The sequence below is a fragment of the Ambystoma mexicanum genome, chromosome 5p, assembly GCF_040938575.1.
Source record: "Ambystoma mexicanum isolate Mex_15411 chromosome 5p, UKY_AmexF1_1, whole genome shotgun sequence".
NCBI classification, from domain to species: domain Eukaryota; kingdom Metazoa; phylum Chordata; class Amphibia; order Caudata; family Ambystomatidae; genus Ambystoma; species Ambystoma mexicanum.
The window spans coordinates 9116564-9404921 of NC_090930.1; the positions used below are offsets into that span (position 1 = coordinate 9116564).

General features: G+C 48.9%; 2 protein-coding genes across 2 annotated transcripts in view; both read left to right on the plus strand.

Annotated features, from left to right (window-relative positions):
• The first annotated feature begins 53124 nt into the window (after nt 1–53124).
• On the plus strand, nt 53125–170160 carry LOC138480448 (vomeronasal type-2 receptor 26-like). The gene is made up of 4 exons (XM_069612233.1): nt 53125–53151; nt 69771–69998; nt 85684–85807; nt 169247–170160. Exons 1-4 carry the CDS (start codon nt 53125–53127, stop codon nt 170158–170160), a joined length of 1293 nt encoding a protein of 430 aa, XP_069468334.1.
• Nucleotides 170161–281293: 111133 nt separating this feature from the next.
• The window catches only part of LOC138480449 (vomeronasal type-2 receptor 26-like), a 103958-nt gene continuing 96893 nt past the window's right edge, over nt 281294–288358 (plus strand). Inside the window, exon 1 of the mRNA XM_069612234.1 lies at nt 281294–281329. Within this exon, the coding sequence (XP_069468335.1) occupies nt 281294–281329 (36 nt within the window). The remainder of the gene's footprint in view (nt 281330–288358) is intronic.

The window sequence follows — 288358 nt, forward strand, 5'->3', positions numbered from 1 at the left end:
CAAGTAACCAACCCGGAGGAAGAGATGATGCCCACACCTAAGTCACCACCACGGCTGACCAATCCAGGTCCAACGTAGCATCATATGTTAAAAGTGTAGATGTACTATATAAATGTGTTACAACCTTGATGTGGTCAGAGCGCTCTCAGAGATCTAGATAAACTTTCCTTGAACTCTCGCAGCCTGCTCCTTTGTGCCTTATTCGCTGCCCAGGGGGTGTCTGTTTTATTAATTTCACACGTGTGAGTCAGGGTGGGCACAAACACCATCCACTTGAGAAAACACATTTTTGAAGAAACTGTTGCTTCTGCCTGTGTCTCCGCGACTGTCCTGGTCCAGTTAGAACTTCATAATAACTGAGTATTGGCCCAGATTGCACTTAAAGCAATATTGGGCCTCATTACGAGTCCGGCGTTAACCGAGGCGGTAAAACCGCCTGGTTAACGCCGGACTCGTATTACCATTCCGCCTCCGTGATTCCCGGAATTACCGGGGCATCACAACCCCGGTTTTCCGGGAATCACGGAGGCGGAATGGTGTAAATCCCCATTCCCATTGAGTCCTATGGGACTCAATGGGAATCGGGATCATGGAAACACCGGCAGCATCTTGTAATGCTGCCGGTGTTTCCTCGTCCGCCTGCAGGCGGGCGGTGTTAAACCCGCCAGGTCAGACCTGGCGGGAACATCACCTCCCGCCTGCAGGGGTCGGGATCAGGCGGTCCGGAAACAACGGTGGCGGCGGGTTTACCGCCACCGTTATTTCCGGACCGCCACGGTCGTAATGAGGCCCATTGTTGTGGGCGAGTGTCGGAATAGTGCTGGTCTGGAGAAATACAGGAATGCCCTGTGCCATGTTATGAGCTTAAATGAGGGGAGGTGTTTAAATTGTTTTACACATGTTAAGTCAGGGCTTTCCCAGTCGGACATGTCTGATCTTTGGAACAAGTCCCAAAACACCAGGGCAGGGGATGTGACCACCTTGAAAACCAAAGAGAAGATGGTCCGGTTTGAGACTCTGATAGCTGATGCTATGAGGTTAGAATTTGGTGCAGAATATGTCGGAAGTGCAACGTATCTATGGTTTAAGGGTTACATGGATAATATTCCTCGCCTTTTGAGAAATCTCTGCATGTACTATTCAGCCTTGGCTGTTTACCAGTTGCTTGCAGATCCATGAGAGGGCTGGGAATGGAGTCGGACCTTTGCCCAACGTGTGGGCTCTACGTAGAAACTATGATGTATCCTCCTTTACAGTGTTGCGATAACCCATCGACTGAGATGTATGTACCTGAGACCTATTCTGATTAACAACAGTATTCATTGTTTAACACCTGCTATGAGACTCTTAAGAGACTGCTGGCATCCTCGTGTGGTTTATGGGGCAGCTTGTTCTATTTACCGCGCATGGCTACAGAGGAGCAGGGACCTGAAGTTTGGTCTCAGTAATATGGTCACCTATGGATAAGTGCCCAAGGCTGCGACATTGGACCTTAGATAATTACATGTCTAAGCGTTTTCAAATTTTTCTCAGTTGTATTTGTTGTTTTAATTAATGGTCATGTGTTGTTCAGGCATTACTTCTGCATGTAACTTTGTGTATTTTTTTATTTTTTGACACTGTAATTATGGTCCTTTTGCATGAAATATTTTGTCATTTTATAACAATTGTATTTTGAACTTGAAGGTGTTAGGGAGAATTCTCATAAATGTGCTAATTTCCCTTAACTTTTGAGAACCCCAGCAACTTTGTTGAATTTCTAGGATTTTTATTTTCACCTGGAAAGAGTGTGAGCCTTTTTCCACACTCTTTCATGTATTTTGATGTGTGTTTTGCTTTTGTGTTCTTTGGATATGAGTTTTAGACAACTCCATAGGCATCATCTTTTTCTTGTGTGTCACACAGCACCCTCAGTTCATTGGCACAGGGGTGTCTTCCAGACTCCCCAAGGTTTAAATACCTTCTCTGGGACTGACTAACGTCTCCAAGAGCATGTAAAGTTAAATTGACTTTACTAGTCTCTTTAAGTTCATAGACCCAGCACACACTATCTTCCTATAGAGTGCTGGAGGGGTTGCCTAGCATCCCCGGGCCTAAACACTCACATAGCAGTCAAATGCTACCCTTTCCTCTTGAAATGGCTGGTGGTAGGGGTTTTACAAAAAACTACCATGATTTTTCCCAACCGCGAGCACCAGTAGCTAAAAATCGGGTCAGCCATGTTTTTCAACATGGTGCCCAAGACCATCTGTAAAAACAGACTCCGGACATCTTTTTTCACCGTTTCTTTTTGGAAAGGTCCTTCTAGTGTTTGTCTCGGCGCTTCAAACCAGGTTTGGTCCCTTTGTTCGTTGGCCTTGGCGGGCTTCAGTGCTGAAGCCCTCCTCTGGTGCCTGAGTGTCTGGGGTGGACATGATGTGAGGGAGGTGCCCGAAACTCCCTGTGATTTGTCTCCTAGGAGACCTGAATGCACTCTGGCGTGATTGGCTGGCTGACTGTCCGGCAAGGACAGCCACCCTGCTGGGTGAGTGACATCTAGGCTGGAATGAATGAGAGAAAACTGTTTAAAAGCAGGTCTCTGGGACTTGGAAGGCAGAGTCGACCACTGGAACGAAAGAACCGAAGATGAGCTGAAGGAAGACGACTGCTGCAACTTCTGGACCGTTGGTTTGCCTGGTGAAGCCCTGCTGCAGATCCGAATCACCTGAAACTCCCTCAACAGAGAAGCCCTTCAAAGACGGCTTCTTCCCTTGAGCTAGTGGGAACAACCAACTCGCAAGCCACCTGGAAACCATCTCCATACTGGTTCAGAGTGTTGTTGAAAACTAAATAGCCAGTGAGAGGAATACCAGTTTGTGGACTTTAAGGCACTCACACCTTAAATAGACATTTTTGTCAAGCTTATGGCCTCTCCCTGTGCGGTGCAGGAACCTCCCGATGTCCTTCCTCTTGTCCCCACGACTGAGTCTCAGGAACAGCGAGATCTGCAGGAACTGCCAGGAACAACTGCCTCAGCTACAGCTTTTCTTCATACTTAAGGTACTTTGCAAATGCAGTGTGGAAATCCTCTTTGCCGCGATGAAGGTTTGTGAAACTTTCCCAACTTTGGAGTCTTGTTCGCTCCTTACCCGACATATAACTCTTTTTCATGCAAACTACTTCTAAGAACATTGGCAAAGACTTAACCATTTACTACCAGAACTGTGCTGTCCTATCCAAGACACTGAACTATTGACTTTTGCCCAGGCCTATTGAATTGCCTCTTGTAGTGAACTGAAACTATTTGCCCTGCGTCTGAAAGTAACTGTGTTTTGATTCTTACAAACTTTGCCTTTCTACCTCTTTTAAAAGTTACTGAAGTGCCATTTTGCTCCCACTTCAGGGGAGCCTAACTTGTTCAGAAACGTATTGGTTGAGTACTGTAGTGTATGATAGTGTGATATTCAGCTGCTTATCACTGTTGAATGTTTTCCAACTAACTGTGTAAATAAAGGTATATTATTTTACCAAGAAACCTTGATTAAGGGCCTCATTACACGGTAGGCCGTAAGGGTTTACCGGTACCGGTATTTTACCGGTACCGGTAAATCCTTACCGCATTACTACGAGGTCCCTTTGCGGGTTGGGGTATTTAACACCTGCATTTTGCAGGCGTTAAAAACCAACCCGCAAAGGGACCCAGGGAGCTAATTACGGTACCGCAATTTGCAGTACCGTAATTAGCGTCTTCCCCATTCCCATTATGCCCTATGGGGCAAAAATGGGAATGGGGAAGGGCAGAGGTGGAAGGGGGAATTACCGCCCCGCCAACCTTGGAATGGGGCGGTAATTCCCCTTTCCACCAAGGCAGTGCCGGTATCTTACCGGCATGAACCATGGCGCTAATAGCGCCATGGTTCTCCGCCTACCGTGTAATGAGGCCCTAAGTGTCTCTTTGAAATACTGTGATTGCAAGTCCTTTGTATAACATCTTGTACTGCTCACATCCCTCTTGAGATAAGTCTGGCTGCTTAGCCACTGCTACCACATAACTGTGTAATACAGGCTTGTACTAAAGGTGAGATTGTGCTTACACCTGTAGTCTTAATTGTGTGTGGTGTTCCCAAAGGGTACTGCCTAACAGAAAGTTAAGACTGAATAAAAGTTGGTTTGACTGACCGATATTAAACCTGATCCTGCGCGGCATTGAATGCGTTCATATATGCTGTTCCTTTTAAGCTTGATGCAATCGGGGCAGGTTGTAAGTGTAAGCCAAGGCATTGTATGGCAAAATCATGTATGTGCATTTTGTAGTTTGCATGATGCTGTAGAAACCGTAAAATCCATTTGCGTTGAATGTCAAGGATTGTCACATTTAAGAAACGACTACTTTCCCTAAATGTGTACATAGTCCATCATTTTTAGGAACGGATGAATTTTGGTCATGCTTGATTTCTCAAACATTTTATTGATTGTTTTGATTATCTTGTTTATCAGTGGGCCTCATTACGAGCATGGCGGTAGCCGTGCCTGTATGGCCGCTACCGGCACGGCCTCCCGCGATTGGGCAATAACCGGCCCATTACAAGATGAATGGGCCAGTAATTGCCCATTCGCGGGTGGCGGTATTGCTGGGCTCCCAATCCCCATTCTGCTCTATGGGTAGAATGGGGGTGGGGAGCATGGGTGGGCCAGCACCGTTGATAACGGTGCCGGCGGCATTACGAGTTATGCTCGCGGGTGCCGCACAGCCAGCCAGGTAAGACCTGGCAGGCTTTCAGGATCCCGCGAGCAGACCTCGTAATGCGGCGGGACGGTATGAACGGTGCCGGTGCCTTACGGGCACAGTTCATACCGTCACTGCCAGGGTCCTAATGAGGCTCATTATGTATTTTGTCATGAATTTGATTGCATTTTAATTATGTTAGCTTTAATCAATTTTTGCATGACAACTCTTCGTGCAAGGTTTGATACAAACCAAAAACACGGCTAATAGAAAAATGTAAGTCATGTTCATATAGATATGAAGTGATATTCAGTGTTACGGTGGTGGGGTGAGATGTGGAGTCGGTTAGTGAGGTAGGCTGCACAGTTAGTTGATTCTTAGTTTTGGCTTAAGGCGAGCAGATACCACATGTGATCCACTCATGCTGCTCCTGTGGGTAGACTTGGTGCCATCTAAATGTACTCTAGCTCGTCCTCATTGCTCTTCTCCCCAGTGGTTATCTCATCCCAACCTTCCTGTTAATGTCATTTTATCTGTGGACATTTAGTTTCATTTCAGAATTTTATAATTTTTCAATGTCAACATGTAGTTGACCAAATGCTCACTACATCATCATTTGCTGAAGTGTGTTCCTGCTGGGACTTCATGAATGTTTGTGAGTTGTGTGATGTCACCTTCAGCCTCTTTGCTTAAAACCTTTTCTGTTGAATCCGCGACGCAGTCTTTTGTCTTTGTCTATACTATTGGAATTTGAACCTGGACCTGATCTTCAACGGTCACGGTGCTTTGTGCCCCAGACTAATATTTGATGATCATTAATCCCTATTCTGCTTTCTAATCCATCCTCAGTGGTTAAGCTCCCAGGAGCCTTTTCTCCCACCTCCTCTTGTGGTATGGTTAGGTTACACAGCTGCCTGCAATCCTAGATACACCCCCATAATTACTATCAAATGCACGCAGGGAGGCAGAGGCTACAGCTGGGTAATGATATACCATGAAACCAGTCATTAAATTTCTCTTTATAAGGCTATGCAGGATTCTGCTTGCATCTGTAGAGTGAGGACGGGCACTGTAGTCTCTAGTGTTAAAGACAGGCGTTGTCTGGTACTTTTTGTGTGGTCATCATCTGGTAGTTTTTGTGCGGGCATCGTCTGGTACTTTTTGTGCGGTCATCGTCTGGTACTGTTTGTGCGGTCCTCGTCTGGTACTTTTTGAGGGGGCAATTTTTGGGTACTTTTGTGGGGGCATCATCTGGTACTTTTTTTGCGGTCATCGTCTGGTACTTTTTGAGCGGTCATCGTCTGGTACTTTTTGTGGGGGCAATTTTCTGGTACTTTTGTGGGGGCATCATCTGGTACTTTTTGTGGTAGCATTGTCTGGTACTTTTTGTGCGGTCATCGTCTGGTACTTTTTGTGGGGGCAATTGTTGGGTACTTTTGTGGGGGCATCATCTGGTACTTTTTTTGCGGTCATCGTCTGGTACTTTTTGAGCGGTCATCGTCTGGTACTTTTTGTGGGGGCAATTTTCTGGTACTTTTGTGGGGGCATCGTCTGGTACTTTTTGTGCGGTCATCGTCTGGTACTTTTTGAGTGGGCACCGTCTGGTACTTTTTGGGCATTGAAAGGATGATTTTCTAGGGACAAATCCGAGCTGGGTCTGATGATCGATTTTCATTCCTGTGATTTGGTAATTCTAGTATTACTTGGATTTTAAATATTGATGTGAGTACCAGTCTAGACGGCGAGTTATTGACGTTGAACAATGCTGTAGTTTGGGAATCCCTGGTATGTATCTCTTGCTTCTCCACCAGTGATGTCCTCAGTGGGAACTGGTGCCTTGATAGTCTACTCCTCCTTAGATGGAGCTTCACAGATATGTGGTCATCACATTGGTCCTTTGTACCTTGAAGCAGACGGTGAGACCCGCCTGCTATCTGTCTTCCGGGCAGCTTGAAGGGCTGTCTAAACCCGGACATGTGCTCCTGGGAGGGGCCATGTCGGTTCAGAGAGGAGTGATCTTCACGGAGACCACCTTCAAGGAAAGACCTGTGCCAGCCTCCTGCCAAAGGTAAGAACAATGAAAGTATGAATGCCTTAGACGTAGCCCCACCTGCAGGTGCCAACACTTACCTGGGCAATCTGCCAGCGGTGGGCATAGACCATGCGTGGCCTCCCTCATGGTCAAGTCATCAGCAACCCTGACTGCACAGTTTCACAATCTTGAATAATGTGATAATGCCATAGACATATCCATGCCTATGGCATTCTCTGCATATGGAATACTTCTGCATATGGAATTCTCTGCATAGGACATTTCCATGCCTATGGCATTCTCTGCATATGGCCTAATTCTGCCTATGGCATTCTCTGCATATGACATAACCATGCCTATGACATAACTCTGCCTATGGCATTCTCTGCATATGGCATACTCTGCATATGGAATTCTCTGCATATGGCACAATTCTGCCTATGGCATTCACTGCATATGACATAACCATGCCTATGACATAACTCTGCCTATGGCATTCTCTGCATATGGCATACTCTGCATATGGCATTCTCTGCATAGGGCACAATTCTGCCTATGGCATTCACTGCATATGACATAACCATGCCTATGACTTAACTCTGCCTATGGCATTCTCTGCATATGGCATACTCTACCTATAGCATCTCTGCATAGGACATAACCATGCCTATGGCATTATCTGCATGTGGCATACTCTGCATATGGCATAATCTGCTTATTGCATTCTCTGCATATGGCATACTCTGCATATGGCATACTCCACCTATGGCATTCTCTGCATATGGCATAACTCTACCTATTCAATCTACCAAAGGAAGATGCAAGTTTGGCGTCCCAGCGATATGTGGGTGAGGAGACATTCACAACACTATGACAGACACTTCCATTTAGCATTTATACATCTAAAAAATGAACATTTTATTATTCATAAAGCATATTTAAACAGATAAATGCATAACATAGTAAATAATATAAACCCCACAAGTTAATACACACGTGTAAAGCAATTTTTATAATACTGATAGTCCGTGTAAAAATTCACACTATGCTCTTCTTTATGAAGTTCACTCTTCGCGGTATTTCTTCTTTGTACATTTAATGCCCTAATTGTACACGTTTCTGTCCTTCTCCTGCAAATTAATGCAGGACATTCATCAGGGGCTAAATTCACTTGTGTCTATTGTGAAACACCTGCATTAATTCAAAAGACTGTTTTCTTTCTCTCTGTCGCCCTTGTAGTACCAGTGCCTCTGGGCAACTTTGACTAGTTGCGTTGGCTGGTTTACTTAATTTAGGATGTCAGTCTGTACCCTCTTTGTTGCCTAACGTGTGTTATGTATACAAAAAGATCGGAGCTCATGTCGGCAATGGTGGCAGCAAAGCTGTCTCTTTTATGTTGAGGTCTTGATACACAGGTAAAAGAGGTATGCAGCCTCTAGAGCGAGTGGTGGGACTGGGCGGTGTGGGGGAGTTTACATATCCACTGGCAAGTATCTCAATAGTTTGGAGTGTAATTTTTTTAGTGCCAATCCTCTATCTATGGCATAACTCTGCCTATGGCATAACACTACCTATGGCATTCTCTGCATATGGCATAAATCTGCCTATGACATAACTCTGCCTATGGCATACTCTGCATATAACATAGCGCTGCTTATGGCATACTCGGCATATGGCATACATCTGCCTAAAGCATTTATTTATTTATTTATTTAAACATTTGTATAGCGCAGAGACCACTGACCCTAAGGCTTAAGGGCGCTGACAAACATGTAGCATACACGGGTTAACAATCCAGCATGAAAGAAGTGCGAGAGTAGAAACATGTTCGAAAAGCCAACAGATGTTTACTTCAACAGGTGTGTCTTCAGTCCTTTTCTGAAAACACGATTGGAGTTTTCCACTCTCAGTTTCACGGGAAGTTTATTCCAAGCCACGGGAGCTGCAGAAAATTAGGCACAAGCCTTAGTTTGCGATAATCTACATGCCGGCACAATAAACTGAGATTGATTATTGGATCTGAGATTATGTTTGCTCACATATGCATATGGCATAACATTACCTATGGCATACTCTGCATATGTCATAAATCTGCCTGTGCCATTCTCTGCATATGGCATACTCTTCATATGGCATACTCTGCATATAACATAATGCTGCCTATGGCATAACTATGTGTATGGCATAATCTGCATATAACATAACACTGCCTATGGCATACTCTGAATATGTCATAAATCTTCCAATGCCATACTCTGCATATGGCATACTCTTCCTATGCCATAACTCTCTTCCCATAGAATACTTTTTCAAATAATACATTGGTGGGGGCTCCTGATCAGGATTATATGAGGATATAACTTTGAGAACACTCCTCCGGAGCACTCTGTGGTTGCATTTAACATCAATATGTCCCTGTTGCGTAAAAGACTCATATCTATACTCCCGAGTCCTCGACCATGAAAAAGCACAAATGTATCAAAAAATATTTATTGAAATAGACATAATACATATTATACTATGCTATTATAAACATGTGCACCAGCATTAAATATAACGCAAAATAGCAGCTAACACCAGATTACCATAGAACGTCTGTGACTCCTCACCTGTCAGTGCACGGATATGCAATCCAGCAGTACTGTACACTGGTGCCTCTCCCAGTGGTGGGAGTTCCTTTTGAGAGGGTGGGCATCGACATTGTTGGTCCCCTTGACCCTCCCACATCTTCATTGAACAGGTTTATACTGGTTGTAGTATGCCATGCTACAAGATACCCAGAAGCTATACCTATGAGAACTGTTACGGCTCAGGCTGTGGCTAAGGCTCCACTTGGTATTTTTACCAGAGTAGGGTTTCCTAAGGAAGTGATATCTGCAGGGGATCCAATTATATGTCCCACTACATGCTAACCATGTGGAAAAACTGTGGTGTCACTTACAAGTTCTCTACAGCCTACCATCCACAGACAAATGGACTGGTAGAGAGGTTTAATCGTATCATGAAGAGCATGATAGGTGCTTTAGAGGAACCCCTTAGAAGAAAGTGGGACCTTCTACTGCCATGCCTTGTCTTTGCTTATAGAGAAGTCCCTCAGGAGGGAGTTGGTTACAGTCCCTTTGAGCTTCTCTATGGCCATCCAGTCAGAGGTCCTTTGGCCCTGCTTAAGGAGTGGTTGGAGAGTGCTCCTTCCCCAAGCCAGTCAGAGTGACTGACTATGTGATAGGTCTCTGGAGGAGAATGTCACACATGATGGCAGAAGCTAGTGATAACTTGAAAGCAGGTCAGGCTCTGGTCAAACATTGGCATGACCAGAAGGCCAGCATGGTTGAGTTTACTCAAGACCAGCTTGTATTAGTTATGGTGTCAACAAGGCAGAGGGCCCTGCAGGACAAATGAATAGGACCCTTCAAGGTTGTGGGCAAACTTGGAGAGGTGAACTATTTGGTGGACTTAGGCAGAGCTAAGGAGGCCCCCAGAGTCTTTCACACCAACAGTTTGAAGGCATCTGTCTCAAGACCAGAAGTGGGAGCTTTGCTTCTAGCTTCAGCTCAAGAGGAGGAGGAGAGTGAACCTCTTCCTGACCTCCTCAGAGGCCAACCTTTGGATGAGAAAATAGAAGGAGTTGATCTCTCTTCTCAGTTGACTTCTGAACAACCGGAGGAGAGCAAAGTTCTGTTGAATCAGTTTGCCTCCCTGATTTCACTTTCACCAGGCTTGACCCCTTGGGGCCAGTATGATATTCACACTGGTGACTGTTTACCTGTCAAAAGCAGGGGGTACAGAATGTCAGAACATGTGAGATCCTGCATCAAAGGAGAGGTCAACAAGTTGCTTGATCTCGGGATTATAGAGCCCTCTACAAGTCCATGGTCTAGTCCAGTTGATCTAGTACCAAAGGCAGGATCCAAGGAGTTGAGATTCTGTGTGGACTATAGAGCTCTAAATGCAGTCACTAAGGCCGATGCCCATCCTTTACCAAGGACAGATGAGCTGGTGGATAGACTTGGTTCAGCCAAGTACCTCAGTACATTTGACCTAACTTCAGGCTATTGGCGAATAGCCCTGACAGACCATGCCAAGGAGAAAACTGCATTCTCAACCCCAGCAGGCCTCTACCAGTTTAAGGTTATGCCTTTTGGATTAAAGAATGCACCTACTACATTCCAAAGGATGGTCAATCAAGTTCTGAATGGGGTGGAGGACTTCTGCATGGCATACTCAGATGACAGTGCAGTGTTCAGCCCTACATGGAAAGAACATATTGCTCACTTAGGATACGTTTTGCAGGCTCTTGAGTAGGAGGAGGGTAAATAAAGCCATTGCCTAGCAAAGTACAAGCTGTACAAAACTGGGCCACCCTTACTACTCAACCCCAAGTGGGAGCTATCCTAGGTCTAACTGGGTACGACAGGAATTGCATAGAGAACTATGGGGCCATAGTTTCTCCCTTGAATGTGATCTCCTCTCCAAAATTCCCTAAAAATGTTAGATTGAATGAGGAGTGCACTTTGAAAACCTGAAGAAAGCCCTTTGTCAAGCTCCAGTCCTTAGAGCTCCTGATTATCACCAACCCTTCATTGTGCAGACAGATGCATCCAATACAGGTATATATAGGTGCAGTCCTTAGTCAACTGGATGAGAAAGGTAGGGGGCACCCCATTTGCTTCATCAGTAGGAAACTGAAGGAACCAGAAACAAGGTGGGCAACCATAGAGCGTGAATGTTATGCCATTGTGTGGTCTTTGAAGAAGTTTAGACCATACTTGTATGGATCTACTTTTGTGATTCAAACTTACCACCAACCCTTGAGATGGTTAATGCAAATGAAAGGGGAGTACCCAAAACTTCTAAGATGGTCAATCTGCCTCCAAGGGTTTGATTTCACCATTGAGCACAGAGCAGGATGTCACCACGAAAATGCTGATGGTCTCTCTAGGATTTTTTCTAACCGACTAGAGGTAGAGATTCATCCAGGAGTGGATTAAATCCTCCTGTCCCTTAGCCTGGGGGGTGGGGGGCGAGTGTTAGGGAGAATTCTCCAGAATGGCTAATTTCATTTACCTACTCAGTCCCTCAGCAGCTTTGCTGGATTTCTAGGATTTATTTTTTTCACCTGGTAAGAGTGTGAGCCTTTTTTCCCACTCTTACATGTGTTGTGCTGTGTGTGTTTTACCTTTCTGTGTGATCTTGGGCTATGGAGCCTCACCTTCTCCATAGGCATCATATTTTTAATGTGTGTTACATAGCACCTTCAGTGCAGTGGCACAGGGTTGTCTTTCAGACCTCCCACTGACTCCATTTTTCTGGGACTGACTACTGTCTCCCAGAAACATGTAAAGTTCCCATTAACTTTATGTAGTCTCTTTAAACCACACACCCAGTACACACCATCTTACATGGTTTATTGGAAAGGGTTAATACTTATCCCTTTTTGTCTGTTTCTCTTGGAGGACTGTTTTGCTCCCTTTCCATTAAGACTTGGCTGGTGGCACTAGTAACTAACCTATTTTTCCTACCGCGGTTATCTTAAATAACTATGGTATTATTTTAGGCTATCTTGGTAGCCTGGAACTTAAACCCGCTTGACCATATTGTTTTTAATATTGTTTCAGCTGGATTTAGTCACCATTTCTTTTTGGAAAAGTCTTTCTCGTGTTCCTCTCTACGCGCCAAACCAGGTTTGGTTCCTTTGTTCACTGTCTTTTCGTGGGCTTCTGCACAAAAGCCCTCCTTTAGGCGCCTGAGAGTCTGGACAGGCAGGATGTGAGGGAGGGGTTTTAGGACCCCTGCCATTGGTTCCCTTGGTAACCCAAGTCACACTCCTGTTTGATTGGCTAGGTGACTGTCCGGCCAGGACAGTCACCCTGATGTGTGATTGACAGCCAGGCTGTGTGAATGTGGGAAAACTGCATAAAAAGCAGGTCTCGGGTTCTGGAAGAGCAGAGTCACCACTGGAACGAAAGAACCGACGAGGAACTGACAGAAGAGGACCCCTACAATGACTGAACCGCCTGGTGAAGCCTTGCTGCAGGTCCGAATCTTCAGAATCCATCGACAGAGAAGCTCCTCCAGGAATCTTCTTCCCTTGAGCTGGTGGGACCAACCAGTTCGCCCAAACTGCAAGCCAGGACTCCCTCCTCTGGTCGAATTCGCTGTACAGAGCTACAGTGGGCCGGATAGCCAGGAAAGTCGGAACCTGCTTGGGTTTTAAGGCGCACACCTTTTATTTGTGGCTTTGCTCTGCTGCTGGTTTCTTCCCTGGGTAGTGCAGGACCCTCCAGTCTTCCTACTTTGTGTCAGTCCGACAGTCGCTTCAGGACCGTGAGCCTGCAGGAACTACCAGGAACTTCCGCCTCAGCTACAGCTTCTTCTCCATTTAAGTTCCGGTTCAACATCCGGTACTTCTTTTCGTTCAGCCACGGTGAAAGGGTGTGAAACCTTTCTCCAATCCGAGGGCTTGTCCTTCTCTTCTCTTTAAACTAACTTTTCTGCCGACCAACTTATTTGTGAACTCCCCTGAACTGTGTGATTTTGAGCAAAACACTTTTGTCCTATTGACTTTGGCCCTAAGCCTATTTGATTTGATCATATCGCTGGAGTTCCTCTTTCTAGATTGCCCTGCTTACTTACCTGTTTGTGTTGCTCAATGACTGCCTAACCTTGTCTTTCCCTCCCTTTTAAAGTTAACAGAGTGCCATTTTGCTCCCACTTCATTTTGTGACCTTAACTTGTCTGGAACCTATTGGGAGTGGTGTGGTGTATTAAGAGTGGGATTTTTGAACTGCTTTACTTTAGTGAAACGTTATACAACTGATGTGTAAATAAATGTATATTCTTTTACTCAGAAACCTTGAGTCAGTGTTTGTTTGAATCATAGTAACTGTTGTCCTTTGTGTAACTATTGATACTGCTCACTTGCTCTTGAGATAAGTCTGGCTGCTCAGCCATTGCTACCACTTTTACTGTGTTGTACAGGCTTGTACCAAAGGTTTATTGTGTGCTGCCATTTGTAGTCCTAATTGTGTGTATTGTTCCCAAAGGGTACTGCATATAATTCTGCCTAACAGTGCTGGGATATGTTGGCATTGGTGGAGAGGTGGCAATGGCACAATGAGAGGTTGAGAGGCGATGCAGGACTGCAGAGCTTGAAAGTAGTGCTGGGATATGATGGCATTGGTGGAGAGGTGGCAATGGCACAATGAGAGGTTGAGAGGGGATGAAGGACTGCAGAGCTTGAAAGTAGTGCTGGGATATGTTGGCATTGGTGGAGAGGTGGCAATGGTTTGATGCTACTTTAGCAATGTGACTGCTGGGCCTGGCATGCAGAGTGATGTGGCAGGTGCATTTTGAGGGTGGTTTTGATGAGTTTGATGAGGAAGTGGTGGAGGATAAGGAGGTGACTGCATGCTGGGGACCATGGCAGGGTTTGACGTTGGCCAATTAAGGTTTCGTGGAAGGTCTCACTGAAGTGAATTGGCACAGACCAGATTTGATGGGCTTAGCAATAGAGCAGGGGTACCTCTAAGTCAAGCAATGGGTGGGTTTGAAAAGTGGTGTTCAGTCAACTCTGCCGGGGTAGCGGTGTGTGTGTGATCTGTCTGTTTACATTGGCTGGATGCGCGTTTTGTGCACCTTTGGCAGGTAAGAAAAAAGCAGAATCCCATTAATCTGAACAAGGATTGTGGGGGTGTCCCCTGCTCCCCATGCTCGGTACAATGGGATTCCAGGGCTGCAGGGGTGTCCCCCGTTTCTGGTGCAGGAATTCGGTACACTTTCTTTTTAAAAAGGGAAAGGGATCCTGCAGCGGAAGTCCCGCCCCAATTTAGGGTTGGGGCACTTCTGCCCCCCCCCCGGGAGACTGGAGCACGAGCGAAGGAACACCCAAGTGGGGCACTGTCGGTGCAGAGCAGCGGTTAGCAGGTGGTACCTTTAACGCCTTTGGATGAGGCTTTACATTCACGTCACAACGTAGATGTGCTCGAGCTGTCATGCTGCCTCCCACACGTGATGGTGTGGTTAATATCTCCATAAAATAAATGAAGTTCAGGAAACTCTTATCTAATATTGAATCACCCTTTTCCAAGTTCACAGATGGCGTCTGCAACTTTAACCCTTTCTCAGTTTCCAGATCCGGTATTACCGAAATGTCTTGGCGATGCTTTTTGCCACCTCTGAGATCAACGAGAACCCAAATCTGCTGACGAACATTACCCTGGGGCTGAAGATCATTGACTCCTGTATGTGGGATAGGAGAGCCTTGGAGGGGATTCTATCGATGCTTACTGGAGCCGAGAAGCCGATCCCCAACTTCCTGTGCCAGCCTCACCCAACCCTGATTGGTTTCATCGGGGGGTTATTGGCTCCGATTTCCATAGCGATGGCTCATGTGTTGGACCGCTTCAGGGTTCCTCAGGTATGGCATTTACAAATGTTACTCTTGCGTGTCATTGACTGGTGTTATTTTGATTATAGGTGAGTCTTAGTATGAGATCCTGTGCTGACTCTACACCTTGTTCTCCATGCCATGCACATTTCACACAGAATACATATGAAATTGAGACACAAAGATTCAGGCTACGGTGATAAATACTTCTGATCCTCAGAACACTAAGAGCTGAAGCCTTGGGAGTGTGAACATTGTTAAAGTGCTGCACAGGATCAGTTCAATCTCTGATTGAGATTCTGGTAGGCTCGCGAGTTCTCGCAGGTTCTTGTGGGTTCTCGCGGGCTCTCGCGGGCTCTCGCGGGCTCTCACGAGTTCTCGCAGGTTCTTGTGGGTTCTCGCGGGCTCTCGCGGGCTCTCGCGAGTTCTCGCGGGTTCTTGTGGGTTCTCGCGGGCTCTCGCGGGCTCTCACGAGTTCTCGCAGGTTCTTGTGGGCTCTCGCGGGCTCTCGCGAGTTCTCGCGGGTTCTTGTGGGTTCTCGCGGGCTCTCGCGGGCTCTCGCAAGTTCTCACAGGTTCTTGTGGGTTCTCGCGGGCTCTCGCGGGCTCTCGCGGGTTCTTGCGGATTTGTCTTCCAGCACAAATCTGCTTGAATCTTCTCCAGGAAGCATACATCTGGGGAAGGTTGGGCCGGTTCAGCCTGTAAGAAGCTCCTGCAGAGATCAGTAGGGAATCTGCAAATCTGACTCTGTGTAGGAACAACTCAGGACTTCATGCTTATGAAGCTGATAGTAAAAGGAAAAGGTGTAAGATCGCATATTGGAGAATAAGAATCTTCCACCTCTCAGGCATGACATGTTGCATGTCAGGCATGCCTGGGTCCACTTTTCATAATTTGGAGGACAATACTTGGAGTATTGCCTAGATTTACAATACTACAATATGTTGAGTTCATACCAGACATGGACCTCTGAAAAGACTATGGGAGGCATCGACCTGGGCAAGAGGCAGTCATGCATGCATTCATTGCCCATGAAGCTAAATCTGCTTGAGTTTGCTTCCGTCAAAGCCCATGAGGTTCATTATTCTGTAATAGAGATGGTCCCTGGCTCCGATGTCAATCACCTTGGGAAGGCCAGTAGGGCTGAGGCAGAATCAGTCACATGTCAGAAATTCACGATGCAGACTTTCATCCTCTGACGTTGCATAAATGCATGCCATTTAGTGATGTATTCTCGCAATGCTATGAGTTCTGCGGCCTCACGTCAAATTTTGCTTCATCTTCTCAAATGCCATCACTGTATCAGGCAGACATGCAGTACTGGGAAAAAAACAACATGATTCTGAGCAGTTATTCCCCATCTTGGAATCCGATTGCACCCCATCAGGAAATGCCACACTACCACACGTGGGATTACCGCTTTCAGTAATATTGCATTCAGTAGTGCATTTCCTCCACACCAAAGCAGGAGGATATGAAGAGCCTCAGTATTAAAACTGATAGTTCTTGAAAGATCAAATACCGTACTCTGATAAAGAAACAATGTGGCGCTGCGACATAAAAGCCTGGATTTTGCATTCACCTAATTTGCAGCTTGACAACATCCCTAGCAACCAATCGGAATGCAGGGCAGCCCTAGAATAACATGAAGCCAACCACTTGTGCAGAAAATATCCTGCCTCCAAACATCATTCTACAACATAAAGACATCTTCGCTCCTATTCTACATAGAATAGTTAACTCATCTTTTCAAGAGGGCATAGTGCCTAGAGATCTTAAGAAAGTTACTATTACCCCTCTAGTTAAAAAAGCAGGTCTTGATCCCAAAGACCCTGGGAATCTCCGTCCAATAACTAATTCGAACTTTGTTCTTAAGTTATTGGACAAGGTAGCTAAACAACAACTGCAAAAGTTTGTTGAGAATGAGGAGATCCTGCAGTAACAACAATCTGGATTTAGAGCATCTAAATCCAGTACAGAAACTGCTATGCTGGACCTGCAGAACCAGATGCTCAGCTTAATGGATAAAAGCAAGTTGGGAGTACTTATGCTTTTGGATCTAAGTGCCGCATTCGATCTGGTGGATCATCGCCTTCTTATCAAGGCGCTTAGAGAGAATGTGGGTTGCTCGGAAGGAGCCATTGATTGGCTCTTGTCTTTCCTCTCGGATCGCCAAGCAAGAGTACATTGGGGCAGTAGTTTTTCCGATCCGTATGACATCTTATTCGGAGTCCCACAAGGGGCCAGTCTGTCCCCCATGTTGTTTAACATATACATGCGCACATTGTGCAGTCTACTGGTGAATGCGGGGGTGTCGTTTACTAATTACGCAGACGACACCCAACTCATTCTGGAACTGTGTGGCAGCCACTATGATTCAGACAGTGAAATAATAGCCAGGGTTTATAAGATAATCGACGATTGGATGCAGACAAACTGGATGTGTCTGAACAACTCTAAAACCGAGCTGATGCTGTTTGGATCAAGTCATCAGCTAGCGAACTTGGGGGCTGAGTATAAATCATTTAAAATCAAGAATGCCACTATCCAGGTGGTCCAGAAAGTGAAGACCCTGGGAATAATGGTCAACTCACAGGTGGATTCTCATGCCCAGACTAGCTACCTACAAACAAATACGGCATATTACTTAAGGCTCATGAAAGCCATTAGGCCGTTTCTTAATGAGGGTAATATGGCCACCGTAGCCAGGGCCATTATACTATCAAGGCTTGACTATGGCAATGCCCTGTTATTAGGGGCCTCCTCTAAGGATGTTTCTAGTTGTCAGGTGCTTCAGAACAACGCGGTTAGGCTGGTAAAAAATCTGAAGAAAAGAGATCATGTTACTGCAGAGAGAATAGCCTTGCATTGGCTCAGAGTGGAGGAGCGTATTAAATTCAAAGCTCTCTGCCTGGTGCGTAAATGCCTGTACGGCTCTGCTCCTGAGTATCTGAAAAAGGGCTTAGTGCTTCATACCCCCAGTAAGAATCTTCGTTCAAAGGGTAAATGTCTGTTGATCGTCCCCAAGTTTAAATTGAAATCTGGGCTGGGCAGTTCCTTTTTGGTGCAGGCCCCCAGCTTGTGGAACAGTGTTCCAGAAACACTCAGAACCGTTACCAACCTTACTGTTTTTAGGAAAGGGTTGAAGACTCATCTTTTCATTTGATGAACTGGGATACGGGGGATTATGACCACCTCATGGCTTAGCGCACACGTTCCTATTGTATTGTTTTGTTTTTCGTTGTTTGCCTAAGCGCCCTGATGCCCACGGGCTATCGGCGCTATACAAAAAATAAATACATACATACATACATACAGAAACCATCAGGAATGCAAGGCAGAAATAGCAACCATCAGGAATGCAGGACAGATCTAGAAACCACCAGTAATGCAGGGCAGCCCTAGAAGTCCATCAGGAATGCAGGACAGCCCTAGAAACCATCAGGAATGCAGGGCAGCCCTAGAAACCATCAGGAATGCAGGGCAGACATAGCAACCATCAGGAATGCAGGGCAGAAATAGCAACCATCAGGAATGCAGGGCAGCCCTAGAAACCATCAGGAATGCAGGGCAGCCCTAGAAACCATCAGGAATGCAGGACAGCCCTAGAAACCATCAGGAATGCAGGGCAGACATAGCAACCATCAGGAATGCAGGGCAGCCCTAGAAACCATCAGGAATGCAGGGCAGCCCTAGAAACCATCAGGAATGCAGGGCAGCCCTAGAAACTATCAGGAATGCAGGACAGCCCTAGAAACCATCAGGAATGCAGGGCAGACATAGCAACCATCAGGAATTCAGGGCAGCCCTAGAAACCATCAGGAATGCAGGGCAGCCCTAGAAACCATCAGGAATGCAGGGCAGCCCTAGAAACCATCAGGAATGCAGGGCAGACATAGCAACCAATCGGAATGCAGGGCAGCCATAGCAACCATCAGGAATGCAGGGCAGCCCTAGAAACCATCAGGAATACAGGGCAGCCCTAGAAACCATCAGGAATGCAGGGCAGAAATAGCAACCATCAGGAATGCAGGGCAGCCCTAGAAACCATCAGGAATGCAGGGCAGCCCTAGAAACCATCAGGAATGCAGGACAGCCCTAGAAACCATCAGGAATGCAGGGCAGCCCTAGAAACCATCAGGAATGTAGGGCAGACATAGCAACCATCAGGAATGCAGGGCAGAAATAGCAACCATCAAGAATGCAGGGCAGCCCTAGAAACCATCAGGAATGCAGGGCAGCCCTAGAAACCATCAGGAATGCAGGCCAGCCCTAGAAACCATCAGGAATGCAGGGCAGACATAGCAAACATCAGGAATGCAGGGCAGAAATAGCAACCATCAGGAATGCAGGGCAGCCCTAGAAACCATCAGGAATGCAGGGCAGCCCTAGAAACCATCAGGAATGCAGGGCAGACATAGCAACCAATCGGAATGCAGGACAGCCATAGCAACCATCAGGAATGCAGGGCTGCCATAGCAACCATCAGGAATGCAGGGCAGCCATAGCAACCATCAGGAATGCAGGGCAGCCCTAGAAACCATCAGGAATGCAGGGCAGCCCTAGAAACCATCAGGAATGCAGGGCAGCCCTAGAAACCATCTGGAATGCAGGGCAGACATAGCAACCAATCGGAATGCAGGGCAGCCATAGCAACCATCAGGAATGCAGGGCAGAAATAGCAACCATCAGGAATGTAGAGCAGCCCTAGAAACCATCAGGAATGCAGGGCAGAAATAGCAACCATCAGGAATGCAGGGCAGCCCTAGAAACCATCAGGAATACAGGGCAGCCCTAGAAACCATCAGGAATGCAGGACAGCCCTAGAAACCATCAGGAATGCAGGGCAGCCCTAGAAACCATCAGGAATGCAGGACAGACATAGCAACCATCGGGAATGCAGGGCAGAAATAGCAACCATCAAGAATGCAGGGCAGCCATAGAAACCATCAGGAATGCAGGGCAGCCCTAGAAACCATCAGGAATGCAGGGCAGCCATAGAAACCATCAGGAATGCAGGGCAGACATAGCAAACATCAGGAATGCAGGGCAGAAATAGCAACCATCAGGAATGCAGGGCAGCCCTGGAAACCATCAGGAATGCAGGGCAGCCCTGGAAACCATCAGGAATGCAGGGCAGCCCTAGAAACCATCAGGAATGCAGGGCAGACATAGCAACCAATCGGAATGCAGGGCAGCCATAGCAACCATCAGGAATGCAGGACAGCCCTAGAAACCATCAGGAATGCAGGGCAGCCCTAGAAACCATCAGGAATGCAGGGCAGACATAGCAACCATCAGGAATGCAGGGCAGAAATAGCAACCATCAGGAATGCAGGGCAGCCCTAGAAACCATCAGGAATGCAGGGCAGCCCTAGAAACCATCAGGAATGCAGGGCAGCCCTAGAAACCATCAGGAATGCAGGGCAGATATAGCAAACATCAGGAATGCAGGGCAGAAATAGCAACCATCAGGAATGCAGGGCAGAAATAGCAACCATCAGGAATGCAGGGCAGCCCTAGAAACCATCAGGAATGCAGGGCAGCCCTAGAAACCATCAGGAATGCAGGGCAGCCCTAGAAACCATCAGGAATGCAGGGCAGATATAGCAAACATCAGGAATGCAGGGCAGAAATAGCAACCATCAGGAATGCAGGGCAGACATAGCAACCAATATGAATGCAGGGCAGCCCTAGAAACCATCAGGAATGCAGGGCAGCCCTAGAAACCATCAGGAATGCAGGGCAGACATAGCAACCAATCGGAATGCAGGGCAGCCATAGCAACCATCAGGAATGCAGGACAGCCCTAGAAACCATCAGGAATGCAGGGCAGCCCTAGAAACCATCAGGAATGCAGGGCAGATATAGCAAACATCAGGAATGCAGGGCAGAAATAGCAACCATCAGGAATGCAGGGCAGCCCTAGAAACCATCAGGAATGCAGGGCAGCCCTAGAAACCATCAGGAATGCAGGGCAGCCCTAGAAACCATCAGGAATGCAGGGCAGATATAGCAAACATCAGGAATGCAGGGCAGAAATAGCAACCATCAGGAATGCAGGGCAGACATAGCAACCAATCGGAATGCAGGGCAGCCCTAGAAACCATCAGGAATGCAGGGCAGCCCTAGAAACCATCAGGAATGCAGGGCAGACATAGCAACCAATCGGAATGCAGGGCAGCCATAGCAACCATCAGGAATGCAGGACAGCCCTAGAAACCATCAGGAATGCAGGGCAGCCCTAGAAACCATCAGGAATGCAGGGCAGACATAGCAACCATCAGGAATGCAGGGCAGAAATAGCAACCATCAGGAATGCAGGGCAGCCCTAGAAACCATCAGGAATGCAGGGCAGCCCTAGAAACCATCAGGAATGCAGGGCAGCCCTAGAAACCATCAGGAATGCAGGGCAGACATAGCAAACATCAGGAATGCAGGGCAGAAATAGCAACCATCAGGAATGCAGGGCAGCCCTAGAAACCATCAGGAATGCAGGGCAGTCCTAGAAACCATCAGGAATGCAGGGCAGCCCTAGAAACCATCAGGAATGCAGGGCAGACATAGCAACCAATCGGAATGCAGGGCAGCCATAGCAACCATCAGGAATGCAGGGCTGCCATAGCAACCATCAGGAATGCAGTGCAGCCACATCAGGGGGATTCTCCTCCCAGCAGCACTGGTTTAGCAGGACAATAAAGGAACTGACCCTCCACACTGACCTAGTCGGTTGCCTTAATGACCATCAATCTAGATTCCGGGCATCCAGGGGCATGGGTACTGCTCTCCTGAACACCTGTGAAACCATGCTCACAAATATCGACTCAATCTCTCCCGCTGTTCTCATTCTCCTTTATCTCTCCTCTACGTTTGACATGGTCAACCATTCCATGCTCAGAAAACGTCTCTGTGACACCCTTGGCATCAGTGACCGGGCACTGGGTGGGCTGACCCCTTTTCTCACTAATGACCCCTCCCAGTTGCAAATGGACCTTTCTCCACCACCACCTCCCCCTCTACCTGTAGCGTCCCGAAGGGCACTATCCTATCACTGTGGCTCTTCAACATCTTCCTCGCCCCTCATTCTCATCTGATTGCCTCCTTCTCTTCTCATTTTAAAGGTTATGCCGACGACACGCAGCTTTCCTCCCGACTTCCCTCTACTGCCCCCTCTTTCTCCGCTCCCATCTAGGACTGTCTGTCATTCAGGCATGGGGTGCAGCTAAAGATCTCTGCTTTAATGCCAATAAGAGGTAGATTCTTCTAATTGGGACACCTGTGCCCTCTTTTTTTCCTATACCCTCCAGCCAAAATCTTGTGAGGCCAAAAACCTTAGGGTCCTCTTCAATTCCGCTCTCTCCTTCATCCCTCACATCATGGACCTTACTAAGAGGTCCTCCTCAGAGGCATTCTTCCTTGCCTCATCTTCCCCCAGAAACTCAATGTGCCCAGAGCTCTGGTCCTCTCTAATCTGGACTACTGCAACAGCAACTTTCTCAATCTCTCTCTTTCCTCCCTATGCCCCCTCCAATTAATTCAGAATATGGCTGCAAGAGTTATCCTTGGCCTCAAACTCAGGGGCCGCCTATCTCCAGCCTTACAATCTCTCCACTGGTGGTAAGGATGAAATTCAAGACCCTCTGTATCATCCACAAGGCTTTCTGGGACCTGGGACCACGCTAGCTCCAACTTTCCCTCCCTAAATACTCCTCTGCTAGAGTCTGACCCTCCTTTAACTCTCTGACTGTCAAAGGCTTCTCTAAGCACAGAGTGGGGGCAGGGCTCTCTCCTCGGCTGGCTCCTTTCTTCGGAACAGCCTCCACACCCCTCTCAGACTTGAGCTGGACCTCCTTAAATTCCAGAAACTGATCAAAACTCTGCTCTTCTCTACCCCTTTCCCTCTTTCCCTTGCCTACTAATCACCCACTGCTGCTGTGACTGGTGTCCTGATCCTCGTGAATCCCACAGGATTCCAGGCACTTCTTGCCAGTCGATATGAGCACCCCCTCCCACTGCGCTGCCCCTGCGGCCCCTGCTTGGCGACTCTGCTTCACACCCTTGGGAGTCACCGTGCATTTGCGCTTAGCCTGAGGCTCTCCTCCTTGGCACCCCTTAGCGCTTCCCTCCCGGGCCCTCCACCAGCACTTCCCCACTCCTCTGCTCCGCCCATCTCATGCACCCCTCCTCACTGCACTTGTATGTCCGAATGCCACAAGGCCTAGTAGGACCATAACTGTATTTTACTGTTTTGCCATCGCTATTTGTCCCCTACTCACTTCCCATTTAGCATTGTGGCGCTTTGAAACACTGGTTTCAAAACTGGTAAGAAAACGTTTCAACTAGTTGTGTAAGGGCCTAACAAATGCTCAGTAAAATACATGCTGTTAAACTCCACTGCACACTTTCCCCCTGTATAGAAATAGATTTTCTTAGACTGCAGCACCACTTCTCTAGTTTAATGAAAGTTTAAGAAAACGTTCTTAACTTATAAAATTGGCAGTCTTTTAAGTGATGCTCTCAATATTTCCCCCACGAGAGACTGTATCTGCTTTTGCTGCTGGAAAGCACGACGCAACCCCTCCCATTCTTCCAGCCACTTCAGAATGCTGGTGCTGGAAACTGGGGGGCAGAATGCGGTATTTGCACACTCTTATTATTATGAGTTCAGAATCGGGCTCTGAGAGTTTGTTTAAAAGATGATTTTTCTGTCAGCTGAAAAAAAGTCAATTTCGATTTCTATATTATCAAGCAGCCACGTGCAAGACATCAGTCAGATGGACACTGTGGGCTGGATTCATGGAATCTTTTGCACAGTTCAAAGTTACTTTGCACGGACGCTGCACGGACTTTGCACTGCAAAAATGCACTTTTGCACACTTCCATGAATCGGGATTCGTTCAGCTGCGCCAATTCAGTTTGAACCATGAAGGAAATCCCATGAATCGGGCCTTTTGTTTTTTTTGGTGGGAATCTTAAATGGGCAAGATTCTGATATTTTGCATTCAGATAATCCTGTTTACTTTGAACATGTGCTGGCAGGAAAGGGGCTGACCTCTTGCACCCACTGTTTAAAGGATCCTTTCATTAGAGAGGGAGAGAAAGGCAGGAAATAGGAACACATTGGCAACTACAGAATTACAATAATGTTGACAGACCCAAGATGCAATTTGCCAGTGTTAGAGCATAAGATATTGTTGCTATTTAAGCATAAAAGGAAGGGTTACCAGAGCACCACACTTCAGGACTCAGCCAGAGTAAAAAAACTAAAATATCATTCATGTTAAAAGTGCCCTGCACAGCTGAGCCTTCTACAGGAAGCCTGCAGACGTTTCCCCTCCTGCAGGAGGCCATCGTGTGAGGAGTTCATATTTCTATATTCTGAAGCAGCTCAAGTGCAAGTGCAACTGAATGTGCATGTTCCTCCTTTTTTATAGACACGCATGTGCTGGGAGGAGACCTCAGAGGCAAAGCGTTTGTCTTGGAAGCAAGACAAGGCAGAGCTTCGCAGCTTAGGATCCTGGCCCGCGCTTAGTGGATGGTCGCAGGGCTGAAACGCCCCATAAAAGCTCCTTTATACCCATGGAAGTGTTGCAATATATAGATGGGCGCTTATCTCTATCACCGATGTCGTTCTCGGTGGAATGACCTAGGATGTAGAAATGATGTAGAATCATGTCATGAGGAGGGTCCTTCAGTGAATTACATGTGTGTGCAGTGCTTCATGGTCTACATGTGCGAACAGGAGTGAAACAGTTTTATTTGTAGCTTAATGCCAAAACATCTTGGCAATAAGGAGGAAGAGAGTTTAGAAATCTGAGATTCATAACATAACGTTTTCTTACCTCGAGATCTAAACCGTGTGATGATGTGTCTGTTGTGCCAAGGGAAGGGGGCATTGCCAATGCAAGACTCGGATTCTCTCTGCACTTCTAGGAAAGTGCGGCATTACAATGTAACAGGCATGTCAAGACATATGCATCATTTCACTACATGAGATAAGACATGAGAACCACCACGGATCTTCATATATGACAACATGGTTAGCAGATGCATGTCGCCCGGTCTGCTTTTCACAACAGCACTCTACTATGAAAGTGTGTGCAACCAAAACTCACCCAGGCAGCCTCAGTAGCTGGATGGGAGGACGCCATATTGCAACCGCTGCCACTCACCTGGGGTAAGAGGGGCTGCTTCTCATTTCCGGGGATAGCTCCCTCTCCCTATGACCATATACGTTTCAGAATGGAGGCGCTGCGTCTCAGGTTAGGGGTGTCCGAGTGAATTTGGCTCCCCAGTGAATAGATATCGTTAGAGACATATATTAATATGATGCTAATAATGTTGAGAATAGCAAAGTCATATTCAGAAATAGGACATTTCAGAAAGCAACTTGCGCTACTGAACCCCTTATGTAATATTGTATTACTTTTTTTAAAGCATGTTGGCTGAGTCGTCCGAACTAAACATGAAAAGAGCATTGGTCTACTAGGAGAAACTGAATCTACACATGTAGGTAAACGACTGAATGGTTCGGCATCACTCAGTTACTATGAAGCATGACTGGCCTGGGAGCGAGAGAACCAGTACATTAATCAGATGAGCATGACTGGCCTGGGAGCGAGAGAACCAGTACATTAATCAGATGAAGCATGACTGGCCTGGGAGCGAGAGAACCAGTACATTAATCAGATGAAGCATGACTGGCATGGGAGCGAGAGAACCAGTACATTAATCAGATGAGCATGACTGGCCTGGGAGCGAGAGAACCAGTACATTAATCAGATGAAGCATGACTGGCCTGGGAGCGAGAGAACCAGTACATTAATCAGATGAAGCATGACTGGCCTGGGAGCGAGAGAACCAGTACATTAATCAGATGAAGCATGACTGGCCTGGGAGCGAGAGAACCAGTACATTAATCAGATGAAGCATGACTGGCATGGGAGCGAGAGAACCAGTACATTAATCAGATGAGGCATGACTGGCCTGGGAGCGAGAGAACCAGTACATTAATCAGATGAAGCATGACTGGCCTGGGAGCGAGAGAACCAGTACATTAATCAGATGAAGCATGACTGGCCTGGGAGCGAGAGAACCAGTACATTAATCAGTTCATTTAGACTCTTGATGAATTTCTACAGCTGCAGCCAGTTGCTATGGTTTCAATGGCTGACCCGAATATGTATATCAGGAGTTAAGTCCTAGCTATATAGTCAGTGTATACCTTCGAAAAATTGCATTTTATGGATTACACTTGCATGTGTTAGACTCCCTATTATATATTTCACTAACCCCTTCACTGCTGAAATATATTCATCCCCATCTACATAGGAAATAAAGAGGTTAAACGCCTGACCCAAAAAATAATATATGTGAAGTTAAAGGGTCGCATTGCAATATGCTTTTTGATTTGTCCCTTCCCTGCAGGGGTGTCTTACCTCCAGTATAGGCGCTCTCTGTCTCATACCGTGGTTATTTCTGCCATTGTTCTGTGACAGTGCAAGGGCAATGGTTTGTGTTGCCCTTAGTGTGCCCTAGAGCCCAACCACCGCACTTCACGCTGGAGAGAGTCATCATTATTGTTATCAGGGTATTTATTAAGTGCAAACTTTGTTCTTTGTGCCCTGCAAGGGAAGGAAGCAGAGAAACAGGGAGCGGGGAGCTAACAACGGGGGAGGGAGAGGGCGTGCAAATTAGCAGCAAGGGATCTACAAGCAACCGGGGGAGGAAACAGTGGGGATACAATCACCCAGTCTCAGGTAGGGTGAGTGGGGGGCGTATGGACCTAAGTGCTAAGGGGGAGCCATTGCTTTAAGAGGAGGTTCTTGATATCTTTCCTGAACTGACCAATTGAGGGGGTGAGTTGGATGTTGATGGGGTGGAGAATCCAGAGTCTTGGGGAATAGACAGAGAAGGCCTGTCTTCTGTGTTTTTCCTTCCTGCACCGATTGAAGTCTCCAGTCTGCACATCCCCTTACTTCTGGTGGATTGTAGGCCTCTGGAGATGCTGAGTTTCTCAGTGAGGTCAAGTCTGCACATGTCCTTACTTCTGGTGGATTGTAGGCCTCTGGAGATGCTGAGTTTCTCAGTGAGGTCAAGTCTGCACATGTCCTTACTTCTGGTGGATTGTAGGCCTCTGGAGATGCTGAGTTTCTCAGTGAGGTCAAGTCTGCACATGTCCTTACTTCTGGTGGATTGTAGGCCTCTGGAGATGCTGAGTTTCTCAGTGAGGTCAAGTCTGCACATGTCCTTACTTCTGGTGGATTGTAGGCCTCTGGAGATGCTGGGTTTCTCAGTGAAGTCAAGTCTGCCCATGTCCTTACTTCTGGTGGATTGTAAGGATTGTAGGCCTCTGGAGATGCTGAGTTTCTCAGTGAAGTCAAGTCTGCACATGTCCTTACTTCTGGTGGATTGTAGGCCTCTGGAGATGCTGAGTTTCTCAGTGAGGTCAAGTCTGCACATGTCCTTACTTCTGGTGGATTGTAGGCCTCTGGAAGTGCTGAGTGTCTCAGTGAGGTCAAGTCTGCACATGTCCTTACTTCTGGTGGATTGTAGGCCTCTGGAGATGCTGAGTTTCACAGTGAGGTAGCTTTGGGACTTCTGGGTGACAGCCTTGTAATGATGAAGCAGCATTTGAAGGTGATACGGGCTTGCAGCTAGAGCCAGTGCTTAGTGATTAGTCAGGTGCAGTATGCAAAGAGAATACTCACACGCATTCCTTATCCTGCCATGCCACAACCATCCTGATCTCAATCCCGGTAGAGGCCTGAAATGCCTCACAAATGTATTTTGTCAAAAATTAATGTCTACATGTGAATTTGATTTATTTGCATGTCAAAAATCCTGACGGTACCACCACAGTGTTCACATTCACTGCAATAGGCTCAAGCATGAGGAGAGTGTTTGCACACCCATCATTCTGGGTGACATCTTGTGATGTACAATATCACATTTCTGAAAGGCACATTTCATGTCCTTCAGGCAAGATGGCGGTGCAATTTGCCTGGTCGCAAGAATGACTATCTTTGTTTTCCTTCCATCGTAGGTCAGTTTTGCAGCACAGCATGATGTACTGAGCGACAAAATACAGTTTCCAGCCTTCCTGCGCACGGTCCCACCTATACGCCCTCAATCGACAGCGATTGCCCAGCTAGTTAAGCACTTTGGTTGGACCTGGGTAGGGCTCCTGTCTTCTGATAGTGATGTCCGCTACACTTTGACCAAGGCACTGAAGGAGGATTTAGAGAGGATGGGCGTCTGTGTGTCCTTCTGGGAGACACTCAATGAAAGGTACACACAGGAAAAGCTGAGAGGAATTGCTGGGAGGATAAAGAGCTCATCGGCCCGGGTCATCATCTCAGATTCTTTTGAGACTGATCTTAAACCCCTCCTGCAGCAGGTGAGCGACTTGAATGTGACTGATAAAATCTGGATTGTTTCTACTGCTTACTCTATATTGCCAAATTATTTGTCAAGGTCATCCTTGAGAATTCTAAATGGGTCCCTGGTGTTGGTCCTCCATGCTCCGGACATGCCAGATTTTAAGAAATTCCTGGAGAGCCTCCACCCATCCAGGTACCCGGAAGACATATTCATCCATTCCTTCTGGGAGGTGGCCTTTAACTGCAAGTGGCCGACCAATGGCAGCTCTGCAATAGAAGAAGAGCCAGAAGCACTTCAGTGCACAGGCCAGGAGATCCTTGAGGGCCTGGAGTCAATGTTTGCCTTGTATGACATGAGTTATACTTACCACACTTACCTGGCAGTGCACGCCATGGCACACGCTCTGCACGATCTGATGGCATGCACACCTGGGGAAGGACCATTATTAAATCGCAACTGCGTTGAAATACAACATATGAAAACTTGGCAGGTGAGAGGACATGTATTAACTAGGTCTTTAGTATGGTATGACTACATGTCCGTCTTATCCTAAGTGTTCTTTTATGTGCCTCCATGCGTTCAGACAAAACATCCAAGAAAGAAAGGCTTTCAGGCATGTGTGCTAATAGGATGGTAGTGCTTTACAGCCTTGTGCTTGCAGCCTGGTTCTCATGGGTCTGATCTGACATGTACACTTTCTGTGCCAGTTCATGGTGGGTTACATTGCTGTCCTTGCTGGAATGAGCTGCACTTTTTATGTAAACAATTGAGAGCATGTAGATGTAATGTATTAGTCCCTAGTTATTCTTATTTTCATTTAATTTTCATATATTTATTTCTATAGAGGTCACTACCATTGCCCTCACGTGCCCTCACTTGCCTGCACTTGCCCCTCACTTGCCATCACTTGCCCTTACTTGCCTTCACTTGCCCTCACTTGCCTTCACTTGCCTTCACTTTGCTATGGACATCTTGTATGCCTCATACATTTAGGTGGGGACCACACTGCTTTGCCCTTCTCCTCCCTGTACTAAATGAACATGGATTTCTCAGTGCTTTGGTTTTCTCCTCTGCCTAATAAATGTGTGTGAGTCTCAGACTGTTGTGGCCCTTTCCTATAACGCCTAAATGATTATGTGTTTCTCAGCCTAGAAAATGCACCCAGAGGTCTCAGTGCTTTGGCCTTCTCAGCCTAGAAAATGCACCCAGAGGTCTCAGTGCTAAGGCCTTCTCAGCCTAGAAAATGCACCCAGAGGTCTCAGTGCTTTGGCCTTCTTAGCATAGAAAATGCAGCCAGAGGTCTCAGTGCTTTGGCCTTCTCAGCCCAGAAAATGTACCCAGAGGTTTTAGTGCTTTGGCCTTCTCAGCCCAGAAAATGCCCCCAGAGGTCTGAGTGCTTTGGCCTTCTCAGCCTAGAAAATGCACCCAGAGGTCTCAGTGCTTTGGCCTTCTTAGCATAGAAAATGCAGCCAGAGGTCTCAGTGCTTTGGCCTTCTCAGCCCAGAAAATGTACCCAGAGGTTTTAGTGCTTTGGCCTTCTCAGCCCAGAAAATGCACCCAGAGGTTTCAGTGCTTTGGCCTTCTCAGCCCAGAAAATGCACCCAAAGGTTTCAGCACAGAAAATGCACCCAGAGGTTTCCGTGCTTTGGCCTTCTCAGCCCAGAAAATGAAACCAGAGATCTCAGTGCTTTGGCCTTCTCAGCCCAGAAAATGCCCCCAGAGGTCGCAGTGCTTTGGCCTTCTCATCCCAGAAAATGCACCCAGAGGTCTCAGTGCTTTGGCCTTCTCAGCCTAGAAAATGCAGACAGAGGTTTCAGTGCTTTGGCCTTCTCAGCCCAGAAAATGCACCCAGAGGTCTCAGTGCTTTGGCCTTCTCAGCCTAGAAAAATGCATCCAGTGGTCTCAGTGCTTTGGCCTTCTCAGCCTAGAAAATGCACCCACAGGTCTCAGTGCTTTGGCCTTCTCAGCCTAGAAAATACACCCAGAGGTCTCAGTGCGTTGCCCTTCTCAGCCTAGAAAATGCACCCAGAGGTCTCAGTGCTTTGGCCTTCTCAGCCCCGAAAATGCACCCAGAGGTCTCACTGCTTTGGCCTTCTCAGCCTAGAAAAATGCACCAAGGTTTCAGTGCTTTGGCTTTCTCAGCCTAGAAAAATGCATCCAGAGGTCTCAGTGCTTTGGCCTTCTCAGCCTAGAAAATGCACCCAGAGGTCTCAGTGCTTTGGCCTTCTCAGCCTAGAAAATGCACCCAGAGGTCTTAGTGCTTTGGCCTTCTCAGCCTAGAAAATAACCCAGAGGTGTCAGTGCTTTGGCCTTCTCAGCCCAGAAAATGCACCCAGAGGTTTCAGTGCTTTGGCCTTCTCAGCCCAGAAAATGCACCCAGAGGTCTCAGTGCTTTGGCCTTCTTAGCCCAGAAAATGCACCCAGAGGTCTTAGTGCTCTGGCCTTCTCAGCCTAGAAAAAAAACCCAGAGGTCTCAGTGCTTTAGCCTTCTCAGCCCAGAAAATGCACCCAGAGGTCTAAGTGCTTTGGCCTTCTTAGCCTAGAAAATGCACACAAAGGTTTCAGTGCTTTGGCTTTCTCAGCCCAGAAAATGCCCCCCAGAGGTCTCAGTGTGTTGGCCTTCTTGCGCCCAGAGGTCTCAGTGCTTTGGCTTTCTCAGCCTAGAAAATGCACCCAGAGGTCTCAGTGCTGTGACATTCTCGCACCCAGAGGTCTCAGTGCTTTGGCCTTCTCAGCCTAGAAAATGCACCCAGAGGTCTCAGTGCTTTGGCCTTCTCAGCCTAGAAAATGCACCCAAAGATCTCAGTGCTTTGGCCTTCTCAGCCTAGAAAATGCACCCAGAGGTCTCACTGCTTTGGCCTTCTTAGCCTAGAAAATGCATGCAAAGGTCTCAGTGCTTTGGCCTTCTCAGCCCAGAAAATGCACCCAGAGGTTTCAGTGCCTTGGCCTTCTCAGCCTAGAGAATGCACCCAGAGGTCTTAGTGCTTTGGCCTTCTCAGCCTAGAAAATAACCCAGAGGTGTCAGTGCTTTGGCCTTCTCAGCCCAGAAAATGCACCCAGAGGTTTCAGTGCTCTGGCCTTCACAGCCTAAAAAAAAACCCAGAGGTCTCAGTGCTTTGGCCTTCTCAGCCCAGAAAATGCACCCAGAGGTCTAAGTGCTTTCGCCTTCTTAGCCTAGAAAATGCACCCAAATGTTTCAGTGCTTTGGCTTTCTCAGCCCAGAAAATGCCCCCCAGAGGTCTCAGTGTGTTGGCCTTCTTGCGCCCAGAGGTCTCAGTGCTTTGGCTTTCTCAGCCAGGAAAATGCACCCAGAGGTCTCAGTGCTGTGACCTTCTCGCACCCAGAGGTCTCAGTACTTTGGCCTTCTCAGCCTAGAAAATGCACCCAGAGGTCTCAGTGCTTTGGCCTTCTCAGCCTAGAAAATGCACCCAGAGGTCTCAGTGCTTTGGCCTTCTCAGCCTAGACAATGCACCCAAAGGTCTCAGTGCTTTGGCCTTCTCAGCCCAGAAAATGCACCCAGAGGTTTCAGTGCCTTGGCCTTCTCAGCCTAGAAAATGCACCCAGAGGTCTCAGTGCTTTGGCCTTCTCAGCCTAGAAAATGCAGCCAGAGGTCTCAGTGCTTTGGCCTTCTCAGCCTAGAAAATGCACCCAGAGGTCTGAGTTATTTGGCCTTCTCAGCCTAGAAAATGCACCCAGAGGTCTCAGTGTTTTGGCCTTCTTAGCCTAGAAAATTCACCCAGAGGTCACAGTGCTTTGGCCTTCTCAGCCCAGAAAATGCACCCAGAGGTCTCAGTTATTTTGCCTTCTGAGCCCAGAAAATGCACCCACAGGTCTCACTGCTTTTCCCTTCTCAGCCTAGAAAATACACCCAGAGGTCTCAGTGCTTTGGCCTTCTCAGCCTAGAAAATGCACCCAGAGGTCTCAGTGCTTTGGCCTTCTCAGCCTAGAAAATGCACCCAGAGGTCTCAGTGCTTTGGCCTTCTCAGCCTAGAAAATGCCCCCAGAGGTCTCAGTGCTTTGGCCTTCTCAGCCTAGAAAATGCCCCCAGAGGTCTCAGTGCTTTGGCCTTCTCAGCCCAGAAAATGCCCCCAGAGGTGTCAGTGCTTCGGCTTTCTCAGCCCAGTAAATGCGCCCAGAGGTCTCAGTGCTTTGGCTTTCTCAGCCTAGAAAATGCACCCAGAGGTCTCAGTGCTGTGACCTTCTCGCACCCAGAGGTCTCAGTGCTTTGGCCTTCTCAGCCTAGAAAATGCACCCAGAGGTCTCAGTGCTTTGGCCTTCTCAGGCTAGACAATGCACCTAGAGGTCTCAGTGCTTTGGCTTTCTCAGCCCTGAAAATGCACCCAGAGATCTCAGTGCTGTGACCTTCTCGCAACCAGAGGTCTCAGTGCTTTGGCCTTCTCAGCCTAGAAAATGCACCCAGAGGTCTCAGTGCTTTGGCCTTCTCAGGCTAGACAATGCACCTAGAGGTCTCAGTGCTTTGGCCTTCTCAGCCCAGAAAATGCCCCCAGAGGTCTCAGTGCTTTGGCCTTCTCAGCCCAGAAAATGCACCCAGAGGTCACAGTGCTTTGGCCTTCTCAGCCCAGAAAATGCACCCAGAGGTCTCAGTGCTTTGGCCTTCTCAGCCCAGAAAATGCACCCAGAGGTCTCAGTGCTTTGGCCTTCTTCTACAGAATGCACCCAAAGGTCTCAGTGCTTTGGCCTTCTCAGCCCAGAAAATGTACCCAGAGGTTTCAGTGCCTTGGCCTTCTCAGCCTAGAAAATGCACCCAGAGGTCTCAGTGCTTTGGCCTTCTCAGCCTAGAAAATGCAGCCAGAGGTCTCAGTGCTTTGGCCTTCTCAGCCTAGAAAATGCACCCAGAGGTCTCAGTTATTTGGCCTTCTCAGCCTAGAAAATGCACCCAGAGGTCTCAGTGCATTGGCCTTTTTAGCCTAGAAAATGCACCCAGAGGTCACAGTGCTTTGGCCTTCTCAGCCCAGAAAATGCACCCAGAGGTCTCAGTTATTTTGCCTTCTCAGCACAGAAAATGCACCCACATGTCTCACTGCTTTGCCCTTCTCAGCCTAGAAAATACACCCAGAGGTCTCAGTGCTTTGGCCTTCTCAGCCTAGAAAATGCACCCATAGGTCTCAGTGCTTTGGCCTTCTCAGCCTAGAAAATGCACCCAGAGGTCTCAGTGCTTTGGCCTTCTCAGCCTAGAAAATGCACCCAGAGGTCTCAGTTATTTGGCCTTCTCAGTCCAGAAAATGCCCCCAGAGGTCTCAGTTATTTGGCCTTCTCAGCCCAGAAAATGCCCCCAGAGGTCTCAGTGCTTTGGCCTTCTCTGCCCAGAAAATGCCCCCAGAGGTTTCAGTACTTCGGCTTTCTCAGCCCAGAAAATGCGCCCAAGGTCTCAGTGCTTTGGCTTTCTCAGCCTAGAAAATGCACCCAGAGGTCTCAGTGCTGTGACCTTCTCGCACCCAGAGGTCTCAGTGCTTTGGCCTTCTCAGCCTACAAAATGCACCCAGAGGTCTCAGTGCTTTGGCCTTCTCAGGCTAGACAATGCACCTAGAGGTCTCAGTGCTTTGGCCTTCTCAGCCCAGGAAATGCCCCAGAGGTCTCAGTGATTTGGCCTTCTCAGCCCAGAAAATGCACCCAGAGGTCTCAGTGATTTGGCCTTCTCAGCCCAGAAAATGCACCCAGCGGTCTCAGTGCTTTGGCCTTCTCAGCCCAGAAAATGCACCCAGAGGTCACAGTGCTTTGGCCTTCTCAGCCCAGAAAATGCACCCAGAGGTCTCAGTGCGTTGGCCTTCTTCTACAGAATGCACCCAAATGTCTCAGTGCTTTGGCCTTCTCAGCCCAGAAAATGCACCCAGAAGTTTCAGTGCCTTGGCCTTCTCAGCCTAGAAAATGCACCCAGAGGTCTCAGTGCTTTGGCCTTCTCAGCCTAGAAAAGGCACCTAGAGGTCTCAGTGCTTTGGCCTTCTCAGCCTAGAAAATGCACCCAGAGGTCTCAGTTATTTGGCCTTCTCAGCCTAGAAAATGCACCCAGAGGTCTCAATGCTTTGGACTTCTCAGCCAGGAAAATGCCCCCAGAGGTCTCAGTTATTTGGCCTTCTCAGCCCAGAAAATGCCCCCAGAGGTCTCAGTGCTTTGGCCTTCTCAGCCCAGAAAATGCCCCCAGAGGTTTCAGTGCTTCGGCTTTCTCAGCCCAGAAAATGCACCCAGAGGTGTCAGTGCATTGGCCTTCTCAGCCTAGAATATGCACCCAGAGGTCTCAGTGCTTTGGCCTTCTCAGCCTTGAAAATACACCTAGAGGTCTCAGTGTTTTGGCCTTCTCAGCCCAGAAAATGCACCTAGAGGTTTCAGCCCAGAAAAAGCCCCCAGAGGTCTCAGTGCTTTGGCCTTCTCAGCCCAAAAAATGCCCCCAGAGGTCTCAGTGCTTTGGCCTTCTCAGCCCGGAAAATGCACCCAGAGGTCTCAGTGCTTTGGCCTTCTCAGCCCGGAAAATGCACCCAGAGGTCTCAGTGTGTTGGCCTTCTTGCGCCCAGAGGTCTTAGTACTTTGGCCTTCTCAGCCCAGAAAATGCCCCCAGAGGTCTCAGTGCTTTGGCTGTCTCAGCCCAGAAAATGCACCCAGAGGTCTCAGTGCTTTGGCCTTCTCAGCCTAGAAAATGCACCCAGAGGTCTCAGTGCTGTGACCTTCTCGCACCCAGAGGTCTCAGTGCTTTGGCCTTCTCAGCCTAGAAAATGCACCCAGAGGTCTCAGTGCTTTGGCCTTCTCAGGCTAGACAATGCACCTAGAGGTCTCAGTGCTTTGGCCTTCTCAGCCCAGAAAATGCCCCCAGACATCTCAGTGCTTTGGCCTTCTCAGCCTTGAAAATACACCCAGAGGTCTCAGTGCTTTGGCCTTCTGAGACTAGAAAAATGCACCCAGAGGTCTCAGTGCTTTGGCCTTCTCAGCCTAGAAAAATGCACCCAGAGGTCTCAGTGCTTTGGCCTTCTCAGCCTTGAAAATATACCCAGAGGTCTCAGTGCTTTGGCCTTCTCAGCCTAGAAAATGCACCCAGATGTTTCAGTGCTTTGGCATTCTCAGCCAGAAAATGCACCCAGAGGTCTCAGTGCTTTGGCCTTCTCAGCCTAGAAAATGCACCCAGAGGTCTCAGTGCTTTGGCCTTCTCAGCCCAGAAAATGCACCCAGATGTCTCAGTGCTTTGGCCTTCTCAGCCCAGAAAATGCACCTAGAGGTCTCAGTGCTTTGGCCTTCTCAGCCCAGAAAATGCAGCCAGAGGTCCCAGTGCTTTGGCCTTCTCAGCCCAGAAAATGCACCCAGAGGTCTCAGTGCTTTGGTCTTCTCAGCCCAGAAAATGATCCCAGAGGTTTCAGTGGTTTGGCCTTCTCAGTCCAGAAAATGCACCCAGAGGTTTCAGTGCTTTGGCCTTCTCAGCCCAGAAAATGCACCCAGAGGTCTCAGTGCTTTGGCCTTCTCAGCCTAGAAAATGCACTCAGTGCTTTGACCTTCTTCCACAGAATGCACCCAGACGTGTCAGTCCTTTGGCCTTCTTCTACAGAATGCATGTGGGTTGTACTGCCCCTCCATCCTCAAATTTCTACCCCACGCATTCACGAGGCGCCCCCAAGCCCTGCAAGATTGTTCCAACATCATTCCCTAACTCTGGAAAGGCTACATCACTCTGTTATTTCTACTCTAATTTAACAATCATACAGATCGCATTCATAACCAGCCTGAGCCTCCCCTGCCTCTTCAATTGTTGAACTTAGACTCTCCCACGTTTCCAATCAAGTCTGTATATTATCGTACGATCCATCCAAGTAAAACCTCTTATCTTCAATCTCGGGTAAAAGGACTCAACCTGGATGAACTCTTGGAAATTTCATGGAGCTCGAGTCTTGCTCAAACTCTCCCACCCAGGCTTTCTGTGACTTATCGCAGCTAAGCGATTGCCTCTTGCGGCTCCTGATCTAATACAGGTTATTGTAGATGTGACGACCAGTTTAAAATCATTTCCATTGACTTTACATGAGACCTACTTTCCAGTTTTCATGACTGCAGTGTGCCTTTCAAGATACATTTTAATAAAGCTTTATAGATTTAGCCCAAGGGCTGTAATGGGGATTAAGGGTCTGGGTGAAGAAGGGGCGTTTAGCAAATTATGTGGGACCATAACTCAAGGTATGGCACGAGGGTGTGGTCTTTAAAGCTATTATCTCTGTATGTGTGTCTGTGGGGTGAAGTGGGGTGTACAAAAAAAACGAAAATCCGTCTAGAGAGGTTACTGGGAACTGGCTGGTTCCCAGCAAACAGATACAGCCATGATGAGGAAGGAAGGGCGGGGCTTAGAAAGCAGCGAGGCCTCATCTGCTCGGTGCAGCCTGGCAAGGTTTGGAGATGTCATCGGAGACATCTGGGAAGCATCAGCCAGGCCTGGAACTGTCCCTTCAGGAGGGCGCTACAGCCAAGACAATCTCTAGGGTTTATAGATTGCTAGATAGTTCAGACTCCTCCACCCAGTTCGCGTACATGGCCCAGTGGGAGAGAGATCTGAGGCATCCTATTCCTGAAAGAGTTGGGTCGGAATTTGGCAAAGGGTGGCGACCGCCTCTCAATGTGTGACCAGCAAAGAGAACTCTTATAAGGTGTTGCATAGAGGGTACCCTACCTGCTGCCATACATTTGATGCTGTAATTTCTCCCCTTTGTTTGGGGGGGGGGGGTTCATGGGTGGGGCTGCCGGTGGGGCTGCCGACTGGCTCATTCCTTTTGGTGGGAGGTGATAGCCAATATAGCAGAGATCACGGATGTGGCTTTACCGATGGAACCATGGATTATTCTCCTCGGGGACCCGGTGGAGTCTTTTTGCCCAATGAGTGGCTGTAGAGCTTGCCTGGTTTCTCAGGCTTTGGTGTTTGTATAGCGTTGGCCAAATCCTGGAAAAGCATGGAAGGCCTTCATGTAACCATATGGTGTTACAAAATCATGGAGGTGACAGTGGCTGAGAATGCGGGGGCCCTGCTCCACGACAGGTGTGCTAAACATGTCTCCTTTTGCATGAATGTTGTGAGAAATACCCGGCACGCTCAGTTCAACCTCACTTACGCCACTACTCCCTGCTATACGATTCTTGCACCTAACAATATTTGGTGCTTAAACCTCGTCACTTGATGTTTGCTCAGTCTCCTGCCAACCTATTCATGATTAGCACTTCATTGGCACATGCTCCTCCTGGCTTGCACGTTTGTTGCATTGCATTTGTTCCTTTTTGTTTTCTCTTTAAAAGCCTTTTAAAGGCATATTCTTGGCAAAGCTCCTGCAACGCTCTGCGTACTCACAGCTCAATGGTTTAGTGGAATTGAACAATCTCCTAGACGCCGTGCAATCAGGTTTCTATCCATGCCATGGAACAGAAACCACACTGATTGCTGTCTGGGATGACCTCGAAGTCACTGCAGACTCAGAAGGCTGCACAGCGCTTGTTCTTTTTGACCTCTCAGTAGTATTTGACACCATTAACCACATGATCCTCCTGGACAGACTGAACTGGGAATACGAGATTCAGCGCTGCCCTGGATCGCTTCATTTCTCTCTAACAGATGGATAATCACCAATCTCCACCACACGCACACTAAACACTGGAGCACTCCAAGGCGCCCGCCTCTCACCCCTTCTCTTCAACCTTTACATGACTCCTCTGACGGGGATCATCCACACAGCCTCAATTGCTATAACTATGCCGATGACACACAAATCATCTTCAGACATCCTAAATCTACCTCCGACCTTCACCCTCACCTGTCAGCATGTTTCACAGACATTGACCTCTGGATAACGACTAGTCATCTCCTGTTGAACCCATGGAAACTGCAGATCATAGAATGCGGCAAAACAACTCTATTCCCCCAAGCTACTCTCTAGCCACATTCATTCATCTCCCTCTGCCCCCCGACCACTACCACTGTCAAAAAACTGGACTCAGACCTAAATCTGTCTCACCCCATCAACAATGCATCCAAGTCCTATCACATCCACCTTACTCTCATGAAGCGCATGTTTCCTTTCCTCACCTACCCCAACAGACTGGCCACTATTAGGCCCATTGTCATGTCCAGACTTGATTATGCAAACTCCCTCTACCTGGGTGCACCGGCCTACCAGTTAAACAAACTCCAGAGATTCCAAAACGCAGCTGTCAGACTGCCTCTCGCACTGGGACGAAGGGATCACATCTCACCCGCTCTGAATAACTGACACCCTGTGTGAGCACCCTGAGCTCCTGTCTGTCCTTCCTCTTCTTGAGCGGCCTGGAGCTGGCAGCACGGCTCCTCTACAATCTGCCTCCTACTCTCCAGTCTCGCCAGGAGTCATCCCCACGCTGCCTACCACCCATGAAGCAACCTAGATGAAATGTGCAGTCCTACATGAAATGTGCAGTCCTACATGAAATGTGCAGTCCTACATGAAATGTGCAGTCCTACATGTAATGTGCAGTCCGGGTTCTTCATTTTGCATTTATATTTAGGTGCCTAGCCTTCTTGGGCCTCAGCTCCCTGCACATGCTGCCCTGGTGCATTATATTGGGCACTTCTTGAATCCTTTAAAAAGCAAGCCCAGTTGGGTTACAAGACTTTTGGAGCATCGCACCACCTCCAAGATGGCGCTGCATGTTTTGCCTGGAAAATCCTTTGTTGCATGAGCCCAGGAGCCCGCCTCAAGCGCCGAGTGGGCATTTCTTCAGGTATCTACATCTATCAGGGAAAGCCTGCATGTGAAAGCCGGCCCCTGTCAAAGCCTGTTTAAGGCCCAAATATTGCTCTTGTCTGGCCTGTCCGGCGCTGGAGTGAGCCCTCTCCATGATCCTTGCCTTTTGGCAATGCTCCAAATGAAACACTGGCAGTGACCCCTACATGCTCTGACCACATAAAACCTGATTTTTTCCATTTCTGCGGTAGGCAACACCGATCCCATTGGCCTGGACAACATACCTCCCATGGACACTCTGACTGCTTGGTTGTTTGCTGCATCCTTTCCCTACTTGTCTAACTGTAAATTCTAATCTCTGTACCAATTAAAATATGCATCTAGCTGTGCCTCATATTGAAGGCTTTCTTCTGTTTGCATAATGCCCTGCTGTTAGGAAAGATTTCTTAATTGTGGGTAATTTTCCTTCCATGTGGCAGCCCCTAAACGTTTTGCTATTGTTTTCACCAGGATCTAGACTTTGCCAGAGAAGTGCAGCCTTCTGCCGCACTCCTCTGGGCTTTCGCTCCATTCTTACGGGGAAACTGACATGCCCTTAAGACAGTCAGTACCGGGAAACGTTGTTTTCCGTAGTTTCTTTATCATGTTTCAGCCTTCGTGCAACATGACACAAGAGGGCACTGTAAGCTAAGTTACTGCTCTCTTGGGTCTCTAGTCTTCTACAGGCCCTAGATACTCTTTTTGGATTGTAAATGATCGGTGCAAGTGAATCACGGACGGGACTGGTGGCAGCAATCGTTTCTTGTGTTTTTGAGCTCCTTTTGGCGTTTTAAGCGCATTTCTCGCACTTAGCCCAAAATGGTGGCCTGGCTCCCAAAATGGCCAGACCACAAGGCTCTTTGTCCTGTCTGCTGACCGGCTTGCCCCCTTCACCTTCCCCAGGTCGAGCCGACCCGGGGCCTTCCTTATTTGGGCATGTACTTTCCCGCGAAACACAGATGCTTTCGCGGGCTTCTACAAGCCTTGTGTGTGCCTCCAGGATGTGGCCTGGGATGTCTGGTCCCAAAACACATCCTGGGTGCCAGGGAGTCTAGTGTGGTGTGAATGCCTGGGACCATCGTGGTCCGTGATAGGTCCACGTATGGTGTGAGTGTTTTGTGAGCAGATCTCCCATTGGGTTCTCTCCGTTTTGGCGCGAAGGGAACCGTGGATAAGAGGAGACTGGAAACACCACTACGATGTCGATCTCCTGAGTTCTCACGAACAAAGGAATACAGGAGCCAAGTATCCTGCAACCACGAGGCTGAACCAAGGAATCGCTGGTGACCCGCTGAAGGACTGTTCCTCTGCACTGCTGTCGCTTTGTGAAACCCTTTCTACCCCGGATCGAACGAGAAGGCCTGTACTGGTACTTCGACCCTTGGAATAGCGGGGACAGCTATTCTCGGCACCTTCACCCTCTCCTGCACGTAAGCCTTCGGAAGTGTCTCTGGGCCATCCAGCAGAGTGACCAGCCTACCCAGGAGTCTGGCTCTGTAACCGCCGTCCGGTTGTGTTGTATTTCGAGTTCTTGTCACTCTCACACGATTCGTACACTTGGCATTCCCAGGTCTGAAGTGAGTAGTGTACATTTGGCTGAGATACACATGGCCGCTCCGTTGCCCTGCTGTGGTAACAAACTGTGCGGGTTCACAGCGTTTGGGACGCCCTCAACTCAACTCTGCTGCTGCGGAATCTACACGACGACGAGACGTCCCCTGCTCCTATCTGAACCTGCCAGCACTGAAACGGACGCGGAGAAGCCTGGGTCTGCTTGCATCGGGGACCAGTGAGTAGCATAGCTAGGAACTGGTCGCCCTCCTGCAGGAGCCCATAGCTTTTCCCCGCTGTGTCAAAACAGCATGCCTTTCCGTACTCACGCTCTGCTTCTGCCCACAGTGGAGGCTGCGCTTGAGTCGCAGAGCTCTGTTCATCTTCATTTGTTCACCGAACTGAACTGCCTGATTCCCTTGAAGAAACTCCCCTTTTTGCCCGTTGGCACCAGCATGTGCAGGTACTTTTGAGCACAAGGCTCCACTCTTCGTAGGGCTTCGACTTCCTTTTAGTTAGGTGCCTCTGAAGGCGGACTGGGTCTGATTATTATTCGCACTGCCTGTTTTCCTCCCCCTCTAGGTGGTCTACACATTTTGTGCGTCTAACCCGTTAGACTTGTTTGTATTTGTATATATATTGTATTGGTTTGGTATGTGTTGGTTTACTTGAGTTTTATTGTGATTTCTCGCTACGGTCATTGTTGCATTGCCTTGGAATAAATGTGTCTATATTTTTAATATAACACCTGTTTGGAGTAATCTGTAAGTGTCCTTGCTTTGGGTGCTCATTGCGGGCTTTCAGTCACCCTCACCCCTCTTGAGACCTAGTCTTGACCGCCGCGATCGCTACCCTGATTGGTCTGGCTTGTCCAGAGGTTACCCTGTTCCAAGAAACTAGGCTGGCCTTCTGAACCTCTGCCCCTCCCGATCAGAGTTCAGAAATCCATCTTAACACCTGCTTAAAAAGTATTTCTTTGGTGTGCTTTACATCTGTGCATCCTCCATTTTGTGCTGCATTTTAGTGCTTTTTGGTAAATTCGATTTTAGGTGTGTTTTACATCTGTACATCCTCCATTTGTGTGCTGCATTTGAGTGCATTTTTGGTAAATTTGATTTTCGTGGGGGTTTACATCTGTGCATCCTCCATTTTGTTCTGCATGTCAGTGCTTTTTGGTCAATTTAAATTTAGGTGTGCTTTACATCTCTGCATCCTCCATTTTGTGCTAAATTGAGTGCATCCTCCATTTTGTGCTGCATTTCAGTGCTTTTTGGTGAATTTGATTTTGGTGTGCTTTACATCTGTGTATCCTCTTGCTTCCTTGGCTGCTAGGCCATCTGGTGAATTTGCCCGTGCATTTAATTTAATTTAATTTACATTTTTAAAGCACTCACACAGACCGCAGGCACCGAGGCGCTGTTACAGGAATTGTTTGCATATTTTTTATTTTTTTTGTCTTAGTTACGTATTTATAACGCACTTAAACACCCAGAGGTTTCTAAGCGCGGACCCCAGGATCGAACCACTGTTGGTTCGTGTCGTCTTGCTTCCAAGGCGCGCACGTTGCCGCTGAGCTATCCTCCCGGGATTGTGTAGCGTATCCAGCTCCCTCTTTTCTTCCACCTCTACGGCACTCTCCATCCCCCCAATATATTCTAACTGTTACTCTATCACCTATCTCTCTTCTCTCAAGAAGTCTGAAAGAAAAAAGTTTTAAAAAGAACTCTTGGCCTCTAATCCTGCCCTACGTATTACTCTACTTCCAGATAGACTATCACTGATGTTCTCTTCTCTGTCCCTTCTTCAGACCTATGGATCTCGCATTTGATCTCTACCCTCTCCTCTTTTTCCACTTCACCCATTAATGGCAGCACTAGATGGGAAGGACTCATGGCGCTCTTCTCATCCTCTAGGTGCATCATTAATGTCTTTAACAATGGCACTGTCATGGCCAGGGTCCTCCACCCAATCGTTTTCTCTTTGACCAGCACCTGTTGGCCCTCATCAAATTCCTACCTTCTCCTGCTACTCATCCTTCCTCTCTCTCTGAACCTCCTTCACCACCTCTGCTATCGAACATTCTTATGACATTTGCCTCATTCTTGAAGACTTTGATCTTGATGTCCTCGCTCTCACTGAGATGTGGTACAGTGCCAGCTCAGTCACTGCTTCTGACTCCCTTCCCCATGACAGCTACAAGCAGGGGAGTTGCTAGATCTGGAAAATATCTGGGGCTACACTAATGTCTCTACTGTCGGGACTCGAGGCCAACTTGCCATTTGGTTGTAGCCCCTGAGCTTCTATCTGGGGCTAAAACAAAAATACCTGGGGCTATAGCCCCCTGATCCCCTTCCAAGCAACGCCTCTGGCTACAAGATATTCTCCAAGCCTCTGCTCAACCGACGTGGTGGTGAAGTAGCCCTGATCTTCTCAGAGTGGGTCTCTGCCTCTCTCACATCCACCCAGCCCAACTCCTATTTTGAAAGTCTTGTCTGCAAGCTTGGTGTCTGTCCGACTCTCTCTTTCACCATTGCCCTGTGTCTGTCTTACTTTCAGAATGGGCTGACTTAACCTCCTCTCTTCTGACCTCTTACCTCTAAGCTTCTTCTTCTTGGAGAATTCAACATCCACCTTGACTTCACTGTTCCTGCCTCTTCACTCTTCGATGATCTCTGTGCCTCCCTCTCCCTCACTATTCTACCCTGGAGCCCTAACCACTCTGCTGGACACACTCTTGATGCCTTCATCCCTGCTTATCTCCTATTCTCCAACCCTCTCACTACCCCGCTCTCCTGGTCTAATCACTCTCTCCTCTCTTCTCATCTGGGACCTCTCGGCCCCCTGACTGAGCCTCCTCCAGCACTGCCAGCCTCCTTTGTGGTCATCCGAACGATGAAACGAGTGTCAGCTGTTGCGTTTGCCTCCACCTTCATCCCTCCTCCATCCCCTCCTCTTGATTCTCCCACTGACTCTGTCCTTGCCAACCTTCATCTTGTTATCACTAACGCTCTTGGCATTCTTGCACCCATCATGAGGATCCACCTGAAACCTGCCTCCAAGCGTAACAGCTGGTATGACTCCGATCTAGCCGCTCTGAAACGCAAGTGCAGAGTTGCTGAACGGAAGTGGCAGACCTTATGTCACACTCACCTGTGTCTCTGCAGGAGCGATGGACGAGCCTCCCTTGACCCCGAGTCTTCACTTCCCCTGTTTCACCCGAGGAATACCTGTCAAATACAAGGTGCACACTCAGACCTGAATTCACCCGATTCCCCTGGGCCCTTCCCTTCTCTTTACTGTTTGCTATGATGTCCCCCTAAGGGTTTACCTTGATCTTTAGTAGGGTGTGCACTCCATCCTGCATTTGCAGGGGCGCGATTCACTCATGTGATTGGTGCCAATGTCTGTAGGCTGAGTTCAGATGCCAAACGCCATTTTATGCCTTCACAGCGAAGCCGAGAGTTCAAGGCACCAGTTTCTTCACTGGCTAGAAAGTCCTTCCCACAAGTGAACGTTGCGCGGTGAATGTTGAGTGTCCAAAATTGTCCATATTGCCTTTGTTTGCCGGTATTTTTGTGGATGCGTAGCGCTGCGTGTAGAAGCTAGCTGCTGGTAGGTTTGCGCAGTGCCTTCAAATCGAGCGCGCCTGGTAATGTCTCTCCCTTTCCCTTGCAGGAGAAATGATGTGGTAATAGCGCCTCGAGTCTGGGTTAAGCGCTACTGGAGACTTGGTGATTTTGCACCGCGTAGAGAGAGAGAGCGCAGTGAAATAAGTGTCCACATTATTGGAGCGAGCGCAATGAATAATGTCTCTTCTTTCTTACAGGGGTTTGTGCGCTTGTGCAACTAACCTGGATTCCAGCGTGGCGGGACGATTCAGTGAGTATGCGCGTTACTGATGTGCGCGTGTTAATGCTGTTCTTCTTTGTTCTTACAGGTGCCGGTGTAGAAGTCCCCTCTTGACTGGAGATAGCTGCGGCCTGGAGTAAGAACCAGGTAAGCTGAAGCTGAATGATCCGGAGCGGGTAAGCAGAAGTAGGATGATCCGGAACAGGTGAGCAGAAGCAGGATGATCCGGAGCAGGTAAGCAGAAACAGGATGATCCGGAGCAGGTAAGCAGATGCTGGCTGATACAGAGCACGGCAAGTGTGTTGCTGATACAGCTCACAGTAAGCAACACGAAGCACTGGAAGAATCTACGCCATGGCGGGCTTGGATCATTGCCCTTCTCCACCAGGTATAAACTATGCCAAGAAGCCAAGATAAATCCATCTCCAATTACCTGGATCGATTGTGATAGACTGGTAACCCAAGCACTAATAGCACTTACATACCAACGCCACGACTGAGCTGGATAATGACCTCCTCCAGATATTCACTACTGTATCCGTCCAGGACTTGACTATCCTCGCTAATCTTACTTATCTGGAAATCTTTTGAGCAGGCCTACTAGCACCTACATTGAAATGATTATTAGGGCCAGACCTGTTTGTCATCATCCAACAGACATGAATGTTCTCGGATCATGTGATGCTTAATTGCTTAATCTGATCTGTCACACAAGGGTCTTTGATGCGGTGTAATATCACAAATTCAAACCATAAACTAAGATGGAAATACCCGACCACCTGCTGTAAATATTTACCCTGGATCTGAAAAATGTGGATCCAGTAGCACTTATGCTCTAACATTAGTTCTACCTTTAAGGGAATAAGCTCTACAAATCAGGCAGCAAAACTGGCGAGGCAAGCACCTGCAAGGGACATCGATGTGTTGTACATAACTGTGTTACTTGGACATAGCACAAACAACCAAGCCTGGCCAGGTGCTGGACTTTGGGGTTTACTGAGTACCAGTTACCATATCTAGGAAATACTTGTGCGTCAGTTAGTACATAACTTGGTGCAACCGCACACAGAAAAGGAACCACCGACAAGCATTGCAGACTCAGCAAGACACAGGGATGTCCATAGTCACTGATGCTGGACCGGGCTCATGAGCACCAACCATAATTTCTAGGATGCAGTGGTAGGACCAATAGAATTGAACTGGATGCAGCAGTAATCCAATAACCAACTGATGACCCAACAAGACACGGACGACCATAACCTAATAGTCCCGAACCCAAAGGGAGATAATGTCAGCTTGACAGGCACTGGAAGGTCATTAGGAACAGGGTCTCCCCCCAATCCACACAGACACTCAAATCGTCCTAGCTGCATGCACAATCCCATTCACACACTCAACCGCTGCCACAAAATGCAGCTATCTAAATCCAATTGGAATTGCTGCACACATTCTACTGATCACACACAACCCTCACACCATGCCGAGCACTAGACTGCAGCTACCCGCCACATAATTCACCCTGTCTGCGCACATACCTAGTGCACCGAAGCACTATTTACTACAATACTATTCTCCACTGACCTGGACTATGGTCCGCGAGGGCGTTCAACCCACAGCACTTCGGAATCATACCAATGGTAAAAGGTGCTATACAAATTCCCCAAAACATGACATATTATTTACATAATTACCTTCACTTGAGGTTGCATGTCTGTCCAAATTCTCTTGATGATGTGTGTGTCAGAAAGCTGGCTGTTACCCAAAGTAAGCATTCTTCTTCTTGGATGCTTGACTGCTGTGCTTTCTGAAGGATATGCTGCTCCACTACCTGACATTGCATCTGTGTTTGAAGTAACCTAATGCAGAGCTGCTCTGCATTGAGAGAGCACTTTTAGTTGGTAAATAATTCCAACCCCTGATACTTTCATTCATACATTGGTGTGATTGTTTACACAAGAATGACTGTTGGGGAGAATTCTCCCGAATGGCTAATTTCCCTTACCCACTGACACCCTCAGTAGCTTGCTGGACTTCTAGGATTTTTCTTTTCACCTGGTAAGAGTGTGAGCCTTTTTTTCCCACCCTTACACGTGTTTTGCTGTGTGTTTAACATTTTTGTGTTCATAGACTGTGGAGCCTCACCTACTCCACAGGCATCATCTTTTTACTGTGTGTTAAACAGCACCTTCAGTGCAGTGACACAGGGTTGTCTTTTTAGACTTCCCACTTTAAACTCCATTTTCTGAGACTGACTACTGTCTCCCAGAACGTGTAAAGTTGCCATTGACTTTACTAGTCTCGAGACCAGAAGTGGGAGCTTTGCTTCTAGCTTCAGCTCAAGGGAAGGAGGAGAGTGAACCTCTACCTGACCTCCTCAGAGGCCAACCTTTAGATGAGAAGATAGAAGGAGTCAATCTCTCTTCCAATCTGACATCTGAACAGCAGGAGGAGTGCAGGTTTCTGTTGAATCAGTTTGCCTCCCTGTTTTCCCTTTAATCAGGCTTGACCCCTTGGGGCCATCATGATATTCTCACTGGTGACTGTTTACCTGTGAAAAGCAGAGGTTACAGAATGTCAGAACATGCGAGATCCCACATCAAAGGAGAGGTCAACAAGATGCTTGATCTCAGGGTTATAGAGCCATCTACAAGTCCATGGTTTAGTCCGGTTGTTCTAGTACAAAATGCAGGATCCAATGAGTGGAGATTCTGTGTGGTATATAGAGCTCTAAATGCAGCCACTAAGACTGATGCCCATCCTTTACCAAGAACAGATGAACTGGTGGATAGACTTGGTTCAGCCAAGTACCTAAGTACATTTGATCTGAAGTCAGGCTATTGGCAAACAGCCCTGACAGACCATGCCAAGGGGAAAACTGCATTCTCGACCCCAGCAGGCCTCTACCAGTTTAAGGTTATGCCTTTTGGATTAAAGAATGCACCTGCTAGATTTCAAAGAATGGACAATCACGTGCTGAATGGGATGGAGGATTTCTGCATGGCATACTTGGATGACATTGCAGTGTTCAGCCCTACATGGAAAGAACATGTTCATCACTTAGGATATGTATTGCAGGCTCTTGAGCAGGCCCATCTGACCATAAAGGCAAGTAAATGTCAAATTGGTCAGAGCAAAGTGGTCTACCTTGGTCACGAGGTAGGAGGAGGTGAAATTAGGCCATTGCCTAGCAAAGTACAAGCTGTACAAAACTGGGCCACCCCTACTACTCAAACCCAGGTGAGAGCCTTCCTAGGTCTCACTGGGTACTACAGAAACTTTGTAGAAAACTATGGGACCATAGCTTCTCCCTTGAATGTGATCTCCTCTCCAAAATTCCCTAGAAAGGTTAGATGGAATGAGGAGTGCACTCAAACCTTTGAAAGCTTGAAGAAAGCCCTTTGTCAAGCTCCAGTCCTAAGAGCTCCTGATTATCACCATCCCTTCATTGTGCAGACAGATGCCTCCAATACAGGTATAGGTGCAGTCCTTAGTCAACTGGATGAGAAAAGTAGGGAGCACCCCATTTGCTTCATCAGTAGGAAACTAAAGGAACCAGAAACAAGGTGGGCAACCATAGAGCGTGAATGTTTTACTATTTTGTGGTCTCTGAACTTTAGGCCATACGTGTATGGATCTACCTTTGTGATTCAGACAGACCACCAACCCTTGGGATGGTTAATACAAATGAAAGGACAGAACCCAAAACTACTAAGATGGTCAATCTGCCTGCAAGGGTTTGATTTCACCATTGAGCACGGGTCAGGATGTCACCACCAAATTGCTGATGGTCTCTCTAGGATGTTTGACCGACTAGAGTGAAGAGATTCATCCAGGAGTGGATTAAATCCTCCCGTCCCTTAGTCTGGGGGGGAGAGTGTTAGGGAGAATTCTCCAGAAAGGCTAATTTCTCTTACTTTCTGAGTCCCTCAGCAGCTTTGCTGGATTACTAGGATTTATTTTTTTCACCTGGCAAGAGTGTGAGCCTTTTTCCCACTCTTACATGTGTTTTGCTGTGTGTGTTTAATATTTTTATGTTCATAGACTGTGGAGCTTCACCTACTCCATAGGCATCATCGTTTTATTGTGTGTCATACAGCACCTTTAGTGCAGTGATACAGGGTTGTCTTTTCAGACTTCCCACTTTAAACTCAATTTTCTGGGACTGACTACTGTCTTCCTTTTCATAGGCTGCAGTAGAATAAGTCTGGCAGCTCAGCCATTGCTACCACTTTACTGTGTAGTACAGGCTTGTACCAAAGGTGAATCTGTACTGTCACTTGTAGTCTCAGTGACTAAACAAGGTGCTTCACTCCATGTAAAGAGGCTGTAAGCTAGCACAACATGCTAAAGTATCAGGTGCTTGGAGTGAGAATCCACCATGTGTATGATATGATCCCTATACCCTTTATTTGTAGGTCATCAAATCCATCACCCCTTTTTACCTATAGTCCTTACATCATTTTGGCTCTGCATTCTGCTTCATTGGGTCATTCCCTTCCATGTCTTGTTTACCATCAACTATCGTCTACATAGATTAGACCTCTTTGCTTCCTCTTCACCAATCCAGTTTTTCGGCCTACACATTCCAATGAAACTACTCTTCTCCATGTCTCAAACTCTCTTGTGTCTGCTCGTCAAGCTAAGCACACTCTATTCTTATTCTCATTGATCTTTCCATGCCTTTTGACACTGTTGGTCACCCTACTCTTCTATCTTCTTTACCTTATCTGGTTGTCTCTGGCTCCGTACTCTGTTGGCTCCTCTCCTATTTGTGTGATCGGACCTATCCTTTGTCTTGGCCTGGTAAATCTTCCTTTTCGGTTCCCTTACAATTCGGTGTTCCACAAGGTTACGTCCTCTGCCCCCTCCATTTTCCTCTTTATACTATTGATGTGATTCCTACCACCCCTATTTCCATAACCCCTCCTCCACCCCTAGGGGAGTGTCTAAGACCCTCCCCCCAGCTAAGGCAGTGGTAGGAATAGAGATAAGAGAGAGTAAATACCTGTCACTGTGAATCAGTAAAGAGAGAAGGAACCAACCCGTGCATTAAGCAGCTAATCTCGTGCATCGGCCGAGTAAAGGCTTAATAATGTCACGTTATTTTCTATTGATAGTCCACTGATCATGCCTTCCAGTAACCCTGCATAAGTGCATTAAAATACATGTACCATAAACAACATCAATGCACAATACATTTACTGAGATGACCCACTCTTAAAGTTAACGTTTCAAATGCTTCTGACTAGACACTCAGTAATACATTCTCAATTAATTCTTCTTCCACTCTCATGTATAAAGCAAATATTTTAATTATGAGAAATAAGTAATAAAGAAACATTGCTACCATAATGGTCACTGTGCACAACACACTTAAAAAGGAAAAGGTCACTAATGAATAAGCGGCAATCATTTGCATTGCCTCAATATCTACTCAAGACTAAAAACTGATTAACCTCATCCAAGACATCATAGTCACTTCAAAAATCAGCAACCTGCCTCACCAGGTCTTGCAAGACAATCTTTGTAGAAACTCCTGCCTCACCAAATCATGATAGGCAACCTCATAGAAGAACCTCCTCTTTCAATACCTCAATACCTTTCTCAATGTGATATCAACGAAGGGTAAAAAGCCTCCTATAGTCACTATCGGTAGCAGTTAGAGTGAAGAGACCTGGAGGAGACTGGAGGCCCGAAGCTCCATACCCAATCCAAGAAAAATGCCAAAAATGACAACAAATGTCAAAAATATCAAAAATCATCAATATTAATCACCCTGGTCTTTTCATCTAAAAGCATACAAAATAGGAAACCATGGTACAAAAAGAGTCTGGGCCTCATTATGAGTATGGTGCAGGAAGAAAGTGGGGTAACGGAATTACAGGCCCTTTTCCCACTCCACCATACTATGAATGTGGCCCTGAAGTGGGGGATCTACCTCCAGCATCATGCTGGAGGTATATTCTCCCATTTTCCACCGAAGAATCTGCAAATTTGGCAGATTTACTGCCAGAGAAATGACCACTGTGGTAATTCCGTCGAAGTCCCCCATGGAGTCCTATGGACTCCAAATTAAAGTGGACTAACACCGCCACCACCACAGTAAATCTGCCGGACCAAGTGGCAGTAACAGTAATTCAGCTGAGTGGTATTCCGGCAGATTTACCACCAGAATACTGCCAAACTTGTAATGAGGCCCATATGTCAATTGGGATTAACCATGGTGAAAACATCGGCCTATCAGAATTTAGGTTGTGAGCTGTCTTGCCTTGGGTCAAAAAGTAAAAAATATTCCCCATCCAGCTAAATCCAACTCAGTAGTGTTGTTCAAAAGTCAATAGGCAGGGAGGCAGTGAGGGAGGGGGGAGGTGTTGTTGGGGAATGTTTTAACAAAAATGGTGAGACAGTGGTAGCTTTTGGTATGACACATCTGGTCACTGCACTAGTGGCCGGCACTTGTGCGACGAACTATGACACACATTACTCGGATCCCCCCTAAATTGCTATTGAATGGCCATTAGGCTAATGTCTTGGAATATCAGAGGGCTCAGCAACTTCACGAAGGCACGTACGGCCACGGCTTACGTCCAGAGGCACAGGGTCAAAATACTTCTCTTACAAGAAACTCACGCCCTCGCACATTTATCGTCCTCTCTTGCCCCGGCATGGGGCCCCAACAGATACTACACTGTGTTCTCCTCACAATCCAGAGGGGTCCTCACCTTGATTCACAAGTCCTTGGAGTTCTCCCTTCGAACCAGCCATATAGATGCCCGGGGTAGATATGTGATCCGACACTGTTTCCTTGCTAATACAGAATGTCTCCTGGTCAACACATAGGCCCCATGCATTGATGCACCCGATTTTTTCGACCACATCCTTGACATCCTCCTAGGCTATGTTGGGGTTCCCATCATCTGGGGGGGACATGAATCTCATCCTGGACTCCGACTTGGACAGATCCGGTGTCGCACCTAGAACACTGTCCAGAGCTGCTCGCCGCCTCCATCACACATGCTCACTGTCGGTCTGGTAGATGCCTGGAGAGTACTCCACCCAATGTCGAAAGAGTTTACATTTTATTCCTCTGTCCACGACAGTCATTCCAGAATTGATCTTTTCCTTCTCTCCACGGGGCTCATGGGCAAAACACTTACCACACAGATTCTGCCGGGCACATTATCCGATCACTCCCCGATCACGTTGGACATTGCCTTGCATCCGGCCCTCCCCCAGCACTCTAGCTGGCGGTTTAAGTCAGACGCACTGCACGATATTGTCTTCAAGGCTGACATCCTTGCAGATATCACCTCGTTTTTGATAATAACAAACGCCACGACACAACGGATTGGGTGAGATGGGAGGCCTTTAAGGTTTTCATCAGGGGCATGTGTATCTCCAGGGAAGCTGGGGTCCTGAAAGACATTAGAGACTCTCTGCGCTGTTCTGAGTCCAGAATTGGGGAGCTAGAGCGCGAGTATGCGACCACCCCCTCTCCGCCCAAACTGGCACAGATTAGAACTGAACTGGACACGTTCGAGTTCTTCGCCCACAGCAAGATTAGATACCTTGCCCGGCCCATTGCGGCCCGAAAGTATGGTGAAGGAGAGAGGCCAGGCCACACCCTCGCCCACCTCACCCAGGCCGAGGGAGGTACAGCTCGGATTGATAGCATCATTGACAATGATAGAGTGCGAAATTGGGCTGACCAGCCCATTCTTGAGACCTTCACAGATTTCTATGCTACCCTCTACGCCCAGCAACCAGAGCACAGCCCGCAGGATCTTGACGACCTCCTGGACCGCATCCCAATGTCCCTTATATCTCTAGCCACCAAAGAACAATTAGACGCCCCCTTCACCCTTGATGAGATCACCGCTGTCATTTCAGCCCTCCCTAAGGATAAAGTCCCCGGTCCAGACGGCCTGGCCGCCGAGTTCTAACAGGAACATGTTGCTCTCCTTGCTACACGCTTTCACGAGGTTTGGGAGGAGTCGATGCATCTTACTACCCTCCCCCAATCCCTGCGTGAGGCTGTCATTACCGTGCTCCCCAAACCGGGTAAGCCTCTGGATGAGTGTGGCTCTTATAGACCTCTATCCCTCATCAACACCGATACCAAAATCTTTGCCAAAATCATAGCAAATAGATTCCTCCCCATCATGAAATATCTGATTCACCCAGACCAGAGCGGTTTTGTCCTTGCCCGTTCCACTGCCTTAAAGATTCGGCGACTATTTAACGTCTTCTCTAGAATTGACCCCCAAGCCAACGCTGTGGCCGTGATGCTGGACGCCCAAAAAGCGTTCAACATGGTCTTGTGGCAATATCTGTGGGCGGTGCTGGAGAGGATGGGGATAGGCCCATACATGATGTCCTGCATTAAACTGCTATACACCAACCCCGTGGCCAGAGTCCTGGTTAACTCTCACCTGTCGGCTCCCTTCTCCCTCCACAGGGGGACACGTTTTCTCCCTTGTTATTCGCGATGGCCATCGAGCCCATGGCTGATAGTGTACGAAACAACCACGTGCGCAAAGGGATTCATCTGTGGGATACTCCCGAAATTATATCACTGTACGCCGATGATGTGCTTCTATATATTAGAGACCCCTCAGTCCACCTCGACCCGATCATGCGTGAAATTATCAAAATTGGCACATTCTCGGGCTTCACCATAAATTACTCTAAGTCAGAAATCTTTCCCCTTACTCCTGCAACCTACCAACCTGCATGCGAATTCCCCCTCAAATGGGCACCTGAGGGCATCAAATACTTAGGGGTCCAGGTGTCCCTCTCAAAATCCTCCTTAATACCTGGTAACTATGGGGCTGCCGCGCAATATGCTAATACCAGGATGGAAAGATGGCGAAACCTTCCCCTTTCACTATCAGGGAGACTGTCCCTCATAAAAATGATAATCGTTCCAAAACTTCTGTACATATTTGCTAACGTTCCACTTTGGCCCGGGAAACAGTACTTTGCGGACTTGCACGCGGGGTGCGCCTGTTTTCTTTGCCATTCGGGGGCCGTACGCAGAAAATGGCAGCATATGACCCTACCTTACGAGAGGGGTGGCTTCAGTGCACCTGATCTCACCCAGTATTGGATAGCCGCTCAGGCCCAGCATGCTACATACTGGTACCATCACCAGGAACCCCCCCGCATGTTAAGCTTGAAATCCTGGCGACCGAGGAGGTGCATGTCATGTCCTTGATCCTTTTTCACTCGTATCGATCGCAGGCCCATGCTGACCCAGTGGCCTCCACTATAAGGGCGTGGCGGCATATTCTGATGCCTGGTTCCGGCACCCCCCGTATTACAAATGGCTTCCCCTCTGGTCTTTCCCTGGCCTCTCCTCCACACAGGATAGGCTTCTCATGCGTCACTGGTCGGACCTGGGATACAGATCATTCTCTGACCTGTTCCCCGATGGGAAATTCATCACCCCAGATACGTGGAAGCCCGGGCACTCCAGGTCCTCACTGGAGCTGCTGCAATACTTCCGACTTAGGGCGGCGGTCCAAGACATGTGGCCTTCGTATCCGGACGAACCCCCTGAGTCTCCCGAGGTCTGCTACATTGGCAATTCCACTGGCGGTAGGGGCATTGCATCCTCCTTGTATAAAATGTTGATGGTGCGTGCTGTTGAACCCCCCCACACGGTTCAGGATGCCTGGAGCCGGGATCTGGGATTAGACATCACGGATGATATGTGGACCAAAATGTGCATGCATACACGCAAGGTTTCTCTTAATTCCAGAGTTAGATGTGTTCAATACAAGCTACTCAATCGCCTGTACTACACTCCACACACGATTGGGAAATTTGCCCGGGATCAATCCCACCCCTGTCAAAGATGTAGATCTAACGAAGCGGACCACGCACACATGTTCTGGCCTTGTGGGGCATTGGCCCTGTTCTGGAATGCGGTGCTTGAGACCCTCTCCGAAATAGTAGGGTTCTGTGTAGAAACTGAACCTCTGTCTCTTCTGTTTGGGCTCTGGGAGGGGGCTGAGGCGAAACGGGAAGCTAAGTTTCGGAATGTGGCAGCGATTGTGGCCAAGAAATGCATTCTGCAATGCTGGAAGCGCAGATCCCCCCCCCCTCCCTAGAAATGTGGCTGAAAGCCCTCACCTGGACACAAACCTGTGAAGAAGACTACATTAACATGTTGCCTATTAATGCTCGCCCTAAAAACATATGGACGGAGTTTTGTAGTTATCTGAACCGCAGGGTGGACCTGGAGTTTCTGTCATCCCCCCTTCTCCTGATCAAGGGGCGGATCACACTGCATGATGAACGCCTCTATTGTACTCAACCTCTGTTAGGATTGCATGTGACCTTCTGTAGAACTTGTGCTTTATCATTCACGCTTCAAATATGAAATCTCTGTCGTTGTTGTAACTTGTACTGTACCAGCTGCTACTTCTTGCCAATAAAGAAAAGTTTAAAAAAAAAACAAAACACTTTCAGGTGAGGGCAAGGCCTCTAAATGTTGGCAAGCCCAAGCCAGGTAGAGCCCAAGCACAAATTCCAGTCCGGCACACCCATGAAAGCAGTATTTTATCGCTCTAAGCATTTGGAGTCCCATCTGCATTATGTATCAGCTTACATTTTAAGCAATGGAATTGCAGGAGTTTCTTTAAAAAAAAACAAAAGCTAACACATACTGGTCTTTGCCGAAGAGAATATAGTTAGCTCAATAAAGATATTGCCCCAAAAAAAAAAGTCAATAGGCAGAGTCCTATACGGACTCAAATGTCTTAAAACATCCCAAAATTCTATTTAATGCTTTTGAAATCCACCAGAGAATAAAAGGAGGGTCTTAACCCCTCCCCTCTGGATAATGGCCTCTGCTTCGCCATCTTCTGCCGCCTCACTTCTTGCCAGGTCTGCCGCCGAACAACTGTGTCCGTTGCCTAAAGCTTGTTTTATTTATACCATCTGTGCTCCCACTGTCAACGACTATAACCACCAAAAGCTGTCTAAAGAAAGGGTAGGGTAGAGCCTACCTCTGCAGCAGCGGTATAAGGGAACAACATCTAGTTGGTGTATTTTAAAGCAAGGTCAGCCTATCTCATCCAACAACTTTTGTCTGCTCGGCAATCTGAAGTTGTTCTGGGAGGTCTGTAGTTCATTTGTGGTCATTCATATTATTATTTGATATTTGTTTACTATTTATCAGAAAACTTGGAACACTTTGCGCTCATCACAGAAAATCTTGGAGAACAGTGAATGGGCTTATTGAATTAGAAGACTACAGCATTATAACTTCAAGGTCACTGGCACTCAGCCCAGACTATTGAAAAAAAAACTGCATTTCAACATTTCAAAGGCAATGCTTGTGGATCATGTTTACTAAATATGAAAGCATTTACATTGTGGCTGGGCCTATGGCTCAAATATGCCACTGTAAGCATGGTCAAAGCATGGTCAGACATGAAATGACATGTCACTATTCCCCTTACTTCATTAATCTCCTCCCTTATTCTACCCACCCTTTGTATCGCTGATAATGATCAAATATGTATGTCTTTCTCTTCCTTTTCTAATTAGATTTGCACTACCCTCTCCAACTGTCTCCTGGCTGTTTGGGCCTGGTAATCTTACGTTTTCTCATTTAAATCCTTTTAAAATGGAGGTAATTTCTTTTTCTGCTTTTATCTTGGACCGAACTACCTCTCCCTCCTTTCTCTCCTTCCCTCCCTCTTCCATTCCTAACGTCCCCCAATCTCTTAGGAAATGTGATGTCTTATTTGATGTTACGCTCACCTGGCTCCCACAGGGGCGTCGATCTGAACTGGACAGCTGCGGACTCCACCAATGTGACACGTAGTGCCGAGATGACGACTGGACTGGCCCACCTAGCTTCGTTTGTTTGGCCCGTAGGAGTATTCTTCTGCAAATGGAGAAAGGGAATTAACCACCCGTGGAGTTGAGCGTAAACCCCCCACCCCCGCTGTTCTCCCCACTTATCACCTTTGATGTCCCCTCTTATAGTCTCACCTGATGGTTTGGAAAGATGAGCTCTCCATCCTGCATTGAGCGCAGGGGCACGTAGATAACCAGTTGCTTCACTGGTTCGAAGGAATTGGTGAGTTCCAGAACTATATTGACTCTGAGATTTCCGGCAAGACGCCGTAAGTATTTAGTTCGTAAGAGTTCAAATGTCTGACTTTCACTCTTGTCCGATTCCTTGCAGGTTGCAGCTTGACCCTAGCGAAGAGTTCCTCGTGGCAACCGATAATATTCAGGTAAGGATTTGTATTATCCAACACAGTTCGATAAAATAATGTCAGTATGTAACCTGTTGCTTTCTCCCTTATTCAGGTGCTGAGAGAAAGTATGAAGTCTCAGGGAATAATGCCTCCGGCGGTAAAATTAGGAAAGTCTATTGTGGTGAGGAGGTTTCTCCTTGTTTGTCCCTTTGTTTCACCTTGCTGTTCTTTTGTTCCCCTTTGGATGCAGTGGAGGGTGTGCCGACCCGAGAAGAGGAATAGTACCCCCGGTGGTAAAATCAGGTAAGTCTATGGGGGGTAACTAATATTGCCTCTGTTTATTCCCTTGGCTCACCTTGCTGTTCTTGTGTTTCCCTTAGATGCCGGAGTGCGACGGGAACATGCTGAAGGATGCGGTGGATAGAGAAGATGCTGCGAAGGCCGGTGAGTTCAACGCGGCGCTGCAGCAGGTGAGGCGACGCGTATAAAAAATAACTTCTTTCTTCCAGCTCAAAGGCGCGGTGGATCGGGAATTCAGGTAAGGATCAAAGGTATTTCTCTTGTTCTAACCTTTTCTCCTTCTTTCTCCTTCTTTCTAGGAGCTCCAGACTCGAGGCGGGCGTGGCAGAAGACTGGATGCAGGCTTGCAGGCACGGTGAGCGCTACGCTGCTGGATGCAGAATAACGCGAAGCGTGTGCTGCTCTTCGGGCGTGGTTTAAATAGCCTCCAAAGTAGTCCCAGGTAAGTATTCCTCCCCGACCGCACCCGAGTAAAAAATAGTCTCAAGGTAAAGTAGTCCCTTCCAAGCCTCTTTTGGCTTGGAGCTCTTGCAGCATGGTCTGCACCAGGTAAGTTTGTAGCATGGTCTGCATCAGGTAAGTTTTAATCTATGTGCCTGGCACCTATGGCGCCAGGGCTGACTCTCCATATGAGCCTGGTGCCATAGACGCCAGGACTGCACCCAAATGGCCCCTAGCGGGGGTTGTTGGGCTTGCTTGGGGTAACTTGACGCCTGCTTCCGGGGTTGCTGGACTTGGTCTGGTTCCCCGGGGGTGGGCATCAATACATTTGATCACACTCTTTCTTTCTCAACCCATATTTCTAGTACAGCACGTACCTGCCATGTTCACCTGCACAACATTTACAGAGCGTGTTCACTTGTATCCTTTCATGCCACTCAGCTCCTTTTCTCAAATTGTATCTTTACTCACCTTGGGTACTGCTCAACCCTTCTAATTGGCTTCTCTGCCTATCAACTTCCTCCTCTCTGCTTTAGTTGTAATTCTGCTGTTTAGCTCTTTTCCTTCTCTCTCTACTTGTCCCTTTTCTTTCTTCTCTTCAATCTACCTTTTGTCTTACTCTAGACTACTCTTGCGCTACTCTTGTGCTTCCTCAGTATCATTCCACTCAAGACCTGGTCCCTCTATATCTGGATTCTTTGGTGGCTTTCTGTTTTCATTCCCATCCTCTTTGTTCTCAAGTTCAATTCCTGATACCAATCAACAACCTTCTTGTGCCCCTTCCCGTTCCTGCTCTCTTTTGTCTTCTGCCCTCTAAACATTGGAATGCTCTCCACCTTGACCTCCGCGCCTTACCTTCTCTTGATATTTTCCATTCTCTTTCATCATCTGACTCCAAGCCTACTATCACCGTAGCTTTGTATTCCCAGTGTCATTTTCCTTTTATTGTACCGCCTTCCTCATCACAGCGCTTTGGCCACAGCGCTACATAAATAAATGAAAAGGCAAAATAAAATGCAAAAATGATCTTTCACTACAACAGAAACCTTCTTCCTCTGATTTCCAATGGGCACCTCCCACTGCAGCTTTTCACTCTGCAATATTTAGCCTGATGTTCTTTGCCCCCACAGTCTTTGTACACCTTTCCTATTGCATGATATACCTCGAACATCTGAATGTGGTTAGCGTGCTCCACCCATCTCTAGCATCACATTCCGGGTAGCTTTAGAAACATTTTTCTTACAACCAGGGGTGTGGCTGGATCTGGAATAGATCCGGGGCTACGCTAATGTCGGGACTGTCGGGACTGGGGGCTAGCTAGCCTTTTGGTTGTAGCTCCTGGGTTTCTATCCGAGGCTACAACCAAAAGACCTGGGGGCTATAGCCTCCTCGGACCCCCCCACCCCCTTCTCCCTAGCAACGCCTCTGCTTACAACATAGATTACTGCATTTCTGTGCATCCTGGAAAATGTCTTTATTCTTTCTTCTCCAGCATTGTCTACAAAATCTTCCATAATTTCCCAAATATGTGGTGGAATTGCCACAGTTAAACACTTTTAGGATGGGTGCCCACAATGCTCTTAGATCGCAGCACCTCTTGAATCTGGCTGAACCCAGATTCAGGCTGATGAAGGCCGGTGGCCACAGTTTCAATATGCACGCTCCCAACTTTTGGAACGTGTTGCCTCTAACCTTAAAACTGCTGAGACTGCATCTAAATGTAAGAAAGAGTTGAAAACGTTGCTCTTCAACTTGCCACCGGATTAGGCTCGCTCGACACTACGAGGCGCCTCATCAGATCCTGAGCTCCGTCCCTGGCTCCTCTTTGCCCATTCTTTTCTTAATACTTTCTGTTGGCTTGCTTGTTGTGTTGATTATGTGTGTGTGCCCGGAGGCCTATGGGCATGAGGTGCGATGGTATAAGATATGCCACTGTGCCCAGTAAAGTACATGTTCATCATGCCTTTGTTCCAAATATGTTCCAGCATGTCCTTTTAAAGAACGTGTTCATGCATGCCCGCTTCATGGTAGTGGCAACAATATATGCCAGCACACAGTGCCTACCATGCCAAAACAAAACACGTATACACGCATCACACTCTCACATACAACCACTCATTCAGTCACTCAATCCCTCAGTCACACACATGCAGATACATACATGTACGCACAAAGATGTGTTCCGTGATGAAAGTTCTCTTGTGAATGAAAACACCCATACACCCACACACTCGCACACACCCACACCCACACACACCCACACACACCCACACACTCGCACACACACACACACCCGCCCACACCCACACACTCGCACACACCCACACCCACACACACCCACACACACCCACACACACACACACCCGCCCACACCCACACACTCGCACACACCCACACCCACACACGCACACGCACACACACCCACGCACACCCACACACTCGCACACACCCACACACACCCACGCACACCCACACACACAGACACCCACACACTTGCACACCCATACACCCACACACTCGCACACACCCACACCCACACACACCCACACACACCCACACACTCGCACACACACACACACCCACACACACCCACACACTCGCACACACCCACACCCACACACGCACACGCACACACACACACACCCACGCACACCCACACACTCGCACACACCCACACCCACACACACCCACGCACACCCACACACACAGACACCCACACACTCGCACACACCCACACCCACACACACACACACACACACACCCACGCACACCCACACACTCGCACACACCCACACCCACACACACCCACACACTCGCACATACCCACACCCACACACACACACGCCCACACACACACACCCACGCACACCCACACACTCGCACACACCCACACCCACACACACCCACGCACACCCACACACACAGACACCCACACACTCGCACACACCCACACCCACACACACACACGCACACACACACACACACACGCACACCCACACACTCGCACACACCCACACCCACACACACCCACACACTCGCACATACCCACACCCACACACACACACACACACACACACCCACGCACACCCACACACTCGCATGCATGCATGAACACATGCAAGTAAACAGTGATCAATACCAAAGTCTACCTTGACTTGGTTCTCAGTCTGGGTCTGCTGGGGGTGAAAGCTCAGGCACACTGAAGCCAAACACATGCAGCTACTTAATAGGAAACAGACAGACATGTGGGTCCCGAGCATGGTGACCAGGTGTCCTGAAGCTGAAGATGATCGATTTTAGGCGGATCAAGAAGTTTTCATTATTTTATATACAAGGTTATTCAGGAGTGTTACAAAAGTGGACTCAGAACACCAGAGGGATTTGGTTTCACATACGAGGTCTGTACAATCTGAAGCGCTCCCTATGCGACCCCTTTCCCTGGATCTATGTTCTCTTCACAATCATCATAGTCTTGGGCATTTGAGTGTCCCCACACTTCTTTCTTGTTCTTTTTGTTCTGCAGATTCTGTTTCTCACCCGTGACTCCTGTGAGATGGAATATGGGGCAATAACTATGAAATTGTGATATGCCACTCTGCTATTCATAATGATTGGAATGACAAATACACGGAAGGGGTGGGAGTTACTCCTATTAATATGGAATTAAGAAATAAAAACGTACAAGCTAACTCCCAGGAGGCAAATACTATAATCCAAAATTGAGATAAGGCATATAATAATACTTTTAACCTCCTGTCTTGGAATAGTAGAGGTTTCAAATCCCTTCTACACAAGGAAGGCATACAAATGTTGATGGAGAGTGACATCTTTGCCTTACAGGAAACTTGGGTAACTGGGGAAATTTTACTAGATGGATATAGTATTTGGAATAAAGCTGCCCGCAAAGGTGAAAAAGGCAGGCCTTATGGAGGACTATGTATTGGGATAAAAAATCACTTATCATTTAAACAGTATGAGATGTATGGGAATCTACCTAATGTTATGTGTGCAATTATAGACAGGGGAAATCAATTAGGGAGTTTCCTTCTTATTAATATATATTCTCAACCAGGGCGGGAAAATATACAAGAGATTGGGGAACATATAAACCACACTATTGAAAGTTGGATCCGGGATTTCCCTGAGTCTGATATTTGTATAGTGGGAGATTTTAATGCCCACTGTGACTCCGCTGTAAAGGAGATGAACAGATGCAAAGAATTGTGGGAGGAAACAGCCATTATAGCATCATTGAAAACTCATGAGGGTAACCTGATGGCGGGTTTAAATACACAGATTAGGCAGGGTTGTCGGTGGATGAACCTTATGACCAGCTGGGACCTAGAATATTTACAACCTCACTTAGGTCCAGGTGAGGGGGCAACTTGGACAAATGGGAAGGTAGGCTATAGGTTAGACTATGTGTTTGTAAGTAAACAATTAAGCCTATCAACAATCTCCTTTGAACATATTGCTACCACTCTGAGTGACCATACACCCATTAGGGGCACATTTACTAAGGGCTCGGAAAGTAAATGTTGGGAAGTGAGTAAAGAGATGGACATACAATTTTCAGCATCCGGAAATAGGATCACATGGTCGGATAAAAATCTAATCATCTTTAATGAGCTGTTTGATCGGATGCCCATTGAGGGGCAGGATATTGCATTGAATGGTCTTAATCCAATAACTAATTTGTTGGGTATAATTCGGAGGCTAAACAGCAAGGTAATTGTGAAAAATATAAGGGGTAAAAATCACTCCCACAAATATGATCAAATGATCTATGATAGGAAAAAAGAAATGCTGGGTGAGATTCGCAAACTTAAGCAGACATGTGACTTGGATGAAGAAGAGAGAAGTAAGAGAATTAAAAACATAAAGACTCATTACAAAAATTGGATCAAGGATTATAAGTATAACACCAGCAATGCCAATTGGAGGTGTTTATACAAGATATGTAAAACCCATGATTCAAAAAAATTCTGGTATCTATATAGACAGTTCCTGATGGATGAGGATTGTAGGGAAAATTCTAATGTGAGCCAAGATGCATGGAAGCAATACATTACTGACCTCTACTTTAAGACTAGTGACATGTCTGCTAATCTCAATGGGATAAACTCATATGACCAAGATAGTATCCCCTTTGGTATACTAGATATTTTGAAAGTGATCTCTAAAATGAAATCCTCACGTGCCCCAGGCCCGGATGGCCTTGCAAATGCTGTCATAAAACAAAATCCTAAGAAATGGGCAGTGATTTTGCTCCAGCTGTTTACTGGTATATGGGAGACAGGCCGCATACCAGATAGCTGGAGGAAAGCCATAGTGGTCCCTATTTTTAAAAAGGGAGATAGAAAACTGCCTGATAACTATAGATTGCTGGCCATGGCAGACAGCAGTTGTAAGATCTTCTGCTCCCTTTTAGTGGAGAGGTTAAACATTTGGATAGAGGAAAAGGGACTTCTATCTACTCTTCAAACTGGATTTCGAAAAGGGTACAGTACCACCGATAACCTAACAATGCTGAATTACATTATAGCAGGGGCAAAGGATAAGGGGGAAAAACTGTATGTGTGCTTTGTAGACTATTCGAAAGCCTTTGATAGTGTTAATAGGGGGCTTCTGTGGAAGAAACTAAGTGAGAAAAATATATGTCCCAAAATTTTGCACTTTCTGAGGGAAATGTATAGGGAAACCACTGTTTCCATCTGTTTGGGTAAAGGAGGGATGATATCTCCAGAGATCGCCACTAATACTGGTCTAAAGCAGGGATGTGTGACATCTCCCATACTATACAATTTGTATGTCTCAGATATGTGGGAAAGTTTTTCGACTATAAATAACTTTCCACCAATAGTAGCGGGAAAACCCATTTGTGGCCTGATGTATGCGGATGATACCGTCCTCTTGGATAAAACTCCAGTAGGGTTGCAAAGAATGTTGAATGGACTATTATTGTACTCCGAAAAGAATAACCTAAGTATCAATATAAACAAAACTAAGGTTATGGTATTTGGAGCCACCAGGCTTGAAAAGAAAAGGCTTATTTCTAGGTGGCAGATAAACTTGATTAAACTGGAGGTAGTGGAGGCCTATTCTGAGCAATCCCTGCATACAATTTCTCCAAGAGGCGGTGAGTTCTAAAATCGTAAAGAAATGGAAAGTTATAAGAAAATATATCACCAGTAAAGGAGGTCACTCTGTCGAAGGTCTACTCGAGATATATAAAAGTTGTATTATTCCTGGAATTTTGTATGCATTGGAAACTGTAGAAAGCAAATATCTGAGTAAGTTACATCTCCTTGAAGGCAAGATTTGGAGACCAGCTTTAGGACTCCCAAATTCGGTACCAATACAAGCGATAAGATGTGAATTGGGGCTAATATCCCTCTCGACCCTATGGAAAATAGAATGTTGCAAACTTTATTTAAGAATAATATTGGGGGATGGGGATGAAGGTAACATGCTCAACCTTATAGGTAAAAATAAAAGTGAAGGCAGATTTAAGAATCCCTATTTTTTAAGTTTACAAAAAATAGTATTAACATTTCTTGAAGTCCTAGGATATAATGTACATATGGGAAAAGATAACATTATGTACATCAAGAAAAGCCTTAAAGATAAGGCTTTTATCTGGGATTTATGCGAAAACCAGTCCTATTTATACAAAAAGTCTAGATATTCCTCTTATGCTCTCCAAGGCCTCAAGCCTGCTACACCAAGACAGTATCTGCTTAACACGGGAAATAAAGCTATGAGAAGATTCATACTACAATTACGGCTGAATATTCTCCCGTGTAATGAAATTATCGGGGCAAGAACAAAAACTCCTCGTACAGAAAGATTGTGTAGATACTGTAATATCGAGGTGGAGACAGTAAGACATATTTTAACTCTCTGCCCAAACTTAAAAGAATACTACACTAAAGGGTATTCAAATTTAGTAGGGGACATGCAAAGAATTGAATCAGACCAATTTTGGTCAGTTATTTATGACGGAGAAATTAAGGTTTTTATTGGGGCAGCCTTTTATATTTGGAAGCGTGTAATGGGATGTATTTTGTAAATGTGTTTTTTAGAATCTAGTTTGTAAACAAGAATTCATTATTAAATGTGTTGGCTAATGTTTTTCTATGTGAAATATGTAACTATGTATGGTTAATGTAAAAATTTTGTAGTGTATAAGGTTTTAATTAACCAAAAGCACTTTAAAATAAATAAAAAGATATAATGTTTGGGACTCAGGGGCCCACATGTGCTTGGACTTTAGAAGCTGAGGTTGGATGACAGTGCAATACATCCCATTGCTTCTCTGTGGCTTGGGTCTGGGGGCCTTTTTTAATTGCATATGTCATGGTCCTGGCACTTGTCCATAGCCCCCAGTCTGTGTCTGTCTCATCAATGGATCTCAATGGTCTCATATCTATGGGAACCTTACCTACTCTTCTGTCTCCCTGTTTATGCCCACTCAATGGTAAATCCCGTGCACAGACCTAAAACCCTCTTCACGCCCCTTAGGCTAAGGTTGTGTTTGCTCTTCTCTCACCTCTGTCTGATCTTCTCTCGCAATCTCCTTCATAACTGTCCACTCCTCCTGAACACTTCCAACAACCTGTTCCTCAGCACACCTCTCTGACTCTCCTTTGATATTTCCTCCAACCTCTGGAATACACTCTTCCACCTCTTCCTTGATGTATCCTCCAACGTCTTCCAAGATACCCTCCTCTACCTTTCCCTTGATGTGCCCCTTGATGTGCCCCCTTCTATAGAATCCTCTCTCCTTCGTTCCCTCATGTTGCTCTGCCTCCGGCTGCCTCAGTCCTCCTGATGTGCCCCCTCCCCTTCTCTAAAATCCTGTCTCCTTCGTTCCCTCATGTTGCTCTGCCTTCGGCTGCCTCAGTCCTCCTGATGTTTCCTCACCTCCTTACTGTTCTCCCTGTGCCTTCTCCTCTTTCTTCCCCCCTCTCTCTCCCTGGATTTCCCATGTCTGCATCTCTTCCTGTTCCCCCTCAGTGTCTTCCTGCCTTTGCCTCCAAATCTCTCCACAGTCCCTTCTCCACTTCCAAACAGCCAAATCAATGTCAAAACGCGATTAGAATATATATAACACACTACATCTGCTTCCAGGAACTGCCCTGCTTGTCCGCAGACTGGAATAAGATTTCCTGGGCTGTGATTTTGCACACCTTCTCGCCTCTTCTTTTAGGCTTCCCCACTCATGTTTGTAACCATACTACAAGCCTTGATTACGGCTGCCCACCATTATGGAAACATACTTTGTGAACACCAATGGAGAGACCACCACAAAAGAGCACTGCAAACCACTTTCCAGCCAGATATCACGTATCCACACTGAAAATCCCCCAGACCTAAGTTTTTCGCAGTCAGCGGTTCCTGTTCTTTCAGCGTGGGTAGACCAGATTCACCAGGGACAGTGCTTTGGCTAGTTTATATTCACTATGCTCAAGCTTTATCTGTATGAGTTTGGGTGTTGGAAGCTGTACATAGTTTGGAAGAGGAGGTTGGAGATATGTGTAGATTGGGGGATAGATGATCATTACGTTTTAAAAGAGGCGGGTGGTCGAACTTTCATGTTAACAGGAGGAATGTAGGAGATCTGATGCAAGCAGATCTAGATCAAGTGCCCTAAGCCACACCCATCTGTCAATCACTTATAATCTTTTTGTTTCTTCTTGATGTGCCGCTCTTTTTCCCTACAGCAGCCTAAGCAAAACGGAAGAGGTGATGGCTGGAAAGTTTAGAATAAATCTTTACCTCTGGCATTGCTATGGGCAACCCCCAGTCCCTCATTGTTCACCTGCCAAGCCAGTACAAAAGGGGCAAGACCATATGCAAATCAGGCTTGCTCCCACCCCCAAGCGGTAGTCCAGCCTGGCCTACTTGGTGCACAAGACCACAAGCATCCCCAAACATGTTCCTGCCTTGTTAGGCATCATCAGTGAGGAGTAGCTTGGGTTTCTAGGCCCAGCAGGCACGGGACGCCACATCTGGGCATACCCGTCCCACTCGGGGTGACAAAGCAAAAACAAAGAGGTGATGGCAGGAAGGTTTAGAATTAATCTTAACCTCTGGCATTGCTCTGGGCAACCCACCAGACAATCGTTCCTCACCTGACTAAGCAGCCTGCCAGCCTGTTTTCTTTTACAGTGGACGCCACCCACTTGCTTAGCCCTGTCCCTTCCTTCTCCTTTCTTAACAGTTTGATCACAGGGCGTATCTCACCCGGGCATCTTTAGTGAATGGCAGATGAAAACAAGGGCCACAATGTATCGTGCCACAGTTTATAAATGATATGTGGGAACACCACATGGGAGGTGGGAACATCTGGAAATGTTTGGACTGCAATGGTGTTTGGGTTGTTAAGGTTCCTTGATGCTTCTCTTAAAAGGGCAGGTGCATGTTGACACGCAGGGTGAGAAGGCCCTGCTGATAGGCTGGGGCACGGTGTGGTGGGCCAGGGATCCTCCTTGCACTCCCACATGGCCAAGCACTGTTAGGAAAGATTTCGTAATTGTGGGTAATTTTCCTTCCATGTGGCAACCCCTAAACTTTTTGCTGTAGTTTTCACCTTGTTCTTGACTTTGCCAGAGAAGTGCAGCCTTCTGCCGCACTCCTCTGGGCTTTCGCTCCATTCTTACGGGGAGACTGACATGCCCTTAAGACAGTTAGTACCGGGGAACGCTGTTTCCCGTAGTTTCTTTTATCATGTTGCGGCTTTAGTGCAACATGACACAAGAGGGCACTGTAAGCTAAATTACTGCTCTCTTGGGTCTCTAGTCTTCTACAGGCCCTAGATACTCTTTTTGGATTGTAACTGATCGGTGCAAGTGAATCACAGACGGGAATGGTGGCAGCGATCATTTCTTGTGTTTTGAGCTCCTTTTGGCGTTTTAAGCGCGTTTCTCGCGCTTAGCCCAAAATAGTGGCCTGGCTCCCAAAATGGCCAGACCACGAGGCTCCTTTGTCCTGTCCGCTGACCGTCTTGCCCCCTTCACCTTCCCCAAGTCGAGCCGACCCGGGGCCTTCCTTATTTGGGCATGTACTTTCCCGCGAAACACAGATGCTTTCGCGGGCTTCTACAGGCCTTGTGTGTGCCTCCAGGATGTGGGCTGGGATGTCTGGTCCCAATACACATCCTGGGTGCCAGAGAGTCTAGGGTGGTGTGAATGCCTGGGACCACCGTGGTCCGTGATAGGTCCACGTATGGTGTGAGTGTTGATGAGCGGATCTCCCATTGGGTCCCCTCTGTTTTGGCGCAAAGGGAACCGTGGATAAGAGGGGGCTGGAAACGCCACTACCAGGTCGATCTCCTGAGTTCTCACGGGAACACAGGAATACAGGAGCCAAGTATCCTGCAACAACGAGGCTGAACCGAGGAATCGCTGGTGACCCGCTGAAGGACTGCTCCTCGTCACTGCTGTCGCTTTATGAAACCCTTTTTCCCCCTGATCGAACCAGAAGGCCTGTACTGGTACTTCGACCCTTGGAATAGCGGTGACAGCTATTCTCAGCAACTTCACCATCTCCTGCACGTAAGCCTTCGGAAGTGTCTCTGGGCCATCCAGCAGACTGACCAGCTTACACAGGAGTCTTGCTCTGTAACCGCCGCCAGGTTGTGTTGCATTTCTAGTCCTTGTCACTCTCACACGATTCGTACACTTGGCATTCCCAGGTCTGAAGTGAGTAGTGTACATTTGGCTGAGATACACAAGGCCGCTCCGTTGCCCTGCTGTGGTAACAAACTGTGCGGGTTCACTTCGTTTGGGACATCTTTAACTCAACTCTGCTGCTGCAGAATCTACACGACGACGAGACGTCCCCTGCTCCCCTGAACCTGCCAGCACTGAAACTGACACGGAGAAGCCTGGGTCTGCTTGCATCGGGGACCGGTGAGTAGCATAGCTAGGAACTGGTCGCCCTCCTGCAGGAGCCCATAGCTTTTCCCCGCTGTGTCAAAACAGCACGCCTTTCCGTACTCGCGCTCTGCTTCTGCCCACAGTGGAGGCTGCGCTTGAGTCGCGGAACTCTGTTCTTCTTCATTTGTGCACCAAACTGAACTGCCTGATTCCCTCGAAGAGACTCCCCTTTTTGCCCGTTGGCACCAGTGTGTGCAGGTACTTTTGAGCACAAGGCTCCACTCTTGGTAGGGCTTGGACTTCCTCTTAGTTAGGTGCCTCTGAAGGCGGACTGGGTCTGATTATTATTCGCACTGCCTGTTTTCCTCCCCCTCTAGGTGGACTACACATTTCGTGCATCTAACACTTTAGACTCGTTTGTATTTGTAAATATATTGTATTGGTTTGGTATGTGTTGGTTTACTAGAGTTATATTGTGATTTCTCGCTACGGTCATTTTTGCAAAGGCCTTGGAATAAATGTGTATATATTTTTAATATAACACCTGTTTGGAGTAGTTTGTAAGTGTTCTTGCTTTGTGTGCTCATTGCGGACTTTCAGTCACCCTCACCCCTCTTGAGACCTAGTCTTGACCGCCGCAATCGCTACCCTGATTGGTCTGGCTTGTCCAGAGGTTACCCTGTTCCAAGTAATTAGGTTGGCCTTCTGAACTTCTGCGCCGCCAGGACAGAGTTCAGAAATCCGTCTTAACAAGCACCAAGTTGGTTGCGGCTTTTGGGGCTCAATGGCCACTAATCTCTCTACCCAAAGACAGGGGACAGTTTGACTCAGGGAACCTGTGTTTAGGAGTGAGTGGAGCCTTTCTGGTGTTGTGTTTCTCAAACCTGCTCCACCTGCATTACCATAAATCTCCAAGGTGATCAAGCATGGTATGTATTTAAATAAACAGGTGGCCAGTGAGAGTTAGGAAGGCTCAATGAGACATGAACAAGAGGTTCAAGTGGGGTGGCCATTAACCCTGCCCCTAGCCCTGCTACTGAATTCATTGATGGAAAAAGGGCTGTGAAAGTTTCTTCTGACACCTATACTTCCAGATGAATGAATGCCAGTTGAGTTTTTCTAAGGTATGATTGTAACCAAATCCCAAGACAACCTCAAGGCATCATTTCTTAAATGTGTACTCCACCTTCAGAACCTGAAGAAGACAGGAAATAGAATATGAAGGTACTATAGAATGCTCCTAAGATGCTTAACTGTTTTCCTGAGAGTTCTGTGCTCTCTGATTCCAGATGCTGCCCTACGTGAGGCGCGTGCGCTTCAACACCAGCTCTGGAGAGGACATCTTCTTTGATGCGCATGGAGATGTTCCAGCAGCTTTTGACTTTGTAAACATGCAGTTTTTCCCAGATGGCACCGAAAGGCTGGTGAAAGTGGGGATGTACGACTTCAATGCCCCGAGAGAAAAGCAGATCCAGATGAAAGCTGGCGTGATGATGTGGAACACAGGAGACGCCCAGGTAAGCTACAGTTTGTGTGAACATAGGAACAAGTAGACAATATCAAACAATTCACTCATCAATACTAGTCCACATGTTCCGAAACACAATGTTGTGCATTGAAATAAGGCAGTGAAACACAGGATCATACTACTCCCTTCCTATCCTACTGACTTCATCACCGAATACACAAGCAGTATGGGCATTACTCACACTCATTATGGAGGTGCTGCAGCTTAAGATGTAAAAAGCAACACATGGTTTCCCATTGACAGCTTCTATTGGCGAGCACGCAGGTCCAAAGGACGATACAAGGCTTGGACGTTTGCCTCCTCAGCCTTGCATGTGCATAGGGGGCTCTCCTGCATCTCTCTGCACATTCAGACGCGCTCCTGCTCCAGTGCGCAGATGCCAGAACTAGGAAACTCTCTCTGGTTTCTGGTTTTGAGCGCAGAAGCTGGAGGGCCTTTGCTATGAGAGGGAGCATCAAGGCTGGGCTGGAGCTCAATGTAGAATTCTATGTATATGATGCATACGTTTTATGTGTGTATGTATGCATGTGTGAATGAGCCATCGTATGATGTATGGGCGGCTGGGTGTGCATGTAAATGAGCGAGTGTGTGGTGTATGGGTGCATGCGTGTGAATGAGCGTGTGAATGCTGTGTAAATGTGTTTTTAACAGAGCGGGTGAATAAGTAATTGAAAGTGGGCGTGTTTGTATTTGGGGTCCGGGGTGCCGACTTGGGAAAAGGGGGTAGTGTCAGAGGCTTGAGGGCAGAGATGTGTCCACAAAGCTGAGGGGAGAAAATGGCACATGAGACAAGAGTGTAAGGAATCCTGCAGACAAGGAAGGATAGTCAATAGCTACAGACAAGAACAGAAAGGGGCAGGGAGTGCAAGCAAGACAAACACATTAGGTTCCCAAATTGTGGTGTACACACAATGGGGGACAAGTTACAAACTGGGACAGGGGACTCTCTAGCCTTCTGTGCTGGTTACTATTACAGGGCCCCACTCTGATGCTCATGGAAAGGAGCAGCAGGAGCAGGTGTTCTTGCCTGGACCCTAAGACATGAACAAGGAAGCAGTACTCACAAGACCGAAGCCTGGCCAGGTCCAGCAGGAACTAGACAGTGACTGCCTCTTGAAACGGGAACACGTACACTGTTAACAGTATGGCACAAGATGCAATACTGAAACAGGACAAAGGAACGGGGCATAGATTTCCTGATGGGAAACCCAGCAGCCAAACTCATAAGAAAGGAATTTCAAAACCACAATTGCGGACAAGGACAGTAAAAGATATATCTAATTAAACAATAGCCCAAAGCCAAAGTGTGCAAGGTGCAGGACAGAGAACAGGAGGAAAGAGGAACAAGCAAAACGACAAGAATCTAAGTGCAAGCGTACAGGAGACTGGAACTGTAAACTAGAAACTAAGGACTGGAATCAAGGAACAGCTGACTGAACTATAGACCAGAAACAAGAAAACTCAGGACCGAAACTGTGAACTAGGATAACAAGGACTAAACTGCAGACTGGTAATAAGGAACTGTAACTATGGACTGGAATAACAAAGGCAGGACTGCAGACAGATAACAACTAAAATCAGGACTGGAACCAAAGAAGCTAAAGCCAGGCAACATAGACTGAGGGCACATAACAAGGACCTTGAGGCTGGGACAAGATAATTAGTTGTACGGGGAAAAGGGGCTGCAGACAGGGAACAGAGGACTGCAAGCAGGGGAGCACTGCTGCAGTGCAGAAAGCACAATTGTGCAGGGCAAAAGGCAGGGCCTGCAGGCAGAGTAGCAGGGCTGCAAGGCAGAGAGCACATGACACTGAAACAGGAGCAGGTGCTAGAAACAGCAGCCACAGGACACAGCAGAAATCCAAGGATTAAAGCACAAGAAATGGTAGCAACCCCAATGCAAAGAGCCTTGTGCTCCTACAGGCAGCAATTTAAATACTGAAGCAGGTATAAGAATGGGCCTTTTGATCACCATAACCAAAGCAGGCTCACCCTTAAAGAGTACGTACACGTGTTGTCCGTAAAAGCAAGTTTATTGTACAAACGGCAGGGAGGGATTCAATGACATCAAAGAGCCAAACTAACTTGTCTCCCTAAACCACACAAAGAACACATTTTATACAATATGCAACAGTTAAAACACTCCCAAATGTTTTGTTACAGAGTCAACTCCCCACACATGATTGGTCAAACTTATACAATGTAACCATATTACCTTTAGTTCCCACACTTCTTATTGGATACATTCATCTAAGTACCATCCTCTTTAACCTATAATTGCATATTTCATATTTACACTACACCCCTCTCTGGGGCCTTTTATTTGGTCATAGCCTCATCTCCGAGTTACACAGTTTACGTAATTTACACATAATTTCAATGATCACAGGTTCCATCTGGTTAGAAACCTTTACCCCTACCTGTGACACATACGGTTATTGAATGGAAATTCCATTGCTGTGAAGAGGAGGAGAGAAAACACATTTCCTTTTGATCTATTGTTGCTAGTTTTATCATCCAAACATGGTGTCTACATTTCACTCTAAACTATGTGACTTACGATTTCAGCCCACATGGGCCCAACCCACACCTTGACAAGTCTATTGAAAACCCATGATCTACTGTTACTCCTTTCCCCGCAAGGAATCCGCATCAGGTTTAATTATCCATCCCTAATATCCAGCCCTACCAGGTGGCTGGAATCCTCCCGTGATTCAATACCCGACACCTTCATACTTATAGAGATTGCATTTCCCCTTCACAATGCAACTAGGCCATACAAAAGGCCTGCCTGAAACTGACCATCTGATATTCTTCAGCTGCGGCAGTCTGACCCCAACCTTGTAAAACTAGTTTCTCCATCACACAGAGTTCAATTGCCCAACCCAGGTTTTCAGTGAGCACAATTCCTAACTTATCAGAGAACTTTGTGGCAAAAAAGATCTGTATATTCAAACTGCCCAAAATCTATCTATGTGTAACTATACATCTATGTTCAGGACTACCACATCCTCTCACACTGATTTTCAAACTGAAAATCTCTCACCTTGCATGCATACGTAGAGCTCCTCGCTGCCTGGTTTTTTAGTGCTATGTGGCCTGACATATCTATATTGCATTTATATTGTATCAGCAGTTTTGACATTTATCGTGCTGCGCACCTGCAATTTGAAAATGTATCAAGTAAAAACATCTCTAAAAATAACGCATATCTCATTTTCATTAGCTGCACTTTATTCATGCTAAATTGCCTCATTACAATAAACAATTAAAATTACAATTACAGCTTGCTCATGATGTCCCCTACCAAGGAGATTAACTGGGGTCTCCCGTGAATACAATGAAGGTACTGACAATTCTAGTGTGCCTGTGCTAATCGGTAAGTCTTCAGTAAAAGGATCCAATTTGACAGCCCCAGAACGTCCTTGTGTGTCCATTATTTTGTCTGACACAGCAAACGTCCCTTCCTTAATAAAGGATTTGGTAGCTCCTGTGTTGGCCAAAAAAGAGAATGGGCCTAATTCCGAGTATGGCGGTAAGGGATAGCGGCCACCGGTAACGAGACCGGTGGCGGTGATCCCTTACCGCCATACTCCGAGTTCCCTTTGCGCCCTCGCCCTTAACGCCTGCTTTGAGCAGGTGTTAAAGTCGAGGGCGCAAAGGGGCCTCCAAGCCAATAACGGTGACCGTAATGAACGGTCACCGTTATTTGCATCTTCCCCATTCCCATTGAGCCCTATGGGGGCTCATTTGGGAATGGGGAAGAGCCTTGGTGAATGGGGAATTACCGCCCCACCAACCTTGGAATGGGGCGGTAATTCCGCCATCCACCAAGGCGCTGCCGGTCCGGGTACGGCGTCAACCAAGGCGTTAATAGCGCCATTGGTTAGCGCCGTACTCGGAATGAGGCCTAATGACTTATCCCCTATTTTCACTCATACTCAGTGTTCGTTTTCTGGGTCTGTAGCCACTGATATTACTGGGCATGCTTTGCTCCCTGTTGGCGGTCCTATTGAGCATAAATGTTTGATCCTGGCAGCGAGAAAAGACTGCCCCCTAACACGTTCACTCCAGTATCGTGAATGAATGTGACTTGTGGCAGGGAGTTCTTATCCCATGATGGAGCTGGAGACAGGGTGAAATGTAATGCCTGTGGCTGCATTTGTTGCTGTTGTACGGGAGTTGGGGCATACATGGTGAATTGGGCCTGGAGATAAATGGCTGGGCGGTCGGCTGGGACATTATAGGTGAATGGCATAGTGGGCCTGCTCCTGCAGTCTTGTACAACATGACCCAACTTCCCGCAAGACCAACATCGCAGTCCTGATCGAGGCCACATGTTTCCCATACCTCCCGCTCTTCCCCAATAAAAAGTCATCTTCCTCTCTGGAAACCTCTCGGTCCCCTCCAAATATCTCTAGGTCCTTCTATCCACCCTTGCGCAGGGCTGTGTTGAGTCTGCCCTTCCATGGTGTTAGTTATAATTGCACCTTCAACACTCAGATTTGCCAGTTTCTTCTGTACCAACTTTACTATTGTCCTCTGTTTTGTTCTGCCCTCTCTTATCCTTCTCCTGTCTCTGCTGGCAATGATGTGTGATAAGTCCCTGTAACTCAGGCCATGATTTGGCTTCCATCCAACCACCTTATTTAAATCTGCCTGTACTTCAGAAGGGAAACCCTTGCATAGCATGTTATAGAATATACGACAATGCTTTTGTCCCAAGCCTCCCCTGTCTCTAACCTTCACATCTCCTGAATCCGCTGTACACAAAGGGCTTGGTCCTCATCTGCCCTCATTGTCTGGGCCGTGATAACATTTATGTCGGTCTGTAGAGTATATATTCCTCAGAACGTTCCATACATATGCTTGAAGTTGTTGAGCAGGAAGCATCGAGGCTGGTCCTTTTCAGCATTACTTCCTTGTACCCAGCTTTACTACATATCTCGTCTCCCTGCTCCCATAGCAGGGAGGTGAACAAGCTCTTTATATCCTGCACGGCTAAGGTGATGTGTGCATTAAGTTGACCTGATCCATGCGGGAATAAGGCACATAATGAGGTCTCCCTGGTTACCCGCAGTTTAAGCTTGGATGCCTTTGCACACATTGTACTTTTAGCCATGGCCATGCTGCCAGGCCACGACCTAAGTCTGCGGCTCCAGGGTTTTACCTCCTGCGAGGCCTGAGAGGCCTCTGACTCCCCTCTGTATCACCCACAAGGTTTTCTGGGGCTGAGGCCCGCACTATATCCAACTCTCTCTTCCAAAATACCTTCCTTCCCAAGCCCTTCGCTCAGCTACCTCCAACTCAATGTGGGTCTGACGCTTCTCCAGGTAGAGAGCCAGGGTTCATCGCTCTCCTCTGCAGGTGCCCCCTCTGTAATGGCCTCCCTGCCCCTCTCAAACTTGAGCCGGACCACCTGAAGTTCTGGAAGTGCTGAATACCTTCCTTTTCACCTCTGTTTTCCCTGTGTTTCTCCCCTCCTGACCTACCTGCATGCTGCACCGACTGGTTGCTTGGATACCCCTTGAGTCTCATTGGGTACCTGTCTCCTCCTTGATCAGTCCTGCCTGCACTGCCTTTGGGCCTACCGTGAACTTAGGGGTTGTAACTTTAACCTCTACAGCCCCTGCCTCCTTGCACTTACCAGAGCCATGCTGCCCTGCTGCACTCTCTCAGAGCAATGCTGCCCTGATTGGACTTGCACTTTCCCTCTCCTTGCACTTCCCCCTCTCCCTCTCCCTTCCCCTTGCACTTCATGCTGTCGCACTTGCACAGTCTGAATGACTCAATGCCTTGTAAGATCCTTTGTCTTGTCCTCCCTCTGCCACCCCCCCATCTTGTCGCAACTAAAAACACTTGTGTACAGGCACGTTATAAAAGACATATATCATATCGCTTTCCTTTTTGCTTTCTGCTGCGCGAAAGAAATCCCTGTCTGACATAGCCCTGTCCTCGTCCATGAATTGCGATTCCTCACTCGGGCCCTATGGCATGGTTTTGCCGGGGGTGGTCTGCAATGGCAAGATTTGTGAATCACGGACAACTGCACCATCAATCTTAAAGAGGATCTGTCATGCTCTCAATTCACCAATACCTATGGATGCGGTCTGCCCCTCCCTTTGCCTCTGGTGTCTGATTGGTCCTGCGAGGCTCGTGTCCGCGCCTGCTCTGCTTTTTTTAATTCCACCTCTGCTTGCTTGCGAGCCTTGTTCTCAATTGCTAAAACCATTAGATCGTTGGGGGCATCCCAAGACTTCCCTGATGTCCCTTTCCCATCTGCCATTGGGGGAGAACAAAGCTAGGGGTTGGTGTATCCTATGGCAGGCTGTAAAGGATAGAATCCATATATGGGTGGTCGATCTTTTGCTTACATGGGCGAACCCCTCCCCACCATTTTCAAATACACCCTCTTCCTCCACAAATATTTTCCATAAATCAATTATACACTGCCTATTCTTCAACTATTATTTTCCTTATAGATTGACAATAAATATGAGTGCATGTGTTCTATTGCAGTCTTGTCGTACGTGCCCTCTTCGGGCCATGGTTTAAACAATTTGCCAAAGTTCCCCGAACCCATTCTTTGTGATATTTGAAAATCTTCTCGTTGTATTGCGGAAGCGCTTTACGCATATGGTCCAATAGCCTATCCATGCAGTCACAATGCTCTACCCGAGCTCAAAAGAACGTCTGCTGACAGCAGCTGAGTGGCCGATCCCTTTACCAAAGCGCCAGGCGGTCCTGTTTTCAAAACTCAAAACTCACAATCCTAATAGCAGATAGTAGATCACACAAATGATCATTTGTGTGATCACAACATTTTACAAAAAAACATCCTAAACACAATTGCTAAAATATCTGATTTCAAACACCTTCCTCTACACAGCTGCTGACAAAACTTACCAACAAACACCTTTGATATCCCGAATTTCTATCAATACCTAACAGCAAAACACCTTATTTAGACAATGGTCAGTACCACCTGCAATAAAATGCATTGTGTAATGATATACATATATATATTTTTTTTTATAATGTGCCTAATACCATACCTGAGTTTGGTTTGTAAACGTGAATCCTGGATTTGAATCTCTGTAGCTCTGCATGGTCTTGCTTCCAGCACCAGCGTGTTGCCCCTGTGCTGTCCTTCCACAGTCCCTTTACCTTGAGACGAGGGCATTCAAACCTCCTCACGTTCCCTTCTCTAGAACTGAGAGATACCCATCACAACGTTGTCTTTCCCTACTAAAGTGGAGATTCTCCACACTACTTTGTCACTACAACATCATCATCTTTCCCCTTTAAAGTGCAGCTTCTTTCAATAATTCATCAACATACATGCAATATTATACGACGCAGTCGTTCCTCGTTAAGAAGAGTTTCCCCACAATACTTCATCAATTCATAAGCAATAACAATTCACAAGCAATGACAAAATGTCAAGAACATTGTATTTTATTAAAAATGAGCACCCAATTTACTGTGTGTCCTCCAAGTCCTCCGGATGCCGTACCCTGCTGATGCCAGCACAGCCTGTTTGGTGTGTGCACAAACGGATTTCAGGAGGCAGGCAGTGCGGAGCTGGAAATCATGTTGAGGTCACCAGTTTGTAGACCCCAAGAAAATCCAAACAATGTTGAGAGAGCCCAAATCGTAGAAAACCCAAATTTAATGCAAATGCAATTGACGGCCGGAAAAAGAGCGGGTCTCATAAGACTGCCTAACTGAAGCTCTCAACACGCCCACATCAAACAGTAGTATTTATAGATGAAAAACTCAAAATTTGAATGCATTTGTATACAATATAAATAATATTTGTAACTACATTCTATCATTCTATTGGCTTCTGACTATATAAAACCTAAGCCAGCATACATTGCCCTCTCCTAATTTATTTATTTATTTATTTATTTTGACATTTGTAAAGTGCACTAAACCATGTGGCACCCAGGTACTGATTGCAAAGCATAAAAGGGGAGTTAGAGTAGCAATAAAGTAAATACAGGCTATTCTCTCCCGTGTGACCAGATATCTGGGCATACCATGCTACTCCCCACACCGGCTGCTCTCCAGTGTTAAGGCTTGTCCTTGGTGCTATAGCATATTCATCTGCCTATGTCAAGGACGAAACCATGATTTCATTGTGTGCTCAACGGAAGGATTTCATGAGAAATAGTACCAGAGGTCTAACTCTTAGAATAATAGCTAATGATTGTGCATTCGGGCCATCCTGCCACATACTCGGCATCCCGAGGCTCTCTAGGATGTGGCAGAAACAAAACCTAATATGATATGATATGATATGGCATTTGGAACGCGCCCATACACAAGTGTTTCAAGGCGCGACGAGGCAGGGAGGGGGGAACAAGGGGAAGACAGACAACGATCCTACTAGGCCAGGTATCATTTAGATCGCGCAAGTGCAAGGGTGGGGGAAGGGAACAAGTGCAAGGGGAAGGGGAGGGGGGAAGTGCAGTGCAGGGTAAGTAGAATAAAAATAAATAAATAAATAGGGCCAGCTGGTGGCAAGTGCAAGGTAAGTGCAGACAAGTGCTGGTAAGGGGGGGGGGCTGAAGGGATACAGAGACACTCCCGCAGTGCAGGGGTTGCCAGGGAGGCAGTGCAAGTGGAGAGTGGCTGGGCCAAGGACTGAGGTCGGTGAGAGTGGCCCAGTTGCAGATTCAGTGCAGTTTCAGCAAAGAATTTAGCAGGGGAGAGGGAGAGAGAAAGCAGAAGCAAAGAGGAAGGTTTTGAGGTGCTTCCGGAACCGGAGATGGTTCTCCTCAAGTTTCAGGGAGGCAGGAAGGCTGTTCCAGAGGGAGGCCCCTGCCGCGGGGAGGGATCTACCCCCAGCTTGTTGCTTCGAGAAGCGGCTGACCTTGAGGGAGTTGGAGATGGATGAGCGAAGGGCTCGGGAAGGAAGATATTTAGGAAGAGAGAGTTGAAGGTATTTAGGCCCCAGGCCCCAGAAGGCCTTGTGGACAATGCAGAGGGTTTTGAAATTAATCCTCGCAGCCACTGGGAGCCAGTGTAGAGATTTCAGTCCTGGAGAGATACGGTCCCTGGGCTTGAGGCCAAGGACAAGTCTCGCAGTCCTGTTCTGGATGAGTTGCAGAGGGCGGAGAGTGGAGGCAGGCAGATTAAGATAGAGGCTGTTACAGTAGTCCAGCTTTGAGAGAACCAGGGCTCTGGAGACCGTGAGCTTCTGGGGGAAGGAGAGGAAGGGAAGAATACCTCTGAGGAGGTGCAGCTGGCAGTGTGACTTTTTAGAGACGTCAGATATATGAGGAGAGAAGGAGAGTGTGGAGTCGAAGTTGACCCCGAGGTTTTTTGCCTTGCAGGTAGGAGCAGGAAGAGGGCCAAGAGAGGCTGGCCAGAGAGCTTCAGGCAAGGAGGGAGTGGGTGTGCCGATGAGTAGAATCTCAGTCTTACTGGCATTAAGGCAGAGGTCATTGGCGGCACACCATTCCTAGATAGCAGACAGACAGTCAGAGATGAGGGAAGGAGAGGAGGAGGCCGAGTGTAGCCTGAAAATGAGCTGGGTATCGTCCGCATAGCACTGAAAGTTGGGGCAGAGAGCGGCGATGGGGTGGGCAAGGAGTGCCAGATACTGGTTGAACAGCCAGGGAGAGAGATTAGCCCTGGGGGACACCACAGGTAGAGAAAAATATGTCAGAGAGGAAGGACCCCAGTTAGACCTGGGAGGGTCGATTGGAAAGGAAAGAGGTCAGCCACGCCAGAGCCTGACCAGTGATACCCAGGTTATCACGGAGACGGTTGAGCAGGATGGCATGGTTGACAGTGTCAAAGGCAGAAGAGAGATCGAGCAGAATGAGAACAGACAGAGTGTTGGAGTCGAGGTTCGAGAGCAGGTTCTCAAGGATGTTCAGGAGAGCAGTTTCCATGCTTCTGGCAGCTCTGAAGCCAGATTGATGGTCATGAAGACTACCAACAGATTCAGCATGGAGGTTAAGCTGGGAGATGGCCAGTTTCTCCAGGAGCTTGCCCAGGAAGGGAATGATGGAGATTGGGCGATAGTTATCCGGGCAGGAGGGGTCAGAAGAGGGTTTCTTAAGAAGAGGGTGCACAAGGGAGTGCTTAAGGGTGGATGGGAAGACTCCGCAGGCGAAGGAGTGGTTGCAAATGTCCGCCAGGGCAGGAGCCAGGGAGACGATGTGGTCCTTGATAGTTTTGGAGGAACAGGGGTGAATCTGTTTAGACGAGACTTTCATAGATCGGACTTGTCTGGAAACCTTGTCAGCAGAGAAAAGGGGAAAGGCAGAGAAGGAGGGAGGAGGGGTGGCTGCAGAAAGACCAGAGGAAGAGCCGGGAAGAGAGGGAGGGAGGTGATAGGAGGAGAGTGAGGACAGGATGTCCTGAGTTTTAGAGATGAAGTGAGAGGCCAGTGCAGTGCAGAGGGCCTGGGAGGGGACAGGAGAGGTAGAGACTGCAGCAGGGTTGGCCAGCTCCTTGCAGATTTTAAAGAGTTCTGCAGAGTTGTTAGATGCCGCAGAGATGCGGGCTTGGATAAGGGCTCTCTTCTTGGTGAGAACGGAGAGACGGTATTGCCTTTGGAGCAGGCGGCAGGCCAGTTTGTCAGAGGATGAACATGAAGCCCGCCATTTCCTCTCTGCCACCCTGCACTTGCGTTTTAGGGTGACGAGATCCGAGTCATACCAGGAGTTACATTTGGCTTTGGGCTTCAGGTGGATTCTCATGACAGGGGCAAGGATATCAAGGGTATCAGATATAGCAGAGTGGAGAGTGGAGAGGGCTGTGTCAGGGTGGGAGTCAGCCGAAGAGGGAGGAGGGGGAAAGAAGGTGGCAGCGAAAGCCTCAACTGACACGCGCTTCATGTGTCGGATGACCGAGAAGGTGGGTGGCAGTGATGAGGGTGGCTTTGCCTGTGGGGTAGGGAGGGTGAGGTGGGAGGATAGGAGAAAGTGATCACTCCAGGAGAGAGGAGTGGAGAGACAACATGGTGTTAAGTATTTCAATCAGGCAGTACACCCTGGTCTCAGCCTAGTATGCAGTGCACATCTGAAATGCTTATTTTATTATGTCTATAGGTTCAATATTCTGAGTGATGGACCACTCATATCACACCCCTTCTCAAAATACCCCAGGTCACAATGGACCAGGAAACAGGCTGGTTGTTAAAGGTAGTATTTATTTATTTAGTTATTTATTTATTTAGTTATTTATTTATTTATTATTTATTTATTTATTTATTTGAAATTAGACATATACTTTTGAATAGGGAGCAGCAATCACCAATGTGGTGACGATAACAGATAGGAACATATGTAATGCACTTAATTTCACCCTTTAGCAACACAAAATAGAAAACACCAGAGAAGAGAACGCTTTTGGCTTGTTTGGAAAGACAGCATTTAGGTTAAGATTTCCCCCTGCAATATTCCTCAACCCACAAATAACCAATTCTAAATACATATAAGGAGGCAGCAGGTAATCAGGAATAAGGACTGGCAAACAGAATTTGAATACAACCTTCCCTCCCCAAACAAGAGAGAAAAACGGATTTGAAATCTTACACTTTTAAAATGACATTTCAGAAATGGCTGGGTAAAACAATTAATGTGTGCAAAAGTTCTGAAATCAATACAAATTTCTATGGGAGCAACATTGACAAAATGCGAACAATTAGGAGCTATAGTTTGAGCAAAATTAACCATTTTGGATCTGAATGGAAGGTCGGAAATAATTTAGAGTGAAAATCACACGTGTAAAACTTTGCAGAAATGTGGATTCCCGCCTACATTTAACTAAACAGTTTTTAAGAAAAACGGGTGAAATATACTGATTTTGAGTGTGGAATGTATCTACGGGTCTTAGGTATAATCCAGAGTTGAAATGAAGTCCCTAGCTATTACATTGAGTGAGTTATGCAAAGTTTAATGAGAGGCGTTTTTGGATAATAAAGGTGTGAAAAAGAAAACAGAAATCAATCTTTACAAGAATAGTTATGCTCTACACTAGGGCATTCAGGCTAGGTTACCATATTGAAACACAGTAAGCTCTAGAGTTAATCCGCAGAACCAACCCCAACACCTCTGCGCATGCCATGGCGGACCCAATCCAATTACCCGAGGGAGGGTTAAGGGTTTAGGATTTCACAAGACAAAATTATTTAAAGAAGTTAGCACTAGCGCAAGTTTGCAGGCATGCATCCAGTAGTAGTAAGCCAAACTGGATCAAGATGCTTCTGTTGGGTTGTTGGGATTTATTTAGAATGTGCATTTGAGGCCTAGCTGAAAATGGAGTCAGCAATGCATAGGCCTTGGCTTTGCAATGAAAATCAGGAATCACGATCAAAGATAAAGAAATCAGGAATAGGACGCCACGCAGAAAATCAGGAAGAAGTCAGGAATCAGTTTCTCTGTGTGTTGTCAGGTTCCCTTATTTATCATGCCAAATGACATCACTAAAGTATATAGAAGGGAAAGGCTTACTACCCACACCACTAATGTTGGGATTGGGCAGGAGCACAGTTTCCACCTTGCTTTTCGCTGATTGGATGACAGAAAAGGATGTCATGTTTATGGTGTTACGGTGAGTCAAGTCTGTAGGACCTGGTTTTGACTTTCTGCTACATTTTGGCAATTTTAACCATGAAAGATATGGCCTAACATTTCCCAGGTTTGTACATAGACGCACAATTACCCCTGGGATATGTGTACACAATGTTATATTTGCAACACTAATACTTTTTACGCGCAATCGTTCATTCTTTATAACTTCTGTTCCTTATGCAATTCTGAGTCCTACCGAGTCTTCAAATGAATAGCATAAAATTAGATTTAAAACTACCAACTTTCAGATTTTTCCTCATTCTTGTGGCGAAGTTCAATGTTTGGAAAGTTCTGTTGCAAAATAGGCTTTTTAAACACCAAATGTCACTTGTCCGTTTTTTTTTCCCAAGTGTAAGCAAATGTCAATCCCTTTGAAGCAGAATGAGGGGCGCCTCCCTTGACTGAAGTTTCCTGCCCCTTCCACTTGAAAGATGAGAGTCTTAGCCTGCTAGTGTCTCAGCCTGGGGCAGAGACGAATGTCTGATGCTACTTGGAAAACCCCATTGTCCTGGGTATTCAAAGCCTCCAAGCCAGCAATTAGCCTTTCCTGTGCCAGCAGTTTATAAGGTGTCACCCTTTCTCATGGCCAGCATTGGCAGAGCAAGGTTTTTTCTTATAAATAGTTAACCAATTTATCCTGGGTTTAGCTTTTATTTTCTCATTTTAAATCTTGACTGAAACCGGAATCAAAACAGTTTATAGGAGTACTTTTACCAGTAATAAATATGTTTTTTACATTTCTAAATGAGCATGCCTTTACACCACAATGCACTTTTTAAATAGGTGAGTTTGCTCTTCATTCAGGAAAAAGCACATTTAACTTATTTCTTTAAATTTGGTTTTCATCTGCATCAAACACACACTTTGGCCAGTTCTATTTCTTTCCTTGAGTGCTGGAGTTGTTTAGAGTCTTTCTCTGGATAGCTGATTCTTAACACTTGTTGCAAAGAAATAGCCGCATTTCCTGTGGAAAATGAAAACACAGTTCCTGGTTTGCTTTTGATAGGGACTGTCATTCAAATGAGGTCCGGTTCCTCTGAGACTCAAGAATGATACTGGTCACTGCAGGGCATTTTTTATCATAGTGGTTCAGGAGGAATTGATGAATTTAGCACCAAACAGCACTTTGAAGGTTGAAAAGATGACATTTTAAAGAGGCATTTTGGGTTTACAGCAAAGTAATGCTGCTTCTTTCCTTTGCTCCATGTAAAATGTGGCAAAGCACACTGACACATTCCTTAGTGAGTACTCTGCTTTACCCCACCTGAAATGGGGTTGGTAGGGTAGTGCAGCCATTTTCCGGTTGTGACCAAATGCAGTTTCGAGATCTTGGCGCGCACAGGAGTCAGCGTGGCCATTTTGTACAGTTTCTTGCACCAATGCAGCAAAGTGATGTAGTGAAGCATAGATGAGTGGGTCAAAATATCCCACAATGGCAGAAATACAAAAATAAAATCGCTAAATGCTCAGAGGCCTCCATCTTGATAGAATCGTTATTTGAGCTGCTAGCTCACCCTGCCGCGTACTTGGCAGTCCATGGACTTTCTAGAGTGAGGCGGAAATGCAACTCAAGTCAATTAAATGGCAAAGGCACTCATTTTAATAGCCGTCCCACAGTCTGTACTTTCTCTTACGTGTAGGATGTTGCACCCCTATGTTGACACCTCTTAAAGAAAATAGCCAAAAAACGTAGAACGTGAGGGTAAAGGAAAATGAGTATCGTATGTATGAGCGTAGCAGCTAATGATTGGTATCCACAGGACAAATCATGTAACTCTCCAAAGTCCCTTAGCGGGTTACCTGGTGCTGCACCACCCACAACTTTAGGTAATACACTAATTGTGGCTGAGCTACCTCAATGAGGAATGCAAACTAACTTGCTCTATTTAAAGCATTCCATAATATCAGCCACATATCTAGACAAATCCTAAATCCTAAATCTCATGCAGTATTCCTGGGGTAGAAGCATGTTTGAAGAAACAGGATTACCATCAAGCGGTGATAAATAGAAACAAGAATTCAAAGTGGTGGTCCCTAGAAGCTCCTGCATCCTTGACAATGATAGTGTAAAATAAGGAATGGTGTCTCCGATATTCATATATGGGTTCAAAGATATTATGGCCCTGTTTCATGGAATTATTTGCGGGGGAAATAGGGGCTTGCCTGCCAAACTGCGCGCAAATCCGCATTCGTCGATTCATGGAACTGACTGTGGAGGACTTTCTTGGGACTTACGTGCAGTTTGCGCAGGGCTGGAACATGAGTGCCTTGGCACGTATTGCACAGAGGGCTGGCGCATAAGGCCGGCGGCTTGCATCGGGATGCCCAGCATTTGTGCCGGCATGAAAATCCACGCTGGTGTAAATGCTGGGCATTTGTATGGTGAAGAGGAAGTTGAGTTCTGCCCCTCTTCTGCACCATAACAATGGATGAACATTTGGCGTGGTGTGAATGAAACGTGTTTAACCCCCATGCAATGCTTTTACGCTGACCCTTCACATCAGGCCACTAATTAAAATGAGCTCCAAATTGTTTTGGCCACGTTTCTGCATAACTAAGAACATTTTGTTGCAAATGTCTAACTGTGAATGCGCACTATGTATTTGTACCCATACCAAGATGAGATCCTAAATAACTCTCCAATGCTGCAAGGGTTCATTCTAGACGACTTACCTGTGCAGCGCTTTTCACAGTGTTTAGACATTCCTTCAATATGGCTTCTCAATGGTACATGATCTCTCAGGCTATGTTGGGAAAATGGAAACGTACGCCTCCTCCCAGTTAGAAGAACGCTCCACGTGTTAACTCTGTATATGACAAGACAACTCAACACCCCCCCCCATTGCCAGCTATTGATCATGTCATATGGGCCAGCCTTGCACTGCTCCCCATGCTCTTATCATGGCCTTCAGAGTTTCTGTGCTTTTCATGTACCACTGTCAGTCCCAGGCTGCAAGCATCAGAGTGCACAGTCCTTTCCGTGGAATGGAGACTTCACCAGAAAGGTTGCCCTGGGTCTCCACATCCAGCTACTTCGCATCACTTGAGATTTGACCCATTTCCATGTTTCTCCACCAGGTCCCCAGGTCCTTCTGCAGTGAGAGCTGCCTCCCGGGGTTCAGACAGTCTCCAAGGAAAGGGGAGCCCCACTGCTGCTTCGACTGTGTCCCCTGTCCAGTGGGGGAGATCTCCAGTATGACCGGTGAGTGACCCTCCTACTGCTTTGTTTCTTGCAGTATCCAAACCTTAGCCGAGCAGTGACATTCCCAGGAAGTGAAATGTTACAGACAGAGGTGGGGCTCAGCATTGACTTCATGCAAAGAACATATTTAAACTGCTCATGTGAGGTTGACAAAATTAGGCAGACAGATGTTTGAGTTGAATCTGACCATCTTTCTCCAGTTGTGCTTGTCTTGGCTTCCATGAGAAATGCTGACCCCCCCTACCGATTACTCCCCCTTCATGTGGTGGTCTTACTGAGGCACACAGCATCACCTGATTCCCGGACTGTAAGATAGGTTCGAATTTTGAACATAAATCAAACATCAGCTCATTTTGGCCAGAAATGGACTTTGTCTGCAGGTCCCTCTGTTTGACGGGTAACGTGTGACAGTCGTCAGGCACATCTGGTGATAACACCACCTTGCTCAATGCACAGCACATGCACAGGGTGGTCTGCAGCGGTGCCATCTATTTCTACCATTGCAAACTGCCCCAAATCTCCATCTAGCTCTCCTCCCAAGTGATGAAATACACCCTGTTAACCTCAATGCTGTCCAATAGTAATACTATGACCTATTCTAGCAAACTCAGAACCTTCAGGATTTCGCTTATTCTCATGTCGATGAGGCGCCAAACATTGCAGTAGGTGGAGTGGTAAGTGGAGGATAACAGGCTCAGTTTACCTGCGTGTTTACTGTCTGGCGTGGCCTCTGAAAGTCATGGGAATGCAGGCGGTTGCGATTCTGTGTCCTTCACCGCCCCAGCCACAGAACACTCCTCCATCACTGCTAACAACCATAGATCCAGTGAGCCCTGAGGAAGGCACATGCGTTGTAGAAACATGGCAGTAATCCACAGAGATCCAAGTCTCAGATGTGAGCAGAGACGCTGGCGGTTTTGACCCTATGGAGCGAGGAAAAGCACAGAGTGTATTTAATACTCTGTGACCAGCTTCCTCAGTGAAAACCTAACGGAAATGGCATGGATGAGTGGAAACCTGCTGACATCTGGTGCCCCTGTGCTTTCACAGATCTGTGCCATTTGGGAAGCCAGTATAAAATGAGGCTACGCATTTTCAAGGGTTACAGAGTAATGAACCGGTTATAGCCTGTTTCTCTAAAATGTTGAAACCATTTATGGCAGTAGAAGTTCAAAGTAAGAAAAGTGTTGATTGCAGGACTGATCATCACAGGTGTCTGGCATAGAAATAACAATGATGTCATGGGTTTCATTTGACAAAAACTAGCACCCGTTGCATAGCCGTGCTGCACTGGTACTTCCCAGGTACAAGGCTGAAATAAAGTCCACTATTACACTATAAGTCATCTAAAAATGTTATTTAGAGAGTGTGACTGCAGCGGATATCCAGGGAAAATATCGTAAACTGGATTTTAACTATATCCACGAGTCGAGTCAACTCCTTCCCAACCTCATTCCAGGGGGGTGCAGTATTGACATAAACCATTAGATTGATGGCGCTGCTCCGACTCATCCAGGTGGGCCCGGGCAGATCCCAGAACCAGCCAGTAACCTACAGGTTGCTATCAGAACCAAAAGGCCTCGTCCTGTCCTTTTAACTGCCCTTTTAACTTCAATCTACGGAGAGCTACTTGCAAGCCCTGCCATCCTGATACAGCATTGTGTGGTTTACACAACGCTTTACCAACTGCCCACTCTCATCAACAATGAATATCAACTCAAACATTGACTGTTCCTCATTGAAGCTTGAATGCCAAGCATACACCTGAAGGCCAACCTTCCAAAACGTACATCCATTATCTCAAGAAATCCCACAAAGCATTCCCAAGTCTGGTATTGGCTAACCAAAGTCATCTCAATTGGGGCATCCCATGGGTAGAATCTGTGCCTCTCGTTTCAATAGACATTGGGCCTCATTACAAGGTTGGCGGTAAGGCAAAAACGATGCCGGTCTGGTAATACCGGCATTGTTTACCGCTCCGGTGTATTCCGACCCACAAATCCGGTATTAGCGGCACCCTAAACAACGGTGCCGCTAATAGCGGCATAGGCGCGGCGATGCGCCCCTTCGGGGACCAAATACCGGCATGCCGGTAATAGGGGGACATCCCAACCCACGTGGACATGCAAATACCGGCATCGCTGGGGAGCAGGTGTAAGTGGATCTAGGTCACCTGGCCTAAGCCCCGCCCACCTGGTGCCTTCCTGTTTGTCGCTCCTTTTCACCACTTAGCAAGCCCTGCCCACCTGGTGCCTTCCTGCTTGCTGCTCTTTTCCCCACTTAAGGAGCCTTCCAGCCTCTTTTCCTTTGCAGCTGGGGAGCAGGTGTAAAGGTCACCTGGCCTAATCCCCGCCCACCTGGTGCCTTCCTGGTTGCCGCTCCTTTTCACCACTTAGCAAGCCCCTCCCACCTGGTGCCTTCCTGCTTGCCACTCCTTTTGACCACTTAGCAAGCCCCTCCCACCTGGTGCCTTCCTGCTTGCCACTCCTTTTGACCACTTAGCAAGCCCCACCCACCTGGTGCCTTCCTGCTTGCCACTCCTTTTCACCACTTAGCAAGCCCCGCCCACCTGGTGCCTTCCTGCTTGCTGCTCTTTTCCCCACTTAAGGAGCCCTCCAGCCTCTTTTCCTTTGCAACTGGGGAGCAGGTGTAAGTGGATCTAGGTCACCTGGCCTAAGCCCCGCCCACCTGGTGCCTTCCTGGTTGCCGCTCCTTTTCACCACTTAGCAAGCCCCGCCCACCTGGTGCTTTCATGCTTGCCACTCTTTTCCCTACTTAAGGAGCCCTCCAGCCTCTTTTCCTTTGCAGCTGGGGAGCAGGTGTAAGTGGATCTAGGTCACCTGGCCTAGGCCCCGCCCACCTGGTGCCTTCCTGGTTGCCGCTCCTTTTCACCACTTAGCAAGCCCCGCCCACCTGGTGCTTTCATGCTTGCCACTCTTTTCCCTACTTAAGGAGCCCTCCCGCCTCTTTTCCTTTGCAGCTGGGGAGCAGGTGTAAGAGGATCTAGGTCACCTGGCCTAAACCCCGCCCACCTGGCGCCTTCCTGGTTGCCGCTCCTTTTCACCACTTAGCAAGCCCCTCCCACCTGGTGCCTTCCTGGTTGCCGCTCCTTTTCACCACTTAGCAAGCCCCTCCCACCTGGTGCCTTCCTGCTTGCCACTCCTTTTGACCACTTAGCAAGCCCCACCCACCTGGTGCCTTCCTGCTTGCCACTCCTTTTGACCACTTAGCAAGCCCCGTCCACCTGGTGCCTTCCTGCTTGCCACTCTTTTCCCCACTTAAGGAGCCTCTTTTTCTTTGCAGCTGGGGAGCAGCTGTAAGTGGATCTAGGTCACCTGGCCTAAGCACCGCCCACCTTCATAGCCCTGCCTCTTCCTTCCTGCTCTTAACTCCTAGATGAAGGGCGGCTCGCGCCCGGGTGTCCAAAGTGAAGGGCAGTCAAAGAAAAGAGCTATTGCTGTTTGAATCAGTTCGGACCAGGAGAATCCACGGTCCGACCCCCTGCTAAGAGAGCAGGTAAGCATGCACCAACATGTGTTTACACCCTCTGCCCTAACAGGCCACCCTCTCTGTTCCCCCGTGTTGTTCCCTTGTGGAGTCTGCCCTAATACATTCTGGTTTCACCATCACCGTCTTGTAGCCAATGCTGGACTTCATTGAATCACAGTGTGTCACCCTTTCTGAACTCTCGTGCTGGACTTCCTTTGCATCTTGTACTCATGTTGGCCCTGAATCATGCTGTTCCCATCTTCATCTTATATCCTGGCTTGCAACATTATGTGTTACTACTGACTTCTGCTATTGTATTCGTTCTCCTCTCTTGCTTCTCCACTCTTTTTGACTGCTTACTCTCTGTTCTCTCCCCCCTCTCCCTTTTCCCATCTCCTCCCCTCCTCCCCTTACTTTCTTCTATGCACTTACTCTATCAGAATTGTCCCTGGACCTACTATGAAAGCAACCTCGTCTGTCGCTCCCCTATCCCCTTACTGTTGCCCCCCTCCCTCAGCACTATCTGAAACGTTGTCAGGAATAGTACGATAGTCACTTGTTTTGTTCCTCCCCTCCCTTTCTGCACCCATCTCCCTCACCTTTTGTTTTCCGCCCGGCTCTACCAGAAATGTCGTCAGGCCTAGTACGATAGTCACCTGTCTGTTTCCATTTCCTTCCCACTCTCCCCCTCCCTTCCTTATCTTTGTCTTAGCTCTTGCACTATCTGAAATGTCGTCAAGCCGAGTACGATAGTTAATTTCACATCCTTACTGTTCATGGCCTGTAAGAATGTTGTTGTATTTTCCCTTGTTCCCTTCCTAGCCTTGAAGTGCTTTGAAACACATTGTGTATAGGCGCTATATTAATAAACTATCATATCCAACTATCATATCGCGAAGCCGGTAATCACGGGCTGCACAATGCTGGCCATACAGGCATCGCGGACCACCAGCAAACAGCAATCAGGATACAAGGCAACTTTCACAAGTGCACACAATCCCCACAGGTGGAGTCAATGGAGGCTGGGCCAGTATAAAATGAGTACACCCACACACCACACCCCTTCCAACACCAAAATGCTACCACTAGCTTTTGCAATCATGGTGCTGGAGGACATGCCCATACTGCTACAACTACAGCAACAACAGCAACAACAACAACTACAGCAGCAACAAAAGGCAGCAAAGAGGAGACGCAGGAGGAGAAGGAGGGTGAGACAGGCCCAGCAATTACCACCAGCGCAGGCAGCAGTGCCTCGTAGGCAACCACCAATCCATCGCACCAGACCCAGCCCTTTTAAGCTAACCCCTGGGCAGATCCACACCCTGTACCGGTTGGACCGTGACACCATCACCACCATAGTGGACATGATACAGAACGACATTGCCAGCCTCATTGAAATACGCACTGCCATCTCCCCGCTACTAAAGGTGGTGTCTGTGCTCCACTCCCTGGCTACAGGCACCTACCAACACACAGTGGGGCAGCTGCATGGCATTTCACAGCCACTATTTTCATGCATATTGAACCAAGTGCTGGATGCCCTCCTGAAGCACGCAAGCACCAACATATCCCTACCACAGACTGCCCAGGAGATAGCCAACACCAAAGTAGGCTTCCATGCACTGGCAGGTATGCCCAATTGTGTTGGTGCCCTCGACTGCACCCAGGTGGAATTGGTAGTCCCCCATGCCATAGAGGCAGTGTACCGCAATTGCAAGCAATACCACTCCAACGATGTGCAAATGGTATGTGTCTGCACTGATTTACTTGCGGGACATGCCTTTGAGAGCACCGCGCCTATTACTGCACGACCAGGGCCCCTGGCATCAGCTGTGCTTTTTCACCACACGGCGTCTCCTTAGGCAATCATCCATCACATGCCTAGCTCCTGGCAGCTACACGCAGCTGTACTCTGTCAAGGCTTCCTATATATAATCAGGACCTATAGCTGGTCCCAGGAAGAGACGCCCGCAACCTGGTTCCCTTGACTCATGATGCATCCATCCCTTTATTGATGCACGAATTAGGACTCAGCAGTGTATTCTACTACTGAGTTCCCCATCCACTCCCCCTGGACTCAAGCTCAAGGGAGACACAATCCTTTGGCCCGGAAGAAGGCACCATATCCTGGAAGCCGAAACGTCCAAGGGTCCAGCTCCACTCGTGCTGGCCCCAGCTACACCTTTGGGAATTTTTTTTGTTCCCGACGTAGACCAAGGGTTGGTCACCTATAGTTAATAGACTACTGTCTAATACATATAGGTCTTGTCTTGACTCTAGAAGGACACGCACCTGTCTATACATTTGCGTTTGCACTAGAAAATAGTGCCTATTAGACATGCTTATGCCTCAATACAGTCTATCACCATGCTTCACTGCACTAAATTGCTGTAAATGAATTTTATGTTCTTTTTGCATTTATTGTTTTTGCCTTCATACTCATCAGTCTATAACTGATGTGTTTTCTTGATGAAGTACAAGTACATGCGAACAACCTACACTTCTGTAAACTTTCTGCTGCAGAAGGTCTTTAGGATCCATGTCTCTAATGCTACCTGATTCTTCTCGAAAGCATCAAGTTGCCATAACTTGATTGTTGTTGGTCAATGAGCTTGTTGTAATCATGTATAACTTTTGTGCCCACATGTACGAATGAATGTGCGTGTAGCTTTTACCCCTTTGGGGTCCTTTAGACTTTGACATAAGTTTAGATTAGTGGTGACCTTTGCAAACACCACAACCCCCTTTTTGAATAATGGCATACAGTACCAAGAGTATGCTCTAACTATTGTCACGCGGCTACCCCTGTATGTGATACAAATGGTATGTGACTCCAGCAAGATCATCACACATTGCTGCGCCCGATTTCCCGGATCAACACATGATGCCATGGTACTGCGCAACTCCACGCTACCCCGTCACATGGAGCGACATGCTGGACCACGTGCCTGGCTGCTTGGTGAGTTGCACAACTGTCCCATGGCAGTGCTTTGGGGTACTGATATGTAGGGATCCATAAGGGGGGGGGCATATTCCACCTGGGTGGCAATTGCCGGTGATTGGAGAATGCATGCAGAGCTAAACATTCCTGACCTGAACCGGCCAAATGGAACATGACACATCACTGGGCCACATTTCACAAATTATGCATATCGATGACAACAAGTAAGAGGCACAACCAGGCCACCATGGTGATGGCAAGCAATGCATGAATGAACAGGATGGCAACTGTGGCAATGTGGCTAGTGTGGCCATGCATAGTGAAGAATATACAGCATTAATTGGAGGCTAAACATTGTCGCACTACCACAGCACATCTGCCTCAGCATGCATGATTACACCCTGCATCATCTAGTTAACCCCATCCAGTGTACTATACCTCTGTACAGCATACATTGCATATATGCGACTATTTTGTACACATACAGGGACATGTGCATGCCCACACCAAATAGCTGCCGCCATGACTGTGCTCCCTGAAGGTGGCAGTTCAGAGTGACACACACCTATTTGTATCTGCTTGCAGGTGATGGAGGATATCTCTTGAGGCCGTGGCTTCTTACCCCTGTGTGGAACCCGCAGAATAGCCATGAAGAGGAGTACAATTGTGTGCACACCCGTACCCGTGTTGTGATTGAGCAGACCTTTGGCCTGTTTAAGGCGCGGTTCCGCTGCCTCAGCAGGTCTGGTGGGGCACTCCTATATAGGCCTGAGAAGGTGGGGAAGATCACCATGGCCTGTGCCATGCTGCACAACATGTGCATCCGGAGAAATGTACCACTGCCACCTGCCATTGACATGCATGCCCCGGGTGAGGATGATGAGGATGGAGACGGAGGTGAAGTAGCCCCCCTGCTAGTACATGATGCATGGGATCACCATGCTGTACGCCAAGCACAGAATCACAAATACTCCTGACCCACAGGGTCTATGAAAGACATGTGTCAGTCAGACACTGGGCCAATGTGGACATGCACACAGGGAATTTTGGGAGTTGCGCACTGAACACTGTAACACATTAAATGGATGCACACGAAAATAACAATGTCCAGCCATGGATTTTTCTTATCACAACGTGTGTATTATTTACAACAGTAAAAATGTGCCCACTCCCCCATCACTAACCCCCCCCAACAAACTCCCAGACCCCCCCAACAAACACCAATACCCCCAATAGACTCCACAAGATGCACCTCTTCACCCCTAACCTTGTGTCCCACTCCCATTGTCCCCCCACACTACTTCCAGGACTTCTTCCTGTCCGGAGGTGGCATTTCAGTGTGCCTTGCCCTCCTACGTGTCTGGCGCACTGGGCTGGTGGGGACAGATGAAGCTGGTGTGGAGGTAGGAGGTGAGTCGCTGGCAGCTTCCACACCTCCTTCAAGCCGTGGCCGCTGCATATGAATCAGCATTGAAGTCGCACCTGTGTCACAGCCCCCAGGCAGTCCCACATTAGCCGAGCCAATGCATTAACAGCGGCTCTGTTGACTTCGATGGCCGCTGTGGTCCCCGCAATTGCTGTGGCAATACCCCGCCTGGTTTCCTCCCTGTCCGCTATGTACTGGCGGAGTAGGTCTAACATGGCCACCTGTTGGACCTCCACCATCGACAATCGTGTCTCCAGGGTTTTGGAGGGGGCTGGAGTGGTGGGTTGTGCAGTTACGTGGACGGCATTTTTGGGACTGTACTCCTCAGAGGTGTGTAGGTCACAGTCACGGGGGAAGGGATCACCTTCACTGCAGGTGGGTGACTGCAGGTGTTGGGGTGAGGGGGTGGGCACTGGGCTCGGGGTGGCCGGGCATGTCACCTTGGTGTCTCCCTCAGGCTCCACACTGGCATCAAGTTCTTCCCCACTGGAGGCGGGTGCTTCCAGGGACTCCCCTTGGAGAGGTGTGGGTGTGGCCTGCTGGTTCAGTAGTGTGTCAGGCACACTGGCAGAAGGTGTTGCTGGCTGTGTCCCAGCTTTCACAGACACACTGGCAGTGGCTGTGGCCTGCTTGCCAGCGGAGGTGGTGGTGGTGGTGGTTGCCCTCGTCTTGGTGGGTGAGGTGGATGCCCTTGCAGTGGTCTCCTGGGTTGCTTCTTCCTCATCGGTGCCTGGGGGGGGTAGAAGAGATGCCGAGCATCAGTGATGGTGTGACATGGCAGAGGCATAAAATGGTACTGTTCATTATTCATTTGATCATGCATTCATGTCGTACAGGTGTGTCACGCAGGGTATTCAGAGGGGGCATGTTAGCATTCACTGCATGGCAGGTGGCATGCCGTTGATTTTGGGTTTGTGTGATGTATCACATGGGCAAGGTCCAGATGTGTTGGCTGTGTGTTGGTTATGGGATTGGCACTCAGCATGCATTTCAGTGTGGCAGCGTTTGGCCCGCCATCTGGACTTGGATATGGTCATGTGGGTGTTGGGACATGCATTGCCTTGCCTAGACTCTCTACCACTTCACTTGTGCTACGTCATGGTCTTCCCTACAGGGATCTGCAGGGTCATTCACCTCCCCGTCATTCCGCGGTTGATGCCGCATCCGTCTCCATCTCGCATAATCCCTCGATGGACTCAGGACTGATGAATCTGCTAGCCGTCTCCTCCCAGAGCATCAATTTGGCAGGGGGTGGGCACCCCCGCCTGTGGCCATGGCCTCCCTCCAATTGCTGGCCATGATGTTGCGTACCCTCAACCGGAGGTCATCCCATCTCTTCCTGCAGTCCCTCACCCTGCGTGGGGTGGTACCTACGGCTGATACCTTGTGGGCTACCTCCTGCCAGATTTGCCTCTTTTGTTGCTGTACCTCCCGCTTCTTGTCGTGGGATTGGATTATGTCTGCATGTGCAGCTAGAGTGTCCGCTAACATGGTCAGCTCTGCGTCTGAGTAACGCTGTTTCCGCAGCCGGGGGGTGGTCTTCCTGGTAGCCTTTGACATTCTCTATGGATTTCCACTGTGCTCTCCAAGTATCGACTGGTGGTTAGGCAGGATGGCAATGGATTGTGTTTTTAAGAAAGTGCCGCCGGCCCATTTCCAGTTCCTGCGCGATTACGTTATTTCCGGGTCTGGTTTTGCGAACCTGGTATTAGCATGGTGGTATTACTGGGCCGGTATTTAGGGCTTGCTCCTAGGCGGTGCTGGTATCGGCGGGTCCCGCGATGCCGCTATCGGGGGGTTGGAGGGCCTTTAGCGGCATGCCGGTATTTCCATTACCGGCATGGGGGTTCACGCGTGCTCACGCACTCATAATCACCCGCTATTAGCGGGTTCATACGAGCACGGACCCGCTACTCGTAATGAGGCCCATTGATTGATAACAGACCCAAGCAGCATTGGACCGGCTCACGCTACTATGGACATGCAGACCCTCATCCTAGTCCAAAGCCTTCACATCACGTACAGGGACAGTTGTGACCATCTACTTGCGGGACTAGTCCCGGAAGCTACCTTGACCCCTCTGAAAGCCTTTAAGCACGCCTTCCTTTAACAAGTCCCTCCCGCTCTCTGGGTACCAGTTCAAGCATGCCTCAAGTTCAGGACAGCCTGCATCATCTACAACTCGACCACACAAAATCACAAAGTCACCTGTCAAAAAACTCCACAGTCCACTGAGGCCAATTCCCGAAAGCAGCCCAAACATCACCAGACTGCAATCAAAGACCTGCGAAAGGAAAGAGGCAAACAACTCAAGGAACAGGGCTGTTCCCGCTATGAGCTGTGTCTCTGGGGCAAGTTACCAATGCAGATAATACTGTTGCCCAGAGAATACCGGTGCCCAGAGAATACTGCTGCCCAGAGAATACTGGTGCCCAGAGAATAATGCTGCCCAGAGAATACGGGTGCCCAGATAATACTGGTGCCCATAGAATACTGGTGCCCAGATAATACTTCTGCCCAAAGAATACTGCTGCCCAGAGAATACTGGTGCCCACAGAATACCGCTGCCCACAGAATACTGCTGCCCAGAGAATACTGGTGCCCAGAGGATACTGGTGCCCAGATAATACCGGTGCCCAGAGAATACTGGTGCCCAGATAATACTGGTGCCCAGAGAATACTGGTGCCCAGAGACTACTGCTGCCCAGAGAATACCGGTGCCCAGATAATACTCCTGCCCAGAGAATACTGGTGCCCAGATAATACTGGTGCCCAGAGAATACTGGTGCCCAGATAATACTGGTACCCAGAGAATACTGCTGCCCAGAGAATACTGGTGCCCAGATAATACTGGTGCCCAGAGAATACTGCAGCCCAGAGAATACTGGTGCCCAGGTAATACTGCTGCCCAGAAAATACTGCTGCCCAGAGAATACTGGTGCCCAGATAATGCTGGTGCCCAGAAAATACTGCTGCCCAGAGAATACTGGTGTCCAGATAATACTGGTGTCCAGATAATAATGGTGCCTAGAGAATACTGGTGCCCAGATAATACTGGTGACCAGAGAATACTGGTGCCCAGAGAATACTGGTGTTCAGATAATACTGGTGCTTACATTTTACTCCCTAGAAAGGATCTGAGACTTGATCCTTCAAAGAACATCCTGCCATTTATTGATCACTCCACTTCACCCTGCTTCTCTCTCTAGACCACCTGTGACCATTCTCCCCACCCCATCTCTGCGACCCCTATTACTCCCCACACTGTACCTGCAACTCTGCGGTGGGGTCCCCGTCATACAGAGCTGTGTTGCCTCCCAGCCCCCGATGTTTGCTCTTCACAGATCACCACCATGTATATGAATGAGGTGCACTCTGAAGATCTGCACAGAGGCGCGGTTTGAGGGCTTGCAATGATGGCAGCACTGTAGCAATGTGTGATGCAGCTACAGGTCATGGCCGTGTGCATGCTCCGGGCAAGGTGAACGGCCCTGCACCCAAGACTCTAGGCCCTGACCACAACCACCGCAGCATATCACACCCATGGTGGCGTATACATCAGGAGCACACCCATAGAAACAAAAATTTTAACTACGGCATGTACTCAATTTTAATATTCGCTAACACCATGCGTGGCCTTAGAACAGTTTCAAGTTGCCTGCACACAGCACGGACTGAAGTACTATCCTTATGAGACCCTTCATTTTCAGTACTTACAAACATCCCGGACAAGGCGGACATAGATAGTACATCATTAACACCTGCCGCCTAAACAAATACAGTATTTCACCCATCTCTTACTCTCTGAACCTCCCCAAGCACTCTGACACACCAAAACAGTTTCCGAAACAGCAGTTTGCCTCTGGTCACAGCCACGCTGTCGGCAGATCTAAGATGTCGGGCGCATCCAAACAATCTGACGCACATCACGGCTCACTGCAGCCAATCGGCGGAGACGTCGCGTGTCCGCATGCATGACACCAGCCCCTTAGCCAATCGGTATCTTGTCCGCAGAGCGAACAGGGAAGTGTGACCGCGGAGCGGACATAGATATCACACATTTTTTGAGACATACTTTTTGGTCATTTTAAAGGAAACTACTGGACGGATTGTCACCAAATTCACAAAAGGACGCTTTTGGGGCCAAGCCCCTTCCCCTGCCGCAAATTTGGTGAAAATCCGGCCAGCAGTTTGACCTGTTTGCATGCGCAAAGTTTTTCGCCCATTCATTCTATGGGAAAAAAGACGTTTTGGGACCCCCCTATAACATTTCCCCCCTGCACCAAACATCACCAAACTTGTCAGAATAATTCAGAGTGGCCCATATAATTTTTTGCAAAGTTGGGTGAGGATTCGTCCAGGGGGAGCGGAGTTATAATTCGCCCCAAAAAGTGCTCTTCCTATGGAAACAGCAACTTAACCATAACTACACAGCCACTACCGTGGCTGTCTAATATACAAATATATTTTTGTATTTGCATTATAGTTTTTTACACACTTTTAGCAAATAAAATATATATATATATATATATATATATATATATGTATTTGCATTATAGTTTGTTACAAACTTTTAACAATGAAAATAAAAAACATACAAAGTAACCATTCCTAAATCTCGGTCCAACTGACAAGCCATTTATTTTATTTTTTGTATTCCCTTCATAGGTTAACAGACATAAACGTTAACGTTGACACCCACTTTCTTAGTCTAGAGTTAGGGTTACCAGAATATATTAAAAAGGCATGGAACTCGTTACTATTGAAGAGCTTTATCCTCGATTCCAATAACGCAGCCAATTTTAGGCCAATTACTAATGTTCCTTTTTTTCTTAAGATCCTTGACCGTGCAGCCCATCCCCAGATACAGGAGCATTTCACCCTGCAAAACATCTCACTTACACAACAATCTGGTTTCAGAGACATCACTACTGGACTTACAGGCCAATATTCTGCAAGCGAGGAAGAGCGCCAATATCATGCTATTGATGCTCTTAGACCTATCCGCTGCGTTCAATCCAGTGGATCACGCCGTTCAAGTCGAGAGCGTTATACATTCCGTGCAGTTCTCTATTTCTATAGCTAACTGGGTAAAGGTCACCTTTGCCAATTGTTCAGCTTGGGTATATAGCTGCGAGGACTCAGCGAGATGCAATCAATATTCCATTTGGAGTTCCCCAAGGGTCATGCCTATCACCTTCCCTGTATAATATCTTCACCAAACCATAATTTCTGCTATTGGATACAAGAGGTATAACATATGCTAACTATCCTAGGGATGCGCAGTGTTTTACCGCTTTTTGGGGTAATATGAAAAGGTACTACAGATATTAATACGGTTTATTCCTTAATTCAGAAATGGATGGTGGATAGTGGCCTTACCCTAAATGACACCAAAACCTATGATTCTGGGTACCTCGGGCAGGCTAAGGAAATTGGGTGCGGAATACAAGAAATACTGCCATGAGCCTGTCCTGTGCACTGATATCTTATTTCTGAACTGTGACCTGTGTTTTTTTGTATCATATGTTTTTGTACTTGTTTATATCAGTGGCCTGATGCCTCTGGCCTTCATTATATTGGCACTATAGAAGTATTAAATACATAAATAAATAGGCATATGTCGTGACTATGTATGCATGTTCAATAAAGGCCTGATCTGTCGTGACTATGCATGCATGTTCAATAAATGCCTGCAGTAGCTTACTCTATTGACACTGTTTATTATGAAGGATAGATACCCACAAATGTACGCTCGACTTGCAATATGAATATTATGTAGGTTTAGGTCTGTAGTTCTTGCAATACATCGAGTGTTGCTTTTATAAAATCCCAAGTATTCCTGTTGCTAGCTTCCCCATATACAATATAAATCAACAACCAAGCAATCTACAACCAAGGTGCAGAGTTGCTGATAGACAAATTTAAGACTGCATCACCCAACAAGGACACTCAGATCAAGCAACGACATTCGCTTGGAACCAAAACCCTACAACAAAAGAAAACTAGGAGGATCTTCTTTCTCTCACCTCGCACCAAAAACTTAGAAGGATTTACCAAAGAAGATACTAAACACAAGACGCCTACTGTTCAGAAAACTCCTCAAATCCTGGCTCTTCACTACATAAGTAGAAGAACGCCCACAGGAGCATACACATAGCGGAAACGATGATGAGTGAAGAAACCGATTCCAGATCCTACTAAGCAACCTACTACGAACAGAATCTAAGGAAGACATTCAACAACCTACTAAACTCACCAACAGAGAGATAGTTACGACAGGACAAAACTAAAGATTGAATACACAGCTAGACCAGGACAGAAGGACATGGACGATAGCACCCTGGCCTCCAAATTACACACAACCACCATCAGACCACCGACGGAATAGATAGCAAGGGAGTAGGGGACTGCTACTCTATAGCACCAATACCAGAGGGGGGGATTAGGCACACCCCATCCAATTACACTGAGTTCAAATACAACACAGCCAGGAATGCACCACGCCATCAATCACAACAATTAGATGAACAAGAAAAGGAAAGTGGCAAGTAAGCTTACGTACAGGAATGCTAGATATATAGAAAAAGATCTGCAATGACTAGGATATATAACCTACTAACGCGAGCTCAAATCTCTGCATAACTAATTTACACGAAAATCCACACAACCATTTCTTACATGCACTTCACCACACTGAAACAACAACAAACAAACAACACATAAACCACACCAACAGCAACACGAGGGCTCGCATAGGTCCGATACTCACACCAAAGCTCAGAGCACAGTGATAACCGAGTTTAAGCCGCCAACAACACACCACTTCTTTCACTTTCCTACTCCCTCTTCACCCGACTAACCAAACCTGGCCGCCTTTTTGTTGTACAGATCCGCCTGAGAGCCTGGGGATCAATTCCGTTGGTGACAGTGCGCTGTATAAATACCTTTAACGTTTAACCTTTAACCAGAGGGAGCCATTGTTTACTCTCATCATGGACTCCTCGAAGACTTGCCCCTACTATGGATTGCTGTCACCTGCTTTGGTAGTCGTTGCAACTGTATGCTGTGTTTTTTTGTCCTGAAAAACACCACGTGGAAACGCGCCTGCCCACTGGTTCTCAGGAACTGGAAGTCAATAAATGGTGGCAAACTCTGGACACTCCATTCCCAACGTGAGGCCATCAGACAATACATTTCACAAGCACCTGTGTTAGAATAGAGAAGGTTGCCTGGCCGGCCTGATCTCAATTTTATTTTACTAACAAGAAGAGATGGTGGCAATACAGTGCAAATAGGGTCCCGTTTGGGTTGTGTGGCATGGCTACTTTGTGGGCATCAATGTGCTTGTGTAACAAACGCCCGACTGAGAGAGTAACCATGACACATTTGAATGTTCTCCTGAAGCGGGCCCAGAGAAAGTCAGATGCCATGAATATTTGTCCCAAGCATCTCAATCCCCGTTTTATGGGTTTCTCAAACAATCAATTAGGGGCTACTCGGAAGCTTTTTGATAGAAGTGTAATATCTTGCTGTACGGAAATGTCTGTGCATTGACTCTCCACGTGGAACTCTTTATTGTGAACATTCCCAATAGCTAGTTCAGAGGGAGATTGCCCCACTCACCCTAAAAAAGGGGGTAGATAAGGCTGCGATCAAAAGAGGCCACAATGGATTCTGAGGTCCAAAGCAACTATCATCTAATTTCCTGTTGGAAATCTGTTGGGGGGGTCATTTTCATAACTTTGATTTACTGCATCGTTTGCAAACAGGACCAAATCTGCCCTGGTGGAGGCCTGGAATATGACTTTTACTTCTGTTGACCAGGGTCGGCATATCTACTGGGTCTCCTGGACATATCCGTGGTTTCGACACATTTGATATTTGATCTAATTGTCTCATTTGTTAGAGGTCACAGGCCGTGCCCCAGATGCATTTCAAGTGGTCTTCTTCTCCCTGAAACAACATTTACCAACTCTGTGGCTCTCACTTATGGACATGGTACATCAGCAACTAAAGTGTACTCACTCTTTTGTTGAATGTAGCAGTGCTAACAGTGATGATTGTGAGGGAGTCCCACCGATTATTCAGAGACCAGTGTAACCAAGGCTCTGTCTACCCCGTGGGCAGCGCCCTCGGGAAACCCTCAAGGCGAAGAAAACCTCTCTCAGATAGCGGGATGAATAATCTTGTTCACAGGTGGAGGATGATGGTATCTTGTTGAGTTCCATAAAAGAGAGTCCTCCTGTTGGCAAGAATGAATCTGAGGTAAATCCACAGGGGGAGCCTTCTAACAGCAGAAGGCAGTTCAGGCTCAAAAACTGTAATCCGCATAGGTTTGGGTCAAGAAGAGTAGTCAGAACCATAGCAAGAGGAAGAGAAGAGTACGAGGGAGCGATATCTCTGAATGGAGTGAAGGAGGAGAGTAAAGAAAGGAGTGAAGAGGAAGAGAACCATAATCGAGTGTGAGGATAGATAGAATGCACAGCGTGAAGCCGGGAAACACCAGAGCAGATAGAGTCTGAACGGAGAGATGTTCCGCAGGAAGAAGAGGATGGATGAGGACTGGGCTAGAGGGCAAAAAGAATAAGAACTGCGGAAGCAGTATCAGGACAAGGCGCTGCAGAAGAATGCAGCACCTTCATAACGGAGCGTTGTAGCGACGCACCTTCCCTTTCGGTTTACCGGTGTATATTGTAAACAAGCAGTAGAATTTCCTCTGCCATCTTGGAAAGACTAAACTGCGGTAATGAACTTCTGTGTGTGGCATCGAGGATGCACCATCTTGGAGCCAGTTTAGAGAACTGTGGTTGATACTTTCTCCATTTAAACCATAAGGATCGGGATGAATTCCTAACACGGAATGCTTCTCCATCTGTTGAGCGCTAAACAACTACTGACCTTAATGGCTGGGCAGCCAAACAGCTCTTATGGTAAGTAAGGTGGACAGAGCAAATAGGCTTTTCTCTGATGTCAAGACAGCTTGGGAAGTCCCAAATTACACAGAGGTTCTGGGACCAGTTCAAACCAAATGGCAGCCGAAGCAGAGAATACTTGGCCCTCTCGAAATGCTTATCAAAAACAAAGGTTTATATATTCAATATTCACCACCACTGTGATCCTACTTAATTCTAATGATCAAAGCCTATGCACAGGGTTTAGCTAATGATGGTGACTGCATATGCATTCTATAGGCGTTACATTTCTAATGGGATAATGCTTGTCTGATGGTTCCTCCTGTGACCACCTCTAAATATGATAACAGTAAAAGACATCATCTCTACAATATGTAATTGGCTGGCACCTTCATGCATGGGCAGCGTAACATTAGAGAGTCTGCTTGATTGTCTTCTTACTAACTAACCTTGGACAATAGACAGTTTGTCAAGATATGGGCCAGACAGGAGTAGGGGGAAAGGGTTCCACAGACTGCTTTCCTTTCAATTAATGGATATACCATCCCTTATTTCTAGGCAATAAGTCAGGGTGATCTCTTTGCATCTGGACTTGTGTGATATCTGGTGTCTGGGGATACATGCAAGGAGTAAGGCAGGTGTTGTATCTGTGTTTCTCAATTATGGGCCGTGTGTGATGGGGCCATGTTTGGAATTAAGTCACCCTGCTTTTATTAGGATTATAGTTTCTTTTACCACTGGGAACACTCGTGGAGTTTTTTGGTTTTAATTTTCCTGCACCTGACTTGCAAAAGCTGGTTGTACTCTTCATTAATGTGAGACTATATGGCTTGTGTCTTGGGCATCATTATCTCACGCGTTCTCTCTGCCATTCCTATTCTCCTGCATCCATGGTAACCTTGGCTTAGTTTTCTAGCTGCTGTCTGTGCTCTGCACAGATCTGTATTTTATGATTTCAGCATTTTGAGTTCTTTTGTAGCCTTGAGGTCTTTCATTTACTTAGAAGCATGTTGGGGTTCTCGTTTTGGAAAAGATGGCTACCGATTACTGTTGTGTTTCTATTTCAGTAAGCTATATTCACGTATCATCCATGTTGCATTCCCCTTATACATTACCTATGTTAGTATTCTTTACCTATGTTAGTTATGGATGCTGTGTTCATATTATTCATGTATAAATGCATGTGTAACATGGTGTTCGTGTTGTTCATGTTGCGTGCCCATTTGCTTTGCGTCTAATGCATGCACAGGTATTGTTGCAACGTTAGTTTGGTTACTCGTACCATGTTCAGCTTCAGATTGTGTCCATCTCCTACTGCCCCCGCCTGGGATAAGGGCTGTATGGTTGTCTTACTACGTAACGTTGTTTACCTGCACAGCATCTAACTGGGGCAGAAGCTGTGGATGACTTATTCTTCTGCCTCTCAACACTGCAATACAAGTAGTATGATATGTTATGTTAAGTTGTTTTGTACCACACAGCGTTACCATTGTCATGGTCTCCAGGCGCTCATGTGGATCTGTAAGACAGTGGGTTTGGAATGGGTATGTTAGGGAGGCTGTGATTTTCTGTTGGTGCTTGTAGAACTAGCAGGAACTGGCATCTGGTGCGGGTCAGTTGATAAGGTGTGTTTGAATTGTGTGGTATTGTGTCCGGGTGGGCAGCTTCCACTGATTGGATGTTTGTTTGTGGCAGTTAATTTCGTGGTGGATGTGTGGATTGTGTGTTTCAGTGTGAATAAGAGTGATCCAGGGATTATGTGGGGTTAGTGTAGGGTATGCTGGAGAGGAGTTGGAAACCGGCAATTAGTAGTTGGTGGCTTTCTTTCGGTCCCCATTAGTATCGCTGGCAGAGTCATTTACTGCTGGTCATTGGCAGTTGAATAGTTAGGTTTTCAGTCATTTTCTGAAGGGGAGGTGGGCTTCTGTCGTTATCGCATTCGAGATTGATTTCCATACATTGGCAATTAGACTTGAGAAGGCGGTTCCTCCGGATGTCCTTTTTTCGTATTGTTTCATTTCTATTTGGAGGTCGTTGCTTGATCTTAGGTCTCATCCTTGTAGGTAGCGGTTTATCTCGGCCTGTAGGAATTTGGCTCCTTGTCCGTGTAATGATTTGTATGCAAGATTAGTAGATTGGCAAACATGTTTAATCAATGATTCCACACACGTATCTCTAGAAAATACACCATACTTACATACTGAAAAATATATACTTTAGTTATAGTAAACATATAGGGTCCCATTACAGGTTTGGCGGTATTCCAGTGGTAAATGGCGTTGATAGCTAAGGAGTCTGTTTTGTAATCGCCTGTAATGGGAATAAGTATTTGGGTGTCGTCAGCGTAATTATTGTACGTGATGCCCATACGGTCCATTATGTCAAATAGAGGTTTTGTGAAGACAATGTAAAGTGTCGGGGACACACATGATCTTTGGGGACTCCACATGTGACCGGGGAAGGTTTTGCAGTGGCGGTAGGGGAGAAGTCCCTCATGGATCTGTTATCTAGGAAGGAGGTAATCCAGGCTTTCTCAAAGTTGGCTGCAGTTTTGAGGTGGTGGCAGAGGATTTGATGATTGACTAGGCCGAATGCTGCAGAAAGGTCTAATAAGAGAAAGACCACCAATTTTCCCTTTTCTTTTAGGTCTTCTATTTGCATTTTTAAGTCTAACAGTGCAGTTTCAGTGCTGTGGCGAGGGCGAAAGCCCGATTGCCTTAGGCCCAGGAGGTTATTGTTTCAAGGTAATCTTGGATCTGCAGATATGTCGCTCGATCAAGAATTTTTAAGAGAAATGGCACCGTGGTGATTGGCCTGTAATTGGTAGGAATGTTAGCGTCCAAGGTTGCTTTTTTCAGCAGAGGAATAACCCAGGCATCCTTGATGTTATCTGGGACGATCCCCGACTTGAAGGAGGAGTTTATGAGTGTGGTGATGAAAGGCGACAGGTTGTGTGAGGCCTCCTTGATAATGGTGGCAGGGCAAGAGTCTTCCTGAGAATTAGAGGGCTTAAGGCTGTTAATGATGCGTTCAACTTCAGATGTGGAGAGAGGTGAGAAGCAGAATGGTTGCAAGGATACGGTATTGGATTTGTGGTTAGCCTGAGGAGCAAGCTGTGATATAAATGAGGGCAGGCTGTTTTTTTACCATTAATTTTAGTTTGGAGCATGGTAATTTTACCCAGGAGGGCCTCTTGGATGTTAGTGCACCAAGTGCTGTCTTTGGAGCAGGTGTCTGGAAGAGGGGCGGGGGATTCAAATTCCTTTAGGATTTTGAAGAGCTCCTTAGTATTGGATTGGGCAAGTTTAATACGTTTATTATATGTCTCTTTTTTAGCAGACAGTATGGCTTCTTTATAGTTTAGCGTCGCTAATGGCATGCTTACTTTATTGGATTCAGTCAGTGTATGTATCAACTTGAACACAAATTAACACTGAAGTAACATATCCCATTCAACTTTAACTGCAGCGGATACATATATAAAATTGCAACCTTGCGCTAACTTTGCTGCACTGCCAGTCAAAAATATGGCGCGTGCAACATAAACCACTCTTCATCATCGGTACCTTTCTTGACTACCCCAACCGGGTTGGAGGCAAAGTGTTAGATGACCAATCATACTGGTCGTTCACTAGGACTTCCAATCAGCCTCATCACACAGGAAGTAGGAGGGAGAGCAAAGGAACCTACACTGATTCAAACCAATATGGAGGCTCCCATGTGGTCAGAACATCCTTTTTTGACTTCCTGAAGGTTTCATTGGACAAAGAGAGGCCTAAAATACAAAACTGTTTAGATCAGAGTTTAGAAAACACATTGTTGACCCAATGGCTATCAAAAAGGTATTTCTTTACAAAAATATATATCGCGCTTTGCTCCAAAATGCTGAACATTAGAAAGAATAACGGCACAAACAAGACAATTGATGAAAACAGGTTTGCGAACCAATACAGCAACAATGTTAAATCTAGCATTAAGAGACAATTTGAGGAAGAAGCAGTTTTTGACGTAGCTTAAGTTGGGATAGATTAGAAGAACAAACTGAAAGTGGAATAAAATTTCAAAGCGACGGAGCAAGCAGTTGAAAGGAGCAGATCCCAGAGGAAGCGCAAGGAGATGGAAAAACAGAAAGACAAAACTGGCAAGCAGACGTAATTCTCTAAATGAATGGTATATAGAAACCAAAGAGCATAGATGGGGGTCTGGAGGTAACGCATGGATACATTTAAAAACTAAACCTAGAAAATGAAACTCCAGGCATTGCTTAATTGGGAGCCAAAGTAGAAGTGCCAGATAGGGAGGAATGCTGGCAGACAAAGGGGGACAAAACAGAATCTGTGTCGCGGAGTAAAGAAGAGAGTGCAAAAGGAAAAGAGTGAAATTAGGACAACAAATGTAGGGGGAGCAGCAGTAGTTAAGACAGGACAACACAAGAGATTAAAGTAGGGTTTTAACAGAGGTAAAAGTTACAAGTGGCCTAATCTTCCTAATATAAACAGATAGAAATTAATGACCAATGGAAACAATCTGAATCTGTAAAGGAAAAGTGGAATCAATAATAATGGCAAGGTTGTGAGCCTGTAGAGGGACATTAAGCTTCATAGGAGGAAACACAATGGTCAAAGGAGAAGGATTGGAAGCAGTGGTCAGAAAATATAAGATTTCTGTCTTTTTTGGATTGAGGCAAAGAAAGCTAGAAGCCATCCAGGATTGCACAGCACAAAGACAAGAAGGAAGGCGGCAGTGAACTGCATCAGTGAACGAAGGAAAAGAGAGGAAGATCTGCGTATACATGAACTTGGAAACTGAAGTCTAGGATCAACGACGCAAGGGGGGAGGTGCATTAACATAAAAGAAGGCTGCCAAGAGCAGATCCCTGGGGGACTGCATAAATGACTGACAGAAAGAACCTTTCCAAGAAAACGTAAATGAACGTCCAGACAAATAAGAGTGAAACCAACAAAGAGAGAAGTCAGATAGAATGAGGGCAAATAGTGAAAAGGGAAGAATAGAGTGATCCACAGTGTCAAAGGCGGCAATTAACAAAATGTATTCCTGGCTGGGGTGGCTGCCATGACATCTCACTTCGTGGAGGATGAACTCATTCTGTGGAGGGACCTTAACAGGGACGTCATTTGGGAGACTGCTGTCTTCTCCTTGCTACCCCTGCAATCTCCCTTGCTACACCTGGAAAATGAAAATACAAAAAAATCAGAAGGTTGTTTAGTAGCGGGGGCCCGCCACACCAGGTCCGGGTGTGCCCCGGCGCAGTCTTCGCCCGTCAGGGAGAAGGCTGGGACGGTGCTTGAAGCATGGGAAGGAAGTGCTTAGTAGAGGTTGGAGCTGACCGTGACATGTGGCACGTGTCACAAGGAACATTCAGCTTTATCCACTTCTCCTCTGGCTTCCTTGCGCCTCATATACAGGAACAAGGAAGCTCTCCCAGCTTCCTGTTTGTGAGCAGCACGGAGGAGCCGAGGGTGGCCTGGAGTGAAGTGCGTGTTAGATTTAGGCATGTTTTATGGGTCAGTGAGTAGTGGGTGAATGATAATGTATCTGTTAGAGTGTGTTTGAATGTTCTGGGTGTGTGAGTGGGTGTATGCCTGTGTAGAGAATGCAGTGAGAGTGGATGTAAGAGAAGGTGTAAGAGTGAGTGACTGGTGGGTGATTGAATATGAATGTCATAGTGTGTTTCAGTGTTCTGGGTGGGTATGTGTCTGTGTGGAGAATGCAGTGCAAGTGGACGGGAAATAAGGTTTATGGGTGAGTGAATGGTGGGTGAGTGAGTGGGAGGTGTGATAGTGTGTGTGTGTTCTGGGTGGGTGGGTGACAGTGTATTTGAGAGAAGGTATATGGGTGAGACATTTCGAGGCTTAGTAGCACAAAGAATGAAATACGCCAGTCACGAGGTACATGTACAATTTTTAATGAGTAGATACAGATAGCTATCTGGCTCACAACACCTTGCAGCGTGTACCAGCAGACACCGTGAGGGGAGAGAGTGCTGGACATTAGAATGCATGCGTCTTTTATACACAATCCCGGTTACATCATCCAGCCCTTCTCCAGATTAACAATTTACTAGGGTTCATACCCAGTTCATATTGCTAATACAGAATCAATGTTTTGTTCACACACTAGATATGTTTTCCTACATACATAGCACAATGGTAACATCTGTTTTCAAGCTTAAAGTAAGTCCAGTTTCAAGAACAACCACAATGGATTTCTGCAAAAGCACACAGTTTCAGCTATTCAGCATTCAGTTCCACTATTTGAACAAGGATTAAGCTATTGGTGCAGTTTAAATTGAGGTTCAGTTCAGCTCCAAGTTTTCTTAGTTCGAGACAAACATTGTATTTTTGGTAGCCTCAACATGTTGACATAGTGCAAAGTTAATTTTCCTCAGCTGGACCAAAAACCATAGTTTAACATGATGCAGACAGGAGTTAAACAAAATGGCGAATGATTCTAAAATGGCTGCCTAATCAGCTTTGATTCAGGTTCATTCGGATGTGATTTTCAATGCAATGCGAATGTGCTTAGGCCAATGTTCATTATCAGGCGGATTTATGCAAAATATGGTTTTATAAACCCTCCTTTTGGCCTAAGCCAAGAGCATTACTCAAACATGTTCACTATAAAACAACCATGTATCATTGTCAGAGCAACCTGAGTCACTGGTCTCAGAGATATCAATCGCCATTAACTCCTTGATGATAATAGCCTGCATTACTAAGGCATTAGTAGTTTTCCCGGGCATAGAACAAATGACAGGCAGACATTGTATACAACAACAGCAGAACAGAAAAATGCCCAGGATTACCATTAAGACTGCAAAGATTTCCCAACCCCACGATCGCAACAGGTCCCAGAACCATGTGCAAATATCCCAGTTTCCCTCTGGGACATGCACTTCAGTACTTAAGGAATCTACATTCTTAATTGTATACAAACTTGGGGAGCTTTTCTAGCCGCACTCTTAAACCTCCGTGACTATTATCCTTAAATAACAGCTTAAACGTGTCACAATGATGTGTGTAGAAAACGAAGACCCAGAGTTCCCCCACTTCGTTTGTTGAAAGTGAAATTCGAAAATTCCACACGCATCCATTACTGCGCCACAAGAAATATTGCTCGAGACCAGTTTAGTTTGATTTTTTTATATAAAGCATTGTTTCGTATGCTTTTTTATTTTTGGTTGTAGCCCATGTTGATGACACGTGTTTCGGCACTCATTTGCCTTTCTCAAATCTGGGCAATAACTTTCTATACAAAAATAATAATATCGACATTCATCAAGAAAAACCAATTTACATGATTATTTAAAAGGAAATTAAAAAAACAAAAATTAATAATTTTCAAAGACATTATTTTGAAACATATCATAATGCAAAGCAAAAATACCACATACCATAGTATTGTCCAGTTGCAGGGTTGATACTTACGTAATAGTTTAGTATTCCGAAGGAGATGGAAGGAGAGAGAAACAGGGAGGTGTGGGGGGGAAGGGTAATAAAATGAAAGGAAAAAGAAATAATAAATAGCACGAGAGGAGAGAAAACAACAAAATATAACAATGGAATTAGTGCCATTTGTCTTCTAAGGTTCCATTTGTCTATTAGGTGCAAGTGGTGTTTAAAATGGAGCTTACCAATCTTTGGTGTTCATGATCTCACTAATAACGTGTGTAGAGCATAAGGAGTCCCGTCAGACTCATGGACGATGTACATCCTAGTCAGATAAAGAAAGATAGTATTGGGAATAGATTAGTTCCCTCATCTTGGCGCTCACAACATTGCTTTTTTCCTATAGATAGAAATTTTAAACTAGGCGATAGATGCATTTGACTTTTATCCGACTAGGATGTACATCGTCCATGAGTTTGACGGGACTCCTTAGGCTCTACACGCGTTATTAGTGAGATCATGAACACCAAAGATTGGTAAGCTCCATTTTAAACAACACTTGCACCTAATAGACAAATGGAACCTTAGAAGACAAATAGCACTAATTCCATTGTTATATTTTGTTGTTTTTCTCTCCTCTCGTGCTATTTATTATTTCTTTTTCCTTTCATTTTATTAACCTCCCCCCCATACTCCCTCTCCTTCCATCTCCTTCAGAATACTAAACTATTACGTATGTATCAACCCTGCAACTGGACAATACTATGGTATGTGGTATTTTTGCTTTGCATTATGATAGGTTTCAAAATAATGTCATTGAAAATTATTAATTTTTGTTTTTTTATTTTCCTTTTAAATAATCATGTAAATAGTTTCTTCTTGATGAATGTGGATATTATTATTTTTGTATAGAAAGTTATTGCCCAGATTTGAGAAAGGCAAATGAGTCGCGAAACACGTGTCATCAACATGGGCTACAACCAAAAATAAAAAAAACACACAAAACAATCCTTTATATAAAAAAAATCAAACTAAACTGATCTCGAACAATATTTCTTGTGGCGCAGTAATGGATGCGTGTGGAATTTTCTAATTTTACATTCTTAATTGCCTTAAATATGGTGGGGGAGGAGTCGGGTACAAACACACAACATGCAGATCCCACCATTTTGCATAGCCCACCACGCTCAGGTAGAATAATGTCTAACACCACCCTATTTTGGAGAGCCACTAATCTAATTGCCTTCTTTTCTAACGTCATGTTATACAAAAAGTCAGTAGTCCTATTAATGACTTTCTCCAATACCCTTGCCAATTTTCTAATATCTTCAGAATTCATTATCTGTCCCCAAAATGGAACGAAGGATTTGGCAACATCACCCAAGACTTGTGAAGGAGTATCACCATCCTCATCCCGCCTGGGACGGGTTTTATAGATTTCAGTGGTGGTGGCAACATATACTCCTGATAACAATACACCCAAATAACAAGTACCTTTCCAGTCCCTGGGTAACCACGGATATGCCTCATTGCCGCAAACAAAGTAAACACGATCTCCTACACACAAAGGTCTATCCTCACTAGTTAAATCTGCAATATTTGTACATTCCTCAAATGTACCCATTGGTTGAGAACCTTCCCTTTGTATGCAGAATGGAGCCGAGTTTGGACTATGATTGATGGTATAGGAAGGAGGCATAGCATCCCTATTGCCTACGGGAGCCATCTTAAAGGAAATCAACTATTGAAAAGGTCTAGAGAGTCTGTCAGCCGGTCTAATAGAAGCAATATTCAGCTTGTTCCTATTTGCAAACAAAGAACATCCTAAAGGTGTTAAGACTCGTTTCTCGAATTTGTTAAGATTAGTCCCGTCAAAATTCCCAGTGGCACTATCATTCCAACGGCCAAAGAATAATGCCCTGAGTGAGGCATAACAGGCAGTAGTCAAAGGAAGCGGATGTATGTACCACCCCAGTCCCTTTTTCCCATGTTGCGGCAAATGTAAACAGATCCAGCAGTTCATCTTATTTAGAATGGCATGGGTTGCATTCATTATTATCAAAAGAGTGTTGTTATAATAGCCCTCTCTATGTTGGAGGTCTCGAGGAGGAAGAGTGTGCAAATGCACATAAGGTGGCGACACAATGGAGATACTTGCAGTTGGTAACAAAACATCAAGTGGATGTGTGTTTTCCAAATACCTGACCCCAAATGTCAATACAATTATAATAAATACTGCTATTGTAACCAGTAACCATTTGGTCTTTGGGGACCATGATCCTTGATGGGCAAATTCATCATCAAACAAGTGACCAATATCCTTTTGAATATGAGTGTCTTTCAAGATGGAAATTGTTTCTCAGCGTCTGTTAAGAAGCCTTACTGTTAGGCTTTTTCAGTTCATCCATCGGTGTCACCTGACCATGTGCCCTATGTTGATTGAAGGTAACTTTGCCGGTCCCTGCCTCTTGTTTGATGCAGCAGAGGAATGATGAGGGACTGGCTCAACTGTGGTTTCTTGTGGGTTTCTTATGGGCACAACCGATTGTCACGTAAATGTCAGCAACTCTAAATCTAAATCTGATTCCGAGGTTGCAGATCGTACCTTGATTGTCCATGTTTGGAATGGTCAGTGATATGGAATGGTCAGTGAACAAAGTGTTGTAATTTCCTGAAGTCAATGAAGAAACAGAAGCAGTGAACGAGCAATGGTGAAGAAGAAATTGAAGATGCAACAATCTCCCCAGGCCCCACGGGCTCAGGAAGGATTTCAGAAGGAGAAACAGCAGTCTCCCCAGGCCCCACAGGCTCAGGAAGGATTTCCGTGACACCCTCGGTATTGATTAGAGCAGGCTCGTTGTGAGCATCAAGATTACCAATTCCCTTCTCCTCTCCTTAGTCGTAGGGCAGAGGAAAAGGAGTCCTCTTCACATGCGTCACATGGATCCAGTTCTTCTTGCCTGCCACTCGTACGGCGGTCTGCGTGGCCAAAAGGATTAAGTGATGTCCCTTCCAGCGAGGTGCGAAACAGGAGGCTCTTTCAAAAATCTTGAGCAAGACCCACTGGCCAGGTCGGAGTCAATGACCTAGACCCTCATATTTTACTGCAAGGGCTTCTTGCACCTGTTGATGAATCAAATACAAGTTTTGAGTTAACTGGTCACAATAGTTCGAAAGAAGCGAATGTTTGACATTCTACAACAGTTTGGGTTTTTGTATGTTCCATATATTGGCTGGTCTCCCCATGACAATTTAATAGGGGGAGAGCCTTGTCTTTGATTGAGCAGTTGTCCGCATTGATAATAAGTCTATTGGTAAAGCATCAGGCCAATTCAAATTGCTATGCGCACACACCTTTGCTATTTTGTTCTTCAAAATTCCGTTATGGTGTTCCACAAGACCGGCACTCTGAGCGTGTCTGGCCGAGTGGAACCATTTGTCTATCTGTAACCCTGCACAAACTTGCAGGAGAACAGCCGCAATAAAATGTGGACCATTATCAGATCAAATGACTCTCGGCAAACCAAACCTAGGAAAATATTCTTTCAGCATGTTTTTCGCTGTTGACATTGCTGTGGCATCTTTTAGTGGAAAAGTTTCAACTCATTTACTGAAGGCACAGATGAGAACTAAAACATACTTATAGTTCTGACAATGCTCCATTTCAATAAAATCAAAGTGAATAACTTCAAAAGGCATGGAGGGGTCGGTGTTCCTTGCCCAATATTATGCTGTAAACATATCATGCAACTTTGGACAAATCGATCAGCATTTTTCTGAATATTAGTATTGTACCAGTATTGTACCAGACAGGATCTAATAGTTTGAAAATCTTTTTGGCAGATATGTGTGTTGGACCATGAGCCATTGTCACCATAGCGGTAACATAGGCATTGGGTAGCATCCATCTTTGCTTTTCACTATCTACCCAACAACCCTCATCATCTAAACCCGCTGAACTCTCAGCCGGCTGTTTGATTTCATCTGGAGTGGCGTCAGCCTGAATTTCTTTTATACAACCAATTCCTTCATCTATCATATCAGAGACCGCTTTTGTTGGGTCTAACACGTACATTTTGTAGTGTAAATCAGTGGCAGTCTGTTTGGCTAGTCTGTCAGCAAAAACGTTTCCTTTTCCTACATCATCCGTCATCTTCTGATGAGCGGCACATTTCATTATTGCTAACTGTGTAGGAAATGCAAGTGCTCAAAGTAACCAAACTATTAAAGTACCGTGCTGAATCTTCGATCCATGCGAGGTCAAGAAACCTCTCTCGCAGCCCATAGTAGACCAAAGTTGTGCACTACTCCGAAAGCATATTGGCTGTCTGTGAATACATTTATACTAAGCCCTTCAGATATTTCACAGGCTCTAGTCAACGCAATAATCTCTTAGGCTTGTGCAGAGTTATGCGGAATTTGTTTGGTTTACACAATAGTGCTTATTGTGGTGATTGCGTAAGCAGCAGTGGATGTGCCATCCGGGAGTTTAAAGCAGGAGCCATCACAAAACAGCCCACCTTGCGGATTTTTTAGAGATGTATCACTTAGATCAATTCTGCCCTTAGTTTCTTGTTCTGTGGTATAAAGGCAGTAATGTGACATTTTGTCACTACAATCAGTTTCTTGCGGAAGAGGCAATAGTTTGGCCGGATTTGATGAGCAACATCAGAGCGGACGAGTATGTTGGGCGGATGAGTGTGTGGATAGGATGAATATGTATACCAGATGAGTGTGTAGACCGGATGAAGGTACAGAGCGGAGGAGCGTACAGAACTGAGGAGTATACAGATCGGACGAGTATACAGTGCGGATGAGTGCGTAGGCAGACGGGAGTACATGCGCGTGGTAGACTGCAGTGCCCGCGCGGGGAGGACAAGAATGCATAGCGCACGCATGTGGAATCCATGAGAGCACGCGCAGCGGCACACTGGAGAATGAGAGATAGACCAGTTCACGCAAGGCGCACTTGAGAGTAAGTATGTCAATGCATGGAACATTTGAACGAGCATATATCATACCACACCCCACGCTCACTCTCTTCTTTACACCACCACTCAAATAGAACACAGGGATACTATGACACCATTCGGTATAACTGTTCTCATACCAACATCTCCCGCTCTCCCCCCATCACTCTAAGTAAACACTGCTGGCTCCACACCCCCAGCTAGGCGTTTCTCCTCAGGCCTAACGCAACCACTCTCGGTCGGGATAAATCCCGTCAGAGCGAACACATACTCCTGATCTCTCCACCACCACACCTACCGCTAAGAAGCAGCTACCACACGAACTCCGCACCAGCTGCACACATACCTGGTACGCACACGCACCATTGGACTCTCTCTGCTCTCTCTCTACTGACTCGAACTTCGGTTCCCAAGGGCGTTCAACCTACCAGCACCTTCAGACCATACCAATGGTATATAAGGCGCTATATAAATGCAAAATAACAATAACAATAACAATATGCGGAGCAAATAGAATCAGCTTGTGCCTTGTTAGTCGTGCTGATGTGAGATGTTGTGTCTGCGTTCTATTTAATAGAACATCTACAGAGTGGGGTACCATCACAGTTAATGAATGGCCTAAAACCATACCATCACATTGTTTTATGGATGCAGCGGCAGCAGCTACAGCTCTCAAACATCTCGGCAAAGGACATGCAACAGGGTCTAACGTGGTGGAAAAATAACCGCACAGTCTATTCTTGTCCCCATGTTCCTGTGTCAAGACAGCCAAAGCGCATCTACAAATTCATGCACATACAACACAAAGATATTTTCATAATTTGGTGTGACCAAAACTGGTGCTGAACACAACGAAGCCTTGAGCAGATCAAAAGCATTCTGTAAATCCATGTTCCACGGTAAAGGCAAAGAAATGCCCTTCTTTGTCAAAGCCAACATAGGTTTTATCATTAATGAAAAATTTGGGATCCACTGTCTACAGTATGAAGCCATGCCTATTAAAGCTCTGACCTCTTTCTGTGCCTTTCGGACAGACATGTTAGAGATGCTTTGTACCGTTCAGGTGTGAGTCTTCTTCCCTCCTTCGACAGGAGGTAGCCTAAATAGGTGACCTCCTGTTGATAATATTGAATCTTCTTCAATGAAGCCTTATGCCCATGTTCCGCGAAATGAATGAGCAGCAACACGGTGCACTCCTTGCAAGCAACTTCAGAATCAGCAGCTAAAAGTAAATCGTTCACATATTGCAACACTGTGCAAGTAGAAGGTAACTCAAGTGTATCCGGCTGTTCTTTCAATGCTCTACTATAGATGCTTGGACTCTCATTGTACCCTTGTGGCACACGAGTGAATGCAAACGAGCGTCCCCCCAGGGTGAACGCGAACAAATATCTACTTTCAACATGTACAGGGATACTGAAAAAAGCGTTCTTCAAATCCACAACACTAAAATGTGTAGCCGTAGCTGGAATCATGGTCAATATTGTAGTAACATCAGGTACAATCGGAAACTGTGGAGCAACAACCTTATTAATGGCACGCAAGTCAATAATGAAAAAGAAAGGAATCGCATTATCCCATTTCTTATAGACTGGTAGGATCAGACTATTACACACACTCCCTGCAATTTCCTCAATAACACCAATGTGTACAAAATCAGAAACAATACTTTTCAAAGCCTGTTCACCTTCAACCGAAATCTAATACTGCGGAATATGCAACTTAACACCCTGTTTCAACACAATTTTAACTGGTTCAATTTGTAAAATGCTGACGTCATTATCATTAACTGCCCATAGACAAGTCGGAACCTTATTCAATTCAGTTGGTAAAGGTCTAGACAAAAATTGTGGAACAGAAGTTTGTTGAGGCGAAATCATGCACTGCACTCCATCCGGAGACAAGTAAATTACAGCATTCAATTTTTTTAATAACATTAATCCCAACAAATTTTCACCACAATTTGTTGTCAGAAGAAATGGACATGAATCAGTAAATGGTCCCAGTGAAATCGGTACCTGCCGAGAGACCGGACTTACCACTGGTGTACCAGAGAACCCTACAGAAATGTTGTTCTGCCCTGACAGTGGAATATCTGGAACACGTGAATGATCAATAGAACACTTCTGTGCTCCTGTTTCTATCAAGAATATATACTCCCTATTACCCATCTTCATTTCAACGTGGGCCCTTTCTGATCGACGGGAATAGGTACCGATCCCAGACTCTGCTTCGGGCTGTCCTAACGGAACAGTATATCATCAAAGGCAAGATCCTCAGAAAAATAGACAGTCGAAGGATTATCATAAATGATCCCACTATTAATCAAATTTGTTGCTGATTATCTTGTGAAGGTGTCTGTTGATCCTGACAAAAAACTGACTTCTACCAGGACCTGCTATGTCAGGACGGCCTCTGGATCGTCCACCCATGGCACCATATGTGCTATTCGATCTCTGCTGAAGGATTGGGCATTGTGCTCGCCAATGACCTTCCTGTCTACAGTATGCACATTGGTTCATGTGTACAGGACCCAGTTGTGCATTACCATGTGGCGTAAATTGGCCTCTAAACTGTGTATTCCCACCTCTGGCACCTCAAGCTATTTGCTGTAATGATACTCTAGTTTTCAAGTCTCCGTTCATCTTTTCTGCCTTATCCTTCTCTGTATTGATCCTATTTTCATAGTACTGAGCCGTATGCAATACTTCAGATTGTGATTTCGCTTGCCAAGCACTCTCAGAAGTCATAATCTGTGACTGGATTTCAGGCAATAATCCGTGCACACACCTGTCTACAAACAGCCTTTTCCCTGACTCTGTACTCAAGTCTTGACCACTAAAATATGAAAATACTTGCTCAAATCTGTTAAAATACTCTGTTGAACCCTCTGACTTCAATTGTATGCAAGCCATAAATTTATCCCATATGATTCTTTTCTGAGGATCCAAATTTTTCAATTTAGCTACTATTCTGCCTGGCAATTTCAGTATCACTTGTGGCGGTTTCTCACCAGCATTCATTTCTCCATCTAATCGTACTAAGTTATCCCATGTATCACCCATCCCTGCCTGATAGTCTACAGTTCTAAATGCTTCCATAAATCAGCAGGAAGGATCAGGGGGAACAACAAATCTATATCACCCCGCATAAAAACTGATGAATGAAAGACAGATTCAATGTCTTTATAAAATCCTGTTGGATTCTTCCTAATATCTAGAATTGTTTGTCTAATGGTATTCACTTCCTGTCTAGAAAACGGGACATGAACAAACTGAGAGACGTAATGTGCTTCTACAGTAGTAGCAGGCGTTCCTGCTGCGGCATTAGCTGGAATTTCTATTTTTGGAACAAATGTCGGCGAACCTCCGTCATCAGCAATTGTAAAGTAGGCAAATCTGAACGCCTATTAAGCAACAAGGCTAAAACAAGTGACAAAGTAGTCAAAGCAGTATTGGGCGAAAAGGCTCTCTTGTAAATGACCATTAAATCTGCAGAACAACAAACCTTTCTCTTCATAAACTCATCTTTCCTTTGCATTGCCGAGCATGCTCACTAAACATGTCATGCACTTCAATGGGAGAAATTGAAACATCCGAAATCCATCTAAGAGCGTCTCCTGTGCAAATGCGCATTTCCTTACTCCTTGGTTTCAATGGATGAAGAAATGGATTCTGCCCATATGAGGCTTCCCGTCCATTACCATCCATTTCATCTTTCTGTAATCAATCTAGCTCCCTCGTAAACTCAAATACCTTCTCAACATGCTCATGTACTTTCTCCGCAGTGTCCATTGAGCGGGTTAGGACATTCAAATCCCTCAACCCCTGTGGGACATTCATGTCCGTCAAATCACTCCATATATCAGCTAAATGCATTCCCATCCCCTCTATCAAAATAGCCTGTTCAGGAATACTTCCTTGGACAGAAATCGCAACTAAAACATCTGATTCATCGCCCTCTTCTATGTACTTTCTAGCCCACATATGCAATTCTCTTTTTCTAGTTTTGGATACTGTATGACGAGTCACTATTCTTGGATCAGCTCCCACCCCTTCAACTACTACAAGTGGAGCAGAACCACTTGATAAAGAATCCATAGGTAACAGAGGCAATACCGCTGGAGGTGCAGACGGAATTAAGGGGACGGCAACTGTTGGTAAGAGTGGAGGTGCAGGAGGAGGAACAACAACAGGAAGAAGAGAAACAACAACGGGAAGAGGAGGAATTACAATGGGAGGAGGCACAACAGCGGGAGGAGGCACCAGAGGAGGCGCTGCAGTGGAAACAGTTCTACGTTCGTTCAACAGTTTATTAATCAACTCATCTGAGGTATGAAAATCCTGAGAGGGATATAGCTTTTGCAAATCAAGTGAAAAAGCCCTATCCATACTTCTAATAGATTCTGACTGTTTCTGCTGTTCATGCAATAGTGCTTTTTCAGCATTCGTCATGTGTCTACGTGCATGTTTTTCTTTACTAACTGCATCAAATGTTGCAGGCCTAGCCTTTTTCTTCAACAATATAGATTCTAAATACTCTAGGCGGGCAATTTCCAAACTGCCATAGACTGGCCACTGAAGTTCGGAAACATGTCTAGGCTGTCTGTGCCAAATATCATTAAATAAGATAACCCCTCGGCTGTACTTACAGTACAATGAACAAGCCCGCGACCCAACAGGTGGCGCCGGTTGGTCTCATCCCAAAGATTGTCTATCTCTGCTGAATAATACCCTGAAACAGGATGACAATTTCCCAGGCATGTCAGATTACTGGTGTTACCTGGTGTTGTTTGCATTCACGAAAACAAATCTGTAACCAATATCAGAATTCTTAGAAATCGGGGCACGACTCACCTGATTTTAAAGACAAATGGGTCAGATCGGATTACAAAGGATCGTCGTGGCTAGGGATTTTGGCAAAGGGCCCGCCTTGATATGGAGACCCTCGTCAAGATGTCCTCCTGAACCGCTTGCTTACGTCCAAGGATCGAATCATGCGGTCTGCTGAGGAGTTATGTCTTGCTTTGCAGGGGCCCCTTCACTCTCCGATCCCAGACCGAAAGCTGCGTCTCTTTTTCAGCGATACAACATCAATCTTGAGGGTCCCTATCGAGCCCCATCTGAACGGACAAAAGAGATATCGAGGCTTAGTACCACCAAGAATGAAATACGCAACTGGTCTGTGAATGTGAATAAATGTGATTGTGTGTTTGAATATTCTGGGTGGGTGGGTGCATACCTGTGTGGGGAATGTTGTGTTAATTAATATGCAAGGAGATGTTTAGGTGGGTGAAAGGGGATGCCTGCGTTTGTGTGTGTGTGTGTGTGTGTGTAAGGCCCTGGGAGACTGGGGATCACTAGAGCAATTTTGACACATCCTTTATTTACTTAGCAAATTCTAATGGTATTTTCAGACAAAGCCAAGTTCATGTGTGTCATTACTTGGCTAGACTGGCATTTTGGTACAGACAGTCTATCCATTGCTTACTGTGGCATGACATGTATTACTCGTCATCTTTGATAAACCAAGCATGATAAGTTGTGTTACCGCGCTAGACTGAGGTTTTGGTGTAGCGGCCTGTGTATTTCGTACTGTAGCATGACCTTTTATTAACTGAGCATCTATGATGAAGCAATGATGATAAGTGTTCTTATCAGTCTAGACTGGTTTACATTGGAACCAGTTTGGATTTTTTTATTGTGACATGTCACTTTTAATGGCCAAACCAACAAGAGTATTTTCTTACATAGAAGTACTACCATATATTGGCAGAGCCAGCTTTGTGCCTAGTTCCAGTAATGATACTATAAAAAAACATCTCAAAGCGAACAGGAGTATGGTCTTATATTGGAATACTAGCATATGTTGTTGGAGCCAACATGAAAATGTATTGGCGCAGCCGGCATGAAAATGTTTTTTATACTGGCATATATTGAAGGTGCCGGCATGACAACGCAATGGGACAAGTGCGGGTACACTTTTGGTGATTTTCCTCGATTGTACTTTTTTTCCCATGAATTATCCTACACCCAACAACATCGATTGCAAACTGACTGGCCTTCTACCCACATTTTCAAAGAAAGTGTGCTAGCAATGCACCATTTGAACCAATAATTCAAAAGGTTTTTTCATGCGAGGTTTGCAATCATATATTTGTGGTGAATATTTATACCCTCCAATAAAACAACTCAGCAGCCACCACTGGTGGTTGGTATATTTTTGGCCCAGGCACCGTCCCCTTCTTTCTACGCTAGGTGAAATATTTAAGCTTTGATTAAACAACATATTTACTTCTTTCACCTCGAGTAGTGCATTCCCCTGCAGCGGCATAATCATCATGGACATTGCACATACGTGGTGGTCCGGGCAGGCCCGGGGTGTGACGTGCCCTGTGCTTTGTTAAGGAGTTTTGGGGGGTCAGCAGGGCTCGCAGGGGGCCCCCAAAATTGTGTGCTACACCACTGATTGGGCTGTGCTGACCTTGGCAACATTAATGTGTGATGTGTATGGTTTAGAGGGGCCGCAAACTCGATCAGGACCCTGCTCTGGCGCAACACTGTTTAAGAAAATAAGCATTAGGCACAGAGTCTCAGAAGTGAGAGAGCCATGGAGTGACCCACCCCACCCCTCCTCACTCAAACTCCATCTTTGAAAGGGCTTTGTGATAGCTTAATTTGTGGGCCGGTCCTGGGGGTGGGGGTAATTGAATAACATACCTCGCACATAGAGCTCTGAAAATCATAGATGCATTGAGCCCCACTCTTGAGGGAAGTGCAGCTCCCACCTCCCACACCTCACCCCGTTAAAAGAGATTGAAAAAGTGTCATGTATCAAAGCCTAGGACATCAAGGTGTTATGTTCCGCTCTGGGTTGTGGGGGACAACATGTAGTTGCTTGTCACATACCGTAAAGATAAATGCACACAGAGACAGATGGCCTCAGCTTACACCCGCACAATACGTTTCTTCTATCGTAGTGGTAGCTGACTCATGGATACATTTATAACCAGGGAAATTTGTTGATACTAAATCCTGGTCAATGATTTAATTTTCAGGCCTTGCTCGTGCAACGTCTTGCTCCTGTGTAAACAGACGGCGCACACCTCCCAGGTCAGTCCTTTTTTGGCCTGTTTAAAACAGCAACACCACAGATAACAAGTACTTCTGTGTCCAGTGATCTATACCTGTTTCATACACTAGCTGTAGCCTGCACTTGAGATTTTTGGTTACTCTGTTACAAGTACTGCATTATGCATGTTTTACAAATAGACCCCACATTGAGGCTGGAAAATGACATTCCCCAAATCTGTGATTGTGGAAAAGTCTCACCTCCCTCTGTGCCTGGGTTCTTATACCTAGCTGAAATGAGAGTGCCTGGAAACAAGGGTGTTAGACACATATGAAGGTCATGTGTCATCAACTCCTGTGATGTCACTTGGGGGTGGGGTCAAATGACATCACTTCTTGTGGTGTCATTGGAGGTCAAGGGCCATGTAATGTCACTTCTGCTACCCCTGGCATTTTGGTGCAATGGCGTTCCTGGACTTTAACATGTTGCTGGACAGGGTGCTAGACCACTCGAAAGGTTTGAAGGCCTTTCCCAAAACTCTTCTCCACAGCACACCCAAAGACAATGGAAAAGATGGGAGTGGTTGCCTCCTGTCTAAACAACATGAAGGCCAGAAAGAGTTCTCCTTCTACTCACATGTCCATACACTCACATAGACTACCTTCTAATCTCCAAATCAGTGCATGAAACTCAACACAGTGGAGATCACCTTAGAGATAGACATAGCACCAGCAGGGCCGGAGGACAGGTCATGGGTTCTGCCAGCACATATCCTGAGGGATCCGGTGATAGAGCACCAGCACGGCCGGGGACAGGTCATGGGTTCTGCCAGCACATATCCTCAGGGATCCGGTGATAGAGCACCAGCAGGGCCGGGGACAGTTCATGGGTTCTGCCAGCACCTATCCTGAGGGATCAGGTGATAGAGCACCAGCAGGGCCGGGGGACAGGTCATGGGTTCTGCCAGCACGTATCCTGAGGGATCCAGTGATAGAGCACCAGCAGGGCTGGGGGACAGGTCATGGGTTCTGCCAGCACATATCCTGAGGGATTCGGTGATAGAGCACCAGCAGGGCCGGGGGACAGGTCATGGATTCTGCCAGCAACTATCCTGAGGGATCAGTTGATAGAGCACCAGCAGGACAGGGGGACAGGTCATGGGTTCTGCCAGCTAATATCCTGAGGGATCAGGTGATAGAGCACCAGCAGGGCCAGGGGACAGGTCATGGGTTCTGCCAGCACTTATCCTGAGGGATCAGGTGATAGAGCACCAGCAGGGCCGGGGGATAGGTCATGGGTTCTACCAGCACCTATCCTGAGGGATCCGGTGATAGAACACCACCAGGGTTGGGGGACAGGTCATGGGTTCTGCCAGCACCTATCTTGAGGGATCAGGTGATAGAGCACCAGCAGGGCCGGGGGACAGCTCATGGGTTCTGCCTGCACATATCCTGAGGGATCCGGTGATAGAGCACCAGCAGGGCCAGGGGACAGGTCATGGGTTCTGCCAGCACGTATCCTGAGGGATCCAGTGATAGAGCACCACCAGGGTCGGGGGACAGGTCATGGGTTCTGCTAGCACCTATCCTGAAGGATCAGGTGATAGAGCACCAGCAGGGCCGGGGGACAGGTCATGGGTTCTGCCAGCACATATCCTGAGGGATCCGGTGATAGAGCACCAGCAGGGCCGGGGGACAGGTCATGGGTTCTGCCAGCACCTATCCTGAGGGATCAGGTGATAGAGCACCAGCAGGGCCGGAGGACAGGTCATGGGTTCTGCCAGCACCTTTCTTGAGGGATCAGGTGATAGAGCACCAGCAGGTCCAGGGGACAGGTCATGGGTTCTGCCAGCACATATCCAGATGGATCCGGTGATAGAGCACCACCAGGAACGGGAGACAGGTCATGGGTTCTGTCAGAACATATCCTGAGGGATCCGGTGATGGAGCACCAGCAGGGCCAGGGGACAGGTCATGGGTTCAGCCAGCACATATACTGAGGATCCGGTGAGAGAGCAACAGCAGGGACGGGGGACGGGTCATGGGTTCTGCCAGCACATATCCTGAGGGATCCAGTGATAGAGCACCAGCAGGACAGGGGGACAGGTCCTGGGATCAGCCAGCACATATCCTGAGGGATCCGATGATAGAGCACAAGCAGGGCCGGGGGACAGGTCATGGTTTCTCCCAGCACATATCCTGAGGGATCCGGTGATAGAGCACTAGCATTGCCAGGGACAGGTCATGGGGTCTGCCAGCACATATCCTGAGGTATCGGGTGATAGAGTACCAGCAGGGCCGGGGGACAGGTCATGGGATGTGCTAGCACACACCCTGAGGGATCTTTTGATAGAGCATCAGCAAGGCTGGGGGACAGGTCATGGGTTCTGCCAGCACATATCCCGAGGGATCCGGTGATAGAGCACCAGCAGGACTGGGAGACAGGTTATGGGATCTGCCAGAACATATCCTGAGGGATCCGGTGATGGAGCACCAGCAGGGCTGGGGGACAGTTATTAGGTTCTGCCAGCACGTATCCTGAGGGATACAGTGATACAGCACCAGCAGGGGCGGGGGACAGGTCATGTTTTCTGCCAGCACGTATCCTGAGGGATACAGTGATACAGCACCAGCAGGGGCGGGGGGGCGGTCATGCGGTCTGCCAGCACATATCCTGAGGGATCCGGTGATAGAGCACCAGCAGGGCCGGGGGGCAGGTCATTGGTTCTGCCAGCACATATCCTGAGGGATCTGTGAGAGACCACCAGCAGGGCCGGGGGACGGGTCATGGGTTCTGCCAGCACATATCCTGAGGGATCAGGTGATAGAGCACCACCAGGGCCGGGGGACAGGTCATGGGTTCTGCCAGCACATATCCTGAGGGATCTGGTGATAGAGCACCAGCAGGGCTGGGAGACAGGTTATGGGTTCTGCCAACACATATCCTGAGGGATCCAGTGATTGAGCACCAGCAGGGCCGGGGGACAGGTCATGGGTTCTGCCAGCGCATATCCTGAGGGTTCCGGTGATAGAGCACCAGCAGGGCCGGGGGACAGGTCATTGGTTCAGCCAGCACATATCCTGAGGGATCCGGTGAAAGAGCACCAGCAGGGCCGGGGGACAGGTTATGGGTTCTGCCAGCACATATCCTGAGGGATCCAGTGATAGAGCACCACCCGGGTCGGGGGACAGGTCATGGGTTCTGCCAACACATATCCTGAGGGATCCAGTGATAGAGCACCAGCAGGGCCGGGGGACAGGTCATGGGTTCTGCCAGCACCTATCCTGAGGGATCAGGTGATAGAGCACCAGCAGGACAGGGGGACAGGTCATGGGTTCTGCCAGCACCTATCCTGAGGGATACGGGGATAGAGCACCAGCAGTGCCGGGGGACAGGTCATTGGTTCTGCCAGCATGTATCTTGAGGGATCAGGTGATAGAGCACCAGCAGGGCCGGGGGACAGGTCATGGGTTCTGCCAGCAAACATCCTGAGGGATCCGGTGACAGAGCACCAGCAGGGCTGGGGGACAGGTCATGGGTTCTTCCAGCACAAATCTTGAGGTATCCATTGATAGAGCACCAGCATGGCTGGGGGACAGGTCAAGGGTTCTGCCAGCACATATCCTGAGGGATCCGGTGATAGAGCACCACCCGGGTCGGGGGACAGGTCATGGGTTCTGCCAGCACATATCCTGAGGGATCCAGTGATAGAGCACCAGCAGGGCTGGGGGACAGGTCATGGGTTCTGCCAGCGCATATCCTGAAGGATCCGGTGATAGAGCACCAGCAGGACAGGGGGACAGGTCATGGGTTCTGCCAGCACATATCCTGAGGGATCCAGTGATAGAGCACCAGCAGGGCCGGGGGACAGGTCATTGGTTCTGCCAGCACCTATCTTGACGGATCAGGTGATAGAGCACCAGCAGGGCCTGGGGACAGGTCATGGGTTCTGCCAGCACACATCCTGATGGATCCGGTGATAGAGCACCAGCAGGGCTGGGGGACAGGTCATGGGTTCTTCCAGCACAAACCTTGAGGGATCCAGTGATAGAGCACTAGCAGGACAGGGGACAGGTCATGGGTTCTGCCAGCACATATCTGGAGGGATCCGGTGATAGAGCACCAGCAGGACAGGGGGACAGGTCATGGGTTCTGCCAGCACACATCCTGAGGGATTCGGTGATAGAGCACCAGCAGGACAGGGGGACAGGTCATGGGTTCTGCCAGCACACATCCTGAGGGATCCGGTGATAGAGCACCAGCAGGGCTGGGGGACAGGTCATGGGTTCTGCCAGCACACATCCTGAGGTATCCAGTGATAGAGCACCAGCAGGGCCAGGGGACAGGTCATGGGTTCTGCCAGCACATATCTGGAGGGATCCGGTGATAGAGCACCATCAGGACAGGGGGACAGGTCATGGGTTCTGCCAGCACATATCCTGAGGGATCCGATGATAGAGCACCAGCAGTGCCAGGGGACAGGTCATGGGTTCTGCCAGCACATATCCTGAGGGATCCGGTGATAGAGCACAACCAGGGTTGGGAGACAGGTCATGGGTTCTGCCAGCACATATCCTGAGGGATCCGGTGATAGAGCACCAGCAGGACAGGGGGACAGGTCATGGGTTCTGCCAGCACATATCCTGAGGGATCAGGTGATAGAGCACCAGCAGGACTGGGAGACAGGTTATGGGATCTGCCAGAACATATCCTGAGGGATCCGGTGATGGAGCACCAGCAGGGCTGGGGGACAGTTATTAGGTTCTGCCAGCACGTATCCTGAGGGATACAGTGATACAGCACCAGCAGGGGCGGGGGACAGGTCATGTTTTCTGCCAGCACGTATCCTGAGGGATACAGTGATACAGCACCAGCAGGGGCGGGGGGGCGGTCATGCGGTCTGCCAGCACATATCCTGAGGGATCCGGTGATAGAGCACCAGCAGGGCCGGGGGGCAGGTCATTGGTTCTGCCAGCACATATCCTGAGGGATCTGTGAGAGACCACCAGCAGGGCCGGGGGACGGGTCATGGGTTCTGCCAGCACATATCCTGAGGGATCAGGTGATAGAGCACCACCAGGGCCGGGGGACAGGTCATGGGTTCTGCCAGCACATATCCTGAGGGATCTGGTGATAGAGCACCAGCAGGGCTGGGAGACAGGTTATGGGTTCTGCCAACACATATCCTGAGGGATCCAGTGATTGAGCACCAGCAGGGCCGGGGGACAGGTCATGGGTTCTGCCAGCGCATATCCTGAGGGTTCCGGTGATAGAGCACCATCAGGACAGGGGGACAGGTCATGGGTTCTGCCAGCACATATCCTGAGGGATCCGATGATAGAGCACCAGCAGTGCCAGGGAACAGGTCATGGGTTCTGCCAGCACATATCCTGAGGGATCCGGTGATAGAGCACAACCAGGGTTGGGAGACAGGTCATGGGTTCTGCCAGCACATATCCTGAGGGATCCGGTGATAGAGCACCAGCAGGACAGGGGGACAGGTCATGGGTTCTGCCAGCACATATCCTGAGGGATCAGGTGATAGAGCACCAGCAGGGCCGGGGGACAGGTCATGGGTTCTGCAAGCACGTATCCTGAGGGATCCAGTGATACAGCACCAGCAGGGCCAGGGGACAGGTCATGGGTTCTGCCCGTGCATATCCTGAGGGATCCGGTGATAGAGCACCAGCAGGGCCGGGGGACAGGTTATGGGTTCTGCCAGCACATATCCTGAGGGATCCGGTGATAGAGCACCACCAGGGTCTGGGGACAGGTCATGGGTTCTGCCAGCACATATCCTGAGGGATCCGGTGATAGAGCACCACCAGGGTCGGGGGACAGGTCATGGGTTCTGCCAGCACATATCCTGAGGGATCCGGTGATAGAGCCGGGGGACAGTTCATGGGTTCTGCCAGCACATATCCTGAGGGATCCGGTGACAGAGCACCACCAGGGTCGGGGGACAGGTCATGGGTTCTGCCAGCACATATCCTGAGTGATCCGGTGATAGAGCATCACCAGGGTCGGGGGACAGGTCATGGGTTCTGCCAGCACATATCCTGAGGGATCCGGTGATAGAGCACCAGCAGGGCCGGGAGACAGGGTATGGGTACTGCCAGCACATATCCTGAGGGATCCAGTGATAGAGCACCAGCAGGGACGGGAGACAGGTTATGGGTTCTGCCAACACATAATCTGGGGGATCCGGTGATAGAGCACCAGCAGGTCAGGGGGACAGGTCATGGGTTCTGCCAGCACGTATCCTGGGGGATCTGGTGATAGAGCACCAGCAGGGTCGGGGGACAGGTCATGGGTTCTGCCAGCACATATCCTGAGGGATCCGGTGATAGAGCACCAGCAGGGCTGGGGGATAGGTCATGGGTTCTGCCAGCACATATCCTAAGGGATCCGGTGATAGAGCACCACCAGGGTCGGGGGACAGGTCATGGGTTCTGCCAGCACATATCCTGAGGGATCCGGTGATAGAGCACCAGCAGGGCTAGGGGACAGGTCATGGGTTCTGCCAGCACATATTTATTTATTTATTTATTTATTTATTTGTAACGCGCCGAAGCTCGCAAGCATCAGGGCGCGACAAGGACACAAGGACGAAGAAGAACGGGACAACACATAGAGAGCATAGAGAGGGAGGAAGCAGAACGATGGCAACTAGAAGCGGTGTGGAGGTTGTCTAATTATATGAAGAGAAAGGTCTTCAATTGTTTCCTAAAGCGTTGGAGGTTGTTTTCCAATCTGAGGCTGCAAGGCAGTTTGTTCCAGTGGAAAGTCGCCAGGTTCGGAAAGGCTCGGCCGAGACCAGTGGCTTTACCTGGAGGGCTGGGATTGATCAATCCTTGTTTTGCAGATCTCAAGCTACGGCTCGGCTCGTACCAGCTGAATTTATTCTTAAGGTATGCAGGTGCCGTGCCATATAGGCATCGGTGGGTTAGGATCAGTGATTTAAACTTGATCCGTTCCTTTACAGCCAACCAATGAAGATCTTTTCTGTCCTTGGTGATGTGTTCACGTTTGGATTTATTAGTGATGGACCTAACAGCATTATTCTGGATAATCTGACATTGTTTCAGGCAGTTGTTGCTGGCGCCGAGCATTAGCGCGTTCCCATAATCTAAGCGGGATAGTATGGTGGCTCTCCCTATCGTGGTGCTGTTCTTGGTATTAAGAAAAGGTCTTATCTGACATAGAAGCCTTTGGTAGTATTGACAGTTTCGCTTTAAATAAGCGGTTTGGGCTTCTGCACCTAAGGAGGATTGTAAGTAAATACCTAGTGTTTTAACCTTATTAGATACCTTAATGGTAGAATCTTTTATGGTGAATGTGGAATAATCCGAACCAAGATTGTTTAAGGCTTTAGCGCTTCCGAAGGTCATGAGTTCCGTTTTGGAGCTATTAAGACACATCCAGTGTGCAATCATCCAGTTTTCGATGATGTCGTAAATAGCCGATAGCTTCTCGTTATCTGCGTGATGGTCTCCGCTCAGCTCTAGAATGAGCTGTGTATCGTCAGCGAAGTTGGTGAAAAAAATTCCGAGCTGAGATAAAAGAGTACAAAGGCAGCGGATATATAAGTTGAAGAGCAAGGGTGAGAAACTGGCTCCCTGGGGGACGCCGCAATCTACAGGTTTGGGTGAGGTGGAATGACCTGCCCAATTGATTTTTGAGTTCCTGTCTTCTAAAAATGAAGACACCCAATCTATTGCATCATGGGAGCAGTTACCAGCTGCGCCTAGGGCCTCTCGGAGCTTTCCGTGATCTAACAAATCGAATGCCGCCGAGAGGTCCAAGAGGATTAACAGCCCTGTTTTACCTCTGTCCAGGATGCTCAACATTTCTGTCTGTAAGTCCAGCAATGCTGACTCAGTGCTGTGGGCACTTCTAAAGCCCGATTGTTGGGGGTGTAGCAAGCTGTGATGATCTACATAATCTTGTAGTTGCCTGGTCGCTATTTTGTCAAGGACCTTCAGAAGAAAGTTGCAATTAGTAATGGGTCTAAGGTTGGCAGGGTCTTGTTGATCTAATCCTGGTTTCTTGACTAGGGGGGTGACTGTGACTGTTTTGATTTCTGTCGGTACCTTCCGGTCCCTGAAGGAAGCATTTGTCATACGGCAAAGAAAAGGGGAGAAGATTTCAGTATTATCAAGAATCAGTTTGGGAGGTACGATGTTTTCGGCGCAGGTAGTGCAATTTATGGAAGAGAGGGTGTCGTTCATGTCTTCAATATTAATATTATGAGGGATCCGGTGATAGAGCACAAGCAGGGCTGGGGGACAGGTCATGGGTTCTGCCAGCACATATCCTAAGGGATCCGGTGATAGAGCACCAGCAGGGCTGGGGGACAGTTTATGGGTTCTGCCAGCACATATCCTGAGGGATCCGGTGATAGAGCACCACCAGGGTTGGGGGACAGGTCATGGGTTCTGCCAGCACATATCCTGAGGGATCCAATGATAGAGCACCAGCAGTGCCAGGGGACAGGTCATGGGTTCTGCCAGCACATATCCTGAGGGATCCGGTGATAGAGCACAACCAGGGTTGGGAGACAGGTCATGGGTTCTGCCAGCACATATCCTGAGGGATCCGGTGATAGAGCACCAGCAGGACAGGGGGACAGGTCATGGGTTCTGCCAGCACATATCCTGGGGGATCTGGTGATAGAGCACCACAAGGGTCGGGGGACAGGTCATGGGTTCTGCCAGCACATATCCTGAGGGATCCGGTGATAGAGCACCAGCAGGACAGGGGGACAGGTCATGGGTTCTGCCAGCACATATCCTGAGGGATCAGGTGATAGAGCACCAGCAGGGCAGGGGGACAGGTCATGGGTTCTGCAAGCACGTATCCTGAGGGATCCAGTGATACAGCACCGGCAGGGCCAGGGGACAGGTCATGGGTTCTGCCAGTGCATATCCCGAGGGATCCGGTGATAGAGCACCAGCAGGGCCGGGGGACAGGTTATGGGTTCTGCCAGCACATATCCTGAGGGATCCGGTGATAGAGCACCACCAGGGTCTGGGGACAGGTCATGGGTTCTGCCAGCACATATCCTGAGGGATCCGGTGATAGAGCACCAGCAGGGCCGGGGGACAGTTCATGGGTTCTGCCAGCACATATCCTGAGGGATCCAGTGAGAGAGCACCACCAGGGTACGGGGACAGGTCATGGGTTCTGCCAGCACATATCCTGAGTGATCCGGTGATAGAGCATCACCAGGGTCGGGGGACAGGTCATGGGTTCTGCCAGCACATATCCTGAGGGATCCGGTGATAGAGCACCAGCAGGGCCGGGGGACAGGTTATGGGTTCTGCCAACACATATCCTGAGGGATCCAGTGATAGAGCACCAGTAGGGACGGGGGACAGGTTATGGGTTCTGCCAGCACATATCCTAGGGGATCAGGTGATAGAGCACCAGCAGGGCCGGGGGACAGGTCATGGGTTCTGCCAGCACGTATCCTGAGGGATCCAGTGATAGAGCACCAGCAGGGCCAGGGGACAGGTCATAGGTTCTGCCAGCGCATATCCTGAGGGATCCGGTGATAGAGCACCAGCAGGGCCGGGGGACAGGTCATGGGTTCTGCTAGCACATATCCTGAGAGATCCGGTGATAGAGCACCACCAGGGTCGGGGGACAGGTCATGGGTTCTGCCAGCACATATCCTGAGGGATCCAGTGATAGAGCACCAGCAGGGCCGGGGGACAGTTCATGGGTTCTGCCAGCACATATCTGGAGGGATCCGGTGATAGAGCACCAGCAGGGCCGGGGGACAGGTCATGGGTTCTGCCAGCACACATCCTGAGGGATCCAGTGATAGAGCACCACCAGGGTCGGGGGACAGGTCATGGGTTCTGCCAGCACATATCCTGAGGGATCCGGTGATAGAGCACCACCATGGTCGGGGGACAGGTCATGGGTTCTGCCAGCACATATCCTGAGGGATCTGGTAATAGAGCACCAGCAGGACAGGGGGACAGGTCATGGGTTCTGCCAGCACATATCCTGAGGGATCCGGTGATAGAGCACAACCAGGGTTGGGAGACAGGTCATGGGTTCTGCCAGCACATATCCTGAGGGATCCGGTGATAGAGCACCAGCAGGACAGGGGGACAGGTCATGGGTTCTGCCAGCACATATCCTGGGGGATCTGGTGATAGAGCACCACAAGGGTCGGGGGACAGGTCATGGGTTCTGCCAGCACATATCCTGAGGGATCCGGTGATAGAGCACCAGCAGGACAGGGGGACAGGTCATGGGTTCTGCCAGCACATATCCTGAGGGATCAGGTGATAGAGCACCAGCAGGGCCGGGGGATAGGTCATGGGTTCTGCACGCACGTATCCTGAGGGATCCAGTGATACAGCACCGGCAGGGCCAGGGGACAGGTCATGGGTTCTGCCAGTGCATATCCTGAGGGATCCGGTGATAGAGCACCAGCAGGGCCGGGGGACAGGTTATGGGTTCTGCCAGCACATATCCTGAGGGATCCGGTGATAGAGCACCACCAGGGTCTGGGGACAGGTCATGGGTTCTGCCAGCACATATCCTGAGTGATCCGCTGATAGAGCACCAGCAGGACCGGGGGACAGTTCATGGGTTCTGCCAGCACATATCCTGAGGGATCCAGTGAGAGAGCACCACCAGGGTCAGGGGACAGGTCATGGGTTCTGCCAGCACATATCCTGAGTGATCCGGTGATAGAGCATCACCAGGGTCGGGGGACAGGTCATGGGTTCTGCCAGCACATATCCTGAGGGATCCGGTGATAGAGCACCAGCAGGGCCGGGGGACAGGTTATGGGTTCTGCCAACACATATCCTGAGGGATCCAGTGATAGAGCACCAGTAGGGACGGGGGACAGGTTATGGGTTCTGCCAGCACATATCCTGGGGGATCAGGTGATAGAGCACCAGCAGGGCCGGGGGGCAGGTCATGGGTTCTGCCAGCACGTATCCTGAGGGATCCAGTGATAGAGCACCAGCAGGGCCAGGGGACAGGTCATAGGTTCTGCCAGCGCATATCCTGAGGGATCCGGTGATAGAGCACCACCAGGGTCGGGGGACAGGTCATGGGTTCTGCCAGCACATATCCTGAGGGATCCGGTGATAGAGCACCACCAGGGTCGGGGGACAGTTCATGGGTTCTGCCAGCACATATCCTGAGGGATCCGGTGACAGAGCACCACCAGGGTCACGGGACAGGTCATGGGTTCTGCCAGCACATATCCTGAGTGATCCGGTGATAGAGCATCACCAGGGTCGGGGGACAGGTCATGGGTTCTGCCAGCACATATCCTGAGGGATCCGGTGATAGAGCACCAGCAGGGACGGGAGACAGGTTATGGGTTCTGCCAGCACATAATCTGGGGGATCCGGTGATAGAGCACCACCAGGGTCGGGGGACAGGTCATGGGTTCTGCCAGCACGTATCCTGAGGGATCCGGTGATAGAGCACCAGCAGGTCAGGGGGACAGGTCACGGGTTCTGCCAGCACGTATCCTGAGGGATCCAGTGATAGAGCACCACCAGGGTCGGGGGACAGGTCATGGGTTCTGCCAGCACGTATCCTGAGGGATCCGGTGATAGAGCACCAGCAGGTCAGGGGGACAGGTCACGGGTTCTGCCAGCACGTATCCTGAGGGATCCAGTGATAGAGCACCAGCAGGGCCGGGGGACAGGTTATGGGTTCTGCCAGCACGTATCCTGAGGGATCCGGTGATAGAGCACCAGCAGGTTTGGGGGACAGATCATGGGTTCTGCCAGCACGTATCCTGGGGGATCTGGTGATAGAGCACCAGCAGGTCAGGGGGACAGGTCACGGGTTCTGCCAGCACGTATCCTGAGGGATCCAGTGATAGAGCACCGGCAGGGCCGGGGGACAGGTTATGGGTTCTGCCAGCACGTATCCTGAGGGATCCGGTGATAGAGCACCAGCAGGTCAGGGGGACAGGTCATGGGTTCTGCCAGCACGTATCCTGGGGGATCTGGTGATAGAGCACCAGCAGGGTCGGGGGACAGGTCATGGGTTCTGCCAGCACATATCCTGAGGGATCCGGTGATAGAGCACCAGCAGGGCTGGGGGACAGGTCATGGGTTCTGCCAGCACATATCCTAAGGGATCCGGTGATAGAGCACCACCAGGGTCGGGGGACAGGTCATGGGTTCTGCCAGCACATATCCTAAGGGATCCGGTGATAGAGCACCACCAGGGTCGGGGGACAGGTCATGGGTTCTGCCAGCACATATCCTGAGGGATCCGGTGATAGAGCACCACCAGGGTCGGGGGACAGGTCATGGGTTCTGCCAGCACGTATCCTGAGGGATCCGGTGATAGAGCACCAGCAGGTCAGGGGGACAGGTCACGGGTTCTGCCAGCACATATCCTGAGGGATCCAGTGATAGAGCACCAGCAGGGCCGGGGGACAGGTTATGGGTTCTGCCAGCACGTATCCTGAGGGATCCGGTGATAGAGCACCAGCAGGTCAGGGGGACAGGTCATGGGTTCTGCCAGCACGTATCCTGGGGGATCTGGTGATAGAGCACCAGCAGGGTCGGGGGACAGGTCATGGGTTCTGCCAGCACATATCCTGAGGGATCCGGTGATAGAGCACCAGCAGGGCTGGGGGACAGGTCATGGGTTCTGCCAGCACATATCCTAAGGGATCCGGTGATAGAGCACCACCAGGGTCGGGGGACAGGTCATGGGTTCTGCCAGCACATATCCTGAGGGATCCGGTGATAGAGCACCAGCAGGGCCAGGGGACAGGTCATGGGTTCTGCCAGCACATATTATGAGGGATCCGGTGATAGAGCACCAGCAGGGCCGGGGGACAGGTCATGGGTTCTGCCAGCACATATCCTAAGGGATCCGGTAATAGAGCACCACCAGGGTCGGGGGACAGGTCATGGGTTCTGCCAGCACATATCCTGAGGGATCAGGTGATAGAGCACCACCAGGGCCGGGGGACAGGTCATGGGTCTGCCAGCACATATCCGGAGGGATCCGGTGATAGAGCACCAGCAGGGCCGGGGGACAGGTTATGGGTTCTGCCAGCACATATCCTGAGGGATCCGGTGATAGAGCACCAGCAGGGCTGGGGGACAGGTCATGGGTTCTGCCAGCACATATCCTGAGGGATCCGGTGATAGAGCACCAGCAGGGCCGGGGGACAGGTCATAGGTTCTGCCAGCACCTATCCTGAGGGATCAGGTGATAGAGCACCAGCAGGACAGGGGGACAGGTCATGGGTTCTGCCAGCACCTATCCTGAGGGATACGGGGATAGAGCACCAGCAGGGCCGGGGGACAGGTCATTGGTTCTGCCAGCACAAATCTTGAGGGATCAGGTGATAGAGCAGCAGCAGGGCCGGGGGACAGGTCATGGGTTCTGCCAGAAAACATCCTGAGGGATCCGGTGACAGAGCACCAGCAGGGCTGGGGGACAGGTCATGGGTTCTTCCAGCACAAATTCTGAGGTATCCGTTGATAGAGCACCAGCATGGCTGGGGGACAGGTCAAGGGTTCTGCCAGCACATATCCTGAGGGATCCGGTGATAGAGCACCACCCGGGTCGGGGGACAGGTCATGGGTTCTGCCAGCACATATCCTGAGGGATCCGGTGATAGAGCACCAGCAGGGCCGGGGGACAGGTCATGGGTTCTGCCAGTGCATATCCTGAGGGATCCGGTGATAGAGCACCAGCAGGACCGGGGGACAGGTCGTGGGTTCTGCCAGCACATATCCTGAGGGATCCAGTGATAGAGCATCAGCAGGGCCGGGGGACAGGTCATTGGTTCTGCCAGCACCTATCTTGACGGATCAGGTGATTTAGCACCAGCAGGGCCTGGGGACAGGTCATGGGTTCTGCCAGCACACATCCTGATGGATCCGGTGATAGAGCACCAGCAGGGCTGGGGGACAGGTCATGGGTTCTTCCAGCACAAATCTTGAGGGATCCAGTGATAGAGCACCAGCAGGACAGGGGACAGGTCATGGGTTCTGCCAGCACATATCAGGAGGGATCCGGTGATAGAGCACCAGCAGGACAGGGGGACAGGTCATGGGTTCTGCCAGCACATATCTGGAGGGATCCGGTGATAGAGCACCAGCAGGACAGGGGGACGGGTCATGGGTTCTGCCAGCACACATCCTGAGGAATCCGGTGATAGAGCACCAGCAGGACAGGGGGACAGGTCATGGGTTCTGCCAGGACATATCCTGATGGATCTGGTGATAGAGCACCAGCAGGACAGGGGGACAGGTCATGGGTTCTGCCAGGACATATCCTGATGGATCTGGTGATAGAGCACCAGCAGGGCCGGGGGACAGGTCATTGGTTCTGCCAGCACCTATCTTGAGGGATCGGGTGATAGAGCACCAGCAGGGCCGGGGGACAGGTCATGGGTTCTGCCAGCACACATCCTGAGGGATCCGGTGATAGAGCACCACCAGGGTCGGGGGACAGGTCATGGGTTCTGCCAGCACATATCCTGAGGAATCCGGTGATAGAGCACCACCAGGGTCGGGGGACAGGTCATGGGTTCTGCCAGCACATATCCTGAGGGATCCGGTGATAGAGCACCAGCAGGACAGGGGGACAGGTCATGGGTTCTGCCAGGACATATCCTGATGGATCTGGTGATAGAGCACCAGCAGGACAGGGGGACAGGTCATGGGTTCTGCCAGGACATATCCTGATGGATCTGGTGATAGAGCACCAGCAGGGCCGGGGGACAGGTCATTGGTTCTGCCAGCACCTATCTTGAGGGATCGGGTGATAGAGCACCAGCAGGGCCGGGGGACAGGTCATGGGTTCTGCCAGCACACATCCTGAGGGATCCGGTGATAGAGCACCACCAGGGTCGGGGGACAGGTCATGGGTTCTGCCAGCACATATCCTGAGGAATCCGGTGATAGAGCACCACCCGGGTCGGGGGACAGGTCATGGGTTCTGCCAGCACATATCCTGAGGGATCCGGTGATAGAGCACCAGCAGGGCCGGGGGACAGGTCATGGGTTCTGCCAGTGCATATCCTGAGGGATCCGGTGATAGAGCACCAGCAGGACCGGGGGACAGGTCGTGGGTTCTGCCAGCACATATCCTGAGGGATCCAGTGATAGAGCATCAGCAGGGCCGGGGGACAGGTCATTGGTTCTGCCAGCACCTATCTTGACGGATCAGGTGATTTAGCACCAGCAGGGCCTGGGGACAGGTCATGGGTTCTGCCAGCACACATCCTGATGGATCCGGTGATAGAGCACCAGCAGGGCTGGGGGACAGGTCATGGGTTCTTCCAGCACAAATCTTGAGGGATCCAGTGATAGAGCACCAGCAGGACAGGGGACAGGTCATGGGTTCTGCCAGCACATATCAGGAGGGATCCGGTGATAGAGCACCAGCAGGACAGGGGGACAGGTCATGGGTTCTGCCAGCACATATCTGGAGGGATCCGGTGATAGAGCACCAGCAGGACAGGGGGACGGGTCATGGGTTCTGCCAGCACACATCCTGAGGAATCCGGTGATAGAGCACCAGCAGGACAGGGGGACAGGTCATGGGTTCTGCCAGGACATATCCTGATGGATCTGGTGATAGAGCACCAGCAGGACAGGGGGACAGGTCATGGGTTCTGCCAGGACATATCCTGATGGATCTGGTGATAGAGCACCAGCAGGGCCGGGGGACAGGTCATTGGTTCTGCCAGCACCTATCTTGAGGGATCGGGTGATAGAGCACCAGCAGGGCCGGGGGACAGGTCATGGGTTCTGCCAGCACACATCCTGAGGGATCCGGTGATAGAGCACCACCAGGGTCGGGGGACAGGTCATGGGTTCTGCCAGCACATATCCTGAGGAATCCGGTGATAGAGCACCACCAGGGTCGGGGGACAGGTCATGGGTTCTGCCAGCACATATCCTGAGGGATCCGGTGATGGAGCACCAGCAGGGCTGGGGGGCAGTTCATGGGTTCTGCCAGCACATATCCTGAGGGATCCGGTGATAGAGCACCACCAGGGTTGGGGGACAGGTCATGGGTTCTGCCAGCACATATCTGGAGGGATCCGGTGATAGAGCACCACCAGGGTTGGGAGACAGGTCATGGGTTCTGCCAGCACATATCCTGAGGGATCCGGTGATAGAGCACCAGCAGGACAGGGGGACAGGTCATGGGTTCTGCCAGCACATATCCTGGGGGATCTGGTGATAGAGCACCACAAGGGTCGGGGGACAGGTCATGGGTTCTGCCAGCACATATCCTGAGGGATCCGGTGATAGAGCACCAGCAGGACAGGGGGACAGGTCATGGGTTCTGCCAGCACATATCCTGAGGGATCAGGTGATAGAGCACCAGCATGGCCGGGGGACAGGCCATGGGTTCTGCAAGCACCTATCCTGAGGGATCCAGTGATACAGCACCAGCAGGGCCAGGGGACAGGTCATGGGTTCTGCCAGTGCATATCCTGAGGGATCCGGTGATAGAGCACCAGCAGGGCTGGGGGACAGGTTATGGGTTCTGCCAGCACATATCCTGAGGGATCCAGTGATAGAGCACCAGCAGGGCTGGGGGACAGGTCTTGGGTTCTGCCAGCACACATCCTGAGGGATCCGGTGATAGAGCACCAGCAGGGCCGGGGGACAGTTCATGGGTTCTGCCAGCACATATCCTGAGGGATCCAGTGATAGAACACCACCAGGGTCGGGGGACAGGTCATGGGTTCTGCCAGCACATATCCTGAGGGATCCGGTGATAGAGAACCAGCATGGCCGGGGGACAGGTTATGGGTTCTGCCAGCACATATCCTGAGGGATCCGGTGATAGAGAACCAGCATGGCCGGGGGACAGGTCATGGGTTCTGCCAGCACATATCCTGAGGGATCTGGTGATAGAGCACCACCAGGGTCTGGGGACAGGTCATGGGTTCTGCCAGCACATATTCTGAGGGACCCGGTGATAGAGCACCAGCAGGGCCGGGGGACAGTTCATGGGTTCTGCCAGCACATATCCTGAGGGATCCGGTGACAGAGCACCACCAGGGTCAGGGGACAGGTCATGGGTTCTGCCAGCACATATCCTGAGTGATCCGGTGATAGAGCATCACCAAGGTCGGGGGACAGGTCATGGGTTTTGCCAGCACATATCCTGAGGGATCCGGTGATAGAGCACCAGCAGGGCCGGGGGACAGGTTATGGGTTCTGCCAGCACATATCCTGAGGGATCCAGTGATAGAGCACCAGTAGGGACGGGGGACAGGTTATTGATTCTGCCAGCACATATCCTGGGGGATCTGGTGATAGAGCACCACCAGGGTCGGGGGACAGGTCATGGGTTCTGCCAGCACATATCCTGAGGGATCCGGTGATAGAGCATCAGCAGGGCCAGGGGACAGGTCATGGGTTCTGCCAGCGCATATCCTGAGGGATCCGGTGATAGAGCACCAGCAGGGCCAGGGGACAGGTCATGGGTTCTGCCAGCGCATATCCTGAGGGATCCAGTGCTAGAGCACCAGCAGGGCCGGGGGACAGGTCTTGGGTTCTGCCAGCACATATCCTGAGGGATCTGATGATAGAGCACCAGCAGGGCCGGGGGACAGGTCATGGGTTCTGTCAGCACATATGCTGGGGGATCTGGTGATAGAGCACCAGCAGGGTCGGGGGACAGGTCATGGGTTCTGCCAACACATATCCTGAGGGATCCAGTGATAGAGCACCAGCAGGGCTGAGGGACAGGTCATGGGTTCTGCCAGCACATATCCTAAGGGATCCGGTGATAGAGCACCACCAGGGTCAGGGGACAGGTCATGGGTTCTGCCAGCACATATCCTGAGGGATCCGGTGATAGAGCACCAGCAGGGCTGGGGGACAGGTCATGGGTTCTGCCAGCACATATCCTAAGGGATCCAGTGATAGAGCACCACCAGGGTCGGGGGACAGGTCATGGGTTCTGGCAGCACATATCCTAAGGGATCCGGTGATAGAGCACCACCAGGGTCGGGGGACAGGTCATGGGTTCTGCCAGCACATATCCTGAGGGATCCGGTGATAGAGCACCAGCAGGGCTGGGGGACACGTCATGGGTTCTGCCAGCACATATCCTAAGGGATCCGGTGATAGAGCACCACCAGGGTCGGGGGACAGGTCATGGGTTCTGGCAGCGCATATCCTGAGGGATCTGGTCATAGAGCACCAGCAGGGCCGGGGACAGTTCATGGGTTCTGACTTGGGTGAAGCTTTGCCAGAAGTGAGTGTGCGAAATAGTGCATTCATTGAATCTAAGAGTAGGTCTCCGGTAACGGACACTGGCATTTCATCGCCACAGGGAACCGCTCATTCAAACAGCGACTCAGGCGTGATGAAGGATCACGTTACGACACTGGGGATTGGGCCCTCACATCCCTCGCAAGTATTCACATTTGGCCATCAAGGAATTGCCCTTCCACCTCATAAAAATAAACTGTGGCAACCGTCTTTGAAGAATGTGTGGCAGCCTAGTGGGTTACTAACGGCTCCACTTTCTAAAAAAAAATATTTTATAAAAAGAACGGACCCTCAGGGAGATGCCGATGGTATTAAAACGACAACTATTAATACAACTGAAATTTCAGCAGCTGACAAATTGACCGCATTTAAAATACCAGCCACTTCGGGCTCCACTCAAAATCTGGAGCAGGAACAACCGGATACAGCCTTCAGGGGTCCCCTGTTGTTGAAGGAGAATGAACGCAATCTGGAAAGATGTTTTAATTCGAGTGTGAAGTCCTTGGTAGTTTTTGGCTCTTCCATGGGTGAACAGGTCATAGGTTCTGCCAGCACGTATCCTGAGGGATTCCAGTGATAGAGCACCAGCAGGGCCAGGGGACAGGTCATAGGTTCTGCCAGCGCATATCCTGAGGGATCCGGTGATAGAGCACCAGCAGGGCCGGGGGACAGTTCATAGGTTCTGCCAGCACATATCCTGAGGGATCCGGTGATAGAACACCACCAGGGTCGGGGGACAGGTCCTGGGTTCTGCCAGCACATATCCTGAGGGATCCGGTGATAGAGCACCAGCAGGGCCAGGGGACAGGTCATGGGTTCTGCCAGCACATATCCTGAGGGATCCGGTGATAGAGCACCACCAGGGTCGGGGGACAGGTCATGGGTTCTGCCAGCACATATCCTGAGGGATCCGGTGATAGAGCACCAGCAGGGCCGGGGGACAGTTCATGAGTTCTGCCAGCACATATCCTGAGGGATCCGGTGACAGAGCACCACCAGGGTCAGGGGACAGGTCATGGGTTCTGCCAGCACATATCCTGAGTGATCCGGTGATAGAGCACCACCAGGGTCGGGGGACAGGTCATGGGTTCTGCCAGCACATATCCTGAGGGATCCGGTGATAGAGCACCAGCGGGTCATGGGGACAGGTCATGGGTTCTGCCAGCACATATCCTGAGGGATCCAGTGATAGAGCACCAGGAGGGCCGGGGGACAGGTCATGGGTTCTGCCAGCGCATATCCTGAGGGATCCGGTGATAGAGCACCAGCAGGACAGGGGGACAGGTCATGGGTTCTGCCAGCACATATCCTGAGGGATCCAGTGATAGAGCACCAGCAGGGCTGGGGGACAGGTCATTCGTTCTGCCAGCATCTATCTTGACGGATCAGGTGATAGAGCACCAGCAGGGCCTGGGGACAGGTCATGGGTTCTGCCAGCACACATCCTGATGGATCCGGTGATAGAGCACCAGCAGGGCTGGGGGACAGGTCATGGGTTCTTCCAGCACAAATCTTGAGGGATCCAGTGATAGAGCACCAGCAGGACAGGGGACAGGTCATGGGTTCTGCCAGCACATATCTGGAGGGATCCGGTGATAGAGCACCAGCAGGACAGGGGGACAGGTCATGGGTTCTGCCAGCACATATCCTGAGGGAACCAGTGATAGAGCACCAGCAGGGCCGGGGGACAGGTCATGGGTTCTGCCAGCGCATATCCTGAGGGATCCGGTGATAGAGCACCAGCAGGACAGGGGGACAGGTCATGGGTTCTGCCAGCACATATCCTGAGGGATCCAGTGATAGAGCACCAGCAGGGCCGGGGGACAGGTCATTGGTTCTGCCAGCACCTATCTTGACGGATCAGGTGATAGAGCACCAGCAGGGCCTGGGGACAGGTCATGGGTTCTGCCAGCACACATCCTGATGGATCCGGTGATAGAGCACCAACAGGGCTGGGGGACAGGTCATGGGTTCTTCCAGCACAAATCTTGAGGGATCCGGTGATAGAACACCAGCAGGACAGGGGACAGGTCATGGGTTCTGCCAGCACATATCTGGAGGGATCCGGTGATAGAGCACCAGCAGGACAGGGGGACAGGTCATGGGTTCTGCCAGCACACATCCTGAGGGATTCGGTGATAGAGCACCAGCAGGACAGGGGGACAGGTCATGGGTTCTGCCTGCACACATCCTGAGGGATCCGGTGATAGAGCACCAGCAGGACTGGGGGACAGGTCAAGGGTTCTGCCAGCACACATCCTGAGGTATCCAGTGATAGAGCACCAGCAGGGCCAGGGGACAGGTCATGGGTTCTGCCAGCACATATCTGGAGGGATCCGGTGATAGAGCACCAGCAGGACAGGGGGACAGGTCATGGGTTCTGCCAGCACATATCTTGAGGGATCGGGTGATAGAGCACCAGCAGGGCTGGGGGACAGGTCATGGGTTCTGCCAGCACACATCCTGAGGGATCCAGTGATAGAGCACCACCAGGGTCGGGGGGCAGGTCATGGGTTCTGCCAGCACATATCCTGAGGGATCCGGTGATAGAGCACCAGCAGGACAGGGGGACAGGTCATGGGTTCTGCCAGCACATATCCTGAGGGATCCGGTGATAGAGCACCAGCAGGGCTGGGGGGCAGTTTATGGGTTCTGCCAGCACATATCCTGAGGGATCCGGTGATAGAGCACCACCAGGGTTGGGGGACAGGTCATGGGTTCTGCCAGCACATATCCTGAGGGATCCAATGATAGAGCACCAGCAGTGCCAGGGGACAGGTCATGGGTTCTGCCAGCACATATCCTGAGGGATCCGGTGATAGAGCACAACCAGGGTTGGGAGACAGGTCATGGGTTCTGCCAGCACATATCCTGAGGGATCCGGTGATAGAGCACCAGCAGGACAGGGGGACAGGTCATGGGTTCTGCCAGCACATATCCTGGGGGATCTGGTGATAGAGCACCACAAGGGTCGGGGGACAGATCATGGGTTCTGCCAGCACATATCCTGAGGGATCCGGTGATAGAGCACCAGCAGGACAGGGGGACAGGTCATGGGTTCTGCCAGCACATATCCTGAGGGATCAGGTGATAGAGCACCAGCAGGGCCGGGGGACAGGTCATGGGTTCTGCAAGCACGTATCCTGAGGGATCCAGTGATACAGCACCGGCAGGGCCAGGGGACAGGTCATGGGTTCTGCCAGTGCATATCCTGAGGGATCCGGTGATAGAGCACCAGCAGGGCCGGGGGACAGGTTATGGGTTCTGCCAGCACATATCCTGAGGGATCCGGTGATAGACCACCACCAGGGTCTGGGGACAGGTCATGGGTTCTGCCAGCACATATCCTGAGGGATCCGGTGATAGAGCACCAGCAGGGCCGGGGGACAGTTCATGGGTTCTGCCAGCACATATCCTGAGGGATCCAGTGAGAGAGCACCACCAGGGTCAGGGGACAGGTCATGGGTTCTGCCAGCACATATCCTGAGTGATCCGGTGATAGAGCATCACCAGGGTCGGGGGACAGGTCATGGGTTCTGCCAGCACATATCCTGAGGGATCCGGTGATAGAGCACCAGCAGGGCCGGGGGACAGGTTATGGGTTCTGCCAACACATATCCTGAGGGATCCAGTGATAGAGCACCAGTAGGGACGGGGGACAGGTTATGGGTTCTGCCAGCACATATCCTGGGGGATCAGGTGATAGAGCACCAGCAGGGCCGGGGGACAGGTCATGGGTTCTGCCAGCACGTATCCTGAGGGATCCAGTGATAGAGCACCAGCAGGGCCAGGGGACAGGTCATAGGTTCTGCCAGCGCATATCCTGAGGGATCCGGTGATAGAGCACCAGCAGGGCCGGGGGACAGGTCATGGGTTCTGCTAGCACATATCCTGAGAGATCCGGTGATAGAGCACCACCAGGGTCGGGGGACAGGTCATGGGTTCTGCCAGCACATATCCTGAGGGATCCGGTGATAGAGCACCAGCAGGGCCGGGGGACAGTTCATGGGTTCTGCCAGCACATATCTGGAGGGATCCGGTGATAGAGCACCAGCAGGGCCGGGGGACAGGTCATGGGTTCTGCCAGCACATATCCTGAGGGATCCGGTGATAGAGCACCACCATGGTCGGGGGACAGGTCATGGGTTCTGCCAGCACATATCCTGAGGGATCTGGTAATAGAGCACCAGCAGGACAGGGGGACAGGTCATGGGTTCTGCCAGCACATATCCTGAGGGATCCGGTGATAGAGCACAACCAGGGTTGGGAGACAGGTCATGGGTTCTGCCAGCACATATCCTGAGGGATCCGGTGATAGAGCACCAGCAGGACAGGGGGACAGGTCATGGGTTCTGCCAGCACATATCCTGGGGGATCTGGTGATAGAGCACCACAAGGGTCGGGGGACAGGTCATGGGTTCTGCCAGCACATATCCTGAGGGATCCGGTGATAGAGCACCAGCAGGACAGGGGGACAGGTCATGGGTTCTGCCAGCACATATCCTGAGGGATCAGGTGATAGAGCACCAGCAGGGCTGGGGGACAGGTCATGGGTTCTGCAAGCACGTATCCTGAGGGATCCAGTGATACAGCACCGGCAGGGCCAGGGGACAGGTCATGGGTTCTGCCAGTGCATATCCTGAGGGATCCGGTGATAGAGCACCAGCAGGACCGGGGGACAGGTTATGGGTTCTGCCAGCACATATCCTGAGGGATCCGGTGATAGAGCACCACCAGGGTCTGGGGACAGGTCATGGGTTCTGCCAGCACATATCCTGAGGGATCCGGTGATAGAGCACCAGCAGGACCGGGGGACAGTTCATGGGTTCTGCCAGCACATATCCTGAGGGATCCAGTGAGAGAGCACCACCAGGGTCAGGGGACAGGTCATGGGTTCTGCCAGCACATATCCTGAGTGATCCGGTGATAGAGCATCACCAGGGTCGGGGGACAGGTCATGGGTTCTGCCAGCACATATCCTGAGGGATCCGGTGATAGAGCACCAGCAGGGCCGGGGGACAGGTTATGGGTTCTGCCAACACATATCCTGAGGGATCCAGTGATAGAGCACCAGCAGGGCCGGGGGACAGGTCATGGGTTCTGCCTGCACGTATCCTGAGGGATCCAGTGATAGAGCACCAGCAGGGCCAGGGGACAGGTCATAGGTTCTGCCAGCGCATATCCTGAGGGATCCGGTGATAGAGCACCAGCAGGGCCGGGGGACAGGTCATGGGTTCTGCTAGCACATATCCTGAGAGATCCGGTGATAGAGCACCACCAGGGTCGGGGGACAGGTCATGGGTTCTGCCAGCACATATCCTGAGGGATCCGGTGATAGAGCACCAGCAGGGCCGGGGGACAGTTCATGGGTTCTGCCAGCACATATCCTGAGGGATCCGGTGACAGAGCACCACCAGGGTCACGGGACAGGTCATGGGTTCTGCCAGCACATATCCTGAGTGATCCGGTGATAGAGCATCACCAGGGTCGGGGGACAGGTCATGGGTTCTGCCAGCACATATCCTGAGGGATCCGGTGATAGAGCACCAGCAGGGCCGGGAGACAGGGTATGGGTTGTGCCAGCACATATCCTGAGGGATCCAGTGATAGAGCACCAGCAGGGACGGGAGACAGGTTATGGGTTCTGCCAGCACATAATCTGGGGGATCCGGTGATAGAGCACCACCAGGGTCGGGGGACAGGTCATGGGTTCTGCCAGCACGTATCCTGAGGGATCCGGTGATAGAGCACCAGCAGGTCAGGGGGACAGGTCACGGGTTCTGCCAGCACGTATCCTGAGGGATCCAGTGATAGAGCACCACCAGGGTCGGGGGACAGGTCATGGGTTCTGCCAGCACGTATCCTGAGGGATCCGGTGATAGAGCACCAGCAGGTGGTCACGGGTTCTGCCAGCACGTATCCTGAGGGATCCAGTGATAGAGCACCAGCAGGGCCGGGGGACAGGTTATGGGTTCTGCCAGCACGTATCCTGAGGGATCCGGTGATAGAGCACCAGCAGGTTTGGGGGACAGGTCATGGGTTCTGCCAGCACGTATCCTGGGGGATCTGGTGATAGAGCACCAGCAGGTCAGGGGGACAGGTCACGGGTTCTGCCAGCACGTATCCTGAGGGATCCAGTGATAGAGCACCAGCAGGGTCGGGGGACAGGTCATGGGTTCTGCCAGCACATATCCTGAGGGATCCGGTGATAGAGCACCAGCAGGGCTGGGGGACAGGTCATGGGTTCTGCCAGCACATATCCTAAGGGATCCGGTGATAGAGCACCACCAGGGTCGGGGGACAGGTCATGGGTTCTGCCAGCACATATCCTGAGGGATCCGGTGATAGAGCACCACCAGGGTCGGGGGACAGGTCATGGGTTCTGCCAGCACGTATCCTGAGGGATCCGGTGATAGAGCACCAGCAGGTCAGGGGGACAGGTCACGGGTTCTGCCAGCACATATCCTGAGGGATCCAGTGATAGAGCACCAGCAGGGCCGGGGGACAGGTTACGGGTTCTGCCAGCACGTATCCTGAGGGATCCGGTGATAGAGCACCAGCAGGTCAGGGGGACAGGTCATGGGTTCTGCCAGCACGTATCCTGGGGGATCTGGTGATAGAGCACCAGCAGGGTCGGGGGACAGGTCATGGGTTCTGCCAGCACATATCCTGAGGGATCCGGTGATAGAGCACCAGCAGGGCCGGGGGACAGGTCATGGGTTCTGCCAGCACATATCCTAAGGGATCCGGTGATAGAGCACCACCAGGGTCGGGGGACAGGTCATGGGTTCTGCCAGCACATATCCTGAGGGATCCGGTGATAGAGCACCAGCAGGGCCAGGGGACAGGTCATGGGTTCTGCCAGCACATATTATGAGGGATCCGGTGATAGAGCACCAGCAGGGCCGGGGGACAGGTCATGGGTTCTGCCAGCACATATCCTAAGGGATCCGGTAATAGAGCACCACCAGGGTCGGGGGACAGGTCATGGGTTCTGCCAGCACATATCCTGAGGGATCAGGTAATAGAGCACCACCAGGGCCGGGGGACAGGTCATGGGTCTGCCAGCACATATCCGGAGGGATCCGGTGATAGAGCACCAGCAGGGCCGGGGGACAGGTTATGGGTTCTGCCAGCACATATCCTGAGGGATCCGGTGATAGAGCACCAGCAGGGCTGGGGGACAGGTCATGGGTTCTGCCAGCACATATCCTGAGGGATCCGGTGATAGAGCACCAGCAGGGCCGGGGGACAGGTCATGGGTTCTGCCAGCACCTATCCTGAGGGATCAGGTGATAGAGCACCAGCAGGACAGGGGGACAGGTCATGGGTTCTGCCAGCACCTATCCTGAGGGATACGGGGATAGAGCACCAGCAGGGCCGGGGGACAGGTCATTGGTTCTGCCAGCACAAATCTTGAGGGATCAGGTGATAGAGCAGCAGCAGGGCCGGGGGACAGGTCATGGGTTCTGCCAGCAAACATCCTGAGGGATCCGGTGACAGAGCACCAGCAGGGCTGGGGGACAGGTCATGGGTTCTTCCAGCACAAATTCTGAGGTATCCGTTGATAGAGCACCAGCATGGCTGGGGGACAGGTCAAGGGTTCTGCCAGCACATATCCTGAGGGATCCGGTGATAGAGCACCACCCGGGTCGGGGGACAGGTCATGGGTTCTGCCAGCACATATCCTGAGGGATCCGGTGATAGAGCACCAGCAGGGCCGGGGGACAGGTCATGGGTTCTGCCAGTGCGTATCCTGAGGGATCCGGTGATAGAGCACCAGCAGGATCGGGGGACAGGTCGTGGGTTCTGCCAGCACATATCCTGAGGGATCCAGTGATAGAGCATCAGCAGGGCAGGGGGACAGGTCATTGGTTCTGCCAGCACCTATCTTGACGGATCAGGTGATAGAGCACCAGCAGGGCCTGGGGACAGGTCATGGGTTCTGCCAGCACACATCCTGATGGATCCGGTGATAGAGCACCAGCAGGGCTGGGGGACAGGTCATGGGTTCTTCCAGCACAAATCTTGAGGGATCCAGTGATAGAGCACCAGCAGGACAGGGGACAGGTCATGGGTTCTGCCAGCACATATCAGGAGGGATCCGGTGATAGAGCACCAGCAGGACAGGGGGACAGGTCATGGGTTCTGCCAGCACATATCTGGAGGGATCCGGTGATAGAGCACCAGCAGGACAGGGGGACGGGTCATGGGTTCTGCCAGCACACATACTGTGGGATCCAGTGATAGAGCACCAGCAGGGCCAGGGGACAGGTCATGGGTTCTGCCAGCACATATCTGGAGGGATCCGGTGATAGAGCACCAGCAGGACAGGGGGACAGGTCATGGGTTCTGCCAGGACATATCCTGATGGATCTGGTGATAGAGCACCAGCAGGGCCGGGGGACAGGTCATTGGTTCTGCCAGCACCTATCTTGAGGGATCGGGTGATAGAGCACCAGCAGGGCCGGGGGACAGGTCATGGGTTCTGCCAGCACACATCCTGAGGGATCCGGTGATAGAGCACCACCAGGGTCGGGGGACAGGTCATGGGTTCTGCCAGCACATATCCTGAGGAATCCGGTGATAGAGCACCACCAGGGTCGGGGGACAGGTCATGGGTTCTGCCAGCACATATCCTGAGGGATCCGGTGATGGAGCACCAGCAGGGCTGGGGGGCAGTTCATGGGTTCTGCCAGCACATATCCTGAGGGATCCGGTGATAGAGCACCAGCAGGACAGGGGGACAGGTCATGGGTTCTGCCAGCACATATCCTGGGGGATCTGGTGATAGAGCACCACAAGGGTCGGGGGACAGGTCATGGGTTCTGCCAGCACATATCCTGAGGGATCCGGTGATAGAGCACCAGCAGGACAGGGGGACAGGTCATGGGTTCTGCCAGCACATATCCTGAGGGATCAGGTGATAGAGCACCAGCATGGCCGGGGGACAGGTCATTGGTTCTGCAAGCACGTATCCTGAGGGATCCAGTGATACAGCACCAGCAGGGCCAGGGGACAGGTCATGGGTTCTGCCAGTGCATATCCTGAGGGATCCGGTGATAGAGCACCAGCAGGGCCGGGGGACAGGTTATGGGTTCTGCCAGCACATATCCTGAGGGATCCAGTGATAGAGCACCAGCAGGGCTGGGGGACAGGTCTTGGGTTCTGCCAGCACACATCCTGAGGGATCCGGTGATAGAGCACCAGCAGGGCCGGGGGACAGTTCATGGGTTCTGCCAGCACATATCCTGAGGGATCCAGTGATAGAACACCACCAGGGTCGGGGGACAGGTCATGGGTTCTGCCAGCACATATCCTGAGGGATCCGGTGATAGAGAACCAGCATGGCCGGGGGACAGGTTATGGGTTCTGCCAGCACATATCCTGAGGGATCCGGTGATAGAGAACCAGCATGGCCGGGGGACAGGTCATGGGTTCTGCCAGCACATATCCTGAGGGATCTGGTGATAGAGCACCACCAGGGTCTGGGGACAGGTCATGGGTTCTGCCAGCACATATTCTGAGGGACCCGGTGATAGAGCACCAGCAGGGCCGGGGGACAGTTCATGGGTTCTGCCAGCACATATCCTGAGTGATCCGGTGACAGAGCACCACCAGGGTCAGGGGACAGGTCATGGGTTCTGCCAGCACATATCCTGAGTGATCCGGTGATAGAGCATCACCAAGGTCGGGGGACAGGTCATGGGTTTTGCCAGCACATATCCTGAGGGATCCGGTGATAGAGCACCAGCAGGGCCGGGGGACAGGTTATGGGTTCTGCCAGCACATATCCTGAGGGATCCAGTGATAGAGCACCAGTAGGGACGGGGGACAGGTTATTGATTCTGCCAGCACATATCCTGGGGGATCTGGTGATAGAGCACCACCAGGGTCGGGGGACAGGTCATGGGTTCTGCCAGCACATATCCTGAGGGATCTGGTGATAGAGCACCAGCAGGGCCAGGGGACAGGTCATGGGTTCTGCCAGCGCATATCCTGAGGGATCCGGTGATAGAGCACCAGCAAGGCCAGGGGACAGGTCATGGGTTCTGCCAGCGCATATCCTGAGGGATCCAGTGCTAGAGCACCAGCAGGGCCGGGGGACAGGTCTTGGGTTCTGCCAGCACATATCCTGAGGGATCTGATGATAGAGCACCAGCAGGGCCGGGGGACAGGTCATGGGTTCTGTCAGCACATATCCTGGGGGATCTGGTGATAGAGCACCAGCAGGGTCGGGGGACAGGTCATGGGTTCTGCCAGCACATATACTGAGGGATCCAGTGATAGAGCACCAGCAGGGCTGAGGGACAGGTCATGGGTTCTGCCAGCACATATCCTAAGGGATCCGGTGATAGAGCACCACCAGGGTCGGGGGACAGGTCATGGGTTCTGCCAGCACATATCCTGAGGGATCCGGTGATAGAGCACCAGCAGGGCTGGGGGACAGGTCATGGGTTCTGCCAGCACATATCCTAAGGGATCCGGTGATAGAGCACCACCAGGGTCGGGGGACAGGTCATGGGTTCTGGCAGCACATATCCTAAGGGATCCGGTGATAGAGCACCACCAGGGTCGGGGGACAGGTCATGGGTTCTGCCAGCACATATCCTGAGGGATCCGGTGATAGAGCACCAGCAGGGCTGGGGGACAGGTCATGGGTTCTGCCAGCACATATCCTAAGGGATCCGGTGATAGAGCACCACCAGGGTCGGGGGACAGGTCATGGGTTCTGGCAGCGCATATCCTGAGGGATCTGGTCATAGAGCACCAGCAGGGCCGGGGACAGTTCATGGGTTCTGACTTGGGTGAAGCTTTGCCAGAAGTGAGTGTGCGGAATAGTGCATTCATTGAATCTAAGAGTAGGTCTCCGGTAACGGACACTGGCATTTCATCGCCACAGGGAACCGCTCATTCAAACAGCGACTCAGGCGTGATGAAGGATCACGTTACGACACTGGGGATTGGGCCCTCACATCCCTCGCAAGTATTCACATTTGGCCATCAAGGAATTGCCCTTCCACCTCATAAAAATAAACTGTGGCAACCGTCTTTGAAGAATGTGTGGCAGCCTAGTGGGTTACTAACGGCTCCACTTTCTAAACAAAAGTTATTTTATAAAAAGAACGGACCCTCAGGGAGATGCCGATGGTATTAAAACGACAACTATTAATACAACTGAAATTTCAGCAGCTGACAAATTGACCGCATTTAAAATACCAGCCACTTCGGGCTCCACTCAAAATCTGGAGCAGGAACAACCGGATACAGCCTTCAGGGGTCCCCTGTTGTTGAAGGAGAATGAACGCAATCTGGAAAGATGTTTTAATTTGAGTGTGAAGTCCTTGGTAGTTTTTGGCTCTTCCATGGGTGAACAGGTCATAGGTTCTGCCAGCACGTATCCTGAGGGATCCAGTGATAGAGCACCAGCAGGGCCAGGGGACAGGTCATAGGTTCTGCCAGCGCATATCCTGAGGGATCCGGTGATAGAGCACCAGCAGGGCCGGGGGACAGTTCATAGGTTCTGCCAGCACATATCCTGAGGGATCCGGTGATAGAACACCACCAGGGTCGGGGGACAGGTCCTGGGTTCTGCCAGCACATATCCTGAGGGATCCGGTGATAGAGCACCAGCAGGGCCGGGGGACAGGTTATGGGTTCTGCCAGCACATATCCTGAGGGATCCGGTTATAGAGTACCAGCAGGGCCAGGGGACAGGTCATGGGTTCTGCCAGCACATATCCTGAGGGATCCGGTGATAGAGCACCACCAGGGTCGGGGGACAGGTCATGGGTTCTGCCAGCACATATCCTGAGGGATCCGGTGATAGAGCACCAGCAGGGCCGGGGGACAGTTCATGAGTTCTGCCAGCACATATCCTGAGGGATCCGGTGACAGAGCACCACCAGGGTCAGGGGACAGGTCATGGGTTCTGCCAGCACATATCCTGAGTGATCCGGTGATAGAGCACCACCAGGGTCGGGGGACAGGTCATGGGTTCTGCCAGCACATATCCTGAGGGATCCGGTGATAGAGCACCAGCAGGTCATGGGGACAGGTCATGGGTTCTGCCAGCACATATCCTGAGGGATCCAGTGATAGAGCACCAGGAGGGCCAGGGGACAGGTCATGGGTTCTGGCAGCGCATATCCTGAGGGATCCAGTGATAGAGCACCAGCAGGGCCAGGGGACAGGTCATGGGTTCTGCCAGCACATATCCTGAGGGATCCGGAAAAGAGCACCAGCAGGGTCGGGGGACAAGTCTTGGGTTCTGCCAGCACATATCCTGAGGGATCCGGTGATAGAGCACCAGCAGGGCCGGGGGACAGGTCATTGGTTCAGCCAGCACATATCCTGAGGGATCCGGTGAAAGAGCACCAGCAGGTCATGGGGACAGGTCATGGGTTCTGCCAGCACATATCCTGAGGGATCCAGTGATAGAGCACCAGCATGGCCGGGGGACAGGTCATGGGTTCTGCCAGCACCTATCCTGAGGGATCAGGTGATAGAGCACCAGCAGGACAGGGGGACAGGTCATGGGTTCTGCCAGCACATATCCTGAGGGATCCGGTGATAGAGCACCAGCAGGACAGGGAGATAGGTCTTGGGTTCTGCCAGCACATATCCTGAGGGATCAGGTGATAGAGCACCACCAGGGCCAGGGGACAGGTCATGGGTTCTGGCAGCGCATATCCTGAGGGATCTGGTCATAGAGCACCAGCAGGTCATGGGGACAGGTCATGGGTTCTGCCAGCACATATCCTGAGGGATCCGGAAAAGAGCACCAGCAGGGTCGGGGGACAAGTCTTGGGTTCTGGCAGCGCATATCCTGAGGGATCTGGTCATAGAGCACCAGCAGGGCCGGGGACAGTTCATGGGTTCTGACTTGGGTGAAGCTTTGCCAGAAGCGAGTGTGCGGAATAGTGAATTCATTGAACCTAAGGGTAGGTCTCCGGTAACGGAGGCTGACATTTCATCGCCACAGGGAACCGCTCATTCAAACAGCGACTCAGGCGTGATGAAGGATCAAGTTAAGACACTGGGGATTGGGCCCTCACATCCCTCGCAAGTATTCACATTTGGCCCTCAAGGAATTGCCCTTCCACCTCATAAAAATAAACTGTGGCAACCGTCTTTGAAGAATGTGTGGCAGCCTAGTGGGTTACTAACGGCTCCACTTTCTAAACAAAAGTTATTTTATAAAAAGAACGGACCCTCAGGGAGATGCCGATGGTATTAAAACCACAACTATTAATACAACCGAAATTTCAGCAGCTGACAAATTGACCGCATTTAAAATACCAGCCACTACGGGCTCTACTCAAAATCTGGAGCAGGAACAGCCGGATACAGCCTTCAGGGGTCCGCTGTTGTTGAAGGAGAACAAACGCAATCTGGAAAGATGTTTTCCTTCGAGGGTGAAGTCCTTGGTAGTTTTTGGCTCTTCCATGGATGAACAGGCTGCCCAAGAGGGACTGGCAAAAGAACCCCCCCTCTCTCCAGTTTTAAAAGCTTGGGTGAAAGACTTGGAGCCCTCAAGAAAGAGACTTCGATCTGTAAATCTGGAAACACTTACTCAAGGAGAGCAAAAAAAAAGAGAATACACCACGGAGACTAGTGTAGAGCCTGCAACTGAAGGGGAGATGGCCAATAAGAGTCATAAGAAACCTGATGACAACCAGCCTACAAAGGGGGACACTATATCGGACGAGGGCTTATTGCTGGATATGGTGGCTGCACACGTAGAGGCCCTGCCTGCTAATAATTCACTTATAAACTTAAGTGCAAACTCTCCTGCGGCCCTGATAAGAAACAATCCACCGGTAAACTCAGGCATAGATGCAAGTACTGTTGCCGCTCTGACAATTTCACTGTCACCCTTCGTAAAGCTTTATGAATCTTTGAATCACACTTTGAAGGACCAGGAAACAGGCTTAGCAATGCTTCACACAAAGATGATCTCTGTGGAAGGTTTTGTAACGCCCATGCAATCGAATTTGGATATAACAGACATATTGCACTTGATAATAGACACTCTCATCACGGAACAAACAAAATGCCGAAAGGAACGAGTGAATAGCACACAGGACATAATCTACACAGAAGAGGTACAACTCACAACCGAACTTCAGGGAACTGGGTATTATTTCCGAAGTCCACAAAAGGCCTCAAATATATGAAGAAGAGCATAGGAGCAAGCAAGGTCACTCATATGGTCTTAATGGAAGCAACTGGTGACCAGCCTCAGACTACCCAAACATATCTACTCAGAGTACTCACTAGGGAGGCTTCAAATGACATGATTGAAGGAAAGAGGCAGGATGTTGAGCTCATTACCCAACTGAGCTGTTGGTGAATAGGGCATTAAGGAAAAAGCAGTTTAATATTTTTCATGAAATTAAGAAAAGGGGCCACTGGTGACGTAGCCCCTCGTCGTATTACTAAAAATCTCATTACAAACCAAGGAGTTAAAACTCAACACATTGAAGAATAATGAGAACATCTCATTAGGGGGTAAAAAGGCACGCCCTGACCAACCTTCTAGAACACCAGTTCGTCCACCTCTGGCAATCCGGAAAAAGAAATCTCTGTTAAAGAATCTCTCTGTGTCTACCTTGGCGTTGGATTGCAAGCGGAAACACAGCACAGAAAGAAAATCCAGGAGACGGAATCTACATTGCCTAACTCAGTTCAGCTTATGACTCAAAATGTAGAATACCCGACAATTGACCTGGATGACTCGGATTGTGAGGATCTAATGAACCTTTCCACTTACTCGCTTTCGGAAGTAGAATCACAGGAAAACACTTGGAGTTGGGAAGTGACTGGTCTGTGAATGTGATTGCTTAACTGAATCAGCTCTCGTGAACCAACACCATGACAAAAATGTACAGGATAGTTAAATCGAAGTTAAAACTTCCTGTAGTGAGGTGGAAGATGAATACTCAAAAGAGAGTGAGGCGACACCCAAAGAGAAGGTAAGAAGTAGAATCCAACCTCAAAAAGTCTCATAAGAGTGAGAGCCGACAACCAAGCCAGCAATGAGTCCCTGCGGTGTCCCAGGAGAAGTAAACTTGATTTAATTGCTCCCAGGAATTACCAATCTCCTTTCAAGACCTTAGAACAAAGATTGAAAGTTCTTGTGATTAAACAACAGGAAGGAGAGAAAGATAATAGAATGTCGGCTGATAATCGGTTCATCAGCAAATGACAACTAAGCCTTAAGACAAATCAAAACCCGTCTGAGAAAATTTTGAGTGTCCATCAATTTCTGGTACAGAGAGTGCTACTTATTAAAGATGACTTGGTTTTGAATAGGGCTAACGTCCTGAGATTATTCAAATCTATTACCTCCTTAAAATCAATAAATTCTGTTGAATTATTCTTGATTGAGTTTCCTGATAAAAAATGTTTGGATAAGGTTATATTAATCTTTCATCAGAAAAGTTAAAAACCTTCTTCTAAAGGAAGCTCCTAGGTTCTTACAAATGGGCTTCTCGATTTCTAGCCATAAATCAAATAACCACACCAGGGAACATCAAGGAAGCTATTGGTGCAGTCCAAAAGGCAAATAGCTTCCTCAAACTATGTAAAGAAACCTTGGAAAGCATCAAAAAGTGCTATACTAGTGCCGAGAGATTGCCATCAGACAGATTTGAGTATCACGATAAAGAGACTCAACTGAAAGAAACCTGCGGTTACTGAGAAAAAGAGAGTTGAGGGAGAAGATTGGAGATGGCTTGCAGGGGCTTTGGCAACACAATCATATATGCAATGACGCCTAAAGATCAAGGACGTTGCGGAAGCTGGGATATTAGAGGGTTTCGGCACCTATTGAGGAAGGGGGACGTTGACTTTGCACAGTGTGATATGTTGTTTTTACAGGAAACGTGGATGAGGGAAGCGCACGTTTTGGAGGGTTTTTCACTGTATCTTAATCCAGCCATTAAGAGTCCTAAGGGTAGGCCAATGGCTGGTATACTCACGGCAATTTAGCACATTCAAGGTCTGAAACTCTTGAAAATCATACATCCTACTCCATTAATCCAGGCCTTGAAACTATAACTGAATGGTTTACAAGAATACCTGCGTGAACCATCATGACCCTGAATCTGTACTGGAACCCGACATCAATCATGGCCCAACAGTTTGAACAACAAGTGCTACCATTAATTGATGATGCACTGGATCTCTGGGATCCTCTCGAATGTATTGTCTGCTGTGGTGACCTCTATCTCCAATGCTTTGAAGCCTCGGGGGAACTAATAACCGCCCTCCCACTGAACGCTCCTCCAGCTGTAATCAAAGGTTTGCAGTGGAGAGTGGAACCGGCTGCACGAAACATGAAGCTAGTAAATGGCCAACCACACAGGGCTATTCCACCTGCCCCAACATGGAAGAGGGGCCAGGAGGAAAACTAGATTACTTCTTTGCCTCCGGCCGTGTACACGATAGCTTAAAAACTATGGAGGTCATGAACACTATCGACAGACACCACAACATCCTCAAAGTTACCCTTGACCACTGGTCAATGCTTACTTTTACTTAAATGCACCAGAACATTGAAACAAACTCAGGACGCACCAGGTTAAGAGCTTCAGAGAGTTTAAGTAACATGACTCAAGCATTAAAGGAAAAACTGGCAGCGGAACAGGAACCCTAACTTAGCACGCGCAATAAAAACACCTTTGTTCTTTTGGCTTTGCAGAAAAAAGACCAGAGGGCTCGAAAATAACATGTGTTAAGCGACATAGCTACGACGCTGACATTTCTATCAGGAAAAAACTGCTTCAAAAGGAAGTGAGGAAATTAATAAAAATGAACACACCCAATGCAAGGTTTGAAATAAAAAAACTTAAACAGAAATTTAAAAATTGGGTTAAGTCACACAAATACTTAATGTTACAAAAAGACTCTGAGAAAATGCTAAAGATGATTGCCGCCAAGGGCACAGCTGAGACATGGAGGACATTTAACTTTTTGAACTGCCCACTGGATTCAACACTCTAATGAAGTGGCAGCGGATGTCTGGAATACTCACTTTAAAGGGCTATTTAAAAACTCTGTCCAAATTGACACTCCTTTAATACTAAATTCCCCAGAATATTGGACTCTTAACACAGACAAAGATGAAATCTTATCATTGAACCATCTCACTGGTAATTCGAGGGCTGCTGGGCCAGATGGTGTAACCAATCAAATTATCCAAAAAAACCAGACAAGTGGACTTCATTTGTTGAGGAGCTATTTTTACATATAAAAGCAACAAAGAAGATTCCTAAGTCATGGGCCCACTCCATTATAGTGCCTATTTTTAAAAAGGTCAATAGGCCTGATCCAAATAACTACAGAACCATCGCCCTGTTGGACATAATGGGAAAGTGATTTGCAGCGATTGTCTTGAAAGAACTGACGGACTGGAGTAAGACCTCTAAATATCGTGACATCTGGCAAGCAGGTTTTGTTAAGGGTATAGACATGGCCCTTAGCTTATTTTTGATAAATCTGCAAAAAATGAGGTCAAAGTCAAAGGAGAAAAGCCACATTTATTTGTCTTCGATTGACCTCGCCCAAGCATTTGATCTAGTTGACAGAGGTAAACTTTGGACTAAGATGGTCAGATAGAAATGCCCAAATTACATACTTGAACCCATGAATGCATTACATACGGGGAAACTGTCTCTGTTAGATTGGATGGTTGGGGAAATCTGACACAACCAATTGACACTGAGAATGGGCTAAAGCAGGGATGCAGGTTAGCACCTGCAATATTCAATCTATTTATCTCTGATATTGAAACGACATTCTAAGACATAAGATATTTCCCTGCAATGCTGATGGGTGATCCTATCAATCGACTTTTATACGCAGATGACCTCATATTGATGGACCAGACGCAGATAGAGTTGCAATGTCAACTAAATGCTCTGGAACGTTACATTCAGGCCAACATCTGAAAGATAAATGTTAATAAGTCTAGGGTTCTGACCTTGGCTGGAAGGAAAGGTGGGAAAAATTCCCGGTATACCTGGAAGTTTAAAGGCGAAACAATCCTAGAGGTTGTCTCACCGAAATATTTTGGAGTGGACATTGGATATAGTGAGACGGATATCCAGTATGAAAACACAATGCGCAACAGGGTAAAGCCCTTAGCAGCACAGTCAAGTTCACACTAATACCAGTAATCGATTTTTACATCAAAAATGTGACTCCGATCCTGACGTATGGTTCTGAGGCAAAGTTGGCTTTATTCTACAACTTATGACAAATACTCGAGGGCCTTTTTTGGAGCATGGTTCTCGCCCTCCCGAATGCAACACCAATACAGGCCATTATAGATTAAACTCACTGTACATAGTGGTCGTTTGGAAGTCCTTGGCATTCCCTAGCAAGTGTTTGACCGCTCAAGGAGAAGGAGGTTTGTCAGTAACTAAAAAGGTACTGGAGGCAAAGGCAGAGCCTCTCTTAGACCTTTGGAGTATGATTTGTACTTCTCACCTGGCAAACGGCAATTCCACACTAGATGACCTCTATAAAAATCCAATATCAGTTAAGAAATAACTGATGGATTTAGTCTGGATTAACTCGGTGGAGGCTAAAGACAAATGCAAACTATATGGTAGGCCTATTCTAGAAATCAAAACAAGTGGCTCCCTTCCTACCTACCTGATTAAATTTCCGGATAACCTGCTCTGCCGCCAGTTTATGTGATTTCAATTAAATGTGCATCCCACAAAAGAAATCACAGAGGCAAAAAAAACAAGGGCGGAGAGGAACTTTTCATGCAGATTATGCGATTGCTGCAGGGAAACACTTCAACCTTTGGTCCTACTTTGCTCCACACTAAATGATCAACATAGACAATTTGTGGGAACATTTGTGTTAGAGCAACGCACACTTGATCTAGAAGATTGGTGGACAATATTGACTTTAGGGGAAAAAGTATCTTTGACTCTGGGCTTTCTTGAACGTTATTTTTGAAATGTTAGCAAAATGTGGAGAGTGTTAATGTTTAAAGTCAGGATTTAGTAACGATTTAGTGAATCATGGGCCGAGCCGTTGAGTCACCTGAGACTTTAAGGGATACACAGTTAATAATATTATTAACATTTTAAGATATAATTGTTTAACCCAATTTATGTATCTGATTCAAATTTTAGCAGGGCTTGTGGTGTGTCTGGAGACCTGAAAACCACAATATTTTGTTTTTTTGTTCTGTGTTTATTCGTTGTTCTCTTTTTGGCGATTCTATGTGTAAAAGGTAAAGGTTTGGCTTTACAAACTATGAACTCAATAAAATAGAAAAATAAAAAAATGCCTGTGAGGAAGTCGAGCTGGAAGTGAGATATTTTGGTAAGGTCCAAGATGTGAGGGGTGAAGGAGAGAGATGAGTCTAAGACGACCCAGAGGTTTTTGGCTTCACAAGATGGTGGGAGAAGAGGGCCTAAAGAGGCTGGACAGAGGGTAGGAGGAGAAGAGGACACATGTGTCCCAATGAGGAGGATCTCCATCTTACTTGCATTGAGACAGAGATCATTCACTGCACACATGCCTGAATGGGGGACAGACAGTCGGGGATGAGAGAGGAGGAACAGGGGATGGTAGAGGGAAGTTTGAAGGAAATCTGTGTGTCGTCAGCATAGCACTGGAAATGAGGAGAGAAGGAGGAGATCAGATGAGCAAGAGGGGCGAGATAGATATTGAAGAGCCATGGCGATAGGATAGAGCCCTGGGGGATGCCACAGGTAGAGAGGATGGTGGCGGAGGAGAAAGGGCTCAGTTACAGCTGGGAAAGCCAGTTAGTGAGGAATGGGGTCGGCAAATCCAGTGCCCGGTCAGTGATTCCGAGGGTGTCACAGAGTTGTTTTATGAGAATGGAATGGTTGACCATGTCAAAGGCAGAGGAGAGATTGAGGAGAATGAGAACAGCAAGAGAGTTGGAGTTAAGATTTGCAAGAATGGTTTCACAGGTGTTCAGGAGAGCAGTTTCCATGCCTGTGGATGCCCGGAATCCAGATCGATGATGTTCATGAAGGAAACCAACAAGATCAGTGTGGAGGGTCAGTTGGGGGAGGACCAACTTTTCCAAGAGTTTACCCAGGATGTTAGTAATAGAGATAGTGCTATAGTTAGCCAGGCAGGAGGAGTCGGTAGACAGCTTTTTTAAGAGAGGCTGCACAAGGGAGTGCTTGAGGGTTAGAGGGAAAGATCCAGAGCGATGTAGTGGTTACAGAAGTCTGCAAGGGCCAGGGCAAGAGAGGAGATGTTATCCTTAAGGGTTCTGGGGGAGCAGTGGAGCACATGTTTGGAGGAGGCCTTCATTGAGCAGACCTCTTTAGAGTCCTCATCTGGTGATATGGGCAGGAAAGAGGAGAGTGAGGGGGTGTAGGGTGGCCAAGGAAGGTAGGGGAACAGGCGTGGGAGAGGAGATGGGGTGGAGGAGAGTGAGGACAGGACAGGACAGGGTTTTGGATGTGAAGTGGGAGGCCAAGGCTGTGGAGAGAGCCTGGGAGGGAGAGGGAGAGGTTGAGACTGCAAGTGTATTTGCGAGTTCTTTGCAGATTTTGAAAAGCTTGGCTGTGTTGTTAGTGGCTCTGAAGATGCCTGCTTGGATATGGGCCCGCTTCTTGGATCAGATAGAGAAGCAATATTGCCTTTGGATCAGGTGGCAGTCCAGTTTGTAAGACGATGAGTCCAAGGTCTGCCACTTCCATTCAGCAACCCTGCACTTGCGTTCAGAGATGCTAGATTGGAGCTATACCAGCTTTTGTTCTTGGCGGCAGGTTTTAGGCGTATACTTATGGCAGGGGCAAGAATGTCAAATGTGTTAGAGATGGCAAGATGCAGATTAGCAAGGACAGAGTCAGAGGGAAAGTCAGGAGCAGGTGTGGGAGGGGGGATGAAGGTGGAGGCAAAAGCAACAACTGAACTCGCTTCATCGGTCGAATGACAGCAAAGGAGGCTGGAAATGCAGGGGGTGGCTCGAATAGAGGGTGTGATACAGGCTTGGTATGAACAGATACATATACTCAAAAGCAACATTTAGAAAACCTGTATTTATAAACTTTGTTGGGTTGGTGTAGTGCCTTATTGGCCCTAACTCTAAAGCAATTGTTTCCTCAACTGTTGTTTCTAAGGGCCGTCGATGTCTGTAAGTCCAAAACCAAATTCCATCTGTGTCTAAACCTATGCTTGCCCTCACTCTTAGACAAAATGGTCTTCTTAAAGAAAAAATAAGTGGCCCAAAAAGAAATGTAAACCAATATTGGTTTCAGGTAGCCTTACCATCAGGTTTACTTTTGTCAGGTTCAAAAATAGTTCAACTCCAAAAAAAAGGTAGCCCTGGGAACCCTCCACGTAGGGCATTTGCGCCAAGACAATAAAGTTCAAAATGTCTCTAGGTTTCTTGGGGATCACTTTCCCAAGCTTCAATCCTTTCAGTTCCAAACAAAAAAACACACTTCTTGTTAGGCCTCTCAGAGTTCCCTTCCTCAAGGTTCGGCCCCTCTGGTCCTGCACAAATATTCACCTTGTCAAGATGCACTATTTTAACACACAGTATTTTCCCACAGAGTCGTGTCAGAGACTTTAAAAAATGCCTGCCTTTGGCTCCTCCCCTGTGCGACCCCTCTGCCTTCTGACCCCTCTCTCTGTTCTTTGTCTCCTCCTTCTTGCACCTTTCCCTCTTGTGCTCTTTCCAGTGTGGCTTTATTTCTCTTTCACCTTTATTTCCTTCTATGGTGCACACCTGCACCTTCCTCTCTTCTACAGTGTGCCTCTTGCACATTCTTCTTGACTTTATCGTGCCCCGGGCACTCTCTCTCCTTTGTTTGTGCACCCTTGCAGCTTCCTTTTCTTATTTCGTGCCTCTTGCACGTTCTCTTGTCAACCTGCTGGTCTTCCGTACCCTCCATTCTAGCTTTCGGGTCTCTCTCACCCTTTCTTTACTTTGTTTCACTTTATCTTTAACTTTTCCAATCTGCCGGGTCACTTGCACCCTACTTTACTGTTTTGGGTCACTAACTCCCTCTCTCCTGTTTCTGGAGACCTTGCACCCTCTCTTGACTTTTATTCAGTTTGCTTTTCAATCTGTCGAGTCACATGCACCCCCTTTCCTGCTTCGGGTTTCTTGCACCCTCAGTTTATAGTCTTTCGCTTCACGCCCGTTGAGCATGCTCCTATTCCTTGCTTTCTCATTCTATCTGCTTACCTCTCTACTTTCTGCTTTCTCCTTCAAGCTCTCGCTCCTGCTCCAGCCATCCTCACGCCGCTAGATTCCTCTTATTCCCATAGAAACACACCCAGGCAGTGCGGCGCTGGGCGAGCAGCTCCTGGGGTTAAGGGGTGTGAGGTCAGGGTATCACCCCCTGCCCCTTGGGACCGGCACACATCGCAAAGGAACAAGCATCTGTCTGGACTCCGCCAGCAGGTCGCAGTTTGCCTCACTCAGGCTCTCTGGAGACACGGCTGCCTAGCCACGCTGCAACCCTTAAATACACCAGCCCAGCATCTCAGCATGCCGCTCTCCTCTGGACTCTCCAGGCTTCTCTTACTGCAGCTCCCTGCTTCTTGGCTCTCCTGGGCCCGTCAGAGACTCCAGCTCACTCATACTCTTTGGCAGGACCACACCTTTAATACTGGTGTAAAGAGTCAAGTGGAGTCAGGTGTGAATAGTCAGAATAAAGTGCCTGGCCTTGCCTGGCTCTATTAGTGGGACAATTCAAAGGTGTTACATGGTAGGCATCACTTGGTATTCCTATGCTGTTTCTATCAGTAATCCTCATTGCTCCCTATCGCCTCCTCTTCGTCCAAGTACTTCTTGGAAATGCGGCGCGGGAGATGGGGTGTGATTGGAAATAACCCATTAAGGCTGAGGGAGAGTGGCTTGGTGTATAATTGGGAAATGGGGAATACCATGTCTCTCCCTTGGGTATTCTATCCTGATCCCAAAGTGATCACCATTCCCTGTCCTCCTAAATGGAAGATCATGGGGAAGTAGGTGGGAGAATACCGCCACGTTTCTCACAAGGGCAAAAGGGCCCCAGGTGGGAGGAAACGAGAGAGTGGTCAGACCAGGAGAAGGGGTGGTGATCAGATTAGAGAAATGGATGTCACCAGAGCATTAAGAGTGTGGGCAGAGGAGTGAGTCGGGCCGGAAGGAAGAATAGTGAGAGAGAGGGAGTCACAGAGGACCCAAAACTGAGTGGCGGGTGATTCAAGAGATTCAAGGTGGATGTTAAAGTTACCAAGGAAGAGGAGTTTGGAAGAGGTGGTTGAAAGGGATAAAGCAAGGTCAGGCCATTCAGAGAGTAAGAAAGAGAAAGGGCCAGGGGGTCTTTAGATAGTGGTGAGGGTGAGGGAGAGAGTGGGGGAGACCCCAAGTCTACAGACGAGGCATTGAAAAGAGGAGTAGGATTGAGTAGGTATGATGGAGGCAGGGACCCACTCAGGGAAGATCAGGGACATTGCACCTCCAGGGCTGTTGGGTCTGGGTTGGAGAGGATTGTGTAGCCCTCAGGAAGAAGAGTGTCAACAGCAGTGACAGAGCTGGAATTGAACCACGTCTCGGTAAGAGTGAGGACGTCCAAATCAAGGTCTTCGAGAAGGAGACAGATGTCAGAAGAGATTTTGACTGCAGAGTGAGCATTCAGAGTCGCTAACTGAAGCTGGTTACCACCTTGGAATATTTTCTGAGGGGGGGTGCAGGTGCATGGTACTCCCATTAGAGGTGGTGGACAAGTGAGGGGATAGGAAGAAGTGGTGGCAGGAGAAGGGAGGACATTTATGAGAGAAGGCATGCACTGATCGAGAAGGAGAAGAGCAGGTCCATGATAGTGCCATTGTGATAGATAATAATGATGCCTCTAGAGGGAGAGAAGGATGCCAGGAGCACTTCCCACCTAGTGCCACCATTAATGGGTGAGAAGGAGAAAGGGGAAAGAGTGGAGACCAGATGGGAGGGCCAGAGGCCAGGAGAGGGGACAGTGAAGAGGATGTCTGTAAAGGTCTATCTGGAAGTGGCATTGACATAGGTGTCAGCGATAGGTAGAGCAAGAAGGAAAGTGAGTGGGCACCACTGATAATTAGTCCATATTTCTCAACAATTGTAAACAATAAGATGATTAGTTCAAACTGTTTGTATCAAAATATTCAAACAGGAGCTGGCTATGATGAATTTGGAGACACCCAAACTCAAAATACATGTGAAGCAGGAGACCAAGTGTACTACCAGGTCACATAGCCGCTCTCCATAAATCCCAATCCGGGTATATGCTTAGTCAAGTTTAAAAGTTAAACTCTGAGGTGAAAAAAGTTGACTTTAGTTGAAAAATGATGAAAACATAATGCTTAAGTTGTTCTTCAAAACAATTTTATCAAAAATAATAATCTCCTGAGTGAGAAGTCACTAATATTTTCTTAGTGAGGAAGAATTTGCCACAATTAGTTTATGAATCAGACCAAATTGCCAATGCATTTCGGAAATAGATTGATTTCCTTCATCAGGGCCAGTCTAAAGGTAAGACACATGTTCAAAGAAACCAATTCAAATAGGTAAATTGACACACACATATCATACATAATTGCAATATAGTCAAAAAAAAACATTTCAGTTGTGGTTTCAAAAGTGGGAGATTGAGATGAGAATATGGGAAAAAACGAAAGATAAAAATTATAAGTCTCTATTTGTCGTAAATAGCCAATTTAAAGCTAATAAGGAGAACTAATTACCTGAAAATTAGTTGTATGCAATGTGTGGCACAATATGTTCAAGAAAGCTGTGTAGTACTCAAAAAAGCTGTCTGACAAGAATCAGCACAGAGCCCCAGCCTGTAACAAATGGGCTGGAATCAGTAAAAGTCCGTAATAAGAAAAAAGTTTAGAAGGCATATTCAAGTTCAAAAGTGCAGACTTACCATTCGCAACACAGGAGAGGAGATGTTCTCCTGTTGCTGGCGCGAACGCGTCTGCGGCTATCGCATCGAGGCGTTGCTAGGGCAATGCTTCCTTTCAATAACATGTGACCGCATTGCAGCCCGGAATGGGTGCGCGGTGAAAATCAGTGTGTGCAATCAGGCCTGTGGGCTTGATATGGATGGTTTAAGATATTTATCTGGCCTCACATATGTAAATGAGGAATTGTGATGACATAAAAAGTAAAAATCACAATAAAGTAAACATCGAAATAGAAGAAATACTGTAACGGAATATATCACACAACAGTAAGTGGTGTAGCGAGTAACCCAAAGATGGGCTCGCGGTCGGAACCAAAAACCTAATCAGGCCTCTGCGTTTATTGTGAATTAAAATGAATTCATATGTGCTATTGAGGGTGAAAGTGAATTAAACAACAAGGTATGTTAAAAAACCATTAGGTACAAATGCATAGTATGCCTAAAGATAAATCATGGTACTATAGAATGCATGTTGTTGCTATGTTGCCAATGATAATGTCATTGGGCGACATCATAGATCCTAGATCTGAGGTCCAGGATGTGCAGCAGTAGTTTAGAGAATCCCTGAAAAAAATGCAACCCTACTATGTATGGTGTCGTCAAGTGACGGCACCTTGGGTCCCAGACTATTTTCCAGGAAATACAGCAGGGTTATCCATTAGGCACATAATCTTACAGTAAGTCATCCTATAGTGTGTTGACAATGCTAACAAGGAGCATAACAAACAAAGCAGTAGAAATACAGGATCATAAATAACAATGGTAATTAATTTCTTCATTGATTCCATTGGGAGTAAGACTCCCGAGTTTATCAATCCAAAAGGCCTCTCTGCGGTTTAGTCGTTGGCTCAAATCTTCAGGTGGATTATGTTTTGTGAGTACTTCCAAAATTACAAATCTCATCTGTGTCAAATTATGTCCATTTGCAACCCAGTGGCGTGCTACCGCCTAGTTCATATTTGCGTTCCGGATGCAAGAACGGTGTTCATTCCACCTTGTTTTAGCCGCTCTTGTGGATTGGCCCACATAGAATTTTCCACACGGGCATTTGATGCCATAAATAGATACTGTCACAGGTCCCAGAGGTTTGAAGAAAAATCTTTTTCCCTGTTCTGGGGTGATTGATGATGTTACCCTTGATTACTGAATTACAATTGGTGCAGTGTAGACAAGGGAATGTTCCGGTTCGTTGAGTTATGGGCTCTTTTTAAGGGGTGGTCTAGTGTGTACCAATTCATCTCTCAGATTCCTACTGCGCTGGTATGCGAACACTGGTAACTTGCTGAATAAACTTTGTACTCTGATATATTTTTTGAAGATTCCCCAGTGTTTTTTAATAGTTTTCTTAATCTTATTGTTCTGAGTCGAAAACTTGGATACATACACAGGTGTTTTAAGTTCCCTCTTGTTTCTAGGATTTTGAGTAGACAGTAAGGTCTCGCGTGCCAGGGTGCTGACCCTAGCTGACGCCATCTCAAGTTCTTCTTGTTTATAACCACGTGCTAGGAATTTTTCTTTCATCGCGAGTTGTTGAGCTAAACAGTCTCCAGGATCACTCACAATTTTTTTGACCCATAGCAATTGGCTACACGGGAGATTTCTGAGCAGACTGGGCTGGTGGAAGCTTAGGCGATGTAAAAGGTTATTGCGGTCAGTTGGCTTGCGGAACAGTGAGGTGTTGTAGCCAGTCTCTTGTTTTTTGATGGAAACGTCCAGAAATGTGATCATGTCATATGAAATTTTTCTTGTGAATTGAATACGTTGGTCGATGCTATTCAGGTATTCAAAGAAAGCATCAAAATCTTCCCTGGTACCTCTCCATACGCCAAAAATGTCATCAATGTAACACGTCCATAAATAAATGTCTATGTTCCATTCAGGTTTATTAAGTACATTGTCCATCTCAAACTTGTACATAAAACAGTTGGCATATGGGGGTGCCATGGTGGCCCCCATTGATGTCCCTGATGTCTGTAAGTAAAACTGGTTACGATATTGAAAGTAAGAGTTTTCTGCAATAAACTGTAAAAGGGCCAGTATGAATTCTTTCTGTGCACAGATTTCAGATGTTTGTAATAATAGCCATTCGACTGATTCTATCCCAAGGTCATGTGATATTGACGTATACAGACTTCTGACATCGAGGGTAAACATTAGGTTGTCCTGTTGAAGAGTTATAGAATTTAATTTTTGCAAGAAATGAGTGGTGTCGCGGGTGTAGGTAGGGGTTTTCTGAATAAGAGCCTGCAGGAAAAAATCAATATAGATACATAGCGGTTGGTTAATGCTTTCCATGCCTGCAACTATCGGTCTTCCTGGTGGTTTAGTGGTGTCTTTATGGATCTTTGGTAATGTGTAGAAGTTTGGGATCCTGGGATGGTTATTAAACAAAAACTTCTGTGTGTGTTCACTGATCCATTCCAGCTCGAGAGCTTTATCCAATAAGGTTTTAAGATTTTGTTTAATTACAATAGTTGGGTCATGATCCAGAATGGCATATATTGTTCTGTCTTCGATAGGTAGGCCAGGATTAGAGTCCAGGAAAGATTTATTCAGCTTTTTTATTTCTGATTTTGTAAGAGAGGTAGCATAATTGATAGAATAGCAGTTAGAATAGAAAGGTAAGAGGGAGAGTGTCATGAGAGAGATGAGTAAGGGAGCTGCACAGTGCACAGGAATTCACCAAGGGTGCCTGGCATCCGGCAGGCACAGAGGAGGTGGTGGTGTAAAAAGGAAGACAATGGGCCTCATTCTTAGTCATCGGTAACCCTGTCCATGCTACCGGCAGGTTGCCACCGGACTCAGAATGAATTACTGGTGCCTGACTTCCCGGTAACACCAGGGGATTACAACCCCGACAGTATGGGAAGTCAGGCGTCGGCAATTTGTAAGTCTCCATTCCCATAGATGGACTCTATAGGAATGGGGACCACAGAAGCACTGGCACCGTTGTTAACAGTGCTGGTGATTCCGTGACGGCTTGCCTACCATGGCCACTGTGCCTGGCAGGGTCAGCCCTGTCGGGCACAGCGGCTGCGGCAGGCAAACCCGTAGTGTGCCAGTCTAGAAACAACGGTGCTGGTAACATTCCCAGCACCGTTATTTCCAGACAGGCATGCTTGTAATGAGGCCAAATCAGTGCACTGGATAAGAGCACACCTAGATTCGACTTTGCCAAAAGCACGAAGAACAGCACAAAATGAAGGCTGCAATGATTTTAAAAAGCACATCTAGGTTTGACTTTGTCCAATGGCACTAAGTACCACAAAATGGAGGTTACAGTTAATTTAAAAAACACACCTAGATGTGACTTTTTCAAAAAGCACTGAGTACAGAACAAAATGGAGGATGGCGCCTAGAGATACTGCAAAGGCGGTGGCCATGATGAAAAATAGAGAGGTCACAGCAGTATACATCCCCACTGCTGGGCCACATGGGCCCTGAGGCTGCAGAGTGGAAGCACACAACTGTGTGCAGGATGCAAATTCAAACTAAATAATCTTCCGATGCGTTCCACGAAGGAGTGCAACAAAATAATTACTTAATGAGTAAGTATAGCCCTGATGGGCTTTCCTGGCAGTTCTGCTCAGCCCATTTCAGTCGTGCCGCCTTGTGGAATCCATTAGGGAAGATAAGCGCCTGCAGATCTAAGTGGCCGATGGGGTCAGAGTGAAGAAGAAAGAGAGGTCCAGACAGGGGCCTTTGGTCAGGACCTTCGGTCGGTTGGCACTGTGGTCCTGATGAGGTGGCGAGGAGGGGCAAATGAATGGGTTTACAGCCACTCGTGAACAACTTCATGTTTTGTGGATAACTTCAAGGGAGGGGAGGGAGTTATCTGGAAGTTATGGCATTGAAGGTTTCACAGAAAGATGTACAGTTTTGTTCAAGCAACCAAAATATATTAAAATGAGCACAAGAAATCAAATGTCTGCATTCTGTAAGAACTGTCATTGCATTTTCTCAACATTAATGAAAATGTATCTTTCCTTCTAGATTCAATCAACTGCTGGAATTGTCCTGAAGACCACTGGCCAAATGCACGACATACACAATGTGACCCGACAACTCTCCAGTTCCTCTCATTTAACGAGCCTTTGGGAACAGCTCTATCGTGCTTGACCAGCCTCCTCTTCCTAATGGCCCTTTTTTTTCTTGGGGTCTTCTGGAGGTATCACGACACACCCATCGTTAAAGCGAACAATCGAGGACTGAGCTACCTGCTCCTCATCGCCCTCATGCTGTGCTTCTTCTCCTCCTTCACCTTCATTGGCCATCCCCAGCGGGGGACCTGCATGCTCCGGCAAAACTCTTTTGGTGTCAGTTTTGCCATCAGCATCTCCACTGTCCTGGCTAAGACCATCACTGTGACTGTAGCATTTAATGCCCGTGATCCTGGCAACCGCTCTTCTAGGTGGTACGGTACCAGAGTGACCTACGGGGTGGTCCTTGTATGTTCATTGGTTCCTATACTCATATGCACAAGTTGGCTACTTCTCAAACCCCCCTTCCCAGTGAAGATACAGATGGGGGACACCACTATCCTCCAGTGCAACGAGGGCTCTGTTCTCTTCTTCTACCTGATGTTGGGGTATCTGGGATTGTTGGCCAGTGTCAGCTTTGTTGTTGCTTTTCATGCTCGTAATTTGCCCCAGAGTTTTAACGAGGCCAAGTTCCTGACCTTCAGTATGCTTGTGTTCCTGGCCGTCTGGGTCTCCTTCATCCCCGCTTACCTGAGCACACAGGGAAAGTACATGGTGGCCGTGGAGATCTTTGCCATCTTGTCTTCAGGTTCTGGACTTCTGGGCTGTATCTTCATTCCCAAGTGTTATATTATCCTGTGGAGGCCTGACATGAACACCAGGCAACGCTTAATGCAGAGGCCAGCTTTACAATTAAAAATTAAATGATTCCAGATTGCTTGGGCTGTCTCTTCTTAAGAACCCTTCCTTTTTCTATCATTATTACTTTTCTCATTATCACTGTACGGCCCCTTACCAGCACTCGGGTTTATTAATGTTTAAGTCCACAGACAGGACTTAGACCCGCTGAAGACATGCCATTGGCATGTGCCATTGATCATGTGCCGTTGATCATGTGCCATTGATCTTGTGCCATTGATCATATGCCATTGATCATGTGCCGTTGACAATGTGCCATTGATCTTGTTCCATTGATCATGTGCCATTTATCTTGTGCCTTTGATCATTGTAGAGTGGAATTTCAGTTCAAATTAAAACACTTTAGTTAAGCATCCATCAAAGCACAGAAAAGTAGACCAGTCACATAATCAGCTAATGATATAAACAGTAAAAATAAAAACCGACATGAAAACGGATCAAAAGACATTAGACCTCAAGTAATAGCTTACCATCAAGTTATCATAACTATATTTGCTTATTATCCTGACTGTACCTTCGGATGACGTCATGAACAATGGGGTACATAATACATAAACTATAAAATGCCCATATGATCTAAGTCTATGAATCGTCAGCAGCAGCAGCATGCATAGTGAGAGCAAAACTACAGCAATCTATGCACTTCAAAATAAAGAGATTACTTTTGCCATTTGACTCACTCTTCTTCTGTTTATTAGTCAGGTCTTTATTATTTAATGTATGTATGTATTTATTTATTTATTTTATTGTATATATTTCTTTTCATAATGGTTTGTACCACACCAAAGGTCAACACGAGGTCACGCAGTAGAGCTGGAATCTCAGGTCATCGAAGTCTAGAACTGAAGATGGATCTTTTTGACCCACCCATCTTGACCTAGGACGCGGACTAGATTGAGCAAAGTAGGCAGGGCCTGACCCCTATTTTAAGGAAGGGGAGGGTGCTCCTGTAGGTGGAGTGTAGATTAACAAAGGCTTCCTTAAATTGGATGGTTTTCAGCTCTTCATGGATCTCGAAAGTCAGGCAAAGTCTGATTTAGAAGATTTTTTCATATTTACCTGGGGATAGAGGACAACATTAAAACGTCCTGGCTCTGACCGCATAGCTTCACTAATATAGTCTAAAGTAATCAAAACAGGATAAGGCTGACCTGCACCAATTATAGCTTTGTACATCTGGGTGTCTGGGTGAGACCTCCCCCGTCGGGAGTTGGAGTATTGACAAATTAATGGTTTCTTTTCTCAAGTGTAGGAGGATAGTGTGAAAAACCTGAAGATATGAAATATAAGACCGGGAATTAAAGCTGAAGAGAGGTGCAGTGTTTGTCGAAGATACCTGGGGCTCTTCTGCATCGATAGCCAAGTCAGGGAGGAGCAATTGCCGCCATGGCACTGTCCTTGGCTCCTACAACAAAGCCACTCCATCAAAGTCAGACCAACCAGTGAGTCGGGGAAACTGATAGCAGACCAGTCTGTGTTAGAAGCAAGGTTGAAAATGGCAACATTGTATGAAGAAATCCACAAAGAACAAAGCATAAGGGGTATGTGATGAGCGACGTGAATATAATTGAATATTAACAGAGAAAATTAACTTTGAAAGGCAAAGTAAGTGACTGTGTACAGGGTGGTCCGGGGCCACGTCCCATTCAAAGGTCTCTGTTAGGTATTAAACTGAAAGTGTAAAATTGTGAACCGTAAAATCAAAGTGGTCCTGCGACGAGTCAAGCCAAACCCTGTGCACATTTGAAAGTCTTTGATAGTTTGATACGAACTGTAATTGGTTCGAGGAGGGGGGGCATGAGCTGTAGCACATGGGAAATCAAATGGTGAATGGGGTGAAGGGCTAAGCCTTGTTTATCATAAATTCAAGCACCCCCCCCCCCATGTAATTCTGGAGGCGTGTGTAAACGTGGAAGTGTCAGAGTGCAGAACAGCCAGAGTGGCCATTTCAGGAGGGTAATCAAAGTTTTAGCTCTTCCTAGTAGTGACATTTGCGGATTGTGGGAGTGGTCAGACAGGAAGAAGGAGAACAGATGATCTATTCATCCATCCAGGAATGCTAAAAAACAGGATGTGCCTGTATGGGTCTAAAACGGAACTCATGATCTTAGGCAAAAATCTTACAAGAAATAAGCTGGGTCAAGCATACACTGAGTTCCGGGTTGATACCAGTAGCACTCATATCCCAGTGGTAGAAACAGTTCAAACACTGGGTACAGTGGTAGAAGCATCTATGAGTGCTGATGCGTAAGTAAACAACATCGTTAAAAATGTCCAATACCATCTAAAAATACTACAACAAATAAACCTACTGGTCTCCAGCAAAAACGGCAAAACCCTGGTTCACGCAATCATTATGTCTCGGCTGGACTACTGTAATGCCCTCCTTCGGGGAGCAAGTAAAGAGAGTATACACAGACTCCAGATTCTACTAAATAACGTGCTAAGAGTAGTCTGTAACATCCCCAGGAAAGAACATGTGTCCAGTTAAGGCAAGGATCTTACACAATACCTACACAAATGCTAATTAGACACGCTCCGAGCAGAGCATTGAGCTCCAGTATGGCGAACCTGCGCGCAGTCCGGAACAGGCAGTTCCTTCTCTCTGAAAGCAGCCATGGCTTGGAACGCTCTCCCGAAATTTCCTGTGAGGAAGAAAATCTCGCCCCGTTTAGAAGGAAGTTAAAAACCCTGTTGTTTAAATAACTGTTTCGTCTGTGCCGTTCTATTTCTTGTAAGTGTTCCCTGTGGATTGTGCCCTGATGCTTGTGGGCTATGGCACTTCCTGTAGATGGTATATATGATGGGATAAGTGCTGAGGGCAAGGAAGGAGGATTGCAAGAGGGGAATTTCACAAGGGAGGGATGAAAACATTGGGGTTAGACTTGGGGAGAGGTTATTAGTGTCTGGCAGGGAGGGTAAGTATGGATAAAGGGTCCAGTAGGGGAATGGGAGAGCGATTGGCAGCCATGGCTAGTTTCCAGGGTGATACACTTCCTGAATATCAGCTCTGGGTCACCGCATTTCTCACTATACGTTTAGCTGATAAAGTCTGCTCCCCCGATGGCTTGCGGAAGGTGCTTCAGTTATGTGACGTCACTTGGTGACTCTCGGCATAATACTTGTCCATTGGCTAAGTCTCTTCTCCACGGCGCATGCTCCTTGGAGCTTTAGAATAGTATCATTTCTGAAGCCTTGCTTGTTCTCATCTTTCCCCAGAGGAGGAGCTCCCAGAGCCCTTCGGTCAGACCCCTGATTTTAGGATGAGATGGTAGGCTTTACCTCTTTTCCTGTGGGTCTTAGTTGCACCCCCTTAATTACAGTCCACGGTGTTCAGGGAAATAGGGGCAGCATCTGGTTAAGAATAAGCGTCATTATTTCTCTGTTCATAAGGATGCCAGGGTCAGGCTCAGAACAGTCTTCCAGGGACATGCCAATGCCAGGGCAGGGTGTGTGTGAAAGTCTGGCCTTTTATGGGCGTCCCGACTATGGATGTGTGTGATATCACATCACAGCCTGCTCTGATCAGCTGCAGTCGGACTCCTGGTGTGTCTCAGGCATTCTAATATCCTGGTGTGTCACAGGTCGGACTGCGAGTTGGTGATAAGTTACATCCGGCGGGAGTTTGTGCATTTCTAGTACATTCCTCCTTAAATGTGGCGTTACATGTATGCGTCCATCACACTTGCCGTTCTTGCCTGGACGCACGCAGTGAAATGTGCCTGCAGTCTGCCTTCAGAGGAGCTTGAAGTGCTCTCCAAACCAGGACAGCTTGTCCTGGGGGGCATCATGTCTGTTTACTCCGGGGTGCAGTTCAGAGAGATCACCTTTCAGGAAAGACCTGTGCCGCCCTCCTGTGAAAGGTAATGTTATCTTGAAGGGTCTGGTACCGGGTAAGAGTACATACATGCGTGTTATGTTATCTTGATGGCTCTGGTACCGGGTAAGAGTACATACATGCGTGTTATGTTATCTGGATGGGTGTGGTACCGGGTAAGAGTACATACATGCATGTTATGTTACGTTGATGGGTCTGGTACCGGGTAAGAGTACATACATGTATGTTATGTTACGTTGATGGGTCTGGTACCGGGTAAGAGTACATACATGCATGTTATGTTACGTTGAAGGGTGTGGTACCAGGTAAGAGTACATACATGTATGTTATGTTATGTTGAAGGGTCTGGTACCGGGTAAGAGTACATACATGTGTGTTATGTTATGTTGAAGGGTCTGGTACCGGGTAAGAGTGCATACATGCGTGTTATGTTATCTTGATGGGTCTGGTACCGGGTAAGAGTGCATACATGCGTGTTATGTTATCTTGATGGGTCTGGTACCGGGTAAGAGTACATACATTTATGTTATGTTATGTTGAAGGGGCTGGTGCCCAGTCTTGTACCATCTCCTGTCGTGTGATCTCTTGGCGCTCACATACCAGTGCCTTACCTCTGCCTCCCTTGTGTATTGCCCATGGCACCCAGTATGTCCTGGACAATGAAACGCATCAATGTGCATTCTCGTTGATGGTGATGGGAAGATTAGAGGGGAATTTCTGAGGGGGGAGTCACTTGGCTGAAGTTGGCAGGTAGTAGTATATATATATGGAGTAACCTCTTTCATGATGAAGGAGGGAGAGAGGGTTGCCTGGCAGGAGTTGGCAGGGAGTGGTGTGTGTATAGAGCAACCTCTTTCTTGGTGAAGGAGGGAGAGAGGGTTGCCTGGCAGGAGTTGTCAGGGAGTGGTGTATGTATAGAGCAACCTCTTTTAAGGTCAAGCAGGGAGAAAGGGTTGACTGCAGGGAGTTGGCAGGGAGTGGTGGGTGTACAGAATCATCTCTTTTAAGGTCAAGCAGGGAGAAAGGGTTGCCTGGCAGGAGTTGGCAGGGAGCGGTGTGTGTACAGAATCATTTCTTTTTTAGGGTTTAGCAGGGAGAAAGGGTTGCCTGGCAGGAGTTGGCAGGGAGCAGTGTGTGTATAGAGCAACCTCTTTCATGGTGAAGGAGGGAGAAAGGGTTGCCTGGCAGGAGTTGGCAGGGAGCGGTGTATGTATAGAGTAACCTCTTTTAAGTTCAAGCAGGGAGAAAGGGTTGCCTGCAGGGAGTTGGCAGGGAGTGGTGTGTGTACAGAATCATCTCTTTTAAGGTCAAGCAGGGAGAAAGGGTTGCCTGGCAGGAGTTGGCAGGGAGCGGTGTGTGTACAGAATCATCTCCTTTAAGGTCAAGCACGGAGAGAGGGTTGCCTGGCAGGAGTTGGCAGGGAGCGGTGTGTGTATAGAGCAACCTCTTTCAAGGTGAAGGAGGGAGAGAGGGTTGCCTGGCAGGAGTTGGCAGGGAGCGGTGTGTGTATAGAGCAACCTCTTTCATGGTGAAGGAGGGAGAGAGGGTTGCCTGGCAGGAGTTGGCAGGGAGTGGTGTGTGTATAGAGCAACCTCTTTCATGGCAGGAGTTGGCAGGAAGTGGTGTGTGTATAGAGCAACCTCTTTCATGGTGAAGGAGGGAGAGAGGGTTGCCTGGCAGGAGTTGGCAGGGAGCGGTGTGTGTATAGAGCAACCTCTGTCACGGTGAAGGAGGGAGAGAGGGTTGCCTGGCAGGAGTTGGCAGGGAGTGGTGTGTGTATAGAGCAACGTCTTTCATGGTGAAGGAGGGAGAAAGGGTTGCCTGGCAGGAGTTGGCAGGGAGCGGTGTGTTTATAGAGCAACCTCTTTCATGGTTAAGGAGGTAGAGAGGGTTGCCTGGCAGGAGTTGGCAGGGAGCGGTGTGTGTATATAGCAATCTCTTTCATGGTGAAGGAGGGAGAGAGGGTTGCCTGGCAGGAGTTGGCAGGGAGCAGTGTGTGTATAGAGTAACCTCTTTCATGGCAGGAGTTGGCAGGAAGCGGTGTGTGTAGAGCAACCTCTTTCATGGTGAAGGAGGGAGAGAGGGTTGCCTGGCAGGAGTTGGCAAGGAGCGGTGTATGTATAGAGCAACCTCTTTTAAGGTCAAGCAGGGAGAAAGGGTTGACTGCAGGGAGTTGGCAGGGAGTGGTGGGTGTACAGAATCATCTCTTTTAAGGTCAAGCAGGGAGAAAGGGTTGCCTGGCAGGAGTTGGCAGGGAGCGGTGTGTGTACAGAATCATCTCTTTTTTAGGGTTTAGCAGGGAGAAAGGGTTGCCTGGCAGGAGTTGGCAGGGAGCAGTGTGTGTATAGAGCAACCTCTTTCATGGTGAAGGAGGGAGAAAGGGTTGCCTGGCAGGAGTTGGCAGGGAGCGGTGTATGTATAGAGTAACCTCTTTTAAGGTCAAGCAGGGAGAAAGGGTTGCCTGCAGGGAGTTGGCAGGGAGTGGTGTGTGTACAGAATCATCTCTTTTAAGGTCAAGCAGGGAGAAAGGGTTGCCTGGCAGGAGTTGGCAGGGAGCGGTGTGTGTACAGAATCATCTCTTTTAAGGTCAAGCAGGCAGAGAGGGTTGCCTGGCAGGAGTTGGCAGGGAGCGGTGTGTGTACAGAATCATCTCCTTTAAGGTCAAGCAGGGAGAGAGGGTTGCCTGGCAGGAGTTGGCAGGGAGCGGTGTGTGTATAGAGCAACTTCTTTCATGGTGAAGGAGGGAGAGAGGGTTGCCTGGCAGGAGTTGGCAGGGAGCGGTGTGTGTATAGAGCAACCTCTTTCATGGTGAAGGAGGGAGAGAGGGTTGCCTGGCAGGAGTTGGCAGGGAGTGGTGTGTGTATAGAGCAACCTCTTTCATGGCAGGAGTTGGCAGGAAGTGGTGTGTGTATAGAGCAACCTCTTTCATGGTGAAGGAGGGAGAGAGGGTTGCCTGGCAGGAGTTGGCAGGGAGCGGTGTGTGTATAGAGCAACCTCTGTCACGGTGAAGGAGGGAGAGAGGGTTGCCTGGCAGGAGTTGGCAGGGAGTGGTGTGTGTATAGAGCAACCTCTTTCATGGTGAAGGAGGGAGAAAGGGTTGCCTGGCAGGAGTTGGCAGGGAGCGGTGTGTTTATAGAGCAACCTCTTTCATGGTTAAGGAGGTAGAGAGGGTTGCCTGGCAGGAGTTGGCAGGGAGCGGTGTGTGTATAGAGCAATCTCTTTCATGGTGAAGGAGGGAGAGAGGGTTGCCTGGCAGGAGTTGGCAGGGAGCGGTGTGTGTATAGAGCAACCTCTTTCATGGCAGGAGTTGGCAGGAAGCGGTGTGTGTGTAGAGCAACCTCTTTCATGGTGACGGAGGGAGAGAGGGTTGCCTGGCAGGAGTTGGCAGGGAGCGGTGTGTGTATAGAGCAACCTTTGTCATGGTGAAGGAGGGAGAGAGGGTTGCCTGGCGGGAGTTGGCAGGGAGCGGTGTGTGTATAGAGTAATCTCTTTCATAGTGAAGGAGGGAGAGAGGGTTGCCTGCAGGAGTTGGCAGGGAGCGGTGTGTGTATAGAGCAACCTCTTTCATGGTGAAGGAGAGAGAGAGGGTTGCCTGGCAGGAGTTGGCAGGGAGCGGTGTGTGTATAGAGCAACCTCTTTCATGGCAGGAGTTGGCAGGATGCGGTGTGTGTATAGAGCAACCTCTTTCATGGTGAAGGAGGGAGAGAGGGTTGCCTGGCAGGAGTTGGCAGGGAGCGGTGTGTGTATAGAGCAACCTCTGTCATGGTGAAGGAGGGAGAGAGGGTTGCCTGGCAGGAGTTGGCAGGGAGCGGTGTGCGTATAGAGCAACCTATTTCATGGTGAAGGAGGGAGAGAGGGTTGCCTGGCAGGAGTTGGCAGGGAGTGGTGTGTGTATAGAGCAACCTCTTTCATGGCAGTAGTTGGCAGGAAGCAGTGTGTGTATAGAGCAACCTCTTTCATGGTGAAGGAGGGAGAGAGGGTTGCCTGGCAGGAGTTGGCAGGGAGCGGTGTGTGTATAGAGCAACCTCTGTCATGGTGATGGAGGGAGAGAGGGTTGCCTGTCAGGAGTTGGCAGGGAGCGGTGTGTGTATAGAGCAGCCTCTTTCATGGTGAAGGAGGGAGAGAGGGTTGCCTGGCAGGAGTTGGCAGGGAGTGGTGTGTGTATAGAGCAACCTCTTTCATGGCAGGAGTTGGCAGGAAGCGGTGTGTGTATAGAGCAACCTCTTTCATGGTGAAGGAGGGAGAGAGGGTTGCCTGGCAGGAGTTGGCAGGGAGCGGTGTGTGTATAGAGCAACCTCTGTCATGGTGAAGGAGGGAGGGAGGGTTGCCTGACAGGAGTTGGCAGGGAGCGGTGTGTGTATAGAGCAACCTCTTTCATGGTGAAGGAGGGAGAGAGGGTTGCCTGGCAGGAGTTGGCAGGGAGCGGTGTGTGTATAGAGCAACCTCTTTCATGGCAGGAGTTGGCAGGAAGCGGTGTGTGTATAGAGCAACCTCTTTCATGGTGAAGGAGGGAGAGAGGGTTGCCTGGCAGGAGTTGGCAGGGAGCGGTGTGTGTATAGAGCAACCTCTGTCATGGTGAAGGAGGGAGAGAGGGTTGCCTGGCAGGAGTTGGCAGGGAGCGGTGTGTGTATAGAGCAACCTCTTTCATGGTGAAGGAGGGAGAGAGGGTTGCCTGGCAGGAGTTGGCAGGGAGTGGTGTGTGTATAGGGCAACTTCTTTCATGGCAGGAGTTGGCAGGAATCGGTGTGTGTATAGAGCAACCTCTTTCATGGTGAAGGAGGGAGAGAGGGTTGCCTGGCAGGAGTTGGCAGGGAGCGGTGTGTGTATAGAGCAACCTCTGTCATGGTGAGGGAGGGAGAGAGGGTTGCCTGGCAGGAGTTGGCAGGGAGTGGTGTGTGTATAGAGCAACCTCTTTCATGGCAGGAGTTGGCAGGAATCGGTGTGTGTATAGAGCAACCTCTTTCATGGTGAAGGAGGGAGAGTGGGTAGCATGGCAGGAGTTGGCAGGGAGCGGTGTGTGTATAGAGCAACCTCTGTCATGGTGAAGGAGGGAGAGAGGGTTACCTGGCAGGAGTTGGCAGGGAGCGGTGTGTATATAGAGCAACCTCTTTCATGGTGAAGGAGGGAGAGAGGGTTGCCTGGCAGGAGTTGGCAGGGAGCGGTGTCTGTATAGGGCAACCTCTGTCATGGTGAAGGAGGGAGAGAGTGTTGCCTGGCAGGAGTTGGCAGGGAGCGGTGTGTGTATAGAGCAACCTCTTTCATGGTGAAGGAGGGAGAGAGGTTTGCCTGGCAGGAGTTGGCAGGGAGTGGTGTGTGTATAGAGCAACCTCTTTCATGGCAGGAGTTGGCAGGAAGCGATGTGTGTATAGAGCAACCTCTTTCATGGTGAAGGAGGGAGAGAGGGTTGCCTGGCAGGAGTTGGCAGGGAGCGGTGTGTGTATAAAGCAACCTCTGTCATGGTGAAGGAGGGAGAGAGGGTTGCCTGGCAGGAGTTGACAGGGAGCGGTGTGTGTATAGAGCAACCTCTTTCATGGTGAAGGAGGGAGAGAGGGTTGCCTGGCAGGAGTTGGCAGGGAGCAGTGTGTGTATAGAGCAACCTCTTTCATGGTTAAGGAGGGAGAGAGGGTTGCCTGGCAGGAGTTGGCAGGGAGCGGTGTTTGTATAGAGCAACCTCTTTCATGGTGAAGGAGGGAGAGAGGGTTGCCTGGCAGGAGTTGGCAGAGAGCGGTGTGTGTATAGAGCAACCTCTTTCATGGCAGGAGTTGGCAGGAAGCGGTGTGTGTATAGAGCAACCTCTTTCATGGTGAAGGAGGGAGAGATGGTTGCCTGGCAGAAGTTGGCAGGGAGCGGTGTGTGTATAGAGCAACCTCTGTCATGGTGAAGGAGGGAGAGAGGGTTGCCTGGCAGGAGTTGGCAGGGAGCGGTGTCTGTATAGAGCAACCTCTGTCATGGTGAAGGAGGGAGAGAGGGTTGCCTGGCAGGAGTTGGCAGGGAGTGGTGTGTGTATAGAGCAACTTCTTTCATGGTGAAGGAGGGAGAGAGGGTTGCCTGGCCGGAGTTGGCAGGGAGCGGTGTGTGTATAGAGCAACCTCTTTCATGGCAGGAGTTGGCAGGAAGCGGTGTGTGTATAGAGCAACCTCTTTCATGGTGAAGGAGGGAGAGAGGGTTGCCTGGCAGAAGTTGGCAGGGAGCGGTGTGTGTATAGAGCAACCTCTGTCATGGTGAAGGAGGGAGAGAGGGTTGCCTGGCAGGAGTTGGCAGGGAGCGGTGTGTGTATAGAGCAACCTCTGTCATGGTGAAGGAGGGAGAGAGGGTTGCCTGGCAGGAGTTGGCAGGGAGCGGTGTGTATATAGAGCAACCTCTTTCATGGTGAAGGAGGGAGAGAGGGTTGCCTGGCAGGAGTTGGCAGGGAGCGGTGTCTGTATAGGGCAACCTCTGTCATGGTGAAGGAGGGAGAGAGGGTTGCCTGGCAGGAGTTGGCAGGGATCGGTGTGTGTATAGAGCAACCTCTTTCATGGTGAAGGAGGGAGAGAGGTTTGCCTGGCAGGAGTTGGCAGGGAGTGGTGTGTGTATAGAGCAACCTCTTTCATGGCAGGAGTTGGCAGGAAGCGATGTGTGTATAGAGCAACCTCTTTCATGGTGAAGGAGGGAGAGAGGGTTGCCTGGCAGGAGTTGGCAGGGAGCGGTGTGTGTATAAAGCAACCTCTGTCATGGTGAAGGAGGGAGAGAGGGTTGCCTGGCAGGAGTTGGCAGGGAGCGGTGTGTGTATAGAGCAACCTCTTTCATGGTGAAGGAGGGAGAGAGGGTTGCCTGGCAGGAGTTGGCAGGGAGTGGTGTGTGTATAGAGCAACCTCTTTCATGGCAGGAGTTGGCAGGATGCGGTGTGTGTATAGAGCAACCTCTTTCATGGCAGGAGTTGGCAGGAAGCGATGTGTGTATAGAGCAACCTCTTTCATGGTGAAGGAGGGAGAGAGGGTTGCCTGGCAGGAGTTGGCAGGGAGCGGTGTGTGTATAAAGCAACCTCTGTCATGGTGAAGGAGGGAGAGAGGGTTGCCTGGCAGGAGTTGGCAGGGAGCGGTGTGTGTATAGAGCAACCTCTTTCATGGTGAAGGAGGGAGAGAGGGTTGCCTGGCAGGAGTTGGCAGGGAGCGGTGTGTGTACAGAGCAACCTCTTTCATGGTGAAGGAGGGAGAGAGGGTTGCATGGCAGGAGTTGGCAGGTAGTGGTGTGTGTATAGAGCAACCTCTTTCATGGCAGGAGTTGGCAGGAAGCGGTGTGTGTATAGAGCAACCTCTTTCATGGTGAAGGAGAGAGAGAGGGTTGCCTGGCAGGAGTTGGCAGGGAGCGGTGTGTGTATAGAGCAACCTCTTTCATGGCAGGAGTTGGCAGGAAGCGGTGTGTGTATAGAGCAACCTCTTTCATGGTGAAGGAGGGAGAGAGGGTTGCCTGTCAGGAGTTGGCAGGGAGCGGTGTGTGTATAGAGCAACCTCTTTCATGGTGAAGGAGGGAGAGAGGGTTGCCTGGCAGGAGTTGGCAGGGAGCGGTGTGTGTATAGAGCAACCTCTTTCATGGTGAAGGAGGGAGAGAGGGTTGCCTGGCAGGAGTTGGCAGGGAGCGGTGTGTGTATAGAGCAACCTCTTTCATGGTGAAGGAGGGAGAGAGGGTTGCCTGGCAGGAGTTGGCAGGGAGCGGTGTGTATATAGAGCAACCTCTTTCATGGCAGGAGTTGGCAGGAAGCGGTGTGTGTATAGAGCAACCTCTTTCATGGTGAAGGAGGGAGAGAGGGTTGCCTGGCAGGAGTTGGCAGGGAGCGGTGTGTTTATAGAGCAACCTCTTTCATGGTGAAGGAGGGAGAGAGGGTTGCCTGGCAGGAGTTGGCAGGGAGCGGTGTGTGTATAGAGCAACCTCTTTCATGGTGAAGGAGGGAGAGAGGGTTGCCTGGCAGGAGTTGGCAGGGAGCGGTGTGTGTATAGAGCAACCTCTTTCATGGTGAAGGAGGGAGAGAGGGTTGCCTGGCAGGAGTTGGCAGGGAGCGGTGTGTGTATAGAGCAACCTCTTTCATGGTGAAGGAGGGAGAGAGGGTTGCCTGGCAGGAGTTGGCAGGGAGCGGTGTGTGTATAGAGCAACCTCTTTCATGGTGAAGGAGGGAGAGAGGGTTGCCTGGCAGGAGTTGGCAGGGAGCGGTGTGTGTATAGAGCAACCTCTTTCATGGTGAAGGAGGGAGAGAGGGTTGCCTGGCAGGAGTTGGCAGGGAGCGGTGTGTATATAGAGCAACCTCTTTCATGGTGAAGGAGGGAGAGCGGGTTGCCTGCCATGACAATATAGAAAAGCATACACACATATATACTACTATAGCCATAACATATACCATACTATAGATGAACATTGCGACTGATGGGAACGCGCAGCCGGCACCATATTTTAGGTGTAGGTTCAATGCCTCTCGCACAGCAAACCAGTAGAAAGAGCTGCAGGAGAAACCAGGCTAAAGATCAGAACCACATGAAGCCACTGCAGTGGGTCTGGCTCGACTTGAATTATTGACCTGGTCATGGCACTGTCACCAACCATAAAGAGTTGACCACGCCATTCTGATTCAGAGGTGGTCCTCAGGGGGCACCACTGGTTCGGACATTGACTGGTTTCATTCTTTTCACCTGTTTCGATGATTTGTGGTGTTCCCCGGGGTTCTGCTCTCTCTCCTCTTCTTTTTAATGTCTATAATATACAGTCTTACAGTCTTAAGTTAAACGTGTGTACTCGGTTGGTGTCAGGTGTTATTTCCATGCAGACCTTCCGTGACTGCCTTGCGGTCTCGCTCTTGTTTGCTCAGAGTGCATATTTGGATGAGTAACTGCGTGCTTCACCTTAATGGCGCCTAAATAGAGGTTTTAGTAGTTGGCTCGTCCCATGACGCTGCCCTCTGGTCATCTGACCTCTCACCTTCTTATCTTGGCCGTTACCAGTGCCAGTGTCAGTGGTACAGAATCTGGCACACTTCCCATGGAGGCTCAAGTGAGCTTTGTTTGCCAGAGAGTTCACTTGAAACGGAGAAGTCTCCTAAAGTCCTGCTTTACATTCCCTTGGAGTCCCGCCCTCTGGTCCTGTTATCCATGATCTCGGATTCTCTGCATTATTGCCCTTCACTCTATCCTGCTCAACCAATGTATGTGTTAGATTGTCTGCAAATTCTGCAGAATTCCGTGGCCCGGGTGCCACGGTGTCCCATGCCATGTTTCTATCTCTTCGACTCTGCCTGCTCTCCGTTGTCTTTCTGTACCTAAGTGGGGGAACTTGAAGGTTCTTTGCATTTTTCACCGGGCCTTCCATGGGTCTGGTGCCGAGTACTTGCGTGTGTTCCTCTTCGTCCTCTCCGCTCTGCGGCAGTTGTGCTCATGGCTGTCCCTCGCTTTTAGTGTCCTCATATCGGGGGCTGCTCTTTTTCTGTGGCAATGCCCAGTTGTGGAATTCACTTCCCTGTTCTCTTTGCGCTGTTCAGGGGCCCTTATCTTTTTTTGCTGTGCTCTTAAAACATGTGTGTTTTAGTTGTTGCTTTGCTGCCTGGGCTCACTTGTCCTGCCCGCCCAGCTCTATGATGCACTTGTCGGTGTAGGATGCGCGTTATACATAGTTTTAACTTCAGAGTACCGCAGCAGTGTGCTGCGCCACCAGACAGTGTGCAGCTTTGCTTTTGTCTACCAGCCTTACCCAGTGAACTCCGTTATCCCCCTGGAGGAACCACTCTCACAGGCGTGTCCCCTGCCTGGTTAGCTTTACTGAAATCCTCACCATCCCTCCATCACGGGGCCTGCATCTGGACAGTCCACCATGTGCAAGACCTTTAGTGGTGCACCTCCCAAGGCATCTAGATGTTCTTACATCATCAAGAAAATTCCAGCAGTAAACCCTAAAGCTTCATGTGCTCAGAGAGCCACAGCAGCTCCCTAACCACACAGAGACCCACAGCACTGCACACCGGAAGCTCCCTAACCATGCAGAGACCCACACACTGCACACCGGCAGCTCCCTAACCACACAAAGACCCACAGCACTGCACACTGGCAGCTCCCTAACCACACAGAGACCCACAGCATTGCACAGCGGCAGCTCCCTAACCACACAGAGACCCACAGCACTGCACACCGGCAGCTCCCTAACCACACAGATACCCACACACTGCACACCAGCAGCTCCCTAACCACACAGAGACCCACAGCACTGCACACCGGCAGCTCCCTAACCACACAGAGACCCATAGCACTGCACACTGGCAGCTCCCTAACCACACAGAGACCCACAGCATTGCACAGCGGCAGCTCCCTAACCACACAGAGACCCACAGCATTGCACAGCGGCAGCTTCCTAACCACACAGAGACCCACAGCACTGCACACTGGCAGCTCCCTAACTACAAAGAGACCCACAGCATTGCACAGTGGCAGCTCCCTAACCACACAGAGACCCACAGCACTGCACACCGGCAGCTCCCTAACCACACAGATACCCACACACTGCACACCAGCAGCTCCCTAACCACACAGAGACCCACAGCACTGCACACCGGTAGCTCCCTAACCACACAGAGACCCACAGCACTGCACACTGGCAGCTCCCTAACCACACAGAGACCCACAGCATTGCACAGCGGCAGCCCCCTAACCACACAGAGACCCACAGCATTGCACAGCGGCAGCTTCCTAACCACTCAGAGACCCACAGCACTGCACACTGGCAGCTCCCTAACCACACAGAGACCCACAGCATTGCACAGCGGCAGCTCCCTAACCACACAGAGACCCACAGCATTGCACACCGGCAGCTCCCTAACCACACAGATACCCACACACTGCACACTGCCAGCTCCCTAACCACACAGAGACCAACAGCATTGCACACCGGCAGCTCCCTAACCACACAGAGACCCACAGCACTGCACACTTGCAGCTCCCTAACCACACAGAGACCCACAGCATTGCACACCGGCAGCTCCCTAACCACACAGAGACCCACACACTGCACACCGGCAGCTCCCCAACCATGCAGAGACCCACAGCACTGCACACCAGCAGCTTCCTAACCACACAGAGACCCACACACTGCACACCAGCAGCTCCCTAACCATGCAGAGACCCACACACTGCACACCAGAAGCTCCCTAACCATGCAGGGACCCACAGTACTACACACCAGCAGCTTCCTAACCACACAGAGACCCACAGCACTGCACACTGGCAGCTCCCTAACTACAAAGAGACCCACAGCATTGCACAGTGGCAGCTCCCTAACCACACAGAGACCCACAGCACTGCACACCGGCAGCTCCCTAACCACACAGATACCCACACACTGCACACCAGCAGCTCCCTAACCACACAGAGACCCACAGCACTGCACACCGGTAGCTCCCTAACCACACAGAGACCCACAGCACTGCACACTGGCAGCTCCCTAACCACACAGAGACCCACAGCATTGCACAGCGGCAGCCCCCTAACCACACAGAGACCCACAGCATTGCACAGCGGCAGCTTCCTAACCACTCAGAGACCCACAGCACTGCACACTGGCAGCTCCCTAACCACACAGAGACCCACAGCATTGCACAGCGGCAGCTCCCTAACCACACAGAGACCCACAGCATTGCACACCGGCAGCTCCCTAACCACACAGATACCCACACACTGCACACTGCCAGCTCCCTAACCACACAGAGACCAACAGCATTGCACACCGGCAGCTCCCTAACCACACAGAGACCCACAGCACTGCACACTTGCAGCTCCCTAACCACACAGAGACCCACAGCATTGCACACCGGCAGCTCCCTAACCACACAGAGACCCACACACTGCACACCGGCAGCTCCCCAACCATGCAGAGACCCACAGCACTGCACACCAGCAGCTTCCTAACCACACAGAGACCCACACACTGCACACCAGCAGCTCCCTAACCATGCAGAGACCCACACACTGCACACCAGAAGCTCCCTAACCATGCAGAGACCCACAGTACTACACACCGGCAGCTCCCTAACCACACAGAGACCCACAAACTGCACACTGGCAGCTCCCTAACCACACAGAGATCCACAGCACTGCACACTTGCAGGTCCCTAACCACGCAGAGACCCACATCACTGCACACCAGAAGCTCCCTAACCACGCAGAGACCCACAGTACTACACACCGGCAGCTCCCTAACCACACAGAGACCCACAGCACTGCACACCGGCAGCTCCCTAACCACACAGATACCCACACACTGCACACTGGCAGCTCCCTAACCACACAGAGACCCACAGCATTGCACACCGGCAGCTCCCTAACCACACAGAGACCCACTGCACTGCACACCGGCAGCTCCCTAACCACACAGATACCCACACACTGCACACCGGCAGCTCCCTAACCACACAGAGACCCACAGCATTGCACACCAGCAGCTCCCTTACCACACAGAGACCCACAGCACTGCACACCGGCAGCTCCCTAACCACACAGAGACCCATAGCACTGCACACCAGCAGCTCCCTAACCACACAGAGACCCACAGCACTGCACACCGGCAGCTCCCTAACCACACAGAGACCCACAGCACTGCACACTGGCAGCTCCCTAACCACACAGAGACCCACAGCATTGCACACCGGCAGCTCCCTTACCACACAGAGACCCACAGCACTGCACACCGGTAGCTCCCTAACCACACAGAGACCCACAGCACTGCACACTGGCAGCTCCCTAACCACACAGAGACCCACAGCATTGCACACCGGCAGCTCCCTTACCACACAGAGACCCACAGCATTGCACACCGGCAGCTCCCTAACCACACAGAGACCCACACACTGCACACCGGCAGCTCCCCAACCATGCAGAGACCCACAGCACTGCACACCAGCAGCTCCCTAACCACACAGAGACACTGCCCCTAGTTGCAAGCAAAGAGTAACCTCCTTGCAGACCTGGCACCCTCTCTGCTGGTCGCACGCAACCCTGTCCCGGAAGCCGCAGCCCACCTCTCTGGAGGACTGAATAAGTGAGGCCATGTCTCTGCTGCACTCCAGCAGCTTCACTGGTCACCACTCACAGCCTGCATGGCCCACACAGCACAGATATCCAAGCAGCATCTCCAGCTTGCAATGCAAGAAGGCGAGGAGCAGGAGCCTAGACAACAGGCATGTTCCTGCTGTGCTCCCACGCTCTGGAACACCACGCCCACATCTGCCAGGTGGTCTCCCTCCTTCCTGCTCGTCAGGGAACCCTATTTGGACCGAGGATGAGGGGGGACTGATGGATGCTTTGTTGTCTTTCTGAATGTATTCCACTAAGGCTCATGCGTGTTTCCTCTGCGTCCCCTGACCTAAATATGTCCCCTACATGCCAGCAGCCCTTCCTTCCCAAGAGATAATGTCCGTCTGGACATTCCTACTCTGTCCCCATTAGTCCCATTGTGAGAACTTGACCGTGTATGGCCACCACCGCTGGTAGGTGAGCCAGGAGACCTGAAGGGGCCTTGTCCTGTGGGCATCAGTATCCTACTCTCCAGCCCAGACCTGAATGCATGGGGGTCCTGGGAGATCCTATTGGCAACGGAGGGGCGGCCAGCCTGGACGGCTGCTGGACTGCAGGGGGGGAGCAGTACTTAACAGTGCCTGCGGCTTCAGGGATCCTGCATGGATCAAGCTTTGAGGGTTTCACAGGAGGTGAAGTACTGTGGAGCTTCTGGGTGATCCTGGGCAGAATCGCCATCTTCATGGCAATGCTTTGGTGGCACAGTCGCAAAGTGATTGGACGTTGGGGGGTATTACATGTTGGCGGGCAGTTTTCCTGGGTTAGATTGGGAGATGGGGAGCAAGAGCGAGCATGCTTGGGACGACTATTAGGGTTGTGCTTGGGGACACACAGGGTTCCATTGGTTTAAGCAGTAGAAAGAGCACCCCTGTAGCTGGAACTGGGTGCCTCTGATAAACTGGCTGTGGATCAGAGTTGGGAGTTGTGGGTGCCATGATCTTCCTATTCCTGGGTGCCTTTCTGGATGTTTTTCCTCTGTCCTGCTCGGGCCCAGAGCTATATTCTAGGTAACGAAGTAAATGAAACTCGGAGGTTTGAAAATGCGAACTTGCGGTGCACTTTCCCAAATGTCAAGGTTGGCTTTCACAACTTGAACCCTTTCTCAGCTTCCAGGTCCGCTATTACCGGGACGTGCTGGGGATGCTGCTGGCGGCCTCGGAGGTCAACGAGGACCCCCATCTCCTGCCAAACACCACCCTGGGGCTGAAGGTCATTGACGCGTGTCTGTGGGAGAGGAGGGCCCTGGAGGGCACTCTTGCCATGCTGACTGGAACCAAGGAGCCGGTCCCCAACTTCGCATGTCAGCCTGAACCTGCCCTGATTGGCTTTGTTGGTGGGCTGGTGTCTGCACTCTCCATAGTGACGGCTCACATCTTAGACCGCTTCCGGGTGCCTCAGGTATGACATCACATCATCCGCTGACCGCCCTTACTATATCGCTGGATGTGACAGGTCATCATGGGATGACTCTGCGTTTTTCTCATTAGACAAATAGAATATATCTATATTGATGCATACACTTCCCAAGTGTATCCCATACAAGTCTCCTGTGGCGTCCCCCAAGGATCCTGTGTATCTCTTACGATGTATAACATCTTTACCAAGCCCTTATTCGACAAGTTGGACAGACTGGGTGTTATCTACACAAATTATGCTGATGACACTCAGATCCTCATCCCCCTTTCGGGCAACTATGCCGAAGATTCGGACTTGGTAAACAAGATATATCTCCTCATTCAGGCATGGAGGGCATCCCATGGCCTCTGCCTGAATGACGACAAAACAGAGCTGCTAATCCTTGGCACAGAGACAGCAATTAAAAAACTTGACCCCAACTATACCTCTTTTAACATCGACAACAATGTCATTAAAGTGATGCCTGCAGTCAAAACCCTAGGGGTGTATCTTGACTCAGCACTCACTTTCAAGAAGCAAATAAATACCCTAGCATCCTCCACAGCGTACACCTGTAAATTAATCCGAGCGTGAAGACCTTTCCTATCCGAGACCAGCTGCATCACACTGGCTAATGCACTAATCATATCCAGATTGGACTATTGCAACACTCTGTATGTAGGATCAAACAAATACATCCTCGATAAACTGCAAACTCTCCAAAATAACGCTTTAAGAGCAGCCTTAAACATCCCATCCAGAAATCATATATCCGCCGCCAGAAGAAACATCCACTGGTTAAAAATTAAGGACAGGATTACCCTAAAAACCCTCTCCCTCACATCCAAATGCCTCAACAACATAGCTCCTCCTTACCTGATAGAAAGAATTACCAAGAGATCATCTAACCGACCCACTAGTAGGGCCAGCGTAGACACCTTAATGGTGCCCAGATACAAAAAAAGTACTGCCGGCGGCTCCAGCTTTCCGGTCATAGCAGCCCAAACCTGGAACAGACTCCCTGCCAATCTCAGAACTGACCAACCCTACCCAAGCTTCAGATGCCAGGCCCTCACCTGGCTACGTACTAACGACACATAACCTGACTGAACAACCTGCCCTCCTGACTACGCCTTCTACGCTCACCCACTTGCCTCGTGCTTATCTCATCTTGCCTTAATGTTTTCACCTTACCTACATTTGTAAATATATGTCTCAACTGTTTTTACTTATGTATCACCTTGTATCCAAGTTCTCAAGTATTCTTGTAATATCTGCGCCCTTCTACCTTCGGGTTTGGTTTTGCGCTATATCAAATAAACAAACAAACAAACAAACAAACAAACAAACTTCACCGGCACAACACAGAGATTGGATGCATTCATGGGTGTGTAAGATAGCTCAGTCAGCTAAGGACTAGCTTCAGAGTTCCAAGTTCATTGAGCAGTCGGAATTCAGAGTGGCGTTTGGTGAAGAGCACATAGCGCCTACACTATGTGAAGGGTAGGGGGACATGGCACTATTGGAGCAGTTTGAGACCTGGATGGATGCGCAGAGATGGCAACTCCTTCCTGAGATGGTGCAGACTTGAGGACTGGTGGCTGGGGAGCCGTGAGAAGTAAGTCGTGACAGTGGCAAAGGAAGCAGCTGGAGGGTGCTGAGGAAGGAAGGGGGTAAGGAGCCTAATCTGGGGCCTGAGAAGGTTCTGTTTTTCCCAGGACTGGTGAGGTTTTGCCGCTGCCATATTTCTGGTTTGGGCCGTAAACTAACTCACAAGAGCCATCACAGCTTTGACTTCAGAGCAAGGGGGTGCTATGAAGAGTGCATTGTGATGGAAGGGGGGAGGCGTGCACACTAGAGACGATGCTCCCCACGGCTGAGGCATCGGGGCACTAAGCATGCTTGGCAAATTGAGGTACGGGGGCAGGTGGCCTCCTAGGGGTGGGCAGGCATGCACACTAGAGATTGTGGCTCCCCATGACTGAGGCATTGGGGCACTAAGCATGCTTGGCACATTGAGGTACGGGGCAGGTGGTCTCCTAGGGGTGGGCAGGCATGCACACTAGAGACGATGGCTCCCCATGGCTGAGGAATTGGGGCACTAAGCATGCTTGGCACATTGAGGTACGGGGCAGGTGGCCTCCTAGGGGTGGGGAGGCATGCACACTAGAGACGATGCTCCCCACGGCTGAGGCATCGGGGCAGTAAGCAAGCTTGGCAAATTGAGGTACGGGGGCAGGTGGCCTCCTAGGGGTGGGCAGGCATGCACACTACATACGATGCTCCCCATGGCTGAGGAATTGGGGCACTAAGCATGCTCGGCACATGAGGTACAGGGACAGGTGGCCTCCTAGGAGTAGGGAGGCGTGCACACTAGAGACGATGGATCCCCATGGCTGAGGAATTGGGGCACTAAGCATGCTTGGCACATTGAGGTACAGGGGCAGGTGGCCTCCTAGGAGTAGGGAGGCGTGCACACTAGAGACGATGGATCCCCACGGCTGAGGCATCGAGGCACTAAGCATGCTTAGCACATTGAGGTATGGGGCAGGTGGCCTCCTAGGGTTGGGGAGGCATGCACACTAGAGACAATTTTCCCCACGGCTGAGGCATCGGGGCACTAAACATGCCCAGTACATTGAGGAACAGGGGCAGGTGGACTCCTAGGGGTGGGGAGGCATGCACACTAGAGACGATGCTCCCCACGGCTGAGGCATCGGGGCACTAAGCATGCATGGAACATTGAGGAACAGGGGCAGGTGGACTCCTAGGTGTGGGCAGGCATGCACACTAGAAACGATGGCTCCCCATGACTGAGGCATTGGGGCACTAATCATGCTTGGCAAATTGAGGACAGGGGCAGGTGGACTCCTAGGAGTAGGGCAGCATCACACTAGAGACGATGGCTCCCCATGGCTGAGGAATTGGGGCACTAAGCATGCTTGGCACATGAGGTACAGGGGCAGGTGGCCTCCTAGGGGTGGGGAGGCGTGCACACTAGAGATGGTGGCTCCCCATGACTGAGGCATTGGGGCACTAAGCATGCTTGCCCCATTGAGGTACGGGAGCAGGTGGCCTCCCTGGGGGCTGGGGAGGCCTGCACACTAGAGACGATGCTCCCCACGGCTGAGGCATTGGGGCACTAAGCATGATTTGCACATGAGGTACGGGGCAGGTGGCCTCCTAGGGGTGGGGAGGCGTGCACACTAGAGATGGTGGCTCTCCATGACTCAGGCATTGGGGCACTAAGCATGCTTGCCCCATTGTGGTACGGGGGCAGGTGGCCTCCTAGGGGCTGGGGAGGCATGCACACTAGAGACGATGCTCCCCACGGCTGAGGCAGCGGGGCACTAAGCATGATTTGCACATGAGGTACGGGGGCAGGTGGCCTCCTAGGGGTGGGGAGGCGTGCACACTAGAGATGGTGGCTCCCCATGGCTGAGGCATTGGGGCACTAAGCATGCTTCCCCCATTGCGGTATGGGGGCAGGTGGCCTCCTAGGGGCTCTGGAGGCGTGCACACTAGAGACGATGCTCCCCACGGCTGAGGCATCGGGACACTAAGCATGATTTGCACATGAGGTACGGGGGCAGGTGGCCTCCTAGGGGTGGGGAGGCGTACAAACTAGAGATGGTGGCTTCCCATGACTGAGGCATTGGGGCACTAAGCGTGCTTGCCCCATTGAGGTACGGTGGCAGGTGGCCTCCTATGGGTGGGGAGGCGTACACACTAGAGATGATGCTCCCCACGGCTGAGGCATCGGGGCACTAAGCATCCTTGGCACATTGAGGTACAGGGACAGGTGGCCTTCTAGGGGTGGGGAGGCATGCACACTAGAGATGATGCTCCCCACGGCTGAGGCATCGGGGCACTAAGCATGATTTGCACATGAGGTACGGGGGCAGGTGGCCTCCTAGGGGTGGGGAGGCGTGACCACTAGAAATAGTGGCTCCCAATGACTGAGGCATTGGGGCACTAAGCATGCTTTCCCCATTGAGGTACGGGGGCAGGTGGCCTCCTAGGGGCTGTGGAGGCGTGCACACTAGGGACGATGCTCCCCATGGCTGAGGTATCGGGGCACTAAGCATGATTTGCACATGAGGTACAGGGGCAGGTGGCCTCCTAGGGTTGGGGAGGCGTGCACACTAGAGATGGTGGCTCCCCATGACTGAGGCATCGTGGCACTAAGCATGATTTGCACATGAGTTATGGGGGCAAATTGCCTCCTAGGGATGGGGAGGCGTGCACACTACAGATGGTAGCTCCCCATGACTGAGACATTGGGGCACTAAGCATGCTTGCCCCATTGAGGTACGGGGGCAGGTGGCCTCCTAGGGGCTGGGGAGGCATGTACACTAGAGACAATGGCTCCCCACGTCTGAGGCATCGGGGCACTAAGCATGCTTGGCACATTGAGGAACAGGGGCAGGTAGCCTCCTAGGGGTGGGCAGGCATCCACACTAGAGACGATGGCTCCCCACGGCTGAGGCAATGGGGCACTAAGAATGATTTGCACATGAGGTACGGGGGAAGTGGCCTCGTAGGGGCTGGGGAGGAATGCACACTAGAGACGATGCTCCCCACGGCTGAGGCATTGGGGCACTAAGCATGCATGGCACATTGAGGAACAGGGGCAGGTGGCCTCGTAGGGGTGGGCAGGCATGCACACTAGAGACGATGACTCCCCATGGCTGAGGCATTGGGGCACTAAGCATGCTTGGCACATTGAGGAACAGGGACAGGTGGACTCCTAGGGGTGGGCACGTATGCAAACTAGAGACGATGGCTCCCCGTGGCTGAGGCATTGGGGCACTAAGCATTCTTGGCACATTGATATACAGGGGCAGGTGTACTCCTAGGGGTGGTGAGGGATGCACACTAGAGACGATGGCTCCCCACGGCTGAGGCATCGGGGCAACAAGCATGCTTGGCACATTGAGGAACAGGGGCAGGTGGCCTCCTAGGGGTGTGGAGGCGTGCACACTATAGATGGTGGCTCCCCATGACTGAGGCATTGGGGCACGAAGCATGCTTGCCCCATTGAGGTACGGGGACAGGTGGCCTCCTAGGGGCTGGGGAGGCGTGCACACTAGAGACGATACTCCCCACGGCTGAGGCATCGTGGCACTAAGCATGATTTGCACATGAGGTACGGGGCAGGTGGCCTCCTAGGGGTGGGGAGGCGTGCACACTAGAGATGGTGGCTCCCCATGACTGAGGCATTGGGGCACTAAGGATGCTTGCCCAATTGAGGTACGGGGGCAGGTGGCCTCCTAGGGACTGGGGAGGCGTGCACACTAGAGACGATGGTTCCCCACGGTTGAGGCATCGGGGCACTAAGCATGCTTGGCGCATTGAGGAACAGGGGCAGGTGGACTCCTAGGGGTGGGCAGGCATGCACACTAGAGACTATGGCTCCCCATGGCTGAGGCAATGGGGCACTAAGAATGATTTGCACATGAGGTACAGGGCAGGTGGCCTCCTAGGGGCTGGGGAGGCGTGCACACTAGAGACAATGCTCCCCACGGCTGAGGCATCGGGGCACTAAGAATGATTTGCACATGAGGTACGGGGGCAGGTGGCCTCCTAGGGGCTGGGGAGGCGTGCACACTAGAGACGATGGCTCTCCACGGTTGAGGCCTCGGGGCACTAAGCATGCTTGGCACATTGATGAACAGGGGCAGGTGGCCTCCTAGGGGTGGGCAGGCATGCACACTAGAGACGATGCTCCCCACGGCTGAGGCATTGGGGCACTAAGCATGCTTGTCACATTGAGGAACAGGGGCAGGTGGTCTCCTAGGGGTGTGGAGGCGTGCACACTAGAGATGGTGGCTCCCCATGACTGAGGCATTCGGGCATTAAGCATGCTTGGCACATTGAGGAACAGGGGCAGGTGGCCTCCTAGGGGTGTGGAGGCATGCACACTAGAGACGGTGGCTCACCATGGCTGAGGCATTGGGGCACTAAGCATACTTGGCACATTGAGGTACGGGGGCAGGTGGCCTACTAGGGGTGGGGAGGTGTACACACTAGAGACGATGGCTCCCCATGGCTGAGGCATTGGGGCACTAAGCATGCTTGGCACATTGAGGAACAGGGGCAGGTGGCCTCCTAGGGGTGGGCAGGCATGCACACTAAAGACGATGGCTCCCCATGGCTGAGGCATTAGGGCACTAAGCATGCTTGGCACATTGATTAACAGGGGCAGGTGGACTCCTAAGGGTGGGCAGGCATGCACACTAGAGACGATGGCTCCCCACGACTGAGGCATCGGGGCACTAAGCATGCTTGGCACATTGAGGAACAGGGGCAGGTGGCCTCCTAGGGGTGTGGAGGCGTGCACACTAGAGATGGTAGCTCCCCATGGCTGAGGCATTGGGGCACTAAGCATGCTTGGCACATTGAGGTACGGGGGCAGGTGGCCTCCTAGGGGTGGGGAGGCGTGCACACTAGAGACAATGGCTCCCCACGGCTGAGGCATTGGGGCACTAAGCATGCTTGGCACATTGAGGTACGGGGGCAGGTGGCCTCCTAGGGGTGGGCAGGCATGCATACTAGAGACGGTGATCCCCACGGCTGAGGCATCGGGGAACAAAGAATGATTTGCACATGAGGTACGGGGGCAGGTGGCCTACTAGGGGTGGGGAGGCTTCCCCACTAGAGACGATGCCTCCCCACGGCTGAGGCATTGCGGCACTAAGCATGCTTGGCACATTGAGGAACAGGGGCAGGTGGCCTCCTAGGGGTGTGGAGGCGTGCACACTAGAGATGGTGGCTCCACATGGCTGAGGCATTGGGGCACTAATCATGCTTGGCACATTGAGGAACAGGGGCAGGTGGCCTCCTAGGGGTAGGGAGGCGTGCACACTAGAGATGATGACTCCCCATGGCTGAGGAATTGGGGCACTAAGCATGCTTGGCACATGAGGTACAGGGGCAGGTGGCCTCCTAGGGGTGGGGAGGCGTGCACACTAGAGATAGTGGCTCCCCATGACTGAGGCATTGGGGCACTAAGCATGCTTGCCCCATTGAGGTACGGGGCAGGTGGCCTCCTTGGGGCTGGGGAGGCGTGCACATTAGAGACGATGATCCCCACGGCTGAGGTATCGGGGCACTAAGCATGATTTGCACATGAGGTACGGGGGCAGGTGGCCTCCTAGGGGTGGGGAGGCGTGCACACTAGAAATGGTGGCTCCCCATGACTGAGGCATTGGGGCACTAAGCATGCTTGCCCGCTTGAGGTACGGGGGCAGGTGGCCTCCTAGGGGCTGGGGAGGCGTGCACACTAGAGACGATGCTCCCCATGGCTCAGGTATCGGGGCACTAAGCATGATTTGCACATGAGGTACGGGGGCAGGTGGCCTCCTAAGGTTGGGGAGGCGTGCACACTAGAGATGGTGGCTCCCCATGACTGAGGCATTGGGGCACTAAGCATGCTTGCCCCATTGAGGTATGGGGGCAGGTGGCCTCCTAGGGGCTGGGGAGGCGTGCACACTAGAGACGATGCTCCCCACGGCTGAGGCATCGAGGCACTAAGCATGATTTGCATATGAGGTACGGGGGCAGGTGGCCTCCTAGGGGTGGGGAGGCGTGCACACTAGAGATGGTGGCTCCCCATGACTGAGGCATTGGGCACTAAGCATGCTTGCCCCATTGAGGTACGGGGGCAGGTGGCCTCCTAGGGGTGGGGAGGCGTGCACACTAGAGATGGTGGCTCCCCATGACTGAGGCATTCGGGCATTAAGCATGCTTGGCACATTGAGGAACAGGGGCAGGTGGCCTCCTAGGGGTGTGGAGGCATGCACACTAGAGACGGTGGCTCACCATGGCTGAGGCATTGGGGCACTAAGCATACTTGGCACATTGAGGTACGGGGGCAGGTGGCCTACTAGGGGTGGGGAGGTGTACACACTAGAGACGATGGCTCCCCATGGCTGAGGCATTGGGGCCCTAAGCATGCTTGGCACATTGAGGAACAGGGGCAGGTGGCCTCCTAGGGGTGGGCAGGCATGCACACTAAAGACGATGGCTCCCCATGGCTGAGGCATTAGGGCACTAAGCATGCTTGGCACATTGATTAACAGGGGCAGGTGGACTCCTAAGGGTGGGCAGGCATGCACACTAGAGACGATGGCTCCCCACGACTGAGGCATCGGGGCACTAAGCATGCTTGGCACATTGAGGAACAGGGGCAGGTGGCCTCCTAGGGGTGTGGAGGCGTGCACACTAGAGATGGTAGCTCCCCATGGCTGAGGCATTGGGGCACTAAGCATGCTTGGCACATTGAGGTACGGGGGCAGGTGGCCTCCTAGGGGTGGGGAGGCGTGCACACTAGAGACGATGGCTCCCCACGGCTGAGGCATTGGGGCACTAAGCATGCTTGGCACATTGAGGTACGGGGGCAGGTGGCCTCCTAGGGGTGGGCAGGCATGCATACTAGAGACGGTGATCCCCACGGCTGAGGCATCGGGGAACAAAGAATGATTTGCACATGAGGTACGGGGGCAGGTGGCCTACTAGGGGTGGGGAGGCTTCCCCACTAGAGACGATGCCTCCCCACGGCTGAGGCATTGCGGCACTAAGCATGCTTGGCACATTGAGGAACAGGGGCAGGTGGCCTCCTAGGGGTGTGGAGGCGTGCACACTAGAGATGGTGGCTCCACATGGCTGAGGCATTGGGGCACTAATCATGCTTGGCACATTGAGGAACAGGGGCAGGTGGCCTCCTAGGGGTAGGGAGGCGTGCACACTAGAGATGATGACTCCCCATGGCTGAGGAATTGGGGCACTAAGCATGCTTGGCACATGAGGTACAGGGGCAGGTGGCCTCCTAGGGGTGGGGAGGCGTGCACACTAGAGATAGTGGCTCCCCATGACTGAGGCATTGGGGCACTAAGCATGCTTGCCCCATTGAGGTACGGGGCAGGTGGCCTCCTTGGGGCTGGGGAGGCGTGCACATTAGAGACGATGATCCCCACGGCTGAGGTATCGGGGCACTAAGCATGATTTGCACATGAGGTACGGGGGCAGGTGGCCTCCTAGGGGTGGGGAGGCGTGCACACTAGAAATGGTGGCTCCCCATGACTGAGGCATTGGGGCACTAAGCATGCTTGCCCGCTTGAGGTACGGGGGCAGGTGGCCTCCTAGGGGCTGGGGAGGCGTGCACACTAGAGACGATGCTCCCCATGGCTCAGGTATCGGGGCACTAAGCATGATTTGCACATGAGGTACGGGGGCAGGTGGCCTCCTAAGGTTGGGGAGGCGTGCACACTAGAGATGGTGGCTCCCCATGACTGAGGCATTGGGGCACTAAGCATGCTTGCCCCATTGAGGTATGGGGGCAGGTGGCCTCCTAGGGGCTGGGGAGGCGTGCACACTAGAGACGATGCTCCCCACGGCTGAGGCATCGAGGCACTAAGCATGATTTGCATATGAGGTACGGGGGCAGGTGGCCTCCTAGGGGTGGGGAGGCGTGCACACTAGAGATGGTGGCTCCCCATGACTGAGGCATTGGGCACTAAGCATGCTTGCCCCATTGAGGTACGGGGGCAGGTGGCCTCCTAGGGGTGGGGAGGCGTGCACACTAGAGATGGTGGCTCCCCATGACTGAGGCATTTGGGAACTAAGCATGCTTGGCACATTGAGGAACAGGGGCAGGTGGCCTCCTAGGGGTGGGCAGGCATGCACACTAGAGACGATGCTCCCCACGGCTGAGACATTGGGGCACTAAGCATGCATGGCACATTGAGGAACAGGGGCAGGTGGCCTCGTAGGGGTAGGCAGGCATGCACACTAGAGACGAGCGCTCCCCACGGCTGAGGCATTGGGGCACTATGCATGCTTGGCACATTGAGGAACAGGGGCAGGTGGCTTCCTAGGGGTGGGCAGGCATGCACACTAGAGACGATGGCTCCCCATGGCTGAGGCATTGGGGCACTAAGCATGCTTGGCACATTGAGGAACAGGGACAGGTGGACTCCTAGGGGTGGGCAGGCATGCAAACTAGAGACGATGGCTCCCCGTGGCTGAGGCATTGGGGCACTAAGCATTCTTGGCACATTGATATACAGGGGCAGGTGGACTCCTAGGGGTGGGGAGGGATGCACACTAGAGACGATGGCTCCCCACGGCTGAGGCATCGGGGCAACAAGCATGCTTGGCACATTGAGGAACAGGGGCAGGTGGCCTCCTAGGGGTGTGGAGGCGTGCACACTATAGATGGTGGCTCCCCATGACTGAGGCATTGGGGCACTAAGCATGCTTGCCCCATTGAGGTACGGGGGCAGGTGGCCTCCTAGGGGCTGGGGAGGCGTGCACACTAGAGACGATACTCCCCACGGCTGAGGCATCGGGCACTAAGAATGATTTGCACATGAGGTACGGGGCAGGTGGCCTCCTAGGGGTGTGGAGGCGTGCACACTAGAGATGGTGGCTCCCCATGACTGAGGCATTGGGGCACTAAGCATGCTTGCCCCTTTGAGGTACGGGGGCAGGTGGCCTCCTAGGGACTGGGGAGGCGTGCACACTAGAGACGATGGCTCCCCACGGTTGAGGCATCGGGGCACTAAGCATGCTTGGCGCATTGAGGAACAGGGGCAGGTGGACTCCTAGTGGTGGGCAGGCATGCACACTAGAGACTATGGGTCCCCATGGCTGAGGCAATGGGGCACTAAGAATGATTTGCACATGAGGTACAGGGCAGGTGGCCTCCTAGGGGCTGGGTAGGCGTGCACACTAGAGACAATGCTCCCCACGGCTGGGGCATCGGGGCACTAAGAATGATTTGCACATGAGGTACGGGGGCAGGTGGCCTCCTAGGGGCTGGGGAGGCGTGCACACTAGAGACGATGGCTCCCCACGGTTGAGGCCTCGGGGCACTAAGCATGCTTGGCACATTGAGGTACGGGGGCAGGTGGCCTCCTAGGGGTGGGGAGGCATGCACACTAGAGACGATGCTCCCCACAGCTGAGGCATTGGGGCACTAAGCATGCTTGGCACATTGATGAACAGGGGCAGGTGGCCACCTAGGGGTGGGCAGGCATGCACACTAGAGACGATGCTCCCCACGGCTGAGGCATTGGGGCACTAAGCATGCTTGGCACATTGAGGAACAGGGGCAGGTGGTCTCCTAGGGGTGTGGAGGCGTGCACACTAGAGATGGTGGCTCCCCATGACTGAGGTATTGGGGCACTAAGCATGCTTGGCACATTGAGGAACAGGGGCAGGTGGCCTCCTAGGGGTGTGGAGGCGTGCACACTAGAGATGGTGGCTCCCCATGGCTGAGGCATTGGGGTCTAAGCATGCTTGGCACATTGAGGTACGGGGGCAGGTGGCCTACTAGGGGTGGGGAGGTGTGCACACTAGAGATGATGGCTCCCCACGGCTGAGGCATTGGGGCACTAAGCATGCTTGGCACATTGAGGAACAGGGGCAGGTGGCATCCTAGGGGTGGGCAGGCATGCACACTAAAGACGATGGCTCCCCATGGCTGAGGCTTTAGGGCACTAAGCATGCTTGTCACATTGAGGAACAGGGGCAGGTGGACTCCTAAGGGTGGGCAAGCATGCACACTAGAGACGATGGCTCCCCACGGCTGAGGCATCGGGGCACTAAGCATGCTTGGCACATTGAGGAACAGGGGCAGGTGGCCTCCTAGGGGTGTGGAGGCGTGCACACTAGAGATGGTGGCTCCCCATGGCTGAGGCATTGGGGCACTAAGCATGCTTGGCACATTGAGGTACGGGGGCAGGTGGCCTCCTAGGGGTGGGGAGGCGTGCGCACTAGAGACGATGGCTCCCCACGGCTGAGGCATTGGGGCACTAAGCATGCTTGGCACATTGAGGAACAGGGCAGGTGGCCTCCTAGGGGTGTGGAGGCGTGCACACTAGAGATGGTGGCTCCACATGGCTGAGGCATTGGGGCACTAAGCATGCTTGGCACATTGAGGTACGGGGGCAGGTGGCCTCCTAGGGGTGGGCAGGCATGCACACTAGAGACGGTGCTCCCCATGGCTGAGGCATCGGGGCACAAAGAATGATTTGCACATGAGGTACAGGGGCAGGTGGCCTACTAGGAGTGGGGAGGCTTCCCCACTTGAGACGACGCCTCCCCACGGCTGAGGCATTGCGGCACTAAGCATGCTTGGCACATTGAGGAACAGGTGCAGGTGGCCTCCTTTGGGCGGGCAGGCATGCTCACTAGAGACGATGCTCCCCACGGCTGAGGCATTGGGGCACTAAGCATGCTTGGCACATTGAGGAACAGGGGCCCGTGGCCTCTTAGGGGTGGGCAGGCATGCAAACTAGAGACGATGGCTCCCCACGGCTGAGGCGTTGGGGCACTAAGCATGCTTGGCACATTGAGGAACAGGGGCAGGTGGCCTCCTAGGGGTGTGGAGGCGTGCACACTAGAGATGGTGGCTCCCCATGGCTGTGGCATTGGGGCACTAAGCATGCTTGACACATTGAGGAACAGGGGCAGGTTGCCTCCTAGGGGTGGGCAGGCATGCACACTAGAGAAGATGGCTCCCCACGGATGAGGCATCGGGGCAATAAGCATGCTTGGCACATTGAGGAACAGGGGCAGATGACTTCCTAGGGGTGTGGAGGAGTGCACACTAGAGATGGTGGCTCCCCATGACTGAGGCATTGGGGCCCTAAGCATGCTTGGCACATTGAGGTACAGGGGCAGGTGGCCTCCTGGGGTGGGGAGGCGTGCACACTATAGACGATGGCTCCCCACGGCTGAGGCATTGGGGCACTAAGCATGCTTGGCACATTGAGGAACAGGGGCAGGTGGCCTCCTAGGGGTGTGGAGGCGTGCACACTAGAGATGGTGGCTCCCCATGGCTGAGGCATTGGGGCACTAAGAATGCTTGCCCCATTGATTTGCACATGAGGTACGGGGGCAGGTAGCCTCCTAGAGGTGGGGAGGCGTGCACACTAGAGACGATGGCTCCCCACGTCTGAGGCATTGGGGCACTAAGCATGCTTGCCCCATTGAGGTACGGGGTAGGTGGCCTCCTTGGGGCTGGGGAGGCGTGCATACTAGAGACGGTGATCCCCACGGCTGAGGCATCGGGGCACTAAGCATGATTTGCACATGAGGTACGGGGGCAGGTGGCCTCCTAGGGGTGGGGAGGCGTGCACACTAGAAATGGTGGCTCCCCATGACTGAGGCATTGGGGCACTAAGCATGCTTGCCCGCTTGAGGTACGGGGGCAGGTGGCCTCCTAGGGGCTGGGGAGGCGTGCACACTAGAGACGATGCTCCCCATGGCTGAGGCATCTGGGCACTAAGCATGCTTGGAACATTGAGGTACGTGGGCAGGTGGACTCCTAGGGGTGGGGAGGTGTGCTATTGCTATTCTGGTGGAGGGCACAGGGTTGTTGGATAGGATCTGTGTGCTGACTAGGGACAATGGATCACGTGGAATTAGTGATGCAAGTAGAAACTCTCGCTAATCTACTTTCCCGTCGTGGGTGTTCACGGTCTAAAGGGTTTTTCTTTGCTTCTTGCGAGTATTGACCTTTTACTGTTCCCTCTTATAATGAAAGCCATCCCATTGGCCAGCGGAAGTGGCCAAGCGTAACAAGTTGGCATTTCTGTGACCCATGTTTTAGTGGGAGTGGAATATCTGGTGGGTTTTGGACCCTCTGGGCTAGAGTTCTGTGGTCTGTGTGGTGTCGGGTTGAAAGGACAAAAGTTAGCATGGCAGTTCGCTGGGTTCTGGACTGACTGAAGTGGAATGTATGGGTCCAAAGGAGTTGAGATGTTCCTTGACCTGCAATATTGGAGCAAAGTGCTTGGCTGTGGAGGCTGATCCGTCCCTCCCGCCTTTAATCCAGAACCCTCCTTTTCTTTCTTGGTAAATGACAGTCACCAGACTTTTGCCGGCAATGTTCCCTCTTGGGGTTTGGGCTTCTCTGGGAAGAGGATGGGCGCACATCAGTATATGGCGAGAACTTTTGTTTTCTTTGTAGACATTGCTGGCTCTCCTTCTACTCCTGCAACCCTATGTTATGATATGGCATTTGTAAGACGCTTATACTCAAGTATTGCAAGGCGTGCATGGCCGTAGAGCCTTGTGTCATGGCCTGGTTTAGATGCCTGAGGCCTCGCCACGCGCTCCACGTCGTGTCTTCATGGTCCGTTTTGGATGAAGAATACGGGAGAATCTACTCCTTGTGGACATGCTTGTTTACGTTCCTGGGCAGGCAATGCACAGTATCTTTGGGCCAAGTCTCTGTACCATCCATGGTCCTCTCGGGACTGTGCTTCTAGAGGGATGGCTTGGAGTTCTCAAAGGCTGAGGGCCTCTTTACACGGATGGCGGTAAGGATTTACCGGTACCGGTAAAATAACAGTACCGGTAAATCCTTACCGCCTTACTACAAGGTCCCTTTGCGGGTTGGGGGATTTAACGCCTGCTTTTTGCAGGCGTTAAAAACCAACCCGCAAAGGGACCCAGGGAGCTAATTACGGTACCGCAATTTGCGGTACCGTAATTAGCACCTTCCCCATTCCCATTGAGCCCTATGGGGCAAAAATGGGAATGGAGAAGGGCCATGGTGGAAGGGGGATTTACCGCCCCTCCAACCTTGGAATGCGGCGGTAAATCCCCTTTCCACCAAGGTGGTGCCGGTATTTTACCGGCATGAGCCATGGCGCTAATAGCGCCATGGCTCACCGCCTACCGTGTAATGAGGCCCTGAGTCTGTTTGAACTCTAATTTTGCATTCCAGGTTTCACTGGCTGAGGGGCATCGACCCCTTTCATGAGGTGTTTAGCGAGTCGGGAATCACGCCCTTTCACTGGGTTTTCATGAAACTCTGATAGACATCATCATTTTTGGGGCCAAGATGGTCATTTGCTTAGATGAGAATCAATCCCCCCGCCGCTGGCTCCTTTATTCTTTGTCAGGGCTCACTGCCCTACTTCAGTGTTTCTGGAGGATAACTCAGGGGCAACATGCTCGCCTTAGAAGCTAGACGACGCAGAGCACCACAGGTTCAATCCCTGGGTCCGGTCTTAGAAACCTCTGGTTATTAAGGGCGTTTTAAATAACCAATCATGTCATATCAGTGGGGTCAAATAGCAAAACCAAAGAGAGTATGTGTTTCGGGTCAGGCTCCCTTCACCCACGTATCTGCACTTCTACATGTCATTTTATGCATTTAAACTTAGTTCAAAACTAAATAAAAATTATATTCACTCTGAACAAAGTATAGACCAGTTGCCAGTTTTCAGAATCTTTATGCAGCGTGCCTTCAGGCTGCTGCTGGGTTCTGGGACTCTGTTGGGCTGTTCCCAAGTACGCTGCTACTTACACAGCCGTACGCTGCTACTTATGCAGCGTTATACAGCAGTACGCTGCTACTTATACAGCAGTACGCTGCTACTTATACAGCCGTACGCTGCTACTTACACAGCAGTACGCTGCTACTTATGCAGCGTTATACAGCAGTACGCTGCTACTTATACAGCCGTACACTGCTACTTACACAGCAGTACGCTGCTACTTATGCAGCGTTATACAGCAGTACGCTGCTACTTATACAGCAGTACGCTGCTACTTATACAGCCGTACGCTGCTACTTACACAGCAGTACGCTGCTACTTATGCAGCGTTATACAGCAGTACGCTGCTACTTATACAGCAGTACGCTGCTACTTACACAGCAGTACGCTGTACACAGCAGTACGCTGCTACATATACAGCCGTACGCTGCTACTTACACAGCAGTACGCTGCTACTTATGCAGCGTTATACAGCAGTACGCTGCTACTTATACAGCAGTACGCTGCTACTTACACAGCAGTACGCTGTACACAGCAGTACGCTGCTACTTATACAGCAGTACAGCTGGAGCATCTGACTGCAGTTCTTCTGCTACGTGTGCTTGCAATGTACTGTTATTGACTTGTGAAACACTGGCCCTGTAACTGCATGTTAATTGCTGCATCTTGGCAAGAGCAATGCCAGCTACATCCCCGTTTGTAGAAAACATAGAATGTGAAAGTAAAATAGGCATTTGGATGCAAGTCATCCGCCCAGTAAAAATCATTTGGGCTAATTTACATACCCACACTGTCTTGCTCATGAAGCTCTGATTTGGCAAACAGGAAGTTCTATCCCAGCTTGGAGCCCCTTGAGCAAGGCACTGTGGGTATGCCTTTTGGTCCAGAAAATGGTCTTTGCTGTTTTGGACATAGCTTAACCAACCATTTCCAGTTCCGCATGCCCGGTCTCACCCTTGTTAGGGATCATCAGTGCAGTATTGCATGATAACCTTGCAGCTGGAGAATTGGGGCGTGTAGAGCAAACACCAGCAAGGATATGGTGGGTTTAACAAGGCTTGAAAATAACCTTTCTACCGGAAATGTGAAAATAGAAGAATTCATTTGAACCCAGTCAAACACATACCACAGACAGCAACCCCCCCCCCCCCACCCAATACCCATCACTGGACGTCTACCTCCAATTCAGATCTTCACAAGCAAGACATTGTGGGTATGCAAATTAGCCCAGATGTAAGCCTATTGGTCCAGAACATTGTCTTGGCACCTCCTGGGAGTTGGAAAAGCAGAAATCATTAATTTGCAAGTGGTCCAGAACAATGCAGTGAGGGTCGTAGTAGGCATTTGTAAAATCAATCACGTATGGCCAGCTCGTAGATCACTGCATTGGCCGCCCATAGCAAAGAGAGTTATGTTCCGTACCCTGAGCATCGCACATGCCTGCCTATATGGCAAGAGCCCTTCATGCCTGGGTGGCACAACTCAAATGGCTTCCGGTTAGACGAGTTTAAGATACAATAACACAGGCCCGCTCCCGACCCCTGAGTCAAAATTGGCACAAGTCAAGGAGGGCTGCTTCCCATCTTCTACTCCTTGTCTATGGAACTCCCTCCCACCTGATCTGAGGCTATGCTCCAGCCTCTCAAACCTCAAAAGCAAGCTGAAGACCCTCTTATTCAAATGAGTGTCTTCACGGATATCTTCTCCCTGGTTAAAGATCCAGCTTAAATGTCTCTGTTGTGTCTTGTCTTAGCGCTCCTCATGCCTCACGGCTCTGTGTCTAGCACTATAGAAATAAAATAAACAGCTTAATCAACCCAACTCAGAGATTTCGCTAGTCTGCAGGAACATGCATGCCTGGTTTCACCCTTATTAGGGATCCTCAGTGCAGTGACTCGTAGCATTGGGTCATATTTAGCAAATACCAGAAAACTTATGGTGGGTTTCAAAAAGGATTGAAAAAATAAATAGACACAAATGGAAAATACTAGAAAAAGAAACACATTATGTCAATGGAATGTGGGCCTGGTAGGAAGAATGAATGTGTCCGCTTTCCTTCTATATTTCAGGTCAGTTACGCAGCACAACACAATGCACTGAGCGACAAGACCCAGTTTCCAGCCTTCCTGCGAACGGTCCCACCTATACGCCATCAGTTTTCAGCGCTTGCACAACTAGTGAAGCACTTTGGTTGGACCTGGGTAGGGCTCCTGTCTTCAGATAGTTATGTCCGCTACTCAATGACCAAGGGACTGAAGGAGGATGTAGAGAGGATGGGGGCCTGTGTGTCATTCTGGGAAAAGATCCATGAAAGGTACACAAAGGAGAAGATGAGGAGCATTGCTGAGAGGATGAAGAGCTCCTCGGCCCGGGTCATCATCTCAGATTCTTTTGAGACCGATCTTAAACCACTCCTCCAGGAGCTGAGTGACCTGAACGTGACCGATAAAATCTGGATATTGACGACTGCTTTTGCAATAACTCCAAATTATTTCCCAAGGTCATCCTTGAGAATACTGAATGGGTCCCTGGTGTTGGTCCTCCATGCTCCAGACATGCCTGAACTCAAGACATTCCTGGAGAGCCTTCATCCCTCCAGGTACCCTGAAGACATATTCATGCATTCCTTCTGGGAGCTAAACTTCAACTGCAAATGGCCGACCAATGGCAGTTCTTCAATAGGTGTACAACAGGAAATGGAGGTAGAGCAACATCAGTGCACAGGCCTGGAGACCCTGGAGGACCTGGAGTCCATGTTTGCCTTGTATGACATGAGTTATACTTACAACACTTACCTGGCGGTGCATGCATTGGCACACGCTCTGCATGATCTGATGTCATGCACACCTGGGGGAGGACCGTTATTACATGGCCGCTGCGCTGAAGTACAACATCTGAAGCCATGGCAGGTGAGACGACATACATGTGCCTGCTTCATGTTATGGCAATAACCCATGATGCAATATCTGAATGAGTCTTTCAAGTGCAGCTACGAGTAGGGACACAACATACAACAGAGAACGTCATTAGTATCCATGTTTCCATACTATAACTTCAAGTTCTTGCTCAATTCACTGTTGTTATGTTTTTGATAGTTGTTACTGGTATGTACCCCCAGGACTGGACGCCTGACTCTCACTCATCACTGACATTTCTCTCTAATGACCTCAGCCCCCTCCTCCCGGTGTACTTCAGCTCGGGGTGAGCAATTATCTCGCGGAACCTTTTGGGCTTTCTTTGTACAACTGAGGATAATGTTTTCTTCAATTCATTTCATGAGTTTATTTCGAAATCACACCACAGGTTTCATGAAAACAGTACACAAATAACAATATCAAATATAAAAAACATTAGCACACAGGATACAATTCATACAATACAGCTAAGAATGTCCAGATTGCGCTCATAGAAATGTCCCTATGTGCTTCCTGGTGGACCATGCCTACCTCAAAAAAGACAGAAGTGCCCACCCAACATGGGGTGACACTGCCCACTGCAAGCTGGTTAATGCAGGTCAATACTAAACACACCCCATCTCCTGTAACAATGGTTTGATTATTTGCCCTCTTTGCCTCGTGTAGGCCAGGCAGAAAAATAAGAGATAACGACAAGTCCTCCCAGGGTGCATTGCAGAAAAGGCCTGATTGACTGACAGTGTCTCCGGTCCATGCTGCCACCGCGGTTCATAGGAAGACACAATCAAAATATGCCCCAGTTAGAAGTATTTGCTGGGAAGGAGTTTCGACCATAACAGGTACCTCCGTAAGCAGGTGCCATGATAATTGCAAGGCTCCTATTATGGGGTCTCAGAATCTCACAGGACTCTCTCCTCCCCCCAGTATACAAGGGGACCCTTGATCGCATCGCTTGAATTTCGACAACAGTTATAATATCAGATGGTGGGAACAAATAAGCTGTGGTAACTTCTAATAGCTTTTCCTGGACATATATCAACCAGAGAATTCTCCCAAATTAATCTTTGCCAATCAGACATCTGATTTGCTCCTGAGTAAGAGCTGCCTTGTCATTGCTCCAGAGTATTGTATTTTTTTTTTTTATAACGCTCCTAATACCGTACTTGAGTTTGGTTTCTTGCTTCGAAGACCAGCGTGTTGCCCTTGTGCTGTCTTTCGTTCACTGAACCAATGAAGAACAGGCTGTACTGAGATTGTGTCAATGATACATTTACAGCCTAGTTCTACATGTACACAAAGTTGGTAGCCGAACAAGGAAGGCCCACTACATTTTGAAGAAGTTCTTCTACACCACCTGGATAGAGTTAACATTGCTGTAACCCCACGGCTCCATGCCAAACTTGGTGACCAAGATTGCCTTTCCATTATCTGTTTTCACACCAAGTTGATTGGTTTGACCTTGACCATACCCATGGCCCTGATTATCCCACCCATAGTGAAGGCACGCACCTGCACGATCACACCAGAAAAAATACATCCTGCTAGGGCAAAAGTCCCAAGACACTCTTGGAAGGATAACAAGTATTTATTTCTACAAAAATAGGAATGCATCAGCAAAGAATTCTGCTGCTGCAGAACATTCTGTGGTTCATCGGCATGAGCGGTACATTATAAGCACAAACAGCATCACGAATGATGCAATCATATATAGTACAATTCTGCAATACGGATTGGTGGAGGCTTATAGGTTTAGGGCCTGCTACCTTTTTGGGATGCCAGGCCATTGGTTCATCTTCATCTATCCACCTGTGTTCACGCGGGTGCTGCTGTGCTCGTTATCCGCGGTGAGCTGACCTAACAATTATTAAGCTACTCTGACACACAATATAATTCTTATGATTGTAACAATGCATCTTTTAGATACTGGGATGGGCTTGGGGAGAGCCGAGGTCATACTAACTCATACACACTTCACTCGCTCCTAGACAGATCTGCAACTCCGAAGACACTCCACCTTAGTTTTGAGCTATAATGCTGATGCCACCCTGCACCTCCCTGCACAAATCACATGACCCATTACTGAAGGTGCAATAGCCTTGCCTTCTGATCTTTGTGATCGATCACGTGTTGAAAAGGTGTTATGTTCGGTGGTCTGGGTTTGGATAGTGCAGTGGTATGCGGGGGTCATGAGATGAAAGCATGGCAAGGCTATATTTCTCATGGTGGGATCGTTGGGGGCAGGAGAGCTGTGCTATCTGTTCTGTGGGATGGTACTACCAAGAGGCACACCCATATCATGACATTGCAGGGTGCATTCTTCCCAGGGCGCAAGGGCATGTAACTTTCTGAACAATGGAGGAGGTTGTGGATCTCTCAGACCTGGCCAGGGTGGAGGTTTTGTTCGCACTCATGCAAGGGGCCTAAGACTAACACAAAATACTGTGTGCCAGGCTGGGGCCTAACTTCTAAGATGGCTGCCTTTTGCCAAGATAGCGTTCACACCCGCATCTACCATATAACTTGTAATGCATGCACTAAGGTGATTGCGCACCCCCTTTATGTGCACTTCCCTCACCCCTGTTCCCTGCATGGGCTCTGTTAGCATCTTTTTCTTTTTCGGTATCGCCTAGGGTGGTGGGAAGACCCTCTCTCCTTCCCAACATTCACCCCTTTGTTAATCCTGAATGAAGAAACCCCCCCCGCAGTGTCACTGGCACCTAAATTCCAATATATGTTTTCCTCCCACCTCTGTAGTCTATCCAACCTTTCAGCTTCCAGGTATGGTGGAAACCCATCTTTTGGAACCCATGCTCTGCAAACATCTTGTAAACCTGCTCCAGACTGGGCATATTCTTCTGGGGTACATGTCATATAAATACAACCCCATCCCCTGCTAAATCTACCCAGTGCACTGTGTAATTTTCTGGGTCGGGTAGGGGTGTGGTAACTGTGTCACGGGTGTGTAGGGATTGGTGGATCTCTATCATGCAGGTTTTGCTTGGGTCATGTGTTTGGGTACTGTTCTCTGTGGTACCGCAGAGTGATTCGGGTGCCCCCCAATTGAGACCATCATCATTGCGCTACTGGTACTGTGTTGGCACAACATTGAAGTCCCATTTGGCACATGCAAAAAATAACCAAAATAAAGACGATGACGAGGTGCCAGCATCTTCACGATCTCCCCCAGCCAGGATGGAGCCCAGGAAGTGTCAGATCGAACCAGTCCTCTTTTTGCACCCCAGCTTCTTTCTTGATGCGCACTCCTGGGTTGTGCACAGCTTCGATGATGTGTGACATGGAGCCATTACCAGCATCTTCAGGAGGCACGAAAGTGCTGCATGAGGCCCCTATGTTTTGCACACAGCTCCCTCCATGGCAGTTAGCATATTGAGGACATAGCTGTTCTGCATCATCATCAGCCACAAGGCGCAGAGTTCCACCTTTATGACTTTGAACCCTTGCTCGGTGTCGTAAGCCAGCTGGATCAGTTCCCAGCAGATAATCTGAATCCATTTAGTATTGGTTGCAGCTTGCATACCAGGTAGTAGCAACAAGGCAAGGAACGTCTCTGCTTTGGTGAAGAGTCGTTATTCGTCTGGTATTTCCTTGAGCTAGCTTGAAGAGTCCTTGGACAGATAGTTTGATCTTTTTCTTTTTCACTAGCTTATAGCTTACTCTTTCCCAGGGAGGGTGTGGAACTCTGGTGCCGTCAATAGGAGGGATCAGAAAAAAGGTAGGGGTGAAAGTGTCTGTTGACCCCTCTTGCAAATGTATTTCTGGGATTGGAAGTAGGGCCGAGTGCAGTGTACCCATCAAACAAAAGCCCCCCATTATGGTGGGAGGTTGCAAGTACGCTTGGTGGCCACAACCCAGTATTAATCCATCACTGCCACTGTGCCTTTCTTGAGATCAGGAATGAGCAAGGTTTTGTTGCAGTGTTCATTGGTCCCTACAGATATGGTTCCAGCACTGTAAAAGCAAAGTTCATATGTTTCTTCTCTGTGCACCTTTACTGGTTTCTCCATTGCTTCAATCCAGGTTAGCTTTGTGATGTGTTCAGTCCCGAAAGGTGCACGTGCAGCTTCCACCCGTGCCAGAACCCCTTCTCCGTACCCTATAAGGCCCTCTGCCATGCATCTCACTGTTGTTTCTTGCCATTTGTGATTTGTGTATTTTAATCCTTGTATCACCAAGTTGGATCTTTTCAGGCATTGGTTGCTTTTTGAATTGCTGTTGCATTTCAAGTAATCAGTATCGACAACTTCAAGTCTCACTTTGTGAGCCTCAAACATTGTAAACATTGTAAGCGCTTTGGATTAAGGCGCTATATAAATAAGACATCATTATCATTATCAAACATGCCTCTGAGCCTACATAATGCAAGATGCACTAGGCAGTGCATCTCTAGAATTGGTACTTCCTGTGGCACTAGGACCTTGGGTGCCCCTGACACATGCAGTATCAATGAACACACATAACATCTCCCATTCACTTTATTTCTCCACACTGAGCTCATGTCTGTATACCAACTATTAGACATTTCTGGATGGCACACATCTTCTATGGCACCAAGACCAAGCCTGTGGTAGGCGCCGTATTTCACCCTTCGTGCTTGTCTCTTTGTACTTTTGGGTGAACCTATATTTCCATTAATAACAGTACTAATATTATTCATATCAATAGCGGTGGTGTTATAAAAGACATTAGACAAGCTTGGAAACAGTAGGGACCCAGCAATATATTCTAAAAATCCAGTGCGAGGGGGCACATTCTGCGAGGGGGCACATTCTGCGAGGGGGTACATTCTGCGAGGGGGTACATTCTGCAAAGGGGTACATTCTGTGAGGGGGTACATTCTGTGACGGGGTACATTCTGCGAAGGGGTACATTCTGCGAGGGGGTACATTCTGCAAAGGGGTACATTCCGTGAGGGGGTACATTCTGTGACGGGGTACATTCTGCGAAGGGGTACATTCTGCGAGGGGGTACATTCTGCAAAGGGGTACATTCTGCGAGGGGGTACATTCTGCGAGGGGGTACATTCTGCGAGGGGGTACATTTTGTGACGGGGTACATTCTGCGAAGGGGTACATTCTGCGAGGGGGCACATTCTGCGAGGGGGTACATTCTGCAAAGGGGTACATTCTGTGAGGGGGTACATTCTGCGAAGGGGTACATTCTGCGAGGGGGTACATTCTGCGAGGGGGTACATTCTGTGAGGGGGTACATTCTGCGAGGGGGTACATTCTGTGAGGGGGTACATTCTGAGACCGGTACATTCTGTGAGGGGGTACATTCTGCAAAGGGGTACATTCTGTGAGGGGGTACATTCTGTGACGGGGTACATTCTGCGAAGGGGTACATTCTGCGAGGGGGTACATTCTGCAAAGGGGTACATTCCGTGAGGGGGTACATTCTGTGACGGGGTACATCCTGCGAAGGGGTACATTCTGCGAGGGGGTACATTCTGCAAAGGGGTACATTCTGCGAGGGGGTACATTCTGCGAGGGGGTACATTCTGCGAGGGGGTACATTTTGTGACGGGGTACATTCTGCGAAGGGGTACATTCTGCGAGGGGGCACATTCTGCGAGGGGGTACATTCTGCAAAGGGGTACATTCTGTGAGGGGGTACATTCTGTGACGGGGTACATTCTGCGAAGGGGTACATTCTGCGAGGGGGTACATTCTGCGAGGGGGTACATTCTGTGAGGGGGTACATTCTGAGACGGGTACATTCTGTGAGGGGGTACATTCTGTGAGGGGGCACATTCTGCGGGGGGGTACATTCTGTGAGGGGGCACATTTTGCGGGGGGTACATTCTGCGAGGGGGCACATTCTGCAAGGGGGTACATTCTGCAGGGGGGGTACATTCTGTGAGGGGGCACATTCTGCGAGGGGGCACATTCTGCGCGGGGTACATTCTGCGAGGGGGCACATTCTGCGAGGGGGTACATTCTCCGAGGGGGCACATTCTGTGAGGGGGTACATTCTGTGAGGGGGTACATTCTGCGAGGGGCACATTCTGCGAGGGGGTACATTCTGTGAGGGGGTACATTCTGCGAGGGGGCACATTCTGCGACGGGGTACATTCTGTGAGGGGGTACATTCTGCGAGGGGGCACATTCTGTGAGGGGGTACATTCTGCGAGGGGGCACATTCTGCGAGGGGGTACATTCTGTGAGGGGGTACATTCTGCGAGGGGGTACATTCTGTGAGGGGGCACATTCTGTGAGGGGGTACATTCTGCAAGGGGGTACATTCTGCGAGGGGGTACATTCTGTGAGGGGTACATTCTGTGAGGGGGCACATTCTGCGAGGGGGCACATTCTGCGAGGGGGCACATTCTGCAAAGGGGTACATTCTGTGAGGGGGTACATTCTGTGAGGGGGTACATTCTGTGACGGGGTACATTCTGCGAAGGGGTACATTCTGCGAGGGGGTACATTCTGTGAGGGGGTACATTCTGCAAAGGGGTACATTCTGCGAGGGGGTACATTCTGTGAGGGGGTACATTCTGTGACGGGTACATTCTGCGAAGGGGTACATTCTGTGAGGGGGTACATTCTGCGAGGGGGTACATTCTGTGAGGGGGTACATTCTGAGAGGGGGTACATTCTACGGGGGGGCACATTCTGCGGGGGGGTACATTCTGTGAGGGGTACATTCTGTGAGGGGGCACATTCTGCGAGGGGGCACATTCTGTGAGGGGGCACATTCTGCGAGGGGGCACATTCTGCAAAGGGGTACATTCTGTGAGGGGGTACATTCTCTGAGGGGGTACATTCTGTGACGGGGTACATTCTGCGAAGGGGTACATTCTGCGAGGGGGTACATTCTGTGAGGGGGTACATTCTGCGAAGGGGTACATTCTGCGAGGGGGTACATTCTGTGAGGGGGTACATTCTGTGACGGGGTACATTCTGCGAAGGGGTACATTCTGTGAGGGGGTACATTCTGCGAGGGGGTACATTCTGTGAGGGGGTACATTCTGAGAGGGGGTACATTCTGCGGGGGGGCACATTCTGCGGGGGGGGTACATTCTGCGAGGGGGCACATTTTGTGGGGGGTACATTCTGCGAGGGGGCACATTCTGCGAGGGGGTACATTCTGCGGGGGGGGTACATTCTGTGAGGGGGCACATTCTGCGAGGGGGCACATTCTGCAGGGGGGTACATTCTGCGAGGGGGTACATTCTGCGAGGGGGTACATTCTGTGAGGGGTACATTCTGCGAGGGGGCACATTCTGCGAGGGGGTACATTCTGTGAGGTGGTACATTCTGCGAGGGGGCACATTCTGTGAGGGGGTACATTCTGCAAGGGGGTATATTCTGCGAGGGGGTACATTCTGCGAGGGGGCACATTCTGTGAGGGGGTACATTCTGTGAGGGGGTACATTCTGCGAGGGGGTACATTCTGTGAGGGGGTACATTCTGTGAGGGGTACATTCTGCGAGGGGGCACATTCTGTGAGGGGGTACATTCTGTGAGGGGTACATTCTGCGAGGGGGCACATTCTGCGAGGGGGTACATTCTGTGAGGGGGTACATTCTGCGAGGGGGCACATTCTGTGAGGGGGTACATTCTGCGAGGGGGTACATTCTGCGAGGGGGTACATTCTGTGAGGGGGCACATTCTGTGAGGGGGTACATTCTGCGAGGGGGTACATTCTGTGAGGGGGCACATTCTGTGAGGGGGTACATTCTGCGAGGGGGCACATTCTATGAGGGGGTACATTCTGTGAGGGGGTACATTCTGCGAGGGGGTACATTCTGTGAGGGGGTACATTCTGCGAGGGGGTACATTCTGCGAGGGGGTACATTCTGAGCATGTGCGGAATGATTGACATGTTGATCAGTAAAGTTGGGCCTTGGGGAAAATAAATGTTCAGTTTCCTTCTGGTGTATGTTGAATCTGTTATTCAAATTTATATTGTAATTTCTTCCTCTCTCCCCTCCCCCTTTCTTTTACATTTCCCTTTAATATAAAATAAGTTCCTAAATATATCCCTAAAATAAACATTGAAATGGCAAAAATGCTTGCTATAAAATGCATTGCACACATATGTGAGTGTGAAAACCTAGGCATAATACTATAATTACAATTTTTTCGAACACATAAGAAGTGATTTGAGAGTGCTGGTTCTAATTCTTTAGAACCTGAAAGGCAACATTTATGCTCTCAAAAGGAGAAAGAGTGAGAAAGAGAGAGAGAGAGAGAGAGAGAGAGAGAGAGAGAGAGAGAGAGAGAGAGAGAGAGAGATGCAAGAGAGCATCCGACTGTGCAAATGTAACGTTTTTAGCAGCTGTGCGTTTGCACAGCTTTGTGTGTGGGGGCGCTGGGCTGTGAGAAGGGAAATGAGGTAAATGCACACTACCAGTATTTTAATGTGCTGGTGTATATATGATTATATATATAATTGGTTATTTACAACATGCTTAATACCCAGAGGTTTCTAAGCGCAGACCCTGGGATTGAACCTGTGTTGCTGCATCGGCTTGCTTCCAAGGTGAGCTTGTTGCCCCTGAGCTATCCTCCCAAGACAGTGTAATGTCTGAAGGTGCTTTTTGAACATTGGATGGGTGAATCCAATAACAGAGACACTTTACTTTATTTATTGTGTACTGTGCATTTGTTTGGCGCTTATACAACAAGTAAACTGTGTTTCAAAGCGCCCACAGGGCAACAGGGAGGAAACATGGTATTGAGAACAATGTATACACTGGAGGATAAGGACAAACCTACTAGACCTTGTACAAGTCACAATTAACTGTTGATAGTTATCAGACCGTTACCTTATTATATTTAGTAAGTCTCTACTTATCTTAAAGCTTATTGCTCACCACTTTCAATCTCAAAAACAATAAATATGAACAAGCACCATCAATCGCTGCTCAATCCTCTTTTGTCTCAACAACCTATCTGTCTTCTGACTGGCGCCAATCGTTTACTACACTTAACTCAAAACAACTTCAATTCCACATTTCACAATTTATCACTTTTCAAAACGACATGCATCAAACAATGATTAATACCCCTGTGATCACCTTCCCTTTTGCCTATAAACATTTATAGTAAGAGGTATTCTTTCTTCCCCTCCAATTATATTTCCCCGTACGGAGTTTAAGACGTCTCCTTCCATTGTCCTGACCATGTGTATCCTCTCTCTTAATATTCCGACTGGAATTTGAGATGTCTTCTTCTATCTCCCTTGAAATAGGATTACCGAGGCGTTCCCTTATCCACACAAAATTCCTGTTACCCAACCTATTTTCATACATTATCACAATCCCAGCCCTTTATATTGCCATTTCCCTTAGTCTACTTACATCCTTTTAATTGACTCGAGGCCTTCATTATCGACTCCTAGTCCAATCCGACCACTTCGCCTTCCATCCGCAGAGCACCCGTGGAAACCGAGCAGGGATTTGTTCAAGGAGGTACCTGCCCACAATCTGCATCTCTCTTGCAAGTTTATTTCTATCTGCCGCTCTCCACAGGAAACTCCACGATCTTCCAGCTAATGGCAGAGGCTGCCAATCGTCTAAAATTCTGAAGTCATACTAGTTTAGATTGAAACCATCCACACTGCTACCACATGAGTTCATGGCCCTTGGAACGTGCCTCTATTACTGGATGGGATTACACCAGAATAAATCTTTGTCCAAATAACTGGACAAACTCAAGAAGATGGGAAGTTGCTGTTTTATTAGCAATTATCTACAAAAGGGGATTTACAACGAACATCAATGGACATACGCTCATTCTAAGCGATTTTCACATGAAAAACAATGATTTACTCTCTCCTTGCATCAGAATGTAATGCAATAGTGAAAAACCTATCAAGGGTTGGGATTGGTTAAGGGACACATGTAGATATAAAAACATATAGGAGCCAGGTTTGTTATTGATTGTCTGATATCAGGTGGACAACCCATGACTACTCATGACTACCTCTTCAAACGTGACATTTTAAGAACAATCAGTTACACAGTGTTTCATTGGTTTCTCAAGCTATAAGGTCCTTCATTATATGGACTAATGCAATTGGTTGGCACGCTTGTGCTACGTCTGGAACATTCGGTTCAATTAGCAGCACGTAAGCCAAGACCCAGGTGCAAGTATATAGAACATGAAGCTGCCCTACCACCCAATTAGCCCAGTATCTCTCATCACCCATGCCTTCTGCCATTAAATTCTCTTTGTACTTGGCCTTGCAGAGTGTTATTGTCCTAGGAATGCAACTGGAGTGAGGGCACTCACTATTGTGTCTGGAACTCCAAGTTCAAGCCCTGTTTTCAGCTTTCATACACATGACAAGAGACCAGCATTCTGTTCATTCTGCTTTAAATGAATGAAAACGTGCAACCTCTGTGTTCTTTCTTGCACATTAACATGAGAGGATTCATCCCCCGCACACATGTTCCTCTTCAGCGTGAATAGCTGGCCTCGATTCCTAAGTTCTTGACTTCAGGCCAGACAGCCTCCCAACGCAGCTCCAACAACCTGCTATCATACTGCGACACAGTCTTTCACCGTCTCTCCATGGTTCTTTGGCTTAATTATTCAATGATACCATGAAATAATACCAGTCCAGTTTCTGTTAAATGGTGGCTATGCCTGCGTTCTATTTACGACTTGTAGCTAGCCTATACGATGACTTGATCTATCTTGAGTTCCAGTATCTGTATATTCATTATACTTCTGATTTCTGCAGCGTGTTTAATCTTCTTTTATACTTATAAGGTTCACTCGATTCTTTACTTAGTCATTTCCCCTCTAGGATCCATACAGTGGGCCTCATTATAATGTTAGCGAACACGGTATGAACGGTGCCGGTAAGGCACTGGCACCATTCATACCGTGCCACCGAATTACGAGTTCTGCTCGTGGGTGGCTAACAGCCCGCCAGGTCTGACCTGGCGGGCTGTGCGGCACCCGCAACCATAACTAATAATTGCACCGTTATCAACGGTGCACGTGCAACCATGCTCCCCAACCCATTCTGCCCTATGGGGCAGAATGGGATCAGGAGCCCAGCAATACCACCACCCGCGAATGGGCAATTTCCAGCCCATTCAACTCATAATGGCTAGGTTATTGCCCAATCGCGGGTGGCGTGCCGATAGCGAGTTTGGCAGTAGCCGTGCTCGTAATGAGGCCCATTGTCTTCATTCACTATTTCAGGACTTTGTGGACACTTTCTTATGACATCATCAGTTTGTTTTCCTAGCTCTTTCTCATATTCTTTCAGGAAACTCCTCCTGCAGGCCGTCATCAACTCGAGGGTACATTTGGTATGGTTGTCTTAATGGATACCTTCTCCCAAATACTCATTGTGGTATTGATACAATAGCTGGTGTCAGACAGGATACAGTCTCATGTTTGTTTGTTTGTTTGTTGTTTTATTAATTTATAATGCGCACCGGAGGGCGCAGTAGTACAGGATATGCGAGGCTTGGGTTACAAAGTTACATAGTTACAAATAATGCTAATAATATATACAGGCCGAAGCAGTAATACAGTAAATTATAAACAGGATATTATACAGGTTACATATACAGGTACATATACAAATAATATATCAGCAAGTTGGTGGGGGAAGGAGGTACTGACTAGATGATCGATTGCTTCAAGTGGTTGATGTATTTGGATCTGAATTTAAGGTAGGATTTCTCCTCACGTATGGTGTGTGGCAGAGAGTTCCATACTTGGTCCGCCCAGATGGGGAAGCTGGCGCCTCCGGCCTTGGTCAATTTGAATCTGGGAATGATAAGTGTGTTGGCATTGGATATTCTTGAGGGTCTGGAGGATCTTCTTTCTACAAATCTATTAGTTAGATGTGGAGGAGCTGCATTGTTCAGGGCTTTGTGTGTAAGGGAGGCAACTTTCAGTAGGATTTTGTCTTGGGTCGACAGCCAGTTGTTACTACGCCTTATCTTAGAAATATGTGATTGTCTAGAGATACCAAGAGCTGTTCTCGTTCTCAAGGCATTGTTTTCTAAAATTTGTATTCTATGTGGGATGTATTTGTTGGCCCCAATATATAAGGCATTGCAGTAATGGAGTCTAGATAGAATGAGCGCTCTAGTTAGAATCATGCAATAGTTGTCTGAGATAAAGTGTTTACCTGCTCTGATAAGCTTACATGTGTAAGCTGTGGCTGAGGCCAGTGACTTTACCTGTTTGTTAAAGGAGAGGGTGGCATCTAGATGGAAGCCTAGAGTCTTCACTTCCTTGGCTACCTTAATCCTTAATAGTATTCCTGTCAATCTCAAAGGCAGAGTAATCTTGGCTTCGTTTTTTGAGATTAGAATGTTTGCCCAGAATGATTAACTCTGTTTTGTCATCATCCAGGCATAGACTGTGAGTTGCCATCCATGCCTGGATGATGAGATACACCCTATTTACCAAGGTCAAATCATTATTTTAATCCCCTGAAAGTGGGCGGAGGATCTGGGTATCATCTGCATAGTTAGTGTAGGTGATACCAAGAAGGACCAGATCATCAGAAAGGGGCTCAGTAAATATGTTGTATAGTGTTGGAGATACACAGGAGCCCTGAGGAATGCCGCAGAGAATGGGGATCAGGACTGCCACATCTGAGGGGGAGAACACCCTCATGGTCCTTTTGCTGAGGAAGGATTCAACCCATATTATGGCTTCTTTAGAAAAATGTGCAGCACAGTTTAGGCGGTTACAGAGAACTTTGTGATCTACAAGGTCAAATGCGGCCGAGCGATCCAAGAGTAAGAAGATGGCTGTTTGACCTTTGTCTCTCAGCTCATCAATTTGAGCTTCAAGTCGATAAGAGCGGTCTCGGTCCCATGTTGAGGATGGAAGCCAGACTGCCTTGCTCCTAGGAGTTTGTGGTGTTCTAGGAATTTTTGGATTTGGGTATATGCTATCATGTCCAGGATTTTTAACAGGAAGGGGACTGACGTAATGGGGCGGTAGGTAGTAGGGATGAGGGGGTCTAGGGATTGTTTTTTTAGCAGCGGCAGTACCCATGATTGTTTCAGTTTGGATGGCACAGTGCCTGAGGTGATTGAAGCATTTACAAGTTTAGCTATGAAGGGGGAGAGTTCTCTAACGGCAACTTTTATAAGTTGTGCAGGGCATATGTCGCCTTGGCAGTTGGAAGGCTTAAGAGAGAGGATGACTTTCTCCACCTCTCGGATAGAGGTTTTTGCAAAGCTGAATTGGGTAGTTGTTTTTTGCTCCATGGAAGGTAGGTTGGTATTAGATATTGGCGGTTGATTAATTGCTGCTTTCTTCGCCGCTATTTTCTTTTGGAGCATGGTAACTTTGTTGGCCAGTGCTTGCTGTATCCCTGTGCACCAGACTTTGGGCCTCATTACACAGATGGCGGTAAGGATTTACCGGTACCGGTAAAATACCGGTACTGGTAAATCCTTACCGCCTTACAACGAGGTCCCTTTGCGGGTTGGGGGATTTAACGCCTGCTTTTTGCAGGCGTTAAAAACCAACCCGCAATGGGACCCAGGGAGCTAATTACGGTACTGCAATTTGCGGTACCGTAATTAGCGCCTTCCCCATTCCCATTGAGCCCTATGGGGCAAAAATGGGAATGGGGAAGGGCAATGGTGGAAGGGGGAATTACCGCCCCGCCAACCTTGGAATGGGGCGGTAATTCCCCTTTCCGCCAAGGTGGTGCCGGTATTTTACCGGCATGAACCATGGCGCTAATAGCGCCATGGCTCACCGCCATCCGTGTAATGAGGCCCTTTGTATTTTGTACATATATCTGGAGTGGGAGTAGGCGACTCTAATTCCTTTAGGATGGAAAACAGCTCCCTCATACTTGAGTTGGCTGTGGATATACGCTTATTATATGAGTTGCGTTTGGCCAGGATACTTTCCTTCTTGTATTGTGAGGAGATTTCTATGAGTTTATTTTTATGGTCTTCTGATGGGGTAAGTCTCCAAGTGGATTCACAACTTCTTTTAAGTTGACGGAGATCTTTCAGTTCAGGAGTGAACCATTTATTAAGGTGGGCTTTAGGTTTGCATGGTCTGAGTTTTATTAGGCTATGTTGTTAAGAGTGGTTCTTATTATTTTGTTGTACTCTTCAACGAGCAACTCTGGGTCTAGGTATTCATCGAGTTGGTTTAGGAAGGGTAGAAGAGCAGGAATTACTTTATCCTTAGTGATACTTTTTTGTTCCTGGTAGGGCAAGAAGGAGCCAAAGTGGCTGCAGGAGGGAGTGGCCTAGTGGTGGATAAATCCAAGGTTACCAAGTAGTGGTCCGTCCATAATTGTGGGGAGATGGAGGTAATGGAGGCGGAGCAATTATAGTCTGCTAACCAATCGGGGGTTCTCCCTCTATTATGTGTGGGTTCCACAATGTTTTGGGTTAGTCCTAATTCAATGAGGGTATTAGCCACGTTGAAGGCATGTTTGTCTGATGGGTCATTATAGCCTAGATTAAAGTCTCCAAGAATGAGTAGTTGTGTGGAGGTTTTCAGATTAGTAGATAATAGACAGTTAATATCTTCTTCGAATGTGCCCACCGGGACGGGTGGCCTATAAGTGAGGTAGATAGTCAGGGTCTGGGAGTTGTGAAGTGGGAGTTTGAAGGCACATACTTCGCAAGAGTTTGAGTCTGGAGTAGAGGTAGTTCTCATGTTTAGGCTGATTTTGGCAATGATGGCAATGCCACCACCTCGCATGTTATTTCTATCTTGTCTCAGAATGGTGTAACCATCTGGGAGTGCTAGAGATAATAGAGGTCCTGCTGCCTCATGCAGCCAGGTCTCTGTGACGGCGAGGAAGTCCAACTTATTAGACAGTATAAGTTCACCAATGTCAGTGGCATGCGCCGTTAGGGATTTGGCATTTATTAAGCCACCTTTGAGCGGAGGGGTTGCAGTGGTGATTTTATTTTGTTTAGTTTTGATAGAGGATGTTAGAGATGTCTTAGTTAAGCTATTAGCAGTGCTAGCTTGTTGAGTAATGGTTCTTTTGTTGGTGACAGGGAGGGATCTAGTCAAAGGCTCGTGTAGTCTCGTGAGTCTTGCTCTGAGTGTGGAATTTCTGGTGGGTGGGCTACATGGACTGCTTGGGGGTTCGCTTGTAGATCCAGTCCTGGATCCGCTGGTAAGGTTGGCTTGCTCCATGGCGGTGCAGAAGGAGGTGGCTATACAGGATGGGTTGTGTTGGAGATTCTTAGTAGTGAGGTGGAGGCAAATATCAGGTGTTGGGCAGATTAAGAGCAGTGGGTGGGTGATGGACCAGAGGCAAAGTGTTATGATTCTCATGGTGTATCACTATTAGGGACGTAGATACTTGTAATTGGGCAGCGCTAAAGTGTGGGTGCAGAGGGGGTGTACCCTAAATGCTTAATCTAAATACAGCAGACTGGGTCACTTCGGTAGGGAGAGACGTAGTAAGTCTCATATAGTGTGGGTAGTTGAGCATATTAATGTGGAACTCAACTGCTCATGTGGGCTAAGTGTAGCTATTGGATGGCAGGGCACATATAGTCTAGATGAGACAATCAATTGCAAGGCAAATATGGGCTAAATGCAGCTATCAAATGGCAAGGCACATATGGGTAAATGCGGCTATCAAATAGCAAGGCACATAATGGCTAAATGCAGCTATCAAATGGCAATGCACATATGGGCTAAATGCAGCTATCAAATGGCAGGGCACATATGGGCTAAATGCAGCTATCAAATGGCAAGTCACATATGGGCTAAATGCAGCTATCAAATGGCAAGTCACATATGGGCTAAATGCAGCTATCAAATGGCAAGGCACATATGGGCTAAATGCAGCTATCAAATGGCAGGGCACATAAGGGGTAAATAAAATAGTCAAAAGCAAGGCACATGTGGGCTAAATGCAGCTATCAAATGGCAGGGCACATAAGGGCTAAATGAAATAGTCAAAGGCAAGGCACATATGGGCTGAATGCAGCTATCAAATGGCAAGGCACATATCGACTAAATGAAATAGTCAAAGCCAAGGCACATATGGGGTAAATGCAGCTTTCAAATGACAAGGCACATATACACATAGTACACAGTGGGCAATTCAGTCCAAATAGGCTAGTACACATATACAGCTCAGGGCAGATACAATATGAGTCACCTGGGTGGCAGTGCCAGTTCAGGGTGAATGGCCCTAGACAGATAGGGTGCAAAGTTAGCTGGTTAGCCAGTACTATCATACCTGTTATGGTAACAGTACTTTGGAAAGCCAGGGGTCCGGGCTGGGTTGACAATCCTACGGGCTGGAGAGAGAGTGCAACTGCGAGGGTCGATGAGGCAGTGAGGGCCAAAGGGCCTGGAACATCATGCAGCATGGCTAGCTGCTTTATTTCAGTGCCTTCTTCTGTGGGCCGGCGCTCACCTGAGCGGAGGCGGCCATGTTGGAGAGAGGTGAACCTCGTGGGTGAGCACGTAAAGCACAGAGGGCGCACAACTTTACAGGGGTAGGCGATCTACAATACTTGTAGGCAGTACATGAATGTAGACAAGTAAGTAGTTGGCTGGATGTTACTCATAAGTATGCCCAAAGGCTTACCTTACAGGTCTTATGTCTCCAATACAGGGGAAGTAGGAGGGTAGGATCTCCTGCGGATGTGTATATCTGCTCCTCTACAATGTGCAATTGATTCTGTTGGGTAAAACATGACCTAACTTCAATAGATGAATGTCAGATCTCTAAATGTACACAGCAGCATTGCATAAAATCATCATGATGCCTCAGCCCAAAATGTATGCCACCACGTCCACTGCAGAGTATATGTTAATGATGTATCTGCACTCAATATATTAATGAATGGCCCTGTAAAACACTTGTTCATTCTACCTCTGCCAAGTGTATGCCAATATTGTCATTGTAAAGCACTTTGATGATAGTATACACACTATATGCCAATTTCACAATATAAAGTACATGTTTAAGATGCCTCCTTATAGAATATATGTCGGCATTGCCCTGTAAAACTCTTGACTATGCTTTCTTTGTCAAAATATATTCCACAATTGCTGGTGTAAAATACAAAAAACCAAGGGGGATCCTGGGTGTCCCTCTGCCAGACATTAGTCCAGGTTCTTTAGCTCACTTTCTTTCACAGAGAAGAAATATCCCAAACATATCAGTCTTTGTCCTGCCCTGGGGCAGTCCAGCACCAAAATGCTTGGCAATTCTCCTCTGAACAAGAGTACCAACAGCAACCCCAGACACGTGTTTCGGTCTGGTTGGACCTCATCAGTAGGGAGGAGCTGCGCCTCTCCAAGAGTAGTGAGCAAGGGGTCCAAGTCTGGATTCCCCTGAATATGCAAATTAACAAGGGGGTCCTGGGAGTCCCTCTGCCAGACATGAGTCCTGGTTACAAGAGACTTACCCAGAGTCTTTAGCTCATTATCTTTCACAGAGAAGAAATATCCCGAACATATCATTCTTTGTCCTGCCCTGGGGCAGTCCAGCACCGAAATGCTAGGCAATTCTCCTCTGAACAAGAGTACCAACAGCATCCCCAGACACGTGTTTCGGCCTGGTTGGACCTCATCAGGAGGGTGGAGCTGTGCCTCTCTAAGAATGGTGAGCTAGGGGTAAAACACATTCATGAAAGTAGCCACAATATTAACCAGCACGTCACAGAAAAAGAACTTTCATTTGCTGCAGTGTGGTCCCCATCAAATCCGCCAAACTCTCTCTCTTATACCACACACATGCAAATTCACGCCCGATCCTTTGCAGCTGCTCACATCTCATAAATGCCTACAGAAACACACACACACACCCACACACCCTCACACATGCACATTCTCACTCAATAATTCACAGAGTTGCACATGCCACATAATACATATATAAAAACACACCCACTTTGCATGATATGGAAAACACACACATGCAGTCATCCATACAAACAAGACAAACACTAAAAAGATATGTTAATTCCACTCGGGGAACTTGCCTTCATGTCATTCTTGATGCAGATCTGCAGGGAGCTCAAGAAAGCTGATAATGGGGCGACATTAGGAACACATGTGAGTCTCAGCACTTAATGCCCAGGTTACCCCTGTACAGGAGACAGCAGGGCCTCTTCCACTTAAACGTCCACAAAGATCCGAGCTGAACAAAGATGGAATGCATTCCAATAAAGAAGCACCCCAGGGGATCTCACCAGAGGTCACAGGGTCGCAGGGGAGGGGCACCAGAGAAGCTGATGCTTTGCCCTCTCCCGGCTTCACATCTTGATGAAACCCTATCACACATGGGCTGCTGGATGAGCTGAGGAATTCATTATCTGATCGTTGTCCTCAAGGCACAGTTACTTTGACTTAGTTACTTTTAATTCAGTACCTTACCTTGAGAACACAGACTAACAGGAAATACAATATGGAAATACTCTAGAATGTTCCTAAATTGAATGAAACTGTTACTATTACCATCTCGTGCTCCTACTGCATTAGTTCATTTGGAAGGCAGCACCCTCTCTCTGAGCACTGACAATATGTTTTGGCCTGTCTCGCCGTGGGTCAGAGTCTGGTCAAAACCAACTGTGAATCCATGCAGGGAAGGGCTCTCACATATCATGTCCCTTGAAGGAGCTAGTGGACTGAAATGGCTCTCCCATGTACAACATAAACTATTCTGTTTGAATTTGGGTGAGTTTTGGAAGGACCCTGGAAGTCTTTGTGCATCGAGCTGGAATAGATTTAAGCCCCCTATAAAACAGAGAGTATGGGACCTTCTCCTCTGCAAGCTTTAATGCTAATGCTGGGCCTGGGTTATCTGGATAAGAGTTACACAAAAGGCTTTAAATTCGATCTGGACCAGATCAGGCCTGCCTATGCGTGTTCCCTCTACATGAGGCTTAGAATAGGGATCCTTCCAATCACTGCTTTTTTCCTCTAAAAGGAAGGGCGCTGGCCTAGCCAGTTGCCCATTGCGCAGGGTCACAGAGGAGACAACCGCACACTTTCTTTTATTTTGCAAGCCCTACTAACCGCCAACGCGGTTATATCTGAGACCCGTTTTGCTGGAGGTGGTTACCTAGACATGGGGTCACGCAATACAAATTTTGGTCCAAGGCCTCAATCCCTCGACGGTGTTGAGGATGAAACCCTCATGTATGCCAGAGGGACACTGGAAGTTCATGGACTTGGAGGGCCTAACCCCCTCCCCCAGGATACACGGAGGACTCAGTCAACGGCAAGTTCAAACTGTGGTTTATTACAGACAAAACCAACACGGATCAGCACAGGAACAGAGAATATTCATGCACACCTCGCTCTTCCTCGGCCCGCAGGCTGGTTTTACTCCCAGATGGCGTCAGCATTTCGTCAAAACCTGAGCCCCTCTCCAGAAAACCTATCGGGCCGGGTGATTGGGTATTCAGTATGTTATAACCTATATAGGTCATTTTAGATGTTATTCTACTGGCCCTTGCATGTCAGGTGGCTGGCACAGTCCATCCCCCAGTCACTAAATATAACATTGTTGCAGTGTTGTGGATTTACCATTGGTGCTTGCCCATTGCTACCCACCCCTAAGGTACTAAACTGTGATTGGCTAGAGCTAACGTCCCCAAGTGTCTGTATTGTAACTCGTGGAAACCACCTTTGCTTTATGAGAGTGCTTTCCTGTCCGGCGCAACACTTGTTGCATACTGTTGCATACTTGTTGCGGTCTGTGTCTGGCGGCCTGGGACCGGCTCTCCTTTCCTACTGTTAGGCAGAATCATGTGCAGTACCCTTTAGGAACACCACACACAATTAAGACTACAAGTGCAAATACAAATTCACCTTTGGTACAAGCCTGTACTACACAGTAAAGTGGTAGCAATGGCTGAGCAGCCAGACTTATCTCAAGAGTAAAGTGAGCAGTATCAATAGTTACACAAAGGACAGCAATTACTATGGTTCAAACAAACACTTACTCAAGGTTTCTGAGTAAAGGAATATACATTTATTTACACATCAGTTATAAAACAGTTCACTGATATAAAGCAGCAGAAAATCACAATTTTAATACACTGCACAACACCCAATCAATTCTGGACAAGTTTAGCTCAAAATGAAGTGTGAGCAAAATGGCACTCCAGCAATTTAAAAGGGAGGGAAATGACAAGGTTATCCAAAACCAACAACACCAACAAGTAATAGGCAGGGCAATCTATAAAAGGCTTACTACAAATAGGATTCAAATCAATAGGCCAGGGCCAATGTTAACGGTTCAGAGGCTTTGCAGAGGACCACATAGTTCAGAGTAGTTTCGGTTAAGTCTTTGCCAAGAGTTCAAAACGAAGTTGGTCGGAAGAAAAGTTATTCAAAAGAGTAGAGTGGGGCAAGCCTACGGAGAGGCGAAAGATTTCAAACACTTTCAACGCGGTCGGACGGAACGAACAACCGGATTTGAACAGTACCTTAGATGAAGAAGAAGGCTGTAGCTGAGAAGGTAATTCCTGGCAGTTCCTGCAGACTCACGGTTCCTGAAGTGACTGTCGAACTGACAAGAAGGAGGAACACTGGAGGGTCCTGCGCTGCCCAGGGAAGAAGCCAGCAGCGGAGCAAAAAGTTGAATGAAAGGTGCGCTCCTTAAAAGCACAAATGGACTCTTACTGGCTATCCGGTTTCCTGTAGCACAGCAAATTCGACCAGGTTGAAGAGGAGGTCCAAGGGCTTTGTGAGCTGGTTGGTCCCACCAGGCTCAAGGGGAGAAGACTCTTTGCAGATCTTCACTGTTGTCAGAGTTTCGAGCAATTCGTACCTGCAGCAGGGCTTCACCAGGATGTCTATTAGTTGCAGCAGTCGTCTTCCTTCAGCTCCTGGTTGGTTCTTTCGTTCCAGTGGTGGCTCTGCCTTCCAAGTCCCAGAGACCTGCTTTCAAGCAGTTTTCTCCCATTCACACAGCCTGGCTGTCAATCACACAGCAGGGGGGCTGTCCTGGCAGGACAGTCAACTAGCCAATCAAACTAGAGTACGACTGGGGTTTCCAAGGAGACCCTGTGCAGGGGGCCTAAAACCCCTCCCTCACCTCCTGTTCACCCAGACACTCAGGAGCCTAAGGAGGGCTTCTGTGCAGAAGCCTGCCAAAGGATGGCGAACAAAGTAACCAAACCTGGCTTGGCGCGCAGAGTAAAACACGAGAAAGACCATTACAAAAAAGAAATGGCGAATCAACCAAACCGGTACAAAATAAAATTAAAAGAGGCCCAACGGACTACAGTTTGAGGCTACCACCATAGCCTCTAACAGTACCGAGGCTATTTTCATAGCTCGCGGTAAAATAAAAAATGGTAGATACCACTGCCACCAGCCAAATCTTAGAGAATGGGGAACAAAATAATGTTCCCTGAGAAACAGACAGAAAGAGATAACTATTAACCCTTCCAGTACTCTATGGATGATAGTTTGTACTGGCTCTATAAATTTAAAAAGACTAGTAAAGTCAATGGCAACTTTACATGTTCTGGGAGACAGTAGTCAGTCCCAGAAAATGGAGTTTAGCAGTGGGAAGTCTAAAAGACAACCCTGTGTCACTGCACTAAAGGTGCTGTGCAACACACAGTAAAAATATGATGCCTGTGCAATAGGTGAGGCTCCATAGTCTATGAACACAAAAATGTTAAACACACACAGCAAAACACATGTAAGAGGTGGACAAAATGCTCACACTCTTACCAGGTGAAAGGTTTAAATCCTAGAAATCCAGCAAAGCTGCTGAGGGACTCAGTAGGTAAGGGAAATTAGCCATTCTGAAGAATTCTCCATAACACCGGCCGCTGATCGCTGTCCATTGTCTGCTTCGGCCGTGTCATGTGCTCAGGGACCATGAAATTGAGCTTGCAGCCCTGAATTTTGAGGATTTATTTGTATTGTCTGCAGCCGGTCCCCTTGTTGTCTGAAGATTGGAATGTCATCCGTATCTCTTGACCTTGGCAGCTGGTCCTGTCTCACACATCTTACTCTCTGTCCAGCCTGAATCAGCTCAGCTTGTCTCTTGCTCAGTGGCCTGATACCTGCTGTGATTTTCCTAAACCGTATAATGCGGTTTCTACAGTGTACATGCTATACTACATTCTCCATAGGTTAGTCACACTTGGCTCTGTCAGGTCCCATATGTGCTCCCGCAGTTCCATAGGATTATTCGCATGTAGGCATCTGCAAGCTTTCTCAGGATCTCTTGCCTTGCGGTTTCTGCGTTGCTGTGTTTGGCTGATGGTAAAAATAATCAAAGCAATGACAGTATGTAGATGTATCTGTCCTCTAGCTATAGAACTGTACGCTCATGTTCTTCATATATTCGAGTGTGTGTTGGTGTCCCGCAGTGTGAAAGGCACGTGTTCTTCATATCTAATGCTGCCATGACGTGTTCTCTCTAACTATGTCAGCAACATGGCTTCTTGGCGTCTTAGTCCAGGCTCTCCATACAAGTGTCTCTAACCATGGCCTGCAGCTCTTCATTCACACATGGATAGCTCTGTATGTCTCTTGGTCAGTAAGGCTGACTGAAGGCATGCCTCTCAATCATGGGTCCATTAGGAATTAGTCCAAAATAGAATGGTTTATTGCAGTGTTTCCTGGCCTTCTTTCTTGTCGTGAATTTAGTTGGAGGAGGGGTGGTGGCAGGCTCCCCCATCCCTCTTGAAAAGCCTGCTCCGTGGCCCGTCTATTTGCATAGAGCATGGCTGCTGAGGAGAAGGATGGCAGCTCCCTAACCGGGTTCGAGGAGGCGAGTATTCCTCGCCTGGTGTTCCAACTGTCCGGGAGTATGGTAATGCCCACTTGTTTGTGATAAACAAGGCCCTGTGCTGACGCATAAACCCTTTTTTGTGTCAAATTTTATTCTTTTATTTAAGCCCCCTTTTTTAGTTACATAACTTTGACTGTACGATTTTTCTTATGTATTGTATTTATTTATTTTTTGCAATGTCTTGTAACCTGATGACTGTATGTCGAAAAAAGGTTGTGGTACTATGAATGCTTTCCTGAGAGTCCTGTAATTTCTGATTCCAGATGCTGCCCTACGTGCAGAATGTGCGGTTCAACACCAGCTCTGGAGAGGAAATCTTATTTGATGAGAACGGAGATGTGTTGCCTGCTTTTGATTTAGTGAACATGCAGATTTTCACAGATGGTACCGATAGGCTGGTTAAAGTGGGCACTTATGACTTCAGCGCCCGGGAAGGAGAAAAGATCAAGATGAAAGGTGGTGGGATGATGTGGAATACAGAAAAGGGCCAGGTAAGGTGCACCCTGCCCGAATACAAGGCAATCAGACATGTCCCACCCCTTGATAACACAGAAAACAGCAGGGTAAGGTGCACCATGCCCGAGTATAGGGCAAGCGGATATGCCCCACCCCTTGATAACACCGAAAACAGCCAGGTAAGATCCACCATGCCCGAGTACAGGGCAATCAGACATGCCCCACCCCTTGATAACTCAGAAAACAGACAGGTAAGGTGCACCATGCCCGAGTATAGGGCAAGTGGATATGTCCCACCCCTTGATACCTCAGAAAACAGCCAGGTAATGTACACCCTGCCCGAGTACAGGGCAAGCAGACATGTCCCACCCCTTGATACCTCTGAAAACAGCCAGGTAAGATCCACCATGCCCGAGTACAGGGCAAGCAGACATGTCCCACCCCTTGATACCTCTGAAAACAGCCAGGTAAGGTGCACCCTGCCCTAGTATAGGGCAAGCGGATATGTCCCACTCCTTGATAACACCGAAAACAGACAGGTAAGGTGCACCCTGCCCGAATACAAGGCAGGCAGACATGCCCCACCCCTTGATACCTCAGAAAACAGTCAGGTAAGGTGCACCCTGCCCGAGTACAGGGCACGCAGACATGTCCCACCCCTTGATAACTCAGAAAACAGCCAGGTAAGATCCACCATGCCCGAGTACAGGGCACGCAGACATGCCCCACCACTTGATACCTCAGAAAACAGCCAGGTAAGGTGCACCCTGCCCGAGTACAGGGCAAGCAGACATGTCCCACCCCTTGATACTTCTGAAAACAGCCAGGTAAGGTGCACCCTGCCCGAGTATAGGGCAAGCAGATATGTCCCACCACTTGGTAACACCGAAAACAGCTAGGTAAGGTGCACCCTGCCCGAGTACAGGGCAATCAGACATGTCCCACCCCTTGATACCTCTGAAAACAGCCAGGTAAGGTGAACCCTGCCCGAGTACAGGGCACACAGACATGCCCCACCCCTTGATAACTCAGAAAACAGCCAGGTAAGATCCACCATGCCCGAGTACAGGGCACGCAGACATGCCCCACCACTTGATACCTCAGAAAACAGCCAGGTAAGGTGCACCCTGCCCGAGTACAGGGCAAGCAGACATGTCCCACCCCTTGATACCTCTGAAAACAGCCAGGTAAGATCCACCATGCCCGAGTACAGGGCACGCAGACATGCCCCACCACTTGATACCTCAGAAAACAGCCAGGTAAGGTGCACCCTGCCCGAGTACAGGGCAAGCAGACATGTCCCACCCCTTGATTCCTCTGAAAACAGCCAGGTAAGGTGCACCCTGCCCGAATACAAGGCAATCAGACATGTCCCACCCCTTGATAACTCAGAAAACAGCCAGGTAACATCCACCATGCCCGAGTACAGGGCACGCAGACATGTCCCACCCCTTGATAACTCAGAAAACAGCCAGGTAAGGTGCACCCTGCCCGAGTACAGGGCAAGCAGACATGTCCCACCCCTTGATACCTCTGAAAACAGCCAGGTAAGGTGCACCCTGCCCGAGTACAGGGCAAGCAGACATGTCCCACCCCTTGATAACTCAGAAAACAGCCAAGTAAGGTGCACCCTGCCCGAGTATAGGGCAAGCAGACATGTCCCACCCCTTGATACCTCTGAAAACAGCCAGGTAAGGTGCACCCTGCCCGAGTACAGGGCACGCAGACATGTCCCACCCCTTGATAACTCAGAAAACAGCCAGGTAAGGTGCACCCTGCCCGAGTACAGGGCAAGCAGACATGTCCCACCCCTTCATACCTCTGAAAACAGCCAGGTAAGGTGCACCCTGCCCGAGTATAGGGCAAGCAGACATGTCCCACCCCTTGATACCTCTGAAAACAGCCAGGTAAGGTGCACCCTGCCCGAGTACAGGGCACGCAGACATGCCCCACCACTTGATAACACAGAAAACAGCCAGGTAAGGTGCACCCTGCCCGAATACAAGGCATGCAGACATGCCCCACCCCTTGATAACTCAGAAAACAGCCAGGTAAGATCCACCATGCCCGAGTACAGGGCAGCCAGACATGCCCCACCACTTGATAACACAGAAAACAGACAGGTAAGGTGCACCATGCCCGAATACAAGGCAATCAGACATGTCCCACCCCGTGATAACTCAGAAAACAGCCAGGTAAGATCCACCATGCCCGAGTACAGGGCACGCAGACATGCCCCACCACTTGATAAGACAGAAAACAGACAGGTAAGGTGCACCATGCCCGAATACAAGGCAAGCAGACATGTCCCACCCCTTGATAACTCAGAAAAAAGCCAGGTAAAATCCACCATGCCCGAGTACAGGGCACGCAGACATGTCCCACTCCTTGATAACACCGAAAACAGACAGGTAAGGTGCACCCTGCCCGAATACAAGGCACGCAGACATGCCCCACCCCTTGATACCTCAGAAAACAGCCAGGTAAGGTGCACCCTGCCCGAGTACAGGGCACGCAGACATGTCCCACCCCTTCATAACTCAGAAAACAGCCAGGTAAGATCCACCATGCCCGAGTACAGGGCACGCAGACATGCCCCACCACTTGATACCTCAGAAAACAGCCAGGTAAGGTGCACCCTGCCCGAGTACAGGGCAAGCAGACATGTCCCACCCCTTGATACCTCTGAAAACAGCCAGGTAAGGTGCAACCTGCCCGAGTATAGGGCAAGCAGACATGTCCCACCACTTGGTAACACCGAAAACAGCTAGGTAAGGTGCACCCTGCCCGAGTACAGGGCAATCAGACATGTCCCACCCCTTGATACCTCTGAAAACAGCCAGGTAAGGTGCACCCTGCCTGAGTACAGGGCACGCAGACATGCCCCACCCCTTGATAACTCAGAAAACAGCCAGGTAAGATCCATCATGCCCGAGTACAGGGCACACAGACATGCCCCACCACTTGATACCTCAGAAAACAGCCAGGTAAGGTGCACCCTGCCCGAGTACAGGGCAAGCAGACATGTCCCACCCCTTGATACCTCTGAAAACAGCCAGGTAAGATCCACCATGCCCGAGTACAGGGCACGCAGACATGCCCCACCACTTGATACCTCAGAAAACAGCCAGGTAAGGTGCACCCTGCCGGAGTACAGGGCAAGCAGACATGTCCCACCCCTTGATACCTCTGAAAACAGCCAGGTAAGGTGCACCCTGCCCGAATACAAGGCAATCAGACATGTCCCACCCCTTGATAACTCAGAAAACAGCCAGGTAAGATCCACCATGCCCGAGTACAGGGCATGCAGACATGTCCCACCCCTTGATAACTCAGAAAACAGCCAGGTAAGGTGCACCCTGCCCGAGTACAGGGCAAGCAGACATGTCCAACCCCTTGATACCTCTGAAAACAGCCAGGTAAGGTGCACCCTGCCCGAGTACAGGGCAAAGCAGACATGTCCCACCCCTTGATAACTCAGAAAACAGCCAAGTAAGGTGCACCCTGCCCGAGTATAGGGCAAGCAGACATGTCCCACCCCTTGATACCTCTGAAAACAGCCAGGTAAGGTGCACCCTGCCCGAGTACAGGGCACGCAGACATGTCCCACCCCTTGATAACTCAGAAAACAGCCAGGTAAGGTGTACCCTGCCCGAGTACAGGGCAAGCAGACATGTCCCACCCCTTGATACCTCTGAAAACAGCCAGGTAAGGTGCACCCTGCCCGAGTATAGGGCAAGCAGACATGTCCCACCCCTTGATACCTCTGAAAACAGCCAGGTAAGGTGCACCCTGCCCGAGTACAGGGCACGCAGACATGCCCCATCACTTGATAACACAGAAAACAGCCAGGTAAGGTGCACCGTGCCCGAATGCAAGGCACGCAGACATGCCCCACACCTTGATAACTCAGAAAACAGCCAGGTAAGATCCACCATGCCCGAGTACAGGGCAGCCAGACATGCCCCACCACTTGATAACACAGAAAACAGACAGGTAAGGTGCACCATGCCCGAGTACAGGGCACGCAGACATGCCCCACCCCGTGATAACTAAGAAAACAGGCAGGCAAGGTGCACCCTGTCCGAATACAAGGCAATCAGACATGTCCCACCCCGTGATAACTCAGAAAACAGGCAGGTAAGGTGCACCCTGCCCGAGTATAGGGCAAGCAGACATGTCCCACCCCTTGATACCTCTGAAAACAGCCAGGCAAGGTGCACCCTGCCCGAGTACAGGGCACGCAGACATGTCCCACCCCTTGATAACTCAGAAAACAGCCAGGTAAGGTGCACCCTGCCCGAGTACAGGGCAAGCAGACATGTCCCACCCCTTGAAACCTCTGAAAACAGCAAGGTAAGGTGCACCATGCCCGAGTATAGGGCAAGCAGACATGTCCCACCCCTTGATACCTCTGAAAACAGCCAGGTAAGGTGCACCCTGCCCGAGTACAGGGCACGCAGACATGCCCCACCACTTGATAACACAGAAAACAGCCAGGTAAGGTGCACCCTGCCCGAATACAAGGCACGCAGACATGCCCCACCCCTTGATAACTCAGAAAACAGCCAGGTAAGATCCACCATGCCCGAGTACAGGGCAGCCAGACATGCCCCACCACTTGATAACACAGAAAACAGAAAGGGAAGGTGCACCATGCCCGAGTACAGGGCACGCAGACATGCCCCACCCCGTGATAACTCAGAAAACAGGCAGGTAAGGTGCACCCTGCCCGAATACAAGGCAATCAGACATGTCCCACCCCGTGATAACTCAGAAAACAGCCAGGTAAGATCCACCATTCCCGAGTACAGGGCACGCAGACATGCCCCACCACTTGATAACACAGAAAACAGACAGGTAAGGTGCACCATGCCCGAATACAAGGCAAGCAGACATGTCCCACCCCTTGATAACTCAGAAAACAGCCAGGTAAGATCCACCATGCCCGAGTACAGGGCACGCAGACATGTCCCACTCCTTGATAACACCGAAAACAGACAGGTAAGGTGCACCCTGCCCGAATACAAGGCACGCAGACATGCCCCACCCCTTGATACCTCAGAAAACAGCCAGGTAAGGTGCACCCTGCCCGAGTACAGGGCACGCATACATGTCCCACCCCTTGATAACTCAGAAAACAGCCAGGTAAGATCCACCATGCCCGAGTACAGGGCACGCAGACATGCCCCACCACTTGATACCTCAGAAAACAGCCAGGTAAGGTGCACCCTGCCCGAGTACAGGGCAAGCAGACATGTCCCACCCCTTGATACCTCTGAAAACAGCCAGGTAAGATGCACCCTGCCCAAGTATAGGGCAAGCAGACATGTCCCACCACTTGGTAACACCGAAAACAGCTATGTAAGGTGCACCCTGGCCGAGTACAGGGCAATCAGACATGTCCCACCCCTTGATACCTCTGAAAACAGCCAGGTAAGGTGCACCCTGCCCGAGTACAGGGCACGCAGACATGCCCCACCCCTTGATAACTAAGAAAACAGCCAGGTAAGATCCACCATGCCCGAGTACAGGGCACGCAGACATGCCCCACCACTTGATACCTCAGAAAACAGCCAGGTAAGGTGCACCCTGCCCGAGTACAGGGCAAGCAGACATGTCCCACCCCTTGATACCTCCGAAAACAGCCAGGTAAGATCCACCATGCCCGAGTACAGGGCACGCAGACATGCCCCACCACTTGATACCTCAGAAAACAGCCAGGTAAGGTGCACCCTGCCCGAGTACAGCGCAAGCAGACATGTCCCACCCCTTGATACCTCTGAAAACAGCCAGGTAAGGTGCACCCTGCCCGAATACAAGGCAATCAGACATGTCCCACCCCTTGATAACTCAGAAAACAGCCAGGTAAGATCCACCATGCCCGAGTACAGGGCACGCAGACATGTCCCACCCCTTGATAACTCTGAAAACAGCCAGGTAAGGTGCACCCTGCCCGAGTACAGGGCAAGCAGACATGTCCCACCCCTTGATAACTCAGAAAACAGCCAAGTAAGGTGCACCCTGCCCGAGTATAGGGCAAGCAGACATGTCCCACCCCTTGATACCTCTGAAAACAGCCAGGTAAGCTGCACCCTGCCCGAGTACAGGGCAAGCAGACATGTCCCACCCCTTGATACCTCTGAAAACAGCCAGGTAAGATCCACCATGCCCGAGTACAGGGCACGCAGACATGCCCCACCACTTGATACCTCAGAAAACAGCCAGGTAAGGTGCACCCTGCCCGAGTACAGGGCAAGCAGACATGTCCCACCCCTTGATACCTCTGAAAACAGCCAGGTAAGGTGCACCCTGCCCGAATACAAGGCAATCAGACATGTCCCACCCCTTGATAACTCAGAAAACAGCCAGGTAAGATCCACCATGCCCGAGTACAGGGCGCGCAGACATGTCCCACCCCTTGATAACTCAGAAAACAGCCAGGTAAGGTGCACCCTGCCCGAGTACAGGGCAAGCAGACATGTCCCACCCCTTGATACCTCTGAAAACAGCCAGGTAAGGCGCACCCTGCCCGAGTACAGGGCAAGCAGACATGTCCCACCCCTTGATAACTCAGAAAACAGCCAAGTAAGGCGCACCCTGCCCGAGTATAGGGCAAGCAGACATGTCCCACCCCTTGATACCTCTGAAAACAGCCAGGTAAGGCGCACCCTGCCCGAGTACAGGGCACGCAGACATGTCCCACCCCTTGATAACTCAGAAAACAGCCAGGTAAGGTGCACCCTGCCCGAGTACAGGGCAAGCAGACATGTCCCACCCCTTGATACCTCTGAAAACAGCCAGGTAAGGTGCACCCTGCCCGAGTATAGGGCAAGCAGACATGTCCCACCCCTTGATACCTCTGAAAACAGCCAGGTAAGATCCACCATGCCCGAGTACAGGGCACGCAGACATGCCCCACCACTTGATACCTCAGAAAACAGCCAGGTAAGGTGCACCCTGCCCGAGTACAGGGCAAGCAGACATGTCCCACCCCTTGATACCTCTGAAAACAGCCAGGTAAGATCCACCATGCCCGAGTACAGGGCACGCAGACATGCCCCACCACTTGATACCTCAGAAAACAGCCAGGTAAGGTGCACCCTGCCCGAGTACAGGGCAAGCAGACATGTCCCACCCCTTGATACCTCTGAAAACAGCCAGGTAAGGTGCACCCTGTCCGAATACAAGGCAATCAGACATGTCCCACCCCTTGATAACTCAGAAAACAGCCAGGTAAGATCCACCATGCCCGAGTACAGGGCACGCAGATATGTCCCACCCCTTGATAACTCAGAAAACAGCCAGGTAAGGTGCACCCTGCCCGAGTACAGGGCAAGCAGACATGTCCCACCCCTTGATACCTCTGAAAACAGCCAGGTAAGGTGCACCCTGCCCGAGTACAGGGCAAGCAGACATGTCCCACCCCTTGATAACTCAGAAAACAGCCAAGTAAGGTGCACCCTGCCCGAGTATAGGGCAAGCAGACATGTCCCACCCCTTGATACCTCTGAAAACAGCCAGGTAAGGTGCACCCTGCCCGAGTACAGGGCACGCAGACATGTCCCACCCCTTGATAACTCAGAAAACAGCCAGGTAAGGTGCACCCTGCCCGAGTACAGGGCAAGCAGACATGTCCCACCCCTTGATACCTCTGAAAACAGCCAGGTAAGGTGCACCCTGCCCGAGTATAGGGCAAGCAGACATGTCCCACCCCTTGATACCTCTGAAAACAGCCAGGTAAGGTGCACCCTGCCCGAGTACAGGGCACGCAGACATGCCCCACCACTTGATAACACAGAAAACAGCCAGGTAAGGTGCACCCTGCCCGAATACAAGGCACGCAGACATGCCCCACCCCTTGATAACTCAGAAAACAGCCAGGTAAGATCCACCATGCCCGAGTACAGGGCAGCCAGACATGCCCCACCACTTAATAACACAGAAAACAGACAGGTAAGGTGCACTATGCCCGAGTACAGGGCACGCAGACATGCCCCACCCTGTGATAACTCAGAAAACAGGCAGGTAAGGTGCACCCTGCCCGAATACAAGGCAATCAGACATGTCCCACCCCGTGATAACTCAGAAAACAGCCAGGTAAGATCCACCATGCCCGAGTACAGGGCACGCAGACATGCCCCACCACTTGATAACACAGAAAACAGACAGGTAAGGTGCACCATGCCCGAATACAAGGCACGCAGACATGCCCCACCCCTTGATAACTCAGAAAACAGCCAGGTAAGATCCACCATGCCCGAGTACAGGGCAGCCAGACATGCCCCACCACTTAATAACACAGAAAACAGACAGGTAAGGTGCACTATGCCCGAGTACAGGGCACGCAGACATGCCCCACCCTGTGATAACTCAGAAAACAGGCAGGTAAGGTGCACCCTGCCCGAATACAAGGCAATCAGACATGCCCCACCCCTTGATAACTCAGAAAACAGCCAGGTAAGATCCACCATGCCCGAGTACAGGGCAGCCAGACATGCCCCACCACTTAATAACACAGAAAACAGACAGGTAAGGTGCACTATGCCCGAGTACAGGGCACGCAGACATGCCCCACCCTGTGATAACTCAGAAAACAGGCAGGTAAGGTGCACCCTGCCGGAATACAAGGCAATCAGACATGTCCCACCCCGTGATAACTCAGAAAACAGCCAGGTAAGATCCACCATGCCCGAGTACAGGGCACGCAGACATGCCCCACCACTTGATAACACAGAAAACAGACAGGTAAGGTGCACCATGCCCGAATACAAGGCAAGCAGACATGTCCCACCCCTTGATAACTCAGAAAACAGCCAGGTAAGATCCACCATGCCCGAGTACAGGGCACGCAGACATGCCCCACCACTTGATAACACAGAAAACAGACAGGTAAGGTGCACCATGCCCGAGTATAGGGCAAGCGGATATGTCCCACCCCTTGATAACACCGAAAACAGCTAGGTAAGGTGCACCCTGCCCGAATACAGGCCAAGCAGACATGTTCCACCCCTTGATACCTCAGAAAATAGCCAGGTAAGGTGCACCCTGCCCGAGTACAGGGCAAGCAGACATGTCCCACCCCTTGATACCTCTGAAAACAGCCAGGTAAGGTGCACCATGCCCGAATTCAGGGCAAGCAGACATGTCCCATGGTTTGATAACACAGAGAACAGACAGTTAAAGTGCACCATACCAGAGTATAAGACAAGCAGATATGCCCGACTCCTTGATAACACAGAAAACATACAGGTAAGGTGTACCCTGCCTATGTACAGGCAAGCAGACATGTCCCATGCCTTGATAACACAGAGAACAGACAGTTAAGGTGCACCATATCAGAGTATAGTGCAAGCAGACATGTCCCACCCCTTGTATCAAATTCCAGCTTCTTTTCCCTTCTGGCTTTGCAGTAAGTGCCTTGAAGAACAAGTGGGGCAAACATTAACAAAGCATGAGAATATCCAACAGCTCTGGCTTTTCTCTGGGCATATATGTTCACACTCGCCATGTATGTTTTACAACTGTTATATTATTACAATGCTCAGCAAATAATCTTAAGAAACTAAAGAACATGTTACTACTGGTCTTAACATTTTATTTCCAAAGAAACATATAATATGTCACTGTTAGGGAGAATTCTCCAGAATGGATAATGTCCCTTACCTACTGAGTCCCTCAGCAGCTTTGCTGGATTTCTTTTTTCACCTGATAAGAGTGTGAGCCTTTTTTCCCACTCTTGCATGTGCTTTTGGCTATGTGTTGTACATTTTGTGTTCATGGACTATGGAGTGTCACCTACTCCATAGGCATCATCTTGTTACTGTGTGTCACACGGCAACTTTAGTGCACTGACACAGGGTTGTCTTTCAGACTTCCCACTTTAAACTCCATTTTCTGAGACTGACTACTGTCTCTCAGAACATGTAAAGTTGCCATTGACTTTATTAGTCTTTTTAAATGTACAGACCCAGTACAAACTATCCTACATAGAGTCCTGGAAGGGTTAATAGTTATTCCTTTTTGTCTGTTTCTCATGGAACATTATATTGTGCCCTTTCTCTAGCTATGAATATAGCCTTGGTACTGGTAAAGGCTATGGTGGTAGCCTCGAACTTTAATCCGTTGGACCCCTTTTAATTTTATTTGGTTCCGGTTGGGTTTATTCACCATTTCTTTTTGTTAAAGTCTTTCTCGTGTTTTACTCTGCGCGCCTAACCAGTTTTGGTTCCTTTGTTCACTGTCCTTTGGTGGGCTTTTGCCCAGAAGCCCTCCTTAGGTACCTGAGTGTCTGGGTGGACAGGATGAGAGTGAGGGGTTTTTAGGGCCCCTGCACTGGGTCTCCTTGGAGACCCAAGTCACACTCTAGTTTGATTGGCTAGATGGCTGTCCTGTCAGGACAGCCACAGAAGTCAGAGAGGGCAGGAGCTCGTCTCCTCCTGCTTCACTGCTCCCACACCTCATCACCCACATGTGGGCCCAACTGTAGTCTGTGCCTCATGACCGCTGAATCAGAGCCTACATCCCTGGGTCAGTGGCGCACACCCCTGCCATGCGGTAAGCACTCTGCTGCCTTGATAAATCTGCCTCAACTCATCGCCACTGCATGTAATGATCAGCTGTTCGCTTCTCAAAGGAGTCATAACTGACTCCAAAATGGCCTCACATCGAGGCTGTCCCCAGTTGCTAGGATACATACATAAATAGCACGTATCCACCGGCAGGCAGAAGGAAGGCGGCCAGTTGCAGAAGGCCACGAGAAAAAGGCCTTGTTTGCCTTTGTTCTCCAGAGGGCGCTGCTTGCCGCCCAGGTTAACTTTTAAGGTACTGTTGTCCCTTTGATTGTTCTTGCCTACATCCACTACCAAAGCCAATTCTCATGACTATTTATGCACGCCCACATCTCCCCACTACCTATCATGCGGTTGTAATTGTAGTCATTCCACCTGGCTAATTGATTTAACGCCTCCTCTCACAACATTTAACCTCAGAACTATTTGCTCTACTAATCACTCCGATCTGCCTATTGTTGACCTCTCCTTTTGCTATACATTTCCTTGACCGCCAATACTGAGACTCTTGAGCAGCTACATTGTATCCAGTCCGTGCCTAACCTGATGTCACCCCATGTTCCCACCACCTCCTAGTCCAGTATAAATGCTTCTGTATTGCATGTTTACCTGTTATACTGTCAACCTATGCAATATCGCCTTGAAACTGTATCACTGTGCCCCCTATGACTGCTCTCATGTGCCTCTCGTATTAGACTACTTTGATCTTACCTGTATCCCTGATATGCGGGACTATCCCTTGCGATTGAACTGAAGCCTAATAACAGGGTTCTAGACCTCATGTACCTATTGGTTACCTGTAATCCTGGCATTTATATAGACTGGATTAGCATCTTTATTTCTAGCCAACCGTATCACTCATAATGTGGGTGTAGCCTATTATTGACATGGTACTCCACCACAGTGCACTCCCACTCCATCTTACCACCACACAAGTATTACCAGTTTATCCATCCCTAGTGCCACCCGTGACACTAGTCCACCTTACTGCCACCTCACTAGGTAACGTGGTCCGGCCGCCCTCTGCCTGCACCTGCCTTACCTGAACCATGCCAACCGCCCTGACCGCTATCTCACACACCCTCTCCCACCCTGAACCACTGTTACCCATAAGAATAATGCATACTAGCAAGGCCCAGCCATCCAACACTTGACAATTACTCCTGAGCACTCTTACTATAATGGCTAGCATTAACTTCCTTCCCTGCCCCCCAACAGGAGAGAAACCCCAGACTGCGATCAAGACTCCCCCGTCTTTACGAACCTAAGGCCAATCATCAAAATCACCACTCTAAAAATACCACCACCAACCCAGACCACGAACCCTCCACAACAGCATGTGATAATCTGCAAAATAAACAAACCAGCACATCCCTCCAGCTCTGCATACACACTGGAGATACAATCACCCTAAGCGCAAATCCGCTCCTACCCAAGGGCAGATTGATTCGACAACCATCTCTGGCGCCCTCATCAATGCTAGGTCACTCATAGCCCTCATCAATGCTAGGTCACTCATAGCCCTCATCAATGCTAGGTCACTCATAGCCCTCATCAATTCTAGGTCACTCATAGCCCTCATCATTGCTAGGTCACTCATAGCCCTCATCAATGCTAGGTCACTCATAGCCCTCATCATTGCTAGGTCACTCATAGCCCTCATCAATGCTAGGTCACTCATAGCCCTCATCAATGCTAGGTCACTCATAGCCCTCATCAATGCTAGGTCACTCATAGCCCTCATCATTGCTAGGTCACTCATAGCCCTCATCAATGCTAGGTCACTCATAGCCCTCATCAATGCTAGATCACTCATAGCCCTCATCATTGCTAGGTCACTCATAGCCCTCATCAATGCTAAGTCACTCATAGCCCTCATCAATGCTAGGTCACTCATAGCCCTCATCATTGCTAGATCACTCATAGCCCTCAACAATGCTAGGTCACTCATAGCCCTCATCAATGCTAGGCCACTCATAGCCCTCATCAATGCTAGGTCACTCATAGCCCTCATCAATGCTAGGTCACTCATAGCCCTCATCAATGCTAGGTCACTCATAGCCCTTATCATTGCTAGGTCACTCATAGCACATACCACGGACATTGCTGACATGCTATCTACTGAGGATGTAGACCTCATGGCAATCACTGAATCCTGGCTCCATGAGGCAGCAGGCCCCGCCCTCATGCTAGCTGTCCCAGACAACTACCAAATATTTAGAGCGGACAGACCCAATGCCAGAGGAGGCGGCCTAGCTATCATAGCTAAAACTATCCTGGCTTTAAGGATAATCACACCCCCTCAAATCAAATCCTGCGAAATATTATCTTCCCATAACCAATGACTGCACGCTCACTATATTCTTGATATTTAGACCCCAGGACCAATAGGCACCTTCGGGGAAGATCTATCAAGCCTCCTCACCAACAACACTAAGAACTCCACACAACTTCTACTCTTAGGGGATTTCAACGTGGGCTTCAATGACCCAGAGGACAAACACACCCTTTCAGTGGAAGCCATCCTGACAGAACATGGCCTCACCCAAAAAGTTCTTGCTCCCAAACACATCAAAGGGAGATCACTTGACTGGGTTGCCAACCTAAATTGTACCATCACCATGACCAATATAACACCACAACCTTGGACCGACCATTACCTCATGAACTTCTCCTCCTCAATTGAACCTCAAAAGGTGCCCAACAAAGCCATGGCACCCCCCGCCCTCCCCACTAGAAGTAAACAAGATACTACAGTGGAAAAATTACTTCCATACCTTCTCCCTTCACTCTCTTCCATCAATGATAACTCCAACCCCAACGCTCTAGATGAGATCTTTAACAATAATATGACCACAGCCCTTGACATTATTACACCCATCATACTGTGCAAAAGCAAGCAAATGACCCACCTCAACACCTGGTTCACCCCCCAGCTTAAAGAACTATGACTCCAGAAAAGAAAACTGCAAGCCATATGGAAACACTCCCCCACAGCCGAAAACAAAGCCATTCTAATCAATTTTGCAAATAAGTACAAAAAAGAAATAATCCTCACCAAAAAGAACACATTCAATGACAGAATATCCAAAGCCAACTCCAACACCAAGGAGTTATTCACCATCCTCCGCGAAATGGAATCCCCTATTCCTCCCACAGATAATATCCCTAAAGATAAGCAATCGTGCACCAGCATCCAAAATGCCCTAGCTAATAAAATAGCCACGCTACAGACCAAAATAGCCAACAAAAAAGCTGCCCTACTCGCCACTGAAACTCAGTCTACCAGTAAAGACTGCAGCTCAGGATGGTCAACAGGATCCAGATCTCCAACTAAAACAATGTCTTCTTCCAGATCTGACTCTTCAGAAACTGGATCAACCACACAGGGTTGTACCTCACACTCTGCCTCAGCAGGTGGAGGAGTCACAGGTGTGAGTTTGGAGAATCTTGGAGATGCCATTGCGAGTAGCACAGGGGTGCTATGTGACTTTTTCCTTGAGGTCTTGGGTTTCCCCTTTGCCTCTTTCTTTCCAGAAATAGCAGTGAGCAACTCCCATGGAGTGAGACTGATAGTTTCCTCTATCAACTCCTCTGGAGAGCCTCTTAAGGTCCTCTCCCTTGCAGGCCTAGTGAGCTCCTGTCTCCTCTTACTGGGAGGCCTGGGGGTGCTTGACACAACTCCAAGAGTTTTCAGATCATTACCTAACAGGACTCTCCCAGGCACTTCACTCTGCACACTAACAGGTGTCTTGAGAGTAATATCATTACACTGGATGAGAGCTGGTAAATGGGGAAGCATTTACACAGGGCCTCCAGCTAACTTGGTGAGGCGTTTCTGTGCCCTAGCAAAATCCTCCACCTTGAAAAATGATTCATCCACCACAGTTATGCTGGCTCCAGTGTCTCTGATGGCAGGAGCCGCCTGCCCATTCACAAGAACGCTATCTTTATAATACTCTTTAGTATTATCTGGGATGGAATTATAGACATCTAAATTCTGTTGTTCCCACAAGCCCAGGGACACAAAAGAAATGCTAGCTGAGACTCTCATGAGTTCATCAGCCAGTAGGTGAAAGTTTCCACTTGCCATAGGTATTTCTTCCTCTGGGGAGAAGGCTAAAGAGACATTGTGGACTCCTGAAGGTTTACCCTTACATCTGGGATACCCTTTCACATGGTCAGTTGACCCACACACATAACATTTCCCAAATGTCTTGATGAATGGGGTTTTGTTCTTACCTCCATATGGTTTGGGTCCAGATGGTGTGCTAGCCTGATTTGGTTCCCTTGGGGGTTTACTCTTATGTTGCTGTTTGTGGCCCTCTTTTGGATTGGAGGTATTAGAATACTCCTTGTTATCTTTATTTGGCTGCTTTGCTTATTCCTTCTTCTGAGTTGTCCCAGAATCCTTGTGAGTAGCCCTGTTGGCAACCCACAAGTCAGCAGCCTTGTCTAACGTCCTAGGATCCATCTCCTTATAATCAGCTGAGTGCTGTCTGAGCTCACAAGAGCAGGCATCATAAATCGACTCCAACATAACAAGATTTTTCATACCTTCATAAGTGTTCACTCTGTAACCCTTAACCCAACCATCTAAGTTTTTCAAACATTCACATACCCAGGTAGCCCAAGGGGTACCATCATGCTTTTTGAGGGTCCTAAATCTCTTAATGAACTGGGAAGGGGTCTTCCTAAATCTAGTAATTAAAGCTAGCTTCACACACTCATAATCCATCCTATCCATCTCCCCCAACTTCATTACAACATCAGATGCAACAGTGGGTAGCCTAGAGAAGAGCCAAGGAAGCAACTGATTCCCAGTAATGTCATGAATCCCATGGTTATATTCAAACATTGCCAACCAATCCAAAATATCAAGCTTAACCTCATACATACGCACAATTTATTTAGTCATACAGGGTCTCTTAGGACTGGAAGACCTAGAAGACTCTGAGAGAGAAGCATTTTCAAGACACATCTTTTCATTTCCAATGCATGATTGAACTCCATTTCTCTGAGCTTAAGTTCTTGATGCTTTTTTTCAGTTTGAGCATTTAAACGTTTAAATTCCAATTCAAGCCTCATCTTTTCTAGAGCAATGAATTCAGGACTGAGTGTAGGGCCTGTAGGGGTCCCAGTGGAGAAAGGTTGATGTTGTTGAGCAGGTAAGGGGGCAGGGAGGCCTACATTATGAGACACATCTACTTCCTCTAACTCATCAATAATAGACACATTATCATCCTCATTATTTTCCACATTTGCTGAGGGGTAGGTATTTCAGACCCACCCTCCAGACTTTGTTTAACTAACAACCTTTCAATCATTTCAGACTTTTTGCCTTTAACACAGAGATTCCTTTCTCTACACAGATTTTTTTGATAATCCACAGTGCAACTAAGGAGGGTCGCCTGACTGAAGCTTTCCATATCAGACATGACTAATATTGCTTTTTAGTGATGTCAGCCTTGTGGTTAGTTGATCCAAGGTAATAGCAGCACTCTAAGTGTAATTACTATACTTTACCCTCACCATTGTACACCAGTGTTAGGCAGAATTATATGCAGCACCTTTTTGGGAACACCACACACAATTAAGCCTACAAGAGACAGTACAAATTCACCTTTGGTACAAGCCTGTACTACACACTAAAGTGGTAGCGTTGGCTGAGCAGCCAGACTTATCTCAAGAATAAAGTGAGCAGTATCAATAGTTACACAAAGGACAGCAATTACTATGATTCAAACAAACACTGACTCAAGGTTTCTGAGTAAAAGAATATACAATTATTTACACATCAGTTGTAAAACATTTCACTAAAGTAAAGCAATTGAAAAATCACACTCTTAATACACCACACCACTCCCAATAGATTCTGTTCAAGTTCAGCTCAAAATGAAGTGTGAGCAAAATTGCACTCCAGTAATTAAAAAGGGAGGGAAAGACAAGGTTAGACTAAAATTGAGGAGCACCAACAAGTACGTAAGCAGGGCAATCTAGAAAGAGGAACTACAGTGATGGAATCAAATGAAAAAGGCTTAGGGCCAAAGTCAGTAGGACAAAATTCTTTTGGTCAAGATCAAACAGTTCAGGGTAGTTCGCGATTAAGTCTTTGTCAAGAGTTCTGGACGAAGTTGGTCGGTAGAAAAGTTAGTTTAAAGAGTACAGAAAGACAAACCCTCGTATTGGCGAAAGGTTTCACACACCTTCACCGCGGCTGGAGGAAACAAACAACCGGATTTGCACAGTACCTTTAAATGGAGATGAAGCTGTAGCTGAGTCGGACGTTCCTGGCAGGTCCTGCAGGCTCACGGTTCATGAAGCGACTGTCCGACTGACATGAAGTAGGAAGACTGGAGGGTCCTGCACTGCCCAGAGAAGAAACCAGCTTCAGAACAAAGCAACAAATAAAAGGTGTGCTCCTTAAAACCCAAGCAGGGTCCGACCTTCCTGGCTATCCGGAAAACTGTAGCTCTGTACAACAAATTCAACCATAGGGGGGAGTCATGACTTGCCGTTTGGGCGAACTGGTTGGCCCCACCAGCTCAGGGGAAGAAGATTCCTGGTAGATCTTCTCTGTCATTGGAGTCTGAAGATTCGGACCTGCAGCAGGGCTTCACCGGGCGGTTCAGTCGTTTTAGGGGTCCTTTTCTGTCAGCTCCTCGTAGGTTGTTTCGTTCCTGTGGCGACTCTGCCTTTCCAGTCCCAGAGACCTGTTTCTAAGCAGTTTTCTCCCATTCACACAGCCTTGCTGTCAATCACACAGCAGAGTGGCTGTCCTAGCCGGACAGTCACCTAGCCAATAAAACAGGAGTGCGACTCGGGTCACCAAGGGAACCCATGGCAGGGGTCCGAAAACCCCTCCCTCACATCCTGCCTACCCAGACTTTCAGGCGCTTATGAGGGCTTCTGCGTAGAAGCCTGCGAACAAAAGGACCAAACCTGGTTTGGCGCACAGAGTCAAACACGAGAAAGACATTTTCAAAAACAAATGTCGAATAAAACCCATTCGGAACCGTATAAAAATGTATATGGTCTAGCGGGTTTAAGTTTGAGGCTACCAAGATTGCCTAAAACAGTACCAAGGTTATTTAAGATAACCGCAGTAGAAAAAATAGGGTAGTTACCACTGCCACCAGCCAAGTCTCGATGGAAAGGGAGCAAAACAATGCTCCAAGAGAAACAGACAAAAAGGGATAAGTATTAACCCTTTCCAGTACTTTATGTAAGATAGTTTGTACTAGGTCTGCGGATTTTAAAAAGACTAATAAAGTCAATGGCAACTTTCCATGTTCTGGGAGACAGTAGTCAGTCCCAGAAAATGGAGTCTGAGTCGGGAAGTCTAAAAGAAGGTGCTGTGTAAGACACAGTAAAAAGATTATGCCTATGGAGTAGGTGAGGCTCCACAGTCTATGAACACAAGAAAATGTTAAGAGATGTGCATGAATTTTTCTGTTCCTGTGCTGATCCCCATTGGTTTTGCCTATAAGAAACCGCAGTTTGAACTTGCCCTGGACTGAGCCCTCCATGCATCCTGGGGATAGGGAGTTGGGCCCTCCAAGTCTGGCGAATTACAGTGACCTTCTGGCATACCTGGGGGTCCTCCCCAACTAGTTGGTAGCATAGGTGATGGTTGGCTGTGCCAGCCTGGCACCAGGTCATCTCCTTCGCCTCCGAACTTGAGAGGCTGCAGGACCCTTGTATAGTTCGAGAAGACAGGAAAATACGTGCCCTCATAATGGCTGTCAGGAGCTCCTCGGAAATCATCCTGTCCGAAGTCAGCGATTAGTCCAGGCAGACCAGGACGGGGAGGTGAGCACCTTGAGGAGGAGTCAGCTGCCGAGCAGTGCCAGCAGACCACGAAGTCTAATTATTGACCAAGGCAACTGTAGGTGTGAGGGAGGGTACTGAGTATTGTGGAGTATTGCTTAGTATCATTGAGAATTGTCAAAGTATTGTCTAGCATTGTCAAAGTAGTAGGGACAGGAGCAGAGGTAAAAGTCCTTCTTTTATGTTTAGGGCACATTCGGTCGAGAGGTAAACGGTTCTGGTGAATAACCTAGACTATTGACTCGAGGGCATGGATGACAGAAGATATGTAAACAGTGGTATCCCTGTGGGTTGGGCGTTATAGCTCGGGTCATAGATGACAGTATTCCCGTACGGGTTAGCAAGGGAGTTTGCATAGATTGCGGAAGGTGAGTCGACTGGTTAAGTCTCCTGGATTGAGACGTTTCGCACGCGAGGCGACACAGCGGCTGCAGTCGACCACAAGAGAATATTGATATACTCTGCCTGGAGACGGAAAGACAGCTGTGGGTTTTTTGTGTGGTTTTGGAGTAACAGGTTATTACAGTGTGCATGCCGTATTTGATTTTTCTGCACTATCTTGGTTAGTTTGGAGAAGTCACCTATAGGTTTGTACATAGGACACGGAGAGCACGAGACGGTGAGGAGCTAGTATTGGAAACTTGGGATTGGCAGACAAGGTGAACCAGTGGCGGTTCGTGGAAGATGTATGTGCAAGATTGTGGGTGTGCCTGAGGAGGCAGTGATTGTGAAAGTGGGGCTGTGCGCAGCAGATGCCTGACAAGTCGTGCAGCCAGAGAGGCTCGCAGGAACTGAAAGATATTGCCATTATATTGTACCTTTCTCCCTGAACAGGGGACTATCGAAAATCCTCGCGGGGATGAGACAAGCCCCTTCAGCACTTGTCTAAGACACTACCGCCTTACAGGGAGAAGATTTGTAAATATAGCATAGAATGGTCCAAAAGTACAGAGGGGAAGTTAAATAAACCATGGTCACCTTGTAGAAATTTCTCCAAAGATGTGCAGCAATCGTTACTGACACACACACATGGTACCTATAAGGGGAACAAGTTAACAAAGCGCATGGCTATATTTGAGTTGTGGTGTGTTTCAGGAGGGCGAGGGGGATGCCGCGTGGCGTCATTGGTTGTTGAGCCAGAAAGAAGTGAAGGAGCCAGGGACTCATCCCTCTGCACCTCCCCATGTTCCTCCGAGTGTAGCATCCAATGACACAGAAGATGAGCATAGGATGTACCCAATGCAGGAATTAATGACAGCAGAGGGGTACTCAAATCCGACATACAAGCCACCACCATACACTAAGGAGGACTAGCCGATAGGCGCAGGACAGCAGGCCACCAACCGGAAGGCAACCAGCGAGGCACAGGAGGGCAAGAAGGAGGGGCTCGGGGGCATAGCCATGAATGAGTGTATAGGACGGCAGATCCTACTGAAGCTGCAGGTGGAAAACCGATGGAGAGGCTGAAGGGGCGACTAAGGCAATGCAGGGTCATAAGAGAAGCACCGAAGCAACAGACTGAGCAGAGATGATGGATGAGGAGGACAAGAGGGAGAAGGAACGAGAGGAGAAACTTGAGAGATAGGACAGGGAGGGGAGAAGAGAAGAGAGATTGGAGAGAGAGAGGATAGGTAATGAAGGAAGGAGGAAGAGAAGGAGTGCATAGAAAGGGAACGAGAGGATCGAAAGAGACCTCAAGGAAAGCAGGAGAGCTGAGCAAGAGCTGCGGCATAGAAGGACAAAGGAAGTGGAAGAGATCGAAATGCGAAGTGCAGTAGCAGAGCAAGAAAAACGCAAGTTAGCTGAGTGGGGACGGAGGACGTTACAGCTGGATATGCTGGAAAGGGTGCGAGCAGGCCTAGAGGAGGAGGAGCGAGCAATAAGAGCAGTAAAGACACAGGGAGCCCTAGACAGGGGAGGTGAGAGACTTGAGACGGACAGACGGAGAGAATGAGACAGCACAAGCTCACAAGGAAGGAGCACAATAGACAAGGAAGTAGTAGGTCTGGGGTCCTGGGGAGGAGGAAGCAGGTACGACTCAAGGAATACCAATCTCAGCGCAAGGCCTAAACTCAGACTCAACATCAAGGTGGCTGTGTTTTGCAGATGATTTTTGTAGTAATATGGACACAGAGTCTGATAATGAGGACAAGTACAGTGGGGATGAGAGGGGGCCACAGTCCAGACCCCAGTTGACAGCGACGGGTACAAACAAGCGGGTGGCATGGGAATTTAATACGCACCCACAGGGAAAAAGAGGGGGCAGCTAAAATGAGCAGACATGACGGGCGAACAACTTGCACACCCTACATGACACCAGTGCATATATCGATAGGCTTAGAAACCTTGCAGGACGAAGGAAGGGGGAGACAGCAATGGCATGTTCAAAGGGGTGGTTGACAAGGAGGTGTGACGAAAGCATGAGATTACCCATACAAGAGCCAATAGATGAATGCGCAGGCATTGAAAGTGAGAGAGGGGACCGACAAGTCAGGATGACTAGAAGGATGCCTGAGATGGAGGCAGCATTCACATAGATGCCCTTACTAGAGAGAGGAAAGGTGCGGCCTCAGTATGTACCATGGAAACACACTGACAAGGAGAATGTGAAGTGTAGGCTACCATCGTTGCGTGCAGGGGCTGGGAAGTGGATCTATGAAATGGAGAAGATGACAGCGGAAAATAGGTCAGCCGTGGGTGACATAAAGGGACTATCAGTGTTGATTTTAGGAGATGCAGCTGATGACGTATGGAAAAGGACGGGATTCCTGGGGGTGACGACAAAAACACAGCACATGACCGTTCACCTTTTTTGCAAACTGCAGGTCAGCAGTATGGCAAGCACTGAGGACACAATACCCAGACATGTCAGACATTGGGGCAATTACGTCACGGATAACGAGGGAAGATGAAGACCCTGTGCAGTACAATCAGGAGATTCAAGAGCTTTGGAGCTTGAAACTCGAGAGCCTTGGGACAAAACAGTAGCAATATTTTATCATATAATAGTACAGGGGCAACCAGAACCTGTTCAGAAGAGTTTAAGGAAGTTGGTAGGGATGGAGACGAAGGGGTGGCCAGAAAAACAACTCACAATAGTTCACCATTTTAGGCTATGGCAGGAGAAGATTAAGAAGAAGGCAGAGGATAGGAAGATAGATGAAGCGAAACTTCTACAGAGAAAGCTATCGGAATATGCGATGGAAGGGGCGGTCATAACCAGCCACATCCCATAGGCACTGCAGCTACAGCAACAGCCTCAACCACAGCAGTTTGCACCACCCATGGGGGCAATGGTTCATGGGGCAGGGTAGACAACAGCAAGTGTTCTGAGGAAGGGGGTCAGCAGAGAGGCTGTGGCACAGATGCACCACAACCAAGGGTGCTTTCCAGGGGGGTTTTGAGGTTATGGCAAACAGATGCAGCAGAACCCAGGACATTTTTCGGGGGATTTCCAAGGGCAAGGGAGGGAGCCACCACAGTGTTGGACATGTGGGCAGTCAGGACACATTACAAGAGTCTGTAGGTACTGGGGGATGCAGCAGAATTGAGGAGGGCAGGACCCACAGCCCTACCTAGGGAACAAGGATTATTACTATGCACTGGTCCAGCAACAGCAAGGACAGATGCAGGGCACATATCAACAGATGCCACAAGCACAAGTCCCACAGACACAAATGCAGGTACCACAGATGCCAGCACCAGTACCACAGTATGCACAAGTACCATAGATTCGAGGGAACACATAGCAATTAGCAGAGATACAGAACAATGACGCAGCAGTACAAGCGGACTCAATGTCGACAGTTTCCCATCAGCCACCTGGGTGTAGTTACCATGGTGGGGAGTATTAGGAAGAATTTTCCAGAATGGCTAATTTCCCTTACACATTGAGTCCCTCAGCAGCTTTCCTGCATTTCTAGGATTTATTTCACCTGATAAGAGTGTGAGCCTTTTTTCCCACTCTTACATGTGTTTTTTCTGCGTGTTGTACATTATTTTTGCTCATGGACTGTGGAGTCTCACCTACTCCATAGGCATCATCTTTTTACTGTGTGTCACACAGCACCTTTTAGTGCAGTGACACAGGGTTGTCTTTTTAGACTTCCCACTTTAAACTCCATTTTCTGGGACTGACTACTGTCTCCCAAGAACATGTAAAGTTGCCATTGACTTTACTAGTCTTTTTAAATTTACAGACCCAGTGCAACCTATCTTCCAATAGAGTACTGGAAGGGTTAATAGTTATCCCCTTTTGTCTGTTTCTCATGGAACATTATTTTGTCTCTAAAATGTGGCTGGTGGCAGTGGTATCTACCATTTTTAATCTACCGCGAGTTATGGAAATAGCCTTGGTAGCGTTAGAGGCTATGGATGTAGCCTCAAACGCTAACCCGCTCAACCCCATTGATTTTTATTTGGTTCCGGTCGGGTTTATTCACTATGTGTTTTTGTAAAGGTCTCTCTTGTGTTTTACGCTGCGCTCCAAACCAGGTTTGGTTCCTTTGTTTGCCGTCCTTTGGTGGGCTTCTACCATAAGCCCTCTTAGGCACCTGAGTGTCTGGGTGGACAGGATGTGAGGGAGGGGTTTTAGGCCCCCTGCACAAGGTCTCCTTGGAGACCCAAGTCACACTCTAGTTTGAATGGCTAGGTGGCTGTGTGAATGGGGGAAAACTGCTTAAAAGCAGGTTTCTGGCTGGCCACCAGGGGGCGCACGGATGGAGACGTTCTCCGTGTGAGCTCCGCGCAATGGTCCCGAAAAGTGGGTTGAGCCCCCACCACGAGACCCCCGCCGGCTAAAATAGCGTCGGAACCCGGTGTCGGAACCACCCAGGCACCGTCTGGTTCCAACTCCGATCAAAATCGGACCTTCCATTCCGGAGAAATACTCTTCTGCGTCATACCGAAGGAAGACGCGCGAGGCCTGGAAGCTTCCAGCACGCGTTGCACTGACACGGTCCCAGGAAACCTGCGACTTCGCGGACCCTCGACTCGGCTGAACCCCGCGAGAAGGTGCGTGCAACTTGAAAGACGCACAGGCCACACCTGACCTGCAGGAAGTCTACAAGGAGTGAGCCCGCCCCGGGCGGCGGCGGAGGAAGGCCTTCTCTACGAGGATATACCGAACCCTCCCCCGAGCAAGCAGCTCTTCTGGTGAAAGACACACTCGGCGTGGGGCAGACGCATCCCCATTCCAGGGTACCGGCACTACGCACCTCTCTTCCCTCCAGGCTGCAGTGGGCTGAGGGTTGGGCCCCTGGTCTCCAGGGCGTGTGCCCTCCTCGGCCCCCGTCGTCGGCCACTGCTCCTGTTGGTCCCATCGAACTGTCACTCCGCCTGGCCGGGGATCTCCGGACGCGGCCGCAGGCCTCAACGGCACAGAATCTGGACCGCGAGACGCACCACCCCGTGCAGACGCTGCCCTGAGAGCACTCCATTGTGTGGTTGTGACCCCACTACCCATGGACCCTATGGACAAACTGGCAAAGTACAAGTTTGCCCCATCGCAAGACGACCCCCGGGGCCCGGACGAGCAAATGATGACCTCCCAAGGATCTGAGGCCGCAGCAACTAAAGGGGACGTAGCTGATCTACTCAAGGAAATGAGAAGCATGAGGGCAGACATAGGGAGTCGGATTTTCAAGATTACGCAAAGGATGGATAAAATGGATGACAGAGTGGAACAGCTCGAACACAATCAAACCTCCTTAAATACGCTGGAAACACAGATGGACCTTCGTATTGCAGAATTAGAGCATAGGGAAGAGGAAATAAAGCTGAAGGTGGACGATCTTGAAAATAGAGAACGTCGTAACAACATACGTGTTCACGGCATTCCTGAAAAAGAAGGAGAGACTGATCTTGACCTGAAACAATCCATTCACAACATCCTGAAACTCCTCTTTAAGGATGACCTGGTAGACGAACCCAAAATCGACCGCGTCCACAGAGCAGGAGGCAGGGCAGGAGGCCCGCGTTCGGTCCTAGTCAGATTTCATAACTACGCTGATAGGGCCCGCATCTTGGAAAAAGCTAGAAATGCCCCGCCACTCACCATCGGTGACGCGACTGTCTCTCTTTATCAGGACTTATCATCCCTCACGCTTGCCCTGAGGAGAAAATGTATCCCAATTACGAGGATGCTAAAAGACAAGGGAAGCAGATATCGATGGGGGTACCCGTTCTCTCTCACCTTCGAGTGGCAAGGCTCGACGATAAAGCTCGCTTCGGAGAAGAAAATTACAGACTGCACAGCTGACCTCCTGGGCGACCACGTAGGGGAGCCCTCCCAGGGGGATCCAAATATAAAGGAAGCTGAATGGCGCATCAAGGGTCCTCGTCGGAGGCGTATTCAGGGTTCCAGGAAGTTTCGGAGGATGAATGACTCGCGTGACATGGAGCACTAACTTGGACAGGGGTTGTGTGTGCTCAATTGCTGGAAAAAATGGCTTCTTCAGATGGGCGCTTTTCCCCGATCACTCCATTTGGGACCCCGCCCGGGGCCGCGCGAAACCAGGTCGAGGTGTCGACTGGGGTGATATTTGCTCATTGAGGATCATGGTTGCATACGTCTTCCTCAAGGCGCTCCTCGACTGCAATATGTCAACCTACCTATGTGCATTGAGCACTCGATTCTGTTTGCACGGTGAACTTGGTGAAGGATATGAGGTAATATCCATGCAGCATAGACATTCTGGGGGGAGTCGATAGTACCATTTCGAAGCTGCGGTTTACTCAGGTTTTTGTATGATTTGTCTGTTGGGGGCTCACTGTTATGTTTGCTTGTAGTGGGATGGGACTGCTTGTTCTTGCGGTCCCCACTGATGGTCCGAGTTCGACTGGGTGAGGTTAACCCAGGCGGATCGGGCGCCGATCATAAAGAAGATGGGAGGGGGTGGAGGGGTGGGGCGGGTGATCAATATTTCATCGAGCACAACTCAGACTTGAAGGGAGAAATAGCACAATACCCATGAATGTGAGGGCTCCACACACGGCGATGGCACTGACGCAGGCGCACTCGAGGTGCACATACACGTACATGACCTAAAATGACACACACACTCTCCACGGATACGATACGTATCTGCACGCTTAATGTTAAGGGGCTGAACTCCCCCACCAAGAGATCTATGGTGGCCAGGGAATTTAAGAGATCGAAGATCGACATTCTCTTTCTTCAGGAAACGAGATATCGGAAGGGTGAGGAGAGAATGATCCCATCACGGGAGGTTGGGCCCACCTTTTGGAGCTCGGGCACCTTGAAGAAAGCGGGAGTGGGAATCATAATCAGCAAAAGCCTGCGGAGCACAATTATGGAGACATGGACAGATCAGCAGGGGAGGGCTCTCATAGTCATTGCTAACATAAGGGGCACGATAGTCACCCTCGCTACGCTCTACGCACCTAACCAGGGGCAAAACAGATTTCTGCATAGAATCAGTGAAAAGGTCTTTGGAATGGCCAGAGGACACACGGTCCTCGGCGGGGATTTTAATACATGGATGGACAGCTCCTTAGACAGACAATCTAAAGCAGACGCAGCAGACCCACCCGGTACCCCAAACGAGGCAAGCATCAAACTGTCCCTTGACCTCTTTGGCCTCACTGATTCCTGGCGTCACTTACACCCGTTGGAGAGAGGCTTCACCTTCCATTCCCTCCCCCATGACACGCTTACGCGCATTGATTACATTTTTCTCTCAGAGCATCTCTTGCGTATAATGCAGGCAGCTAGTATACAAACCTCCGCATGGACGGACCACGATATGGTAATGGTGGATATACCCTGGCACGATCTAACCCCACGAAACTCCAAATGGAGATGTAATGATTCTTTATGGGCCGATTTGGTCTTCAGAGAAAACCTTGAGAGTGAAATCAAACAGTTTTTCCTTACCAATGATACGGGGGAGGTGGGGAAGACACACGTTTGGGAGGCCGCCAAAGCGATGCTGAGGGGAATACTAATAAAAGAGGGAGCCGATAAAAAACGTGAACGTGCCCTGGTGGAGACAGATATAAGGGAAAGGCTTGGGAGGGCCCAGGATATGGCACAGTCATCCCCATCCGAGAGGTCTGCACATATTGCCGAAGTCCGCCGTCTCAGGGAAGAGTTGAGAATACTCATTGCCGGTAAGACGGCCCAGACCCTGCAATATCTTAAGCAAAAGTACTATGAGAAAGGTGACAGGGCCGACGCTCTCTTGGCGGCCCGCCTCTGCGCGCAAAAAGCGGAGAGATGGGTTGAAACGATCGAGAGACTGGATGGCACTCTCACAGACACGGTAGTCACAGCCCCTGAGGACATACAGGAAGCATTTGCCTATTTTTACGAAGACCTATATACGTGTGACCCGCCCCCCCCGTAGGAAGTATAGACACATATCTGAAAGAATTACGGATCCCCACACTAACACCCACTGAAGCGGATTCCCTAGACATGCCTGTCCTTGAAGAAGAAGTCATAGAGGCCATCAAGAGGTTGAAAACAGGGAAAGCTCCAGGGGATGACGGATTCACACCTGGGTTCTATAAAACGTTCTCCCCCTTTATTGCTCCTTTTCTTACTTCACTGTTTAACCACATCTTTATCACAGGCCATGCACCTCCATCCTTTTCACAAGCCCTCCTCGCGGTCATTCCAAAAGAGGGCCGTGACCCCAGACACTGTAGCTCTTACCGCCCCATCTCCTTGCTTAATATCGATGCGAAGATTTACGCCAGAGTGATTGCAGCCCGGTTAGAGACATTCCTCCCCAGACTGATAAACTCCGACCAAGTTGGCTTCGTCCTTGGCAGACAGGGCGCGGATACAATGAGAAAAACGCTGCATTTAATTCATGAAGCGAAGGAGATGGAGGGAGACCCGTCCCTTCTGTCTCTGGATGCCGAGAAGGCCTTTGACCGGGTCTCCTGGGAATTCCTGGAGAGGGTACTGAGTTCATTTATTTTTAAATCTGTTTATTGGCATTTGTTATTTGTTACAAGCACAGAAAAATTGTCAAATCTGTTATCAAGCAGTAAATCAGATTGCGGCTCAGGTTATTAACATTTATAACTTAACAACTTAACATAGAAACTTTAACTATCTCCAGGTGTCTGCTTCTTGAGGGGTCGGTACCAGGTGGGGCTCAGGGGGGGTCAGGACTTACAGGAGGTGAGGGGACTTCCTTTAGGAGGGTTCACATGAAGGTATGGCTGGGCTTTCTCGAGGACTCTGCTCCTGTCCTCGGGGCCTTCTACTGCTTGCTTGTGGTGATTCATGGGGGCTTATCATCAGAGGGGTAAAACAGGGGGTCTGTAAGCCCTCTCCAGGCATCTAGGGTCATACTCGATGCATCCGTGGATCTGGCTACACTTTCTTCCCAAACTTTCGTTTCAGCTCGCACCCATCGTTTCAGTTCTCTGTGCCAGATTTTTGGTTGTGGTCCCGATGGTTTCTTCCAGGACATTGCAATTGTCCTCTTAGCCAGAATGCTCATAATGTCCATTAATCTAATGAGGTGTTTTAGTTTTGCTGGTCTGGGGTATGTGCCGAGTAGGCACTCCTCAGGAATCCATTCATATCTGGTCAGCCCCAGAGTTTCGCTTGTCTGCTGTATGAAGGACCACAGTGATTGTGTCTTGGCACACCGCCAGAACATGTGGAACAGGTCCGCATTGTCCATTTCGCACCAGGGGCATCTGGGGCTCTGAGTATTATGGAGCTTGGCAAGCCTGAATGGGGTTAGGTATGTACGATGTAGAAGGTTCAATTGTATTTGCCTAAATCTATGGTTTCTGGATACTGTTTTAGGAAATATGAGGGCCCTTTCCCATTCGGAGTCTGTTAACTCTCGACCTATGTCTGCTTCCCATTTGGATTTTAGCCCAGCACTGCGTGGATTGGGGGTGTCGTTTAGGTGGCTGTAGATCTGTGACACTGGTCTCCCTCCCTCTCCTAGTTCGTATAGCAATGTGATCAGGGGGTTCGTGTCCGGTTCCTCCGGCCATGTCGACCATCTGGCGCGTGCCGTGGATCTAAGTTTCTGGTACCATAGAAACTGGCCAGTGTGGACATCATTTTGTTCTTGAAGTGTTTCGAATTCCATGAATTCCCCCTCCATGTACAAGTCCCCCCATGAGTAAATCCCCTTCTGTTCCCAGTGCCTGAGGTGTTGCAGATCTGCAGGAGAATTGCATAGGTCTGAGATAAGCGGTATGTTTGGGGAGTACTGGTGTCTGACGTGTGCGAGGGATTCTGCCCTATGCCAGATTTTGCGTCCAAGCGAGACCAATAGGGGGGTATTTCTTATCAAATGGGTGGGGGCCCAGGGAAGTTCTTTCAAGTATAACGGGGAGACCAGCTGCTGCAGGAGTGGCGTCTCCGATGTGGCATCGTCTGCTAGCCACTTGGTGACAAAGCTAAGCTGCGCTGCTAGGAAGTACTTTTCGAAGTTTGGAAGTTGGATTCCCCCTTGAGTGTACGGTAGTGACAACGTGGCAAGCGCTATCTTTCGTCTTCCCTTCCCCCACAAGAAGTCTCTCAGGATAGTTTCCAATAGGCGAAAGAAGGGCGCTTTGATGTAGAAGTGTACGTTTTGAAATCCGTACAGGAATCTGGGGAGGACAATCATTTTAGTTATGGAGGCCCTGCCCATCATGGATAGGGGAAGTTTCGCCCAGAAGGCCATGGATTTCCTCAGGGCCGGGAGAGCAGCTTTAGTGTTGCGCTCATGCATTTGTTCCGGGGAATGCATTATGTGTATGCCCAAGTATTTGAACGAGGTGTGTTCCCACCTTATTCCCACCAAAGGAAGCTCCGATGGTTCTTTTCCCTTAAGACTTGCCAGGGGGAAGAGGCAGGAATTGGCTCTGCTGAATTTTATTCCAGAGACCTTCGCAAAATTATCTAGGACCTCCAGCATCGTGGGCACATTATAATATGGGTCCTTGACAAATAATAGGACATCATCCGCATAGAGAGAAATGATGTGGTCAGTGTCTCCCAGTCGGATCCCAGCATCAAAAAATTGCTTTCGAAAATAGATTGCAATGGGTTCCAGGCCCAGTACGTAGAGCATGGGGGAAAGGGGGCAACCCTGTCTGGTCCCTCTGCATATGTTCCAGACCTCCGATACATGCTTCCCAGTTTTTACTCTGGCTCTAGGCTTCGTGTAGAGTATCTTGATCCACCTAATGAACCTAGGGCCAAAACCAAACCCCTCCAGAACCGCCAATAACCATTCCCAAAAGATCGAATCGAACGCCTTGATGGCGTCCAGGGATAATAATGCGAACGCTTCTGTGCCATCCCCAGTTTGGGCGATGACATGTTGCACTCGGCGCAAATTCATGGTTGTGTTTCGGGCAGGTATGAATCCGCATTGGTCCTCATGTACCAATTCCCCTATAATTCTGGCCAGTCTATTTGCTAATACTGTTGTCAGAATTTTCGCGTCGTAATTAAGCATTGCTATCGGGCGATAAGAGTCGCATCTATCGGGGGGTTTATTAGGCTTGATAATCGGGATCAGGAGGGTCTCTCTCATGCTATCTGGTAGTATCCCTGTCTCATATGCTTCGAGAAAGACCTCATGTAGCAGGGGCGTTAGTGTGGGCTCATACGTCTTGTAAAACTCCGTGGGTAGGCCATCGCTCCCAGGGGTCTTGCAAGTGGCTAGTGATCTAATAGCGTCCGTGATTTCCTCAGTTGTGATTTCTGTGTCTAGGGCCTCTGATTGCTCTGGGGGCATCCTGGGGAGTCCTATCTCTTCAAGGGTGTCCGTGATTTTTTCTAGGGGGACCTGGTCATCATGTGAGTAAAGGTGTTCATAGAAGCCCTTGAACGTTTCGTTAATAGCTTGTTGTGTTTGTACTACCTCCCCCTCTTCGGTGTGTAATCCTGTAATAGTGTGCCTGGGGTGTTCTTTTTTGCAGAGCCAGGCTAGCATTCTGCCTGGTTTGTCAGCCTCCGTGTGTATACGATTGGTTTTGGTGGCATAATCAAATTTGGCGAGCCTATTCCATGCCGAGGTGGAATTAGTTCTAAGTGCTCTGAGGTTGTCTTCCCTGTGTTCCGTGTCGACCGGGGCTGCTTCCAGTTGTTCTATTTCCCGCTCCCAGTGGGCCAGTTCACCCCTAAATTGTCTCCTGATGCCCCCTGCTTTTGCTATTATTTCTCCTCTCGTCACTAGCTGCTGAGGGCCCTTTCGGGTGTGGGAGGGACCTATCTAGTATCGGATCATGGACGCAGTTGAAATCTCCCCCCCAAAACAGGATTTCATGCCTGTTTAGTGCAATCTTAGTGTACATGGAGTTTAAGTGTGATGGGATGTTAGTATTGGGGAGATAAGAGTTCACTATGCAAATATCCGATTGTTCTAGCCTGCCCCATATTATTACAAATCTTCCCTCTGGGTCGGACTCGGTCTTAGTTATCCGGAAAGGGAGTTGTGGGTGAATCCAAGTATATACCCCTCTTGCATACTTGGAGTACGAAGATCCGGCCCCCTGGCCTCCCCAGTGTTCGCTTAGTTTCGCTAAGGATTCAGCCGTGCAATGTGTCTCTTGGAGTAACGCTATCTGTACTTTCTTTCTATTTAAATAGGACTTGACCCTATTCCGGCGTAGATATGATCCCAAACCTCTCACATTCCAGGTCAATAACTTTATATTCATCTTAGCCGCCATTACAGGGTAATTGAGTCACACTCACAGTTGTCAGACCCCTGTTACCTTCATATGTCCTGCCACACCGTCCTGGTCTTCTCCTCGCCCGCCCTCTCGCTCCGGCCCCAGGTCTTTCGCTGGTTGGAGATTTTTTAACTTGTGTAAATCCCATTGTGGTGAGCGGGAGGAAAACTCAACTAAACTTTCCAAACTGACCCTAGCAGCCGCTTTTAACTTGCAGCGCTCAGGGGCTCCTGAGCCTTCCAGGCCACTCCTGGCCTTCCGGATCAGGTTGTGTGTGAGCAAACTGCTTACACCTTTGTTGGTGGGGTGGGTTGTTTGTCCACCGCTCGTGTGCTCCTTGGGTCTCGCGTCCGATGTAGCGGGTTTAATGATAGAACTTTCATGATGGTTCGTTTAACTACGATTCGTGTTGCTTCCCTTTCAATTGCTGCAGGGATTGCCGTCGCTCACATTCATCCGGGGGTAGGTGGTCATCCCCGATCTGAGTTCGGTGGGTCTTCCTTGTCGTCCGCCAGGTTGTTATGCTCAAGCCACATATTGGCTGCGGCTGGGGTCTCCAGGAACGTTGCTTTTCCTTTATATAGAACCTTGAGTCGTGACGGGTATAAGAGCATATATTTTAAGTTGAGCTTTCTCAGCCGGGCTTTTATCGGAATGTAAGAGTTCCTGGCTCGCTGTACTGCAGGGGTGTAGTCCGGGTATATGACTATTGTGAAGCCATTTCTTTTAATCTCCCCGCCTTCTCTGGAGAACCGGAGTATGATTTCGCGGTCTCTGAAGTTTAGGATCTTAGCTATGATTGGGCGTGGATGTGATCCAGGTGGGGGACGTCTCTGGAGAGACCTGTGAGCCCTTTCAACGGAGAACCCCTGGGAGAGTTTTGCCGCCCCTATTTCCTGCTGTAGGAGCGTTTCGATGAAGGTTGTCGGGTCCGGGCCTTCCAAATCTTCAGGGACCCCCAGTATACGAATGTTATTACGGCGCGCCCGACCTTCTGCGTCCTCAGAGCGGGCTTCTAGCCTTGCTACCTTCTGTTCCAAGTCTCTAACCGTCATCTCGAGCATGCCTTACTATGACATGGAAGAGACCCACGCTCCCTAGCAAGAGTGAATGGCGAGCAGTCGCATTGAGCATCTACAGAATGGAGTGCCTGACTGCGGCATTGCATGGGGATCGTCCCACGGTAGAGAACACCTGGTCGGAGTTTCGCTCCGTATATGCTTTGTGAAATGTGTCTGACTCACGCTATATCTAAAGCTATTAAGGTTTAACGCTTGGATTGACTCGAGTACGTGTCTGTTGAATCAATGCGCGACTTTTATGCCCACTGCCATGACTGAAATGACGGTTTATTGGTGTTGTTTAATGCTCTCTCTAATTTCGGGTCTGATATCATGTGCGGGGGGTGGGAATTAGGGGTGGGATATGTTCGGAAACAATGGTTTGGTTTTCTTCAGGTATGCGAAATAAGTGATTGTTATACTACTTACATGCTCGCTTTCTTTGTAACCAAGAGATGTAAGCTGCATTTATGTGACTGCCAAGCCTTTAAAAATCAATAAAAGTGAAATTTAAAAAAAAAAAAAAAAGCAGGTTTCTGGGACTTGGAAGGCAGAGTCGCCACTGGAACGAGAGAAACAACGAGGAGCTGAAGCAAGACGGCTGCTGCAACTACTGGACATCCCGGTGAAGCCCTGCTTCAGGTCCGAATCACCCAAAACTTCGACGAGTGAGAAGATCTGCAAGGAATCTTCTTCCCTTGAGCTTGGTGGGACCAACCAGCTCGCCAAACATCAAACGCCGGATTCTGTCTCCTGGTCAATTTTGCTGAGCATCGCTGCAGTGAACCGGATAGCCAGGAGGAACGGAACATGTTTGGGTTTTAAGGAGCACACCTCAAAGGAAGCAAGAGAGTCAAAAGGAAGTGAATAACAGCAAAGAATTCACACCTGAAGCACCAGTCCAAGAACATTCACCTAACCCAAACAGTGGTGATGTGAAAATCACATTTTTTAAGGCTTCTCCAAAAAATACTAAAGCACCTTTATAGAGATTGACAATAACAATTTGCTTCTTAATGTATGTCTTTCTCTACAGGCAGACATTCTCCAAATACCTAGCTCCAATTTGTCCAGAAACTTGGGGGAACAACAATTGACCTGCGCCAACTTAATATCATGCATGCAAAGATAGTGCTGAGCCAAAGACTTTCAGGGTCACCGCGTCGAACTGGTCTTTTAGACGACTTAGGCTGTAATGTGGGAAGTGAAGGTCTGTGGCTAAGAATGAGGACAGCACCAGTCATGGAAATGCAGTTTCAAATGTGCAATACCAGGCAATTAATTTTGCACGAAAAATACTTTTGAAATTGTGTAGCGTTATGTCAGTGCAAACACGTAAACCTCCATGCTTGAATTGATCACATAGTCAGTTAATGGCACTACAATGGTAAATATGCCGGGTGTCAAGAAGCAAAGGCAAACACAATTAAGCACTGCCAAGCCTCTGACACATATCGTGTAAGAAGGAAAGGAGTCTGGTGGAATGGATATTGATCTGTCGGAATCTGCTTTGGAGAAAAGCTACCAGGAGCAGGTAGACATGCATGAGCCGACCTATGACTCCATTGTGTTGCATAAATCAAGAAGGAAAATTAAGAAGTGCCAAGAAGAAGGTGAGCCAAAAAAGAGCACAGAATGAATCCCTCGCCCAGGGGTTCGGTGTGCATTCAGGGAGAGCAAAAATTGGATAGAAAATAGTGTGCAAAAAAGGGTCTGGTAGATTAAGAGAACTAAAAATAAAATGGGGACTTTAACCTTGTGGTGGCTGTCTGCTGGTAACGGTAAAGCTGGGCAGGTCAAATGCGATAAGGTACTACCAAAAGCAACCGGGCATAACTCACCTAGATCTGACCATCTGGATGATACATCAGTGGAAGTTTCTGACTTCGATGCTTTATACCAAGGTGAGTATGAGGAGAATGGACTATTCCTCCAAAAGTGATTACATCGAAGAAGAAAGTTCCCAAGTCTCGTTTACCCCCAATGTCGTTAACTATTTTCAGATTGTTTAATGATTGTGGCACACCGATAAATCGCAGAGCTATCTTAGATGGGTTTAAACATCTACCATCCTTCCATGTTTTACAAAATGTCATACTTTGATTATGTGCAACAACTGAAAGGCTGTAGTGCCGATGTAACTAAGATTCACTCTGTGGATTCTGAAAGTGTATCCCTGGTTAGAGATAATTCTTCTGCTCTATTGAAATGGGGATATAGCATTGATCAAGTTGCTGAACGAAAAAAGGCCGGGCCATCAAAAGGTATGCAAAGGGCGCAGTCATTGAAAATAGGGGCTAAAGATGTGAAATCAACAGTTCAGGGGAAAACCTGTAAGCACAAGAGACTATAGAAAAGTCCAACTGGGAGTGGCTATTGTCAATCTTACTCACACCCTCTCACCATTCCTAAAAATCATGTCAATATCTCCTGCTGGAATACGTGAGGCTACACCCGTTTATTTGTGAAAGGGGGTCGTTCGCAAACTTACAAACCTCAGAAATCATCTTAATTCAGGAACCATGGCTGATGGGCAAGGTACAGTTTGACGGCTATACCTGCTTTAACAATCTGGCAAGGAGAGTCCAGTGGGAAGCCATTTGGTGGCCTGTTCATTTTATGTACAAATGCATGGGAGGCAAGAGAGATCATGACAGATATTTATAACCCGCACGGCCTGATTATTGAGGTTCGTTGTAGTAAAAAATGTAGCGTACTTGTGATAAATATTTCTTATCAATCACCCAGGGGGTAAATAAACAGGGATGATACAATCAGCTATTCATGAATCACTTGATTTATATGTCAACCAACATCAGGACAGTGACGCACTTATTGGTGGTGACTTTCATTCTCCCTGTATAGGATGCAGAGCATCTGAAAAAGGCGTTCCCCCTCTTTCCTTCCAATTGAAAAATCAAGAGTTGTCCACAAGAGAGACAGGCTCATGGGTTGACTTTGTCAGTGACCTAGAATTACAAATGATAAATATAGTAGAATAGGATCGATGTTGGTGGTACTTAATAGTTTTAGTGACCATGCAATTTTAAAACACGTAGTAGATTTGGAAAATGGTTAAGGTCTATAAGACCTTTACCAACCCCAATGAAATAATTAATTGGATCAGTACAATTACATCTCATTATCCAACAAGATCATATAGGGGGATAAAGAGGCGCAATCCACCTCCCCATCCCTCTGATATGATACGATATGGCATTTATAATGCACGTATATGCAAGTGTTTCAATGACAGAATTATAAAGCTGAAAAATCAAAACATCATATATGAAAAGAAGTCAGGTATGAATGTTTGAATGCCACCAATATCAACAGTATGAATGTTTGAATACGAAAAGTGAAAAATAGATACCATAATTGGTTGGGATGGTATAAATTGTCCTCTAGTACTGCCACGTGGAGAACCATTAATGAAGCAATAAGAAAGGGTGATTCTAAAATACAAAAAAAAAAATGTGACATATATTTATTTCTACACATAAGGAGCAAGGGAAATTTAGGGCAAATCCGATAGCCTCGAAAGATTGGGAGAACTATTTGGGGGGCAATATGACACTCCTGCAACCCCTATTGTACTCCTTGTTTGATAAACAATCTTAGATTAGAGAGAGGGAATTTAATCATCATCATTAGGGATTTAAAGAGATGAAGAGCACTAGGGGCTGATGGGGTATGTAATGCGGTGATGTTGGCTAACCCAGAGCTCTCGTCGGGTATACTCTTTACCCTCATTAATCAGATGAAATTGGCTGGCGGTATCCACACCTCTTGGAGATCTTCTCACTTTATTCATATATCTAAGCCTGGTTTAAAAGAAGATCCTGAATTAAGGAATTCTATCATTACTGGACAGTCCCAGCAAAGTTTTTTCCAAATGTATTCTGCAGAATATCGAGAACTGCATAGCGGATAACTACATACTAAGCCAATTCCAGACAGGATTTAGAAAGGGCTTATCCTGCAATGACAACATATTCATTGTCAATTCTCTGGTTCATCAAGCAAGGAATAAACCTGCAGTATCACTATTCACTATACATATTGTTTGTGGACTTCGCATCCGGCTTTGGTACCATCAATCTTGTAAAATTATGAGAAAAGTTACGTAAACTGAGAATGCCTTTAGAATGACTCCATGCTTGTCAGATCCTGCATGAACATAATGTAGTGAGAGTTAAGGTAGATATAGCATGGGTGATCTATCGGCTCCCATCGAGATGAGTAGAGGAATAAAGCAGGTGTGCGTAATTGCCCCTGCTCTATTTAACTTATTTATGGCAGACATTGGCAAATGTTTACAGCAAGGAAATAATTTTTGACCGAAGCTTGGCACCTCAAAGATATTATATCTTAGATATGCAGTTGACATAGCGATTTTTGACACTACAAATGTCGGTATTTGCAGGAGTGCAAAAACCCTTACGGTATACGCAAAGGAAAACAACATATCTATAAATATGAAAAGATCTAAATGTATGTGCGTGGGCAAGGTCCAGAAAGATAAAGTGAGTATTGTGACACCTGAGGGTATAATGCGTAAAGTGCAGAGCTATAGTTACCCTGTAGATGAGGTAGAGTCTACCCATAGGGAAACACTGTTTTTTTGAGAAACGAGACTCCAGGGCAATGGCCACCATGATGTTGATAAAGAGCTTTGTCAGCTCTGATACAGGTTATAATGTATTCGGTATCAATACTCTTTATCGACACAAAATGGTGCCTAGTATAATGTACGCCCTGGAGTGTTCGTATTCAGACTCTTAAAAATGGGCAAATGTACTAGAAGCACACATTTTTTGGCGTATATTAGGCCCTTCTAAAGCCATATCAATTCAGGCTATACCAATAGAGCTAGGTATAACCGCATTGGCCCTCATTACAATACTGGTGCTAAACCATGGCGCTATTAGCACCATGGTTGGTGCCGGTGTTGTAACGAGTTGGGCCAATGTTCAATGGGGAATTACCACCTCATTCCAAGGTTGGCGGGGTGGTAATTCCCCATTGAACATTGGCCCTTCCCCATTCCCATTTTTCCCCCATAGGGCTCAATGAGACTGGGGAAGGCGCTAAGTACGGTACTGCAAATTGCGGTACCGTACTTAGCACCAAGGTCCCTTTCCGGGTCCCTACTTTAACAGCTGGTCTAGACCAGCCGTTCAGGTCGGGTCCCGCAAAGGGACCTCGTAATCAGGCGCTAAGTGTTTAACGGCGCCGCAACCTTTTACAGCGCCGTTAGGCACTTAGCGCCAGGGTCCTAATGAGAGCCATTGTCTACTCTTGTAGGTATTCTTTTTACTGTTTTCCTATGTACTGTACTGCCCCCCCTGCACTTTTCCCCTTCTCCCCTCCCCTGCACTTGCACAATCTCAATGACACCTGACCTAGTAGGATCATTGTCTCTGTCGTCCCTCTGTTTTCCCCTCCCTTGCCTCGGCACGCCTTAAAACACTGGTGTGCATATGCACATTATAAACGCAATATCATATCATAAACAAGGGCAATCTTTACATTACAATCATGTGTGCGACAAACAATCGATCCTTCTGCTGATTAAGGAAGAACTATTGGGGGCGACTTTAGACCTCTGGAGGAATTTAAAAAGAAAACGTTGGATTTCTATCTTTCGTGGTGCCCTGATTGGACTGATGGATTGGGTACTATACTAAGCTCATTCAAAAAGAAGGCCTTGGAATGGGATTGGTCCCTCAAGCACTGCCATGTTGGAAGATTTTCCTCATTACGTACATACGTTATGCTCTTTTGTCCATACAGGTCTCCGCAGAAAATCTATATTATTTTCCCAGCCCCCCATTTAAAAGGCTTTCATGTTGATGCATTTAAATAAATAACCCGTGATGGAGGTAAAGGGTTCATAGTTGCAAGTGCCTATAGAAGAACTCAAGTGTCGCTTAGGCAAGAACTCAGAGACAATCAAATCATTGAGGCATGTGATGACCCTGTGTAAATCCATGACAAAATACTATGGGCCTCATCCCAAGTCAGGCGGTATCCCTTAAAAGTGGCGGTAACAGAATTAGCGCCACCAATACTGCTCCACCGGATCATGAGCCAGCGCAAATACGGCGCCATAACAGCTGGCGAAATTACAGATGGCGTTGTTACAGTCAGCCACACGTGGTACAAACACAGCCACATCACAAGTCCTTATTCAGCAGTATTAGTGCATAAAACCAGCGCTAATACCACCAAAAACACACTGCAGTTATCTGAACACAGGTGCCTGAAATGAAGCCACAGATTATCCAAATCTACCCCAGAGTGCTACATAAGGCACACCCTACCCCACACACTGTGTCCAACACCATGCTGCCACTAGCCACTGTGAGCTGGGACAAGCAGCTGCTCATGCTGCGGCTGGAAGAAGAAAGGCAGGACAACCAGGCCAGGGCACAGGGAGCACAGGGAGGGGTAGAGGGGAGGAGAAGAAGGAGAGCCCAGGCATGGGAAGCACCGATAGCCCAGGGTCAGCCCCACACCTTCTGGACCCTCACCGACAGCCAGTTGGTCACCCTATGCTGCTGCAACAGGGAGACCATAACAGAGCTGCTCACCACAATGCAGGATGCCATAGGGGGCAGGATCAACATCCTGACAGCTGTGCCCCCACTGCTGAAGCTAGTGTTTGACCTACAATTCCTTTTAACTGGCACCTTCCACCACTCCATGGCCTTGATGTACAGCAAGGCACAGCCCACATTCTACGCAGTATTTGACCAGATGCTCGAAGCCCCTCTGTGACAAGTGCAACGCCACATCTCACTGCCCACCACCCAGCCTAGGTAAAGCCCCATGAAGGCACAAATGTGAATGCTGCCCTGGACTGCACTCATATTGCACTGGTGCCTCCCAAAAGCCCATGCAGCAGTGTACCAAAACCGCAAGCACTACCACTCCTTGAATGTGCAGGTGACCTGCTACCCCATCCTGTACATCGCCCACTGCTGTGCCCGCTACCCTGCTACCACCCATGATGCCAAGGTCCAATGGAAAAGAACACTGCCAGGATACATGGAGACCACAGAGGACAACGGACCTGGATAGTGGGTGAGTAGAAAAGCCAGCATTCATGCGACACACATGCCCAAATGGGGATGGTGGGATACGGAAGAGTACACAAAGGATTGCATGACAAGTGAATGGTAAATCTGTACTTCACCCTCCTCCGCACCATTGTCACAGTAAAGCCCAGGGAGCATGCACATTTCAGACATACCTGCATGGAAAAGCAACAGTACACATACAGTAGCAGCCAGATATACCAACATGACTACAGGTACCACAATGCAACATGCACTTAACAAAGCAATGCAGACAAATGGCCACATTGCCTCACACAACATCAACCCTGCGAGGACCACAGCCATGCGCCCATGTGTGACTAGCCCACAATGCCCACCCGTTGGCACCGGATGCCCATGGAGAGCCCATGGGGAACCCAGCATGACAGAATACACTGCCACATGACAGCCACCATGTCCGCTGCACGTCACCAACAGACAGCAATGCAACATATTCTGCAAGCAAACAGGGTGCATGTGAAGTACCAGCAATGCATGACGTGAGTGACACTGCATGCACTGACATAGAATAGTCACATGCTGTGAAAAGAAGAAGATCCATGTATATGCACAAGTAGTACATTGAGATGATATTGTGGAAGTCCACCCCTACACCATGTCTAATGCCTGTGCCTCGCCCCATGCAGGTGAATCTGGATACCCACAGCTGCCCCGGCTAATGACCACTGTTCGTGATCCACAACACTGCAGGATATTGCTTACAACCACGCTCACAGCAGGACCTGTGTCTGTATCTTAGCTTTGGCTTCCTGAAGGCAATTTTCCACTGCCTCGACCATACTGGTGAAGCCCTGATGGACGCACCAGACAAAACGTGGGTAAAATTTTGCTTGTGTGTGCTATGCTGCACAATATCTACCTGAGGAGAAATGTCCCACTACCCCATGATGTGGACATGTCGCTGAGGCAAATGCACGCACTGCCAGAGAAGACGTGAGGTATGAGAGATTGGCATGCCAGAGAACGATAGACAATTTCTTTTGACACTTTCACATGGCACAAGCCATGCATGACTGTGTGACACCACCAAAACAATAAACAGAACAATGAAACAATCAGGAAGGTCCTCACATTGATGAAGTTGAACTTTTTTTTATGTAATGAAGTCCCCCAACCATCCACCTTGCCCCTCCCACCACCGACACTCCATCACACAACCCTCCCTCCCGGCATCAACTCCCCATCAAAGACTCTGCCATTCCCCCTCCCACCACCAACCGCCATCACACAATCCCCCATTCCCCCTCCAACCACCAACCCCACAGCATGGTCACTCATGGCAGTGTCCCAGGGTACTCCAAACTGGTGACCTCTTCCCCCCATGCTGGCCCCTGGTGTTTTGGAGCGCAGAAGGCGCATTGACTGTTGCCCCTGCTATGACACCTCTGTGGGTGTGGTGGAGGTGGATGGCACAGAGCCTGTCCCCAGGTTCTGCTGCAGATGCACCACTTTGTTCTGCTGGATGGCTTCTACTTGTGCAATGACACCTCCGGTCATTTCCCTGACCCGTTGTGCATAAAGTGTCAGGACGGATGTGTTGGCTGTCATCTCGGCCCGGCTCTGTGCCATGGCATGCACAACCCTGAGGGTAGCCCCCTGGATACTGTCCCGAATGGCCTGCAGGTGTGCGGAGTGAGTGAAGCCAATCTCCTCCATCTCCCGCTGTCTGAGCTCCATGTCCTCCAGCCTCCGCAACAGCATGCTGCGTGTTGGACTGCGCTATGTGGGTGTGGGGCTTGTCACTGGCCCAGGGCTGAATGCAGGCGAGCCGTAAAACAGAGTTTCAGCATCCGGCTCAGGTGTCCGTGTGCACTGGCAATGTGGAGGGCTCTCTAGGGAGCATTGGTGCTGGTGGCGCAGAGTGCTCTCTGGGGAGTGTAGTCCTTTGGCAGGTGGTGACACCAGGCTTTGTTTCCCTGTGGCTCCTCAGTCATCCTGCCAGCAGGTGTGGCCTCAGTGTCCGTGCCTATGGCTGCGGGTGGAGGTGCAGTGTGCCCAGCACTGCTCCTGGTGTCCTGTGGTGTTAGAGCTGCCTTGGCTCTTCTCTGCTATGGCATTACGCGCCAGGACACTTGCCTTGGTGTGGCCTGTGTCGGCCTTTGCGGGGAGGTGGTGGTGACGGTGGTGGCAGACCTTGAGGGACTTGATGTGCCGCTCTCTGATGGGCCTGCAACCTTCTCCTCCTCTTCTGAAGCCTCTGACTATGCATGAGTGCCTCTAGGGGACATAGGAAATGCCGTCAGGTATGGTTCCCCCACGCATGTTGGAATGCAAGACACTATTGCTATATGGGCTAATGGGCATGGTTGGTCATGGGGGATGCATGTGGGCCCAGCATCATGGGGTTGCTTGTAGCAATGGGTGTGTGACCCATGGCCTGTTGGTCGTTGGCATGTGTTTGGGTAGGGCAGGGTGTCCATGGTGGGCCAGCTTATGTCTGACATGCATGCTTGTGGCCCTTGATGGCACCACATCTCCTCCCCAGGTGACTCTCACATAGAGGGGGCGTCGGGTGGCTGGTTCCATGGCACTGTCACAGCTCTATGGGGCACTGGTGTGAAAACAGTAGGGCTGTAATTTGGTGCACGGTGATTGGCAGGCTGGGCACATGTTGGTGTGTGGGACGTTTACTTCCCTGTAGCTTAATTGCCATGCCTTCATGGGGCAAGCTTACTGGGCCCACAACATGCTGGTGTGACTGCTGCCCAGCGTTGTGATCGTTCATGCACCTCAATCCCGCTGGCACAGGGAGTGCCAGTAGGGCTGTGATGCGCATGGCATTTGGTTGGTTCACTTGCCTGCCCTTGCCGCTGCTTCGATGCTCAGAGGTGCCCTTGGTGCCCTACCCCATGGCTGCTGTGGAGGGGGGCTGATGTGCCACCCCTTCACTTTGCCCTGTTGGAACACCCAGCTTCTGGGTCTGCTGACTTGTTTCCCTGTCCACTGGGGCATCATATGCTGGGCCGTCATTTGTGCATGCATTTGTTGGTGGGGGTCACTCACCTGTCACCTGCCTCTGCACTGCCGACTCCCTCTATACCCTTGAGGTCCAGCACTGTGCTGCATTTCTCCTCCCAGGTGGTGAGGATCAGTGGCTCAACAGTGCCTCCTCCTGCCACTAGGGACACCCGGCAGAGTTAGAACAGCGGTCCCTGCCCCCTGACCGTCAGTTTATTCCACCGCTTTGGGCATTTTCTCTCCATCATGGGGTACACTTGAGACTGCTGACATCTTCTGGGAGATGAAGTTCCAGATGGCTGTCGGGCACTGTCTAGTGGTTTTACGCTGGCGTTGGCGACTTTTTGTAGAGTTCCTCAGAGTGGGCAATTACCTCATCTGTGATGACCACCATCTGCCACTCGATAAATTTGGGTTTTCGCAGTTAATGTTCGGCCTGCTTGCCTCTTGTCCTCTCTTGGGACATTTTTGCTGATTTCCAGGACCGGATGAATGCAGGAAGTAGAGATATTTAATGGACTGTGTTTTTCAAAATGGCCACTGCGATGCTTCCCATTCCAGTGGTTATGCAATTTCCACCGGTGCTATTAGCGCCAGGTTCGCCGGAGGTAGTGCTGTTAGCAACACTTTCTCGGCGCTACCACTTATTACGGAACAGTTACCGCCAGGCACTAATAGTAACTAATACTGTCGGAGTCGGGGGAGGCTTCATGCAAGGTTGTGATGCGTCACTGATTCCACTGCGCACCCGGCAGTAACACTATTAGCGCTGACGGTAATTGTACAGATTTACTACCAGGCTTTTGCTGAGGCCATATGTGATGTATTACAGCGATCTTAAGGATCCTATAGATGACATACGTGATGAGACGTTTTGGTTGAAATGCTTGACTTGATGCAATCTATCGAGAGCGATGAACTTGGTAAAGGTTTGGCAAGCTTTTACTTATGAATTCCTTCTCTGTGTTGAACAGTGTATTTAAACAATGAATTAGACTGGTATCTTGTGTTGTTTACATTTTAGGGTTTATATGTGTTCTTTTATCTGATTGAAAATGTGGTACATAATTATGAGTGTAAGGTTTGTTTTGCTTTGCTATGTGTGCATATTAACTTAAATTATGTTTTTCATTTTTTTGTGAAAAGTGCATGTTGAACTGAAACGCAATAAAAAGAAAATGTGTATTCAAGGCACTATGCAGACCCAGAATCTGCTTGATTCTCTACACAGAGTGGAGAAATGCGGACTCTAATTGAAAATACTTCTGCAAACAGGCAGAACTTAGCTCTTTCAAAAGTACATCTCCAATCCAGGAAAGTGAATTGTTTAGACAGGAGTGATTTAAAAAGATAGTAGAGTTGAATTCAGCTGGTCCGAGTGGACAAGTGGGGGAGGGTAACAGGCACTTACGGTCTGACGGTCTTAGACATTGCACTCTATGATGATGACTGAGTTCCCTGAGGATGCCGAGGAACGCCTTAGGTCAGTCTGGGAGGATTGGTTGGCTTCAGGAATCCAGGGGAAACCTTGCTTGCTTCTACTGGTCAGGATTTAGAATAACCTCCGGAATGGAGATCAAACTGGGGCAAGTCGTCAGAAATGAAAGCTTTGAGTTACTTTCTGTATCCCTTTTGAAAACTCTAGCACAAGTTCATATTAAATCTGGGGCAGGCCAGCCTTTCTGTAACACCTCACATTTACCCCTCTGGAGATAGGCCTGGCCGCTCAGTCACACTACCAGCTGCTGTGTTACAGCCATATAGCAAACGGTGTGTTACCTAATACCACGTAGACAAGTGTGTGTAGTCTTGCACAGTGTTACTACATCAATTCTTGCCTAACAACATCATATCATACCACCTCTGGAAATGTATCAGACTGCTGGGTGGTTCAAGTAAGGGAGCTCCTTTCCTAGGCCCTCAACCTACTGTGGACTCCACCCACCCTAGCCCGGGCTTCCCTATGTCCTCAGGGATGGAATACAACTATTAGACCCTGATTCATGGTTAGTGCTCATCGCTCCCGCAAAGATCACACGTAGAGAACTGCTTTTTCGTCCCTGCCAGCAAAACTTTTTTGTGCGCTCTACGCCTAGTCATGGAATCTGTCCCACAAAGTAACCCTACATGCAATTTGCGACCGTAACGCCCCTGACACGCCCCCCTACAAAACAGATACGGCCACTAATACCGGTGTGCAGTCCTTGAGCGCAAGCTCATGCACCCCTGTATTCCTGCGTGGGGTGGCCAGCAACCAAGCCAGCTTCCCGGTGACACTGCATAGGGTCCCTCGTAACTATTCCCAGCACCCCCATATCATGCGTACCATGCATCGTAAAATTTGACATTACCCGGTAAATATACGTGTGAACTACCGTAAACCGTGCCTGCACCCCACCCCGCTACCCTGCTTACTCACACCCCTAAGTTCTATCGGAACCCTGACTGCGCGCAGGGACCCCTAAATCCAACATTAAATCTAACCTCTGTGCAGCAATTCCTATGTGCTATGTTCCATGAATCGACGAACAGGCCTTTGATCACACAATCGCACGCAAAGACCCGATTTTACCGGCAAAAAATTCTGTAACCCTAAAGGCAGTAGCCTTATCTACCTTACTGGCTTCAGGACTAAGGATTCCCTAATCTTCTGATGCCCTACAGTATCATCAATGATTTATAAGGGGGTGCTTGGCACTCACATTCACGCATTCTCTCTCTCTCTCTGTCTCTCTCTCTCTGTCACGCTCTCTCCTATCACTCCCTTTCTCCCTACTCTTTTCTTGTGGGTTCATTAGCTATGAAGACACTCTGACCGCCCCAGGCTTCTTAAGGTAAGTTTATTGGTCCGTAGGTACACACCAGCTAAGTAACATAAGTAGGTTCCTAGACAGTAAAACACTGACACATCCACACCTTCCAGCATCTAGGTGTAACTGCCACATTTAGAACCCCAAGCAGTCACAGACACACCACATTCTACAGATGAACCTCACCACATTCTAGTGCACCTTCAGAGCAAGACTTCTACATCCTTCTACTTCTGTCACCTATCTCCTCTCTCTCTCTCTCTCTCTCTCTCCCTCTGTCTCTCTCTCTCTTCCTCTCTCCATCTCTCCCTCTCTCTCTCTCTTCCTCTGAACCTCCCTCTCTCCATCTCTCCATCTCTTCCTCTCTCTCTCTCTCTCTCTCCCTCTGTCTCTCTCTCCCTCCCTCTCTCTCTCTCCCTCTCTCTCTCTCTCTCTCTCTCTCCCTCTGTCTCTCTCTCCCTCCCTCTCTCTCTCTCTCTCTCTCACCCGCTGTCTCTCTCTCTCCCTCTCGCCATCTCTCCCTCTCTCTCTCTTCCTCTGAACCTCCCTCTCTCCCTCTCTCCATCTCTCCCTCTCTTTTTTTTATTTGTTTATTTGTTCATGGTTTATCACAAACCTTTACAAAATATACACAAGATAGAAAGATAAAAAAATGAACCATTAAGATTTAACACAATCACAGCATGCAGACAATAAAACAGATATCCAAGATCAGAAAATGTCTAACTTAAGTCACATACTGTTTTTAAAAAAGGAAATTACACGAATAAACAACGTCAATGAATACCCATTTCTAATTCTATACCATATATAATTAGGATCATTGCTAAACGATTGTCGAATAAATCTGCAAAATATTCAGTTCTTTGTTTGACCAAATCAGGACATCTCAGCATGATATGTTCTAGAGTCTCGTCTGTTTCAAACACCTTAAAGAATCAACACCATTTCTTTCTCTCCAAAGGATTTCTTATATTTAAGATGCAATTGGTATGCATGACATTAAGTCTAAATCTCATGTAGGAGTTTCTAAAACTCCTAGAGGGGTATTTTGTCAAGTAGAATTCCATAACCGGAAAATGTTTCCAAAAGAATGGACTTGATTGTACAATTTGGAAGCTAACTCTTTACTCTTTGTCAGAGACCAATCCATACCCCTTATAATCTGTTTGCATTTAATGGGTTTGTTCATAACAGTACATTTAGCAATACCAATTTCTTCTAGCATCAGCTCAATTTCATTGTTTAGAGCAACCATAAAGGGGCAAGACACATCAGCCACTGCTTTCGCATAGAAGTTGGTGACTCCCAATAATTTGCATTTTCTCCATAACATAAGCCTTTTAGTTGTCACTAACGAGTGGAGGGATTGCAAACCCAATTCGTATCTCAATACTTCGATGGGGATACAATTTGGTAAAAAGAACAAAAGCCCCCTCCAGACAATACCTTCCAGTGTTTTCAGAAAATCATCAATATCTACTGAAAAGATTTCTAGGCCATAGGTGATCCGCGGAACCACTTTACTTAGATAAAATTCCCTCATTGGTTTCATCGTAAAACCTCCAAATTTTCTTTCCAACATTCGCATCTGTTTTAAAGCCACTTCTGCTTTTGATTTAAGTTGGTTTTTAAACAGCGTGACCGATTCAGTGCCCATAAAGCAGTAACCTAGATATTTGAATGCTTTTTGGGACTTAATTTGTTTGCCTTCACAGAACCATCAGAGAGAGTTCTTTTTCTTATTGGCCCGTCCCATTCGAATTATAATCGTTTTGGAGGGATTACTTTTTAGGTGTCGATTACTTATAAACAATTCGAAAGTCTTAATTAGGCGCTCTAAACCCACTTTGGTATTGTCCAAGAGGAGAAAATCATCGGCACAAGCCAACCACGAAATTCCTCTTCCATTCAATTTGGGTGAAACCAGACCCCTGTTCATGAAGGCAAATTGAGCTCCACTGACATAAAGGTTAAATATCGTTGGTGCCAGCATGCATCCTTGTCTTAAGCCATTGTTGGTTACAATTTGGGAAGAAAGGTCCCCAACCGTGTTCATTCGTACAACTAGCCTAGTGTCTGTGTAGAGTTCAACAATAATGTTCAATAGATGCATTGGCATTTTTAGAGATTTTAGTTTATGCCATAGCATTGGCCTGTCAACAAGGTCAAATGCCTTGCTAAGGTCCATAAATGCCACAAAAGTTTGACTCTTCCCCTTAGCCCACACTTTGCTTTGGATACATCGCAAGACTAACCCACCACAATCCGTACCACAGTTTTTCTTGAAACCCACTTGGTTCATGCTAAGTATATGATTATCATCCATCCACCTCTGAACATCAATCAATACCAAGGATGCGAATATTTTAGAGTCTGAGTCCGCGATAGCTATGGGTCTGTAGTAATTAAGCTCCAATCGAGAACCCTTTTTAAACACCGGGATGACAACAGACACCCTCCAAGACTGCGGGATGGTTTTAAGTGTACACACGTCTTTGAAAAGTATACATAAGATTCTTGCCCATAAGAGAGGGTCAGTTTTTAGCAGCTTATTACTGAGATTGTTTAATCCAGGGGCTCCTGTATTTTTAGATTTTATTATAAGATTATTTATTATACCTACCTCACATCTCGATGTCCAAGGTCAAGGACTCACTCTATGAGGTGAGTAACATTGGTCGTTGGTCTTATACAACTTAGAAAAATGGCCTGCCCAGATGGCTTCAGGGATTGGATTTATCATTATTCTGACTTGAGTCGGGTCCACATTATTCATCAGTTGCCAGAAATTGTGCGAGTTCACCCCTCTCATCACTCCTAACATCCGTTCAACGTCCCGTTGAGCAATGATACATCTGTGGCTCCTCGGCCAGTTTTTATATGATTGCTTTACTCGTTTGATAGAAACCCAATGACCCGAGTCGGCTGTACTCAGTTTCCGAAGTCTGCGGAGCTCCCTATTGAGTTCTCTTTTTCTTTCGTGAACATCTATGTCCATTGCATGTTTGTGATGATTTGTCTGGACAGATCTGCGAGGCTTATGTTAAAAAAGGTCCTTAATTTTGGATCTAATGGTGCCGTCGAATTCTTTTACCGAGAACATATGCAAACGTTGTTCCAAATTATTATTATCATATTCAGCGATGAGCGTAGAGGTAAATTTGTGGGTGGAATTAAAGGACCATTTAATCCTATTGTTTGCGGTGTTAAGCAAAAGATCCTCCTTATAGCATTGTTTGGCCCTTTCGCAGATTAAAAGTTCAAATAACCATCACAAGCATACAGTGGTCACTTGTCGAGACATGCTTCACTTCAAAACTTGACAATGAAAAACTCAATTTAGCAGTTAGAAAAATATGATCAATAGTGGATTTATAGCCTCTTGCATTCCATGTACATTGGTCATTAGAAATACGCTTTAATCCCCACAATTCAGTGTATTTATGCCATAGGAATCCTCTGAGTTTCTGGCTATCAATTACGCAGGTTGTCAACTTAAGGTGCAAGGATTCTCCCATCAAACTGTCCACATCACAGTCTGCATTTAGATCACCCGCTATTATTATTTGACCACAAGTGTTGTTGGTAGACCACTGATCTATTTGCTTACCTAAATCAATTAAGTTGATTTCCAGTTGTTGATCGGATAAGTCATTCGCGTTCCAATACACGTTGATTATCAGTAGAGAGAAGAGATTCAAACCATCTCCCACTGAATAATCATTTAAGAGAAACGATTGACCGTGTTTCCAAGTGTTTTTTTTTTTGCAAACCTGGGGACTCCTTTGAGGCCGTGAGTATACCCCCCTTAGGTCTGCCTCTCGCACCTTTTGTGGCACATAAGTCCTCCACTACGAAATCTTCCCAGCCCACATGGGAGGTCAGCCAGGTTTCTTGTAGCAAAATTAGATCAAAGCCATGTAAATCTAACATAAGAGATTTGTTGTTAAAAAGATTGAAATTGCCACGAGAATTCCAACATAGCAATTTCAAAACATGATTAGTAACTATGCAGGTTTACCCAATTCCTTTAGATTGGAGATTGCGTCTCGCAAAGAAAGAGCCAACCATCTCCAATCCTGTTTGTCTGATACATCATCAGTTTTTTGATTGGTGTGATGGAAACTTCGTTCCTCACTTTCTTGCCTTGTTATCCCACCTCTATCAGGGATTTGTGTTGGAATAGACTGGTCCTTAAATGGGAAGATGTCAAAACGCATACGATGTAGAGCTTCTGCCTCCTTCAGTATCATTGACCGAACCAAGGGGGATGGAATCACCAATCTGACAAAATCCCATCTTCCCTTATTGATAAAATCGACCATATGAATATCTGCAGAGGTGATAAGTTTGAGTTCAGATATCTCCGCAAATAACGAGAGAATGTAGGGTCTATTTAGCGATTGCATTCTATCCTCTTTAAATAAGGAGCATAAAATCAGACTCGCCATATGTGGAAGTGCCACAGGTCTGAGCTCCTGCAGATATTTAATATTGTTAGATGCTTTATCATTATGCCACCTACCATCCCCCCTAACATATGAGCGATAGTCCTGTTCATTCCTCTCTTCTTCCGGTAAGCCCTCATCTTTTTTTTGACAGTTCAACAGAGTATCTTTATTTCTAAGCCTCTTATTTTCTTCTTCAATGTTATTCACATTTTTTAGGAGTTCACCAATTTGATCATGGTCATTGGCCTTCCGATTTATGCTAGTATCTGTGATCACTGTCTGTATGGTATCATATTGTGTTCGCCCTGCATTCTGCATCTCAGTAGGAAGTGCAGTTTCCTTCTCATTTGTACGCAAACTCGTATTTGTGTGTTCCATTACTCTATCTTGTTATTTCAATCTTTTATTTTCATTCATCAAATCCTGGACATTTCTGAGTATTTCCTCCACATTTGTCTCAATATCTGTGGGCGCAAGGTGAGGGTTAAATGCTGCATCTGCACCTTGCAACACTGATCTCTCATCCTGTTTGCTACAAGAGTCTACCATTGTTGTATTTGTAAAAGGTAGTATATTAATATTCGTAGTGTCTTTATGGTATAATCCCGTGTTTACTGATTGTACAATTGGTCTTATTCGTCGCTTCACTACCTCCCCAGAGGCCAAGAGTGTATGATTGTTTTTAACCTGTTCTATACCACTCATGTTTTTACCAGATCTAATAGGCTCCTTTGTACCTAGGCAATCAACATCCTTAATCGACCTACTTGTTAGGCCTTTAAAGATTTTAAAAATGTCGTTCAAACCATTTTCCAGTCTGCTCGTGTTATCCGTAAAGGAAGCTCTTTTTTTTCTTCTTCATAACCTCATACATTCCCTCCACTCCTTCTTCATATTCACTCTGAGTTGCCTGATCAGCGGATGTTTTCACAGTTGCAGCTGCATTCGTCCGTGTGGCTCCGCAATTCGATACCACACAAACAACTGTATCCGAAGCATCCTCATCAATCATGTGTTTCATATCAAGGTCTCTCATAAATTTTCTAGATGATTTGTTTTTTTTTTGTTCTGTTTTTTTTACTTTGTTATTATTTTTTTTCGCTTGTTTTTTTTCTGCTCTAGAAGGCATAGTATCCCTTATAGGACCTTCAGTTAAGTCATTGCCCTTAGGGATAATTTTAGACGTGACAGTATCCTTTTTCGCAGAATTGGCCACAATTTCCGAAAATTTAGGGGCCACCATGTTATTTCTAGATGTTTTATTTTTAAGCAGAGAGGGCACATCAGGCTGACCGCTCCCAATTTCAACCCCATTTGTGTGGCGTACTGATTTCAGATCAGCATTCCAAGTTACCATTGTCTCCTTCACTATGGGGACTAACATGTCAGCTAATCCCATAGGCAATGTCTCTATACATTTAACAATAGGTATGAGTAAACTCGGTAGAGCTTTGGGAAGGTTGTCAATAGCTGTTACCATAGTAGTCAACAAGTCATTATGTTTTCTAAGTTCAACCAGAATAGCTCGGTTGAAAATACCCAACATCGTTGTCATATCATCAGCTGGTGGAAAATCATTTATGCCCCCCGAGAGTATATCATATATAGGATCAGACATATTGTCATCAGTAATAAAGATAGCCGGAGTGTCAGATTCAAGAGCGTCATTTCCAGCAACCTTATCCCCCTGATGTGGATCATTGTGTACCCCTTCTATCTCATAATCACCAAACATTGGTTGGGAAGAGTCCATGTTTACCTCCAGATTCCTAATTTCAACTGAACAATCCTGCGCACATTGTAACAATTCCTCTTCATCTGCACAAGGTGTAGGCAAAGGAAGCGCCGCCGCGCGAACCAGGCTAGCCCTGCGGGTACTTACTGCAGTAAAGAAGTTCGCCCTGTGGTCTTTACGTAGGGCGGCTAATTTTACTTTACCCATGTTGGAATTAGTTAAGATCACACTGTACCCCCGGGTGAGTGAGCCAAAAAGCTAAAATATTGATATATACAACACCCAACTTCAGCGGTTGTAGGGTGTATTTAGATTGCACCAAAGATTTAAATGCCTGTTAAAGAAACGTACTTATGGTAATTGCTTTATCTTATGTTGCCCTTGCATCCAAACACATAATCAACAGGTCAGTTCCCCCTGTGCACATAAAATAGGTTGGTGGTTACAACACCCAAACACCCGCAACACGAAGCACGAACCGCGAACAGCAAACAGCGTGCTTTCGAGTGCTTCCGGGTGCGCTACACACACTGCTTTTGGGCTTAAGGTGGGCGGGCACAAGGGTGAGCTTTGCGCTGCGGGCCCAATCAAATGACAGCTAGAAGTGAGTAAAAAGGAAGATTTAGGTCGAGAGAGATTAGGAGAATTAGCAGTATGTCCTAAATTTGCAATGTCAATTACAATGTCAATTGAAAGTGGATATTTACTTTCCGCCCAGATAGGTCAGGCAGCTTCCTGTGTGCCTGTAAAGGATGTCCGCTTCACTGCAGATTCAGCACTCAGCAAGCAGCGTCCAGGCTGGTAGAAAGAAAAACATCTGTGTCCGTGTTAACACGCAGTTCCAAAAGAAAAGTCTTCCCCAGCAAACAGCGTGCTTTCGAGTGCTTCCGTGTGCGCGCGCGGGTGCGCTACACACACTGCTTTTGGGCTTAAGGTGGGCGGGCACAAGGGTGAGCTTTGCGCTGCGGGCCCAATTAAATGACAGCTAGAAGTGAGTAAAAAGGAAGATTTAGGTCGAGAGAGATTAGGAGAATTAGCAGTATGTCCTAAATTTGCAATGTCAATTACAATGTCAATTGAAAGTGGATATTTACTTTCCGCCCTGATAGGTCAGGCAGCTTCCTGTGTGCCTGTAAAGGACATCCGCTTCACTGCAGATTCAGCACTCAGCAAGCGGCATCCAGGCTGGTAGAAAGAAAAACGTCCGTGTCCGTGTTAACACGCAGTTTCAAAAGAAAAGTCTTCCCCAGCAAACAGCGTGCTTTCGAGTGCTTCCTCTCTCTCTCTCTTCCTCTGTCTTGCTCTCTTCCTCTCTCCCTCTGTCTCTCACTCTCCCTCCCTCTCTCTACCCCTCTATTTCTCTCTCCCTCTCTCTCTCTCTCCCTCTCTCTCTACATCACCACCCCCTTCTCCTACTATTGTCTCTTATCTATCTTCTACTATCTTTAACCTCCCTCTCTGCACCTATCTCTTCTCCCTTTCACTCACACTTCCTCTCTCCCTTTCACTCCTGCTCTCTCTGCCATCCTTACCGTCTATTAACTACTGTAACTCTTTCCTATCGCCAACACCTTCTCTCTACTTCCAAACACTCTAACATACACTCTCACAAAGGTCCAAACATTCACATCTTGTACCACTCCCACATCAAATACATCACCTGTACTCGCATAAACAACTCCAGAGACTTCTTGGCGCTCTGCTCAACCTTCCTCTTTGCTCCTGTTATTTTGGTCAACACCTGAACTCACCCGAATACCTTCAGCTCTTTCTGCTGCTTGTGGTCTTTTTTTACTCTTCTGATCGTGTTTCTGTTGTTCCTCCCTCCTTCAATGGGCTCCCTGGTTCGCATTACTGCTCTGGCAAATGTAACCCCCAAAATGTTCCATAGTGCTGGGGTACCACAGTACACTGGTTTAAAAACCCTGTTTGGCCCCGTATGCTTGCTGTCTTGAAGTCTCACTGATGGCCTGGGTTGGAGTTTTCCAGTCATCTCGCTTTCCTTCTGCGGTGGGGGTGCTTACAGTCATTGCTGTGAATGGGGGTATGTTGGTTGGTGGGCCCGTTCTTGTGGTTGCCACAGTTGTGAATTCTGGGTCTTGTGACACCCAGCTTCCTCCTCCCACCTCTGGGGTAGGAATGGATGTGATATGCGCTGTGGTAGGCCACCTACCCAAGGCCAGGAGGGGTCATTATTCTCCCATGACAGGGTCAAGCCCCTGACCCTGTCACAGAAGTCATCAAGGTGCTGGTGGTTTATCTACTCTTGAATGGTATGCTGCCTAGATGGGTGACCAAGAAGGATTCATTCCATCTTCAGGGGACTGAACTTCAGGCATGTGCTTGTCATCCATGCTTGGATGGCAGCGAGGCAATTCCTGAGGACTGAGACGTTGAGCTGGTATCTGTCAGTGACTGAGTTCTGAGAGTCCTCGCATCTCATGATTTTTGGATGACCCTCAAATGCACCATCACCGATAGTCAGGGGTTGCTATCCTTCTAATGGGGTCTTTGCACACCTGACCAGGTCGCTTTCCAGTGGTATTCAGTCTGAATAATAATTGGTAATACTTTTGGTGACGTTTGTAGCCCTTCATAATCTGTGTCATGGTTACCAACTCATGGAATTCCATGCATCAACCTGAGAAGGATGAAGGGCTGAGTCAGCCCTGGCTGAGTTTTAATTGCTTGTCGCTCTGGCATCCTCCAGTTCCCAAGGCAACCATGTTGAGCTCACACTATCTGTCTGGCCGCAAGAAGGTGCTCAATTTAAAACTGCCATGAATTTCCTGGCTAGGATCCGGCCACAGGGCACGTGTTACTCCTGCTCCATGCAGGAGATCCACCGGCGCCTACACCACTGGCGGCTTTCTGATCAGGGGGATTGAGTTCAATCCCTCTTGATGCTGCCTGACCACCATGCACAGGCATTGCACACACCACTAACACTTCTCCTGTGTTGAGGGTGCAGAACTGCACAGGGACGTGGGACTCCCCGCCCGGTTCCCTTTGCATTGTGTACACCCCTTTAGCATCTCACGGGAAGGGTCATGGAGACATGAGTGTTAGCATACATGGTAATTTCCGCAGAATACAAACCTTACCGAAAATGAGGCTACTGTCGGGGGGAAATTTTGCCGGGGTCGGCCGGGCCGTCCGTAGACCTCCGGGCAGGGAGGCCCCAACTCCTCCCGTATATCCCAAAAGAGATAGAGTATGAGACACACGCAAGAAGCAAGGTGACTCTGCTGTTTATTAGACAAAACGGCAGGGATGGGTCAAGGATCGTACGCGTCCGTCCTGACACACACACAATCGAAGGGCTCGCAGGCCCTTTTTACCTTAGTATGACGCGCTACTTGCGTCATCTTACAAAGTTTAGCAAAAAACCTATTTCCACTCTGGATTGGTTACTCGAGTGGTAGGGTTAGTATAGCATACATATAGAGAACGGTGTTAGTGGTTGAGGGTTAGTCAGGTGATATACTTGGGCTGTCCCTTCAATTTGATACATGAAAATTGTTACATGAAGACCTCTGAGGATTGGTCAATGTTAATGGCGTCAATGATAAGAGCCCCATGTTCTGATTGGTCCACTCGCGAGCCTCCCAGTCTGGGACTATCGCTGTTCCCAGCTCGCGGTGCACCTGTCATTTGCAACAATGTTTTTACTATGGGTAGGTGTAAACAATGTGAGGATTTATTCATATGTTGGGAGGTCGACTACTCCCACTGCTGCAGATGTCCAATGAGTCTTTTAATTGTATCTGCCTGTGTCTTGAAACGTGGGATTCAGGCGTCTCCTTCCTCCTGGGCTTGGCATCCTGTCAGGTTTGGCTTTGTCACGTGAGGTGGGACCGTGTTTGAGGCAGAATTCAGCACAATTAATATTGTTTTTCCCACTGTGTGCCTGGTTTATCTTGCAGGTGCGACCTTGGCGTCGGCTTGCAGCGTGCGAGATTGCAACATCGTGCCCTTGGCGGTGTGCTTTCGCCGGGCTCATTCTGCAGGGTCAGCAACCGAGCTCTTGCTCATTCAATGTTCATGGAAACTTTTGCTTGCGGCCTACTTGGGCCTGGTGCATAGGTGGAACCGTTTGATGTAGAGCTCTTTAGGTTACGGTATCATATTGCTCTATCCACAGTATCGTGTCTCCGTTATATTCTTCATTATGGTACATGGTTCTTAGAAGAAGCGTGAGCAAGCCTTTTTAGATAAGTTCATTATGCGTCTTGCGTTTCTGCATTTTGAGAGCCTATGTGGAAAATAATAAAGATGCACGTCCGTGGGTATGTCTGTCGCCTATGTCATAGCACTGAGTATGTTCTTCGTGTGGATTGGTGTGGGAGTGTCCGGTGTGCATGTGTGCACAGGTGTGCTGACCGTTGGCTAGGTCGTCATGGCATCTCTAATCACGTGTAGGTTTAGTCGAGTTGATCCATGCCGCAGGTGTCGGCATGGGCAGGGCGGGCTGCTGGGCAGGTAGGTGGGCACATCCGTATGTTCCTGTACCAGGGTATTTGGTTGTCTGGTAGATAGGCAAACTCCTCTCGTGGCGGGTGTCTAGGCCGTGATCCTCTAGGCCAAGCGCGAAGGGGAAGGGCGGGAGTCTGTTCTTCCATTCTCCCACTTCAGTAGCCCCTCTGGTCGACTTGTCGACCACAAACATATCCTTTTCTTTATCTCCTCTCACTCTCCATATTTTAGTTATTCCTCCCAAATGTCCATAGTGGTTAACATGGTCTTCAAATGACCAATACATATATGCACAGGTTCCTCCAGGAGTGCAGTATACCCATTTCCCTATGTAGCTCCTTGGGTTTCTTGGGTTTTGGAGCTTCACAGATGGTGGGTCCAGGTGGTTTGTGATGATCTGGTTGCGCAACTTCTCTCTCTCTTTTATGATTGTGCCTGTGTGTTGGCCGTCGTCTGTTGGCATCAAGAGGTGCATACCAACCATTTCGATCATCTCGTCTGTGGTGCGTGCCTTCCGGGCCTTCCAAAATCTTATTATGATCAGTGTAGCTCCAGCCAAAATAGTACATCCAACTATAATCTTGAGTCCATCTGACAGCCAAGATGGCATCCAGGACCATAATATTGAAAACCAGCTCTCATCCTTTTTCACACCTTTACTTTCATCCATCATTTTTGAGTGCATCTGGGCCAATTGTAAAACTGCTTCTGTCAGTGTACCATTGTCAGCATCGTTGGCAGGGATGAATGTGCAGCATGATTGTCCTATCTTAGCGCAAACTCCTCCTTCCATTGCTGTGAGGAGGTCCAGTACATATCTGTTCTGAAGTGCTACCATCCTCACAGCTCGCAGTTCCTCTTTTATTGCGTTGAATCCATTTACCGTAGAATTAATAGTCATCATTAGTTCCCATCGAGTTATCTGGAGCCATTTTGCGTTTGTGTAAGCCTGTAGTCCTGGATGTATTATTGAGGAGAAGAACATTGCTGCTCTGCTGAATAGTCTGTGCTCTGGTGGAATTGAAGTGAGTGCTGTTTCCGACCTTCCCCATAGGTAATTTCCTGTCAGAGGTTCTCCTTGTCTTTTCTTTCTATTCAGGACAGTATTATTGCCGTTGGTTTTGCTCTCTGGCTCCTTCTGAGGTTGTACAGATCTCTTCTTCCTTTTGTTCCCTTCATCCATTTTGGGGAAGTTCGCCATATTGACATGTTTCTGGGGTACCACTAGTGATGGTACATTAACGTGCACTATTGTGCATATACCATTCCACAGAGGGGGCAGTGTGTGGTATGCATTTTCTCCGCAGGCCCAGTAATGGTCCATTACTACTGCTGTTCCTGCTCCCCCCTCAGGTAACTCCATCACGCTTTCACAGTTGGTGTTGTATCCTACGTCCACCTCCCCTTTATGTTGGTAGCATACCTTAGGCGCAGTTAGCGGCAGTATTGTTATTGGGTCTTCATCCTTCTCCATCCACCTGAGCATGGGTACGTACTTGACCCAAGTCATCCAACATCTATGGTTGTGTCCATCAATAGTTGAAATATTTTCTCTTGTTACCATGTTGCTACCAACCACTCCTATGTCCCATTTGTTGTTCATGTACACCTTCCCTGTTATTATCACCAGTGGTCTTTCCCAACATCCGTTCTTACCAGGGATTTCAGTGGTGTACCAATCACATGGTAGGTACTGTAGTGTTACTTTCTTTGTTTCTCCTTTTTCAGGACCACTTGTTATGTATCTGAATCCTTCAGCATGTAAACTGCTCTTGTGGTAACTCAAAAAAGTCTTGAGGAAGTTGTTTTCATATGGATATGTATCTCGTGTTTTCCACACCAGTTGCACCACTGTCCCTTGAAATCTTCCTTTCGTCTGGAACAGTGCCAGGTATATTATACATCGTGCTATTTTTTCATCTATCTCCGTGGCAACAAATGTTCGAGAAGCGCTCATGGCGTATGGGATTAATGAGCAAACGTAGCAGCTGTCTTCTGTTGTCTGCTTACCTATGTGGGTCATGTGTTGGTACCATATGTTGTTTGAGATGTGTGCTGAATCTTGTATGTAGTTGTCAATACCTTTATTATCTGAGTATGTGCTGCGTTTAACTCTATTTTCCTTGTGTGGGATTTTACTAGTACCACCTGACGTAACACCTGTTGCAGCTGGGGGTGGGGGTGTATTAGGTTTGGGTACAGCAATAATATTAATAGCATATCTGTACTGCCATACAGAGGCAGCCAAGAATCCGGTGATCATTAAAATCCCTATCAATTTTATTACAAATGCTAATTTCACCGGCATTTTGCTCTTACCTTGCTGCAGTCCGGCAGCTTATTCTTGCGACGTTACAGTTGCCCGCCTGAAAATTCTTAATATGCTTGTTATTAGTGTTAGTTGTTGTTTTTAAGCTCTCCCTATCAAGTAGTCATTCAGTGCCCAGGCGAAGAGCTGTTCCCACGCCAATCTAAGCGATCTATTTGTTAGGGCAGGCAAGAATGGTTGGAGGTGGGGCATTGAATGTTCTATGGCCAAGAGGAATGCTGTGTAATAGACACGTACCCTCCTTCTTTTCAGGTACGTTGGTCTTTTTATTTCATATACAAATTGGTGTGACAATTCTTCCAGGTAATTATCGTCTGAGGGTACCATCTACTCCTGGGCAGTGAATTGGTTAGTTATCTACTTTCTTGATAGTACAATAATACGCTGTACCTGCATGTGCGAGAGAAAAGAAAGAGAACATTCAGGTGTTTACATGTGTATATGTGCAAGACAATGTCCTTCAGT

What these genes read in the sequence shown, in the direction of transcription:
- LOC138480448 (XM_069612233.1), top strand. Translation starts at nt 53,125, where the DNA reads ATGGCCATCGAGCCCATGGCTGATAGT. An exon ending in GGAACACAGGAGACGCCCAG is followed by an intron (nt 69,999 to 85,683) that starts GTAAGCTACAGT and finishes TTTCTCCACCAG; the next exon opens with GTCCCCAGGTCCTTCTGCAG. An exon ending in GGAGATCTCCAGTATGACCG is followed by an intron (nt 85,808 to 169,246) that starts GTGAGTGACCCT and finishes CTTTCCTTCTAG; the next exon opens with ATTCAATCAACTGCTGGAAT.